Source organism: Desmodus rotundus, chromosome 7, assembly GCF_022682495.2.
Source record: "Desmodus rotundus isolate HL8 chromosome 7, HLdesRot8A.1, whole genome shotgun sequence".
Taxonomy (NCBI): Eukaryota; Metazoa; Chordata; class Mammalia; order Chiroptera; family Phyllostomidae; genus Desmodus; species Desmodus rotundus.
The window spans coordinates 36,330,781-36,619,138 of NC_071393.1; the positions used below are offsets into that span (position 1 = coordinate 36,330,781).

Below are 288,358 nucleotides of genomic sequence, written 5' to 3' on the forward strand. Positions count from 1 at the left end.
ATATTCCCTGTGCTGTATTTATCCCCATGACCATTTTCAACTACCAGTTTGTGCTTACTACTCCCTTCACCTTTTACACTCATCCACCGAATTCCCTCCCTCCGACAACCATCACGATGTTTGATGTGGCTCCGAGTCTGTTTCTGGTGGGGGGGGGGATTGTTTTTGTTGTTCATTTAGTTTGTTCTTTAGATTCCACGTGTAAGTAAAATCCTATGGCGTTTGTGTTTCTCTGTCTGACTTATTTCACTCAGCCCAGTGCCCTCTAGGTCCATGTGTGCTGTTGCAAATGGTGAGATTTCACTCGTCTCTTTTTTTTCTTTTTACCCCTACCTGAGGACGAGCTCATTGATTCTAGAGGGAGGGAAGGGAGAGAGAGAGAAAAAAAATAAAACATCAGTGTGAAAGAGAAATGTTGATCAGTTGCCTCTTATACATACCCCGACCAGGGGCTGAGCCTGCAACCTAGATACGTGCCCCGACTGGGAACCAAACTTGCGGCCTTTCGGTTTATGGGACAAAGCTCTGACCATATGGCCAGGGTGAGATTTCATTCTCTTTAGTGGCCAAGTCATAGTCCATCCTGTGCACTATGTACCACCTCTTCTTTGGCCGTTCATCGTTTGATTAGGTTGGTGTTCATATCTTGGCTATTGTAGATAACACTGCAGTGAACACATGGATGCGTAAATCTTTTCAAATGAATGTTTTGGGTTTCTTTGGATACCCAGAATTGGAATTTCTGGGCCCTTTTTGTCTCCTATTCCAGCCTTTGTTTGGAAGTCTATTTTGTCTGGTATAAGTATTACTACGCCAGCTTTTTATTTTGTTTTCATTTTTCATGAAATATCTTTTTCCATCCCTTTATTTCTGTCCTAATCTTTATTATTTCATTTTCTTCACTCACTTTGGGCTTTGTTTGCTGTTCTTTTTCAAGTTCTTTTAAGTGTGAAGTTAGATTGTTTGAGATTTTTCTCGTTTCTTGTAGTAGGCCTGCGATGCCTAATTTTCATGTAAGGACTGCTTTCCTGTGCCCCACAGACTTGGGGTGTTGTGTTCTCATTTTCATTTGTTTCAACGTATCTTTTGATTTCTTCCTTGGTCTCATTGTCAACCCATTCATTGTTTAGTAACATGTTATTTAGCCTCCATTTCTTTGTGTGTTTTTCAGTTTTTTTCAGAGAAAATGTTTGATATGATTTCAATCTTCTCAAATTTATTGAGATTTGTTTTGTACTCTAACATGTGATCTATCCTAGGCCCTTGAAAAGAATGTATGTTCTGCCACCTTGGGGTAAAAATACTCTAAAAATATTAATTAACTCCATCTGGTCTAATGTGTTATTTAAGGCCACTGTTTCCTTGTTGATTTTCTGCCTGGGAGATCTAGCTGTTAATGTCAACGGGGAGTGACAGTGTCCTGTTATAACTGCATCACTGTTGACTTCTCCCTCTATGCCCATCAATATTTGCTTTTTTAAAAAGATCTTATTTATTTACTTTTAGAGAGAGGGGAAGGGAGGGAGAAAGAGAGGGAAAGAAACATCAATGTGTGGTTGCCTCTGGCACGCCCCCTACTGGGGACCTGGCCTGCAACCCAGGCACGTGCCCTGACTGGGAATGGAACCAGCAATTAGTTTGGGTCATAGGCCCGTGCTCAATCCACTGAGCCACAGCAGCCAGGGCACTATGTGCTCTATATATTTAGGTGCTTGCTTCTGTGTTGGGTGCATAAATATTTACAAGGGTTATATTCTCTTGGTGAATCGATCTTTTTATGATGATGTGATGTCCTTATTTGTCTCTTACTATAGCCTTTGTTTAAAGTTTCTTTTGCATAAGTTTACCACCTTCACCCTTTTTTAAATTTCCATTTGCACAGAATTTCTTTTTTCACCCCTTTACTTTAATCTGTATGTACCTTTGATCTGAATGTTGTCTCTTGGAGGCAGCGTATATGTGGGGTTTGTTTTTTCATCTACATTATGTCTTTGGATTAACGCCTTTAATCCATCTACATTCAACTTGATTATAAATACATATGCAGTTATTGCTGTTTCATTATTAATATTTACGTCTTTTTCCCCCTCTTCTTCTTCTTGAAGAAGTCCCTTAAACAATTCTGGTAACACTGGCTGGGTGGTGATAAACTTCTTTAGCTTTTTCTTGTCTGGAAGTCCTTTATCTGTCTCTCAGTTTTAAATGATAGCTTTGCTCTGTAGAGTATTATTGGATGTAGATCCTTGCTTTTCATCACTTTGAATATTTTGTGCTGGTCTCATCGGGCCTGCGAAGTTTCTGTTGAAATATCAGCTGACAGTCTTATGGGAACTCCCTCACTGGCAACTAACTGCTTTTCTCTTCCCGAAATTAAGAGTCTGTCTTTGGCTTTAACCTTTGGCATTGTAGTCATGACGTGTCTTGGAGTGGGCCTCTTTGGGTTTATTGTTTGGGACTCTCTGCGCTTCTTGAGCTTGTATGTCTATTTCCTTTGCCGAATTAGGGAAGTTCTTTTTAATCATCATTTCTTCAAGTAAGTCTCCAGCCCTTTGCTCTCTTTCTCCCTCTTCTGGTGCCCCGATAATGTGAATGTTGCTGCACTAGATGTTGTCCCAGAGTCCCCCTAAACTACATTCATTTTTAAAATCGTTTTTCTTTTTGCTGTTCTGAGTTGGTGTTTTCTGCTACCTTGTCTTCCAAATTGATCATTCAAGTCTTCTGTTTTATCTAAGCTGCTCTTCATTCCTTCGAGTGAGTTCTTCATTTCAGTTCAGCTATTGTCTTCTTCATTTCTGACTGGTTCCTTTTTATGGTTTTTATGTCCTTTTTTAATGCTTACTGTCTCTTTCTTGAGGTTCTAAATTTCTTGAGCATCTCTGTAGCCATTATTTTTAACCCTGTATCTGGTAGGCTGACTGAACAGAGTAAGATTTTCCGCAGTGAGCTCTGGTGTCTGCTGAGACCTCCATTTGGGTGTGCTGTTTGTGGACATAATAAGGTGGTGTTCTGAAGCTGGCCACAGGGTGTGTTGTTTCTGGGGCCTCTTGGGAGGGACAGACCAGTATCAGTCACTGCCTGTGACTGGCCCAGGGCTATCTTTTAGGAGCCACAAAGTGATGTGTAGTCGGTAGCTGCCTCTGCTGGACCTGGATGCCTGTGGGGGAGGCCATGCTGCTAACCAAGGCCAGCTGCCACAAGTACCAGGCCTGGGGCAGGTTAGCAAAATGCCCAAGGCACCTTGAGACCTGCCTGCCAGCTGCCTGTAAGACTCAGCCACTGAAACAGCCTTGGGCAGTAAAAGAGAGTTGGGTGAGCCAGGATGTCAGGGAGTCACCTGGGTGGTGCATGTGCCGGTCACCAGGCTAATGCAGATTCAGACTTGGTGCCAGTGCTGAGCCTGAGACCACTCGGCAAAAGCTACAGGACACACAGGGGTCACCCCCTGCCTGTCTGGGGCCTGCAGAACTTTGAGTGCTGTTTTTTTTAAGATTTTAAATTTATTATTTATTTTTAGAAGGAGGGGAAGGGAGGAAGAAAGAGAGGGAGGGAAACATGGATGTGTGAGACATACATTGATCGGTTGCCTCTCACATGCCCCCAAATGGGGACCTGGCCGGAAACCCAGGCATGCACTCTCACTGGGAATCGAACCAGTGACCTTTCAGTTCATAGGCCGGCACTTAATCCACTGAGCCACACCAGCCAGGGCCTTTGAGTGATTTTTAAGAAAGACTTCAGCATGGGCCAAAGTTGGCTGCCTGTTGCTGAAAAAGCCTCAGGTGGCGCATAAGTTGGGTGGGGCAGGGTCTCAGAGATGGCATGGGTGGAGTTCACCAGACTAACGCAGATTCAACTTGCGCTCTGTGGGGGGAGGGCTTGGCCAAGGGACAAGGGCGGATGTTCTTCCAGCTCTCCCCCGAAGCCACAAAACTCAGCTTCTCCTTGTCTGTCTCCTGCACCTCAGTGAGCCGCTGTCCCTTTGCTGGGGCCCCGGGTGAGTGCCCGTGAGCAAGGCTGTGTTCAGTCCTTTAGCAGGATGCCTGGACTCCCAGCAGACCCTGTCTCACTCAGATGAATGGCATTCCCACTGATTTTCACAGCCAGGTGTGTTGTGGGCTCCCCTTGTCAGCGCTTGTGCTCTGGGCTGGGGAGGCTGGTGTGGGGCTGGGACCCCTTGCTCCTCAGGGTGGGACCCCCGCAGGCTAGACATTCCTCCCGATTCTCAGCCGCCACACGTGGAAGTTGGGCCGGCCCATCTCGCATCTCTGCCCCTCCTGCCAGTTCTGATGTGGCTCTTTTATATCCCTGGTTATAGGGCTTCGGTTCAGCTAGATTTCAGGTGGTTCGACAGGTTGATTGCCTATTATTTAGTTGTCATCTTGGTGTGGTCCTTGGAGGAGGGGAGCACAGCGTCCAACGACTCCGCCTCTCAACCAATCGTCCTCTCATCTGAACTTCAGTTCTGCCATCCCCTTACTTCTCCTGATACGCTTCTACTGAAATAAACTATCCCTCAGCAATGTTTAGTTGCATACCCAGGTGGGGATTGGAATAGCTGGCTTTGTGAAGAGGAGAGTTTTATCGATAATGTTGTTCAGAATTGCTGATGCATTGTGATAGTATAAGGCAGACTAGTTTCAGTCCATTTTATTATTGTTTAAGTTGACGTACAGATTATGCACCTTTTCATCCCCGGCACCCGACGTGGCCATTCCCCAGCCACTTTCATAAACCACAGAATATATTTGTAAAATGTTGAATTTATATGCCAGTAAGTGGTATTATGCTGTATGTATTATTAGTACTTTACTTTTTCCATTCAATATTGTAATTTTGAGACCCTGTTGGTGCAGGGACCACGGTCAGCCCATCTTCACTGTCGCTGCATCCCAGCGTATGCTATGCCACCATTTGCGTATGCATTTTTCTGGAGATAAGATAGTTCGATCAGTTACAGCTCTCACCGTTATAAACACAGCTACTACACATGTTCTAGTTCATGGCCCCCGATGCGTACGAGGATCTCTAGACTCTGTGCACAGGCGTGGAGGGACTGAGTCACGGGGTAAGTTACTGTTCCCTTTACAAAATAACACCGAGCTGTTGTAAGTGGCCCTAACGCCGGCACCCTCACATGTCTGAGACTTACTCCTGCTCCACGATCTTGCCAATAACTGGGGCCATCAGACTTCCTTACTTTCCCCAATCTAGTAATATCTCACCATGTCTTAATGAAAGTCCCTAATTACTAAGAAGTTTGGATGTTTTGGGTCTGTTCATTCGCCATTTGTGTTTCCTCTTTTGAGTGATATTCTCTATGCATTTTGCCCAATTTCTTATTGTTCTCTTTTTATTGATTCATAGGAGCTTTACACACACACGATCGAAATATCTTTCCCCCACTTATGGCTTGTATGTTCACTTTTATTTTGGTGTTCTGTGATGAACACAATTTTTACATTTTAATGACGCCGAGGATAGCAATATTTAAAAAAATATCTAGTACTTCTTAGTGCCTTTTTTGCTGGTTTCAGAAACCTGTCTTACTCTGATGGTATGAAGATATTCTTCTGTATTGAGGTCTGAAAATGGTGAAGCATTGTCTCTTGTATTTAAGTCCTTAACCCGACCTTGACTTTGGGTGTGGTGTCAGGGCCCATTTCAATTCCGTATGGACAACCAGTTGATCCTCCCAATTACAGTGTCATTCACGTATCGGACCTGGGTCTGTGTGAGGCTCTCCACTGGCTTGTCTATCCTCGTCCAAACAGCACACTGACCTCGTTACTGCAGGTTTTTAAAGTTCGCTGCTACCTAGCAGAGCAAGTCTTCCACCATCTTCTTAAGAAATGGCTATTCCAGGCTTTGTGCTGCCCCACACATTGTACAGTCAGGTTAAGATTCGTGAAGAACTTGATAGTTTTCTGATTTGAAGTCACATAAACATCATTATTAAAATTTGCACTCCTACGAATGAAAGGGTGTGAGTCTCCCAGCATCTGGATCTTCTTTAACATCTATGTATTAGTTAGGGCAGTTAGCACTCGCTGCCCAGCCCAGCAGAAAAAGCCCCAAATCTCATTGGTTTAGCACAGTGAAGGTTTATTACAACGCAGGTAAAGTCCCCTGATATCAGCCTGGCCCCCGGTCTCCCAGATTACTATGAGACACCTGGAGAAATGACTGATTCCGAACGCCTTCTCTCCTGCAGTGACACTTGCCGTTGTCGCCTGGCCACGGTGTGACTGCAGAGGCGGCTAAGGTGTGTTTTAGGGCTCACGGAGTGTTTGCTGGGCCAGGCGACAACGGCATGTATCCATTTTCTGTATCGCGGTATAACTTACATATAACAAAACCCACGCGCTTTCAGTGTACCGTTCGATGAGTTTCGACACACCCACACAGTCCTGTAACTGCCTCCACCATCAAGATTCAGAACGTCTCCAGCGCTCCTCCAAGTTCGCTCCCGCCCCTTTGCAGCCAAGCCCCCCCCACCCCCCCACCTCTCCTCACCCCGGCTGTCCGCGTTCTGTCCCTGAACTTCTCCTGTTCCAGGATTTTGCATAAACGGAATGGTACACAATGGCATCTCCTGTGTCTGCTTTCCTTCATTTATCTACAGCTTCCCCGATCTGTCCGTGCTGTCCCGTGAACCCCTGTGCGGGCGTGCCGCAGTTTGCTCACTCGCCCGCTGAAGGACGGCTGGGCTGTTTCCAGCCTTTGGCTTTAAGAATAACGCTCCTATGAACATTCACATTCAAGTTTTCATTTGGATGTGGATTTTCATTTATCTTGAGCATAAATCCAGGAGCAGCCTGTTGAGTCATCTTCCAAGTAGAATCTACGTTTAACGGGAAGAGAAACTGCAGATGACTCCCCAAAGCTGGAACACTGTCCGCACTCCCACCGGCCGGCCGGCGAACCAGCGTCCCAGCCGCTGCAACGCTTGACACGCCTTGTCCTTTGTCTTTAGCATTTAGGAGGGCGTGCGATGCCAACGTCGGGGGTTCATTGGCCATCCCTGTGGGTTCTTTGGTAAAGTAACTGTTCAAATTTTTACCCATTTGTTTTTCCCAGGTCATTTGTTTTCTCATTTATTTGAATTATAAATAATATATTCAGAACACAAGTCCTTTATACAATATATATTTTGCAAATATTTTCTCCTGTTTTATTGCTTGCCTTTTCATTTACTTAACCAGCTCTTTAAAATGGTGAACATTTCTAAATCTGATGATGTTCAACTTACGAAAATTTTCTTTTATGAATTGTGCCTTTTGACAAGGGAATTAAAATGGTACACTGGAAAATATTTACTTAATGCAAAAGAAGAAAGTAGCAGTTACAGAAGGATGAAAATAAAGGCATATAGAAAACAAATAGCAGAATGCCACATGTAAATCCTACCTTACCAGTAATTATATAAAATGTAAATATATTAAACACTTAAATCAACTGGCAGAAGTTGGCAGAATGACTTAGAAGCTATATTAATAAAATAAATATAAAAAATAAATAATTAATTATAAAATTATATATCAAAATTATGTTTTAATATATAAAACATATAATGTAATGAAATATATATGTATAACATATATATTATATATAACATATAATGTAATGAAATAAATGAAATATATTAGAAATACATTATGTACTAACATAATACTAATATAAAATAACTAGAATAGTATTTATTGATATATTATTTAATATATTAAATGTATCGTATATAACACATATAATCTCCAACTATAAACTGTCTGCAAGAGACGCACTTCATATTCAAAGGCACAGCAAACAGGTGGAAAGAATGTGAAAAGATGTATCATACAAACAAACATTAGCCGAAAGAGAGCCGGAGTGGCTACACTAGTACCAGACAAAGTAGACTTTCAGACAAAATTGTTACTGAAGACAAGGGATATTTTAAAGTAATAAAAGGGTCAACCTATCAAGAAGATTGAACAATTATAAACATGTATACATCTAACAACAGAGCCCTCAAATTCATGAAGCAAACCTGACGTAATGGGAGGGAGAAATAAACAGTTAACGACAATAGTTGTAGACTTCAGTATTCCACTTTTAATGACGGACAGAACAACTGGATAGAGAATCAGCAAGGAAACAAAAAGCTTGCACAACAATGTACACTAACAAGCATCTGACAGGCATCTAGAACACTCCACCTAAGAATAACAAAACACACATTCTGCCCAAGTCCACGCGGAGCACCCCGCAGCACGGGCCGGCCACGTGTGAGGCCGCAGAACGGGTCTCAGTGAATTTAAAAGGCCTGAAGCCATAGAAAGTATGTTCCCTGAGCACCATGGAAATAAAATTAGTAACCATTGCAGAAGAAAATCTGAAAAGTTTACCAACACGTGGAAATTAACACACGTGGAAATTAACACACGTCTAAAACACACACGGGTCAAAGAAGAGACCACAAGGAGTGTGAGAAAGTAAGTCGAGATGAATGGGAACAAAAACACCACCTACCGCAATGTGTGGGGCCCCGCAAAGGAGATGTTCGGAGGGCAAGAGACAGCAGTGTGTCCCTATGTTTAAAAAACACCGCAAGTCAGTAGCCTAAACATTCACCTCAAAATACTAGGAAAAGAAAAACAAACTACACAAAGCTAGCAGAAGGAAGGAAATAGAAAGATTCGAGCAGAGAGAAATAAACTAGAGAATAGAGAAACAAGATAATCCGCAAAACCAAAAGCTGTTCTGTGGAAAGATCAAAACTGACAAATTTTGACAACTGACAATTCACGCTCTTGGAGACTGTAAGGCAGGTGAGCCCCTTCCCAGAAGAGACGTAGTTAGGACCCGTGCGGTCTTTGAAAAATGCTCGGGCTTAGTATAAAGGGGATGTGTGCGGGGCTACAGCGCGGCCGAAACTCCGCCGAGAAAGCATTCCCCCCTTGGTAGTTATGGTTCTGCGATAGGTTTACTATTTCGAAACTTACCAAGTTACAAATATTTTTATTTCTGTGAATAAACTTGAAATTGCAGTTTCTTTGACATGACAATCAACGATTTTAACACAGATCTGAATAAGTGTTTCAACGAAAGTTTTTATTGGCGAATGTTGCCATTTTTCCTCACTTGGGGAATCAAATTAGCTCTGCTCTTTCTACAGCAAAGAACATAAACTTACAACTCGCACACCCCAAAACACCCCACAAAGGAGACACACTCACATACACACACACAGAAGGAGGGAGAGGAAGAGAGACTCAAAACGTAACCTCAGGAATGAAAGCTTATCACCGACCTTTAAGAAATAAAAAGGAATGTAAGGGAACATATGAACGCTAGCTAGTGGGTCGTCAAATAAGACAACCTAGATAAAATGACACATTCTTAGAAACACACCAACGACCAAAACCGGATCAAGAAGGAACAGAGAATCCGATGAGACACATAACAAACAAAGACTAAGTTAGTAATAATTTCCCATACAGAAGACCCAGGACTAGATGGCCTCACTGGTGGGTTCTGCCACATGTTCAAAGAACATCAATCTTTCACACACTCTTCTAAACGGTGGAAGAGGAGGGAACACTTTCCTTTCTCTACGAGGCCAGCATCACACTGATACCAAAACCAGATTTAAAAAATACAAAAAGAAAAGGAAAAAGAAAACTACAGACCAGTGTTCCTTATGAATACAGACACAAAAATCTGCAACAAATTCTCTAGGGAGATGAGGGTTTTTACTTATTTTTCAAACACGGCAGGGCCAGCCTCGCTGCTCTTGGTTTCCTCTCCTGACAGGCTGGTTTCCCCCGGGCCACGCTCTCAGGCGTGTCCCTGGCAGCACTGGCTGCGTTCAGTGACAGGGTGGCTCCTCCATCCTGGGAGGCTTCCTCTTCCATTTCCAGGTTTTTGGTATTAGGCCTTTCCCCGGAAAAGTGCCAGCTCACCTTTTCATTTGCCACTTGGATTCAGTTTTCTGGGCTTCTTTTGGGGAATTCCCTGGCTTTCTTTTGATCAAATCATTTGCAAGTATTTCTGTTGTAATTTGACCAGTATGTGCATTGTCCCTACTTTTCAGATCGAGGGCAGGGGGTGCGAAAAGAAACACCATTTCCTTCCTTTGGTGAAACCCCAACGCCATCCCGGCCACTGTCTCTGCAGCCCCAGGCCCCTTGCTTTGCCGGGCCCCTGGGTCGGGTGTCTCAGCACTTTTCCGGCTGGATGGCAATTCTGTCTGTTGTGTCCTCTCGACTGAATGCCTCAGCAGGGGCGGTCTTACTCATCCTGCACCCAGTGCCTGGCACACAGTAAGCCTTCAGGAATATTTATGAAACTATGCATGGTCCCCACCTTTTTGGGCGAGGAAGACCCTTTGCTAATTGGCCCCAAACATTCCTCCTCTCCCTCCACCTGCCTACACCCAGTTCTCTTTGGTTTCCGGGTTCCAACAGTTTCCCTTCTGTGTGTGAGTCTGGAATGTTCATCAGCTGGTTCTCCCATTGTGTCCAAGGCGACTTTGTCTATGGGAGCCTGATCTACCCCTTTGCCTTCAAGAATGGATCCCAACTCTTTCTGTCCTTTTTCAGAAAGCCGCCCAGAATTCTCTGGGAGTCCTGGGTTTTGAGCTTATGGAAGGGACCCACCTTATTCTTAACTCACTAGACCTGACCCCCACCTGTGGCACCTGGCCAAACAAATCCAGCTCACCTGGGCCCAAAATTGCTCTTGTGGTGTCCCAGGGATTTGGCGAGCACGGTTCCAGCCCCGCGCACCCTGCAGGTTCTCCCAGTGGCCTGCTGGGGCGCTGGCACTGAGTGCAATGACAGGAGGCTGAGCAGCCCTCCAAGCCCTGGTGCAGAGCGACGCAGGCTGGTTCCCTCGAAAGTGATGTGTCGAAGGTCACGTGAAGCGGGTAGGTTCTTGGTTCTGCAGCGGTCCCCTCCTTCCAGACCGACAGCCTCCTAGGCTCAGCTCAGCCTCATCTCCTCTGCAAAACCTTTCTGAGTATATGCTCCCAGAAGGAATTCAGACTTTGTCAGGCACTGGGCCCTGGTGACTTCAAGTCCATGGCTGCGAACACCTACTGTGTGCTAGGCACTGGGATGGAGAATCCCAAAACAAACACGATTGCTTTCCTTCAGGAGTTACATGTATTGGAAGAGACAGGAACATGAACAAGAATCATCAGGGGATTAGGCTGCGTCTTTAAAGATGGGTAGCAATTTACCAGGCAAACATAGCCAGTGGTGGGTGGGTGGGTGGGGGCGGGGCATCATGCCTCATTCTCTAAGTGCAAATTGCTCTGTATTGCTAGGGCCAAATTTGGCTGAAAGGGCACCTTAAGTGGCAAAGAAAAGGGACGAGGCACACAGGGTCATGTGGGACTCCGTTCTACAGGGCAGGTGAGGCAGGCGGGGGAGAGAGCCATGGAGCAGGGCTGAGTAGGGGAGAGAGGTGTTAGAAAAGTCGACTCACAGAGTGTGAGGCTGAGGCCGGAGGGGTGTTCAATGAGCAGCTGGTCCAACACACGGCAAAGAGGAGCCACTCGGGGGATATTTGAGAGCACGGGCTGTAGGATTTGCTGAGCCCCGTGCTGTGGTGCGGAGGGAAGAGTCTGGAATGGCTCCCAAATTGCCCCTCTGGGGGAGCGGGCCCACAGGAAGCAGACGCACTAACGAACCATCATTCGTCCCTGCGGCAGGGCAACGGGGCTTTGCTCTGAGCCTGGAGATGGTGACAGCAGCTGAGGAGGTCGGCCTGATCCTTAAAATCGGGATGAGATTGTAAGAATTCCAATCAGATTGGCATTCACATTTCTTGACTTGTGAAAAATCTCATCCCCTCCCCTCTGTCCCCTGGATTTTCTCTGAATTCTCAGGTTTATTGGGCACTCCTGGCTCAGAGCACACCAGTTCCACGCACGGCCACCCTCCCCGGGCCAGACTTGTGCTTGCTCATCAGCACGTCGGTCCAGATGCCCCTCTCCTTGCTGGGGGAGCCGGTCACTCACGCAAGGCTTCGTGCCCACGGCAGAGGTTATACAAGATGTGGGGGGCTGGAGGGGGTACATTGGAGAAGTTCTTTGGGGCACCCCACAGGCAGCCATTTCCCACGGTGACGTCTCACCTAGCAGCATCTCGCTCTCCCACTGTCTTGTCGATTATACCTGTTGCCAGCACTGAGCTCCACCCCCAAGATATCTGAGGAAGTTACACGTCCTTCTCATTCTCTCGTGCAGCAAAGGGCCCCTGTGACCACGTCTGAGCCCAGCTCTGGGCCCATCTTGTCATTTCTGAAACTCATCTAGCTCCTGGCTGACCAAAAGAGCATTTTGAGATGAACGCCATCCATTTTACTCAGAGGGTAATCAGAATTTTAAATGCCCTTTTCAACGTTAGATGCTTTTAATGATTACGAAAATGTAACATATTCTCCTCTAATGACTGTCTTCCACGTGTGTCCCAGCCCCTCTGGTGAACTTTCTCCAGTGGTAGCTGGAAACCCAAGGTGAGCTGGGCACCTGCTGTCTGGGGCCCTTCGTCTGTGTGGGTCGAGCTGGCTCCCCCCCATGGCCCCCACTCCCCCTCCCTCTTCCCCATCAATCTGAGGGCTGTTATCACTGTTCTTTGGTCTCTGCTGATGAGCTCAGGCTCCGCCAGGAGGTGGCTGAAATTGGGAAGGGATGATGGCCTGGGAAAGGGGACACTTCTTCTTCTTCAAAGGAAGCCTTGTTCACAATGCTCCTGCTAGACCGGCGTGCAGGACATCCTCGCCCTCGTTCCCAGCACCCAGTCGGTCACTGGGACACCAGGATCCTTTCTTATGACCCTGCCAGGCAGGCAGTTCTGTGTATCTTCCAGGTTCATCCCAAGACGCCCAAAGGGGGCTGCTGGAATGGGAGGGCCCTGGCACCAGTATCCCTGCCCTAGTAGGACCCCTCCAAGAGAAAGTTGGGGTGCTGCATGTGTGGGAAGCCTTCCAACACACTCCAGGCCCTAAGTCTTCCTGACTGTCCGTCCATCCATCCAGGAGACAAGCTTTGCTGTTGTCAGAAACTGCCGGGGGCATTAAGCATTCAGGGAGGAGTGAGGAATTATGTCCCCTCTGCATTCACAGTCCAGGGCAGAAAGACTGACAGATAAATTCTGTAAAATACGCCAAGGGCCCCGCCTACGGATGTGCAGAAGGGCCAGCACTGGGGTATCTGGTTAAAATAGCAGCAGCCGTGGAGAGCATTCCGTACACGGAAGTGCTTCCCCGGTGGCTGGGGATCGGGGAGCACAGGTGACGTGAGTCTGGACCTGGAGGCTGTGGAAGACCGGCACCGACTCCAGCACTGGGGGCTCCGACTCCACCCTGAGGCCAGTTGGGCACCGCTAACAGGAATGAAGGGATTTGGGTTTCATAAAGTACACTTGGCAGCAGAGCAGATGAGGTCCCGGGGCCGAGGGAGCAGGTGGAGTGGATGCTGGGCCCCATGTCCGGCCCGTACTCTAGTGCAAGTTCATGGAGGGCAGGCCTGTGGCTGTTGTGTTCATCCCTATTCCAAGGGCAGATCCTCGTAGGCTGTATGTTAGTGTTATGGACTGAATGGTGGGAGTCTCCCCAAATTTACATGTTGAAAGCCTAACCCCCAATGTGCTGGTACATGAAGGTGGAGCCTTTGGGAAGTGATTAGGGCATGAGGGAGGGGCCCTCATGAAATGGACTTAGTGCCTTTGGGACCCCAGAGAGCTCTTCCTTCCGCCATCCTTGAGTCCATGAACCAGGAACCAGACTGTCGCTGACCCTGAGCTTGGACTTCCAGAACTGTGGGAAATAAATGTTTGCTCTTTAAAACCTTTAGTCTATGGTGGTGGTTTTTTGTTTTTTGGGTTTTTTTGTGTTTTTTTTTACAGCAGCCTGAACTAAGTAATGCACAGAGGAACGCAGTCAGGCGAGGCAGCCCAGGGAGGCTGAACTCACCTGCAGACAGGTGCAGACACGTGCAACGGCACAGCTCCACCCCAAGAGGCAGGCTGGGAGCAGGGAGGCCTGAGCTCAGCGTGGCCCCTCTGCCTGGGGCATTGCCGCAGCTGCTGCACTTTCCTGCTGGGCTCACTCAGCTATTTCCGACAAGTCACCTTTGCGTCCTCAGGCTGCTCAGCTCTTGCAGGGCAGCTGCGATGGGGTGGGACAGGGACAGGACTCACCTTTGGGCCCAGCAGGCAACCTCTGTGTGCAGCCTCCCAGCTCTGGGCACCCCCCGCCCCAGGGGCCCTGAGAACTCCCACCTCTGTGGTTGCGAGGACCACAGTGAGGTCAATTTGAGGATGGGAAACAGGGGCTCCCAAGTTCTGTTTTCTCAAGGAAAAAAGAAAATGACTCTGACCAGAGTTTGATTGGATTAAAAAAGTGTATTGGGTTTCCAATGCTAAATAAAAACATGAAATTGGTTTTTTAAAAAGCCATAGAGTTTACAGCATCAACTACAGAAAAGGCCAAACAAGTGTGTACAGCAACCGGCCCCCAGCAGCCCCCCAGTCCTCTGCAGCGGGTGACCCAGCGGCAGACACCTCTGCTCCACAGCCTCCTGGAGGATGCTGCTGGGCAGCCGCTCCCATGGGACATTGCAAGACACACAATGGATGGTTTCGTTTCAAAAATCACAGCAAATGTAAGAAAATGTATTAAATTGTGAAAAGGTGCAATACAGAATAACTTTCCTTTTTCTTAATTTTAAAAAATCCCCAACTTTGAGCAGTTAGTTTATTTAAAAATAGCCTCCCCCCCACCCCCGCTCTGTGGCAGTGCCCAGGTACCGAGGCCCCGAGGTAACAGAGGCGCCAGGGCTTGCAGGAGGGGCGGCCCTGAACGCCGAGCATGTTTCTTTGGGCGGAAGGTGAGACGGCTCTGGCCCCTGGGTGCGGTGCTCGGAGTGCTCTTCTCGGGAGCAGTGCTAACGCCCTGGCTCTGCAGAACCCCGCCTGGCGCGGTCCTGTGTGGCCAGCGGGCAGGGCGGCAGGCGTCAGCCTTTCCCTTTCCATTGCCCCAAATAATAAATACAGAGTTCATCGTCTAGAGAAGCAGACACGTGAGAAGACCTCAAAGGGGGAAAGAGCCAATGTACAAAGGCAAGTGCATGCCGGTGGGGCCAGGGCCGGGCACCCGACGGAGGTCTCACCCGCTGACCTCTGCTGGGCCATGGGACCACAGCCCAGGTGGCCTTCTGCACTGCCTCCCCCGCTCTCTTCGGGGAAGATGCCTGAGGGTCTGTCCTGTGTTTTTTCACAATATATTCTTAATATTAAAAAGAACCAACACCTTAGCTCTCTACCTTTTTAAGACAAAGATGAACTATCTGTGAAGACAAAGGCCACCCCACGCACCCCGGAAACCTACTGCTCATTCTCACCAGGGGCTCAGCTGAGCTGCTGGGATGGGGCGGGCAGCTGCCTCCCATGTCCCTCTCTGTCCCCCCGACCCCCTGCTCCTTAAAGAACACTGTTCAGAAAGAAGCAGGGAGCCACAGGGGCAGGTAGCCCCCGCCTCACTCTCGCTAATGGAAGTGACAGCTGGACTGGCGGAGGAAAAGACTCAGATAGAAGCACGGAGTCCTAAGTGGAAACAGTTCCTTGTTAACCCCAACATCCCCAGTGGGAACCGGTGACCACAGCAGGTCACGGTCTCCCTCCTGTCCTCTGAGTCCCCAGGAACGGCGGGGCAGGCTGCACGCAGAAATGCAGCGCCTGACTGCTCGGCACGGACACTCTCGCCAGGGTCTGATCCAGACGTCAGGGCCCCGAAACCCTCGAGCCCACCTATTGCACAGCAGAGTTTTTAACTAGGTCCACATCGAAGTCCAGTTGCAACTCAGTGACAACGGAGATGGACGTGCCGGGAAAGGACAGTGAGGTAGGTGCCTCCCTTCTCCGCAGGCTTCTGGAGGAAAGCTCTACGGCGGAAACAGGCACGGGGCCGCGGCAGCCCCTCCGCTGCCTGTTCCCGGCCCACCCCGCCCCAGGACTGACACTGCACGGGAGCAACAAACAAGTGTTTTCAATGTTACACATCATTCAAACAGCTCCGTGTCTCACAGTGATGAGAGGAGAGAGTCAGGCCTTTAATAATTATAATAAAAAAATAATAAAAAAGCTTACAAACAGCAATGCAACATTTCCTCCCCCCTCAGAGTGATGGGTTAACAGCTGGTAGAGGATGCAATGATTCAGAATTAAAAATAAAAATAAAAACAAGAAACAAGCCAATCCCTGGAACAACGCACATTGCTGATGACTTCCCACACATAATGCAAACAGGCGGTCACACGCCAACCACTTGTGGAGAGCACCACGGACCTCCTTGGCTTCGATGGTGTTTTACTTCCGAAGGTAAGATAGGACGCAAATAAAACTGTACATAAATGCAACATCTACACCCCACAAAGGCGATGCAGCCACAGCACGAAGCACTGCCTGGCCACGGAGTGAAACACGAGGTGGCGTTTCCGGCCTCTTCCCTGGACGCGGCACTCCAGCCGTTCTGCCAGTCCCGCGGGGCCCAGCAGGTAACGGGCAGGTGCCTCCACGCGGCTTCTTCCAGGCTGAGCGGGAAGGAGGCAGGCGGCCGTGGGAGAGGCAGCCCCGCACGGGCGGCTCTGCGTGCTCACTCTGCGTCCTCAAGTGCTGTCCCCTTGTCCTCTGTACAATTCCTTGTTTTCAAGGCTAAGTCCCAAGACTTGCAGACTCGGGGCTGGAGTCACGTCCTGGTGAAGGTCGTCATGCCGTTGTGATGGCGTTTAGGTCCTTCATCAGTCCTTCCAGGTGGGCCATCTCTTTGGTCAGCTCATCTGGTTCATAGGTCTATGAGAGAGCACACAGTTACCAGGTGTGGTGGAGGCACCAGCCAGGAGGATGGCCCAAAGGGAGCTCAAGTGTCCCTGTCAAGCTGCCCCGAGAGACTGGCGACCACAGCCCCGGCTGGCCCGTGGGGTCACAGGTCATAGGAGGTTCCAGGGCCAGGAAGCCCCCAAGTCGGCAACCACTCATTTCTTCACACTGCAAGCTGCCTCTCCCACGAGACCCGGCCCCGGGCCACCAGCTGCTGTCTGTCTGTCTCTGCTACAGTGAATACAGTTGCTATGCCCCCTGCCCTCCTGGCCCCGAGCTCTCCTCTTAAGGAGTCCTGTGCCTGGAATGCAGAAGCACATGTCTCTGGTGGAATGTGAGAGAGAAAAATCAAGGAGAAACCCTGTTGGCTTTTGGTTTGAGAGCATCCACTTGAGCAAGTACTGCCCCCTTCAGCATCCCGCTCAGAACAGGTCGTGAGGTGGGACAGGAGAGGGAGAGAAGATGTGGACGGCTCACACCAAGAAGAGAGGGCCAGAGAGACAGGGCAGACTCAAAGGAAGGCTGGGGGTGGGCAGGGGAGAGAAAAATCTCTAGCTGGGCTGGTGAGGATGAGAGGAAGCAGAGGAAGCCTCAGCACAGGTCCCGGCTCTGGGGAGCTGCCTGTTGCTACATGTCTGCTGAGGGATGAGGGACCCTGCTTGGTACTCTGGGCCAGGGCACTCTCAGGCCCTGGGACACGTCCCTAGACACCCTGGCTGGGCTGAGCGCCCCGTGAACTTACACTTTCGGAGTCTTCCAGCATCCTCGTGGTCTCCTGCACTTCAGGGGCGCTGGGAACCAGCACGGGCACGGGAGGCCTGCTCCTTCCTAAGGTCCCGATGGAGGCCGTCTTTGCTGCGTGAGTGTGGTGGTTCAGCGCTGCGGGGAAAGGCGCCATCAGGCGTGTGGCTGCGCTGGCTCCCACCCAGACCTCTCGAAGGGACTCAAGGTCCACACGCCGTTTCAGGGTGAGGGATGCACCCAGACCCAGGACACGACGGGATGAGAAGGCGCTGAGACAAGGTGGAAGGCGGGAGAAAGGGCACCCGAAAGGCCAGAGAAAATACTCCATTTGCCCTTAGAAAACTAACCCCCCGTCTAGTGGGCCTCAAAACGCAGTGGGCCACAGACCCCTTGCAGGACGTCGGGGGGACCACACTCTGTCCGTAACCCCACTAAGGGATCGTTTGCCTTTCCATGATGCTGGGAAAGCAACAGTGGGGTCGCACTGCTGGGGCCCGGGCAGAAGGCGGGCAGTGGCCCCGAACTGTGAAGCCCCTCACTGACACAGACCTGCAGCTTGAAAAAACAGCCAGTTTAACGTGGGCTCATCCTTAATGAGACGGTAAAAATCACCGTAGTAAGTCTCGGCCTTGGTCACACAGCTGTTCATGCCCTGTGACAGGGCAGGAAGGATGCACATGGCGTGCAGCCTGCAGGCCAGTATGGGGTGGCCTGGGCTGCCCGCTGCGCCACCTCGGGCACCAGGAACACGGACGCTGCTGCAGGGACAGCCTGACAAGCAGCGACGAGGGCCTGAGCGCCCGGCAGACGCGTTTTAGGAAGTGAATGGAGCAGGCCAGTCACTTCAAGGAAAACAGTGGACAGTATTTACCGCCAATAATAACATTTAAGTTTCAAGTAAAATTAGAATTTTGAAAACCTTGTATCTGCCACTGTGAGTTTGAGAGCTTCCCAATATTTGCAGACGTTGGTAATGTAAGTGAATGTATTTTTAGATACACATTCATATAACACAATGCCACTATTCCTCCTTTGTTTTTGTTTTGGTAAATAGTTATTTTTCATAAAAATATGCTGTTACCTTAACATGACAGATGTGTTGCTATTTTTCTCCTGTTTTCACCCGAGGACACTTGTTCAGTGCTTTCGGGTGAGAGGCGGGGGAAGGGGGGCACTGACACGAGCTCAGACGGGGGCGAGGCCCACGGCCTAGGTGTGCGCTCTGACAGGGGGGTTGGACTCGCAACTTTTTGGCTACGTGACAATGTTCCAACCAACTGAGTCACGCCGGCCAGGGCTGTATAGCTATTTTTAAATAAATGAAGCAGTTCTAAAATTTCTCAATTTTAATTCTAATGCAGTACACACTGAGGAAAAGCTCTTCTCTGGGCCTGATGACTTTTAAGAATATAAAGGGGTCTTCAGACCAAAAGGCTTGAAAAAACCACTGACTTACCCTGACACATACCACCATAACAGATAATATTGTGGACCAACAGGGAAAAGGCATGCCTTTGAGGTCAGGGGACTTTGGTTTAGCTGTGTGAACTCGGGATTCATTTCCTAAGGCTCCTCCTTCTTCCCCAGCCCTGGCCTCCCTGCCCCTCCCTCCTCTGGGGCCCTGCGGGGACCCTGAGGAGGGAGGCAGCTCTAGGAAGCTGGGCAGAGGGGATCTGCTGCTCACAGCCAGGCTACTGGGTGTGACCACCAAGGGTCCTGCACCCAAAACACAATCTAAAAAGTCGGCTCACACTCCATATCTGGTCAGTCTCTGGCTGCTGTGCATTCCCACAGCAGGGAGCCCGCACACTCCCTGAGAGGGATGACGATGCCCTGCTACTCTAAATCGCTGGGAGAACCCTAGAGGATATTTGCTTTGTTATTCTTTAAAGAAAAGGTAACCTCGGCCACAATCCAGAGCCGAAGGGTCCCTCCAGAGCAGCCGTCCCCACTCACCTTGCTGGGACAGCAGCGGTGTGCTCGGCAGTGCGGGGTCATAGGTGGGAGGGCCTGGGGGCGGGATGGCAGGCACGGCGAAGCTCTTCAGTGGGTGGGAAGGGCGAACGTGGGCTGTGGGAAGACTCTGGCCTGAATCTTCCTCTTGAGAGCTGGCCAAGTAAGAGGAGCTGGTAGCCCCCTCGGGGTCCGGGTGATCAGTGCAGCAGGTCTGAGACGAGGAGGCTGGCATGGTGTCCGTGCTGGGAGTATTTCGAACGGACTCTGCAGCGGAAGTCTTGGTGTTAGCATTTTGTGAACCATCAACACGTGTACATCCCAGGGCTCAGCTGTTTCTAGGGGCCCCTGAAAGCAGCTGAGTAAGCCCTGAGGACCCTGGATTCACACCACTGCCCAGGCTAAGGAAATATGGACTAGTCTAAAACCAGTTTCAAACAGTCATGTCAACCAGCTGCTGGAATTTGAGTGGTCGGTTTTACAGATGTGAAGTTCTCCTCCGTACCTACCCTAAAGGTTCATGAGACTACTGTCTATTAAGATGTAAATAATTACAAGAGAACATTAAAGACCTCACTCACTGATGAGCAGTCACAGGACTGGTCTTTCCTAGATGACATGCCCAGTCACCAAGCCTGGCTGGGTGGCTATGCAGGAGGGTCAATGCCACAGGCCTGCCGGCCTTCAGCAGTCTCGCCACAGCAACGGCCCCGCAGCTCAAGTGAGGCCTGGGCGACCAACTAGGCCAGAGGCCCGTGAATAGCTTTAAGATTATGTCATGTGAATGGTGCTGGGGCCAGAGAAAGAAATGGGGTTAGGTCAGGTCAGCCTAGAGAAGGGGGAGTTTCCCGAAGAACATGGTAACGATCTCCAAACATGTGAACAAGGGTCAGCGTCGTTCTGGAAGGCAGCAGGCTGGGGGAGGAAAAGCCCTGGCTTTGGATCAGAATGAGCCGAACTCTAATCTTGGCATACTAGCTGGGTGAACTTGGCAGTCACTGAGTCTCTCTGAGTCTGTTTCTTCACCTATAGAACAGGGAGAATGCCATGATTCGCTGGGGATTAATTGAGAAGACTTATGAAAAGTGCTGGACATGAGGTGTGAATAAGGTTCTTTTCTTTGTCAATTACGGAGTGTTTTCCATCTGTCAGCTCATTCAATCCTCAGAGTAACTCAGAAGGCACTGGGAGGTCGGGCCTTGCCCTAGGACGGAGTGAGAACAGAGCAGGAACCTGAACTCCAGGCCGGACTCCCAAGCCCAGGCTCCGAACCACCACGCATTACTCTGCCCTTCCACGCATAATGCCACCGCCGAGTCTGCAGATGGAGCAGCAGCCGAGGCCCAGGGAGCCCATATGAGGAGAACAAGGGGAGCTGGTGCAAACCACCATTCGCACCCGAGGACGGGCCTGGAGGATGCCAGCTCAGGACAAGAGGCTGCACCAGGCGGCCTGCAGGAGGGCCTCCCCTGACGCCTGGAGTCCTCACCCTTAAAAAAGGAAATGACCCTGTTAGGTAGCAAGGCATGAACAGCCTGCAGAAATCCAGCCCACTTCCCTGCTGTTGTAGCTGAGGCAGCAACAAATCTGTTCTCTTGGGCTCTCAGGAGACAGGCCATGCAAGTCAAGAGAGCTACCCCTTAGCTTAAAGGTCTTGGGTCCCAGGGATGAGGGACTCACCACCCTCAAGTGCTGAAAGCCTGGCTGTGACAGTCCTACCAGGCCTAGGACAGTTCTCATTCTCTCAAAGGGTGGCTGGGGATTTCACTTCTTAAGCTTAAGTCAGCCACCACCACGGCTGGGAGCTACTGGTCTGCACCGTGTGACTTGGGCCCGGGCTGGGAGGGAGCAGGTGAGGGTGGGGAGCAGGGACCAGGAGACAGCGCAGGCTTCAGCCTGGACCATGTCAGCCTGTACTGGCAGATACGTCAGGTCACTCTGGGCACACAGGCCTGCCTGGGCTGCCTGAGCTGCCTGAATTTAATCAGCTTCTGAAATCCTAAGAGATGGTGGGAAATGTGAAAAGGTAACAGGGTTGCCTGTGTGTGATGTGCTGTTTCTGGCTGCACCGACGCACAGATGCAGAGGGAAACAGGCACACGTGTTCTCTGGGAGGGGGGTACCTGACGCAGGGCAACACCAGGCTGTAACAGAAGTTCCCGCTGCTGCGGGGCCGACCTCCTGACTCCCAGCTGTTTAAGACCCGCAACAACTTGGACAAGTGGGAGTGGTCCTTCCCCTACATCAGCGGTGGTGCTACGGAATGCCTGCAGAGCGAGGCCTGCCCGCTGAGCCCAGTCCTCCGAGCCCACGGGGACAGGGCTGTGAAGCCCTGAGTGCCAGAGACACTGAGGGTCTCAGGTGAGAGGCCTCTGATCTCTTCCAGATACCTGCTCTCTAGCTTCAGGGGCTATTGTTACCTTTGTCTTCTTTTATCCCCTCTGGTCACTGAAGAAATAAACCCCTCAGTAATGCAGATCATTACCTCCCCTCTCTCCCCTTCTTCCCAAGTGCACACAGCACGGTGCTTTCACCCACGCTAGACCGCGAGGATGGGGGTGGTGGGAGCTGCCAGCTTCTGGCCCACCCTCCCCATCCTCATTTCCGAGGAAGGCGGAGGGCCGATCTGACTGGGTAGAGCCCACAGTGCACTTAGGCAGGCCCACGTCCTTGTGGGGGACATTCCTCTGCCTCAGGACACAAGACTGCTTCCTGAGAGGCAGAGTCTGGTTGTCCACACAGCCACGAGTGCACTGTCTGACCCTCGAGGCAGGACCCAGAACTTGGAAGCAGGTTCAAGCAGCATTCTCCAAACCAAGAAGAGGTTTGGGAAGAGAGGACTTTGGGAGTTACTGGGCATCCCTTGACAAAGCCTTCCTCTTCACGAGATGCTTTGGGCATGTCTGTAACTGATGGAATGTAAAGGAGAGGGGACAGGGGATGCTACTGGCAGGCCGAACTCCTGATGCGGAGTTTTGAGGTTCCCCTAAAATGGAACTCACTCGAAATCCTCCAATTCCCCAGAACCCCCAACACTTAGTTCTACTAGGAACACCCTAACTCTTTTTTTCACCATTTGAAACTTGTCTCCAGAGTGTGCTGCACATACAAGACATCACTAGAGTTGTGCCTTAGGACCGAGGGTGAGAATTAATTTTCAGTGACTGAGGAACAGTCGGTCTGTTTCATTTACTATCCCCTCACTTCCACTATTTCCTCCAGAAAACTGTTTTGAGAACGCTGTTTCTAAGGTTTCCAAACTGGGCCATGTTTGTCTGGCAGTGGCTTTCTTTAAATACACTGCAGATTGTGAGGCCAATTTCCTACCTGTGCAGCCCTTCCCCACGTGCAATCCACTAGGCCACCCGAGGTTTATGACACGCACCAGCTCCACGCGGCTGCTGGCCTCGACGCCCAGCACAGGATGGAAGACCCGCCGTGAGCAGTACCCGTGGCTGCCCTGTGGCCCTCCCGACATTTGAGTGGCTGAGAGGCGAAACCGACCTCTAGTTTCTGAAAATCACCCTGAATGAGTCTCCTTTCAAATTGGAGTGTTAAAAAAAATTAACTGAAAATATAGCTGAATTAAGACACAATTGATGGAACAAGACATGGGTATATAGTTATTGTGTTTTAAGTAGAACGGCTTGCACTGAACCCTTAAAACTTTGGAAGAAAAACAGGGTAAATTTTACAGAAACACACGCGTCAGGAACAGAAACACTTAGAGAAACTCCAAACCCTCCTAAGCAGGGTAAGTCCTTCCCCATTCCAGCTGGCCGACTCTTTTGGAACGCCTTCTCCCTGGGCTCGGCCCTCGCCTCTCACCTGTGGAACTGGCCCTGTCTGAAAGGGACATGGACGTGCCAATGGGCCATGGGCTGCCTGGGCGGTAGAGGTGACTGCGAGCTGGAGAAGCGAGGCTGCTGGAGTGGAAATGATGGTGAGGGTTATCGAGGGAATGGATGGGATGGGCACTAATCACAGCTGTGAATGAACACAAGACAGAGAAATGCTTAACATGCTTGCACAGACACACACAAATCACAGTTCAAGAGCAAAGCCCCCCCCACCCCCCAACACCCCGGCGCGGTCATTCCCTTGGTTTTCTGGGGGCAGTTTGCTGGATTTGGACAATTAGCCACGGATTTCACATTTGTTTTTTAAAAAATCAACAGACTCCTGTGCATATGTCTGTCTAGCTACACGCAGAAAAGTCTGAGGAATACAGACTAAAATGTTAATGGTGGTTATCTGGCGGGGAACAGTGATCAGGATTAAATAATTTTTTTCTTTTGGTTTCTATTTCTGCAATAAACATGGATTATGTGAGTTTTAAAAGTCTTTTGTAGCACGTCACATAATGTAAATCCATAAGAAACGATGATTTAGGTTTCTGTAATTTTTCTCCCACTAAAGGGATGTTAAACCCCTTCTCTTTCACATACATTCCTAATTCATTCTGTCTCTTCTGACTGGTTGAGTGAAGCATGCAACAGGTACGCAGGCCGAATGAATGGGCAGCTGTTTGATCAGTTTTCCTCTCTTAAAAGGAATGCAAATGCAACTGACCTCTAATAATGGTCCAGCCTAACCCTAAAAGCTGAAACTTAGGCCTGTGGCACTGTCCCTTACACCTTCCAGTCTGGGGGCTCAGCCATACCCACTCACAGTTTAAAATATACGTAGAACTTTCCTAACTGGTTCTTTCTTCTCACAACGGCTAAGGAATTAAATTTGCTGCATTTAGCTAACAAATCCAATTTCCATCCGGATATCCCATAATCAACTTTCTATGAAGACGGCACTTATTTAATGAGGCTTCATTATCAATCCCAGAGATGGAAAACAAAACCAGAAGCCCGGTTTGGGAATTCTCTTTAGAGGATTTGTAGAAACATTTCAGATCAAGATAAACTGCTCAAAAGCCCCCCAATAGACAAACAGGTAGGGGTGACTAGGAACACAGGGCATCTTTAATTCTCTAAGCAAGGGCCTCACTGACTTCGTGATGAACTTAATTAGCCTTTGGAGTCTGCGAAGGTGTCTCTGTCACTGTGGAGTTCCCTGGAGCTTTGTGGGGCCACTCAGCAGCACCCCGGTGAAGGGAATCCCAGCCAATCAGACACCTCTCTTCTCCAGCTACCTCCTGTCCTGGCCACCTGCAAATAAACAGGTGACACAACCAACTAGGGGCCCTGGAGTGTCACTGCCCCTCCTTAAGGCCTCTTCCCCTGCTGAGGGGCCAGAGGCTCGGGTGGTCCTTTGGAATAAAACACGTCTTGGAGAAGCAGGCTGAGGAAGGCTCGAGGGGCAGTTTGCGAGTCAGTGTCTCCTCTAGGGGGAGACCAACGGGTTTCAGAAGCAGGGCTTCAGAGCCAGCGTTTTCCAGAGTTAAGGCTGGGATGAGGGGAATAAGCTTCCTGATTTTTAACTGCTTGAAAGCGTTCTAGCTAGAGAGGACTCTCAGAAAAGAAAAAGCATAACTGATTTTTTCTCTTTTGTAAGGCACTTCCAGTCTTTTCAAATGAAGTAAATAAGATGTGAGACAATGTGAAAGTGCCTGCCTAGAAGACGGCCATCATTAGCCGCCGGGCAAGGCCTTCCTAGCTGCGCTCAGCCGTTTAATTCAAGGTTAGAGCAGGTGGCTGGTGTGTACAGACTCTAGCCGTGTGGGGAAAGGGTATCTCAAAACCTGACGATCGAAGTATTCCAGGTACCTGGTTTCAGATTCTTAAAGGTTCCGCTTACCCGCCCAATTACTGAGGTACAAACTAAATAATACTGCAACTTTATGCATACTCCTCCACCTCCACCACCAAAAAAAAAAAAAAGGGAATGCTATCAACTAGTACAGTACGCCTTTCCTTCTTCACATATTTAAAAGCATAAAATCCAGGAACAGGAATAGTCAAACTTCACAAGTTTTAAAAATAAGCCAGTAAGGTAAGACCTAAAGTAAACCTATTATCTTATAAATCAAAAGGAACTGGAATAGATTAATTCTTTTTGGACATTCTCACTTTCAGACCTGGGGACTCGCTGTATGAGGGAAAGCATGGTTCCTCCCCTCACTTCCAAGTGCGGGCCCCTAAGCAAAAAGTACTTTGTGCCAAAGTGACCTATTCATGAACTGGCCCTTACTCTTCCAAAGCTGATTTTTAAAATCTGGAGCCTACGATGTTTGCGCCCAGTGAGCGAATATGACAGTGTGCGCACGGAGGCACTTACATGCTCGTGCCCCACCCCCCGCCCCGGCCAGCAAGTACAGGGTGCCATGGTGCACCCATGTGTGTGTAGAAATCTGATTATTTCAATCTCTGACACCACTGACGTGGCTGGAGCTCTGAAATGGGACATCTTTTAAGAAATAAATAAGAAATTCAGAAGCTCATTTAGGTTGAATTGGAAAGTGATCTTTCAGGACCTGATGTTTCAGCAGTTGAACCCCGGTGTCTGAGGGTGCTGCGGCGTGCTGGCCTGCCGCTCAGGTCCGAGCAGGCAGTTCAAGTTCAGGTAGTTTATAAAACTGGACACTGACAGGCAGGTGGCTTCTTGTCACTCTAGAACGGTACAGGGGACCCTCTGGAGGCACCACTGTGCCAGCTGGTCTGAAAGGCTTAGTTTGAAAAAAAAGAATGGACTCGTCCATTGCTTTTTTGGCTTTCAATTATGATATTTAACTTATTTTGCATTCCAAATATTACAGGAGGTTGGGCAACTTTTGTGCTTATCGGAATGAGGCCCATGGGTCAGATAAGATTGAAAATATTTCTTTAAAAACTCTATACTTTCAACCTTAAACTCCTCTAAAAATAAAGTCTACTAATTAAAAAAATTTCCACAGGCGCCTATCCACACTGAGTATGCGTTAGGAAGCCGAACTGACACCTGGTGTCCTTAGCCCCCAGCCTGGACGGGGGCTCCCCCATCTCTCCTGCAGAGATGCTGTGCACTTTCAGGGAGACTGGTTACTTCCCTATTCCTGGGAGACTGGGAGATGGGCTTTTTACCTTCTTTTCCCTATGATTGAAGAAGCTGGTCTCGATAATATTAATGACAAAATATGGCGACTCTTTGATACTTCTTCCCTCAAGCTGCCAGAGCTCTGGTAGCTTATCTTTTGTGTCAGGCCCGAATGAAGCCAAAGCGATCGTGCGTAGCTAGTGCCCAGCGTGACTGAACAGCCAGGCAGCACTAGAGAAAGGAGGCACTTTAACTTACGCTGGGGTGGCTGGGAGTCAAAGGGCATCATCATCTTTGGCCGCATTCCCCGCCTCCCGGCCAGTGTGGACATGCTGTCCTCCGACTCATGACCTAGACACCAAATGGGAAGGCTGGTTAAAAGCGGGCACTGTAGGCCACTGAGAAGCCTCAGCAACACGACTTCCAGGGGGGGATTCACGGACAGGAAGATGGGGGACAAGGGGTTTCTGCGGGAAGTGCAAGAAAGAGGACAATGATCGATAGTGCGTTACAGGAGTCCCTTCTGAGAGTCCTGTAATGCAGCTGGCACAATGCTGGCTGCCACGTTCAGTGTGGCATCTGTGAGGGCACCCAGACCAAGAACAATGTCAGCTGGACTCCAACTACAGGGACAGAACAAAACGCACAGACAAGGGCTAGGCTGTCTTGAATGCTTGAGCATCAAGGTAGGGAAGCCCGATGAGAGACCTAAAAGGTGTCTCATCTGGGTACAAAGCCTGCGTCCCACAAGCTAGCTACCCTCCATCACGTGTTGATGGCATCCTGTCACACACTCTTCTTTCAATCTCACCTCATACAGGAATCACCAAATTTAAGGCAACGTGATGAAATGAACAACGATTTAAATGAAAACCGTCCCCCAACACTTGGGGGAAACCTGTACCTCTGTATGAATTCCGCCTCTGATGGATGTTGCTGTCCATGGAATTGTCGACTGGTGTGATATCTTGGGAGTTGCGAGGAATTGGGGTGTCGGTCATGATGGGGTTCGGGTCTGGAGACTTGTCGATGGGCTTCAGCTCCAGCCTCTCGTGATGGATCCAGAGGTCTGGGGGTTTGACATCTTTGGAGTTCCCCTTGTACTTGTGGGAGCCGTTCACTGACTTGCAAGCAGCGCGTTTCCTAGGCACCAAAATAAGAGGGTTTTTAAACTAACTGTTTTAAACACATCTGCCAAAAGGTGTGACAGATTAAAACTGCCCTTCTGAAAGATGCTTCACGGAAAGACAGAACTAAACACAAAAAAGAAAAGCAGAGGCAAGAAGTTTACTTCTGGGAACAGTAAAAGTACCTCCTCCTGGTGCACATGTATTCACGTATGTGGACAGGGGTATATCTGAATATTGCCCTGGGACTTTGTTTCAGTATCACGAGATCAGACAGGATTTTTAAGTCAAATGATCTCTGAAGCGGAAGGTTCCTCCAGTCACTAGAGAAAGGACAACATTCACTGGAAATAGAACAATGGAGCGCAGGTAGTACTGATGGCTTAAGAAGGAGGAGGGACAACACTTTATATTTTTATTTATTTTTAAAATTAAATTCAGTGGGGGAAAGACTGGTAATAACAGTACATAAGTTTTAGGCATGCATCTTCGTAATGCAACATCAGTGTACTCTTGCTCACCATCCAAAATCGCCTCCTTCCATCTCTACATATTTGACCCCCCTCTGCCCTATTCTCCCTCCCCGACTCGTGTTCCCCTCTGGTAACCAGCACTACGCTGTATCTCTGAGTTTGTTTATTTTCTTTGAACATTCCAAGCAACCCGCACTAGGACTACCTGGGTAAAATCAGGAGTGCAGACGGCAGTGTCTACTTCTCTGTGCCTTAGTGTCTCCACTAAGTCACTCGCTCACCCATTCAATGAGCAGTTCACAGGTGCCCCCCGCATGTCAGGCCGTGTGCCAGACTGCTGCACCTTCAGCGCTGCTGGTTGAAGGAGGAAGGGCAGGCAATGAACGATTATTTTAAAATCGTCTGAGTTTAATGAAATGCCCAGTGTTACAGTAACCACTTAATGTGCCAACAAACCAGACAACCTGGACAAAATGGTAATTACTAGAAACATACAATCTTCCAAAACTAAATCAGAAGAATCAGACAATTTGAGTAGGCAGATTACACCCAGTGAAACAGAAGCAGTAATGAAAAAACTCCCAATAAACAAAAACCCTGGACCAGATGGCTTCACAGGTGAATTTTACCAGACATTCCAAGAAGAACACACACCTCTCCTCAAACTGTTTCAAAAAATTCAAGAGGAGGGAAGGCTTCCAAACTCATTTTACGAGGCCAACATTCTCCTAATTCAACCAGATAAAGACGCTACAAAGAAAAATATAGGCCAATATCCCTGGTGAACAAGATACTAAAATCCTCAACAAAATATTAACAAACCGAATACAGCAATGCATCAAAAAGATCATACACCATGACCAAGTCAGATTTATTCCAGGAATGCAAGGTTGGTACAACATTCACAAATCAGTAACTGGGATTCACCACATGAACAAAAGGAAGGATAAAAACCACATGATCGTATCAATAGATGCAGAAAAAGCATTTGATAAATACCAGCACCTATTTACGATAAAAACTCTCAGCAAAGGGGGATTAGAGGGAACACATCCAAACATAATAAAGGACATATATACAAACCAAGCATTATATACAATGGGCAAAAACTACAAGCATTCCCATTAAGACTGGGAACAAGACAAGGATGTCTGCTTTCACCTCTTACTCAACGTAATACGGAAGTTCTAGCCACAGCAATCAGACAATAGGAAACAGGCATGCAAATTGGAAAGGAAGAAGTAAAAATGTCTTTCTTTGCAGATGACAAGATACTGTACAAAGAGAACCCCAAAGATTCCACTAAGAAAACACTAGAACTGATAAATGAATTCAGCAATGTAGCAGGATACAAAATTAATATTCAGAAATGTTACATTTTTATAGACAAAAATGATCAGAAAGGGAAATTAAGAAAACAATCCCATTCACAATCACTTTGAAAAGAATAAAATACCGAGGAATAAATCTAACCACGGATGTAAAAGACCTGTACTCAGAAAATTGTAAGACACTGAAGAAAGACACTGAAGAAGATATGCGTAAGTAGAAGCCCATACTGTGGTTCGTGGATAGGAATAATTAACATCATAAAATGTCCATACTACTCAAAGCAATCTATAGATTCAATGCAATTCCCATCAAGATTCCAAACACATTTCACAGAAATAGAACAAATATTTCAAAAATTTATATGGAACCACAAAAGACCCGGCATAGCAACAGCGATCCTGAGGAAGAAGAACAGAGTTGGAGGAATCATGCTGTGTAGGATCAAACTATACTACAATGTTGTAGTAATCCAAGCAGCATGGCACTGGCATAAAAACAGACACACAGATCAACAGAACAGAATAGAGAGCCCAGAAACAAACCCACACCTTGGCAGTTAATTAGCATCTGACGGAGGAAGCAAGTACATACAATGGACTAAAGATAGTTTATTCAATAGCCTGTGCGGGGAAAATTGGACAGATACGTGCAGAAAAATGAAACTAGACCACCTTCTTACACCACACACAAGAATAAATTGAAAATGGATTAAAGACTTAAATGTTAGGCCCACAACCACAAAAACTGTAGAACAAAACATAGGCAGCAAAATCCTGGACATCGCTTGTAGCAAATTTTATTGAATGTATCTCCCCAGGTAAGGGAAAGAAAAGAAAAAAAACAAATGGGACTATACCAAAAGAAAAAGTTTTTGCACAGCAAAGGAAACCATCGACAGAATGAAAAGACAACCCATAGAATGGAAGACCATATTTGCCAATACGTCTGATAAGGTGTTATTCATCTGAAAAGGGCTAATATCCAAAATTTATAAAGAACTTACAAATCTCATCACTAAATAACCCAAACAATCCAATGAAACAAATGGTCAAAGGACCTGAAGACACTTCTCCAAAGAGGACATACAGAGGACCAACAGACATATGAAAAGATGCTCAACGTCATGTTTTGAGCATCAGAGAAATGCAAATTAAAACCACAATGAGATGTCACCTCACACCTGTCAGAATGGCCATCATCAGTAAATCAACCAACAGAAAGTGCTGGTGAGGCCGTGAGGAAAGGGGACCCTCATGCACTGTTGGTGGGAGTGCAGACTGGTGCAGCCACTGTGGAAAGCAGTATGCAGTTTACTCAGAAAATTAAAAATGGAACTGCCCGTTGACCCAGTGATTCTACTTCTGGGAATTTATCTGAAGAAAGCTAAAATACTAATTCAAAAGAACATAAGCGCCCCTATGGTCATTATTTACAATCCTTAAGCGTTATTTACAATCCTCAAGATATGCGAACAGCCCAACTGTCCATCGGCAGACGAGTGGATAAAACCACCATGGGACATTCACACAATGAAATACTACTTGGCCGTAAAAAAGAAGAAAACTTTACCCTTTGTGAATACATGGATGGACTGGGAGAACATTATGCTACGTGAAATAAGCCAGTCAGAGAATGACAAACAGCATATGATCTTGTGGAATCTAATGAACAAACTGAACTGACAAGGAAAACAGACAGACTCAGAGAAAAGAGCGGGATGCCAGCTCAGGCAGGGAGGGGGGCTGGGGGGTAGGGGGATCGAGCAAACAGGAGAAGGGACTCATGGACACGGGCAGCCTGTGTGGTGACTGCTGGGGTGGGGGCTATAAGGGCCTAAATGGCAATGGAAAAAAATACAACAAAAATCTGCCAAAAAAGGTACGGAAAATAAAAAGAGCCATTCTGCATTTCCTGCAGAAATATTTAAAACATCACTCTTCATGTACTTTGTGTTTTAACTCTGTGTGTGCAACTCCAAATACTGAAGTCACACAGAAGCAAAGAATGGATATCAAAAATCTGTGGGCTAGGTTTGGGGCTCCTAACTTTTTCTTTTTTTTTTTTTTTAATCCTTACCTGAGGGTATTTTTTCATTGCTTTTAGAGAGGCAGGGAGGTAGGTGGGGGGAGAGAGAAAGAGAGAAACATCGACATGAGAAGCACTCACAGGCTGCCTCCTATACGTGCCCTGACTGGGGTCTGAAGCACAACCTAGGTATGGGACCTTAGCGGGGATTGAACCCACGACTTTTCAGTTTGTGGAATATGCTCCAACCAACTGAGCCACACTGGCTGAGGCTGGGGCTCCTTACTTTTTCTGGTGAGAGGTGGTACGCCGGGTGCAAAAGACAGCGATGATCACGACCCCCACGATGGTGACGACCCCCACAGAGACGATGATGACCAGCAGCATATTACTGTCCAGAGGGGAGGTGGGGCTCCCATGGGGGCTGTTACTACCTGAAGAGGGGGAAATGGCACATTAGCTCAGAGAGTTCTAGAAACGCACACAAGCAGGCTATTTCACCTTCGTTTGAGCCCAGATATTTTATGTGAACTTCTTTCCAACTCTTATAAACGTGTGTCACGAACATGGCTGCCTCCTCTAGGCTAGGGAATCCAGAAAGCTACGTTTTTGCCCTGCGAACGCTTCTCAGCACAACGCCTTCCACAAAGCTGGTGTTTAATTAACACTTCTGAATTACACTGAACACTGAATTTGCAAATTAAGGGTCTTCCCCGCTGGTGTCTTATATTGTATATAAATTGGTTTTATAAAGCGCCACTTGTAAATCATTTAGGTTTCTGACTTTCAAAACTATTTTAAAATTGTACATTCAGAGACAGCGAAAAGTTTTTCTCAAAATTTGTCTGAGATCATTAAAGATTACTTTCATGATCATAAAAGAAAAAGCCTCTGTTTTTACTAAATGCAGTTTACGCAGAGTTAATTCTCTTACTCTGTTTCAGGAAAACAGCTCTGTATAGATGCATTAATTTGACAAATGTTTAATGAGTGGTTACTGTGTCCTAAGCATTGTTCTAGGTACTGAGGATGAGGATTCAATGGTGAGTCACAAAACTGTGAATGTTGGGGTGGGGGTAGGACCAAATAACAAATAACAAATCATTAGTAGTGAATGCTATGAAAAAAATCGAACGAGGGGTATAATGCAGTGATTGGGTGGCTGTTTTACATTGAGCGACTGTAAAAAGCTTCTCTGAGACGATGGCATTTGTGCTGAGGTTTGAATGGAAGGAGAGATCCCACCATACAAAGACCTGGAGGAAGAACACTGCAGAGGGAGGGGACGACTAGTGGAAGCGTCATAAGGCAGCAGCGAGCTCGGCAAGGCCGAGGAAGAGAAAGGCAGCCACTGCTGTTGAAGCGAAGAGAGATGCGCAAAGTTACGGAGGAGGAAGTGAGCAGGAAAAAACCAGGATGAGGCTGGAGAGTGTGCAGGGGCTATTTAGAGCCTTTTGGACATTCAGATTTTCTTTTTTCTTCTTTATTATTATTTCCCCATTGCTTATGGGATGAGGTCCAAGCTTTTTATAGAGGTCTCCTGCAATGTAGCTCTACTCCAAGTTCTGTTCCATTTTCTGAATCATATTTTTCCTTCCAATCTCATCATAAAAGTTATGCAGGATCATATTATAAAATATGGGAATCCCCACCATACAGATCTAACCACCATGGATATTTGATGTCGTTCCTTCTAGTCTCTCTCTCTCTTATGTTTCTAACCATTGGAGCTACACAGCAGTGAAATGCACCGCTTTGCCAAATAACGGGAGTCCAGTCCCTGGAAGTACTGAGAGAGTCTTTCTGCCAGTCTGGGGTAAATTCCTACCATGAGGGATGGCCTGCGAAGCTGCTTTTAGAAAGAGCCCCCAAAGAGATTTTCATGTACACTGTAGTTTATAAACTTAGGATCTAATCCAAACTACACTTATTGTGGGAATCCCTCCCACAACGTTGGATTAGCTGACTTTCTAGTTTTGATTCTATGATTTTATAGGCTACATCCAAGCACAGTGCAAAACCTGGGCTGATTTAGGAAAGCTTAAGAGTTTATTATTCTATATTTGATTCACTTTTATTCTTCGTATCTGAGAAAAAGGTAAGCAGAAAGACAACTCAAATTCTGCATACTGACCTTTACTAAAACAGTATTTAAAAAAATAAAGTAGACTTCTGGTCAAGACGGAGGAGTAGACAAACATGCTTCATCTCCTTGTACAACCACAGAAAGAATTACAACTAGATCTCAAAACGAGTAATAACCAGAACCGTCAGATAATCAAGCTGTACGGAAATCTGACAAGCAAGGATTTTAAGAAGCCCCATTCATCCAGACGGGTGCCTCTCTCTACAACAGGCCGTGCTACTAAGACAGGGAATCAAAGCAGCTCTACCTAATACACAGAAACAAGCACAGGGAGGCTGCCAAATTGAAGAGACAAAGAAACATGGCTCAAATGAAAGAACAGAACAAAATCTCAGAAAAAGTACTAAATGGAACAGAGACAACCACCCAGCTCAAAACACTGGTGATCAGGATGCTCAGAGAACTCACTGAGTACAGCAACAAAATAAAAAAGACCCAGGAAGAAATAAGTTACACTAAGTGAAATAAAGAGCAATCTACAGGGAACCAACAGCAGAGGTGATGAAGTCGGGATTCAAATCAGCGATATGGAACATAAGGAAGATATAAGCATTCGGCCAGAACAGCAAGAAGAAAAAATAATTAAAAAAAAAAAAAAGCAAAACGTGAGGATATTAAGGTGCCTCTGGGACATCGCCAAACATACCAACACCCAAATCATACAAATGCCAGAAGAAGAAGAGGAAAAGCAAGAAATCAAAAACTTACTTGAAAAAATAATGAAAGAAAACTTCTCTGATTTGGTAAAGGGAATAGACATACAAGTCTAGGAAGCACAGGGAATCCCAAACAAGTTGGACCCAAAGAGGACCATGCCAAAACACATCATAATTAAAATGCCAAAGGTTAAAGATAAAGAGAGAATCTTAAAAGCAGCAAGAGAAAAGCAGAGTTACCTACAAAGGAGTTCCCATAGATTGTCAGCTGTTTTCTCAAAAGAAACTTGGCAGGCAAGAAGGCAGTGGCAAGAAATATTCAAAGTGATGAAAAGCGAGGACCTACAACCTGGATTACTGTATCCAGCAAAGCTATCATTTAAAATGGAAGGGCAGTCAAGCGCTTCCCAGAAAAGGTAAAGCTAAAGGAGTTCATCACCACCAAGCCCTTATTACATGAAATGTTCAAAGGGACTTATTTAAGAAAAAGAAGATCAAAACTATGAACATTAAAAGGGCAACAAATTCACAGCTATCAACAACTGAATCTAAAGAACAAACTAAGCAAACAACCAGAACAGGGACAGAACATAGATATGGAGACCTTGAGCAAGTTATCGGCTAGGAGGGGGTGGGGGGAGGATGGGGGAAAGGTCCAGGGAATAAGCAGCATAAGTGGTAGGTACAAAACAGACAGGGGGAGGTTAAGAATAGCATAGGAAATAGAGAAGCCAAAGAACTTACATGCACGACCCATGGACATGAACTAAGGGGGGGAATGCTGGAAGGCGAGGGGATATTGGGCGGAGGGGGGCAAAGGGGTGAACTGGGACAACTGTAATAGCATAATCAGTAAAATATATTTAAAAAACAAAAATAATATTTTTACATATGGCAGAGACTACAGAACTAGGAGTCAAGAAAATGAGACCGCATTTGGGCTTTCCATGAGTCTTTGTTAACAACAGTGCAGAGCTACGGGTGGGTGCACAGTGGGGCAGGCACTGAAATGAGAGGCTGGGGGTTCTCAGGGGTTGGGGGGAAAGCAGAGTTGGGGGTAGTTCTTCCCTGCATTCAACGAGGCTAATTCTCATTTAATTGTCATTTGACCTCCACCTGTGAGCTGGCCGAAATCTCCCTTCTAAGAAAAAGAGTGAGTGGCCGAAGGGAACATTACCCCTTCTACCAGGGACATTATGACAGGCCATTTCTTAAGCCTCATCTGAACTATTTCAACAGCTTACTAACAATTTTTTCGGACTTTATACTCTTATTCCCGACGCATTCTTCACTGTCTACTAATAGCAGATACTCAGTAAATGGAAGTCACAGTTTACCACTATCCCACATCTTGCATGTGTTACTGATAGGATGAAGCTCACATTTCTTGGCACTGGTACTTGAGCTTTTGAGAGGCTGGTTCTAACCAACCTTCTCTAACCTGAGAATTCTATCCTGCCTCGAGGCAGTGTAATCCCCTTGGAAAGCAGGCTGTTTTATGTTGCCACGCCTCGGCACATGCTGTTTTTGCTCCCTGGAATGTACAACCCCCTCTGTGACATTTAGCAATCTCCTATGCACCATTTAAAACCTGGGTCATCCCTGGCCAGGTGGCTCAGTTGGTTGGAGCTTTGTCCCACACACCAAAAGGTTGTGGGTTCAATCCCCAGTCAGGGCATGTAGAAGAGGCAACCAATCAATTTTTCTCTTTCACATTGATGTCTCTCTCCCCCCAACCCCCGCCTTTCCTCTCTCTCTAAAATCAATGAACATATCCTTGGGTGAGGATTAAAAAAAAGGATCATATATCACATGTTCTACAGAGCTTTCCCCTTTCTCTATCAGGTAGTTTGTCACTCATTTCTCTTGCTCCCATAGCCTACTATATAAAACCTGAACCTTAACAATATGTGTGAATGAATGAATGCATTAATAAAAGAAAAGACAAAGAAGTAATTACTTTTTTCACAACCTTGAATAATATATTGTGGAAAGCACATAAATGCAACAAATGTAGCCCAAGAAACTCATAAAGTCCTAGAACTAGGACACTAAAAATTTCTTGAAGCACGCAAATTTGTCTGTCCTAAGAACAGGCTGATTTCACTCAAGTCTGGGCAGTACCACTTTTTATTTAAATAGATAGCTAGAGAGTAAGCAATCATTTTATTTCCACGGTCAGAGTGGGAGTTTCCAGAGGACAGGCCCTTGTCCCCCATGCATCACTGGCAGGGGCAGACACAGCAAGGGGTATTTCTAACAGCGACGTGTGTGGGTTTTCACCACCACCAGACTCCTACTCTGGTGTAGACCCTGTGCCTGTGAGGCTGCGTGTAACAGTGGGAAAGGCACAATGAGATGCCAGAAGATACAGGTTTTGCGTTTAGGACTTCCGTAATCAGGGGGGGGGCCCAGGCACATTATGTCTCCACTGAGTCTCCTAAGGTTTAAAGTGGGGATGAGGAGATCCACGATGGCTACAGAGCAGGTGGAAGCTGCACTCACCTCCTCCCAGGACCAAGCAGGAATTACACCTAAATCACAGAAAAGCCATCCTGAATGACCAAATGAACACTAGCTGGAGAGAAGCCTTACAATCAAGGGCCCCACAGCAAGGCTGGCACGGAGTGCAGAGGCACGAGAGGGCTGGCTGGGCTCCCACGGGCAGCAGCTGGAGTTCCAGAGGGGTCTCTCAGCGGCTGGAGGGGTCCCCCTGAGAAGTGCGGGGTCTAAATCCCAAAGTGAGCTCCATAGCCTACAACACCAGAGCCAGACGGAACCCAAATAACACCTGGCTGTGAAAAACAGGGGAGTTTCTGTCTGCCAGGGGGAGGCAGTTGGAGATGCAAAGAGCCACTTAAAGGGCCACCACACAAGATTTCGTTTGCAGCCACTTACTGTGGGCTCTAGCAGAGGGAGGGCAGAGTGGACTAGAGGCTCATGAGGAGAGTCTGGGGCTGGTGGCTCTGAGGAGAGAGCTGAAGGGTCAGCCACCATGATCCCAGCGCTGAGTCATTCCCCGTACTGCAGGAGCTACCTCTCTCAGGCAGAGCACTTGCCTCCAAGTGGCAACAACCTGACAGGAAGCAGCAGCCCCATCCTGCGGAGCTTAAGCCCTGCTGAGGAGCACAGATGGAGGCTATTTCAGTGATTAAGCCTAACAGAAAATCCGCAGGTGAAGATGGATCTCTGGAAGCTCTGAGACGTTAGCCAACCCTCCCCAAGGCCTGGTGCTGGTAACAGCTGGCCTGGGCGAGCGGCTTGGTCCTTTCCACAGGCACCCAGGCCCAGCAGAGGCAGCCACAAGCTGTGGATTGCTTACAGCTCCAAAAAGGATGCCCAGCACCGGTCACAGGTCGAGTCTGACACAGCCTACCCCAGAGTCTTTGCAGATTTACCAAATACACAGAAACAAACACAGAGAGGCAGCCAAAATGGGAAGACAAAGGCCCCAAATGAAAGTACAAGAGAGTTCTCCAAAAGAAGAACTAACTGAAATAGAGGCAAGCAATTTATCAGATATAGACTTGAAAGTAATGATTATAATGATGCTCAAGAGCTTAAAAAAATAAAAAAGGACCAGTCAGAAATAAAGAATGAAATACTTGAAATAAAAAAATACAATGGAAGGAATAAACAGTAGGTTAGATGAAGCAGAGGATCGAACCAAATATTTGGAAGACTGGGTGGGAAAAAACAGCCAGGCAGACCAACAAAAAGAAAAAAAGTATTTAAAAATTAGGAGAGTTTAAGAAATCTTTGGGACAACATTTGCATCACAGGAATACCAGAAGGAGAAGAGAGTGAGCAAGGGAATGAGAACCTGTTTGAAGAAATAATGACCGAAAACCTTCCCAACCTGGTGAAGAAAAAAAAAAAAGACTCACAAGACCAAGAAGTACAGGGAGTTCCAAACAAGTTGGACCAAAAGAGGCCTACCGCAAGATACATCGTCATTAAAATGGCAAGGCTTAAAGGCAAGGAGAGACTCTTAAAAGCTACAAAGAAAAGCAGTGAGTTACCTACAAGGGAGCTCCCATTAGACTGTCAACTGATTTCTCAACAGGAACATTTCAGGCCAGAAGGGAGTGGAATGAAATACTGAAGGAGATGAAAAGCAAGGGCCTACAACCAAGACTACTTTACCCAGAAAGGCTATCTTTTACAATTGAAGAAAACGTTACCCTTTCTGACGGCACGGAGAGTTTAGTGTAATGATTACGCTAAGTGAAAAAAGCCAGCCAGAGAAAGACAAATACCATAGGATTTCACTCGTATGTGGAATCTAACAAACTGAACTAGCATAACAGAGACAGACTCATGGGCAGAGAGTAGGCTGACTCCTCTTGGATATGTGGGCAGTGGATGGGTCAAGCAAAAAAAGGAAAAGCACTCATGGACGTGGACAACAGTGTGATCACTGCAGGGAGAGGTGGGCGTAAGGGGAACAAATTATAATGAAAAAATACAATAAAAATAAATTTTAGACAACGGGAATGATATCTGTTCCCCAAAGTTCACAGTGATTTCATGTCTGGAGGTAGCGTACAAATGGTCAAGTTCACTAGAAGAGTAAGTGCCGTCACTTAAGCAATAGAAGGCACCAGCTCTCAGGATGGCTGCAAGTGTGGGAAGAATTCTTTAGAATTCTCAAACTAAACACACTATGGCAAGTAGTTTAGGGAGAAATTAATGATTTCGAAGCATTTATTTGGCTTGGGTGATGGCTAATTCCACTAGCTGGTTTATTTTTGAAAACAATATTCTAATTCTTTTCTAGAGGCAGTGGACAAAAAAAAAAAGACTTGTTTATTTAGAATTAGTCTTATTTTAAGTCGGATATGTGGGGAAACAATTTTATTTATAAATCCTGTAATAAATGGGATTGCAGTAATTCAGCACTTATTTGCCAGATAAATGCCTAACGCTAACTCTGTTAAACAAAAGGAAATAGGTAACATTGTACAGTCACCACACACAAGCTACAAAGGATGTTCGAAGCAGAACTGCGTCATGTCTACAGGGGGCCCACAGAGCCGCAGGAGGGGCTTTACCGCTCATCGGAGGTTTGTAGTCAGATCCTAGGTCTGGCAGCCGGCTTCCTTTTCCCGCAGACCCTGAGGCTGAGGGAGAAAAAAAACCACGTCAGTAACGACCCAACCCACGGGCGTGACAAGTCCACTTCACAGCTAATGAGCGTGTTCTACAAAAAAATATTTTCAGTCTACTTTGTTCATGAGGAAACGAAGGAGCACATCAACACCAGGGGAAAACAGGGTCTGTCTGTGCCAAGCGAGCTAAGGGAATGCTTTCTATGCAATGAGGCATCTGAAAGGCTGACACCCTTTCCGTGGCTGCATCTAGTGTGAGACTCACGGCCACTCGTTGCTGATGGGGGGGACACACGCCACTTCCCTAGCCCAGGGGAAGAGTTTTTGAAAGATGGCCCAGAGTGCGTATGCAAAATAGCTTCCCTTGGAAGAGGAACCCGAAGACTGGTTTGGTTATCTTCTGCAGTAAAGCACCAGACTCTTCCAAGGGCCCTGGCTATGCTGATATGGCCTAGCAGGGACTGGATCCTTTTCTCAAATTACAAAGTCGCCTTTCCCTCAGCAGGAGCAAGAAGGCAAGTGCAAGTTCAAACTGGGGTCACAGTCCTGCTCAGTCACCTGAACATGGTCTTGAATTCTGTTCTTCACATCTGTAGAAACAGCTGCTTGGGTAAAGCAAATACAAGGAGTCCTTTCCCAGGAAGGCAAAGGTTCCCCTCCACCCACAGCGTGGGGCCAGAGAGCAGCGCGGACCTCTCGGAAGAGGTCTGGAAGAGCGCACAGCGGACGCTGCTGCTCACAGCACCGTGCTTGGCGGACGGCCAGCCCGCGCAGAGTGGCCCCTTCACGTGCTGACCGCGGGACAACCTGACACTCAGCAAGTTATGTAATCACTGTGTCCCCTCGTTACAAAGCAGTAACGGCAACGGCGCGTACTTGCTGAAACCGTCGTGAGGACTACACGGACACTCAGTTCTGTGAAAGACTCTAAGTGCTGCCCGACACACAGTAAGGGTCCCATAAACACTGGCCGCTGTGGTTACAGGCGTGACGACCCTTTCTCCTCTCGGAGGCAGAGGCACGAAGCTTCAGAAAACGCTTATAAACGAGGCATTTCTATACATTAAGCTGGGCTAGAGATTCCTGAACTAGATTTGTTTCTGTAACACATCAGAGCTAACGTCAAGGACTTCTGTGAATTATCAGACTTCGAGGAAATGAAAAATTAAAATCTGACACTTTCCCTATGTGGTTCATTTAACAGAATAAATCTGGAGACAAAAACAGTGTTTTCTACGTTTCCGGAAGTTCAAAACTCCAAAAGGTGGCAGAAGTTCTTGGGTATCCAAAAAGGCGTACTCTAGAATGTAACTCACTGTCCCTTTCGATTGCCCATACTTGTCGCTCCACCCCTCAGGTCCGCCGCTGGGACCCCTCCCCGACGGCACGCACCACACACCAAGATTTCGGCTGCTCTCTTCACTCTGATAAAGTCTAGTTGGTGGGCTGACCTAGCACTTGCAAGGTTCTTCATGTTTAAATGCACTTATTTGTCGGGTAGCCCACATTTATGCCAATCTCTCCAGAGTATCATATTATGTAAATAATTGCCAAAGAACACACTTTGCTAATAAGCTAGTGGGTTTAATTCCTGTATTTCCCGAATTTTTTTCTCTTAAAGTTAAGCTACGAACAAGAAATTCCAAGGATTAACCAAACACCAAAAATAAACATGGACCAAGAACTCTGAACACCAGAGGTGCGGCGCAGCACCCTGGCGCTTGGAGTGGAGCCGGGAAAGGACGGCGAGCATGTCTGTGTTCTGCGCATACACAGAATGGCCTTTCTTTTTTCACGCTTCCTCCCTGCACCCCCTAGTATGAAAGCCAGCCTGCAGCTTCTCTGAAGTACGGTACAATCCGTGACTCATGGCAAACAGATTTCTAAAGCCCTGAAACCTGAAACCTCACGTTCTGTCTCTTCTTGCCGTTAACCAAGATCCAAAGACTGTGTGTTTCTAATAACGATTCTTAAACTACAAAAGCAATCATCCAATTTACTCGTATTGTTCTTTCTTAGTATAGAAAACAGACGCCATCTCTAGCTGAATTGCCAGAGATGACAATCACAGAGCACGTCACCCTCCACCACAGCAATTACAGTGGAAAGACCTCGCTGACCTATAATTTCAAGAATGGTGACAGTGAAGCCCCTGCTTCCTAGGTATATCCATTGAAAATTTTTTTCTATTCTTTTTAAAAGTGAGCAGATATATTTAAGTGAGGAAATGGAAAAGGAACTCTGAATTAAGTTTATGGTAAAAGAATAAATGGCACTAATTTTGCCATGAAGAATCATAGTTCAGTAGGGTGCATTTGTAGATGCTTTGTGGGAGGAAGAAAACAGGGTATGTGCCGAATTCGATTACAACTTTTCACTTAGAGATACTAATAAAATCCCAGATGCCACGAATTTTTGTGCTTGCTCTCATCATGCCTGGAATTGTTCCAGAATTTCAGTATGTTAGTGCTAATGGGACTCACACTTCAGGCCCATCCCCGACAGCTGCAGAACGCAGGTTATTCTGCTCAATTTTTTCCCCCGTCAGTCTGTTTAGCTCCCAGCTTTTCAGATACCCCAGTGCCACAAACATGGACTCAACTCCACTTTGGCCAATAAATAACATGGGTTTGAACACATGGTGCTGGTTTGCAAGAAAAAAAAAAAAGGAACAAAAACAAGAAAAAGCTAATAATAGGTCACAAAAGAGAGGAAAAGAAAGAGAGGCCGTCTACTCATTTACCTTGATCATTAGGCATTTTATCAGAGGAGTCCGCTAACAGGCCAAGCACGGGGGGAGAAAAAACAAGAGCAAGGATCACAAGCTTTGAAGATGGGACAGGCATAATTTTTAAAGGAAAAAAATAAAACCCCACGAACTTCCAAACAGATTGAGGTGGGTTTTTTGTTTTTCTTTTAAAGAGAAACCCAGATGTGGTTTCTGTATTTCTAGAGACTCAGCTCCCGACTGAATTTTATTCCTAAATTCATTCGGTTCAGTACTTTATCTTCACTTTCTTATGCAGAGTTCCTTTAAAGGGCCCCTTGTAGTCTTTCTCTCTATAAAGGTCTAAAATAAGCCTTTCAAGTTAGGAGCCTGCATGTGTTGAAAGAGAATCATCTGTCACAATATATTACTTTGTACAGGAAAAGAGAATCACACCTGGTCTGACTATAAATAGCCTCACATGGCTGCCTCAGACAGACCGGAGTCAAAGTTCCCTTCTCTACGATCTGGTCAGGCTCGGGACCTAGCGAGCACCAGTCTGGTGGGCAATGGCGAGGGAGGGACCGTTTTGAGATAAATGCACACAGTGTGGCTCATCGTAAGGACTTCTTACGTCATCCATGGTCTCGACACGCTACAGTGACGCGTGCAAGCACAGCCCCACTGAGACACGTTGTTAACCAACGCTGTCGGGGGCCTCACCTTTAGGCGTTCTGAACTGGACGGCTTCCGACATGGGCCCCATGCCCTTCGAGTTGCGAGCCTGCAGCTTGAAGTAGTACGGCGTGTCGAGCGTCAGCTCTTGGATCTGGTGGGTCAGCCGGTTGCCCACGACGGGCTCGATGACCCAGTCGTGCATCTCCGCGTTCACGTCCGTGCTGTAGTATATGATGTAGCCTGTGCAAAGCGGGTAATGGGGAAGAGGTCTTACTCCTGCTGCGTCTTTTGAAACCAGCCAGTTACATGCTACAGCGCAAACACGTAGAGAAAGTCACTGCTGAAACAGCAATGGTAAAGGCACTCAGAGTGCTGCACTAAATACAGTAGAGAAAACCACAATTTGTACAGCGCCAAGCTACAGGTTATCATCCGCATCAGCCGCTGGAGTAATAAAACTAATAAAAGATAGAAAATTTAGGGTTAAGTACCCTCAGAATCTAAGAAATCCAATCACTTCAACATGTTAATACTTAAATAATGTACCTTCAATGGTCTCCAATTAAAATAACACAGTTTTGAAAACCAGTCAATGGCCTAACATGCTGTTCTAGCTCTTACCAATGTGGTATCTCGGGAGAAGAACTGGGAGAGGGGCAGCAACCTTTGTTAAGTTCTCCCAGATTTGGGGCAGCCGCAGTGAAACGTCACCTGGTAGCTTCCACCAGAGGGCACTCAACCTCCATAGCCGAGGCAGAAAGACCCACAACCACACACCTACCTGACCCACGCAGTACATTATTACTGGGTTTTAAAGGCAAAAAAAAAAAAAAAAAGCAATGCAGGTCAAGTCATGCTTGATTCTTTTATGAAAAAAGAAATTCAAAACCTAAAAAAATCACAAAAGACCACGAATTTATGGAAAGGAGTTTCTATTGAAAGCTGGAACACAATGCGGAAAAAAAAAAGCTTCCAGTTTTCTTAGGCCAAGGACCTTCATAAGACACACTTCTGTCCCTCAGTGCGTATGCACATGGAGCAGAGGCTCCAAGGGGAATAATTAACAGCCAAATCCCTTTCCTCCTGGATATGGCTGAGGAGGGTGCAGTGTGTACTGGGGAAGGCTCTCCTCTGGAAGGCTAAGGAGACACTCAGGTGTCTTCCAAGGCCCAGGCCAATTCAAACCTTTACCGGTTAGGTGGAAGAGCGCAGAAGCTGACGCAGCAGCCCTGGAGGGGGGAAAGGAATTAAAAGTCCAATGGGCTTTTTTTTGGCTTCAGGGTAAAACGAGCAGAATCTGTTCACTGGGAGTTACCCTACAGAGTGAGGCGGGGTCTTTAATTCTAGAGCTGGTCATCTTAGTCCAAGGCAGAGAGGGCAGCTTCTCTGAGGAAAATAAACAGGTTTATACAGTGTCACTACATCCAAAGGCTGGCTGGCTGTTGCAACCGGCGGACACCGAGCAGGTGCCTCGCTTTTCCGTCACTGCGGGCGAACAGCGGCCCCCCTGGCTCCACTTCTGAGAACCATCAGGACTCACGGCGCCCCCTAAAATGGCCACGCTGGCCTTCAGACTCCCACTTCTCCCAGCGACACAGAACCCTCTGGGGTGCTTCTGCCAGGCAGGAGAAGGGGACAGACACACATTTGAAGTCATCTCACCTGTAATTTTGCCATTGGCTTCGGAGGGAGGCTGCCAGTTCACAATTATGGTCCTAGGTTTCCCCTCTTTACTCACGACAGTCACGTCCTTGGGTGGAGAAGTAGGGACTACAAAATAAGGACACTCTCAGTAATCCCTGTCCTTTTCGATTTTATTCGCCACTTCCTCAGCCCTTTCCATTTATAAGGCGAAAAAGATAAAGCCTCCTTCCTTCAAAGAGTTCACAGTCCGTCTATAAATAGCTCCAGTAAAAAAGATGAACATGGAAAACCCCAAAGAGAGAACATCACACGGTGGACTTACAGAACTGGCCTCTCAACTGGGGGCGGGGGCAGGAAAATATATGGTAAGTAGGTAGGGAAATCAAAAGACGAGTACCTGCCAAGTACCTACTATATGCCAGGCACTTTATTTTATTATTACTTTTTTAATCTTCTCCTGACACGTTTACTAGTTTGACAGGGAGAGAGAGAGAGAAACATCCATCAACGCCCCCCACCCTGTATGAGCTCCGACTGGGGATCGAACCCACAGTCTAAGTACGCGCCCTGACCAGGATCAAACACAACCTTTTGTTGTGTGGGATGATGCTCCAGCCAAGTGAGCCAGCTGGCCGGGGCACCAAGCTTTTTACAAATAACTTTTTCTTAGTATTTACTAAGAAACAACCTGAAAGGTAGTTTCCACAATCCCTGCCTGACAGATAGGATGCTGAAAGTGAGGAAAGTTATGTGATTTTTCTAAGATAACATTCCCCCCTAACTGGGGTTATTTCGTTAGGATATTTTAAAATGTAAAATAATTTTCTCTCTCACCTATATTTGGCTCTCCAAATATTTAAAAACCTCAAATTCCTTCAAAGAACATGATTTATAAGGTGATGTTTTTTAAAGTTTGCAATGAAAACCACTGTCAACTACTTGAACTTATTGCTCTGAAAGGTCAAGTTGTCTGTGTAACGGAAAACCCAACAACATAAAAATGACTGCGTTTCTTGTGTCCACGCTGTGGCTGAAGACTTTTAATGCACTAGTACGGAAATGAGAGAACCCTCCTAGGATAAAATGGAAGCTAGCCCGGTGAAGTGCGAACACCCTAAGGAAATGCATAGTACACTGTATTAGCTAACAGGCTGGAATTAAAGCAGAAAGATACTCGCGGTCTATGTAAGCATTTGTGTGCCGTACTCCTAACTCCCCACATCCAAACCCCCGTTTCTGCAGGAAGTTCATCTCGCTGCGCAGCAGACAAAAGGGCATTAGGGCCAAGCCGTCCAGGAGATACCACGCCCGCCTTTTCCCTCCTGTGCACACAGGAGAGACAGACACAGGGGCCACCGTGACTGTGAAGGTGCCTGTGCTGAGAGAGGGCACGGGGGAGAAGGGCAGGCCTACAGGTGAGCAAAAAGCAAAGGGAACTCTCCTCCACATCTTCTTACGGACAAACCCCTAAGGACACTCCAGAGGGACATGTTACAGGACACGAGCTGCTTTGTGAAAGGGCTGCTGGTAAAGTGCTGAGGCCCCAGCACGCACGCTCGACGCTGCAGCTGCCTGGTGGGGGCGGGTCACTCCATCCTTTGTTCCTCAGTTACCAGGAAAGCAGGGTGAATGACAAGAGGCCCTCGAGTCTGCACAGTGCTTTATAAATGAGCGTGCGCTTTCCCATCCCCTCCTCGCGCTACCCTTACCATAACCCTGTGAAGCAGGAAAGACACAAGTTCTTACTCCCCTTTATTACCTCTCTGGAGGAAACAGAGATTCAGAGGCTGAATGACCGGCGTAGCGTCACAGTCAGTGGATGGCTGACCCGGGATTGAATTCAAGCCTCCTGATTCCTAAGATCTAGTATACTTTGCACTATATTATCCTGTTATGTGCTAATGCTCTTGTACACAACGACGATGAAAAAGATGAAAAACATAATTCATCAGCTGGAAAAGCGAATACTGAACTCAAGCTACAGTTGCTTTGTGCTTGGTAAACACATTAACTAATGCACTCAGTTCTTTCCTCGGTGAGTGAAAGCAGGCGTGATAAGTCTCATGATTTGGGATGTGGCACATCACCAGTACGAGCTTCCACGAGCTCTCGGGTCTCGCAGAGAAGAAATGCCACATGGTGTGTGGCCCCAACAGCACGTACCTAATTCGAAGGTGGTCCCGTGGGCTGTCATGCTCCACGTGCTGGACCTGCGGCCCTTGGTCACCATCACGGAGAACTCATAGAGCGTGTTCGCCTTTAGGCCAGTCACCAAGTAACTCAGAGTGGTTGCATTCGCATTCTGCAAACAGACGATGTGAGAACTTTGAATGCGGAAAATACCAACAGTGAGCCCGCCGCGTCCACGGCACACGTGCCCGTACCTTGTACTTGGTGTTGGCCGGGATGTTGGTCTTCCACCGGACCGTGTAGTACCGGGAGTCCGTAATCTTCTGGTGCTTGGGCAGCGAGTTGTCTGCCCACGTGACCCTGACGGTGTCGTGACTCAGAATGGAAGCCTGGACCCCCACTGGTGGCATCATGGGGGTGGGATCGGGCACTGGAGTGTATGGAGCATTAATAACAAATAAATCAACCTCAGAAGTGTCTGGGTAAGAAGTAATTAAAAGGGGAAGTGGCATTTTAACATAAACAAAAGTAAAAGAAAAGGGAAATGCAGGGTAATACAATGGAATGAAAGGTGAGAAATGAAGAAAGAGAAAGAAAATCCAGAGTTAATAGATAACCGCCATTCATTTAAAAGAATATTTCCACTTGTGCTCTTTCAGAAAAACATCCAGGGAAACACTAATTAACTATGATCCTCTACTGTATTCTGTAGGTGCATTAGAATTTGATAATCCAGTGATTTTATTAACATATTCATACTTAGATTTTTCTATGAATTACTTGAAAATTCTACTTCCTGTCCAAAAAGGATCATGAAAAGATAAAAATTGCTTTTAAAACCAAAGGCAGAATTTCTGAGCAAGCAACACACAGCTTATGATCGGTTTTGGTATTTCACGCTGGGGCTGAGTTTTGGGACACGGCTTTAAGTGTGATACACAGGACACGGAAAGGCCCTGCTCTCAGACCCAAGCCCAGCCTTCATGTTCGGGTGTGTGAGACCCCCCAGGGTGCGGTTGAGATCTGCTGATTCCTGCTACACTTTAGCCAGTCGAGTCGGAGAACAACCCACCGGTGAGTGCCAGTAAGTCATGGGAAATGGCACAGCTATGGGTCCACGCAACTTAGTCTTTACGAACTTCAGAACCAGAGGGCTCATCTGATGGAAGGGGAAGTCTGTCCGCAAGCGCTGCCTGTGCCGTGTGCAACAGACACATTCTCATCAAAACAGAGGGCGGAGTCAGTACAACGCACCAGGACCCCTTCGGGCTCTTCCGACAGGTTGTGTAAGTATGCACACACTCGCGTGTTTAAAGCTAAGGTTTCAGAAAGGTCTCCCCCGTAGTTATTGTGATTAACCCTTCCTGTAAGTCAAAATCTGAAAAGACGTGGGCCAATTATTATGAATAATTGCCACGCTGAAGGAATAGTCTCCATTTGCATATTTGTTTCCGCACAATGAGGACTAAAAATAGCAGGGGAACAGCACGCATTTTAATCAAGAGCCTTGTTCAAAGATCAGGCCACGGACCACTTAGTAACAGACAATGTACCTTCAGATGCCAAAATCATTAGACATCTTTGAGGAAATTTTTTATTTGTAACAACTTGTGAAAAAAGTAGCTGGGTTACATGAATTAGGAACATTTCCTTCTGTACTTGCAGCCAGAAGACGAAGGGAGCCTGCTTCAATGTGGCTGGTCGGGGAATAATATCGGTGTGATAGTTTGGAGTTTTAACTTTTAACATTTCACCTACAATGTCACAGGGTGTGCTTGGGTCTGATGTTGTTCTGTTACAGAATTACATGCTTATGGTTTTGTAATGAAAGATTTTGTAACCAAAAAAGGCATTATTTGTGCAGGACCCTGTATATTTTTAAGTCACGTTAAAAAAAATTCAAATTTGTTTTTTTCTATTGTAGATTGAGTTAAGAAAGTACCAAACTACTTATTTAGTACTCTCTTTTTTGATCTTGCTTTGTCCCCTTCACGGAACGCTAACGCTCCTGAGAAGGAGTTGCACACTCAGCACAGAGGAGCGGAAACAGGGCAGAGCCGCCCAAGTGCAGTCACGGCGTTGGCCTCGTGGAGCCAAGGCATAGAGGGGGCGGAGACTCTCTTTTCAGAAAGAGTAATGCCAACTGTGTGGTGCTATACAAAGTATCCAGAAGACATAGCAGGCAGTACAGAGTCACAACTCTGGGAAACAGATGGAAAAGAGCATTTCCAAAAGTGACAGGCTCTTTGGTTTTTCAGTGCCTATCGGAAAAATGTTCAACTCTAATATGTCAGTTTGATACACTTTCTCATTCAGATCTGAAGTCCATGTTTTATGTGTCTACAGAAATTTTACATTATATGTATAATCATTTAAAGGTATTTTAAATAAATTACAAAGAAAAAAATGAGTATTTGGTCTCTTTTGTCACAAGTACACAGCTGATCACACGGACAGTACATCCGACTCTGTACTCTCTCTATAAAGCTTCTGAAAAGCACATACAAAAATACCTTCCCAGCCGCTCAGGTGACTAGTGAAGAAAGTGCTGGGTTTATCAATCGTATACATTTATTGCTATCATCAGGAACCTATATAACTCCTCCAGAGACATGGAGATCTTCTCATTTTTTCACTCATTTTAGTTACAACTCACATGACCGATAGATGAAAAATCACTTTTAATTCCGTCAGAACTATGGCTTTTAGATCTCAACACATTAAAAACATGGGTTACATATCTACCTGAAAATGTTTACTGGACAGGGTCATTAATATTTCCTAAAAAGCAAAACTGGAAGTAACAAACACTGCATGCCACAAGCCCACACTCTCCCGGGAAGCCTGCACCCTGAACTGCCACATACTGTGCCCTCCACTGCTATCCGGGGGCGGGCCCCATGCAAAAAAGCCGAAGGCCAGAGGAGGACAGAGGACCTTACCTGTGTGAGGCCTGGTCACAGCACTCTCATACAGTGGGATGCCTTCGCCCACGTTGTTGAATGCTTTCAAGGTAATCACGTAGTGAGAGCTGGGGTCTGAGGGAGAGAAGCCAGTCAGAACACTGAAATTCTCACCGAAGGATTTTAAAAACTCAGGGGTGACTGCAAGATCTTAACAGAGGAAATACGGAGAGGAGACTTAAAAAGTTTTTATGTGGGATGATGTGGAGTGCAGGGAGATGTGAGACGGTCACGTTACGTTACAGTTGCCCCCCTTACTGCAGGGCCATGTCCCAAGATCCCCAGTGCAGGCCTGAAACCAGGGACAGGACCACACCCTATGTATTCACGATGCTTTTCCCTGTGTGTACCTACCTATGATGAAGTTTAATCTCTAATTCCAGCACAGTAACAAGCAGTAACTAATAATGATGCACTGTAAATGTGGCCTCTGCCTCTGGTAACCGACCTGGTGACCAAAGATGGCTAACTGACTACCAGGCAGGTAGCGCACTCGGCCCGGATACGCTGGACAAAGGGATGATTCGTGTCCCGGGAGGGGGACACAGAGTGGGATGGCTTGAGATTTCATCACACTAGTCAAAATGGTGTGCATTTTAAAACATTATAAATTGTTTATTTCTGGAATCCTCCATTTAATATTTTCAGGTCCTGGTTGCCCATGGGTAACCCAACTGCAGAAGCTGGAACAGCCAACAGTTAAGGGGAAACCACTGTGTAGAAAAACCATCCGGGATCGACTTCCTGGAGTTAGTACCAGGGGTGAGGCTGGCTGTGCTTGCATTCTCTCTTGGCCTCAGCTCATGGGTGGTTAGTGATGTTACTGTATAGTGTGGGGCTTGGACTAGAATGAGTAAATAGGATATTCATGTGTTGTATAAGTCATAGATGGGAGTTTAAAATTAAATCCCTTTCCTTCAGAAGGAGGACAGTGACTGGAACAGCCAAGGTAGAGAAACAAGAGAAAAACTGTTAACTTAGTAATTGCTACATGTCCTTAACTCTCTGCGGGGTGGGGGAGGGGGAGGGAGGACTCCAAATCCAGGAATTGCCAAACTCATCGGCCCTCGTACAGACTTCTCGGTCAGATGAAATCTGCCCCAGATTACGACCGGCTTGGAGGCGATGCTGCAGGAAGCAATGCTCCCTCTGGGAGACCGTGGAAGATGCTGCTAGTTAGATGCGATGAAAAGAGGTGTTATTAAGTAAATACTATTTTTCATTTTCTTGCTTTGTAAGTCAACTTTGAGGTATGAATGGCACACAGTAAAATGTACCACTTTAAGGGGTATATATAGTTTGTTGAGTTTTGACAGGTATGTGTGATTAATCACTGCCACCATCGATACACAGAATATTGCCAACGCTCCACCTCGTTCCCTTGTGACCCTTGCAGTCAATGCCTACCACCCGTTTCTAGGCAACCACTGCTCTCTGTCCCAGCAGAGCTGTGCTGCCTGTTCTGTAACTTCACAGAAAGGTGGTGACGGGCCGCACAGAAACGCAGGAATCTTTGCACATGCTTACTGTCTTCTTGTTTGCCTTCTTTGGTACACTGTTTGTCCTAATCTTTTTTCTAAGGATTTATTTTATTTTTAGAGAGAGGAGAAGAAGGGAGAGAGAGAGAAACATCAATATGTTGTTGCCTCTCAGCCACCCCCCACTGGGGACCTGGCCTGAAACCCAGGCATGTGCCCTGACTGGGAATCGAACCGACGACTCTTTGGTTTGCAGGCCAGAGCTCAGTCCACTGAGCCACACCAGCCAGGGCTCTTTGTCCAAATCTTTTGCCTACTTTTTTACTGGACAGTCATCTTCTTATTGAGTTGTAAGAGTTTTTAAAAATAAATTCTGGACTTAAATTCTTTATCAGATATTTGAATGGTAAGTGTTTTCTCCTGGTCTATGGCTCACTTTTTCATTTTATTGGTGTCTTTTCAAAAGTAGAAGATTTCAATTTTAATAAAGTCAAGTTTATTAATTTCTTAATTTTATAAGTTGGGCTTTTTTGCATCTCAGATATCCCTGCTTACCCCAAGGTCATGAAGACTTTGTCCTGTTTTCTTGTAGAAATTGTACAATTTCAGCTCTTGTGTATGGTCGGAAACAAGGGGCACGGAAGGTTCCTTTTCTGCGTCATACAGTTACCCCGTTATTGCCATACCTTTTGTTGAAAAACCTACCTTCTCCCCACTAAATTATCTCAGCATTTTTGTAAAGGATCCATTGACAATATACACACGGATCTACTTCTAGGTTCCATTCTGCTCCATTTAATCACCTACCTTACACCACAATGCCTCCATTACTGTAGCTTTATAGTAAGTCCTGTCCTACGTGGGTCTTCTAAACTTCATTCTTCATTTCAAAAGTGTTGGACTATTCTAGTTCCTTTGATCTTCCCTATAAATTTTAGAATAAGTTTACAAGTTTCTACAAAAAAGTCTACTGGCATTTTACTTAGGATTGCCCTGGGGAGAATGCAATTTTAATTCCAATGTCCCAGGGCTTATTGTTAAGAGCGTGGAAATAGAACACTTCTGTATATCAATTTTGTATCTTGGGACCTTGCTAAATTCACCTGTAGATTCCTCAAGATTATCTACAGTCACAGTGAGTCTGCAGAGTGCTCAAATATTGGCGTCTAAATACCATGTTCCATAAAAGCAACCAGGGTTCCTTGGAGAAATGGCTGATTCAAGGGGTAAGGGTAGGAGATACCAGAAGCTGAACCATATCAAAGAGGCAGAAGGTGCTTAATGAAAGATGGGGGTGTCCAATGGACGGAGGGGAACCAGTTACAAAGAGATTCCCACTGGCCATCGGCCATCCGTTCCTACGGAAGAGAAGGAAAGCCACTCCTTCTTTAAGGATGCTCATAAATGTAGAAGAAACAATGGAATTAGAAAATCACCATTTGTGAAACACCAGAGTAATAACTGTTCCTAAGATGCTAAAACTGGTAAATGAAAGTTTGATGAGAAATAAAATATTTACAAAGACGGCCTATCTCCCCTGCAAGGTACTTATTATGAAGAAAAAGTAACTTCACACTAGAGAAACGTGGCAGACACCATTTTAACCAAGAGACTGCAGTTAACATCACGCGTGGCAGGCGCTGCTGCGCCTCCTAGTGCCACACGCAGACAAGAACGTGCCACGCCATGACACCCCCTCCAGAGGGCACAAGCTGAACGGGATGAGGAAATACTAGATGATGTTAAGTTGACAGTCTACCATATAGATGGTCTATATTTTTCAAAAAGGTCGTAGTCGTTAAAGTACAAAACCAGCAAATCAACCTGAGGAACCACCCCATCTCAGAACTAGTGACAAACGCCACGCGTGACCGGGCTCGGTGCTTCTCTTTCTCATAAAGGACGCGAACGCGACAGCTACTGGAACGTGAATGAATGGAGTCTGCAGATGTCATCTCGGTGTCAATTCGCTAATTTCGGTCCCTGTAGTGTGCTCATGAGAGGAAGTGTCCCCGTTTCCAGGGAGCGTGTGTTAAAGTGTTAGCTAGCGAGCAGAGAGGTGTCACGTCTGCACGTGCTTCCGGATGGTTCAGAGGGGAAACAAGGACGGAGAGGAGAGTGACAGAGCACACGCGTGGAATGTTAACCCCTGGGGAATCTGAGTCAAGGGTGTACAGGAATCCCTCGTTCTACTACTTTGGAAGTTTTCTATAAAAGTAAATTATTACACAATGCAAAGGCGAAAAGAAAGCAACCACCGAGTGCAATTAGTCCCCCCCCCCCCCGACATACGCACCCAGATTTTCGATGGTGTAGTAGCGCTGCTTGTAGTCCACTTTGATGGTCTGGGCATGCGGGCTGCCGATGCCATAGCCGATGGCATACCCTCTGACCACGATGTTCTGGTTCTCCGGAGGGGTCCAGCTCACCACGATGCTTGTGACGAGCGGGCGGACGTGGAGAGAACTAGGTACTTCAGGGACACGGGTTTCTGGGGAGAAAAGTGGAAAAGCAAGATGAGATCCACCTTCCTTTAGAACATCCCACCACCCTTGGGGAACGGTGCGCAGTCTTTTTCCGAAGTATTTGGTGCTAAGTTTTTTCCATTATGTCCAAGAATTCAAAGACAGTCTGTCTGTACAGTAAAGTATGGCCCGTGGCTTTACTGCGTTCTAAGAAGAAAATGAAACCCAAAGAGTCTGAAATACAAAACACTACAGAGTAATTCTGAAGGGGAGACAGAGATCTAAGAACCTCTGCCCAATAGAAAAAAACAAACAAATTGCCTCTTGATAGTCATTCCTTTTGGTTCCTTAGCCACATCCGATTCCCTAACTTACCAGGTGGGACCATCAGCTAATCAGAAGCCTGCTGTCAGCAGGAAATCAAGGGCCACATTACAGCGGTAGCATTACTTCTTCACTCTCCAAGGTAGTAGGACAAGTCCGAAAACATGACATTTCAGAACCACAAACTGGTGTAACGGGCTTAAAAAGGTGGCGATTTACAGTCGCTTTCAAGGCACAGACTGCTATCTGAACTTACAAATTAGCAACCAAGAGTGAGAATAAGGACCCAGGGTCTCTTGTTTCCCAAGTGCAGCTCCTGAACGCCCCCCCTGCCCCCACCACCCAGACGGACTGAGTAAACAAACAGGTGAGGAAAAGGACAGGTGTCTGTGATGAAGCGAAAAGGGAAACGAACGCAAATAAAGGCAAGATTCCCGTGGCTCAGCCTTACATTTTAGACCATTCATGTACTTAATGGCCTTGGTAAAAAAAAAAAAAAAAAAAAAACCAGACTTAAAGCACCTGTACCTTTTCATTGGCTCTGGTTCTGCTTAAAGAGACAGTCCTCTAAAATCCACTGGGCGGGGGTTGGGGGTGGGGCACAGGAAAATCGCTGCCTTCCCGGATTGGCAGCAGAGCAATACGCTAGAGCTCACAGACTCAAGTGCTGTGTGCGTGCCTCAAACCTGGGGCTTTCCGGTCAGACTCACCGCACTCCACTCAGTACCTTGTTAATCCTGCGCATCGTGGTTCTTACCATCTAAGTCACTTTCAAAGGTTTCCGCGGACAGCCAGTCAGTAGCTGGGCCCGTGCCATTGACTGTCAGAGCGGCCACTCGAAAATTGTACTCGGTCCCCCGATCCAGACCTGAGACCCGAACGACAAGGAAAGACAAGCAGAAGTAAGAGCTTAGGAAGACAAAAGATGTCTCATTAACGCAAATACCTCACCCACCAACTCCGGACACAGCTACTGTGTTGGTGAAATTTTAAAGTTAGTACAAAACAAGCAATACATACATACAGCACAGAGGTCTCCCACCTCTAAAGCAGGAGAAGCTGAGGTCGGCACAGCCCGAGAAGAAAACGAAATGAGTGAAGCTCCCAGGAGATTGCAGGTTTCTAAAAGGCACGTGAAGGCAGTTTAGAGCTCACTGAATGCAATCCCTTCATTTCGTTACTAAGGAAGCTAAGGCCAAAAAGAGGCCAAGAATAATGAAAGGGTTAGAACAAAGGAACAAAGGCAGTTGGTCTTAGAAGACACCGAAGAGGAGAAAAGAATGCAAGATGTAACTCCCGCTTCATCTTTTCTTTTGGCTGAGTGGCAGACAACAGTGTGTGGTGACCAGAGGGACGGGGTGGGGGAGTGGGGGAGGGTAAAGGGACTGAATATTTGGTGACAGAAGATGACAGGACTTTGGGTGGTGGGCATGCAATGCAATACACAGATCACGTGTCACAGTAATGTACACTTGAAACCTATATGACCTAGTAACTGATGTCACCTAATGAAAATAAGAATAAAAAAATCTAAACCCTATCATGTTACCTCTGTTCTCTGAGCCATGCCGTAACCAGAGAAAAAACTTGAAACACCAAACACAGCCCAGAAATCTGCTTCTCAATAGCCTCCCCACCCATAAGTACACACAGTAAGTTGAAGAGGAGCAAAGCCTTTCTCTTATGCAATCTTCGTATTTTCTATCAGCTAAGAAACTCCATGGTTTACCAACGTGTCAAGGGCCACACAGACCCACATGTGACGTCCACCCTACAAGGCAGAGCAGCAGCCAATATTCGTGTATTCATGAGTCCATTTTTTTATTGTGTTTACACACACAATAAAACTTATCATCTGTAACCATTTTAAAGCGTGCAGTTCACATGCATAGATTTTTAGACCACTTGGATACTAGACATTGTGACAGGCGTTACAAGGGCTGTGGGAAATTGTTCTGCTTTCCCATATCCAAGTATTGGGATCTTTGGCCAGGAAGACCATACAGAACTTCCAGAGAGAGAGAGAGCGACTGAGAGAACTTGGCCACGATGAGCCCCGGCCCAGTTAATCAGACGGGAGGTTCTTTCTGTTCTCTGCAGACCACCCTCACTCTATTTGCCCACAAGAAAGCAAGCAGCAAGACTGAAGGAGAAGAGGAAAGACGGCTGGGCCCACGTCACTCTACCCCCCGCCCCCTCCCTGCATACACGAGGCAGAAAGGAGCTGGAGTGGCTGTGTGTGTACATACAACGGTGAGGAGACGACAGTCCGATTACCAGCGACCACATCAGCAAGCCCTCCCTTTGGGGAGGGTTAGAGCATGAGAAAGCGAATGAGGAAGGGGGAGAGTGCGCACACAAGTGTGTGCAAGCGAGAGACTAGCGTGTGAAGAAGAGGTGAGAATCCCTCCACCCCGAGGTAACTGACGGAGGCCACGGACTGACACTGAGGCATACGGACCACACTGTCAAGGTGCGGCAGAACACGGCACGTGCTCTAAGCGGTACAAAGAGAAGAAACAATGAAAGACGTCTGGCTAAAACTTAATCGCACGGCATGGTTCAGTGCTGGGTCCTGGTAACCCATGTTATTCCGTCACACTCACCACGCTTCAAGGTAACACTTCCAGAGAGCAGAGATCGCCATTTTTGCTCACGATTACACACACCCAGGGCTAGCTCACGCTAATCAAAATGGAATAAAGTCTGTTAAACAAAGGAGTCAATCTAAATGTTGTTTTTAAATGCAAGAACTTTCTGGATAAAGAAAAATCTGTTCCTACCACAAAAATGGTATTTGCCTTATATATCAAAGGTTTTATGGAGAAAATGCACAGCCTCCTCATAGACAGGATTGTACTCTTATTTTCAGGCTACGGGCGGCAACAACAGTGCCTGTTGCATAGCACTGTCTACCATTAAATATTCAAAATAAAAGCCTTACAGACAGAAAATGTTATCTAACTGTAGTTGGAGTAAAACGAGAAACTGACCGTTAGGAACACCTCCGAGCAACTGTGCTGGAAAGCTCCTCCAGCGAGGTTCCTCAGCGGCGCCCACAGCACGGAGCAGGGGCTGCCCCACGGAGACACCCCCACCTCCTGAGGTGAAAGCAGGCCCATCCTGGAGATGGGGCTTACGGAGAAAAGCTCCCCGCGTCACTACAGTGCACTCCTTCACTGTCTGCTGCTGCTACCTCAAGTTTTACAAACTCACAAGGAAGGACTCATATTTTTGACTCCAGATCTTGGTTCTATGAAGGGCCTGGCCTCTGGAGGCAGAGGAAAGCGGCTGATGTCATGCTCCTCCCGTCCTTTCGATGTCTGCCCTGGAGGAGAGCAATACATGGGAAGTCTAGGGTCCCGCGAGGGCGATGAAGTCACTCGCGGGGCCTCGATGACGGTAACAATACGTCCAACTTTGTCGTTCTCACCTACCAGCTCTGCCAGGAACCCCAGAACGGCTTCTTAGGGGCATCTGTCTCTCTTCTTTGTCAGCACAGGCCCAAGAGCCAAAAAGCAAAAAGCACGTCACCTTCCTCCCATGGCCTCCTGCGAAGTGAACTTGCCCTTGCCAAGCCAACTCGATTTCCCCTACGTGAGGAAGGGGGGGACCTGCCATCCTCAGGGGTAGATGCCAGTATTAGGGCTATGCCACACCTGCTCTGTTGCACATAAAGAGAAGCTACACAAAAGGAACTATCTACCCCTGACAGCATTTCCTAAAACTTTATTGTGCCCAAAGGAGCAAGAACGACTACCGCACTGCTACAGCTATGCCCCGACGTCGCTCAAGGCCACATACACACAAGTGTGGTGTGACGGGGCACGCCTCTGCCCCGGAAATGCAGGAGGGGTTGGGACGTGCCGAAGACCAGAGCCTGAGTGTCGGCTGCAGTGTGGCCGCCAGCCAGTGCACGTGGCTCTGGCAACTGACCGAATGCTGGCTGTGCAGAGGGTTCTGGAGGAAGCCTTTAAGTAGAAGAGCAAGCAACAGGGCTCTCTGGGACTCTGCCCTCTTTCCTGGCTGCGGAGGGGACAGAGTTCCCGGGCCCCGGGGACTGTGTGGTCCAGGAACATTCTCGGGTCCCTCTCATGTGCTCCAGGGCCTGCCTGGAGCAGAGTGGGCACTAGGCCCCTAAGAGGGAGGGGAGGGGGCTCAGGCTGGCGCACTTGGGGAGCATGGCTGTGCGGCATGCCCTGTGCCCTTCCCCCACACTAGAGGCCACAGTGGCAGCCAGCCTGCTGCCCACACCTCCAGCACTGGCCTGTCAGCTCCCACTGCTGCCGCCTGCTCCGCCCCGTTCCAGCCAGGGCAGGCTTAGTGTACTGGCTGGTGCTGGTCCTGGAGGCAGCGCAGCAGGAAGAGAGGTGTTACAGGGGAGGAGGCCTGGAGCCATGGGCCTAGAGGGCCTGGAGCCCACACAAGCCCTGCGCCCCTCCCTCCCACACGGGAGACCGGCTGCAGGGCAACTGAAACTGTACTGCGTGGGACACACGGGGGGGGGGGGCAGTATCTGAAGAAGACAGTGCGCTCTGAGCAGGGTGCCTGGGTGCACAGACTGAAAGATGCCTGAAGCCAGACACCAACTGGAAGCCAGCTAAGCCTCCTATGTTTCTTTCTTTCTTCTTTTTTTTTTTTTAAGATTTTATTTATTTATTTTTAGAGAGAGGGTAAGGGAGAAAGGAAGGCAGGGAGAAAAACAATGATATGTGAGAGAAATATCGATCAGTTGTCTCTTGTACGCCCCCAACTGGGGACCTGGCCTTCAACCCAGGCAGGAGCCCTCACCAGTATCGAACCAGCGACCTTTCGGTTTGCAGGCCAGGGCTTCATCCACCAAGCCACACCAGCCATCTACGTTTCTTGAAAGACGATACTTTTGGGTGGGAGAAGAGGTTCCTGGCACAACCGTGAACTGAGCTGGCAGAGGGTGATTTTCTTTGTGCGTCTTAGAGGAAACGGGCTTTGAGGCAGAAACTGCCATTTTTTCAAGCTGAACAGACTCTGAATAAACAATTCCTCCCTTTCCACTGAACTCTGCCTCCAGAGTTTTTGCCTGTTGGTGACAAGTGGTAGGCCTCTACTGGTTGTTTGGTGACAGTGTCAATGTTGTAACAATCATTTTGTATACTCTGCTACCAACTAGACTGAGCAGATTCTTTGCTTATAGAGCTTTAACTTTCTTTTCAGAATACAAAAAAAGCAATACATGTATTTTAAAGAACACGGAGGATACAGAAAGACACAAGTAAGGAAATAAAACTCAAACACAGGCTCACCATTCAGAACGTAGAAGAGTATTTTCCATAAATTTTTCATCAAGTCAGAAGTAGAATAAATCATTACACATTCGTTTGAACCACTTTTACTCAGCGCAGGTCAACAGCTCAGTGCAGTAACTAGACCAGCATAACTAACGTGGGAGACAGATACCACCCCCCAGCTTCCCTCTATCTGCAAAGCAGCTGACCTTCAATCGGCTGAGACAGCTGTGTCCCAGTTACCAAGGTCTCAGTGACATCACTCTTGCGGGAGGCCTTTCGGTAGCGAATCTTGTAGCCAGTAATCTTCCCATTTTGTGCGGCTGGAGGAGGTGGCTGCCAGTGAATCACAATACTCTGGAAAGACAAGTTTAAAGGGAAAAGATGAAATACGTCAAAAGCTTGGTTCTCAACTTTTATGTATCATGATCCTAAGTTTAAAGAGGAGGCGCATAAAGGCAGTAGGGTGTTCAGAGTTTTATTATTTCATAACCACTCAGAAATACTTTTTAATTAACCCCCCCTCCCCACCAATGATCAAATTGGGAGACTATATTTGCAAGCAGTATACTTTGGGCCCTTGATCTTCTGGGCGTTTAGCCCGAAAAAAGACACTGGCCAAAAGTCTCAAAAAAGTTTTCAGAAGAAAATATAAGGTCAGAAGCACATGGATTAGAAAGTAAACTATTGACAGGGGTAAGGTTCTCTTCCTATCGCAATTGTGGGACAGCTGAAATTAAATAATTTCTGTCTAACTCTCCCAAAGAGGGATCATGAATTAACAATTTTTTTTTTTTTTTAAGGAAAAGGAGTCCAACAGTACTTTCTGAAAGGACCAAACATCTCAGAGGTCCAAGTAGCCCGGAAGGTGCTCTGAGCCTTTCAAGAGGTGTACATTCCTTAGACGCACAGTGAACACGCCTAGGAGGGATGGTTTCAGCGTCAGCAACCGTCAGGCCTTCACTAGGCTCGTCTCACAGGACTAAGGGACTATGGTACCGGAAGTGACTGACTTCTGTCTACCTCATCACCAAGGTCCTGAACTGTTAAGCTCTACAATGTAATGATTTATGTAACAGTAGCAAATATACGAGGCCTGTCCAGAAGGTATCCAGCCATGCACTATGAAAAATAGAGACATTTACTGAGAAGATACAAGATATAAGAAACACTGTACACAGGACAGTGACGTCTCAGTTTCCTTCAAAGTAGGCACCTTGGGACCTCACACAGTTCTCTCAGTCGCCATCAGCTGCCCTGTCGTATTTTCCTGAATCTCACTGACAATCTGAAATCTCTTCCCTTTCAAAGGTAGTTTTAGTTTTGGGAAAAGCCAGAAGTTGCAGGGTGCCAAATCTGGGATGCAGCGGGGCTGAGTCACCTGGGCAATTTGACGTTTTGCCCAGGACGTGATGCATGAAGGGGGCACATTGTCGTGATGAAGCTGCCAATCACCAGTTGCCCATAGCTGTGGCCTTCTGAATAATCCTAATGGTTTCCGTGAAGGAATGTTCAAGCTTAACACAAAATTTGATGCAGATTCATTGCTCTACTCAGTCAGTACACGTGTTTACTCAACGGCATCTACCGCCCCCACTGACTAGTACAGTGAGGTCATCACTGTTCACACATGCGCACTCCAGTCCACTCTCCTTGGCTGCCAGGTTACATCGATGTTGTGCAAACCATTCTCTTCATATTACAATGGCTGGACTTTTCGGACAGGCCTCGTATTTAGATTCAGAGAGAGGCTGACGTAATTTTGGCATCAGAGAAAGGCAGTAAAGTTTGAACAGGATAAACTCAGGCTGGCTTCTAAGCTCAGCTTTATTGGCAAGTATGATAGCCAGGTCACTTTCCTTCCCGATAGTGATTGTTTCAGTGTGGACTCCCTCTCCATAAGCCCTTCTGAGTCTTACTAATACAACACTAAAAATGAATGACAGCAATATAAAGTTTTACCTTTGAATTTCTCACTTCCAAGGTCAGGTTCTGAGGAGCAGCACTGGGAACTGGACAGGACAAAAAAAAAAAAAAAAAAAAAAGAACAACAAATAATTTTTTCGATCACCTATCATTTGACTTTTCTTGGGTGGACTTTACACGAAGCAGATCTCAACCACTGATCACGCTACCTGAAGGCCCAAAGGCAGCCATCACGCCGCTGTGATGACCGCAGCGTGTGGACCAGGCGTGGTCACGTCTGACTCATTTAAAAAGAGACACCTTCTCTCACGCGCACCCGTTCCCAGGTCAGGTTGTGCCTTTGGGAGTCAGATACTGCTTTCAAGGAAGTGACTGATTATAAACTTTTCCAGAACCCAGAAACATTCTGAACCTTCACCGTAGTCTTTGATTATCCTTGGTGATAGCGTAGCATTATTTTAGGGAAGAGACACACATTTCCTGGAAACTAGTCTGATGAGCATGGCCAGTGAGCGAAGTCGGTACCCAGAGTGTGACTAACGTCACTCAGTGGGCGTGGCTTTCTAGAGTGGTTCCAAAAGGGGCTTTGAGGGCAGTTCCCAAGTAAAGCGAAGAGACGCTTCCATGAAGGGACCATCTGGGTCCTCAAGACAACCGCACGGCAGGGAACACTCGTTCAGACAGGAGAAGTGTGGGGCTGTTGCTGAGACAGCTGCGTAACTTTAGCCCCTCCCATGTTAGAACATGTGACCGGGCATCTCAAGGTTAACGGTCCACACACCCTCCAACGCTCCTCTCTGTAGCAACTGAAGCAAGCAGAGAGAGATCAGTGATCCTGATTAGCTTCCTCTCTGGTCTTCTCTCCTGGCCCACCCAGGGGATCTTCCCTTGCCCTTTTCCAGACATTTGCTGACCAGGTATCCAAGCAGGTGCCCACTGTGCTGTAGGCTTCTGGAGGACAGAGACTACTTCGTGCTCAAGGCTGTACCAGGTGCCGCAGGCCTCAACCCTCAAAGGCTCTGGAGTAGGACTTAGCCACCCACTCCCTGAGTGGCTCAATCACCTCCCTGTTAAGAACCCGGACTAAGCTGCGGAGGCACCCATGTGGCTGCTGTTGCTGTCTCCATCATCATCATCATCATCATCATCGCTAACATTTGCTGCATGCTCTTACACGGCAGGGACTTGACCCTTACAACAGTCCCACATGGGGGTCTCCACTACCATTCCCGCGTTACAGATGACGTTCAAATCTCTCATCCCCAGGATTTGTGTCTGCTCATGCAGGAACCAAAGTCCGTCTCACTCCCGAGGGCCGCCCTTAACTGCCATTTTCACACACGCTCGGCTCCCTGACAGGAACGCGGGTGGGCATGCCGACCCACTTAGTGCAGTTAAAACCGACTCACGTGTACTTTTCAAGCCCTCAACTTTTAAAAGTCTTGACCAACTGGCTGATGTAGCTGGCTAACCAAACTGCAGTTCATATTTATTCCACCCAATTTATGTTGAGAACGTCAAACGCTCAGAACCCAATTGCAAGGATAACACAACGAACACCGTATGTTGCTTTCCAGAATTCACCAAATGTTAGTGTTCTGCCACGCTCGCCATGTTTCTCCCACTGTATTTACACACACCTACTTCCTGACTACAGACTGAGTCCCCCTCGGGCCAGCCGCGGCACCGTGACACTTCACTCAGTTCCCATCTCCTACGATCAGGACGTTCTCCAACGACACTGCCATACGACGACCGCTTTCGGAAAACTTCGTCCGAACACCAAGTATCATCTATCTGATGTACCAAACGGCACATCTAATACTGTGAAAATTTAACGTCAAGTAAACGCATCAACAGTGCCCTTCGTCTGTGTGTTTCTGCTCCCAGGTCCAGGAACCAGTAAAGATCATGCCTGCTTTACATTATTTCATGTGTCTTTCCTCTTCTTTAATCTACACTCCAGACTGAGTTCTCACCATTTTTCTTTCACGAGACTAATGTGTTTTAAGAAGCCCGGCAAGTTTATCTTATTTTTGTTCTTGCATCATTTCCCCCAGGTCAGGTTATGTCCAGGTGTTCCAGCACGGCCAGGTGCCCGTGAAACACTTCTCGCAGGGACACAGCCCAGGTGAAATAGGTGCTGTGTCTTTCTCAATGTCTCACACCCGGCCGCACGCACAGCGTCAGCCGGCTCTGTTGCTGCTGCTGTTTGTTGCGCCATTGGCTTCCAGGAGTCAACTGCAGCTCGCAGAGCACGAGCGTTTACAGACATGCCTTTTTTAGAAAAAGATACTCTTTAACATGTTGGGTTTCGGGGAATTTCGGTAAACAACGCGTACACTTACTAAGAATAATAAACTGCTATTTTCTGTTCTCTTCTAAAAACACGTGTTTTTAAATGCTGGTCTTGACCTACCCCATCTCTTGGGCAAGCTGCAGTCTGAAAAACGCTGCTCTAGGTAAGGGGATGTGTGTGTACATACCTGGGCTTAGAAATTCAGTCACAGTGAGGAGTGAAACTGTCCTAAAACACCACGGAATGAAAGAGACCTGTTTGGCATGCAAACATGATTGCTAAGTAGAGCAGAGCCAGCCTTCCCACAGCCCCTGAACAGTCAGTGTAACGAGTAAGCAGGAACATTCACTTACACAAACGCCCCCACTGAAAACACCACCGAGAAGCTATCTGGTACCTGGCTCGGCCGTGTTCTACGATCTCTCATTGAACCTTCACTGCAACCCAATGTGCCTGGTATGACTCACATTTCTACATTAAATAAACGTGCTAAGTGACTCAGGCGTGTTAAATGACTTGACTGAAGTCACACTACAAAAAGAGGGTTCTGGGATTTGAACAGGCATCAAAGCCCGTGACCTCACTGCTAGGCCACCGGGGCCCCCAAGCACAGTATCCTGTTCCCAAGGATGAAAGACTCACCATCCGACAGCGTCTGAACAGCAACGTCTTGCGTGGACACGCCGGGACCGTGCTTATTGTAGGCCACCACTCGGAAACTGTACTCTGTGTATTTTTTCAGCCCGTTAATGGTGTGCGAGTGACTCGAAACATCGACATCCTTGAATAAAACGAAAACAATTTATACACATACACAGCTCACAAACCAAAAAGCTACAGGAAAGGATGAACTACACAAATTCTGTATTTGACGGAATACAGACTTTTATCCTTTATACAAGATGTTATTTGACATTCAAAGCAGATTAACCATAAACACTGGCAATTTATGGAGAACTAGTGCTTGGCGTTTAGTTGCCCTTCCTGGTAAAACCTACAGAATAAACCTTGGCACAAAGAAAGAGAATCTGTGCACTTTTCATTCCTGTGCCCCCGCCCCCCTCAGATGTCTAGACTGACAAGCACCGAGTTTCGGAAATACGGTTTAACTCTCCTGTTCTAATCTACAGGGTGAAAACCAGCTTCCCAACATCATGTACGGTGTCAGGTGGGTCCTCGACTTCCTGGGACGGTCACTTCATAAGGTATATAGGCGTCTAATCACTACGTTGTATGCCTCAAACTAACACAATAATGCATGTCAACTATAATTAAAAATTAGAAAAAAAGGGAAAAAATGACTTCATCTTATACCTGTTCTTTGTCTGTCCCTTTTTCCATGTAGTACAATTTGTAATTCTGAATCTCCCCATTGCCAGACAACGGTGTTTCCCAGGTGACAGTGATGGAAGTAGGGGACGTTGCATACGCTCGGATGTTAGGTGCTGGGCCAGGGAGCTGAACTAGAAAGGAAATTTCAAGAAGGCAAGATATAAACAAAATTTACTGCGCTCCTCAGTCACCATTCTCAGCAACAATGTCATCATGGCCACCTTTTAAAAACAACAAAAAACTAAAAAAAAAATAACTGATATGACTGAAGTGGTTTTAGGATAATATTAAACAAATTTCTCCTGTTATGACTTAAAACCAAATTTTATCTGTGAAGAACCTCAAGTTCATTAAAAGAAGAAAATGAACACCTCAGAATTCCTCCTGTGCTTTGTAAACTCCCAGTCTGGCAATGGCGCAGCAGCAGGTACAAAGCCATCATCACAAAGAGGGAACCTGTGAGGCAGGTGGGGTCGGGGGCTTGTCCACAAAGAGCTCTGTCTAGAGGGACGTCAGATCTGTATCTGTATCTGTATCTGTATCTATCTATATATGGGTGTATCTATAGATATAATGTATCTATGTATCTATACAGATATATAGTTGCAAATAATGTCGTAAGTACTAACAGTGAGGTAGTGGATGTAACCAAACAGGAAGGGACAGCCCTAGACAGGTGGCTCAGTTGGCTGGAGTGTCGTCTCGTGCACCAAGAGGCTGCGGGTTCAATCCCTGGTCAGGATGCATACAGAAGGCAACCAATTGATGTTTCTCTCTCACTCCCCCCACCCCCTCCCTCTCTCTCTAAAATCAATAAACACATCCTTGGGTGAGGATTGAAAAAAAGAAAGAAAGAGCACACAACTCTGCTTTGGGAGGGTGTGAGTAGGAAAGAGAAACATCAGTGACGATTTCTGTGGAGCAAGAAAACTGAATGGTTTTTTCCATACTAAGGGGAAAATCACCCCAGCAGATGAGGAATAACATGTGAAAAGAGAGTTGTGTGGTTCAGGCTGTAACAGAGAAAAGACGCAGGACAGAGAACACGGAGAAGGATGACGAGAGCTGGAGAATGACGGCCCTGCCACGGCATCTGCGTTATCTCAGTCAGTCACTGAAAACTTACGGTGCTATCGGGTATGTGTTTAGAAGGGATGTGTGAGCACATGCGTGGAAGAAAACAGTGAGGGAACAAGACGCGATGAGAGAAGAATTTGTAGAACAGCTATCTTTTATTCATTCAATGCTTATAGTCAGTGCAGCATCGAGTGCTTTACGTATATTGAAATTACATGTATTTAACTCCTGCACGAACGCACATGAGGTGGGTACTACTATCATCCCCGTTTAGGGATCAGGTTGAGAGGTTAGGAACCATTCCTGAGGGATGGGAAGTGAGTGGTAGAGCCAGGAATGGGGCACTTTCTGATTCTAAAACATGGACCCAGGACGACCAGTTAGGAGATCATTACAACCCCCTGCCCAGGACGTCTGTGCCTGGAAGACTCAACGGCTGCTTGAACGAATGCTGCTCGGCCCCAATCCCCAGAGTGTCTCACATACCTTTATCCCCTTTCACTATATTCTGTTTCTCTGACTGGTGGGTTCCAGCCTCAGTTTCTACACAAACCCCGGGCGGCTGCCTAGACCTACACTTTGCTGGATCCTCTATTTGAAAACAACTCTGGTGCTAGTGGTTCTGTAACAGACCCCCCACTAGATTTAAGGAAGGACAAAAAACTAACAAAATATAAAACTAACTGGCTTTCTTAAATAATAGTGCCACAGCTTAAAATGAGTTTTGCTACCGAAGTAGAGACACCTGATTATGGTTATTCCTGACCGTTGTTTACTTTTTAGCCCTGAGTCACGTTACTCACTTAATGTTAAGAGGGTATTTTGTGCATCTGGACAAGCGGGATTTGTCACACTTCTGCTGATATGGAAAACTTTCCTCTAACACAATTAAGGGGGAAGGAAAGAAAACAGTCCCCAAATTCCCACGAAATCAGCTTCAGTACACTCATTGGCTACCCAAACATAGGCCAATATGACCCTAAAGAAGGCGCTAACTCATTCTTTCACGTTGGCTGTACAGCAAATGGAGAAAAATTTACATTGATCTGTGGGGCTAAACATGTACAATATTTTCCAGGGCCAATGGCAACACTGCCTCTCCACGCGGCCCTGGGGCCTGCAGTGCACCTGCTCCCCGCTCACACCTCCCCCTGCAAAGCACGCTCCCTCGGCCGCCGCCCCTGCACACTCTCAGCAGAGCGCGCTGCCCCTTCCACCTGCGGTCTTGCTACCAACTCTCTTTCCGTCAAACTCCTGAACAAGGGGTTGTGCCGCCTGCTGTCCTCCTGGTGACAGCACGTGGCATCCCGTCAGCTGACCCGTCCATCTCCAGCATCAGACGGTGAGTTTGCTGTACACGGAAGTCAAGTCTTGCTCATCTCCACACCCCGACCCATCTGCACATCCGTGCCCGGCACCCACGGCAGACACTCAAAGTCTACTGTCCCTCCCTCTTTCTTCTTTCACCTTCAAATTGACAATGACCCTTCTAGCCCAGTGGCCATCAACAGTTTGACCCCTAAGTTCTGAAATGATAAAAAAAAGCCACAGGCTCTACTCCAAGGGAAATGGGACTATGTACAGACACACAGACATTTTCATGTATTTTTGGAAAGTTCACGGCCGTAGGGTGCAACTCTTGCGCTGAATCAAACTCACTGGTCTTTTCCTTTGTTTCCATCGTGACTCACCTTGCATGCATAGTTTGATCCTATTTTGGGAATTTGGGTCATGCTGTTTCCCTCCCCAAGAATGCTTTGTCTAAGTTAAATGTTTCCAGGCCAATTCTCATCTCTTCCTGGGAGTCTGCCTTCAGATGCCTAGCTTTTACAGTAACTGTTCCTTGTTTTGTATCCCAGCATCTCTCATAAATGACACCTGTACATGAGAGTTAATTAATGGAGGAGGACTGAGCTTGAAACCTAATAGACTGTTTCTGCTCTTATGGGAACGCAATTAACTGTGGAACTCAACATCCTTTCCCTGCAAGGACAACACACTTTCCTTAAATCCGCCCGCTGACTCTCTGACAGCTCTCGTTCTCGACGGGGTTCGATTCCTGATCTTTGCGCTGTATCCCTGGCACAACTGACGGCCTCCCATCTCGACTGCTCGTTCTGTAAGACGAGAAGCCCTACCTTGTGCATTCCCTGCCCCTCCCATGCCCTGCGCAGTGCTTGGTATGGGGGATACTCAGCAAACACTCGATGGCTGAATGACCTGCTCCAGCATCAGGGAGTGAAGTTCCACAGCTTCTGGTCTTTATTTCCCGCCCCCCCCTTCAGCCCATGAAAAGTCTCTGAATTACTTCTGTGGTTTCACTGGTAAGTGCACGGAATCTGTTTAGTCCCCTGGGTCAGTAGCTCCCACAAACACTTCACAGCTGCGTCAGCCAGAGCTGAAGTGAGGTCTTTGTCACCCCAAGTTTAACAGTAAAGGGAAACTGCAGAAGGCTGTGATAACAAACAGTGGCTTGTGTTAACAGAAGGCAAAGTGTAGCAGAAAGCCTCATGGGAAAAGCATTAACAATGATGTGACTGCTTGTAATTGCAGGCCTCCAGTCTGCAGCCAAAATTTAAGACATATAAGACGTTTACAAAATAAACCAACCTGACACTCATTTCAGTTGCAGAAAATCTTAAGGAACGTATAATTGGAAGTACCAGCATGTAACACGAAAGACTATAGACCCAGAGTAAAGCCATAAAGAGATGCTGATGTGCGTGAAGACCAGGATAAGTCTGGGGTAACAAATACTATACACCTGTTTCTGGTGCAGGGTGTCAGACACAGGGGAATATAAGGATGACAAAGACGGTCTTTGCCACAGAATAAGGGGGACATATTCATAATCACGATTCAAGGAAGAAAGTGATAATGCATCCCAGAATCGTGGAGATACAGCAGTAGCCGCGATCAGAAGAAAGATTCTAGAAGGGGCTGAACCAGGTCTTAGAGCATCAGTGAAGGTGGGGAATGGAACCACAGTGTCTCACACTATCTGCTACTGTCTGATGTGAACTCATTTCCCTCTCATGACTGCTTCACAAAAGCCTGGAAGGCAAGGGCTGCTGCATTTCGCACCGCTGTGGTGTGCAAGGCTACCGGTGGGGCCCGCCGGCTGCAAGGAGTGCTGAGAGACTGGGGACTCACCCTCGGGCTGTGTCTCCACGTGGAGCGGCGCTGAGCTCTCTCCCGAGCCGTGCTGATTTTGAGCCGTCACTCTGAAGACGTACACGGTCTCTGGCATTAGATTCTGAATGGTTACCTGCATTTCTCCTGGGCGACTGGTGTTCTCAACACGCTCCCTTTAGACAAGGAAGGGTTTGGAAAGAGACAGCACTAATTAGCAGTACTTCTAAAACACGTGGTTTCCTCTACCATCCCACATCGAAATCTTATCAGTCTGTGTCAAATTAACTCTCAAAAAAGGGCACTTCTGAGGCTGCAACAGCACAGGGAAGAAGAGCTGTGCGTGTCTGATAACTGACCGCTGTCCGTGTTTAAATGTTACTGCTGTCGCTGGGTGCATGAGGACAAGTTCTCTGCAGAGAAGACACAGACGGAGTCTGCCCATCGCCATTTCAAATGGGGCAGCTGGCCACCGGCTGTGGAGGCTTCAGGAATCACTGACTTTTAAGGGGTGATTCTCAGGGACACAGACTCAATTTTCACAGAAAACATCGAGGGCTGCTGTGCGTATTTTGGATAACAGACTCTCAATAAAAGGACAACAGAGATTATGACTTTTAAAATTGGGGAGAAAACAGTAAAAGTTCAATGAAAGCTAAAAGTAACCTAATCTATAAAATAAGCTAATCATGACACTGACTTTTATTATTTACTTTTTAAAAAGAACACTCTTTTTGAATTATTTTTCCAAAGTGCTCTGAAATGTTTGACAAATCTTATCACGAACAGTACAAATGCATCCAGCAGTCTAGCATCGTGAGATGAAAATATAAAAGCAATTTTCCAGGTTCTTCCCAGAAAGCAGCGTCTAGGCTCAGTCTCGGGGTCTCTGTGCCCACACCTGGGTCTGGAATTATGCTCAGTCCACTGGACTCCCTGGAACAAAACCCGACCGCATTACACAGGAGTTTTCGACAAATACTGTGAAGGGATTTACTTGTATTAGACAAACAACCAGCCTTTAAAGTTGCCAATCACGGGAAGAAAGATCTGGATCTTTCTCGAGAGTAATAATAAAAAGGCCCCAAACTACTCTGTGGAAGAAATTGTTTGAAATTATCTAATTTATTGAATTACAATGCTAACTTTAAAATATTGACAATTTTCCCCTGAAATTACTGATTAACATTTTAATTCTACGTAACCAGTTTGTTTTGCTGTATATGAACATCTGCATTTTAGAGATGTGTTTCTTAGTAGTTTTCTGTAGTTCTTTAACCTACCTTTCTTAATTAAAAAAACAGACAAACAGTACCCACGCCGTATTTATAGAGGTGTTTTTTTTTCTATAATCAGGTGCACTGGCAAAGAGCACTGTGGTAACAAAAGTTACTGCTCAGAGAGACATTTGAGATGGTTATAGATACTATTTTCTCTTTTGCTAACCCTCTAATTCACCAGATTTAGGAGGAGGATGGCACCCGACTTCTTACACCTGAGGTTTCTGACACAATGATTGTGGTATGGAAGGAAGTATGGCATTTTATCTCTCACTAAACCAGCTATTTCCAACCTTGTTCATCTCATGGCACATGAAGTAATTACTAAAATTCTGCAGCACACCAAAACAAATTAGATTTTTTGCCCATCTGACCAAAAAATAGGTGTCATTTTTATTCATTCACACTGAGTGGCTGTTGTTGTCTGCTGTCACTTTGACAGTCTAAGAGCCAAGAGGCTAATGCCTGACTAAGCAGACAGGCACCGCATGTGGTAGATGTTCCTGCGGCGCACAGGGTGAAAACTGCTGACCTCAGCCGAAAGCTCCGCCTGAGTACAGGCTTGGTCCCTTGTGCTCACTCTGTGCCTGGAAGCCTAAGCAAGCTCCCCTGGAAAGACAAGAGTGCTATTTTACTCTACACTGAAGTGAAAGGGTGTCTCGTGTGTGTTCACACTCCACAGAAGCACTCGGCAGAACGCTCACACGCAACACAAACATCACAACTGCATGCTGACTGAGGAGTGGAAAGCTGCCTTCCGCTACGGGAATCCTGCAGAGTGAGGACACCACCCGCACCTTCGGTTTGTTCCGTGTGAAAGCGAAAAAACGGGGGAAATGAGCGAAAGGTACTAAAAACCTAGAATAAGTTTCAATAGAAGCTTTAAAATTAAAAACGTCGGCAACAGTTATATGTCTCTAAGGTTAAATACCCAGCACCTAAAAAGGCTTCTGATATTAGATTGGCCTGAGGTCGCAGAACCAAGTGTCAGTCTAGCAGACAGATCCAGGGACTGTTATAAAGGACAATGTCCCTGGACAGACCAACAGTACCCACACAGTATTTACGGCACGCCACACCGAGGTGACGAGGTTACGGTGGGCCTTAGATTAGAAAGCGTTAGCTAAGAGTCCAACAGAAAGAGAAAGGCACACTCGGTAAGACAGCGTGGGGCTCTAAGTTAGGAGCTCCAGTTCTAGCTCTGGCAATAGACGAGCTTTCCGAGGGACCGTGGGCAAGTCCCTGATGCTTTCTGGGCCTCAGTTTATTCATGCAGCAAGTGACGAAAATGAGATCCGGACGGCAAACGTTTTCTTCAAGGGCCACATATTTCTTACATATTTATAGGCCAAGAGGTAAAATGGAAAATATTATGTAGTTCCTTATATGTCCTATTACAATGGAACCACTTGAACACGTAAACGCTGCTCTTAGCTCCTGGGTCATAAAAATTACAAGTGTGATTCGGCCCAGGGTCCACAGTGGGACAACTCCTGGACTAGACTAACAGATGTCGATCTCTAAAAAGCTGTTCATTTCTGGAATAACTTCCTCTGTGTTCTCCACTTAGTAGCTAGTATCACAAAAGAGTTGCTGTCTACATTAAAGGCACTGAAAATAAAAGAGGGACATTTCACAGTTGAAAAGGTGGAGCTAGGACCTTTTGAAACGCAGGGACCCAGTAGAATTTTGGTAGCTCTTGAGCAAGGCACACAGCGCCACCTGGTGGTTGAATTTTCAAAGGCAGGAAGTTGGCTTGTAAGTCTGAAGAAAACTTACTCTCATTTTGATGAGAAAATTTAAGCTTGGAACAGTTAAATAAAATTTTTTTTATAACACAAGTAACCAGGATCTAGTCTTTTTACTTGTGTTCTTTCTACTCCTTCACCGCTTCTATTCAGGAATCATAAACTTAAAGTAATGAAGTGGCAGTACAGTCTCCAAGAATCTTCCTTTGAAATATTTCACGTATTTATTCTGTCCACTGCAGGCCACTGCTTTTATCTTCATACCTACCACACGCCAAGATGAACAAAACCGCTACCTGATTCATTTCCCTGACTCCCTTTCCTCTCCCCTTTAATCCTGCGTGGCACTCGCAAAGTAATGCTCGTAAAGCCTGTTTAATAAACTCACAGTGCACACTTGCTCAGGAGCTTAAAACGGCCCCTTCTTAACTGATCACACCCAAATTCTTACTGGTATGCCAACATTTTGCTCCAAACTTCCACTTTTTTATAATATCTAGTTCCTACCCAAAATGCTGGGCCAGTTAGACTAGTTTTCTTAGTTCCCACGCTTCAAACGCCACGCACACAAATGACACTGGACCCTCCCTGCCTCTTCTCTTCCTTTATACTATATCCCCTGCCTATTTAACTTTCCTATTTTTCTCAATTCCAACGTCATTTGTTAATCATCCTGCTTATTTCAAATCGAGGATACATCTAAAATTTTATAACGTGACAGATTTTCATTAAAAACAAAAGTATATATAGTTAAAAGTTTGAGCTGTTCTTACTCCTTAAAACCTGTGCTACCCTGAGACCTAACTGGGGCATGTATTGGCCTGTATCTCCCCAGATCTCTTCCAGCCAGGCTCTCTCAGCCGCAGCACCACCGAGCCTGGGGGCAGGAGAATTCTTTGTTGTAAGGAGCTGTCCTGCACACTGTAGGGTGTTTATCAGCATCTCTGGCTTCCGCTGACTAGATGCCAGTAAGCATCTCCTCCCATCTGTTACCAACAATGTCACTGGACATTGCTCAATGTCTCCTGGGAGGCAGGGGACAAGCACAGCTGTGGGGATTTATACACACATCAAAATACACAGATGTAAGTCACTTAACAGTGCCCGCATCATCCTTCACACATAATTATGTGCCCATTCCTCTACCAACAGACTGTTTCTTTTTCATTAGAAATGACGCTACAATAAACATTTTATATGCGAGCCCTATGTATGTCCGTATGCCAGCAGGACACCTGAAAGTGTAATTGTTAGACTGAAGGGTTTGTGCACCAAGAAGATACAAAAAGCTGCCCAATCGCCTTCTCCAAAGGCTATTCTAATTTATACCTCCATCAGCAGCCTAGAGCAGATTTCTTCCCAGCATTTAACTTGCTGAACACTGGATATTATCCACTTAAAATTTTTGCCAGCCTTATAGGTGAAACATGGTAACTCATCATTTTGTATTTCTAAGATTGGCAGTAATAGTGGAAACCGTTTTTTAACTTTAATGACCTTTCCATGAACTTTTAAGAATCATCTCCTCTACCATCTGCCTCCTGGGGTACCTCTTACTTAGGATTGTTGGAGCTCTCTGCACAGACTGAGTGTCAATACGATCTTTTACACATATTACACATTTTCCCACCTTAGACTTGGTAGTTTGACTTTGTTTACATTTTATCACATGGAATTTTACTATGTTATAGAATCAAAATAGCTTCTCTTTTTCTAAAACGTAAGTTTAAAAAATATCTCTTGACCCATCTGTGATTGTTACGCATAACACAAGACAGAGACAGAACTTTTTTAAAAACCCTCACCTGAGGATATGTGTCTGATTTTTCAGAGCGAGAGGAAGGCGGAGAGACAGACAGAGACCACATGGATGTGACAGGGAAACGTGGATGGCCCCCCCACACACACACACTCCCTCACTGGGGACAGGACACGCACCCAAGCCCCCCCCCCCCCCCCCCACCGCGGCCCGGGCGGAGAGACAGAATGTTTATTCTTTCCGCCAAACGGAATTCATTATTCCAACATAATTTCTGGAATAATTGTTATTTCTTCTCTGAAATTAATCTGCTCTCTTAACGAATGTTCATTTAGTGCCGCTACAGGCCGGGCAGGCTCTGCTCTCGGTGCTGGCAGCTGCTGCACTGAAGGGGACCGACACTGTCGATGCGTCAGTGACAAAGGGGAAATTTGCAGAATGCTACATGCTGCAGAAGAAACGCAGAGGAGTGAAACAGGGAGGTGTGCCGGCAGTGGTTCCGAATAACTGGTTTGCAGCCCTCGTCACTGCAGACACCCCGCCAGGCCATCGGGCTTGCGGTTTCCTGAGAGTTTGATAGTTGGCTGGGGAACAAGGTGGCCCCAGGACGGCAGTGTGAGAGGGACTGAGAGGCTAAGCTGAGAGGGGTATGGGAGCCTGAGGAGGCGTCATCTGCGGGTGACAGACGAGAGCCAGGCGGGGTCACCTGTGAAGGAAGTGCACAGAGGCGGAGGAACAGGGCCTGGTGGTGAAAGGGAGCTCGCTGTTCTGAGGAAGGCTAAGTGCTTGCTTTCTCCTGCGAAATTCTGCGAAATTTGTAATGAGATCTGAAAGCCGACTGGAGACTTTCTCAGCAGATGCTGTTTGACAGCAATGTTTTCACCTTCTGTGTCAAGAACTACGCTTCCCTATTGTTGTAATTCCCACAACGGTCCAGCGCAGAGTCCAGATAAACTCTGCCCCATGCGTGCCTCCATCTACCCGGCCCAGTCATGCCACTCGGGCTTCCTTGGGGCATTAAACCAAGGAGCCGCCGCTCCATCAAGGTTCCTGTGGTTGCTGAACTCATCAGTCTGGTATTAAAGACAATATATATCAAACACCAGCACTCTAGTAAGAAATGCAAGCTTTATTTCGCAAGGTAAGGCCCAAACAAAACAGACATTTTAGCTTTCTTTTTTTTTTTCGTGTTCTTTTTCTGGGGTGAAGCAACAGCACGACAAGGGAGCTGTGTGCTCAGCAGTGCTAGGGACACACAGTTAGCACAGGGCATGGTTCCTCCTCCCAAGGAGTTCATGATCAGGTTGAGGAAACACACAGACGCACGTAGAAAGTACCAAAGTAACAACTCACAGCAATTCAAGGCCATGTGCTGAGTGACACGAGTGTCACGTATGAGAGGTGCGGACACAACTAAGAGAAACGCCAACAGTACTGGAATGGGCAGAGAGAGCTTTAGGGGGGTCACGGGGCTCAACCAGGGCTGAGGTGGTGAATGGGACTCAGCTTCAGCTGAGAGAGCGGAGGGGACGGGAGTGGAGAGACTGGGCCGGGAAACAGGCTGTCCCGTGGCAGGGACTGGACTGCCGCCATGGGAGGGTGAGCTCAGCTGGGCGGTAAGGAACGCAAGGGTGGACAGACAGAACAAAGCAGGACTGTGGAGGAAAGCAGCCTGGGGATTCTGGACAACCCATAAACAACAGAAAGGCAATGTGAGGTCCTGGAAAGGGTGGAGATGGAAAGGAATTTAATGAAAATGCTGTTTTAGGAAAATTAATCCATAATTTCTCCTGGGTCATCAAGGAGACCCCCTGAAATTCAGCAGCCCACATACACACAAGGGGGCAAACATTCACTTCAGATTAGATTAGTCAGTTAAGTCTACCTTCATTTTTAGAATCCGAAAGTCCTAAATAAGCCTTATTTTGTTAGACTGTGCTGACTGCATCTTATGAACAAGGGGTGGCCCTGGTTACATTTTAATACTTCAGCCTAGATCGCTCCATCTGTCCTCTCTCCGAGTCAGCCCCGAAAGGCAGGGAAGACCACCGAGACTTCAGTCTGGGAATTTATTTCTAATGACCCCAAATTAGGAAAGATGCATCTCAGTGATCAGAGCCAGGGCGAGCAGGACTGGGCTGGGTGGGCCAAGAGGGAGCCAATGGGCTCCGGACAAATGGGCACTTACCTTGCAATCCCCTCCTTGGTGTAGAAGACAGAGTAGGTGAGATTGTCTCCGTGAGGGTCTGAGGCAGGCGTCCGCCACGTCAGTTTGATGAAGCGGGTAGAGACCAGGGAGGCCACGACGTCCCGAGGAGCTGAAGGCAGTGGTCCCGCCGTGGCTGGTGCTAGATGGTCAGTAGTGGCACTGGTCAGTGAGGTGGGAGGTAATGTTGGGATGGCAACATCTTGTCATGTGCAAACATTGGGGAGTATGAAGGGAAAACCACGACGGTTTTAAGAAAGAGAACAGAAGGAACAAAAAACAAAAAAGAAATAAACAAAACCACGATGGGAAATAAAATAAAATGAACGAACATAAAAAAGGCCATTAAACTGAAGGCTGACATGCAGGCCAGGGGGAGCTACTGAAAACTAACGGGCACGATTCGAGGCACATCACTGCTGAGCAAGCAGACGTTCTGGTCACTATAATGGTCGTGGGCAAGGGCAGGGAGGGTGAAAGCTGAGTGCTCAACACCTCCCAGGACACAGCAGTGCCTGAGCCATGGTCTTCAACCCTGAGCGCGGCGTGCGGCCCCTGTCGAACTTTGCATGGGAGTCTCATGCGTGATAAAACCTCCCATTTTCTACTTCAGCAAACCACGGAGCAGTGTGTGTAGTGTGCATGCGCCCGGCTAAGCTCCTCAGAGGCCCCGGGCACCGTGACCTCGCTGAGACCTTTGCGTGTCTTCAGCGCCGCTGGGGTTCCGGAGCCGCACTTTCAACATTAGTTTAATGTGTTAACTTCTGCGCTCTGTGCCGGCAACATCCAGGGAAGTCTGACCATCTTCCTCACGTTGCTAGGTTATAGTTCATTTGCTATCTTATTTGCTATCGATTAACTACAACAGTGTAAAATCATGCATCAAACATTCCAAAACCACAAAAATACAAAACACAGATAGCTTATCTGTATGTTACGGTTCTCACCACAGTGCACATTACCAGGGATGGGCGAGGAGGAGCAGGGCAAAGTCACAGCTCTGTGGTCCTGGCTAGCATTTCTACCTCCTAGGGCAGTCCCGTGGACAATTCTGATTTTACAAGTTTATTCCTATTATTAACCTAAAATCTCCTTCACCTTGGGTCCAGAGAGCACAAATTTAATCTTAGAATTTTTAACTAAAGGAGTTCACTAGAATTGTGTCATAACCTTAATGGGGAAATCAGCAGAAGAGAAAGAGAGGAAAACGTGAAAATTCTCTACCTAGTTTTCCACAAAATGGTACAGCAACAACCCCATGGAAATGTCACTGAAGTGGGCAGTCTAAATAAATATGCCAGAAAGAATAAATTCCTTAAGGGAAAAGGCAGAGGAGGGGCAACCTGAAGTCTCCAGATACGTGAGGAAGGGGAAAGAGCATTCCAGGAGCCACCACTTACGGAACATTTTCTACGCGGCACTGTCGATCTTCATGTACACGCATTCGATTCCCACAAAACCCCAGAAACAGGCACAGTGCTCTCACACGTCTCCACCTTATGCGCAGAGACTGACACCTAAGGGGCTCACTCACTCACCCTAGGCCACCCGTACTAAGTGGTGAAGTGCCAAAACCAAACCTGGTGTTTAGTTTAAGAGGCCTCTGGGTTTAGCCAACAGGAGTTCTAGCCCTGCCTGTACCACTTCCTAAGTAATGTCACCTGGGGCAAATCAGTTATTCTCACGCACGTGTTCCTTTTCCTCCTGAGGAAGTGCGTTTACGGGTGCGGAGTGCTATTGAAATGTAAGACTATGACGTCATAGTTCGGATACCAGTCCACACTTCAATGACACAAGCGTCCAGTCTGAATGGCCACCAAGGCCTCATTCTCGTCCCTTATACTTCAACAGATGTGCCACCTCAAAGGACATAAAAAACCTCACTTGCAGCCTTCAGAGCTCCTCCCCGCACCATGTGTCAGCTGACCCCACACACCGTCCTGGGAGGCCGCGTGCACAGATAGGACTGGGTGTTGGGGTGACGGGTGAAAGGCGGTGCAAGACTGGGGGGGGGGGCTCCAGCACGGGACAGTGGGCGGTCAGTGGCGTTGTTAACGGGGAAGCAAATTGAGGGGGAGGTGGTGCATTTGGTTTGGACCTGTTGTGTTGAAAGTAAAGATCCCACATCCCCAAGAGAAATGTATAGGAAGCAACTGGAAAGGTGGACCTCTGATATTTGTAACACTCAGAGTCACCCAAACCCTGAGAGGAACGGTTCAGAGTGGCCCGAAGAGCCCTGCTTTGCCGCCTCATTCCTGTGCCTGTCTAGGGACACAGTAAGCTGCCTCTGAGTCTGACCCACTCACCAAACTAAATTTTTTCCAACCACTCGCTGGCTGGAGAAGAGAGGGGGCTTGTAATGGGAGGGAGTACGAGACCGTGATTTTGAGTACAAAGACGTTGTGTTCAAAACTTGACTCAGCCACGTCCCGACAATGTAAAATTGGGCCACTGGGCCTCCCTACCCAAGTCCCAGGCTGAAATGACCGAGAGGCGTGTCAGGAAGAAACGTGCACGTGGAAGCAGATGTTATCACCACGACAAGCCTAAGTGGGTGACAAACACAAGAATATTAAGTATAAAGGCACCTAGGAAAGGACCGTGGCAGGGAGGACTAGGGGAGGGAAGTCCGCAGTAACTGGAAGAACCGCTCAGAGAAATGTACGTGGCCCGCCCAACCCCTGTCGGACACACCTGTAACCCTTTCATGCCGCCCCACATTGCCCACTCACATTTTTCCTGTTCATGTTGCATCGCTCACACTAACTTACAGGCCCCTTGGGGGTAAAGTCTCAATCTGTTTAATCTGGGAATCGCGTACCATTCCTCTGTATATTTTTCGAATTACTAAGTGGAAGGAAATTCAGGGAAGATGTTAGTGCAGTGGTGATCAATGCTTTTAGAATCTCAAGGCAATATTTACACAAAGCAATATTTGACTCTTTTTAGCTGATACAAGGTATATACAGATAATATTTACATAATGATGTTACATCAACATTTGCTTTGCAAATGTATTTCATCAGTTACACATGAGGTAAGAGTATAAATAATGCTGGATCACTGTAACTGATTCCTACAGAGCCATGGCAGAAGTCCGTGCCCACCGTGGAGCTCGTGTTCCATACCCACTACCCCCAGACTGGGTCACCTGCTGCTCTCCTGGCCCAGGTCTGGCTGCACAGGTGAGGGAAACCGTCTGATGTAATCCTGGAGAACCAAATGGGCAGTGACGTTACACCAGGACCAACGGTATGATGATGCAGATTGGTGTGAGGAAGTGAACAAACCCTCTTCCCGTTTTGGCAACTATAAAGCTATACAAAAAACTGTCAAAAACTTGGAACTGTCCAAAGGCATACAACCAACTGAGGCATTTACATGAAAACGACTCTACTTAGGTAAAAAATAGCAAGTCGGCCGGGGGCTGCTCCCAGCCCTCTAGCTCTGTTGGGGTGGTCCTCAATCAGGGCAAGGCAGGCCCTGGAAACCAGTGGCTTTGCTGCCGCCGCCAGAGGGGACTCAGCTGATGTGGGGCACTGTTAGTTCAGGTGGCCATCTTGGTGGCAAGTGCAAAAATACTACAGTGTGTTCATAAAACTAAAGAGAGTGGCTGGGAGCTATGCAGGGTCTTTACTTCTATGTAGCAGGGATAACCAACCCAAAAATAAAATTAAGGAAACAACTACATTCACAAGAGCATCAGAAAAGAATCAAATACTTAGGGATAAACTTAACGAAAGAAGTGTAAGATATGAGCCCTGAGAACTACCACACACTCTGGGAGAAACTGGGAAACACCTGCATCGAGGTCCAAACGAAAAGAAGATCTAAATCAATAAATGTTCGCACATCAGAGGACAGTGTTACTAAGAGGACAAGCTGCTCCTAAAATTGAATAGAAATACAAAAGACATAGAATAGCTGAAACAATTCTGTAAAAGAAGAAGAAGGCTGGAGGACTTGCGTTACCCAATTTCAAAACTTACTATACAGCTCCAGGAATTCAGAGTGCCCACTACTGGCCTATCAATGGAACACAGACCGACGGAAGAGAACTGAAAGCCCAGAAACAAATCCCTATGTTTACGGTCAGCTGGTTGTTGGCCAAGGTATCAAGATATTTCAGTGTGGGCAGAACGGTCTTTTCGACAGCTGGTGCTGGCACGACTACGTATCTACGTGCAAAATGACGAATGCAGGTCCTCCCTTAACACTGGACACAAAAATGAACTGAAAATGGTGCCCAGACTTAGTGGATGCACAGAAGGAAGTCTTTGTGCCTTGGGTTAGAAGAGTGTTCTTGCACACGGCAGCAAATGCACAAGACATAAAAGAAGAAGATTGATAAACTGAACTCCACTCAAAATGAAAACTTATGCATTTAAAGAAAAACACAACTAAGTAATTGGCAAGACAAGCCACAGACTGGTAGAAAGCATTTCCAAAGCATATATCTGATAAAGAACCTGAATGTATAATTCAGACGATATATTCAGAACCAGAACACATAATGAACTGTTATAAATCAGTAAGACAAACAAGTCAATTTAAAAATGGGCGAAAGACCTGAACAGTCATTTCACTCAAGAAAACATACAAACAGCTACTAAAGACATGGAAATACGCTCAGCATCATCCGCCGTCAGGAAAATGTGAGTCACCCCACAGTGAGGCGCTGTGGCACAGCCCACCAGAACCGCTGTCATCAAACAAAGGCCCGCGGCAGGAAGCGTTGGCTCGGATGCGGGAAACTGGGATGCTGGCAGGGAGGCACCCACTCTTCCAACTGATGAACACGAATTGTCTCCACTTCTCACTCAAATTTTTAGTATCTCTAAAAAATGTCCTACTTTTATGAGCATAATATTTGCACTTCTTTTGTTACCTTTATCCTTAGGTATTTTATTCTTTTCATGCTATTGTAAACAACATTTTCTAAACTTCAGCCTCAGTTTGCTCACTGCAAGTACACGGAAGTACAAACGATGTTTATACACTGATACTGGTTCTTGCTGAACTCATTTACTACTTAGTAGTTTATTCACGGATTTTCTACACACAAGATAATGTCATCCAGAAACAGAGCTTTACAGGTAGTTACTTAAAAAGTTAAACATAGCAAATGACCCAGAAACTCTACTCCTAGGAATCTACACAAGAGAAGTGAAAACAAACGTCCACGCAAACCATGAGTCACCTTCACAGCACCATGAGTCAAAACAGCCAAAGACTAGCAACAATCCATGAAGTGGTAACTGGGTGAACAAAATGAGGTATATCCGTATAAAGAACACTGCATTTCAGCAATTAAAGAGATGCAAAATACTGACATATGCCACAATGTGGGTGACTTAAAAAACGTCACCCTACAGGAAGGAAGCCAGTCACAAGGACTACATATTGAAGTATTCCATTTTACATAAAATGACTTCAAAAGACAACTTCATAGAGACAGGAAGCCAATTACTGGTGGCATGTGGCTGGGCGCATGGCAATGTTTTGTACTGATAATGCGATTGCGATTACACAGCTCTATAAATCCACTAAAAATTACTAATTGTACACTTACAATGGGTGAATTTTATGGTATGTAAAATCGTATTTTTTTCTAGTGTAAAATAGCAATAGTTACAGACCTAGGACAAATCTGTTGCTCAAAACACCTGAGCTCAAAAAATAAATCAACGTATCTGAAGCCTCCACAAAATTAAATGTCCAGAAGTTACTCGAAGATTTCACAAATGCCAGTTAGTCATCAAGGGGCCCAAACCATAAGTGAATTCTACAGATCTCTAGGCCGAATGTAGTAAAAGTCTTTGTTTCTTTAAAAACCCCCATATATATGTGTTTTTTTAAGAGTGTCTGATTAGAGTAAGCGTGATGCTAATTTCTTTCCCTTCTGCCACCAGAGTCCACCCCTGAACTCTGAAAATAAAAGATCTTATCACATCACACCCTAAAACTACCGACAAAAGGAAGCCTAAATGCCTCCGCGCGGTGTTGAAGGTCCTCCACAGACTGGTCGACCCACGCAGCTCTCCAGTCGTCTTTCCGGGACACGCTGTGCTCTAGGTTTGCCGCATTACCGAGCAACAGTGGAGTTTCGGGCTTCTGCACCCATGTTCACACCGCTGTTATGTTTAGAGCACGAAACACAATGTAGTTCTGACTCAAGTCAAGGGCAACTTGGAAACGTGTTGGAGAAAAGGTATTACACTCTCAAAGTCTTACCAACATCAAAAATACCATAAGCTTTGACCTGCTGCTCAAACGCTCGGTAGGAGCATCCTATTGGCACCGGCACAGAAACCTCGTGACCTCGACGGGCTTGCAGTGGGACTGACTGACGGCATCCGTGTGAGATCCTGAAGGGGGACTGTTTCTCTTCTAACTACGTACTTGAGCCAATCGTCAGAGTTACTCTTCGGTTTTCCGAGAAATCACTTTCAAAATCCAGCTACACTGTGGTTGACGGCTCCAGCTGTAACAATCCATTAGACTTGTGACTGATAAAGTGCCACTTCTGGTATTTTATAATCATGAGTTTAACCCACACATCTAAGCACTCGAAACAGTTTCTAGGGAGTGATCACTCATGTCTGTGCTGGGCACGCCGCCGTCGGTTAAGTGGAGCCAATGATCTTAACTCGACCCCATCTGCACCGGCCAAGGGCGCTGTGAGCAGGCACATTTAAGGTCTCGTCCGAAAGCCTAACTGTGTTCCTTTATCATGATCTTTCTTTGGAAGTAGGTCAGTTTTTAAATTTCTTTCAAAATCTTCTGAACTCCTTCAAAAAATAAAGTGTTCTGGGGAAATGTCTCTCCCTCTCCAGCCGTCCCATGCCTTATGTGAAACAATTTACCAAATTGGTACTTACCAGGAACACTCGCAGCGGCTTTATGCAGAATTTATTGTTCAGAAAGAACTGAGTCATATTTACATAGTGCTCATGGCTCTCAACATAATAGCCATGTGAACCAAAGTACATTCTGAGAAGCATTTCTTTTGGCAGATGTTAACATGTACACCACAAAAAGAGAACAATCCTCTTCGGGAGCTTGCGGAGATTTGCCGTGCTTATTAGCATGTTGCAAGAGTCCTGGCAACTCCACGGAAGAAAACATGTATTCGGTTTGCTACCCTAGCACTCCTCATCCTTACGTCATCGTGAAATCGCTTTCCCCTCACACTGTAACCAGTCTGGGCCGTCCTGGACTCCATGGCCCGGAGGCGGTGTCTAGTGGAAAGTGCAGGAGGAGCCGCTGCCCACGACCTCCCATCACCGCTCAACTGCTTCCGTAAGCAGTCTACTTCACGTTTTTTATTTAAAAACCCAAATGTTATTAAAAAAACACCTTACAAAATTAACTTTTACAATACAGAAGTATATAAAGGAAAAAGATTAAAGTTCTACTTTCCATCTTCTCTAAACTACCATTGTTAAGCATTTGGTGTACATTCTTCCAAATATTTTCCTTTTCAATGATACAGTTATGTATACACATAAGTATGAAAGTGGAATTGTAACAAACATGTTGCGGTGCAAACTGCTATGTGATGTCACGTTTTGAAGAGCTTCCCGCATCCGTGTGTACGCACAGACCTCACTATTCTGAACTGCCGCGTCCCCCTCTGTAACAGTCCCTTAGGGTTACTTACATTTAAGCTGTTTCTATTACTTAGGCTATTGCAGGCAATGTCTCTAAGTAAACTTTCCTATACATGTGCCTTTGTGCACATGTGTAAATATTTCTGTACGATGTTTTCCTAGAAGTGAAAATGCGGAGCCAAAGGTTTGTGTATTTGAAAGCTTGTGATATGGTGCCCAGTCATCTTAAAGGCTACTTTGGCTTCAATTTGATGACAGAGCCAAGACATTCTGAGTCCAGTGCTTTATAAACACCCACAAACAACGAACAGGACAAGAAATAGGAACACAGCCTCCACTCTGGATGAAACTAAGAGATATCTGTAATCCCAACCAAAAATATATGAAAGATGTGGAGAGAAGAAAAGCAGATCAATTGCTGGAGCAGAGTCATCTAAGTACCTCTAGAACACAGGCGGCAGACACAGGGCCCGCGGGCCGAGTCCGGCCCTCCACCTTGTTATATCTGGCCTGGCACCTTGTTTCTACCCGGCAGCAGCGCCAGGCTCTCACTTAACTGGTAAGGAGGAGTTACATTTATAGAGCCCTAAAGTTACATTCGGCCCTTTGAAGGCAACTGTGAGGCTGATGTGGCCCCCGTGAAAATGAGTTGGACACCCTGCCCTAGAGACAGAATGACGAGACTCAAAGCAACTGGCCTCGAAGAGCTGAGAGCACTGCAGGAGACTGGGAAGGTGTAGTTAAGGGGTCTTCCAGATTGCGCCATTGTAAAGTTATGATAGTGGACTTTGGAGCTATTAACCTCCACTTTACCCTCTTGACTTCTCCAAATGGTTCAAACTTTCCTTTTTAAATCTTTCACATGTCTGCAAATTTGGATTATGTGCTAGACATCGCGTGTGATACGCTGGTTGCTCGGATTTTGTCGTCTCCCTCAGTGGAGTGTTGGACTTCGTTCCGTCAGACCACCTCACAGACCCGTTTGCTCCTTTTACGGTTTGTCTTAGGCTCTCAGGACGATTCTCCAGCCTGGGCCTGTCTATGGGCTCCAGTGAACATCTGGGGTGTTCAACGAGGTTTCTCTAACCTGAACGGTGCAATGCGAACACTTCCCAGCCCTGCGTGTGCCCCAGTCATTTTTCTGCTCTCCCACACTTGTCTTTTCTTAGTAGGAGTCCTTCCTGACCAGCGAACCCTGCCCCGTGCACGGGTAGCTCCGTGTTTACGAAAAGGTTCAAGGGGAACCCTGTACAATGTGTTCTTGAACATCGCTGCACCTCTACAGCAGCCCACCCCACACATTCTAGCCACCCTTCCACCCCGACCCCGATCTCTGTCCCCTTAGGTCAGTGAGTCCGCTCCCCTCTCCCAATTCGAGGTCCAGAAGGAACTTCCCGGCAGAAAGTTGAGGGTAACTATGAGGCTCCTCTCATTTGTTCCCACTCTCTTAGGAATTATGGTCCTGCATATGTTCACAAGTCTAAAAATTTTATTTCATATCTTTTGTCCAATTTTCTAGTTGTTTACATCAGGAGTGCTAGTCCAGTACTAGTTACTCCACATGACCAGCAGTGTAAGCTCCAAGTACTTTTAAGATATGACAATAATCAATAATATTTCAAAGAAGTACCATGGTAATAAAAAATCATATTGAAAACATTTCTAAGCTTTGGTCATTTTAGGAAACATTAATGTATTTTTACTTTAATTGAGATTAACAGAACAAGGAGCAAGAGCAATAACAGTCAAATACACAAGCATCACAACACTCTGCTGGACCTAAATGGATGTGCGTCTCTTTGCAAAGGGACTCCTCCATGCTGGACAATATGAATTGGGGTGAAGAAAGAAATCCGTATCATAAAATACCAGAATTCAAAAATAAAAATTTCAAAAGTTTACAGAGGATAAGAAAGGCAACTATTATCTAAAAATAAACAAGAAAAAGATTCCTAACAGTAGGCTAAGAGATAACACAACTTTCCATGAGAGCAAATAAAATATTTTCAGATATGCAGTCTTGAAAACTTACTGCTCATACAACCTTTCTGAGAAATTTACTATAATGTATATTCTAGCAAAATAAAGAACAAGTTATCAGAGAAAACAGAAATTGTAGTCCAAAGAGTATACCTAAGAGAAGGCACAGTATATGAGTACAAGCAAGAATGCAGTAAAAACATGATAAAGTTTTAAAATTCTCTGGTAAGGGGAAAGAGATCAGGACTAACCTTAAGTGCTGCTGGGAAAAGAATGGCTAAGTATCTATGTCAATGTTTTAAGGGTAACGGCTTGCTAAGCAGAAACGAGATGGATTGGCAAGACCCACAAGGACATACGGACAATCAAAAGGACATCAAAAGCTTGAAAATGAAAACACAAAATATACATCAAGCCACGTTAATAGAAAGAAGGCGGGCACAGTAATGTCAATATCAGACAAAACATAATTGAAGGCAACAAGAATTAATCAGAGCAAAACACGCGTTTCCTGCTGACAAGATAAATACCATGTTTTCTTGATTCTAAGTTGCACTTTTTCACATTTTAATGTCTCTGAAATCAGGATGCATTTTATAATCCAAGGTGTCTTAGACTGGACGAAACACCGTAATCCACCAGGAAAATAAATTATGATTCCTAATGCACTAACAACGCAGCTTCTGAATATATAAAGCAGTAATAGAAATACAAGAATTGAACAAATCTATACTCACACATTTCTTAAAAATATTTTTCTTAGAAATTGGCAGATTAAGGAAACAAAATTAGTTAAGGCTCTACAGGATTTTATGAACACAAGTAACACGTTTGTTCTAACAGATCTTTACGAAGAGTAATATCCAGCAAACGTAATACCCACACAACTGTCACCAAAAAACTGGCCACGCATTATACCACCAAAAGAATCTCAAATTCCAATGAACTGAGCAACGTGGTCATCTGCTGACAGTAAGGGAACAACAGGTTTGAAGAGCATGAAAGTGAAAAATAATCAACATACAGGGAATAGAATGGGAGTATTCCCAGCAGTGAGACCCAATTAAGTCAGTGCTTATGAATTCAGTACAGGTCTCCCTGGTTGTGAGAGAGTAACACACTCCAAATGAAGTAACTCAAAGCCATCCGAATACCTGCACTGTCCATCAGCACAGCTTCTCAACAGCTAGGAGACTGATTAGGGGCACAATGCAACGTGAACAGAGACTCACAGAAGCAGTCTGCCAAGGCTATGTATTCTGAGCACTCAGACAATTTCCATGCAAGGGAGTGAGGAGTTCCACGTGGATGATCCCAGACTGCAGAGCTCCTCCCCCCACCGACAAACGGGGTCCCAAAGGTAGAGAAGACTAATCTGGTAACAGAAGGATGTACTCTATTGGAGAGTTCTGGTGGGTGTGTGTTCTGATAGCAGCCCTCGCAGGGAACTGCTGGTTTAAACAAATGACTTATATAAACAATAGGGGGAAGTTATAAATTAAAATGAACACAAAATATTCCTCCCATTCTTCTGTGTAGGAGAGATGTTTCACTTTTAAGGAAGTCATCTGACATTTTCCTGACATCAAACGCACTCATTAAAAAAGGTGTGCCAGATGGTAATGACGCACCTGTCACAGCAGTGAGCCCAGAAACAAGATAGCCTCTCCTTTCCTCCTGTGTCAGTCTCAACAAAACAAAGGTGCTTTTAAAAATGTGCACGCCACTAAAATATCAGAATAATGTAACTATTCTACTAATAATTATAGACTACCACCAATAGTAACTACTACAGTAGTTATGAGGGAGTTGCAGCATTTAGAGGCTTACACTATAGAAAACATTTCTTAAACTGCCTATCACATTATTCTACACTTTTTACTGCTGATGATCTCTTAGCATCAGTTGGGAGATATTTTCAACACCAACACCACCATAACCCCAATGAGAAACACTGATCCAGCATTGAAACTACATGAAGTCAAGCCTGTAAACAGCCAGATTGTCAGTGATGTCTTTCAGACCCAAATGATACTCTGCCAACTATGACATTATTGCATAATTTAGCATCTTTTAAATATAGCCACCCACTAAAAAATGTTCAGACATACTCTCTTCCTTCTGGTGTTTTAGCGCTGCATAATGGATTCTTCCTTTATAACAAAATAATGGCATCAAATTCAAATTCAAGCTCGCTTTCTGGTAATCTCTAAATCCATCTTTGTGCCCAGAAAAGTCCTCTGCAGGACTTCTAACTGCTAACATCAGAAACTGTAACTAAGTTATCATTTGGACCTTACGAGTTGTGGTCTTCAGACTCATGACTGACAAAGATGAAATATTATACAGACTAATCACACTTTAATTACATTTCTACCTCTCCAAAGCTATTTGAAATCAGAGCAGTCACTATAACACAACTCAACAGTAACGGAGACAAACTTTCTTAACCTGAGGAGACTAAGATCATAACCTCAGATTTATACAGAGAATCCCTCCATTTCTATTTAGTGTAAAACTTCGATCTTCTCCTCTCCCTTATCTGAAGTACCCCAAACTCACAAACCTTGTTCTATTTGTCTTTATAAAAACCTCTGTCTGACATTTAATAAATACCATGTACGAGCCACTGAGGGGTAAGAGTTTCTCCTTCCACTGTCACTGCCTAGTTAAGGGTCTTAAACAACACATATTACACCCCCAATACACTGATCCTCTTAAAGTGCTACTTACTTGTTCCTGTACCTGAAAAGTGCTAGGGTCTTCCAGTTACTCTAAAAACCCTAACCTCTAAACGAGGTATTAAAAATCCGGCTCACACACACCCTTTCCAGGACGTATGCTCTTGTATTCCCACTTGTCTCAACGGTGGTAAACTGCGCAGCTTACTGTTCTCTAAATGCACTGGAGCCTTCTTATTTACACAGCTGAAATGCCATCCTTTTTCATTTTTGTGTAACCCGATCAACCTACAATCCCACGTACCCATCTCAGCTTAGATGCTGTATTTTCAGGAAGCCGTCCTGCTCTGCCAAGCCTAGCAGACGCCCCTCTTCCCATGCCGAATTACAGCAGTCTCGGACACTTAGCACAGCTTGCAATGTGGTCCTTTAGATTCGTAGTCCAAAACCTCTACCCCAGTACCGTTCGGAACCTTTCAGATTCAATACATTGGCAATCCTTGGTGACCCTGAAATACACTGACCACACCCACACACCTCTGGGAGTGAGAGAGGCACTCTTCATAACTACGCTGAGACAGCAGACCATAACTAGGACTGTCTCGGGCACACAAGGTGCACGGTCACCCTCGCAAAACGATACTCCTGACTAACCTTGTCAAAAGACGTAATCACAAGAGACTGAAAAGATGGAGCCTGAAATTAAGAAAATGCAAATTATCTTTGTCTTGGATACATTAAACTTGCTAAAGTAGAAAATTTGAAAACCGAACACCTAGGTTATCAGTCGTGACTTTGATGCTAACTAGCGAGTGTTACATGTGAGGCGAGCCCCTAACCGAGTCTCCAGCTCAGCTGGACTGTAGGCTCAGATTTCTAAGGTCCATTCTAGCTAGACCTGGACCTGGTTTTACATTCTCTGCCCCAACGGCCTACGTGGTCTAATCTGGGCAGGTGAATCTCTATTTACAAAGTACGTGTACTCGATAAAATACTTGTTGGTTTAACAAAACCAAGTTGCCTTGAATATCTGAATAAACTATACCTAGCAGCCTTAGTATTTACATAACAATTCATCTTCCAGGAAGCAATGCTGTAATGGCTGGCATTGGGAGATCATTGCCAAGTATTTTTAACAACCTATTTTTCTCCACACGGCATTTTTTTTTTCAAAAATAAAAATTCAAGAAGTTTTATATCACATTGAACAAAGTAAAAATCACTATGTATAGACCTGATTGCAATATTCCAAATTTAATTTCTGGCAGATTTTTTTTATTTGGCTTTTCGAAAATTTTATAATACATTGTTCGTCCTCTCCCCTCTTCAGACTTCCCGATCCTACTCCTCGGACATAAACACAACTAACAAACTTCTGTGTTCGAGCCTGTACACACCTGCAGCCTTCTTTCTCACCTCTTCCACGCGTGGAATCGGACTACGCATGTTTTCTACAACTGGCTTTGTGGATGCCTTCCGCACCTCTCTTATTTTCTAACAGCTAACGAGTCTTCCACTGTATTCACGTATTTAGTCAGCCTGCTTGTTGGCTGTACTGATCGCAATGCTTCCAGACTGATGCCAGTCTAGAGATAAATAACTTTAAGTACCTGCAGGATAAATTATTATAAACAGGGTCACTGGATAAGAAGACACATGAACTCTAAATTATTATTAAATGCATTTCAAAAAAATTTATCCTACCATCAAGAATGCAAAACACAAGCCTGACACCTTTGCCTGACAAGAACAGGGCAGGTAAGAAAAGCTCACCAACCTGTCACTACAGACGTGTCCACACGTACTATTTAGGAAAGTCACGGAAAAACAGAATTTCACTTCTACAAGAAGAGGTGTGTATATAAATGTGTGTACGTGTATTTGGAAGCGTAAAACACGCAGAGGCTTCTTCTAATGCTCTGGTCTCAACTTTCGCATCCCATCAGAAAGGCCCTATCAATCCTATTTAAAGTAAGTATCAATATACCCTCGATAATTCTTTATCAGAGCATTCTTTTTACTTCCTTTAAGTAAACATAGAACTACAACTATTTTGTTTATTTATTCACTTGCTTAATGGCTGTCTCTGCTAAGAGAACACAAGCACCACGAGGGCAGAGGATCACGTCTGCTTTTTGACTATCTCATCCCACCACTTACCACAGTGAATCTGGAACTCTATACGGCACACAGAATTGTGCTGAACAAATATCTACCGAATGCATGGATAGATACGTCAGCAATGTCTGTTAGCAAGGGCTATCTCTGGAAATTATGATGGGGGAAGAGTTAAAAGGTACGTTTACCTTTATTTGTCAATTATACATTCTTATTCGCAACAATGAATACATGTTCCATTTATTTAAAATCATTTTAGCGCAAGTTCACTTTTAACCAGGCAACCATTTCATATGTTTTGCAATCGGGTCTCAAGACTTTTTTCTTGTTTTGCAAATTTAAATAATCTAACTAAGTATTAAATAGGTTTGCTGGCTAGTGGAAAAAACCTTCAAGTCTTGCTTCATGAAGTTAAACTTTTATCTTTATTTTATTTTAGTTTAATGCTGATAGCTTTGCCTTGTACATTCTTTCAAATTACGATGACCTTAAAGTTACAGAGTACTTACAATTTACAAAATGCTTAACATGCATTGTTCCATTTGCCCCTCAGAGGTGCGCCGTGCAGGCCACTGTTTATACCTAACAACAAAACTGACGGTCAGGGAGAGCAACTACCTCAACTACAGGGGGACTGGGACGTGGAGCCAATGCTTCAGATTTTTAACCCAAAGTCTGTTTCGTTCTGTACATTGTGACAGGTAATAAAATTATTAACTGGCAATGTTTCACCGCTTCAGCAAATAATACATCCATTTATTTCAATACCTGGACAGAAAAAGAATTCTGAAATGAATATTATAGTCAATATTTAATGCATATATTTCCAAAACTACTCCATTTAATAGAGTATTTGAGTGATAAGGGACCTAAGAGATAATTTAATTCCTTCATTTTATAGAAAATAAAAATCAGAGAATTTTAGTATATGATTCCATCACTCAGCAAGTAAATGGCAGTCAAGAATCACAACCTGGGCATTGACATGAGATGCACTTTTAATACTAGGAAGTTTGTAGACACAGAATTCATGATTAAGAAGTCCAATTTCATCACAGTTATCTCAAGTTAAAACTTTTCTTAAAGTTATAATTACTGTCACAAAAAAGCAAAATAAATTATTATAATTTATCTTTTGATTAAAGTCAATACCAACTATCATCGATCTGGTGCTTCAGATTTAAAATATTCCACCAATGACTAATAATTTCCTGCCATCTAGCCAACTTTAAATCATGCCAGGCCGTTAGTCACTCATTCCAGGACTTCTATTAGTCAATATTTACCTTGGGTACTATATGGAATTTTTTACTAATGTTTCTGGTCAAAAAAAAAAAAACAAAACTGAAGCTCGTGTTTCCTTATCTGCCACAGCCATAATATCCTAGAAGTCACTAATGGCTGGTAAAGTACGAATTTCCTTTATTAAAAACAAGGTCATATTACCCCATTTTCACCAACACATCTTCCCTTACTGGTAATAAAAAAAGTCAATTACCACACTTACATGAACGGATGTACAGAGAAAAATCATAATGCTGTGTGTTTTTGCATTTCAGTCTTAGGTGATAATTTTGGAAACTATTTTTAAAGTCAAACTGACAGGAAGAAAGACTAATAAAAAGTTAATGGACAAAAACAAATCTTACCTTAATTCTTACTACTCTGAGTATACCTGTAATAATTTATATGCCAATACTTTAAAATAATCATTCAATATATGATTTTAAGAGAGACAGTATTTTAGCTAAAATGACAGATAATATCAACTTGAACTGCAGCAAATAAAAATGTTATTAAATATTTTAAAAGCCACAAGATCTTCTAAAATCAAAAGTGTCTCTTCCTAAAAATGCATAAAAGTAAAGTTAAATATTAAAAATTTCATTTTAAACATTTTCAGGAAGTATGTTTAGGGAAGTCCCCCTGAGGGGTGAGGGGTCCCAGCCCCACACCAAGACCCCCAGCCTGGGGTTCCAGGGCCAGGAAGAGAAGTCCCATAGCTCCTGGCTGCAAAAACCATCAGGGATTGAGGCCGAGGGAGACAAAGGGCTTCTGGAGTCCCAGGTAACTCTTCCTCAAGGGCCCATGCACGGATTTGCTCGGACCCACTCCCTCGGAGCTCCACTGCGTGGGCAGCAGATGGAAAGGCACCAGCGATACACGGGGAGGAACAGAGCTGTCCGGCATCACGGGCGGTTTTCTCCCAGACAGAGGTGCTGACAGAGGAAACGGTTCCTTCTCTGAGCCCTCTGCTCACAGGGCCAGTAGGGGAGTGTGCCCTGTCTGAGACTGTCAACCTGGCTCCTACCACGTGGTCCGCCACGCCGATTCCCTGAGATTCCTGTCCCACCCAACTCACAGGCTCACCCAAGCTGTTGCCAGTGGCTTTTTCATTAGAATGGCCTGTCTTGGCTCAGGCTTCCAACTTCTCTAAAATTTCTCAAAACATCTGTCATGTTTAAAACGATCTATCTTCATCTTTGCTCTATTGTGAATTGTATGCTATGTTAGTTATTTTATCATGTTCATTTGTGTGCATTCTTGTTGCGTTCAGAGTATTAAATTTCTGTAATTCTTGAGATATTCTTCCCCTGCCTGCCAGACACTTTCATTTGGTTATGGTATTTCTCCTATTTTATATACAGAAGATTTAAATTTTTATACCCTATAATATCAAAACTTTCATCTGTATTTTCTTTTATGTCTTTTAAATGTAAAAACAAATGATGAAACTCTTCTTTCAACCTTTTTATTGCTTCAATTAAAGTGTTAATTTTGTATTTTATTTTGATAAAAGATAAATATAAAATTTAATTCTTTCCAAATCACCACCTAATTCTTCATGTAATGTATGATCCTTTCAATCTACACAGATTTTGTGATTTTACTTTTTCATACACTCAATAATTGCGACGTGCTATTCCTGCGATATAACCTTCTCTTCCCAGCTTCTTTTAGGCTATCATATTTTTTAATGATGTGTGAAAGACTGAGATTAAAAAGAAATTTTAAAAAATCAGCAGGATAAAATAGGTTCTATCAGAAATAATTTAAATCATGAAATGGAAGGATAAAAACAGAAGAGACTAAATGCTATCTTTGAGTAGGTAAAACAAGATTCCGAGGTGTAGGTCCACAGAAAACAGTGGTGGTTTACGGCAGGAACAAGAAAGAATTTCTTGACCATTAAGAAAAAAAAACACATTGCAAAAAAATGATGATTATAATGATGGTACCTATGGAGATCTTCAAGAGGATATTCAAAGATGAACGTCAGATGAGTAAGACCTTCCTCTGAAGGCAGAGGGAAAAAAGACTAGAAAACTCCATTTACTGAAGAGAAGATTGAGGAGTTTTAACTTTCAGTAGTGTGAAAAATTACCCATGACAGCTGAGAACACAACATTCTCTTCATGGTGGAAAAGAAAATGCTTAGCCGCCTTAATTTGTAGCAAAAGAAGAGTTTGGTTAAAAACCTTCAGATCTGTCATAACCGAAACTTGTCTTCTTCCTCCACCTCTTTCTGATCTTCTGACAGCAAATGCCCTCGGATTCTAGACATTTTTATCTGGTTTCTTGTTATAACCCAAACTCAACAAGTCTTTTTATTTTTTAACTATTTTTTCTTTTTAACGTATTTTTTCATTTTTCAATTACAGTTGACATACACTATTAGGTTACCTGCAGGTGTAAAACTCAGTGACCAGACATTTACACAGCTGGTTAACCCGATAACCTAGTGCCACCTGCCACCACGCAGTCATTACAGTTTACTGACTGTGTTCCCTGTGCTGTCCTGCACATCCCCGTGACTGTTCCGTAACCCCGTTTGTACTTCCTAGTCCCTTCACCCTTTTCACGCAGCCTCCAAGCCCCCTCCCATCTGGCAACTGTCAAACTGTTCTCTGTGTCTATGAGTCTGTTTCTGTTCTGCTTCTTTGTTTATCTTGTTTTTTAGGTTCCACATATAAGTGAAGTAACATGGCATTTCTCTTTCTCCGACTTACTTCACTCGGCACAGTATCTTCTAAGTGCATCCGCGCTGTTGAAGATGGCAAAACTCCCTTCTCTTTTATGACCGAGTCATGTTCCATTGTGTGTACGCACTTCACCGCCCATTCCTCTATTGATGGGCACTTAGACTGCTCCCACACCTTGGCTACTGGAAATAATGCTTCAGTGAACATGTGGATGATACACCAGTATTTATTGCCATTTTATCATCATATTTTTGATGTTTTTTTCTTCCTAAAGAAGATCCTAGCCCTGGCCAGGTGACTAAGTTGGTCAGAGCATTATTCTGTACACCAAGATTGCAGGTTCGATCCCCACTCAGGGTGGACACAGGAGGTGACCAATTGATGTTTCTCTCTCTTTCAAATCAATAAACATATCCTTGGGTGAGGATTACAAAAAGATCCTCTAACATTTCATGTGGTACTGGCTAGGTGGTGATGAATTCCTTTCGCTTTTCTTGTCTGGGAAGCTCTTTACCTGTCTTTTGATTCTAAATGATGGCTTTGCTGGACAGAGTAATCTTGGTTATTTAAGTCTTTGCTTTTCTTCACTTTAAGTATTTGGTATCAAGCCCTCTGGCTTGCACAGTTTCTGTTGAGATATCAGCTGGTAACTAACTGCTCTTCTCTCACTGCTTTAAAGATTCCCTCTTTGTTATTTGGGGTTTTTTTTGTGACTTGTTTTGCTGTGGGCTTCTTTGGGTCCATCTTGTTTGGGACTCTGTGCTTCCTGGACTTGTATGTCTATTTCCATCACTGGGTTAGGGACGTTTTCTGTCATATTTTCAAATAGGTTTTCAATTCCCTGATCTTTCTCTTCTCTGGGAAGTTGTCCCAGACACTCCTTAAACTGTCATTTTTTAAAAATCTTTTTTTCTTTTTGCTGTTCTGATTGGGTGTTTTCTGCTTCCTTGTCTTCCCAATGGCTGGTTTAATCCTCTGCTCCATCTACTCTACTGCTGATTCTCTGTAATGTATTCTTCATGTTATTAAGTGTGAACACACCTTTCATCAGGAGCCCCTAGACTTCCAAATCAGTCCACACTTACTCTTTAACCATCAGTTAAAACTGTAGCTAATTTCTTCTTACCTACTTTGACGGCAGCCACCTTTTTCTCTCCTGCCCTGCCAAAGGTGAAACAATACACCACCCATTCTTTAGGGGAAGAGGGCTGTCCAATTCTTTGGAATTTAAGTTACTTTGCTGCTTTGCAAGCTCAGCTCTCTGATGGACTCAGAGAGATTATGATTTTGTAGATCATCCACCTTTTTACTGTAGGTGAGCATGAGAGGCTCTGAGCACATTCTTCTCATCCTGAGGGGACAAGTAGAAGTCCCCTTCCGCTTCGATTCATGTCCCTTTTCTATCTCTGTAAAGGCAGCACCATTCTTCCAGTCACCCAGATGAAACTCTGAAAGTATCTGACTTCTCTACAGCAATGTTTATAACCAATCAATCATCTGATTAATATGGGGGACTGTTCCGCATGGTGTGGGGAATGTAGCCCAGCCCCTGACTTGGAAAATCCAGTGGGGAGCGAGTCGGCACACAGGACCCACACCCACAGATAGGTTCTCCCGTGGGGAATCAGGCCCTCATTGTACCTAGGCTGCTATGAAGCTTGCCTCTGCTAAAACTCCCTCATCCTGAATTGAGGTAGCAAATGTTTACTGCATATCTCTAAAGTAACTTCCTAAAATCTGCTAAACCTCCCAAGTATGGAGTGTAACCAGTTCAACCACTTTTCCCCTTGATCTGCAACATCCTTCTCTTTGAAGTAAATAGCAACATTCTTTCCTTTGTTATCTGTAAAGGTAATCACCTACAGCAAAAAGAAACTGTGCATAGTAAACAAGGACCATCCTGGATGTAATGTGCCCAGAAAAGCAATAAAAGCCTGTCCAGGCAGGGGTCGGGCCCTCTCTCACTCAAGAGTGGCCATGCCGTCCCTTTTTCTCCACAGGACTTCTGCAGTCCGTGTGAATTTGTTCATTGCAGCCACAGTATACGGACCATGTGGGCCGGGGTCCACATCAGATTAAGTCTGGATTAGATAAATCACTAACATCTCTTCATTAGGATATGTTTTATAGTGTAAGTACTTCTATTTTACAGAATAGTGTAAGTACTTATTATCACTCAGTGGTCTCCTACATAAAACGATATTCCTCCCACCAGCTTCTTGCACTCTGCCTTCTTCTAATTAAACCTGACTTTATCATCAGACTGCCCCACTACAGAAACGCCTGACTGTTTATACCCAAGGACATGATCAGTCTGATCCTATGCTGTCTTTATAAGCCACTCTTTTACAGGAACAGGCACTCTATTCGGCTTCCCTACTGACCCAGGTCTTCCTTTTAGCATCTGGAAATGTTATCGTTCAAGGCCTATTACATAGGGGACACTCTCCACAAATAAAAACTTCCCTGATCGCACAGACAGAATTCCTCTCTTCTGAATTGTATACTGCTTTATTTGTAGTATAAAAATAACACACTACAGACTGGCAGTAAAGTCATACACAGCTCTACACCCCTCACGATACTGTAAACTCCAGAAAGGTAGAGATCAGATCTTGTAAACGGTTATATTTTCTCTTTTAGCTTCCCTACATAAATATTTCCCTTGCAAATTAACACAGCAAGATAAATAAAATGACACTGTATTTCACTGTGTACATAATGCACACCCACATTTTTGTGCACATTATACACAGACTTATCATACCCATGCATAATGTGCATCCTTACTTTTCCCTCAAATACTTGGGCAAAAAGTGTGCATTATACATGGCAAAACACGGTATGTCCCTTCCTACAATCCATGCATCCTTGATGGGACCCTGACAAGGTCACTAAAATATTTCGTCAGCCCACAAAACACTGTCTGTTTTAGAAATGTCTCGAGCAGAGAGAAACACACACACTGCAACTATAGTTATTATGCTATTCGAGCACTTTCAGAGGATTAGTTTGGGGACCTCTTAGCATAGCCAACCATTTATACTGTTAGTGTTAAATGTATAATGTAATCTCAAACATAAATACACTGAAATCCCTTTATTTGGCTGCATGTAAATAACCCCAAGAGATCCACAAAGGTTACTAAGGAAAATCACTGCCTCAGATAAAAAGAAATAAGGCTATCTACCTAATTCTGTCAGCGCCTTATTTGGTCATCATACTCAAGCATTTTGCCAAGATGGGAAGGTGACATGTTTCTACTAAGTCATTTTCAATGAACAGAGAAAGGCATAATCACAAACAGGAAGAAAAGAAAAAGAGCAGTTCTAACAGTTTATGCCTTTTTATAATAGTACTATCAAAAACATTTCAAAGGAATGGCATATAAAAATCCTACACGCTATTTTAGTGAATAGCCAGAGGAGGTGCCATCTTGGCCAATTACCTTTCCCGGCTAGGCTAAGCGGCTGGGACCGCACTTGAACCTGAACTCACCTGACTCAGACAGACACCAGAGCAGCTGTCTAATACAGGACTGTTTTCACGCACTCTTAAGAAATGCATAAAATGAAAAATGTTTTTCTTGCTAAAACAAATAAATACATCCAGTGGGTATCCTTATCAATGTAACACTGAACTGCTGTGAGGAAATCGTCATCAAGAAGTTCAGTACAGAACGGTTCATGAGTTAAAAATAGGAAACAGCTTAAGTGTCAATCATCAGGAATCATTTATATAAAACAACTACTCAGCAATGAAAAACTGTGGTGGAGAGCGCCATTTACTTCCGAGGGAAGATGCCCGTAGCATGCGGTTGCAGAAAACAGGCTGTAATTCAGATGCACCCGCGTGCGCTGCTCACCCACAGTACTCCTAGGCGCCAGGATTTGGAGCACGTGCCGGTTAGCAGTTTCCTGCCTCTCACCTTCAATTTCATACTATATTGCTTGCTCTGCAGAAATGAAGCTGGCCCTTTATATATTTTTCCTTTGTCAGTTAACACATGTGTTACACTGTATCAGTCCAGGTGTTGGAGAGCAGCTTCCAGAACACCCTGACCTTCAGGTGGTTTTATAGCACAATGTGTTCGGTGAGACACCTCCTGCGAACAGCTTTCCACCAGCATGCTAGACTGGGGGCTCTGAGCAAGTTTCCACTGCATGGCAGCACTGCGCTTCTCTGCCATCCAGTAAGCCACAGCCACACCCTCTCTCTCCGGTGTGATATAAGTCTCCGCCCCAGGAGGGCCCCTTCCTGAACTCTCTCTCTCAGACCTAGGGGCAGTGACTGCTTCTTCCACCTGCCGTCCTTACGTCCTTACGTTTGTTAGAGTTTACTTCTTTCTAGCTAACACCTTGTTACGCCAATTCTTTATTATAGTTAATTTGTTTATGTTAAAGAATTTAATTTAGCTTTTGCTGAAACTGCTGTGTGGTCTCCCCCACCCCTTTTTACTTTTCAATGTTGCCTGAACTGACAATAAGCAATTTTTTTCGGATAATCACAAAAGGCAAATTAATTTTATTTTAGAAAAATTGAAGAAAAACTCAATGCAAAATAAATACTACTTTAAGTTATTCTATTTTAATAGAGCAGAAATATATTTGTAGTTTAAAATGATTAAACTCTGAAGAACATTTTTGTAATACTATAACTTCAGTTTTAACACCAATTTCTTTTCAACATCAGCTAAAATTGTGTTTTTATGTCATTTTAAACTACAGAAATGATTTAGACTGCTTTTTTTTCTGTTGGTTATGCCATAACGTTGCCCCTTACAAACAGGTCATTAATCATAAGATATCCTGAAGGGACAGGCACTGTGATAGATGTCAGCTCCTCAAACACACAGTCCGCCTGTTCCCTCTATTTCACCCCACTTACCGTGCTCCAGGATGATCAGCTGGGCTCCCGCCTGTGCATTTCCAACATCATTCTCAGCTATGCATTGATAGAACCCCTCATCTGATTTCACCAGACCCAAAACTTGAAGATTATGTTCCTTCTGAAGAAGAAAAACATAAATACAATTCCATGATTCAACTGATAAACATTAGTTCAAAATCTCAAGAATATGCCTTTTAGGGAAGGAAAAATAAGTAAAATTGTATGGTTCGGTTACTGAATATTATCTACCTGTGAGTTAACTCAATTTTATTGACAAGGTACTGACTAAAACAGAAAATACCATCATTAACAATGAAGAACTTTATACTCATGGAAAGTCATACCCACAATATTTGCAAACTTACATCTTTGCCTGGAAAAACATCTGGCATGCAACAGCATGTGACCACAGCGAAGGTCTGCATTTGTGAATTCAACATATATTTCAACATTATTTCCAATATCAATAGTTCTGATAGATCAGACGGCCATAAGTTAAATCAAGTTGCACATAAACAAGTTTTCATTAAACTATAAAGTACTACATGGATGTCAAACTATTGTTACTGTTATTGATACAGGATAATATAGTTTTAAGATTTTTAAATATAGTATGAAAATAATGATAAAAGTAAAAATGCTAATTTAACTATAATACATTGCTTTTCAGTTACAATTAAATACTTGTGAAATGTTTTGTATTAACTTATGAGTATACATTTCAAAAAATAGAAAATATATCCCTACTTATGAAAAACCTATAATGGGAATAAGTCTTTAATAACTATAACTACTATGAATTAAGATTATTACTATGAATTCAAGTATCTTAGGATATGTCATTAATCCTTGTTACTAAAACCTAGATAATTCGATTACTAGCATGTTAATGACAATAAAGAGATAATATTCCCTATGCATTTACTTTATATAAAGTAAAAAGCAGTAATGGCTGAATATTCTTAAATACATTTAACACCTAATTATTTACTTTTGCATTTACTTTTTAAAAGGATCTTCCTATCTATTGTCACAGTAATTGTCCAATGCTGGGTCATTGTTTTGAAGGGCCTGAGCATCAGCATATGAAGGACAGATTTCCGTTCCTTGAACAGAAAGCTGTAAATGTGTGCGTGCATGTACACACACACACACACGCACACACGAGAACCATCACCCAGAAAATGGTGGCAACTGTGTTTATGAGTACCGGTGTGTTTAAGTAGGAATACTAGACCTAGTACTAGTACTGGGTCAGGAGGTCCTGACTTTAGGCTGATTTACTATGTGATCTTATAAGCTACCAAAATATTTCTGGGCTCAGCTTTCTCATCGTGCAACGAAGAGATTACATCCTACGTGAATTTTTCTATCTTTGTCTGCATTACGTGAACTGGGGTATGTAAGGTAACAGATCTTTTAGTGATTACTTTCAAAGACATTCAAAGGTTTTGGCGATAAGTGTCCTCCTTTTAAAAAGTACTTACTACAATCTTAAAGTAATCACTCGGGATAACCACATCCCCATTCTTGACCCACTTCACAGTTGGAGTCGGCTTCCCAGTCACTTCACATTCAAATGTGATGTCCATGGATTCATGGGCGTATATATTAGTAGGCTGCTTCAGGAATCCAGGTCGGGCTTTAAGACAGAAAGGAAATTAAGATATTAATGAAAATAAAAACAGGTAGCTATTCGTATTTCAAGAATTTTTTTTAAAAATCATAGAATTCACTGGGTTTTTACTTATTCAGGCTTTCACACATTTTTATAAAAACAGGTAACATTTGGAAGACATACATATTTAAATATACATTTAAAATGCACATTAGCAACACAGTATCTTTAAAAAATTGATATTCTGGTATAATTAACTTGAATAATTATAATTTTTGAGTTTCCTTGTTGAGAAAACTTTGAAATTGATTACAATTAAGAAAGTAATACTATGAATATCCTAAGCTAAAAATGAGTATTAGAGACTATTTCCCTATGATTTACACCGTTTTGGAAGAGCCATAATTAAGATTCAAAAGGAGTTTGGAAAACTGACAGCATCTTCCTTTTCAGTCAACCTGATGAGTAACCCCCCCAAAAGTAATACAAATGGGACAATAAGAGGCCCTAAAATAGTTCACTTACACAACCCACTCCCAGTAGTAACGTCTCTCATTACATGACGTGGTTTTTAAAGATCGAGAGGAAGACTGACCGGATTGTTGGGGAGAGCTGAGTGTATCTGAAAAAGCCTGACTTCCCCTTGCCCCCAGGTTGTAACCACTGACATATAAGTAACGGTTTCATTAAGATTCTGAATCAGGAGGGTAAAAGCAGATCATCTAGTCCATCTTCCCACCTAATGCTGTGATTTCCTAACTCTCTACATCGCAAGCTCCACTGTAGGCCAGTTCATAGTAAAAAGAAAAAGCGATGACAAAAAGAGCAGCCGTAACTACCAACTCAACTAATAAAGCAAAAATACACTGGAACCCTCCAATAGTTCTTAAGAAAGCTTTTCATCCCAATGAAGGTGACTAGGTTTTGCTGTAATATCCAGAAGAAATGTGTGAAATTGTAACGGTGAAGCAACACTATGACAAAGTTGCCACATGTAACCTTGAAAACGTTCTTTCTGTCCTCTCAACCCCACAACTTCAGCTCCAGTTTCACCGCAGTTCCTCAACCCTACCCCTCGACTCAGCTGGCCAAGTACTGACGCTTCATTTCTTAACTACAGATTTCCTTAAAGAAGAGAAGCTTTTCCTCCCATTCCCAGGCCCTATTTATCATGGAAGCCCCAGCAGCCTAACCCTTTACAGGAGCTCAGTGCACATACGGGGAAACGAGTGGTTACCTGAATTCTAAAAAGGCCAGCAACTAGCACTGTAAGAGAATTATATGGTTAGGATAAGCAGTTTTTCAAGGATTCTTAAGTTTCTCAAGGATTCAATGTTTTTACCATTGCATCTCTAATAAAAATTTATAACAAATCTATTCTTTGCTGTCTTATGAATTTTCTCCATAAGTTTTAAAATGTTGTTTTTAAATTTTGATAATATAAAATCTTAAGAAACAGGTAACGTCGAGCACTCGCCTCTACGTTTATGTTACGTGCTGGCTCTGCAATTGTAAAATTTAATCCTAAAGCAAGGTTTCCAAAATTCGGGGTCTTTGAGTCCTTAAAGCACCCCAATTTAAGAGACTGTGCTCTACATGTGGTTTTCTTTTATTTGGAAGAATTAAACACCCTCACTACATAGAAGCTCCCCTCCACAAGAAGTCTGAACATACTCCTTCCACGATACCCCAATGCTATCATGATAAGCGTTAACTGTGTCAACACATCCAGACAGACCAGACGGATTGCTTTCACTTGGCTCCCTAAATACTTTGGAAATAATCCCTAAGTAGCGGCACTGAATTTGTAAGCTCCCTGATTTCAGCTTTGTAGCAGCACACAAAGGACTCAGGACAATGTTTCTCCAAGTAAAATCCACAGACTATTGGCAGAGATACGGAACCCTACTTAGAAGGAGGTTCAGCGCTGGGCCTCATAGTGCGCGCTTAGGAATTCCAAAGGAGGAGAACACAACATGTGAGCCTTACAAACCCTCCTGGATGATTCTTTGTCATGCAGCAGGGGTTATTAAAGGAGACGACTGTATACATCATCACTGTATATGCACAGAGAGATCACCAATTCCTGTGCCTTCCAGCGCCACATGATCCATTCGTTTGCTTAATCATCAAACAGATATTTAATGAGCAACTACTGAGCTACAAGGACATTTTACTGGATGCTTATGAGTGAGACAGACAATGAAGATAAGTGTGTGATAAACTGTAATGATATTTACAGAATGGAATGATATTTTAAGAGAAAATGAAGTGTTACACAGATGGGACTCTTTCAAAAACTTTATTTTATTGATTATGCTATGACAGTTGTCCCAGTTTTTCCCCCATCTCCCCCCTCCACCCAGCACCCCACACCTTCATTCATGTCCATGCATATACGTTCTTTGGCTACTCCCCCTCCTATACTGTACTTTACATCCCCATGGCTATTCTGCAACTACCTCTTTGTACTTGGTCCCCTCACCTCTTCGCCCATTCCCCACACCCCTCTCCCATCCGGCAACCATCAAGAGGCTCTCTGTACCCACGATTCTTTCTCTGTTCTTGTTTGCTTCGTTTGTTTTTTAGATTCAATTGTTGATAGATATGTATTCATTGACATTTTATTGTGCATAGTTTTCATCTTCTAAAATATTTAACCTTTCTGGTATTTTTTCCATTACATTTAGTCCCTTTTTACCCTCCTCCCCCCAGTGATCACCACACTGCACTGTTGTCCATGTCCACGAGTCCTTTTATCCTTAATCCCTCCTCTCCCTAACCACCCCCCCACCAGCTGTCATCTGCTCTCCATCTATGAGTCTGTCCCCACTTTCCTTGTTAGTTCAGTCTGTTCATTAGATCCCACATAGGAGTGAGATCATACGGCACTTCTTTCTCTAACTGGCTTATTTCATTTAGCACCATGTTCTCTAGGTCCTTCCATACTGTTGGCAAAGGGTAAAATTTTCTTCCTTTTTATGGCCAAGTAGTATTCCATTGTGTAAATGTTCCATAGTAGTTTTACCCACTCATCTACTGACGGACACTTGAGCTGCTTCCATTATCTTGGGGATTGTGAACAAGGCTGCAGTGAACACAGGGGTGCTTAGGTTCTTTCAAATTAGTGTTTCAGGTTTCTTCAGATAAATTCCCAGAAGTGGAATTGCTGGGTCCAAAGGCAGATCCATTTTTAATGTTTTGAGGTATCTCCATGCTGCTTTCCACAGTGGTTGCACCAGTCTGCATTCCCACCAACAGTGCGAAAGGGTTCCCCTTTCTCAGCATCCTCACCAGCACTTGCTTGTTGGTTTATGGATGACGGCCATTCTGACAGGTGTGAGGTGGTATCTCCTTGTGGTTTTAATTTGTCTCTCTCTGATGATTAGTGATGTTGAGCATCTTTTCATGTGTCTATTGGCCATCTGTGTGTCCTCTTCGGAGAAGTGTCTACTTAGGTTCTTTGCCTTTTTAATTGGATTGCTGGGTTTTTTGGTGTCGAGTTTTGTTAAGTTCTTTATAAATGCTAGATAAATTAACCACTATCAGATGTATTGGTGAATACGTTCTCCCATTCTGTGGGTTGTATACTTATTTTGTTCATGGTTTCCTTTGCTGTGCAAAAATTTTTTAGTTTGATGTAGTCTCATTTGTTTTTTTTTTCTTTTCTTTCCCTTGCCTGGGGAGATACATCTGATAAAATACTGCTATGAGTAATGTCTGAGATTTCACTGCCTATGTTCTCTTCTAGGATTTTTATGGTTTGGGGTCTAATATTTAAGTCTTTAATCCATTTTTAGCTTGTGTGTGGTATAAGAAGGTCTAGTTTCATTTTTCTTCATGTATCTGTCCAGTTTTCCCAACACAATTTACCGAATAACCTATCTTTAGCCCCTTGTATGTACCTGCTTCCTCAGTTAAATATTAACTGACAATAAAGGTGGTGGTTTATTTCGGGGCTCGCTGTTCTGTTCCATTGATCTATGTGTCTATTTTTATGCGAATACCATGCTGATTTGATTACTATGACCTTATAATATAGTTTCATATTAGGTAATGTGATTCCCCCAACTTTGTTCTTCTTTCCCAGGATCGCTGTTGCTATGTGGGGCTTTCTGTGGTTCCATAGAAATTTTTGAAATATTTATTCTAGTTCTGTGAGATACGTCATTGGAATCTTGACAGGAATTGCACTGGGTTTATAGATTGCTTTGGGCAGCACGGACATTTTAATGACTACAGACGACATGCTACTGTACGTAGCCCCAAAGATTCCACCAAGAACTAAAAAGTGAATTCAGCAACGTAGCAGGATACAAAATTAATACCCTGAAATCAGTTGCATTTTTATAGGCCAATAATGAACAGAAAGGGAAATTAAGAAAATAATCCCAATCACAATTGCTTCAAAAAAGAATAAAATACCTAGGAATAAATATAACCAAGGATGTATAAGACCCCTGGAGAATTTCAAGACACTGAAGAAAGAAATTGAAGAAGATCAAATAAATGGAAGCACATACCATGTTCATGGATAGGAAGAATTCACATCAAGAGAGCTATTTTAGCAGACACAGTAATTACCTGGGGATGAGAGGATGCTTATGAAGGCTTCACAGAGAGGTCGTAGGAACGAACGCTGATGGGCTATGAGAAAAAATTTAGCTGGGGGTGAGAGGATACAGGGGAAGAGAGCTGTCGGACAGCACGGCATATTCAGGAAACCTCCATTTCTATCCCAGGTTCGGGTGGACCAGTGCCAACGTTTACTTAATTAATTATTAAACCAAGTCATTTAACTGATGAAAGAAACTAAGACACGGCTAAGTTAAATAACTTGGACGAGTTCACATAGCTAAGGAAGCGACAGAAGTTGTTTCGAGCGTTGTCCCATAACCGAAAGGAAGTGACAAAAATGAGACTAGGAGGACCCAGTCATGCTTGGTGCAGAAACCTCGCTTCTCAACTGCTTCTCCGCGGTGCCTGTCCAGCACTGAGAAAGCTGACCTCGTCCGAAGGGTGTGGTTGTGGCCCATGCAGACGCTGCACGGGAAGCCAAGGCAACTGAGAGCTCTAGAGAGGAGAGCAGAACACGGCACTCATCCCCAAGCAAAGGGAAGTGAAATCACGAAGACGACTGGCAAACGGGGCGGTCAGTGTCCTGGTGCGGACAGATCCGACAGAGGGGAGCAGGTGAGGGGGAGCAGAATGATGTCAGACTGCCACCAGAGAAGACGGTGAAATTTAAAACTTGGGCCGTAGATTTGTTATGAGTATCGACAAAGTCAAGGAGGTGGCCACTGTGGAATTTATCAGCGTGTGCACAAAAACACAATGGAAAATTTTATTCTTTTGCAGGGAGCAGTAGAGATCTGTATCACAGACTATTATGAACATTTTAAAAGAAAAGGAAAAATTCCCATGAAAAGAAACCCCGTGACCCATTTTAAGTATTATCAACAAGCTGAGATGACAGGAAATACACGACGGGCTGTTTAATTCACGTCACAGCATGTGTAGAAGTCCCAGGAGTTAATGATAGAACCATAAACTTGAAATATTAAACAGATGAAGAATGAACTTACAACCTTTTCTGCATTAACACTCACTATGGAATTTCCTGTAGTTGTAATTTCTTCAAAAATAACAAAAGTCGGACAGGGATGACTGACTACACATGTATACATAACCATATAAATAAATATTTTATATTATATCATATCTAGGTATGGACATGTAAAATTTTCAACCACTTTTCATAAACTGCTTTCCCCATCAGAAAAAAAACCAAATACTTTCAGTTATGGGACAAGGTTCAAAATAAAATTTTCCAAAAATTTTTGGCACATAATGACTTTTCTGTAAACAAAAAAAGAGAAGACCTCATGGGACCCACATTGACAGCACAGCTTGAATTACTGTAACTACCATCACCCCGATTAAGCAGCAGAACCTTCACACACCAGGAGCCCCACTGTGTGAATAACATTCAGTCATTCCCCTGCTCTTGTCTAAAAGTAATCACTATCCTGATTTCTAAAACCACAGACAAGTTTTGTCTATCTTTAAACTTTATAAAAATGTAATCATATAGTAAGTTTTTATGTGTGTGCTTGGCTTCCTTCTTTCAATAGCGTCTGTAAGACTCATCCACGTTGTTGAATTCAGCTGTGGTGTGTCCATTTTCATTGCTGATAAAACGTCACTGCAAGGGCAGAACACTATTAATCCACTCCTCTGTTGATGGGCGTTTGAATCGTTTCCAGTTTTGATTTACTGTGAATAAAGCTGATGAGGCCATTATTGTGCACGTTTTTGATACATATACTAATACTTTCTAGTAAGTGTGCTACTGGAAAAGCAACCACTGTATAGTAAGATATGATGTGTGCAGTTTCAGGAGATTCTGCCAAAAAGTATTCTAAAGTGATTATATCCGTGCACAGTTCTAAGAGCAGTATATGAGCGTCCCCAGCGTTCCTCATCCTAACCAACCGTGGACCAGTTACCCTCTAATTCCAGTCACTCTGGTAGGATACAGCGGTATAATATTGTGGCTTTTATTTGCATTTCTCTGAAGACTGAAGATAACAATCACTGTTTCCAAGGGTTTAGTAGCCACTGGGAGGTCTGTGAGGGATGTGTTCAAGCCTTGCCCTGTTTCTACCGTTCATCTGTCTTTGTTTACATTACGGATCTGCGGTGGTTCTTCACAGAGTAAACACTGGGGGCTGGAGCTTTTTCTGGAAAGGACCAGACGGTAAATATTTTAGGTTTTGTGGGCCATGTGGTCTCTGTCACAATTACTCAACTCCTGTTATAGCACGAAAACAGCCACGATCAATACATAAATGAACGAGTGGGACTGTGTGCAATAAAACTTTATAGACAATAAAATCTGAGTTTCATAAAATGTTGAAATATCACTAAACATTATTATTTTGATATTTTTCAACCATTTAAAACCATATGGACTATTTTTAGCTCACAGGCTGTACAAAAACAAGAAGTCAGGAAGATTTGGTCCACAAGCTTGTAGTTTGCTGACTCTTGGTCTAAACAAAACTCGGTCAAAAGTTATACATATGTAACTCTGGTCAGGGGTTATCACTATTGTTATTCTTTACGCAGAACCAACTTTTGGCTTTGCTGAAAGTCTGTTCTGAATATTTGTTTTCTATTTTATTAGTTTTTGCTCTTCTCATTAGTCCCTATCTTATATTTTCTTTGGGTTAAATTTGCTATTTTCTTTTTCTTTTTTTTTTTTAGGTCTATGAGATGGATATTTAAACCACAGAATTTTTAGCCTTTCTTCTCTTCTAATATATGTATTTAAGGCTATAAATTTCTTCTAAGCATCCCATAAGTTTTGAAAGGTCATGATAATTAGAACTGTTTTCTAATTATCATCATCATTTCTTTTCTGATTCATGGATTATTTCAAAGTGATTTCCAAATAAGGAGGTCTGTAAAGTCAGCTTTTCATTAAAGTTACTTCTTTTGTAATTAGTTCCAACCTTAATTCCATGGTAGTCAAATCTATGGAATTTCAATTCTCTAAAACTTGTTAAAATCTGTTCTATGGTCAGTATATGGTATTATTTTTAGTAATTTTCACAGGTACTTATGAAAGACAGAATTTATTCATCTGTTTGGTGCAGTATCCTATAACTGTCAATTAGGTCAAGTTTATTCATTGTGTTTGCAGTTTCTTTTGTATTATAGTTGTTTGAGGTTCTATTTTGTTTGTATTTGATTTGGTCTACATATCCTGCCTGGGGGTGAAACGTGCTGTCTCTGCCACTCTGATTGCGGGTTGTTTGGTCTATTTCTCTAGTTCTATCAGATTCTGATTTTCCTATTTTGGGATCATGTTATGAGGTACATACATATTTACTTTCCCGGTAGAGTAATCCTCATTAACATGAAGTGCTCTGCTGTCTCTCATCTTGTCCCTTCCTGGTAACTACACTAGATTTTTTTCCAGTCAGTTTTGGCATGCTTTATCTTTTTCCATCCTTTTAATTTCCAAATTTTCTGAATCCTTATATTGAAGGTGTCAGTTCCTTTTTCAATCTGACAATAATTGTCTTTAATCAGAGTAGTTTAGTACACTTACAATTACGGATATATTTGGGTTTAAATCTACCATCCCACTATTTGCTTTCTATATTCTTTCCTTTCTTTTGAAGTTTTTTTTTTCCTTCCTCTATTATCCTGTTAGCTATAGATTCTTCTATTAGTCTTTCAAGACTTCCCGGAGACCACAGGACACAGCCCTGTCCTATATTACCCTCAAACATAGGGTTGAACTCGTACCACTTTTCACAATTTAAGAACCTCAGAAGACTAACCCCATCAGCTTCCCCCTAACTTGTACATTTGTGGTGTACTTTAATTATATTTTAAGTCCAATACAGCATCACTTTACAGTCAATATTCATTTCGATTCAGCCAGATTTTGAAGCTTTCCCTCGCCCCTCACTTTCTCTTCATCAGTGAGCTCCACGGAAGGACCCCGTACTTACAGGGCCAGAGCCGTCTGTGTCGCCCCTGACGGCTTCTACGTCTGGAGTTTTGTTTACCATAGTGTTTTCCTGCCCCTGAGGTGCAGTTATTCTCCTACATTTTCTTCTACTAACCGTACGGTTTTATGCTTCAGATTTCAGTCACTATTGAACCAAGTAGAGGTCAGGTGTATGGTCATTGCTACAGAGAATTATCTTTTTTTCTCTCCGTTATAGGAAGCCACACTCCCCTAGAGCATTTACGAAACAATTAGCTCGTTCTCATTGCTCCCATTAGTCTGTGTCTCAGTTCTTGTGACAACGCAAGGCCTTCTTTGATTTTTTAAAAATCATTGTGAATTTTTAATATGTTTGACTGTCTGGTAGAGGAAGGGCCCCACTGTTTTTACTTTCCACAGCGAACTCGGCTGTTCGAAGACCTTCATTTTCCATATGCATTTTAGGGGGAATTCCTCAAGTTCCTCAAAGAATCTATTAAAGTCTTGATTAATATATGCAAATTTATACATTAGTTTGCAGGTAAATGACATTTATAATATTGTATCAACCCAAGAGCATGTAATATTTTGTCATTTATTCAAATTATCTTCCATGTCCTCTACTAAAATTTTAATTGACAAAGGTCCCATATATTAGTCCCATATGGAAGGTCCCATATATTTCTAGATATTTACTATCTTTATATTTCTAGTTTAATATCTAGATACTTCTACATATTTCTAGTTTTTCCTATTGTGAATTTACCTATTTTTATATTATTTTCAACTGATTATCACTGGTGTAGAGAAATATTTCTGATTTTAGTAAATTTATCCTATTTGGCAAACTGTTTTCTTTAAATTATATATTAGTTTAGTGATTTCAGGTAGGCAGTCAGATGATCTGTTAATAGAACAATTTTCTCTCTTCCTCTAATTTCAAACTCTTATTTCTTTCTCTTTGCTTCTAGTACTGGCAGAACTATGTTAAACAGTAGAGATGATTGTAGGCAGCCTAAACTTTTCTGTTTCTTCATTCTATCATTTCCCAAGTGGGGCAAAGTTCTGACAATTGCTGATTTATCTGTTTCTCTAAGCTGTTGTTCAGTTCTGCTTGATGTATCTTAGGCTATGTTGTCAGGAGCACGTGTGTCCGTGTGGATTGTATGTTGTGTGTTGTATCTTCTTGATCTATATGATTCCTCTCGTAAGTAAATACGCTCCTTCTTCTACTTTTGCCTTTTAGACGGCTACTTCCGCTTTCTTCTCTTTTTCCTAGTGCATCTTTCCCATCCTTTTATTTTAAATCTCTCTGTCAACATATTAGGAGGGGTTTTGTTCATTTATTATTTTTTTTGGTAATCCAATCTGCTGGTTTACTTTTGATGAGTTTAACCCATTTCTATTATTTTAATTATCATTACATTGAGTGATTTCATCTTATTCAGACTTTACTTTTACAGTATACGATATTTCCTTTTTCCCCCTTTTGTACTTTCAGTTGGATAAAGCTTTCTTCTGCTGTTTAAAAGTTGTATGTGTGTTCTATCTTGTTCTATGGTGATTGCCCTTAAGTTCTAAGCTCATATTTGATATCCTAATATTTATATCAATAGATACATAGATACTACTATCTCTAGCTTTCTACTAACAACACATATACTCCTGTCTACCCCCACTACTTGGTTCTGTCAAAAATTTTAGTTCTGGGTTATCATTGCTATGTTTTTTCTTTTCTTTGGTTCCAGCCTTTTGTTTGAAACGATAATAATCAACTTTCCCAAGTTACTACGACTGCACAGAAAACAAGCGCAAAAACTTAGTGGCATAAAACCACCACCATTTCTTATGCTCCGGATCCAGTAGGTCAGGAATTAGGACACCGCTCAGCAGGGACGGCCTGTCCCTAACTCACAGTGTGTGAGAAGGCCTGAATGTTTCAGGGTGGCTCCACAGGATGGGGGCTGAGATCAGTTGGAGACTTCTTCATTCACACGGCTGATCCCTTGGTTAGATGACCTGAAAGCTGGACTCAGCTGGAGCTGTCTACCGGAGTACCTACAATGTACTTTCCTGTGGCCTTTCCTTGTGGCTCGGGCTCTGCACAGCATGCAGCCGAGTTCTGAGAGGGAGATCCCACGAGGAGGTGTCTGCCCGGAGAGCCGTAATTCCAAGAAAACCAGGAGGAATCTGCATGGCTTTTGAAAAGCCTAAGAAGTCGTGCACCAACACTTACTCAAGTAGCTCCAAGCCCTTCACTCAGGTTCCAGGGCAAGCGACACCTCACCACTCATTGGTAGGACTGACAAAGATCTGGGGGTTTTGTTTTAAGCCTTCCAAGTCTCTTGTGGCATTTCCTGAATACAAACATGTCTCTCCTTACTTATTAATTCCAAAAGGGCTTTCAGTGTGCATCTTTGTGTAGGAAACCTTCTGAGGCCTTATATGATGAGAATTGTTATTATGCCTCACAGTTCATTATGTATAAATTCTATGTGGATTCAGTATTATTTTTCCCTTTAACACGTTTAAAATCATTACTCCACTGTCCTCTTGAAGTCAGATTTCTAAAAACAAGCACTAGGTGCAATCTAATTTTTATTCCTTTGTAAGTGATCTGCTCTTTGTCACTGGAAGAATTTTTTTGTCTTTGATATTATGTCGTTATAAAGGGTCCAGTGGCGGGTTTCTCTTTCCCGTATTGAACAGTCTTCGAGCCCTTTCCGTTGAAGGGCTTCTGCTAACTTTCATTTTCGGAGATTTATCTTTATTATTTCTTCAAACATTTCCTCCTCCCTTGTTTAGTCTCTCCTCCTGGATTCCTATTTAAATGGATAGAAGCCCTTCTGCATCTAACTTTCACCCCCCTTGCTAATTTTAATCTACGTGTTCTCTCTCGTCACCACTTAATGCTGCATTCTCTGAGCTTCTCAATGTCATCTTCCAACTCATGAGTTTGCTCGTCACGTGTGCCTTCGACTATCACACAGTCTAATGTATTTACTTTTACTGCAGTTTCCATACCTAATATTTCTACTTGGTTCTATGTTTTTCTGTTTTCTTGTTCTTGCGTTTTATTGCTCATATCTTTCTTGTCTCAAATATATTTATCATGCTTATGTTCACTCTGGTCAATCTTTTCCAATCATTCTCTATCAGATTGTACATGGTAACTTAGTTGTCTTTCTTTGAAAGTAATTGTACGGGTCAGGTGACTAGTTTGGTTGTAAACTAATGTTCTTCTGGAACACCAGCCACTTTGGTAATATGTACAGTCACCAGGCCCTACTTGTATCCAATCTGGTGAATCTAAGAAGAGAAGATGAGCCCCAGAGTAAAGAGCCCCAGGGATCTCAGAACTTCTGCTGTGGATTCCAGCTGCAGCTCTTAGGGAGGAGCAGCGCTGGGCACAGAAGTCTTCCAGGAGTTTGGAGACAGGAATGGGAAGAACAGGTAGAAAGGTGGTCCCCTAGGCTCGGTTAGGCTGTACTTGTTTACCTCAATGCCATCAGAACCCCAGCAGACCTTCGAAATGAGCACGCTGGCCTGGGCCACTGCTGTGCATTTCCGTGGTCAAAGGGCAGGAAAAGCCAGTCTGAAGGCAACACCAGCAAGCAGCATCAACGGAACCTCCTTCCTCCCAGCTATTTTGTCACTGCTACCTCTGGCAGTCCTTCGTCCCAGGCTGCAGCCACCACATCCCTCTCACTTATAAACACGCAGAGGTTCAAGAGAGCCCAAGGCTCCCTGCACGTCCCTCTCACTCCTCTAGCTTCCTCCGAGCTGAATGGAGGTGAGGGAGTCCATAACTGGGGCTAGTTTGCCAGGAAGTGGAAACCAGCTTGGAAACTATTTTCTTCATCAAAGGTGTAAAACTTTTGCTCTATTGCAACCACTCCTAATTCAGTTCAGAAATCTGAGGCAGGCAGATGAATTAAAAGTTAATATTTAATACAGTATCTTACCACCAACAAGTTACGCTGGGGCATCCAGTTTAGAGAGTAATGAAAAGTATTTCCTAATTCTATCATGGATACTCTTAACATCTCCGGGCTCGTACCTTTGAAAACACACTTTATTTTTTTCTAACTTTTTATCAACCTTGGACTTATAAAAAAGCACTCTGTAAACTTTTGGGTGAAATTTTTTAAATCCTCTATAGTTTTTCAAGACTTTTGACCCCTCAGTGTCTTTAAGTACCACAATTCTCCAGTCTTCTACTAAGGATAAAAGACCATGACAGACGCTTTCAAAACACACTTGTACAGCCTTTAGCCTCAAGCAGATCTGAAACCATGTTAGAAATAGGAGTTAGCAAATACAATGCTGTTTCAACAGCAGGCAAGAAGTGGAGGAGCCTGACCGAAAGCTTTAGATATTGTCCCCAGCTGAGGCTGCGGAGGCAGAGAGAGAGTTGATGGGCTCTGGTTGCTCCTATAACAAGGATATCAAAAACACTAATTCAACCATAATTTTCACTAAGAAATACATATCTAGAACAAAGGAAGTAATGCTTTTGCTCTATTCTGTAGTGACAAGATGTTATCAATTATTTTCAGTTCTGAGTACCACACCGCTCGCTCTAGAGGTCAACATCTTTTTTTCTTTTCCTTTTTTAATCTGCTTACCTGAGGACACGTTTCCATGGCTTTTTGGAGAAAGAGAGGACGGGACAGAGAGAAACACAATGAGAGAAGCACCAACTGTTTGCCCCCCCCCTTGAGCCTGGACCGGGGACCCTATGTGGGACTGGGGAACGACCCTGCAACCTTCCGGTTACGGGAGGACACTCGAAGCAACCGAGCCACGCTGGCCAGGGCTGGAGGTCATGATCTTTTAAATGTTTGCTAATATAATGGTTGGGGAAAATGGTATCTACTAAATTTGTGTTTTTCTGACTACTAGTAAGGTTGACCAGCAACTTAGGAAGAACTGCCAGTAACTAACAACCTCCTGTGAAGGGCCTGTTTGCATTCTTTACCAATTTTCCTTAGGTTATTTTTTTTCAAATCTGTTTCTGAATTTTATTTATTTTAATTAATTTATTTAATTTTCATCCTCACCTGAGGACATGCTTATGACAGTATAGAAAGGGGAAGGGAAGGAGAAAGAGAGGGAGAGAAACACTGATCTGTTTGTTGCCCCTTGCATGTGTCTTGACAGGGGACCAAACCCGCAACCTAGGCCTGTGCCCTGACCGGGAATTGAACCTGCAACATTCCAGTTTATGGGACAACAATCCAACCACCTGAGCCACACCAGCCATGGCTAAACTCTCTCTCAGCTCTGTGTTACAAATATTTTCTCCCAGTCCAACATCTGCATTTAGCTTTACTTAAAAGATTGTTTCCATATAATTTTTTTAATGTGTACTTTGTCAAAATTCTTGTTTTTGCTCAACACGCTATTGTGTTTTTCCTAAGATAGTCTCTCTCATCAAAGGTAACAAACCCTCTTTCACTCTCTCATTCTGCACTTTTTCACACTCAGACCTTTGGTTTTAAGTAGAGATCTAACTTTAGTTTCTTCTACTTGAAAGTCTGTTGCACCAATACCCTTTGGTAAATAGGACACTTTCCCCTATGAACTGAATTATCATGTTGATACTACTTGCAATTTCCACAATTAGTGGAACAGCTGTATCTTATTCTTTCCCACTGTCTATTTATGGGCCAGTACCATGCTGTCTTCATGACGGAAGGCTTGCTGTAATTGTTAATATACTGGCTTCCTCACTCTTACTCCTTCCTCAGTTTTCTAGAATGGGGCTGCTTAAGGGTGCGTTCTCTAGGCACAGATGATAAAATGGAACTGGGTACAAACTGTAAGATGTATGTATTAGAACTAAAAAATGTAGTTAATTCAGTTAATAGGCAGAGTTTCAATTAAATTCCATACAATGTATAAAAATAAAAGAGTAGAAAATAATCATATGGGCGAATGCAACTGACATGTATGGTGGACACCATGCCTCTCATTTGAGGCCAATGACAAGGTACATTACATTGAAGGAAACTGAGGCACAGGTAGAAAAATGAAAGACAGTGTTAAGCCAAGACTCTGATTTTTGGAAAAAACACAATGAGAAAACATCCACTAATGGAGGTACAGAGACCAAAAAAGATCGAGTTCACTAATATTTTACCTGTCCAATCCCATCCACATAGAGGTAAAGTAACACACTGGTCGCTTTACAGCTGGTCATAGCCAGCCTAGAAACCAATCTAGCCAAGGAGAATGGTTGAGCTCACTGAGGTAATAGTTATGGGAACTCCAAGGCCTGCTCTTCCAATTTTCAGAGATTATGAATCCACCCACGAACAGCAATAGAGAATACAAACATTCCATTGCCTTCGCCAGTACAGAACCCCCAAACATTTTGCTCCTCAATTTGTTTAATCCTTACACAAGGATATGTTTATTGATTTTAGAGACAGAGAGGAAGGGAGGGAAGGAAGATGGAAGGGAGGGAGGGAGAGGAGAGAGAAAGAGAGAATGGTTGGCTGCCTCCTGCATGTACCCTGACCAGGGATCAAACTCACAACCTAGCTAGGTACCATGACTGAGAATTGAACCCGAAGCCTTTTTGTGTATGGGATGAGGCTCCAACCAACTGAGCCACCCAGCCAGGGCTGCTCCCCAATTCTTAGGCAAAGCACATTTGAGCCCTCTGGTAACCATTAGAGTAAGAATGTGTCTACTCTACCTCCCACTCTAAAACCCATACAATATACCAAGAGAAACACTTTCATTTAAACATGAAACAACCCCATACCACAGATCAGGAAGCAGTCTATCAAGACAACTGGGGACAAGTGGATGATAAATATCATAAGTCAATATATACCTCTACATAACCAAGCACTGTTGGATTTCCCTGGAAGTAATGGAAGTCTTAAAGATTTTCATTTAAAACAAAGATAAAAGAGGGTGCAGACAAATCCTAGGAGAGAGGGCACATCTGCATATAGAAGAAGGGCAAAAGAAATGGGATAAAGAGACTGTACATGTATGCCACGTTCATTTTCCACGACTTCTAAATCGGAGAACCTATAGGGGAAGATGCCGTGATGCTCAGCATTGGCCAAACAGAAAGATGTCAATCATCAAACAGATGACCGTGGACACTGAGAGCCACACCGCACTCCCCTGTCCTGGGTGATGTATTCACGGGAAAGGGGGAATCCCAATGCTTAGGAAATCCCCGGGTCTGGGTCAGCACACAGAGACGTCTCTGTGAGAACGCGGTGCGAGACAAGAACAGCGCGCTGACCTTTACGGATGCCCACAGTACCGCTGCACGTGTAACAGTAACTCCAAGCTCTGGCCACACGCTGGTCGTTATTCTGGGAGTTATACAAACACTAACTTTCAATCCTCAGAACAACCCCCAAAAGGTTAAGTACTCTTATTATCTCCATTTAACAGGTGAGAAAAATGAAGCTCAGAGAAGTAATGGAAGTTTCCTACAGTTATACAGCTAGTGAATATGAGACCCGGAATCTGAACCCAAGCAGTCCGGTTTATAGCTCAGGCTTTTAATTACTGTGCTGTATTGCCTCTCCCATGTTAATGTTAAAAACTGGCAAACCCATGAAGTACGCAGGATTTTTATTTAAACAGGAAATACTGGCATACCTTGTACTGTAAGCTCTGCCTGAGCTTCAATTGTCTCATTTCCGTTATCAGCTACACAAAAGTAAGTCCCAGCATCATCCTCGGTGACATCGCTGATCTGCAGAGAGCCACCTGCCAGCAATGCCAATTTTTCAGAGCTGCATAAAAAAACATTGACATGTTTCAGAACTAGGAAGATAATACCCGAGAAATTCTCCACATAAAACAGAGCAAACCTTCAGCAGTACTATTATTTATATGGCTTTAGATGGGCAGAGCCTACATAAAATCATCAGAACTTAATTTAGTCCAACTTGCTGTCCTCATATTTTTCATGCACAAATATCACAAATACAAATCAAAATGGTATAATGAATCATCTCTGGCATTCCTAATTACTCCCAAAGGGATATCACTTTTGTGACCAACTCCACTCACCACAGTCCATCCGTGTCCCTGCTGTGCCCAGTACTTTTTTTTTTTTTTTTTGCAAATCATGTGACTTTGAAGTCTGGAATCAGTCTGCGAGTCACTCCACCACAGCTATGCCACGATGAGATGACTAACAGAGAGGGCAAAATGTCAGATCAAAAGCAGTAAGCTGGGGGTCACAGTGCCTACTGAAAGTTTCCTATGCTGGCTTGGCTGGGAAAGGGAAGAAAGAGGAAGGGAAGGGGAAGAGAAGGGCAGCTGCCAGAGGGCAGCTGGGCATGAATCAGCCACCACTGTGCCCGTGTCAACAGGAACGCTGGTCGTTTCCAACCCAACCCTACATGTGATTTAAGTCCATTTCAAGAGAAAGTAAAACAATCTTGTAACATTGAGGAAGAAATTACAAATCAATATTATGGTCACATTTTTATGAAGTGAACCAGTTTGGTTCATTTGAAGAGTTTGGAGAGTTACGATTTTAACTTTGAGGTTCTACATCTAAACTGGTTTTCACATGGGCAGATTTTTCTCTCAAATGTTAACACTGTTACATTTTCTGTCTGTATCTACGCTCAACAGAAATATTCTGATCACCTGGCCTTTCATATGGAATTCCTGATAGGAAAAAATAAGAAGAAATGACTATTTAGTCTGCACCACATTTAAAATTCTCATCCTAAGTAAAGTGCTATTCTGGCTTCAATTTTGGTACACAGTGAGGTTGGGCAGTGTCCCTGAATCTGATCAAGAAGATTAAGTTCTGGACCAAAGAAAGAGAAAAACCAGAATTGGGTTTGGTAACTTCTCTAAGAAATACCCTGCAAGGTCATTGCTAAACCTTATTCAGTGGCCTTCCTATTCAAAGTATCTCAGTTATGCCCTCAAATCCCAACTTCATGTGGTAGAACAGAGAAGCAATACAATTTATAGTGGAATAGAGCAAGAATGACTGGGGTAAAATAGGTAAGACCAAATCAGATAAAACTACAAACATTAAATACTATGTTTCACCCTTGGACAAAACCACTACCAAGCTTCAGAAAGCCACGATCGCAGACGAGAAACTGGCAGTGTGCACACACGGCGCCCAGCCGAGGGGAGCGTCATCGGAAACACGAGTTGGTATAGTACTTTCGAAATCAAGATGCAGTACTGATACCCAATAATTACCCTAAAAATACTGCTGATACTTGTTCTGTCTCGTATTCGCCACAACTGAGCGCCAGTACAGCAGAAGTCAACCTCTCTGAATGGAGTTGATTTCACTACCCTTAAATGAAACCTGAGGGGAACAGAATCTTCGACTTGCTCGCAAAACTGTGTGACGGCTTCCTGTAAAGTGGCAGTCAAGCCTTTACAACTCCAAACTCCAAAAACACAGGCAAAAGAAACAGTAGGTGAAGAAGTATGCATGGTGAGTGGACTCGAGCCGAGCGTGGCTGTGGGGGGGTGTGCCCCTGAGTAGCTGGGGTCAGTCTAGGAAAGCTTGGTGTGCTAGGGAGACCTATATTTTTGACAGAGGGGGAAGGCTTTTAAGCAGATGAGTGACATGACCAGATTCAGTGCAGAAAGAAGTGGGAAAAAGACTAGAAGCAGGAAGTTTGGTTGTAAAGTTATTGTAATGGTCCAGAATTAAAAAGAAAGGGATGAACTCTGGCAGTAATGACAGGGGAAAGAGAAGGCAAAAAGGACTGGCCCCTCTTAAAAAAGATTGGATGATGCAAGTAAGGGGAGGGACTTATGAACTCAGCTAACACGTTTTTGGACGTGCCTGTCTGTGTGTCAGGTAGCAGCAAGGGACGCAGCAGTGAACACACCCAATCGGTGGGAAAGACAGACATAAAAGTTGGTGACTCTACAAAGCAGTGTATCTACAGAACCTGCCGGGAAATTAGAACAGAGCTTTCCTGACCAAAGCAACCCTTGAGCTGAGATCTAACAAACAAGGAGGAGGAAAATATTTCAGGAAGAAGACTCTCATGCAAAGGAACTGGGGCAGAAAAACTCAGATGGCACTTGGGGATCTGAAAATAAGCAGTGTGCCAGGCTGGAGAGAAAGAAAGAGAAAAATGAGGACGGAGCAGTCCACACAAGGCTTTGAAAGCCATTTTAAGAATGTTGAGTCCTTAACCTAAAAACAGTGGAAATCCATTATACATTTAAAAAGTGGCTGGGGGTGGCTGGTGGCGTGGCGAGGTGGGGCCTTGGAAAGACCGTCCTGCCAGGAGTGCGAAGGCACATTTGGAATGAGGTCAGAGTCTACGTGGGAGGGACAGCTAGACGGCAACTGCAGCAGCCGAGGAGACATTTGACGGCAGCTTGGAAGGAGCTGAAATGACAGATCTTGTAGACAGATGAACCAAATAGAGAAGGTGGGCAGGAAATACGTGTCAAAGAAGACTCAAGTGTGGTAGTAAGTGTGAAGGGAGAAGCAAAAGGAAAACTGCTTGTTAATCTTAGGGTTTTTGTGTGTCACTGAGTGGTAGAGAGGTAGCCTTAGAGGCAAAAGAGAAGGAGCCACTGGAAAGGGGAAATTGCGGGGGGGGGGGGGGGGGGGGGGGCGGTGCGATCATAGCCCTGGCTGGTGTAGCTCAGTGGATTGAGCAATGGACTGTGAATCAAAGGGTCATGGGTTCGATTCCCAGTCAGGGCACATGTCCACATGTCTGGGTTGCAGGCCCAGCCCCCAGTATAGGGCATGCAAGAGGCAACCACACACTGATGTTTCTCTCCCTCTTTCTCCTTCCCTTCCCCTCTCTCTAAAAATAAATAAAATTTAAAAAGAAGAAAAAAATCATGAAAGTGCTGGACAGGATGGATATTAGTAAGACCTAGAGCACGAAAGGACTTCTTAGACACCCTAAAACAGCGAGATAGGAAGAGTATGAGGTGTGTCCAGAAAGTACCCAGCCATGTAGTATGAAAAATAGACATTTACTGAAGAAGATGTAAGACACAAGAAACACTGTACGTAGGACAACGACTCCCCAGTCCCCTTCTAGGTTATGACCTTGATGAGGAAATCTGGTTCACTGGTAGAGGTTTGAACCAAGTCATTAGCAACTGCAGCACGATGCTCCTTCTGCTCTGGTGGCAGAAGTCACGGAATGAATTTTGCCACAACACGTTTCACGCCAAGATCCTGCGTCTAAATTTCGGACACAGTAGTGTTTGGAGTCCCCACATCAGCGTCTAGTTCTCGCCCTGTCAGTCACTGATCTTCGTTGATTGCAGCCCCTACACGTTCAACAGTCCCAGGGGTTCTGCTGGTTGCAGGTCTTCCGGAATGTGGGTCACTTTCAACAGGTTCTCAACCATCTTTGTAGTGTCTGTGCCACACTTTTATGTGCGCTGCACTCGTTACATCGTCCCTGAAAGCATTCTGATCATCCAAATAGTTTCCGTGGAGGAATGTTCATGTAAATACAAAATCTGATGCAGATTTGCCGCTCTACTCGCTCAGTCATTGTGAATGCGATGGCCACACAGTACACACTCTCATTCAACGACATCTACCACCCCCACTGACTAGCACAGTGAAGTCGTCATTGTTCACACATGCGCATTCCAGTCCACTCTCCTTGGCTGCCAGGTTACACTGATGTCGTACAAACCATTCTTGTTATATTAACAATGGCTGGACTTTTTCCACACAGACATTTTTGTCTTATATACTCTCTAGTACAAATTTATTGTCATTTTTTCTTTAAACTTTTTATTTTGAGGTAATTATGGATTCACATGCAGTTCTAAGAAATAATACAGAGAGACACCATATGCCCTTCACCCAGTTTCCTCCAGGGGTAACACCTTATAAGTCTGTAGTACAGCACGTCAACCAGGCCACTGACATTTCCATCACCACTACCTCGTACTGCACTTTATATCCTCACCCACTTCCCTCCCACTCCCACCTCCTAATTAACCCCTGGCAACCACTAACGTGTCCATTTCAGTACTTCAGTCATTTCAAAAAGAATGTTACTGAAATAGAATCACACAATACGTAACCTCTGGGGACTGGCTTTTTTTTACTAAGCATAATTCTCTGAAGATTCGTCCAAGTTGCTGCACAGACCAGAAGTTCATTCCTTTTATCGCCGAGCAGTAATTTTACAGTGTGGGGATCCCAGCTGGTTTAACCATTCACTCCATGTAGGACATCTGGGTGGCTTCTGGTTTGGTGCTATTATGAGTAAAATTATTATAAATATACACGGACAGGTTTCTGTGTGAATGTAAGTTCATTTCCATGGCACAGAAGCCGAAGAGTGTAAATGTCAGGTCAAACGGCAGCTGCACACAGTCTGTTTTAAGAAACTGCTCCACAGGTTTTCAGAGTGGCTGTTCCATTTCCCGTTCGCATCAGCAACATCAGAGCGATCTGGCTCCTCCGAAGCCCTGACACCATTTGGTGTCATCTCTTCTTAATTATTATTATTTTATTTATTTATTTTTAGAGAGAGGGGAAAGGAGAAAGAGAGGGAGAGAAACATCAATGTGCGGTTTCCTCTCGCATGCTCCCTACTGGGGACCTGGCCTGCAACCCAGGCATGTGCCCTGCCTGGGAATCAAACCGGAGACCCCCTGGTTCGCAGGCCGGAGCTCAGTCCACTGAGCCACACCAGCCAGGGCAGGCGTTACCATTTTTAAAAAACGTTTAGCTATACTGATATATATGTGGTGCTATCTCATTGTGGATTTAATGTGCATTTCTCTAATGGTTAATAAATGTTAAGCAACAGTTCTTGTGCTTATTTGCTTTCTATGTATCTTTGTTAATGCAACATCCATTCATGCCTTTGTCCACGGTCTAACTGGACTACACGCTTTTTTAATGTTAAGTTTTGAGATATCCCTTGCACATTTTATTTTTACAATACACTAATAAAATTTTAATAATCATGAATAGTGTTATTATACGTGATATTTACGTTCATTTTTGTTTTTTCTCCTTTTTCCGTGTTTTTGTTTATGTTATTATAAAGGTCCATTTTTCCCACTTTGTCCCCCTCCGGCCACCCTGCCTCCCACTTCCATAGTCAATTCCCATACCACTGTCCTTCATGTGTGTTCTGTGATGAATCCCTCACCTTCTTCCAGTCAGTCCCCACCTACCCCACTGCCTCTTACAGCTGTTAGTCTGTTCCCTGATTCCATGCCTTTGGTTCTATTTTGCTCATTATTTTGTTCACTACTTTCCTCTTGTAAGTGAGATCAAATGATACTTGTCTTTCACCGATTATGCTAAGTATTTCACTTAGCATAACAGTCTCCAGTTCCATCCATGCTGTTGCAAAAGGCAGGTATTCCATTTTTTTTTCTGCTGCATAGTATTCCATTAAAACTGTAAATGTACCAGTTTTTTGATCCACTCATCTACTGAGGGGCACTTGGGCTGTTTCCAAATCTTGGAGATTGTAAATAGCGCTGCTATGAACACTGGGGTGCAGAAATTTTTTTTAATTGATGTTTTGTGATTCTGAGGGTATATTCCCAGCAGTGGAATCACTGGGTCGAAAGGCAGTTTGATTTTTAAGTTTTTGAGGAAACCCATACTGTTTTCCACAGTATCTGCACCAGTCTGCATCCCCACCAACAGTGCACTAGGGTTCCCTTTTCTCCGCATCCTCTCCCGCACTTGTCTTTTGATTTACTAATGACAGCTACTTCGGCAGGTGTGAGGTGATATCTCACTGTGGTTTTAATTTGCATCTCTCTGATGGGTAGCGGTGTTGAACATCTTTTCATGTACTAGTCCTTTGTTGGAGATGTTTGCAAATATTTTCTCTCACTCTGTAGCTTATCTTTTCATCCTCTTAATTGTGTCTTCCACAGACGAAAAGTTTTTAATTCTGATGAAATCCAATTTTCAAGTCTCCCTTTTATGGACTGTGTTTGGGTGTCAAATCTAAGAACTTTACATAGCCCTAGAACCTGATTTTCTATGTTTCTTTCCGAAAACTTCATTTTCCTTTAGTTCTATAATCCATTCTGAGTTAATTTTTAATATAGATATGATGAGACTTAAGGTTGAGATTTGTCTTTTTGTCTATGGATGGGTGTCCAATGCTCCAGTACTATTTAAAAGGAAATCTTTCCTCCACTGAATTGCTTTTGCATCTCTGTCAAAATTTAGTTGTACCTTTTTACGTGGGTCTCCATCTGGATCCCGTTTTGTTTCACTGATACACGTGTCTCTCCATCAACACTGCAGTCTTAGTTACTATAGCTATACAGTAAGTCTTAAAATCAGGTAGGCTGAGTCTTCTCACTTAAAAAAAAACATTTTAACTACTCCAGTTCCTTTACTTTTCCATATAAATGTTAGAGTAATCTTGTCTACAATACAGAAGATCTTGTTGGAATTTTGACAGGAATTGGGCTAATCTGTACATCAATTTGAAGAGAACTGATACCTTAACTATGCCGAGTTTTACAATCCACGGACACAACATGTCTCTCTATTTATTCAGATCTTTGATTTCTCTCATTAGCATTTCTTAGCATTTAACATACAAACTTAACCGGTTTTGTTAGATTTAAACCTAATATTTCAATTTTTTTTGTGAGTGAATAATTTCAGGGTTCACATATTCATCACTAATATATAAACTGATTTTTACCTTGCAAACTCACTGAACTCATGTCTTATTTCTAAGAGTTTTTTTTATGAATTCCTTAGGATTTTTTATGTAGACAAACATACCATCTGCAAATAGGAAATGTTTTATTTCATCCTTTCTAATCCGCATGCCTTTTATCTCGCTTTCCTTATTGAAATGACTAGAACTTTTGCACTGTGACAGTGAAGTGCTTTAACTGGTTCCACTTCTCAAAGGGAAAGTATTGTCTTTTCACCATTAAGCACAATATTAGCTGTAGATTTTTTTTAGATATTCTTAATTATTTTTCTGAGAGTTGTTTAAAATAATGAGTGCCGAATTTTGTCAAATGCTTTTTCTCCATTGATAGATTTTGGTCCTGTAGGTTTTTTTCTTTAGTTTGTTAAAATGGTGGATCACATTAATTTTGGAACGCTGAAGGCAGCCTTGCAGCCCTGGAATAAACCCCACTTGGGGTGTGTGTGTGTGTGTGTAGGTGTGTATGACTTTTTATATATTGCTGAATTCTATTTGCTAATATTTTAAGATTGTTTATGTTTTTATTTACATATTGGGTTGGCCAAAAAGTTTGTTTTTTTTCTGTAAGAGGGCTCTAGTAGCACTTAGTTATCTTAAACTTCATTTGAAACAACTGTTTAGATTGTATTGTGGCAGCTGTCACATCAGTGTGTTTAAAAAAACCTTACAGACTTCTGGTCAAGACGGAGGCGTAGGTAAACACGGCCACCTCTTCGTACAACCACAGCAAAAATCACAACTAGACTACAAAGCCGCATTCATCCAGATGGGAAGGAGGGGCAGAGATCTGCGGAGGCACTCAGAGAGGCGCAGAGATGTGGAAGGGGCGGTCCCACACCCCTGTGTAGTGGGTAAAAATCAGGGGGATGCTTTGGGGGCACAAGATCCCAGCCACACACCAGACCACTCTGCCCTGGGTTCTACAATAGGCTATGCTACTAAGACAGGGAGTCACAGCAGCTCTACCTAATACACAGAAACAAACACAGGGAAGCTGCCGGAATGAGGAGACAAAGAAATAGGGCCCAAATGAAAGAACAGAACAAAACTCCAGAAAATTAACTAAACGAAATGAAGATAAGCAATCTACCAGATGCCGAGTTCAAAACACTGGTTATTAGGACACTCAAGGAACTCACTGGGTACTTCAACAGCATAAAAATATCAGAAATGAAAGTTACACTAAGAGAAATAAAGAAAAGTTTACATGGAAACAACAGTGGAGGGGATGAAGCCAAGAATCAAATCACTGATTTGGAACATGTGGAAGAAAAAAACATTCAATCAGAACAGGAAGAAGGAAAAGGAATTTAAAAAAACGAGGGCAGACTAAGCAGCCTCTGGGACATCTCCAAACGTACCAACATTTGAATCATAGGGGTGCTACCAGGAGAAGAGGAAAAGCAAGACACTGAGAACTTATCTAAAAAAATAATGAAAGAAAACTGCCCTAATTTGGAGAAAGAAATACAGATCCAAGTCCAGGGAGCACAGAGTCCCAAACAAGATGGACCCACAGAGGCCCACACCAAGACACATCATAATTAAAATGCCAAAGGTTAAACATACAGAGAACCTTAAAAGCAGCAAGAGAAAAGGAGACAGTTACCTACAAAGGAGTTCCCATAAGACTGTCAGCTGATTTCTCCAAAGAAACTTTGTAGGGTAGAAGGAACTGGCAAGAAGTATTCAAAGTGATGAAAATAAGGACCTACAACCTAGATTACTCTATCCAGCAAAGCTGTAATTTAGAACTGAACTGAAGGTAAGGTAAAGTGCCTCCCAGACAAAATTAAGGCTAAAGGAGTTCATTGTCACCAAGCCATTATTATACAAAATATTAAAGGGACTTATTTAAGAAAAAGAAGATCAAAACTATGAATGTTAAAATGGCAAAAAATTCACAATTATCAACAATTGAATCTAAAAACAAACTAAGCAAACAAGCAGAACAGAAACAGGACCATAGATGTGGAGACCATTTGGAGGGTTGTCAGTTGGGAGGGGAAGAGGAGTATGGAAAAAAAGGTGCAGAGGTTAAGAAGCATAAATTAGTACATACAAAATAGACAGGCGGATGTTAAGAACAGTATAGGAAATGAAGAAGCCGAAGAACTTATATGCCTGACCCATGGACACGAAGTAAGTGGAGGAATTGCCAAAGGGGAGGGGCGTAACAGGTGGAGGGGGTCAAAGAGGGAATAATTGGGACAACTCTAATAGCATAATCAATAAAATATATTTTAAAAATAACAAAATAAAAATAAAAAACATCAAAACTGGTGAACTTTTATGTATCCATTTTAATATTGAAGATGGAAGAAAATGCACAATATTTTTGGCATATTATTATTATTTCAAAGAAAGGTAAAAACACAACAAACACCAATAAAAGATTTGTGCAATGTATGGAAAAGGTGTTGTGACTAATCAAACTTGTCGAAAGTGGTTTGCGAAGTTTCACGCTGGAGAGTTCTCACTTGACGATGCTCCGTGGTAGGATGGACCAGTTGAAGTTAATAGCAATCAAATCGAGAAATTAACTGAGAACATTTAAATGTTATACCACATGGGAGATAGCAGGCAGAAAATATCTAAATCAATAAAGTTACTGGTGAAAATGACAAATGTGTCTTTTTTTTAAGAAAAAATACATACCGACTTTTTGGCCAACCCAGTATTTATCTGTAGTTTTCCTTTTTTGTCCTATCTGTCTAGTTTTCATACTAATTTTAATTCCTCCTTTTCTATTTTCTAGAGAGATTGTATAGGATATCTATTAAATATTATTTAAACATAGGTAGAATTCTCCAGTGAAACTATCTGGGCCTGAAGACTTCTTTTTTGGGAGTTTTAAAATTACAAATTCATTCTCCCAAACAGTTACAAGGTTACTCGGGTTATTTATTTCATGCTGGGCGGGATAACAGTAATTTGTATCTTTGAGGAAGTGGTTTATATCGTTTAAGTTGTCAAGTTTAGATGTGTACAGTTACTTACAGTATTTCCTAATCGTCCTCTGATGTCTGCAGGGTCTGGAGTGCATCCTGTTTTATTCCTAATACCGATCATTTGTGTTTCTCTCTTCTTCCAGCCCACCGATTCCTTCTTCCAGTCCACCCAGTCTGCCGCTGGGCCCATCCACTGAGGGCTTTTGGTTGTTTTTTTTTTGATTCTCTAGGTTCAAAATTCGCCACATGTTTTTCTTCAAGTCTCCCATTTCTTTTAGAAGCCATTTTCTTTGCAGAGATATCCCACGTTTTCATTAGTTTCAAATGTGTCCGTTATTGCTCACTGAAGCATTTTTACGATGACTGCTATAAACTCTCTGTCGGATAATCCTAAAACCTGTCATCTCGGTGCTGGCATCTATTGGCTGTCTTTTCTCACTTGAGATTTCCTGGTTCTTGGTATGAGGAGTGATTTTTCTATTGAAACCTGGATATTTGGGGTATTAATCATTAGTCCCAAATAAGGTAAGACCAAGCCTCAAGCTACTGCTGGGAGAGGTTTCGGGCGGACGTTACCTTTCTGTGCCAAGCGCCTCCTCGTTTTTCATCCATCTAATGGTCGGCAGAGGAAGTCCCGCTGCAACGCACGGCAGCACTGCACTCTGACCAACAACTCTGACTAGGGAGGAAGGCTGTTTCAAAAATACCAAGTTCGATGTGACCTCGGGATCTAAAAAAAATAATAATAAAAAGCAATGATTAAGAAAGCACTTTTCCACTTTAATAATAAGGGATGGCAAATTCCTATTCAGTCTGCGTGGCTTTATATTTAAAACACTTTAAGCAAAAGTGACACAAGACAATTCCATTTAAATGAGCAAACATTTCCTAAATAACTTCTATGTGCGAAACAATGTGCTAGGTTGTCCAGGGGCTTTAAGGATGTGTAAGTTACAGCTCCCGCCTTCTAGGCACTTACCAGTTAACTGAGGGAGGTTTGACATGAATCCCCCTCGCTTTAAAAAACAGGAAACAGCAAACGCCTCCTGACTGGTGCAAAGAGAGAAAAGACCCGGCAGGCTCGGAACCCTTGTCATCACCCTCCCCATGCACGGGGACTTTGTAAGAGGTTCACTTTCCTTCCCCGTGTCTGCGTGTTCCTTCTGAAAATCTTCCCGAGTTTCACCTTTAGCTAGGTTCACTCCGTCTGCCGGCCCTGTGACTGTGTAATAGTGCACCTGTCAGGCTACCACCATGTGTGTTCATTTCACATAGTTGTTCTTCAAGGACGTATGAAAAAGCCACACTCCCATGAAGAATAAATAGCATTCTCTAAGTTTTGATGGTGTGATATTTCTAGTGTTAAGTTTTGAGGGGGAAAAAAAAAACATTCTCAGGCAAAGAGAGTTGAGTCTTGTCCCGGTACTATTAGGGAAAGATGTCTTATAGCCATGGTAACCACCACCATATCTGGCTTTAAAGTTGTGCCTGAAACAATGATAGTCACGGTAACAAATAAAACCTGTCTAACACATCAGTAACAGCCCATTTCAGGGAACATACCTTTGAGAGCCAACCAATCAGTGACAGCCACAGGTTTTAAGTCAACAGGTTATTCAGCAATAGAATCACCTGCTTCTGAGACTGACATTAACCTGCTCTCACCTCTGTCATCAACCACAAAACATGCTTCTCTGACTAACACTGATCTATCTATGCCTTGTAACCCAAAATAATGTCTTCTCCAAATTCTACAGAAGATCAGGAGTTTGCATTATTCAAGAAGACAGTGTTTCCAAGGAAAAAAAATTAAAGACAAAACAAATAAATGAAAGCATATATTGTGCTCATTAATAGAAAGAATTAAATCATTAGACATCTATTCTACCTAAACCAATCTATAGATTCAGTGCAATTCCTACCAACAGAGTATTTCATAGAACTAGAACAAACACATGGAACCACAAAAGACGCTAATAGCCACAGCAATCTGGAGAAAAAAGAACAAAGTTGGAGGCCTCACCACTGCTGATATCAAATTATACAACACATCTATAGTAATCGAAACAGCACGGTGTTGGCATAAAAACGGACGCAGAGGTCAATGGACCAGAGCAGACAGACCAGAAATAAACCCACGCTTATGTGACTCAATTAATCTATAACAGAGAAGGCAAGTACATTCAATGGGCTAAAGGTAGGTTATTCAATAAATGGTATTGGGAAAACTGGACAGATACACACACACAAAAATGAAACGAGACCACCTTGTTACATCATATACAAGAACAAACTCAAAGTGGATTAAAGATTTAAACGTATGACTCAAAATCATAGAACACCTAGAAGAAAACACAGGCAGTCAAATCTGACATTTCTCTTGGCAGTGCTTTTTCTGACAGATCTCCTCAGGCAAGGGAAACAAAAATAAGTAAATGGAACCACACCAATCTAAACAGTTTGTGCACAGCAGAGGAAACCACCAACAGAACGAAAAGACAGCCTACCAGACGGGACAACATATTCGCCAGTGATACATCCAATAAGGGGTTAACATCTAAAATTCATACAGAACTCACACAACTCAACACCAAACAAACAAACAAACAACACAACTAAAAATGGGCAGAGGACCTGAACAGACACTTCTCCAAGGAGGACACACACATGCCGATAGACATATGAAAAGATAATCAACATCACTAGCCATGAGAGAGATGCAAATATTAAAACCACTATGAGATATCCTTTCACATCTGTCAGAATGGCCACCATCAATACACCCACCAACAACAGATGACGGCGAAGATGTGGAGAGAAGGAAGCCCTTGTGCACTGCTGGTGGGAATGCAGACTGGGGCAGCCACTGTGCAAAGCAGTATGGAGGGTGGGTCCTCAAGAAATTATAACTGAAACTACCTTGCGACCCAGTGATTCCACTACTGAGTGTGTATCTAAAGAAACCCCAAACACTAATCTGAAACAATATACACGCCCCTATGTTCGGTGCAGCGTTACTTACAAGTCAAGATATATAACCAACCCAAGTGTCCGCCAAGAGAGGAGCGAATGATGAAGAGGTGGTACATATATACAACGGATCTTACTTGGCCCTCAAAAAGGATGGAATCTTACCATTTGTCGACAGCATGCATGGGCCTAGACGGCATTATGCTAAACGGAGTCAGTCAGAGAAAGAAAAGTACCATATATTTCACTTAGATGGGGAATCCAAAGAACCAAATAAACAAAATTGAAACAGACTCATAGAGAGCAGATTGATGGTGGTTAGTGGGGAGGGTGTAGGGGGACTAGGTGGAAAAGGTGAAGGAATTGTGAGGTACAGAGAGGTAGTTACAAATGGTCACAGGGATCTCAAGTACAGCATAGGGAATATGAGGGGGAGCCCCCCAAAACCCCCAGAATATCTTGCAGTTGGCCCCTCATAGTACAGGCTTCCCCCACTAGGTGCGTGTTCTAGGAACCTATCTGTATCAGTGTACCAGCTGGCATTGTTGTGAGAGGCTGCGTTAGGCTCCAGTGAATTTTTTTTGCAGACTCTTTCAATGTGTCTGCCCATTTCATGACGGGTGGTTTGTGAGCGCACCTGCGTACAGCACGCTGAGTGTTCAGCAGTTTTTGACCGAAAACAGCATGACCCCTATGTATCACCCTCCCTATTTACCAGATCTCACCCCAGACAACCTCTTTTGTTTCCTTGGATGAGGAAAGTCCTCAAAGGCAAGCGTTTTGCCGATGTGGAAGAGGTGAAGCAAAAAACGGCAGATATACGAAGGGGCATCAAAACTGATGAGCTCGAAACTGTTTTGAGCAGAAAACATCTTGGTAGGCGCACTGCATCAAATGGAGAATAGTTTGAAGGTGACTGAAGTTTAAGTTTGTAGGAATACACAAATTCCTTATAAATACATTCCACGTAGGGGGTGTTCCCCCTTGTACACAGCTGGTAATACTGTAGTAACTATCTACGGTGCCTGGTGGGCACCAGGAATACCGCGGGAAAATTCCGTAGGATATGTGACTGCCTAATCGCTAGGCTACACACCCGAAACTAACACGAAATGATGTGAAATGGGACTGTAATTGAAAAATAAAATAAAAAGAAGAAACTGCCCTTTACAGAGGTAAAGACAGTGCAATATCAGCAATTTATTATGGGTTATTATGTTTCAACCAAAAAATAAATTATCTGTCATCTTTTAATCATCACAAAAAAAGTTTTGGGTTTTTTAATGCTAATCTAAAAAATAAACTTACTTAGCATTTTACTAATATTAACGTATTGTATGTGTTACAAATTGATAGTTGGAAAATAATCGTGGGTATGTAAAATACTGCACAGGGAATACAGTCAGCAATACTGTAGTAAGTGTTATACGTGGGCACCGGAAATATGGGGGGGACACTTTATGTAAAGTATATGATTATCTAACCTCGATGATGTACTCCTAAAACTAGTAAGAGATAATACTGAATGTAAACTGTAATTAAAAAATAATGGTAAAAACCCTGTTTTTTTTAGAAAAGACCGTGCTGGATGGACAAGCACAGCTCTCCCGACTAGGTCAACAAAGCGTTCAGCGTTGCTGCCGCAGACTCCGAGTGGAGGCTCGTCCTGCGGCACTGAGAACCTTGGGTCCCCGGCTCCGGTTCAGAGGATCTGCCTGAATGTTTCCCAGGTGTAAGGAAAAACTGAACCCTGCCATGTAAAAGAAAGTCAGGCAGTAGGCTGGAAGACATCGCTGTCTGACAACAGTTCTCTACTTTTTTTAACCTTGAATTATTTAGCTAGATTTAACTGAATTTTGATAGAAACAAATTTGAACAAATATGTACTAGTCTCTCCATGCCAGTTACCACTCTCAGCATCAGACAAAATGCCTTGTCCTCTCTGAGTTTACCTTCTACCAGGGAGAAACAACAAATAGAAGACGTTAGTCAGTCAGACGTGGTGTGTGCTGAAAATGAAGGGGGAAGGAGAAAGCACCAGGGCCAAGGGGGCGGGGGTGGGAATGGAAGACTGTTGTTTTAAAGAGTGGTCAAGAAAGGCTTCCCTGACAAACCCGTATTTGAGCACAGAGGTAAGTCAGGCAGGTACGAGGGGAGAGTATTAGAAAAAAATGACAAGCAGAAAGGCCCAAAAGCAAGATGATGTTTGCAGTGCTTTTAAAATTTAAATATTTTATTGTTTATGCTATTACAGTTGTCCCAGTTTGATCCCCCTGCACCCAGCCTGCCCCCCACTCCCACGGTCAACCCCCACACCATTGACTGTGAGAGTGGGGGGCAGGCTGGGTGGAGGGGGAATACATGTACGTTCTTTGGCTCATCTCTTCCTCTTCTTTCAGCCAGTCCCCACCCCCTTCCTCCCCCTTCACAGCTGCCAGTCTGTCCCATGTTTCCATGCCTCTGGTTCTATCTTGCTCATTAGTTTATTTTGTTCATTAGATTTTTTCTTTTTAAATATATTTATTGATTATGCTATTATAGTTGTCCCATTTCCCCCCCACCCCACTCCATCCTGCCCACCCCCCTCCCTCCCACATTCCCCCCCTATAGTTCATGTCCATGGGTCATACTTATAAGATCTTTGGCTTCTACATTTCCTACACTATTTTTACCCTCCCCCTGTCTATTTTCCACCTATCATCTATGCTACTTATTCTCTGTACCTTTACCCCCCTCTCCCCTTCCCACTCCCTTATTGACAACCCTCATGTTCTAGTTGTTTGCCTAGTTTGCTCTCATTTTTGTTTTATGTGTGGCAGTTAATAACTGTGAGTTTGCTGTCATTTTTACTGTTCCTATTTTTGATCTTCTTTTTCTTAGGTAACTCCCTTTAACATTTCATATAATAAGGGCTTGGTGATGATGAGCTTCTTTAACTTGACCTTATCTGAGAAGCACTTTATCTTCCCTTCCATTCTAAGTGATAGCTTTGCTGGATACAGTAATCTTGGATGTAGGTCCTTGCCTTTAATCTTGGGTAATGCAATTATGATGTGCCTTGGTGTGTTCCTCCTTGGGTCCAGCTTCTTTGGGACTCTCTGAGCTTCCTGGACTTCCCGGAAGTCTATTTCCTTTGCCAGATTAGGGAAGTTCTCCTTCATTATTTGTTCAAATAAGTTTTCAATTTTTTGTTCATCCTCTTCTCCTTCTGGCACCCCTATAATTTGGATGTTGGAATGTTTCAAGGTGTCCTGGAGGTTCCTAAGCCTCTCCTCATTTTTCCAAGTTCTTGTTTCTTCATTCTTTTCTGGTTGGATGTTTGTTTCTTCCTTCTGGTCCACACCATTGATTTGAGTCCCAGTTTCCTTCTCATCACTATTGGTTCCCTGTACATTTTCCTTTGTTTCTCTTAGCATAGGCTTCATTTTTTTCATCTGTTTTTTGAATAGATTCAACCAAGTCTGTGAGCATATTGATAACCAGTGCTTTGAACTGTGCATCCGATAGGTTAGCTATCTCTTCGTCGCTTAGTTGTATTTTTTCTGGAGCTTTGAAGTGTTCTGTCATTTGGGCCATTTTTTTTTTTCTTGGCGTGTCTGTTACTTTAAGGGGCGGAGCCTTAGGTGTTCACCGGGGCGGGGTTGCGCTGGTCTCTACGGCTGTGACGCTGTACATGGGGGAGGGGCTGAGAGGGAGCATTGGCGCCCGTCTCACTCTCCTCCGGCTTTCAATCTTTCACTCTGCTACCCACAATCAAACTGGGCCACTCTGTTGCTGGTTCCCGAGTGGGCGGGCCTGTGCACACTCTAGGCCCCTGTGGGTCTGGGTCTCTCCAACAACCTCTCCTGTGAGGCTGGGAGTCTCTCCTGCTGCTGCCCCAACCCCCATGGGCGCTTTCAATCAGAGGTTTGAGGCTTTATTTCCCCCGTGCTGGAGCCTTGGGTTACGCCGTCTGCTTCGCTCCCCACCGTTCGTCCGGTTTATCTGTGGGTGAATGTGGTGCCGCGGGGTGCTACCCGCAGCTCTGCCTGCCCCATTCTCCGCCACTCTGAGTCCGGCCCTCTGGGTTTATCTGTGCAAATGTGGGGCCGCAGGGTCTGCTAGTGCTCGGACTGCCTGCGCCATTTGTCCCACACTCCGCCAGTCTCAGTCCTGCCACAGCCACGCGAGTCCTCTCCACCCCGGTGCCCGTCTCCGCCCCTCCTACCAGTCTGGATGAATGTTTATTTTCTATTTCCTTGGTGTTGTTCCCCCTTGCTGTTCGATTCTCTGTCAGTTCTGGTTGTGCGAGGAGGCGCAGTGTGTCTACCTACGCCGCCATCTTGGTTCTCCAAAATCCATTAGATTCTTTATAAGGTGAGATCATATGGTATTTGTCTCACTGACTGGCTCATTTCACTTAGCGTAATAGTAGTCTCCAGATCCATCCATGCTGTCCCCAAAAGCAAGAGTTCCTTTTTTTAACTGCTGTGTAATATTCCATTGTTTAAATGTAGCACAATTTTTTGATCTATTCATTTACTGATGGGCACTTAAGGCTGTTTCCAAACCTTGGCTATTGTAAATAGTGCTGTTATGAACATAGGGATGTATATATTCTTTTGAATTGGTGTTTCGGGATTCTTAGCATATATTCCCAGCAGTGGAATTACTGGGCCAAAAGTCAATTCCATTTTTAATTTTTTTGAGGAAATTCCATACTGTTTTCCACAGTGGCTACACCAGTCTGCATTCCCACCAACAGTGCTCTAGGGCTCTCTATTCTCCACCCTCCCCAGCACTTGTTGTTTGTTGGTTTACTGATGATGGCCATTTTGGCAGGTGTGAGGTGATATCTCACTGCAGTTTTAATTTGCATCTCTGATGGCTAATGATGTCGAGCATTTTTTTCATCTGTCTATGGGCCCTCTGCACGTCCTCCTTGGAGAAGTGTCTGTTCAAGTCCTTTGCCAATAGTTTGATTGGACTGTTTTGTTCCTGGTGTTAAGTCATATAAGTACTTTATATGTTTTGGGGATTAAACTCTTATCTGATGTATTGTTGGCAAATACGTTCTCCCATAGAGTGGGTTCCCTTTTAATGGTGATGATGTGGAGTGTTTTAGAAACGTAAGGTGCCCACAATCACAGAGTGAGGAAGAGAAAAGTAGGAGCTGTAAGAAGAGAGACGGGGGAGGGAGGTGGCATGAATTTTACATACAAAGCCTTACAGGTGAAGGACGTTAAGACTTATTGAGACGGGGAATCAACGAGGGGTTTTGAGCAAAGATGTGACATGATCTAATGCACGTTTTGAAGATAACTGTGCTGCTGAGCTGAGAGTACAATGCGATAGGCCTGACGAGGGTAAAGATGATGATGACAAAGAAAGAAACTGCATTTTAAAATATCAGTTCAAGAAGCATCAGGAGTCACTGCCCATCATCACATTAGTCTCACTTTGCAAGCCAATCCATAGGCTAGAAATAAGCCTATGGCGTCGTCACATATAACACCTGCCCATCCAATGCAGGGATGGCCCAATTATACTCACAAACTCACATAAAATAAGAAACATGAAGTGGACAGGCACCTCGCAGCGGGAACAGAAGCTGAAAGGTCATGAAATGTCGAGAGGACAGAGAGACTGCAGTGAGCTACAGCTGAGAGAACGTGGTGAGGAAGAAGTTACAGAGCTGAGAAAACATACACAAAACAGACTACGAGGAAAGCCAGTACGGGCGGAGAGAATGAGAACTCGCAAAGGGAAGGGAAGACGGAAAGAGGAGCTGGGTTTACACTACAGCGGGTGAGCAAGATAAAGGTTCAGGAACTCTTGCTTACCAGCGTCTGGAGAGCTGCTACAGTAACCACTCGGCCCATGTCTTGTATGAACGAGACTGAGTGAGTCTCTAATTCTTACAAGTAAAAAGACCTAGCTATAAAAACTATTCTATTATAGGGAAGTAACAGAACTCAAAGATATGTACTGTTGTGGGTAAGCCTGACCAAAAAAACACAGAGCGAATGTTTCTTTAGTCAAAAAGAATACAATATATGTTATTGCTTGATACATTTTTTACTGATGAATGCATTAACTAAAGTATAGATCTTTCTCATACACTTTCTTCTTTTTCCTCCTTGGAAGAAACTGGGACTCCTTATGCTGACACTAGTATGTCACGTGCATATTTAACATTGTTTATTAAACAATTCTAACGGAACAAATTTTACCCATCAATAAACATGAAACCATCAGTCCTGGTAGTACATGAATACCTGGAAGAACTTTGAGTTCAGCTTCATCACTGTATTTGGGTGGCCCGCCACTGCCAACTATGCAGCGATAAAGCCCCGCATCTCCTTCAGTTGCATTGCTGACCACCAGCGTCCCGCCTGGAAGTTTGATGACTCTGTCGTCCAGGAGAAGGGGCTCCCTGTTCCGTTCCCATCTCACAAATGGAGCCAAATCTGCATTGACTTCACAACTGAGAACTGCACTGCTCCCAACGTACACTGAAGAAGGTTCTGGTTGGCTGGCAAATCTGGGAAGACCTGGACAATAGAAGAAGAAATAAAATGTAGTTAAACACAACGTTAAAATGTAGTCATGGGGACCAGAAGCAAGCAGGCCCACGTGACCACAACTACGACTGAACCAGGGTCAAGAAGGAGGTTCATGAGTCGGGAAATGGGCTACACACAGGATTACAAATCAAACTAGTAAATGCACTAAGGACAGCTGGAGTCAGATTCCCCACCGTCAGAGAAGCAGGGCACAATTCTGGAAAAGGAGGAGGGCTGGATAAATCCCATGGCACTGGACTAGGACAGAGGTGTCAGTGTAAACTTAGGGCTTTATATAATACATATATAAATATAGAGATACATACACATGAAATACATATACATTTTATATAAGAGTACATTCCTCTGTTCAGAGTCCAGAATCAGTGTCATTCCAGGGGAGATGAGTATATATGGCGATTCAATCTTGATTTCTGAATACCATTATCCAATACAAGTAACCAACGTCCCTTGGAGAAATGGCTGATTCTAGCACTGGAATAGGGAAAGTACAAGATGAGCTTGGAACGTCTGTGGGAAATCTGTGGGAAAAAGGAAGAAGTATCCAAAGAACAATATGGGTAAATCAAAAGGACTCAAAGTCAACTGAAGGGAGTTTTTCCTTTGGCCCAATCTGGGATAATGAATCATTAATGGATGCTAAGGGACCTCCGGCCAAGATGAAGGCGTAGGTAGACACACTGTGCCTCCTCGCACAATCAAAAGAAGGACAACAATTTAAAAACAAAAAACAACCAGAACTGACAGAAAATCGAACTGTATAGAAGTCTGGCAACCAAGGAGATAAAAAAGAAACATTCATCCAGATGGGTAGGAGGGGTGGAGACGGGCAGCTGGGGTGGAGAGGACCCAGTGAGGCAGCAGCTGGCAGAGCGGGGGTCCCACATTCGTGTGCAGATAAACCGGGAGAACAACTGGGGAGCAAGACATACCACACAACCCAGGGCTCCAGCACGGGAAAATAAAGCCTCAAACCTCTGACTGAAAACACCCGTGGGGGTTGGGGCAGCAGCAAGAGAAATTCCCAGCCTCACAGGAGAGTTCGTTGGAGAGACCCACAGGGTCCTAGAACGTATACAAGCCCCCCATGAGGGAATCAGCACCAGAAGGGCCCAATTTGCTAGTGGGTAGCAGGGGAAGTGACTGAACACCTGCCAAGGGCCGAGCAAGAGGCACAGTTCCCTCTCCTACCCATCCCCCACATAGTGCGCCACAACTGCTGCGATGTGGGTGGCCCCACCCTGGTGAACACCTAAGGTTCTACCTCTGACTACGTAACAGGTGCACTGAGACAAAAAAACATGGCCCAAATGAAAGATAATATTAAAGCTCCAGAAAAAATACAACTAAGTGATGAACAGATAACCTACCTATCAGATGCTCAATTGAAAACACTGGTAATCAGGATGCTCACAGAATTGGTTCAATACGATCATAAGTTAAAGGAAAAAATGAAGGCTATGAAAAATGAAATAAAGGAAAATGAACAGGGAACCAACAGCGAAGGGAAGGAAACTGGAACTCAAATCAACAGCATGGACTAGAAGGAAGAAATAAGCATTCAGCCACAACAGAATGAAGAGATGAGAATTCAGAAAAAGTGATAGGCTTAGGAATCTCCAGTACAACTTTAAACGTTCCAACATCCGAATTATAGGGGTACCAGAAGGAGAAGAGGAAGAGCAAGAAATTGAAAATGTATTTGAAAAAATAATGGAGTACTTCCCCAATCTGGCAAAGGACATAGACTTCCAGAAAGCCCAGAGTCCCAAAGAAGTTGGACCCAAAGAGGAACACACCAAGGCACATCATTATTAAGTTAACCAAGATTAAGGATAAGGAGAGAATCTTAAAAGCAGCAAGAAAAAAGGAGACAGTTATACCTACAAAGGAGTTCCCATAAGACTGTCAGCTGATTTCTCAAAAGAGACCTTGCATGCAAGAAGGGGCTGGAAAGAAGTATTCCCAGTCATGAAAGGCAAGGACCTACATCCAAGATTGCTCTATCCAGCAAAGCTATCATTTAGAATGGAAGGGCAGATAGAGTGCTTCCCAGATAAGGTCAAGTTAAAGGAGTTCATCATCACCAAGCCCTTATTATATGAAATGTTAAAGGGACTTATCTAAGAAAAAGAAGATAAAAAATATGAATAAAAAAATATGAACAATAAAATGACAACAAACTCAGTTATTAACCGAACTAAAACCAAAACCAAAACCAAAACCAAAAACAGACTAAGCAAACAACTAGAACTGGAACAGAATCACAGAAATGGAGATCACCTGGAGGGTTATCAGCAGGGGAGTGGGTGGGGAGAGAGGGGGAAAAGGTACAGAGAATAAGAAGCATAAATGGTAGGTAGAAGATAGACGGGGGGGGGGGGGTTAAGAATAGTATAGGAAATGGAGAAGCCATAGAACTACACCCATGGACATGAACTAAAGGGGGGGAAAGCAGGTGGGAGGAGTGCACATGGGGGAGGGGAATAAAGGGGAGGGAATGGGACAACTGTAATAGCATAATCAATTAAATAAATAAATAAATGCTAAAACTAGATAAAAGTTGAATGAGGAAGAGGGTATTTATAAGTAACAAATTATCTCTTCCCAAAATTAATAAAAGGAGAAAATACTTATTAACTTTACAGTGGAGAAACATGGCATGGAGTCGCTTAACTAACAATAAAAGTGAGCATTATTGATGATGGAACGTAACAGCCTTCCTGAAATGACACGCCAAGAACAGAGTATCACTACAGTACTCCTCTCAAAGATGCAAAACCTGACACTACTCGTAGAGGAAAACTGGCACACCCAAAATGAGACAAGGAAAAAGAACCACGGTTTGAAGTTGAAAGAGTCTAAAGAGACAACTAATTACTAAGTAAACATGCAAGATCCTGGACCAGAAAGGAAAGGAAGCAGGGATAAGTTTCTCCTTTTGTGTTTTTTTTCTTTGCTTTTTTGCTATTAAAAACAAGATAAGCAGTGAAATCTGAATGGCATCTATGGATTAAATGATAGTGTTGTATTAAGGTTAATTTCCTGAAATTGATGGACTGTTATTCAGGAGAATGTCCTTATTTTTATAAAAAGCTTCTGCACGGCTAAAGAAAACAGCATTAAAATGAAAAGAGAACCAACTGTATGGGAAAATATATTTGCTAACGATATCTTGGACATGGGTTTGATCTCCAAAATATATAAAGAACTCACACAACTCCACTCCAGGAAGACAGACAACCCAATTAAAAAATGGGCAAAAGACTTGAACAGACACTTTTCCAAGGAGGACATACAGAGGGCCCAGTGACAAATGAAAAGATGCTCAGCATCACTAGCCATTAGAGAGATGCAAATTAAAACCACAGTGAGATACCACTTCACACCAGTGAGAATGGCCATCATAAACAAATCAGTAAAGAAGTGCTGGTGAGGTTGTGGAGAAAAGGGAACCCTAGTGAATGCAGACTGGTGCGGCCACTGTGGAAAACAGTATGGAATTTCCTCAGAAAACTAAAAATGGAACTGCCTTTTGACCCAGGAATTCTACTGCTGGGATTATATCCTAAGAACCCCGAAACACCAATCCAAAAGAACCTATGCACCCCAAATGTTCATAGCAGCACAATTTACAATAGCCAAGTGCCAGAAGCAACCTAAGTGCCCATCAGTAAATGAGTGGATCAAAAAACTATGGTACATTTACATGATGGAAATCTATGCAGCAGAAAGAAGGAGCTCCTTCCCTTTGTGACAGCATGGATGGAACTGGAGCGTACTATGCTAAGTGAAATACGTCAGGTGGTAAAAGACAAATACCATATGATCTCAACTATAAGTGGAACCTAGTCAACAAAACAAGCAAGCAAGCAAAACATAACCAGAGACATGGAAATTAAGAACAAACTGCCAATGACTAGAGGGGAGGTTGGGAGGGAATAACAGGGGAAAAAGGGGAAGGGTTTTCAGGAACAATGATAAAGGCCACAGGGACAAAACCAAATGGGGATGGGATCAGGGGAGGGAGGTGGGGATGGCTGTGGTCGGGGGGAGTAGTGAGGGGAAAATGCAAACAACTGTACTTGAACACAATAAAAAATATACACACACAACACGTATATGTATATACACATATATACTGTATATATACTGTATAAATCGTATACTTTTATATGTGTGTATACATGCACATATATACACACATATATACATATATATACTGTATATATGCTGTATAAATTGTATACTTCTATATATGTGTATACACACACATATGCACACACACATACAAGTATTTAGGTACCCTCTGCAGTTTACTCTTAATAGTTCAGAAAACACATCCAGAAAAAATGTACTTGGGTTTGTGCATATTTGGGGGTGTGTGATAAGGCAGATGTGGTAAAATGTTAGCAATCGGGTAATCTGAGTGAAGACTATAATGGGATTTCTTGGTTTCACTCTTGCGATGATTCTGGAAGTCTGAAATTGCTTAGGAATAAAATACTAACCCAGAAAATGAACTCATAAACACTCTACCCGCCACAGAAGGTACTGGCTGGCTGAGAGCATGGGTTCTGGAGTCATGTGACCTGCGCTGGAACCCCAGCTGCACCACTTGGGCTGGTGACAGCGCCGAGCCGCTAAATTACGTAACCGCTAAGCCTGTTGCTTCATTAGCAAAATGAGAAGAGTTACAGTCCTCAGAGTTGTTAAAAAGGTTAAACACTTAACTAATTAAATACTTAAAAATTTCATGCACAGCATACTGACTGGCACATAATTACTAAACAAATGCAGCGACTCTTATTAAAATTAATGTCTACAAAGTGACTGATGTGCTCAGAACACAACGAAATGTTTCTTTAGTGAGTGACATATTAAACTATGAGAAACTACTACAGGTCTTCCAGTTTTATGACGGTTAATCAGTCCATATGTAAAAATACACATTTACAGGTTGTCCAGCTGTGCTAAAAAATTTTTAATTTTTTGTTGCATGAGATTTTTGAAGAAAAGAAATAAAGATAAAATTATCAAAATGCCCACTTTTCAGAAACCAGAAAATTAAAAAGAAATTAACAAAAACAAACACAGATACTAATGAAGGGGGAAAAAGGAATCTAGAATAAAACCAAGAGCTAGTTCTATTTTTTAAAAAGTCAAAAAATTCTTCCTCCTTAGGTCTCATTAAAATGAGTAATTTTATAAACCCAAACCCCACAACAACATATGGGGAGTCAGCAGACAGAAATTTCAGAAAGTTTCTGAATAGAGAAAGCGGATGTGGGAACTAGTAACTGACACCGAGGCAGAAAACGCTGCAGCTTCCCGGGCTCAGAGGCAGGCGGCCAGTTTGTCCTGCTGCCTCCGAAGAGTTGTAGGAGAACAGAGAGTGGGAATGGGGCCGCCCAGAAGAGAATTACAATGTCTCTATTTAGACCACCCAACTCCCCATCCTGCAGTTCAAAACACTCCCCGTCAGGGTACATGCCCACGCAGTAAAACAAAATGTTCTGCTGTGGAGAAACGAGACAGCCCAGAGAAAAAGACCTCTCGTATTTAATCCTTTGACCTGTCTACTTAGCGTTCTTTCAGAAATCCCCCTTCTTGCTTGACTGGCCAGAATCAGTTTCTATTGCTTGCAATCAAAGACCTTTAATGAATAGTCTTTTAGGATGGTAATTTGGTTGTATTCTTTTTTCAAAAAAAGTTGTACCGAGATACAATTTATACAATATAAAATTTACCATTTAAAGTGCACAGTTCAATGGTTTTAGTACACGCACGGAGCTCTGCAACAATCACCACGTTCTAATTTTTTAGACCATTTTAATCATATCCCCCCAAAAACCTTGTACTCACTTGCAGCCATTCCCCACACCCTCTCCCTCTCCAGCCCTATACCCTTATCTCCCTTCATTCTGAGCCCTAGCAAACCACCAATCCACCTCCGGGCTCTGCATTTGCCTATTCTGGATTTCATGCGCATGAAGTTTTATAAAACAGGTAGGCTTTGGTGACTGGCTGCTTTAGGTCGGCACAGTGTTTTTCAGACATCTATACTGCAGTACGTATCAACTTCATTCCTTTTCGTTGGAGTACAAGTACCACTCCGTGGATGCACAGACCACACTTTGGTCATCCATTCTTCACTGGACAGACACGGTCACTGCTTCTACTTTCTAGCTATTATGAGCAATGCTGCTATAAACATTCACGTACAAACGGTTGTGTGACCATACCTTTTCATTTCTCCTGGGTACCAGATGCCTAGAAATGGAACTGCTCAGTCATACGGTAACTCCATGGTTAACATTTTGTGGGTATGTCAAATGGTTCAGTGCTCTTTTTAAATCACACACGCACATACACACCCCAAGGACACCCTATGATACAGCAATTAGCAGATTACTGTGTCTCATAATCTACCCCACAGAGATAAAGATTTGTAAAAGGCTGTTCATTATAGTATTGTCTACAACCTCAAACAGTCTTTATCCATGTAACTGTTCATCAAAAAGGGAATCTTGAGATAATTCACAGTATATCTATAAATGAGTATGATGTAACTACTAAAAAGAACTTCTATTCCTCTCTTAGCTATTATTTCCTCCTGATACCCAGGCCAAAGAATTTATCATCTTGTATTAAAATGTCCTGTTTACTTAAACAGTAGGTCAAAAACTGTTTCCTGAAAGATACAAAAGTTAAGAGGAAGAATGGACAAACCTAGCAGAGGAGAAGGAAGAGAGGAAAAGGTAGAAGACAGCCTTACTAGGCAGTGGGGAAGCCACGAGCAAAAGCCAGAGGCAGAGAAGGAAAGGGGACTAAACATTCAGTGCTGCCAAAATTTAAAATGCTGCGATGGTGGTGATGGAGGCAGAGGGCAGGGAAGTGGTAAGAAATAAGTGGGGAAGTGGAAGCCAGAGCATGAAAGGGGCTTAAAGAGCTGAGACACTGACCTCACGCTGTTACTAGAGAGTCACTGACAGGTGAGAAACAGAGCTCTGACCAGGGTGGAGACAGACTTTTTGGGGGAAAGGGTTAGCCGGCAGGCAGTGACAAGGCTGTGGTGAGGGGTGATGAGCAGCCAGCCTCAGGAAGGAGAACATGAAACAGGTACAGAGAAATCAGAAAGCAGAATTCACTGGATTTGATGACTGGGTATGGGTACGGCTGACAGGAAGCAGTTCTGATATATACTACAAAAACAATAAAGGGTACGCACGTCGATGATAAACAGGAGCTAACCTAAGTGACATTACGGGACGGTCATGATACAAACTTATTTATCGACAAGTTGGAGAAAGCTTGGCAAAGAGATTTTAAAAATGAGAAGACAAGATAGATTGTCTGAAGCACTGACTTAAAAAAAAATTCTTCCACTCTCAATCTCTAGTTATGGAATAACTACTGGAGCCTTATACCACAGTCAAGTACAACTTTGAGTATTTCGCTCCGAAGAGGAAAAGAGCGATCACACGCTGAATGAATGAGCGGACACGCCCGGGAGTGAGCACCAGACGGGCAGCCGCGACCTGCAGTGGGAAGGAGATGGGAAACTAGCCTCAGCTACATTCTTTGTGCACATGTTAGCATTTCACCAAGGTGACTATAAATATAAGACTCAAAGATAATACAACTTTTGTACAATGTGAAACCTAACAAAAACTAAATGTTTCATCTGGGACGCAGGTGAAGAAGCCCTGGCCTGAGGAACGCCAGTGTCTCCTACAAAGCAGGGATGACTTATGTAGGAACCACATCTTACTCCTCTACAGTCTTAATTTTTCTTACATTTTCCATCATTCTTCAAATGGGAATGCTCTAAAGTAAATGTTTCTCTCCTTAAACTTTCTGTTCTTCACCTTAATATATATAGCCTACAGATTTTTAAATAATTTATCCAATTAAATGTCATTTCCTTCATTCAGGCACGATTCTGGCTACACTTCTGAGATTTATAAAGCCACACTAAATGGTTATGCTGAGTAGGACAAAAGTTAGCACCAAAAGTGACTCAATTTTCCCACACGACTTCCTCTGTCACTTCCAAGTTGCAAAGACGCAAAAAGAACTGGTTCCGTACTTCTGATAGCGACCGTAAGCCATCTAAACATTAGAAAGTGGGGAAACGCTACAGTTTCTTCCCTGTGGCACTGAGCAAGTCCTACCCAGTACGCGGTCAACTGACACTTGTTAAATAAGTGTATCATCTGCTGTTATCAGTTAAACGAAAAGCCTAGGACAGTACTGCTTTTACTAAAATTGACCCTGTGTAAGACGTTGAGAACACAAATAAATTCCTTAACAACACTTACCTGCTACCGTGAGCTTGGCTGTTCTGCTGACAATAGTTCCCAGACTCTCGACGGTGGCCACACACTGGTACCGACCTTCGTCGGGCTTATTGTGCTTGGAGTGCACCACACTGCTGATGAGTAAGGACCCGTCCGGGAGAAGCTGGCGCCGATCATCTGACACTAGGTTTAGAAACGTTCCGTCTTTTTTCCACTCGATTTTGGGAGGAGACTCCGAATGGGCTGAACAGTTTAATACAACAGAAGAGCCCCTCACCGACAGTGTGTCCACTGGCTCCACCAGAAAATAAAATGGAGTGAAGGTTCGAATGCTGGGTCCTACAAAAACAATAAAGAAAAAGTACAAAGTTATCCAAAACTCCCTTCTACTATTTCTGTAAAAAAATATAATGTGTCCAAAAATTATTTATAAGTAGTTATGCTTTGTAGGTATGATACATAAATACAGTCATTTCACTATGAATATCTAATAAATAAAATTTATTTTTCATTAGGAAACCCATTTAGAAGGATGATCCAAGATGGTGGCAGAGGAGGTAAATGTTACACTCATCTCCTTCAGGGTCCAAACAGAAATTGCAACTGAACTTTGGAACAATCAAACTCAGTAACCAACTGAAGACTAGGTGAACAAAAGTCTTACAACCAAGGATTTACAGAAGAAGCCACCCTGAGACTGGTAGGAAGGGCAGAGATGCAAAAAGGGCTGGCCGTCTTAGCTGCAAAGAAAGGTCCCCATGAGGAGTGAGGGCTATCAACCCCATGCCCAGTTCCCCAGCCCAGGGCACCAGAACTGGAAAGAGGAGCCCACATAACATCTGGCTGTGAAAATCAGCAGGGATTCTGTCCACGAAGGAGAGATGGGGCCCTGGTAGAAACCCAGGTACCCTCTTAGAGAACCAGGGCAAAAGTCTTGTTCATAGCCACTCACACTGGGTTCTAGCAGAGGGAGGGCGGGCGGACTGGAGCAGACTAGAGTCCTGCCAGGAGAGACGGGGTTGTGAGGCTCCAGGGAGAGATGGGACAGCTGCAAGGGTCCCTGTGCCGAGTCCCTCTCCCACACTGCCCACAGACTCCATCTTTTCCGGGTCTAGCACTCCCCTTTACACATCCTCGACCTGGGGATACCCACTGGCCCCACGCTCCCGACTCCCTGTCTTCCTGCACTGCCACGTTCACACCCTGCAGAAGAGTCAGCTGGTTGTGGCCTGTGGTGAAGACTTTCTTCAAAGACTCTTGAGGAGGTCCAGGCAGACTGGAGGGGAAAATGGGTTGTATGGCTCCAAAGTGGGGTCCCTTTTCCCCTTGCACATCTGATGGATGCCACTGTTCCCATGCAAAACCCTCCCTCCACATGGCTAAATCTTGATCTGTCTGGGCCTGAAAATCCTGCTGCCCCCACCCTAATAACTCCCAAGACCCTACCCACCACAAAGGTCCATGGCACCCAATGGGTGGTGGCTGGCTTTGGTGTATCCTGAGATTCAGGCTGAGTGGCCCCAGATCCAGCAGTGATGCCAGGGTTGAATCTGTTACCAATCTAGTGAACAACACTCTCTCCTCCCTGGAAGGACTCACTGAGACCTTCCTCACACAACTCGAATGCCACCAGAGGCTGTTTCATTGATTGAGCCTAACAGGCAGCTGGCAGGCGAAGGCTAATCTAAGCACTCTGACCTTTTGCTGACCTCTTGCGGGCTCTGTGCTGGTGGAAGAAAACCTTGGTGTGCAGCCTGGCCCCTTTCATGCACATCCAGGCCCAGCAGAGGCAGCCACACACTGTGGATTGCATTACAGCTCCAAAAGGTGGCCCAGGGCCAGCTGCGAGCAGCGCCTGACACTGACCCGCACCCGAGGCCTGCAGAAGCAAACCCACTGGCAGGCTTCAGCCCACATCAGTGCATGCATGACCCAATTACCTCCATAAGGGGCACACACAAAGATCTCAGCAGGTGCCAGGCACTGATGGGGCCAAGTCCATTTCACGAAGTCAGCCCCTGCACAGAAGCTTGTACGCACTGGTAGGAATCAAGCCCCACAGTCAGCCAGCCCAGGACCAACCCCACCAATGAGTGGACAAAGAGCAATCAAGACTAAACCCACAACACGAGGGCCCACATAGCACACGAGCCATTTCTGGAGCGCCTTGCATGGGTGACCCAAGAGACTGCACTGCTGAGCCCCACAGGACGCTTACTACATGAGGCCTCCCTACCAAGACTGGAAGGCCCAGCAGACCTACCTAATATACAAAAACAAATTCAGAGAGGCAGCTAAAATGGGGAGACAAATAGACATACTACAAATTAAAAACAAACAAGATAAATCTCCAGAAAAACACCTAAATAAAATAGGCAAGCAATCTACCACAGAGTTAAAAACAATGGTGATGAGGATGCTCAAGAAATGCAGGTAAATAATACATGAGCTCAGAGAGAACTGAAATAAAGAGATAGTAAACATAAAAAAATTGTATGTATGAACCTTAAGAAAGAACCAGTACGTAATAAAGAACACAATGATCTGAGATGAAGAATATACTAGAAGGAACCAACAGCAGGTTAGATGAAGCAGAGGATAAAATCAACGATTTGGAAGACAAGATAGCAGAAAACATCCGATCCGAGCAGCAAAGAGAAAAAGGAATGTAAAAAGGCGAGGAAAGTCTAAGGGCTCTGGGACAACATGAACCATGACAGCATCTGTGTGAGAAGGGCACCAAAAGGAGAAGAGAACTTTAAAGTGATGAAAGCCAAGAACGTGTGATTAAGACAACTCTATCCAACAAAGCCATCGTTTAAAATTGAAGGAGGAATAAAGAGCTTCCCGGACAAGAAAAAGCTAAAGGAGTTCACCGCAAACAAACCAGTATTACAGGAAACTTCTTGAAGGAGGAAGAAGAGGAGGGGGGAGGAACAGACAGGTAAGTGCAAGAGGATGAGGGAGGGAAGAAGAGGGGAGAGAAGGAACATAATTATAAAGAATAAAGTCCGGCCAAGATACAGGCACACGTAGATACACTTTGCCTCTTCGCACAACCAAAAGGAGGACAACAACAAATTGAAAAACAAAAAATAACCAGAACTGACAGAAAATCGAATTGTATGGAAGTCTGACAACCAAGGAGTTAGAGAAGAAACGTTCATCCAGACTGGCGGGAGGGGAGGAGAAGAACTGCAGCAAAGCGGCAGCTAGGGGACCGGACAGGTGAGGCAGCAGCGAGCGGAACAGGCTGTCCCACATCTGCGGGCAGATAAAGCAAGAGGAACAACTGCGGAAGGAGACAGACCACACAACCCAGTGTTCCAGTGTGGGGAACCCTCAGGGGTTCCAGTACAGGGAAATAAAGCCTCAAAACCTCTAACTGTAAAAACCTGTGGGGTTGTGGCAGAGGGAGAAACTCCCAGCCTCACAGGAGAGTTCATTGGAGAGACCCACAGGGGCCTAGAACGTAGCCCACCCACCCAGGAATCAGCACCAGAAGGGGCCAACTTGCTTGTGGGTAGCAGGGGAAGTGACTGAAAACTGGCAGAGAGTCAAGTAAGTAAGCGACATTGTTCCCTCTTGGACCCTCCCCCACGTACAGTGTCACAATGCAGGGACCTGGCTTGCTCTGCCCTGGTGAACCCCTAAGGCTCCACCCCTAATACATAACAGGTGCACGGAGACAACAAAATACGGCCCAAGTGAAAGAACAGATCAAAGCTCTTAAAATGGAACTAAGTGAGGAAGAGATAGCCAACCTATCAGATGCAGAGTTCAAAACACTGGTAATCAGGATGCTCACAGAAATGGCTGAGTATGGTTGAAAAATAGAGAAAGAAGGGAAGGTACGCAAAGTGAAATAAAGGAAAATATACAGGGAACCAACAGTGATGGGAAGGAAACTGAGACTCAAGTCAATGATTTGGAGAAGGAAGAAACATTCAACCAGAAAAGAATGAAGAAACAAGAATTCAAAAAAAAAAATGAGGAGAGGCTTAGGAATCTCCTGAACAACTTTAAACGTTCCAACATCCGAATTATAGGGGTGCCAGAAGGAGAAGAGGAAGAGCAAAAAATTGAAAACTTATTTGAACAAATAATGAAGGAGAACTTCCCCAATCTGGTAAAGGAAATAGACTTCAGGAAGTCTAGGTAGCCCAGAGAGTCCCAAAGAAGTTGGACCCAAGGAAGCACACACCAAGGCACATCATAATTACATTAGCCAAGATTAAAGAGGAGAGAATCTTAAAAGCAGCAAGAGAAAAGGAGACATAGGAGTTCCTATAAGACTATCAGCTGATTTCTCAAAAGAGACCTTGCAGGCAGGAAGGGGTTGGAAAGAAGTATTCCAAGTCATGAAAGGCAAGGACCTACATCCAATATTACTCTGTCCAGCAAAGCTTTCATTTAGAATGGAAGGGCAGATAAAGTGCTTCCCAGATAAGGTCAAGTTAAAGGAGTTCATCATTACCAAGCTCTTATCATATGAAATGTTAAAGGGATTTATCTAAGAAAAAGATGATGATCAAAAATATGAACAGAAAAATGACAACAAACTCACCAAATGAATCTAAAAAAACTAAAACTAAAACAAACTAAGCAAACAACAGAATCACAGAAACAGGAACAGAATCACAGAAATGGAGATCACACGGAGGGCTATCAGCATGGAGGGGGAGGGGATAGAATGGGGGGAAAAGGTACAGGGAATAAAAAGCATATATAGTAGGTACAAAATAGACAGGGGGGAAGTTAAGAATAGTACAGGAAATGGAGAAGCCCAAGAACTTCTATGTATGACCCATGAACATGAAATAAGACAGGGGGTAGGGCGGGGAACGCTGGTGGCAGGAGGGGTGCAGGGCAGAGGTGAATAAAGGTGAGGAAAAAGGGGACAACTGTAATAGCATAATCAATAAGATACATTTTTAATAAAGTACAGCGTTCAACAGCATCCATTATGTCAGAATGCACAAAGAACTGATCTGAGATTACTATTACGACACGGATAAACTCCCCAAAACTCTCTCGTGCTTGCCCTTTCTTTCCTATATTCTTGTCCACTAAGCCTTTCTCTAGACAAAACTGAGCTTCTATCGTGTCCAGTTGTTGGTATTTACACTGCTGTCGTTAGGGACCAAATTGTGTTCCCCCACATACACATGTTGAAGCCCTAGCCCTCAATGCATTTGGAGACAGAACCATTAAAATGATAATTATGCTTAAATGAGGTCACAAGGGTGAAGACCCTAATTCAACAAGCCCTGTGTCCTTATAAAGAGAGGAAGAAATACCAGGGATGCAGGTGCACAAAGACAAGGCCATGTGAGGGCACAGCCGAGGAGAAGCCCCGGGAGAATCCACTGTAATAGCATAATCAATAAAATATATCAAAAAAAAAAAAGAATTAAAATGGCAACAAACACATGCCTATCAATAATCACTTTACATGAAAATGAATTAAATGCTCTAATCAACAGGCCTACAGGGTAGCTTCATGGATTTTACAAGAACAAGACCCACAGACCCACGCTGTCTACAAGAGGCCAACCTCCGAACGGAAGATGCACACGGACTGGAAGTAAAGGCACTGAAAAGGTACTTCATACGACGGGAAATGAAAAAGAAGCTGGCGTAGCAACACCTGTGACAGACAAAATAGACTTTAAAACAAAGGCTATAATAGGAGAAAAAGAAGGTGATACATAATGATAAAGGAATCAATCCAACGGGAAGACATAAGATATAACTCTTGTAAACACTTGTGCACCCAACAAAAAAGAACCTAAATATACAAAGTAAACACGGATGAATATAAAGGGAGAAGTCGACAGCAATACAGTCACAGCAGGGATTTTACAGCCCCACTGACGTCAACAGATGGATCTTCCAGACAGAAAATCAACAATGAGGCAGCGGCCTTAAATGAAACACGAGACCTAAAGATTTAATTGATTATCTTCAGAGCACTTCTCCTCAAAGCAGCATAATATACATTCTCTTCAAGCACACATGACGCATTTTCCAGGACAGACCACATGTTAGGACACAAAACAAGTCTCGGTGAATTTAAGGAGAATCAAATCATTTCAAGCGTCTTCTCTGAACACAACGGTGTGAAACTACAATTACAAGAAAAAGAACGGAAAACACAAACAAATGGAGGCTAAATAACATGCTATAAACAATGAATGGGTTACAATGAGATCAAGGAAAAAATAAAAATACAACAAGACAAGCAAAAATAGAACCAAAACAAAAATACACACACACAAAAATCAATACATCCAAGATCTGGTTCTTTGAAATGGTAAATAAGATGGAAAAACCTTTATCCAGATTTATCAAAAATATGAGATTACCCAAATAGATAAATAAAATCAGAAACAAAAGAGAAGTAACAACTAACAGCAAAGAGACACAAAAAATTGTAAGAAAATATTATGACAACTATATGCCAATAAAGTGGACAACCTGGAAGAAATGGATAAGTTCAGAAAAATATATACAATCTTCCAAAACTGAAATCATAAAGCAACAGAAAATCTGAGCAGACTGATATAACTCACCAAATCGAAGAAGTAATGAAAAATTCCCAAGAAACAGAAGTCCTGCACCCAGTAGTTTCCTAGGTGAATTTTACCAAACATTCAAAGAACTGACACTTACCTGTCTCAAACTATTCTCAAAAATACAAGAGGAGGAAAGACTCGTAAGCTCATTCTAAAAGGCCAACATTATCCTGATTCCAAAACCAGATAAAGACAGAACAAAGAAAGAAAATTATAGGCCAATATGTCTGATGAACGTAGATGCAAACATCTTCAACAAAATATTAATAAACCAAATTCAGCAATACATTAAAATGACCATATGCCATGATCAAGTGGGACTTAATCCTGGAATGCAAGAACGGTTCAACACCTGCAAATCCATCAGCATGATAAAGAAAACATGATAAACCACATAAGCAAAATGAAAGATAAAAATCCTGTTATTCTATCAACAGATGCAGAAAATTCATTTCACAAAATCCGGCACCCATTTAGAACAACTCTCAGCAAAGTGGTTAGAGGGAACATATTTCAACATAAAAAGGCAATAGAAGCAAACCCACAACTAACATCCTATCTAACATGGCAGGTAAAAGCATCGCCCCCAAGATGAGAAACAAGACGGGGTGTTCACTCTCACCGCTCTTGGTGAGCGACAAAGCTGGAGGTACCACGCTGCCTGGTATTGAATTACACTACACTAGAGTCAGCACAACAGCACGGTGCAGAGGTCAGTGGACCAGAGCAGACAGCCCGGAAATAAACCCACACGTATGTGACTCAATTAATCTATGACAGAGAAGGCAAGTACATTCAATGGGCTAAAGATAGGTTATTCAATAAATGGTGTTGGGAAAACTGGACAAATACATGCAAAAAAAATGAAACTAGACCACCCTGTTACATCATATACAAGAGTAAACTCAAAGTGGATTAAAGACTTAAACGTACGACTCAAAATCAGAGAACACCTAGAAGAAAACACAGGCAATCAAACCTGACATTTCTCTTGGCAGTGCTTTTTCTGACAGATCTCCTCAGGCAAGGGAAACAAAAATAAATAAATGGAACCACACCAATCTAAACAGTTTGTGCACAGCAGAGGAAACCACCAACAGGACGAAAAGACAACCTACCGAACGGGACAACATATTCGCCAGTGATACATCCAATAAGGGGTTAACATCTAAAATTCATACAGAACTCACACAACTCAACACCAAACAAACAAACAAACAATACAACTAAAAATGGGCAGAGGACCTGAACAGACACTTCTCCAAGGAGGACACACACATGCCGATAGACATATGAAAAGAATCAACATCACTAGCCATGAGAGAGATGCAAATATTAAAACCACTATGAGATATCCTTTCACACCTGTCAGTATGGCCACCATCAATAACCCACCAACAACAGATGACGGCGAAGATGTGGAGAAAGGGGAGCCCTCGGGCACTGCTGGTGGGAATGCAGACTGGGGCAGCCACTGTGGAGAGCAGTATGGAGGGTGGGTCCTCAAGAAATTATAACTGAAACTACCTTGCGACCCAGTGATTCCACTACTGAGTGTGTATCTAAAGAAACCCCAAACACTAATCTGAAACAATATACACGTCCCTATGTTCGGTGCAGCATTATTTACAACAGCCAAGATAATGCAACCAACCCAAGTGTCCGCCAAGAGAGGAGCGAATGATGAAGAGGTGGTACATACATACAACGGATCTTACTTGGCCCTCAAAAAGGATGGAATCTTACCATTTGTTGACAGCATGAATGGGCCTAGACAGTATTATGCTAAACGGAGTCAGTCAGAGAAAGAAAAGTACCATATATTTCCCTTAGATGGAGAATCCAAAGAACCAAATAAACAAAACTGAAACAGACTCAGAGAGAGCAGACTGAAGGTGGTCAGAGGGGAGGGGGCTGGGGGACTAGGTGGAAAAGGTGAAGGAACTGACAGTACAGATGGGTAGTTACGAATAGTCACAGGGATCTCCAGTACAGCGTAGGGAATACAGCTGGTAATACTGTAATAACTCTCCAGGCTGCCAGGGGGGAACTGGGAATATCAGGAGGAAAACTTTATAAAATATATGACTGTCCTACCACTATGCTCTACACCTGAAACTAACACAAAATAAAACTGAAGAAAAAAAAGAACATTAGAAAAAATACCGGGGTAGCTCAAAAAATCAAAGTTCATTAGACAATAGGAAGATCTAATAAAGTTTTATCTCAATCACTACAATAGAATTTATAAATATTTAACATTATTATATTCAACATGAAATTTCTTACGGCACATATAAGAGGCAGACAATTGAAATGGCTTTCTGATAAAAAGGTTATCTTTTTTATGCTTACGGGCTGCATTTTTTTCATAAATTCACTGTACATACACTCTGTCCATCCTATTAGCTTAAAGGCGACCTTTGGCCTATCGTGTTTTGCACATACTCTTTTTTTCTATTTTGAATTTATGATTTTTTTCATTAGAAAATAAATTTTAACTGCATAAAATTAAATCTCTTATACTTTAAAAGGCCTTTTTTTGTCCTGGCTGGATTGCTCATTCGGTTGGAGCTTTGTCCCATGCACCAAAAGATTATGGGTTCAATCCCCCGTCAGAGCACATACCAAGGTTGTGGGTTCGATCCCCAGTCACTACGCAAGTGAGAGGCAACCAATTAACGCCTCTGTCTCACATCCATGTGTCCCCCTTCTCTTCCTTCCTCCCTCTCTAAAAATCAATAAACATATCCTTAGCTGAGGTTTAAAATTTTTTTTTGAAAAGTCCTTCTTTATCACAAGACTATCAAAACTTTATTTTATGCTAGTATTTTTGTAGTTTCATTTTCCATATTTAATCTTCACCTAGAATTCATTCTCACGTAAAGAGCGCAGGAGAAATCAGTTAAACTTTTCTAAGTCCTCGGCCAGTTCTTCAAACATGGGAAGAACGTAACTTAAAGAAAACATTTGCTACAAACCTTGTGTTTTCCGCCAGACAAAGCTACTGACCAGCAGCAGGGTAAACGACTCGAGCTGTAAAATCAGATTTCTTCATGTGAACTATCGGGAGGCGTGGGCCAAGCAATGAAACACGGACTCTTAAAAATACATCTATACACCCCTTTATTTATAACTTATTCACATCATGAATTTAAGGGTGGCACTAACTCTTTATTACACAGTGAGAGACTCATTCTAAATAAATGCAAGACACACTGGCAGAGGAAATAATATTCATCTGTTTTCATGTTTTCCCAACGCTTAACAGTGACAAGCAAATTCCAGACAGACTAACTGGCCTTTCCCAAGCACCACGAGGGGTTTCCATTCCCATTTGGTGAATATGAAATTAATCCTTCAAGTCTTAAAACTCCTGAAAATGAGCTTAGGAATTTTTTAGAAGTAACCTGCATTCATTTGCTTCTCATTACCATATAAATATTATTTTGCATTAATTTACTGGAGCTACAGTAAAAAAATAAAAATATTATATTTCAGCACAGTATAAAATGATAGCTAAACTTAAAAAAATTACTTTTCTACCTCTCCCATATAACTATTAAATCTTTTTTATACCAACCAAATTTAAATAACTCAGGAAAATTCCTGATATATAAAAATATTAGATTGACAGACAGAATGTACAAATTAACAATTTGAAGTATTTATTATATATATTAATAAACAAATGTAATTTTATAATTCAGAACAAGGTTATGCCATTTGAAAAAAATTATACCAATGTAAATATTTCACAGTTTAACTGTATCTTACTTGTGAGTTCATTTGTTTTTTAATTTTTTTAAATCCTCACCTGAGAATATTTTTATTATTGAGTTTTAGAGCCGGGGTGGGGGAGATGGGGGGAAGGGGGAGGAGAAAGAGAGAGGGAGGAACATCAGTGTAAGAGAGAAACATGGATAGGCTGCCTCCTGTGTATACCCTGACCAAGGATTGAACCTGCGACCTGGGCGTGCACCCTGCCTGGCAATCGAAAACACAACCTCGGCTGGAGTGCCACTCCATACACCAAAAGGCTGCATGCTGGATTCCCGGTCAGGGCCCACACTTAAATTTGCAGGTTCAATCCCCAGTCAGGGTGCATATGGGAGCCAGCTGATCACTGTTTCTCCCTCACATCGATGTTTCTCTTTCTCCTTTTCTTTCTCTTTCTCTCCTAATTTTCTCTCTCTCTCTTCCCCCATTCCTCTCTCCCTAAAATCAATAAACATATTCTCATGTGAGCATTAAAACAAAAAGTCCATACCCGCCAAGTTGAACAAGAGAGTGTATGTGTTCAAAAGAAAAGAAAAAGTTATACTCACAGGGAAGTTTGTTTACAAATGCCCTGGAAAATCAAGGCACTTCAAAATTTTACCAAAAATATGCACTCTACATCACTTAGAATACAGGATATTTAAATATTCATGTATATCATCTTTGCATTTTATTCCCTCAAGTAAGCAGGCAGTGAGACATTCTTCCTTCATTTAAAATCACGCTAAGGCTTGCCGTTGCCTTTTACAAAAACATCTAAATGAACGCCTTAACTGGGCTTCCTGTCGCTGTGACCCGGCCTTTGCCCACTTTCCAGCCCCTGCCCCTTGTATCCCCTGCCCCCAGGCACCGCGGTCAGCCGCTGCCCACACCACTCGAGCTGTTCCCACCACCAACCCTCTTCACGAGTACCGCCTAGTCTTCCTTCAAGCTCGGCCTAAATATCACTTTCTTAATAGTGCTGCCTGTCCCTGGTGCCCAGACCAGATTAACCCTCCCCGTCATAAGCAGGGATGGCACACAGTACTCTAACTATGGAGCACTTCCAATGCTCTTAATCTGTAAATATTTGTGATAATTTGTTAAAGCAAAGAGTTCCTCCACTCTCTCGGTTCCTGGTACCCTTCTTTTCTCCGTAGTGTATTCCACGAATCCCCCACGCTAAAAGAAATGCCTAACCGTTAGTTCATTTAATAGTTAGGTTCAAACAAATTAAGTATTCATGTCCTAACACGTTAGTTAGTATCCTTTTTTAAAAAATAATGTGCGCAAACTGGAAAGTATTTTAATGTCATTTTTAAATAACTACAATGACTCAAGGGCCGTGTGCACCTGCTGGGCACGGCACAACTTCCCAAACCCTGGAACTAGACTGTGTGTGACCATCGTCATTTCCTTCTCCTCCACGGCTTCTGTGTGGCACTTGCTTCTTATCACAGCGACCCCCAAAAACCCAACTTCACAAAAACATCACAGCATCAAAGCGAAGGAAGCACAATCAAATGCAGAAACTCTGAACTACCTTGACTTAGAAGTTGGCACAGTGCCCAACAGATGCTGTTATTTTTTCCCTAAAAATTCTGAAAGAAGCCTGGGAGTTCTCTGAGGTGGCCCGAGGTATTTCAGGGTATCGTTAGGACCTGCAGGCTTACACTCGATCCTTCTGCAATGCTTTTGTCCACCATATTCCCAGTGCTCTCCCAGCGCAATGGATGGCACCAGCCTTCAGATTATATAACCGATGACTTCTAAAAACTTCCACGGTGTGAAGTGTTAATGAGACCATAGGCAGGTTCCATTCCAAAACCAGCCAGTTAGTATCACTCTCTTCCATAATAAAACTTAAGAAATTTTTGTAAATTTGGATGAGCTTTTAAAAATTATATAGAAGAGCAAAGAAAGCCAAGAAGAATCGAAACAATTTAGAACAAAGTATAAGGACTGCACTCATCAGTATTTATAAAGCTACAGTAATTACAGTAATTGCAGCTCTGGAGCAGGAATACGCAGAACCACATAATAGGCTGGAGAGCCCCAAAATAGTGTTACATATATTTGGAAACATATACAATAGAGATGGCATTTTACAGCAACTGGGGTAAAGGAGGGGCTACTCAGTAAATGCTAATAGGACAACTGGTTACCCATGGGGAAGAACAATGAGGCGCCTACCTCATTGTAAATAATGGTAAATACTTACATGTTTCTATGTATCAAACACTGTTCCAAACATTCCCTACGTACCAACCACTCATTGAATCCTTACTACTATCTTAAGAGACAGGTACTATTAGAATTCCCAGTTAAGAGGAGAATCCAAGGTCACATGTGTCATAAATAACAGAACCAGAGTCTGTGATTTTAACTACACTACACTGTAGCGACATTCTCATGTATTATATACATATTCCAGATCTATAACATGTTCAGTAATGAAGATTTTAGGAAACTACAGAGAAAACCCTGGAGTGAGGCAACCTTCTAAGTCAAAACAGGGAACCACAGAGCTGGAAAAGATAGATATGCTTCACTTCATTGCATTTAAATTAAAAAATAACTTTTATGGCAAAATATAACAAAAGACAAAACTGGGAGAAAATATATCACATATAACAGATAAGGAATTTAAAAGGTAACACCGCTCACTAGAAAAATGGAGGCTGTATTCCAATAAAACTTAATTTACAAACAGGCAGCAGGATAATTTTAATCCATCAACTGCAGTTTACTGATTCCTGCCTCAGAATATTTATTTAGCCAGCAAAAAAAAATGCATGAACTATGTTTCAGCTGATCTGGAATACATTCTGTGAAAAACTGTCAACGCAGACACGTGGATTATATGAACATTGAAAAAGGTGGGGAAGTGTGTACCAGGTTGTTACCACTGGTTACCAGGAAGGTGAGGAGGGTAGAAAATGGGAGAGGGGGCTGGGGCAGGGGAGTGAGGAAGGGCAATGAAAATCACCAAGCATGTTTAAAATAACTTTGTGAAAAATCAGGTTATGTGTATAAGCCACTTATAAATACTATATATATACATATATATGTATGTGGTAGGTGTGAGTGGATGTTTACACTTGTGGGAATACCTAAAGGGATACATTTAAAAAACTAGTCACCAAAATGGGGGCTACCTCAGGGTGGTGGGGTTTCAGTTGACTTTTGTTTCTTTTTCCTATTACCTTTGGTATTGTCTGAATATTTTATGTAAAAACACTAATGTCTGTTTAAGCAGAAACAAAGGTGTGTTTTAAAATTATATTTTATTGATTATGTTATTACATTCACCCTGATTTTTCCTCCTTTGCCCCCCCAATGAGCACCCCCCCACTCCCTTAGACATTCCCCCCACCACTGTTCATGTCCATGGGTCGTGCATGTAAGTTCTTTGCCCACTTCATTTCCTATCCTGTACACTCCAAATCCCTACGGCTACTCTGTAAGTATCTGTACTTCCTAACCCCCTCACTTGCGCACCCATTCCCTCCACACCCACCTTCCAACTGGCAGCCATCAAAACACTCTCCGTATCCATGATTGTTTCTGTTCTTCGTGTTTGCTCGGTTTGTTTTTTTAGATTCAGTTGTTGATAGGTATGTATTTTTGCCATTTTATTGCTCATAGTTTCGATCTTCTTCTTTATCTTAAAAGTAAGTCCTTTTAACATTTCATATAAAAATGGTTTGCTGATGATGAACTCCTTTGCTTTTTTCTTTTCTGGGAAGCTCTTTATCTGCCCTTTGATTCTACATGATAGCTTTGCTGGGTAGAGCAATCTTGGCTGTAGGTCCCTGCTTTTCATGACTTGGAATATTTCTTGCCAGTCCCTTCTAGCCTGCAAAGTTTCTTTTGAGAAATGAGCTGACAGTTTTATGGAAACTCCCCTGTAGGTAACTAACTGCTTTTCTCTCACTGTTTCTAAAATTCTCACTTTAACTTTTGGCATTTTAATTATGATGTAACTTGGAGTGGGCCTCTTTGGGTCCATCATAATTGGGACTCTCTGTGCTTCCTGGACTTGCATGTCTATTTCCTTCACCACATGAGGGAACTTTTCTTTCATTAGTTTTTCAAATAGATTTCCAATTTCTTGCTCTTTCTTTTCTCCTTCTGGTACCCCAATGATGCAAATGGTGGACCTCTGGAAGTTGTCCCAGAGGTGGCTTATACTATCCACATTTTTTAAGTTCTTTTTTTCTTCTTGTTGTTCTGATTGGTTGTTTTTTGATTCCTTATGTTCCAAATCATTGATTTGACTCTTGGCTTCATCCACTCTATTGTGTTCCCCTGTAAATTGTTCTTTATTTCAATTAATGTGTCCTTAGTTTCTGACTGGATCTTTTTTATGCCGCTGAGGCCCGAAGTTCCTTGAGCACCCCAATGACCAGTGTTTTGAACTCACATCTGACAGAGATTGATTATCTCCATTTTGTTTAGCTCTTTTTCTGGAGTTGTGATCTGTTCTTTCATTTGGGCCACGTTTCTTTCCCTCCCTGTGCTTGTTTCTATGAATTAGGTAGAGCTACTTTGAGTCCATATCTTGGTAGTGTGGCCTAATTTAGTAGGTGTCCTGTAGGGTCCAGTGGTACAGCCTCCCGTATCACCCAAACTGGGTACTCAAGGTGTGCCCTTCATATGGTCTGAGTATACCCTCCCCTTGTAGTTGAGCTTTGATTGCTGTTGGCAGATCAATGGGAGGGATTTACTCAGGCCAGTCAGCTACAAGGATTGGCTGTGACCACTTACCACCAACCTGTCCCTCTGTGGAGGATCAGCTGTGCAGGGGCAGAGTGGTGGTGCTCCAACGTGGTCTGTAGCTGTCCACTGGATGCACTGGCTCTGGGGTTTCCCAGTTGATGCAGGCCAAGGTCAGCCCCCACATGTGTTCTTCCTGGGGCCACCCTGCCTGAGATACAAAGCAGCCCGAAATGGCTGCTACTTGTGCTGGGACTGGGGCTCACTGAGGCCAGCCGTTGCTTGTTTGAGAGGATTTAGGAAGTTGTGCAGTATGAGCCAAGACCAGCCATTCACATGGAAAAGCAGCTTGGGTGAGTCTGTAAGTTGGGTGGGGTGGAATCTCTGGGGATCTAAGGCAGGTTGATGGAGTCTCAGATATGGCAACAGCTTGCTGGCTCTGTGGCTCTGTGGGGAGAGGGTTTAGCACAGGGACTATGGCCTCTGCTCGTCTTGATGCCACACTTCAGTTTCTCCTAGTATACCGCCGGTGCCTTTCAAGCTGCTACCATGGTCCTGGAGTCCAGAGAGAGTGAGTCTGAGTAGGTGAGTCTGTGTGGGGGTTCTTTAAGAGGAACTGCTTGGGGCTCTAGCAGTTTCTTCCACCAACTCAATCCCTGCTGGGTTTTGCAGCCAGAAGTTGTGGGGACTTATCTTCCTGGCACTGGAACCCTGGGCTGAGGGCCTTTTGTGGATCTGGGACTCCTTCCTCCCGAGATATCCCTCCCGAATTTTTATCTACCACACATGGGTGTGGGACCAGACAATTCTGTGTCTACGCCCCATCTACTAGTCTGGATGGATGTGGTTTCTTTAATTCCACAGCTGTCAGACTTCCATTCAACTTGATTTCTGATGGTTCTGAGTGATGTTTTTTCTATATTTTAGTTGTAATTTTGATGTGGTTGTGCAAAGAGGTGACCCACGTCTGCATGTGCTGCCATCTTGACCAGAAGACCCCCTTCATCTTCATATATAGTCTACATGGGAGGGGACAATTGGAAAAGTCTGGGGTATATCTGTATAGTGAGATTGAAAGACTATAAAAAAATATGTATATTATGTTACAGAAAATTTTTTCAAATTTCAAAAGATGTGTAGTATGACTGGGCTTACATTAAAATATGTATACAATTACACACATATACACAAATATGCATACATTTAAGTACAAATATGTAGGAAAGAGTCTAGAAGAATGAACACTACACAGTTAACAGTGCTTTTTCCTGGGCATGGGAGTGGGACTGAACTTCTGGGAAAGCATAGAGGGTAAAGGCGTTTTACTCCATGAATTGCTTTATTTAAAACTTCCATTTTTATTATGAACAGTTGCTTATGCATTCTTCTTGCCATCTTTCTCTTTTTTAATAACAAAAACACTTTCAGTTGCTACAGGTGAATAATCCCTGTTGTAAAGAGAGGATTTTTTTTTTTTAAAGATCTATCCCCGGCCCTAGCTGGGTAGTTCAGTCGGTTAGCGCATCATCCCAATTCGCAGAGGTGGCCAATTCTATCTCTAGTCAGGGCGCACGCAAGAAGCAACCAATAAATGCATAAATGTGTGAAACAACAAATCAATGTTTCTCCCTCTCTAAAAGCAATGAAAAGTGTCTTCGGTGAGGATAAAAAGGGGGGATATGTTGTATCGCCATTTCCCACACCCACTTTTCCTCTGACACAGCAGAAGCCGTGCAGACACACACTCGCTGGCTGACTTCATGCAGAAACTACCCTGACTTATCACCAGGGGCCTGACCCCCCACCCAGGTAAGTTCGCTTAGTTTCAGTGTAGCCCCACCAGGGTCCCTGTACAAATTATTCTGAAACAGGTTTAATGACGCTGCCTAATCTCTTCCACATTCCCAGGTCTCTGCAAATTTCTCACTTCTTAATGAAATAGCTCTCACTTCTCGACAGACTATTCCTCAGTTTTTGATAGAATATTTCACACTTCTTGATAGAATTTCATCTTATGAAAGGAAAACATCCACAGGGAACTTATTTCAGTTGCCACCTCCACCACCCTTCCCAATATCAACAAATCACATCACTCGCTGTACAACTTAATTGTGTGGCAAACAGTAATCCTACATTTCATTGTATCTTCAGTAAAAAATAACATACAGTATCTGAATACTGGCAGAAATAAAATGCAACGTCTTGCTGCCCAAAGAGGCTCACGGTTTGCCAGCAGAAATGCAGGACAAGAGGACAAGCCAGCATTGTCATACACCGACCAACGTTAAGCGTTCTACATAATGTTATTAATCCTAAGAAAATGATCTCTTCATCATAAGAGACAAGACGAAGGTCAAATGACTTCACGTTTCTTTTACTCCTTAATAACGTTACTTTTGACCATTCTATCCCACCCAGTCAGTCTCTAAATCCTACATTTTATCCTGCCTGATCCTTTGGTGTCCTCTATCACCATATGGGAGTTTGGGCTCTCTTGCTTTAAGTTCTTAATTTATAAACAAAAAGTTTAAAAATTAAAAGTTAAAATAATTTAACATTCTAAGGGCTCAACAAAATATATTCACGTTACCCAATAAGAGCAGGCAACACTTAAAGAGTTGACAAATGTTTCCTACACTGCTTTGCTACATAGCAATTAGCGCTCTCAACTCCAGAGCTCAGGCCCTTCCTCTGCCCTGCACAGCTAATCCTCCAAAGACCGTATCTAACCAAGCATGCAAAACTCCTTCCCTGGGGATTTCAATGAAGATCAAATGGTTAGCTGTTAATATTAGAATGATGTCTTTAATTGTCTGATATACATACATCTTTCAAAATTTTTGATGGTCCCGGTATACCCCAAAATCAGTGAATGTCAACTTCCAATCGAAGCTGGATCTGAAATTCTTCTCCAGGATAACACCCTAATAGGGAAATTCAATTTGATTGTTCTAATCAACAGCATCTCCCTTCCCGACCACTTTCCAAATCGAGAAATATCTGCATTCACTTATTCAATGAACGTATTATAAGAGCACTTTCCTTTTCCTCAGTTTTCAGCCTTCCTCCTCTCCCTCCTTCCCCCACAAGAAAGAACCGTAGTGGAAAAGACTGTGGTAAAATGAACTCAAGCAGACAGGGTTTTGAATCTTAACTCTGTTATGCTGATTCATTTCCCTCTAAAATTTTCTCCCCTGTAAAATAGGAAAAACAATGCCTCCCTTTGAAGAAAACTTCTGTGAAGATACATGAAAAGAACATACCTCACTGCTCGACAGACAACAGGTCCTCAATAAACAGTAAATATTCATGGTTTAAAGCCTACAATATTCCCCCCAAAACATCGAGCACCTCGGTTTTCACCAACCACATTTTCAAAACTGTTATGCATAAAATACTATGAATTTTCTATTTTTTTTTACTTTTAATCACATTCTGACAATTATATGTAAAATATTAGGTGATCTTAAAACCAAAGTTTGATCATCTTTCTTCTCGGCCTAATCTTTCAACAGCTTCCCATTACAGCCAGTACAAAATCCAAACTCGTGACCACGGCATAGAGACGGGTGACAGGATCTGGCTCCCGCCTCTCTGCAACCTCACCCCACCCCACACGCCCTCCAGTTCAGTGAGCTCTGGCCACACCGTGCCACGTCCTGAACGAGCATGATCTTCCCCACCCTGCAGTCAGTGCCTTCACTGGCCTTTCTGCCCGAACACTCGCTCCACACTCACTCTCTGTCACAGGGCTAGCGTCTTCTCGTCCTTCATGTCTCAATCCAGCTGTCATTTCCACACAAGCCTGCTCTGCCAAGCAGCTCTGCCAAGGCCCTAGTCCCCTGTTCTGCCCTTTCCGTGTGTGCTCCCTCGGCAATTCACTTTCTGTTTCACTTTAAGACCGATCCCCCCGCCCCCCACTGGAAGACTAGACTACAAGAGAATATTAAAATGACCCAGGTTTGCCATGGCTACTTGCACACTGGTTTGATTTTGTGTTTTGCTTGCTTACTTTTTTATCCTCTTCAGGATTCTACTGGTTGGAAAAGGTGGTTGGGTCAGAGTAGAATTAAGTATTAGTGACTCCTAGTGACAGCTCATCTCCACTGTTTTTTCTAAGATCAGCTTGTCTCAAAAATGTTATTTTCAAATGATTTCGAGTCTGTCCTTTGTAAAAATGATTTAGTATCACTTTTTAGAGTGCCGTAAATAATATTAATATTTTATAACTTCTACATTATCAGCAAAAAAAGTAAGTGAATCTGATTAAGCTGCAAAAAATACTACTGATGTTCTGAACAATTACCTGGAAATTCTCTAAAATAATTCTTAGAAAATGTTAACAACTGTCTTGGTTAACATGCCAGCAATATTTATATTTCAGCTTAAAACGGGGAGAAAATTTGAATCGGTCATTTTTCATTCTGCTAGATGAGAAAAAGTAAGAATTTTCATATTAACTATGTAGAACTTTCATGAAAACATCTTGTAAGTAACTTTTTGTTATTTGTGGCCAGAAGATTCTTCTAAGAATAAGACATGTCACCCAATACGTGATGCAAAGTCTTTTGAATTTCTAGAACAAGTTCCACTTCTGCAAATTACATTGATGAAAACATGCGCCCGATGAGAATGACTCAGAGGTGCAGTCCCAAGATCTCAATGACACTTTTACCCTGTAAGTCAATGCTTCTTTCATTGCTAAGCTGTGTCATATCTCTCTGTCATAAGCAATAATTTACTAGTATTCTGCATATAAAATGTTTTATCACAGTAAATTGCCAAGTTCTTTTAAAAGAGTGTATCTTCTCTGCAATACTTCTTTCCCCGTCATCCACAGTTACTTTGACATAATATAAAAATAGATACTCATCTAATCTGAAATGCATTCTAAATAACCCTGAACTGGACACAACTACATTCATGAATATTCACTTCTACTGTAGATCACTTCTACTTTCTATGCTAATGTTTTATTTTATTGCTACAATTACAGAGGCTTTTGTGGTTGAGAGGTATTTGTGGGTTTACAAAGAGAAAAGCATCAACCCAGCCTACTATAGCTAGCATCTTTTGCAATCATCTGTGGTTTCTTAAAAATCGTAACAATAAATATTTCATTACCTCATTGCCATCTACAAAGTCGCTGGGTTTTCCCTTTCATTTCAATGAGTTACAGAAACAAGAGAAGAGAACCCTCGATGTCAACACTGGCCTGTATAATATAATTCATCTTATTGGTTTACAATGTCACCATAGCAGGAGACTGAGGGCAAGAAACAACTTACAAAATAGAAATCCAGACATCCAAGATCTAGTCCTAGCTTCTTTAACAAAATACAAGGATACTTCTCAGACAGAATGGGAATTACAGGACCAAGTCTAAAGGTATAATAACAACAGTTAACATTACTCAACAGTTATTATGTGCCAGGCACTGTTCTAGGGCTTTACCTGTATTAATTTTTACTCCTCCCATCATAGTGACAGGGATTATTATTATCCCCATTTACAACGAAAACACTGAGCCAAAAAGAAAATAAATAATTTGCTCAAAGTTATCTAACTAGCTATGGAAAAGACAAGATTTGAAACAAGTTAGTGTGGCTCCCCTGTGCCCAAGATCATAATCACTGAACCTGCACTGATACAGTAGCCGCTTAGAGACATGTGGCTGCTAAGAATCTGAAACAAGAATAACCTTAATTAAAACTTGCTGTAAGTATAAAATATGTTACACACCAGTTTAGAAAACTGGGTACACACACACACACACCAACACAGAATGTAAAATCTCTCTAACAATTTTAATACTGATAACAAGTGAAAATATTTTGGATATATTTACTTAATAAATATATTATTAAAATTAATTCCACCTGTTTCTTTTTACTTTTCTAAGGTAGGACCCAGAAAATTTCAAAGTATGTACGTGGCTTGCACGGTATTTCTATTGGACAGTACTGCATGGCACCACGCTACCACCCTTCATTAATAACCACCCTTCATTAATATGCTTTAAAACAAGCAAGCAAGTCCTTTCTAAATTACAAAAAAAAGTTTCATTGTTTCTGTGAAGGGTAAAAGATTGTGACTCATGACAGCACGCTTGAAGGACGAAAGCAAAGCTCTTCCGGCTGTCAAATATAAACCACTGGTCTACCGCCTCAACAGTAACCAAGCATTTTAAGCAACCAACAGCACTCTCCCTTTAACACCTACTCAGAAATGTCTTTTTAGAAACTAAACTTTTCAAAACCTGTAATTAAAATTGAAGTCATGATTAATTTATTATCGATGCATGTTCGAACCATTGGGAGAAAGGCTTCCGGAGAAAAAGACAGTTCCACAATTTCAGAGTGCCATCCACAACAAATTGCTTACAAATCACAAACGAGGAAGCGCCTTCCTAACGGACAGGTGTGGTGGTCTCCGACTTAGCTCGGCGATCAAATTCAGCATCTCCGGCAGCGAGACCACCTGGCATCATATACATCCTCACGGGCTGCGGCAGTTAGAAGTATTGTGACGTTGCTGCTGAGAGAGTGTAACCTAAACCTAAGCACAAAAATAACGGAACGCATTCAGGATGTAACACACTCTGTAAGGCGAACGGCCTGGACTCTCCGAAAAGGAGTTCGTGTCACGAGAAACAGAGGCAAGGGGACTGCTCCAGATGCAGAGAGACTTACAGAGACAAAAACACATGCAAAAGTGATTTCTTACGGGGTCCCGGGCTGAAACAAACAAACAACAAGACCATTTAGGGAATAATTAAATGTTGAATATATCCGGTATTATTTTTGAATTTTCTTAGATGTGAGTGATAGCACTGTTATGTGGTGAAATGTCCTTATTCCTGGACACTTCTGCAATACTAAAACACGGAGATGAAAGCACTGCATCGGGCTGTTGACTGTCTAAGCGATTACGACACGCCAGAAGCTCCGCACATGTAGCGTATGCCCTTAGGCATAAGGACGCCAGAAATTCCAGACAAGTGAAACTAACTATATCACCCAGAAGAGTAATAATTTACAGAAAAGCAATCTCTACGGCCTAAACGAAACAGTGGACATGTGTTGGTTCTTTAGCTTTCCATTTACACTACCCTACATCATGTTAATAAATCCCTTTCCCTGAAGTTAGTTAAAATTTGTGATGCCTGCAAAAACACAAAAAATAAAGAACAAAAAAGACCCATTCTGGGTATGTAAGATTTTAAAACAGATTTAACTATCACATTTTCATCTAATTAAGAGTTAAAAATTAATAAAGTGGCATAGCACTTTAAAAAAGTTTAGCAATATTCTGCCAATGTGAGATAATTATTGAGTGTCAAATCTGTATTTTAGCTATTTGAGAAGAAATTTTTCTAATTTTAGAATCTAGGACCTGACCTTTATTAAAAAAAAAAAAACATGAAAATAATACAGCTTTCTTAATAACCTAATTTATTTTATTTTTTTCATTTTTGAAGTTAAACATCACTTCTCACTTCTATTTTTAAAGTGTGCTTCCAATAGCCTTTGATTACCTTGCCTTTGTTCAGGGAAACTAGATAAAATAAAACTAAGATTAAAAAGCTTTAAGATTAAAAAGTAGAGTACAAAGCTCTGAATAATAACCTAATTACCATAGACCACTAGGTTCAAAAAGATGTGTTTCATTTTTATTTTTTTAAGATTTATATATTTTTAGAGAGAGGGGAAAGGAGGGAGGGAGAGAAGCATCAAAGTGCTAGAGAAACATCAGTTGGTTGCCTCTCACATGCCCCTAGCCGGGGATTGAACTCACAACTTAGGTGTGTGCCCTGACTGGAAATGAACTGGTGATCTTTCCGTTTGCAGGGCGAGGCCCTACCCATCGAGCCACACCAGTCGGGGCAGTGTGTTACATTTTAAGAGAGCAGAGTTTCCAGAGTTTAAGTCAGTAACAATAACATCAAAGGTTTCTGGACGTCAAGGGCTCATTAAAATAAATATTCATATGTTAATTTTTTCAAAAATATTACTAAGAGCCTACTATGTATAAGAACAAAAAAAAAATTTTTTTGGCATTGTTTACTGATCCTCCCTCCATCCTTGCCCACTCCCATCCCCACAATACAAATTTAATGAGAGCAGGAACTTGACTAGCATCTATCTGGGTACTCAAGAAATATTTATTGAATGAAGGATCCTAAGCACCTAAGTTACAACAGCGAGACACAAGTATCTGCCCTCAGACACACAACATAGTCACGGCTCACATAAACACAACCAGAACCATGTGGTGGGAGCCAAGAAAAGGTAGGTATAAGGTACAAACAGACAGAACTGGCCTAACAGGGAAGACATTCCTGCAAAGTGTGATTGTCAACACAAAACTGAGGGAGGAGGAGAAGCGGACAGCCAGTGAAGAGCAGAATGTAGCCAAGGGAACAGCAGGCGCAAAGGCCTACAAACCAGGTGGTAGCGGAAGAGGCAAAGCACTCAAGGAAATTTAGAATTGGGTAGGCAAGGACTAGATTGTGAGAAATTTTATATGCTGCGTTAAGAAGTCTGGCAAAGGCACCTGGCTGGTGTGGCTCAGTGGATTGAGTGCTGGGCTGAAAACAAAAGGGTCACTGGTTCGATTCCCAGTCAGGGAACAGGCCTGGGTTGCGGGCCAGGTCCCCAGTAAGGGGTGGTGAGAGGCAACTACACACTGATGTTTCTCTCCCTCTCTTCCTCCCTTCCCCTATCTCTGAAAATAAATAAATAAAATCTGGGAAAAAAAAGTTTGCCAAGGGCTTTAGACAAGAAGTGAAGATAACATTTCTTATTAAAAGGACCATTCTTGCTGCAAAATGAAGATTACTTCCAAGAGAACAAGGCTGTAGATAAGGAAACTGGTTGGAAAGCGACTACAGAAACCTCAGGTGAAACTTGATGAACTCCTATCAGCAAACTAGCAAGAGTTAAGAGAAATGGGCAGAGCTGACAAATTTTCGGGGTGAACTCAATCAGCCTTGGAGAAGGATTAGATACGGAGTAAGGGCGATGGAGGAGTCGCAGATAACTGACAAGTTCCTGGCTTGCACAGTGGCTGAACTGAGGCGCCAGTCACTGATGAAGCGGATACAGCAGGGGAAGTCGCGGTGTCCTCCGCATAGACACAGAGAGTTTAAGATGACAATGGGCAACAAGCTTGGAACTCAGCAGAGATTCAGAATGGAGATACATGTTGAATCTGAAGTTACAAGATAAAATGAGATAGACTAAGAAGTGAAAAGTCTGAGGAAAGCTGAGTACCACGTTCTGCAGAATACCAACATGTAAGAGAAAGAGCCTGCAGAAAGTCACAGAGGTCGAAGAGCAAGAGAACGCGGAATCACCAGGAGCCAAAGGACTATTTCCGGGAGCGTTCATGGCTGCGAGTAAAAAAGAGATGGATACACGACCTAGACAAGAACAGGCGCCAGACTGCAGGGCACTGGGGATGGACGGCACACAAGACACAGGGCCCGTCGAGTGCAGGAGAGCGCTTACAAATTACTCACCTGGTTAAATCCTGTTGCAGTTCAGATTCTGAGTCAGCTGCAGGGTAGGGCCTGCGATTCCGCATTTCTAACCCATGTCCAGTCCACAAACAACACTTCTGAGCGGCAAGGATATAGGGACCGCTTCTTAAAAGTTTGAGTATAAAACGTAGAGAAGAGAAAGGTTGGTAAATAAAGAAGATCTGAGTTTGTTCTTCTTTTATAGTCTTTGTAACAGAGGAGAGAGTTGAGCATGCTGAAAGGTGGAAAGAACCAGAGAGGGCTAGACAGAATATTCAGGCCAGAAGAAGGCAGGATTAGGACCCAGGCTGCTGGCCATGATGGAGTAACAGGGACCAGACTTGCCACCCTGCTACCTCAGGCAGCTAGAAAACCAGACACAAATCAATGCAACAGTGCTTTCCAGATGCTGGACAACAGGCAGCACAGGACTGTCACCCCTGAGAGAAGGACACAAACAAGTTACCCCGTGTTACACTAAAATTACCCCATATCACAGCTTGAAGATACCCCATCTTTCGAGCCTCAGCCCGAGGGAAGAGAAAAGCAAAGAGAGCTCCGAATCTCACACAGCTGAAGAGAAATCAGTTAAGGTGAAGGTGACTACAATTTTCAGGGCCAAGTACAAAGAAGGAGACCGAGAGACAGGCAGACACACAGACACGCGGGCACATACACACCAACCCTGGAATTTGGTAGAAGAGGGCCCTTGCATCTTTGGATGCCTGTTCATGTGCCTGTGAGGGGGCTGGAATTGTACAAAGTACGTTTTCTAACCACAGTAGGATTCGATTAGAAATCAGTAACGGATATTTGGAAAATCCTAAAATATTGGAAATTAAGCAATATACAGGGTCTGGCAGAAGTAACGCCTGCTTGAGTGTGGTTGGTAGGGTAATAATATGGGTGTAATAATCTATAGTTTTAATTTGAACATTTCACCTAAAATGTGATATGGTGTGCTTGAGTGTGACATTGTTATGTTACAGAATTACATGCTTATGGTTTTGTAATAAAAGATTTTGTAATTAAAAAGGGGGTGTTATTTGTGCTGGACTCTACTTCTAAAGAACCAATAGATCAAAGAAGAAATCACACGCGAAATTACAAAATATTTTGAACTTAACGAAAATGAAAACACAGCAGGTCAGATTTGTGTGACATAACTAAAGCAATGCTTAGAGGAAAATCTCAAGCATTAAATGTCTACATTAAAAGAGGCATGTAGGAGGACTGACTTTTGGACCAGAATACGGATACTTGTCTTGTTCTAACGAGAAGGAAGATGAGCAAATGGTAAGCCCGGTGGTAGTTACGGGAGTCATGGTTAATTGCTTGTATAATCTCTGAAGTATGAGGTGAATACAACTGTTGATGGTGCAGGCAGCCTAGGGATTGAATGGGTGCAGGTCACACCACACATCTGAACAGCTGCAGGGAGAATGGAAGGCAACATAAAAGGAAACGCGAGGATTACTGGGCTGCACTGAGAGTCCAGTTAAGTTGGTAACTGTATTTAAAGGATTTCAAATATGAGAACGGGATTTTGCAGAGCATAAAGGGAGAGGAAAATAGACATTTAAAACTGAATTTTCTTAAGCAGATGAGTGGAAAGTTACAATGAAGTAATAAGAGAGTTGAAGGTATCAGCCAGTGAGTGTCAATGGAATGTAAGACAGGGAAGGAAATAAACAAGAGTGAAGTGAGATGTAAAAACAGTGCCCATACAATGTGAGAGACCTGGAAGGACGGGAGACTGTGGTGAGCCGTGATACTATGTTAATATCTCAGCGCCACAGCGTAACGACGAGGGGTAGGCTGCAGTTATGGAAGCTGGTGCTTGAAGCCACATGCAAGAGATGTCACTGAAGATGACAGAGTTAAAGAACTGGAGATGATATTAGAAAAGCATACACTCAGGCCAAGCAGACACTCCAATTATCCAGAACAATGGCAGACTTGGAATGGAGAGGAAGACTGTGAAACACGACCTTAAGTTTTCAATAAATGAAAGTGAATAGTAAGTACATAGGTGACAGTGAACAAGGAACCTGAGATAAAATTCAGTGGCCCACATCTTGAAAGAGTAGAAATTTTCATAATTATTTCATATTTTTGGAAGCTATTTTTTGCATCATTCTTCAGCAATCAGCTATGTTCTAGAGAACTGATGTCATTCTACATATCGCTAATTGAGTACTTTTCTCATGTGAAAAACAAGCATCACAGATTTTATTCAAATATACCACCACATGTTTACAAATTGTTATCAAGTTCAGCTAAAAACAAATTCTGAGTAAAAATGCATTAATTCTTGAACACAGAAAACAAACAGCACATGAATAATTTATTAAAAGCTTTTGCTGTCAGCAGCTTTACTAACAGAAGTAATATTTATGAAATCCCACAGGACAATCCAGCAACTTAAATATATGCGAGAGAGAACACGAGACGAAGCATTCTGCACAATGAACCCTGCAGTATCACGGCTTCGCTCCACAAGTGAAGCTGCATGTGCACAAGCTGTCACTGCAAGATAAATATGTTTCAGAAGAATCATGCCCCAGTCTTACGAGGTCTGTAGACCATGTTCTAGAATTCTTCTGTTCAACTGCACACACAACGATGGAAATAAACTAAATTCGAAAGCTTGTTAAAACGCAAGCCTGAATTAGTTCAGTCAGAGACACATTCCCGTTTCATTCACTGATCTCTTAATCTCTTGACAACACACTTCTGATGTGAAATTATCTTGCGGGTGGGAGAAGAGAGGAGACCTCTAAAATCCAAGAGAGGTGTCGATAATATCCAAAGGATAATACACGAGCCCCGAACACTCACAATAAAGCTACACGTAGTATGACCAAGCAGTCGTAGACTCATCTGTGGAAGTAAAATAAGCCTCTCCCATACTGTAACTGCACATCCTTCTCACCCAGATGTAGAATTAGTCACTAAAATGAAACGCAAATGGTCCTTAAGCACTTTTAAAAGATCTCTACCTCACTCATAGTAAGAGAAATGCAAATTAAAACTACATTGAGATATAATCTCTCACCTATCATACTAGAAAAAATCCCAATGTTTAACAACATGCCCTACAGGCAAAGTATAGGGGAAAAGGCTGATGCAAGTGCCCACTATAGAGGAAAGTTGCAACATCCAGCACCATTAAATATGCATTAGCCCTTCTGATTTAGCAATCCGCTATCTATAAGTCCGTCCCAAAGACACACGGGCCGAAATATGAACACGGACACAAGCACAGACTACTCACTGCAGTGCTACTTGCAGCAACTCTCTGGAAGCAACCCTGATGTCCATCAACAGAGGACACTCTAAACAGACGGAGCGCTGCCCACAGAGGGACCACACAGGTGTAAACAGGGGAACAGAACAACTATTTCCAATATATTCCACGACCACAGAGTGACCTCTAGCATAAACTAAGTAAGAAAGCAAGGCTGGAGAAAAGTGGGTATTTTTATCTAAGGAAGGCGGGGTATTTAATACACACAATTTTATACCCATATGAAAAAGGGAAATGTGGCCTGAGGAGGCAGGCCATCAGCTACATGTCTCGAGATAAAACTTCATAGATTTGACTTTGGGACCATGTATGTATTTTACATACCATAAAACAAAGTTAAATTTTAAACACGCCTAAAAATCAGAAGTAGGAATGAAACGACCCTACATCTCTGGTGGTCATAACCACACAAGGTCTGCGGGCTATGTCTAGAAGAATTAGTCTAAGGACATTTAAGAAGAGAGAAACCAAACTCTACAACGTGGAATATGCCCTAAGGACCAAAGGAACTGCATAAACTTTGAACTCTTTTAATAGCCATTTTGCTGCAGTTTCTACGGGACTGGTGTACGCTGTGGGAGAAGGCAAATGAGGAACTTCACTGCTACCTGGAGAAAGGGTCCTCGATGTGGAAGAAAAGTGATACAGATAAAACCAATGAGAGTAAGTCAAAACCATGTATCCTCTAATTTTAATTGTGAACGCCAATAAGACTTTATTTATTTTAAAAAATATGTATTTCCTAGACAAGTTCATTGAAAAGCATAGTAAAAATGACCAACCCAGTAGCAATGAGTACTTTCCATACCCAGAATTTTACTCTAAATTCCATTTTCTACGCAAAGGAACCTTCAAGAACACTGGCTCACTCCATCTCTGCAAGTGAAAAAAAGATGAGTCTGCAACACCCTGCTATGCAGCAAAGAGCCCCCGATGACTCCTAGGGTCTTCCCAAGAGACGCAAGAGGCTCTTACTGGCCAAATACGGAACATTTAAGCATCGATAATGACAATACAACAAACTGAAACAAATATGTTGAATTCCATTACTTTATAATGACCTCACAAAAAAAAAAAACCAAAAAAAACCCTAAGTGGTCACCTTTGGAGAATGTTATGTAACCAATTTATTATTTTGAAAAGTAGCATATAAAGAATGAAAAAAATAAGCATTTTTCCTAATCAAACTGTTCCTAATGGCAATAAAATTGTTGATGAAAGTAAGTTTATGTTTATAGAAATATTCCACCTACTAATAAAGAAATGATACAATATCACCATTTTGCCACGCCTAATGAATTAATAGTTCTGAGCAATAAATCAATGGCCTAAGCAAACTTTTTCTTTAAATGGACCAGATGGTATATATGTTAACCTTTGCAGGCTATATACAATTTCTGTCACATATTCTACTTTGTTTTTAAACTTTAATTTTAATACCACCTACAAATGTAAAAACTAACATTTGCTCATGGGATGTATGAAAACAGGCCACAGACCAGATGTGAAGCACCGGCTGCAGCTGGCTGAACCCCGGGGGGCAGCAGCAACAGAGAAACAAAGTCACAGCTGCCTCTTGATAACAGCAGGCACCACCGCCAACTACGTGGTGGTCCCACACAGGCCGTAAGGGGATTATGCAAAAATGCCACCCAAAATAAATGATACAATTTAGCAAAGAGGGCTCTAAATTATTTGTTAGATAACCACAGGCTTTGCTCTTGTATTAACAGGTATCCAGAAATCCAGCAGGTGAGCTTTAAAAGAAAACTATTAATTATAGCCCTCAACCCAAATACAGCAGCTGACATGTGTCTAGGACTTTTAGGTTCCTCTATAAAACTGACACTCTCTACCTCCCAAAGATAAAAATGCAGTAACTATCACTGATCCGGGGAACAGAAAGAGACAGCTATGAAGCCCCGCCTAAGTTACGAGTGTGACTTCTCTAAATGAGCCTTTTAAATTTTACCCTATGTTAATATAAGCATCAATGCACATTCTAACGACAAACGAAAGATTTGGGATTATCCATACAATTTCTGCCTTTGAACAGATAGTTCAAATTTATATATTTGTATTAAGTAATCACAAATCACTTTAAGTGATAACTTAAATAACTTTTCTTGCAAGTGACATATGAAAGAACATAGCTCACTAAGCTCTAAAACGGAATCTTTGAAGGCACCAAACACAGTGCTGAGTTCACTGCTTATTTTTATTAAATACTTTTTTATTATTAAGAGAAAATATTTGTTTTCCAGAGGATTCAATCTTTTAAAACAGTAAAACTCAATTGGGGAAAAAAAAGATAATTATATAAACAAAATTTCACCATATACATACAACTTTTCAGAAATGTAATGTGTTAAGGAAAGTCAAGTAATACTAAACCATACCGCATCCACGTACATGCACCAATGCCCACAATTATATAATACATGCAATTTTATGTTAATCATAGTTATTTTATTAATTCTTTGTAGTTCAAATCATAGCACCTGATAACAATCAACAGTTCCATTTTGTCATTGCTTTTATTAAAAATAATCAATCAATCAACATAATGCCCATTCATGGGGTTGCCACTTCTCTCAAGAGACTAGCATATTAACAAATTAGTATAAACCCTTCCACACCTTCTCAATACATCCTCTCTGTTTCTTTCGTTCACACACACAGTAGAAGGGTTTTACTTTAAAAATGAAAGGGAAAGTATATATTGTTCTGCAACTAATTTCTCTTACTTAATCTCGAGTATAGTTCCAAGTCAATACATATAGTTCATTCTTTTTAATGCACAGTAATCCATGCTACTGTTGTGCACATACAATAAACATGTAAATTATTACACAAGCCAGGGACTACTGAACGAGAGTGCTCTTAATAATTATTCTGTGAACACAGGTGTAAATGAGACCCATCCCGAGCTAACTAGAACGTATGATCACTCTACACTGGAGAGTTGTGTCTACTGGTTAGCATTTAAGTGATCTCCAGTTTTTTGCTACTACAAACAATGCTTCAATGAGCATCCTCGTACCTATAATCCTTTGAACATGTAAGAGAGACCTGCAGGATAGATTTCTAAATTATGTTACTAAGTCAGATACTGTCTTGGAGCGCCTGTTACGGATAGGGGGCGGAGCCTTAGGTATTCACCAGGGCAGGGACACCCACGTCACTGCTTTGTGATGCTGTATGTGGGGGAGGGGTCTGAGAGGGAACAATGGCGCTTGCAGAACAATTTGCAGGGAAACAGTAAAGTGAATGACACTGAGAATCAAATCAATGATTTGGAACATAAGGAAGCAAAAAACAACCAATGAGAACAAAAAGAAGAAAAAGAATCCAAAAAAAAAGGAAGATAGTCTAAGCAACCTCTGGGAAAACTTCAAGATCCAACATTAACATCATATGGGTGTCAGAAGGAGAAAAGAGCAAGAAATTAGAAATCTATCTGAAAAAGTAGTGAAAGAAAACTTCCCTAATTTGATGAAGGAAATAGACATGCAAGTCTAGGAAACACAGAGAGTCCCAATTATGATGGATGCAAAGAAGCCCACTCCAAGACACATCATAGTTAAAAGGCCAAAGGTTAAAGATAAAGAGAGACTCTTAAAAGCAGCAAGGGAGGTTAGTTACCAGATGGTAGCCAGATGGGAGAGGGGAGGGGGAGAATGGGTGAAGAGGTGAGGGAATTAAGAAGTACAAATAGGTAGTTACAGAGTAGCCATGGGGATGTAAAGTACAGTATAGGAAGTGGAGTAGCCAAAGAACTTATATGTATGACAATGGTGGGGGGACTGCCCAAGGGAGTGGGGTGTGCTAGTTGGAGGGGAAAAAATCAGGACAACTGTAATAGCATAATCAATAAAATATAATTAAAAAAAACAAACAGAGAGCTAATCCAAAAAAAAGAAAAAGAAAACAATGGAATGACATGTAAATTTACTCAAGAGAAACACATTTTTAATAGATAGAGGTCACTTTATACTATCACATTCCTAGTTCAAATCTGACGTAAACCCTTCCTATCGGACAGTTCATGCGATGGAATACAAATTGAGAAGCTGTGGCCCAGACATTACAGTCGCCCCCCCCCGCCCCCCACCTTGTTCACCACGTATACAGTCCAAGACCCCCTGTGGCTGCCTGAAACCACACGTTTCAAACCCTGTACATAGTATGTTTTTCCCTATACTACATACCTATGATAGAGTTTAATTTATAAATTTGGCACAGTAAGAGATGAACAAAAGTGACTAATAATAAAATGGGACAATTATAACAATGTACTATAATAAAAGTTATGTAAATGTGGTCTCTCTCTTTCAAAATACCTTAGGGTACTGCACTCACCACTCACCCTCCTTGTTTTGATGATCTAGGATGCAATGCCTGCATGATGAAATGATGGGGGGTGAATGATGCAGGTATTTTTGGACTGCAGGTGGCCACAAATAACTAAAACCGCAGACACAGGAGGTCTACTATAGATGCTAAGGAATCAGAGATCCTGAGGAGGAACTTCAGAACACTGCTGTCCAACAGGAATACGAAGAAAGCCACCTATGTACCTTTCAATGTGCTAGCAGTCACAGAAAAAAAAGGAACAGAAAAAAATTAATATTTCTTCACTGTATTTAACCAAATATACCTAAACTATCATTTAAACATGTGATAAAAAAAGTATCAGTGGGACCGTTCACATTTTTTATACGAAGTCTTTGAAATCCAGTGTATACATTTGTATATTTTACACTCAGAGTAAATCACAAATCAAACTAATGATACATTTCGAGTATCCAGTAGCTATAAGTATGAATAGTGAGTACTGTACTAAACAGCACACCTACAAGAATTCTTAAAGCAGTCAGTAGTCTTACAATGTGACATTTACTGCAATAAAGTATATGCATATCCAAATGTTAAAAAAAAAAAACCTTGCCAAACAACAAATGAACTGCTTTGTACATCCAGATTAACTCACTTCTGTGCAGACCCAGAATAAAGTTTCTAATATAACCAAACTATAACTGAGCACTTTATAAATATGTCATTGATAAGAAAAGTTGTTACTATAATACTGGGACTCATTAAATGTAAGCCTACTTAAGATCTCAAATACAGCCCTGGCCAGCGTGGCTCAGCTGGCTGGAGTGTGGTCCCGTAAAAAGAAAGGTTCTGAGTTCGAATCCTGGTCAGGGCACATGCCTTCATTGAGAGTTCGACCCCCAGTCGGGGCGCATACAAGAGGCAACTGATGCATGTTTCTCTCTCACATCGACGTTTCTTTTCCCTCTTTCCCTCCTTCCGTTCCCCTTTCTCTAAAATCAATAAGCATGTCCTCGAGTGAGGATAAAAAAATACAGAACTCACATAAAACGTGCAAGCAAGAACAACTGCAAACATGCAACTAACTTAATTAAATTCCAAGCAATGCTCGGGCCTCCCTATTCTGTTTAGGTTCATGTAAATCATACAGCAAAGAGCGAATGCCTAACATACCACAAAGAGAGTTTTGTTGTACAGTCACACCGCGGTACTCGCTGGCTTCCGAACTCATCACACCTGTACTCGCTGCGTTTTGACAAGAAAAAATATGTTTCAGCACTTGGCGCCTGCTCGGGATTCGTCACGCTCGCTAGACCCTGCATGAGTCACAGCACCGCCACGCAAGAGAAAAGGCTTCGTCCCTGGTCTCCTAACTCGGCACGCGTTCTGGAATGAATGAACAGTGAGTATGGAGGTACCACTCTACTCAACTTGTGTACTTAATGCCTCATTTTAATAAAGTATTTGAGTGGTGCTGCCACTGGAAAACCATGATTAACGAAGAATTACAATGTCAAAAAATGCTATTTTTCCTGAGCGCACGTAATTTCCTATTTTCTATAATTTCACTCCTTTGAAAGTTCCTTTACTGGCTAAACTTGGTTCAAGGCTTCTGACAAGTTTATATTCTGGGAAGGCCCAATGTATCATAAATACAGGTGGATATATAATTTATTATCCAAACCAGGACATTCTGAGAGAGGAGACACTAAAAATAATCATACCAAGAACAACAGGTATAAGCTGTCCAAAGCAAATTAGAATTTATGGTAACGAACACATATGTGGCCTTGCTAAAATACACCTAAAAAAACCCTCCAAGATTCCTGGCTGCTTTTATTTTTGGAGTCACGCAAACTATTATACCAAAGAAACCTGTTCCCCTGACCTTGTAAATCAAAACGTCCATCTGACACAGTGAAATAAACACTTCCTACGAAAAATTTAAAGCACGCGTTTTCCAGGACGGTTTCATCACACTGCGTAAACTGCACTGGATGACCAACCAGCACGGCGAGTAGAGAACCAGCCCTGGCCGGGGCGCTCAGCTGGCTGCAGCATCACCCAGCACACCAAGGTGTGCGAGTGTGACTCCTGGTCAGGGCACACACCTAGGCTGCCAGTTCAATCCACAGTTGGGGAGCACACGGGAGGCAACTAATCGATGTCTCGCTCTCTCTCTAAAATCAGTAAGCATATCCTCAGGTGAGGATTTAAAAAAAGAGAATAAAATTAAGGAGATTATGAATCATAGGTCGCATTATCATAATCATCAGAATAATTTCTTACTGGCATTTTTGTACATTGATATTTAAAAGCTTTAATTTCTATATCAAAACTATCTCCGTAAGTGTGCATTTATAACATTCATTTGGAAAACTAACCTTTTAAGAATGATATACTCCACTCCTTAAAATAAACTATGTATATACACAGAGACAGATATACACGGGGTGGGGCAAAAGTACGTTTACAATTGCCCATATGGAAAATACAATAATTAACAAATAACAACAAGAATAAACTCAGTGTTTCACATACTCACTACCGTAAACCTACTTTTGCCCACCCCTGTATTAATAAATATTTATATGTACTTATATGTGAATATAAGCATATATGATATACACATATTCACACAAACACTTTTTTAAAGTACCCATTAAGGATTAAAAATTTATACATCCTTTCTAGAAAGCAATTTGACAATGTGTATGAATAGCCTTAAATATGCTGAACCCTTTCTAGTTCCAGAAATAAATCTTAAGTAAATTGTCAGAAAAAAAACATATAAAAGATATTTATCACACTGAAATGTTCAACATTAGAATAATCTTTTTTGTAAAATTATGACAGACAATGAAGTTAAGACAGCCATGCTGGGCCCAGATATAAAATACTGGGAATATGATCCCAAGTTTTGTTTTAAATACACACATGCACACTTATACAGTTTAAAAATTTGAACTGTATTTTTAAATAGGAAGAAAACGAGAATAAAAATTCCAAAATGGTAATCATAATCATCTGAATAGTAAGATGATTTTAATTTTCTTTATTCATTTGCATAGTTTCTAGATGTTAAACAGATTTGTTTTCTACAACACATTGCTACTCTGATCATGAAAGTTTTTACAATTTAAAAGACCCATTTGTTTTCAGTATTGAATTCTACTGAATATCTAAAGGAAAAAAAAACAGCATTCTGCAAATCTCTTCCAAAAAACAGAAAAGGAAGGAACATGTCACGACTAATTTTATGAGGCCAGCATTATCCTGATACTAAAACCAGACAGAAACAGCACAATAAAACTACGGACCAAAATTCCTCATGAATACAGATGGACTGACCTTCAACAGAATATTAGCCAGTCAAATCCAGCAACACACAAAAAGCACACCAGGTCACAATCGAGCGGGGGTTTGGCCCCAGGAATGAACATCAATTCAACATTCACAGATCAATCCATGTAACCTACCTGAATGACAGACTAAAAACAAAAGCTCGTGATCACTGTACACAGAGGCAGAAAAGGGCCTGGCAAATTCAACTCTCATTCGCGACAAAAATTCTACTCAAATAGAAATAGAAAGAAACGACTTGACTTGATAAAGGACGTCTACAAAAACCTCAAGTCGACATCCCACTTGCTGGGGAAAGACTGAATTGCTTTCCTCCCGAGGTCGGGAGCGAGGCAAGGACGCATGCTCATCACACTGCGCAGCACTGTACTGGAGAGCCAGTCAGCGTGATAAGACACAGAGACTTAATGAAGGGCAGACAGATCAGAAGGAAAGAGATCGCACCGGCACCTTTTGCAGACAACTGACGGTGTGCTTTGAAAATCACAAGGAATCTACAAAAAAAAAACCTTCTAGAACTATTGAGTTAAGCAAGGTTGGTTGTAGAGAACAATGACAACATACAGAAATCAATCATATTTTTTATACAATGGCAATAAACAACTGGAAATCAGAATCAGAAAACAAAACCATTTAACACAGCTCCAAACACATGAAGTTCTTCGGTATCTGAGAACGACCAAATGCTGATGAAAAAATCAAAGGAGATGTACGTGAAGAGACAGGTTCGCGTTCGGCACTGAAAGACTAACGTCGCTGAAGTATCCTTTCTTCCAAAACCGCCCCTCGATGTAGTTCAACTCACAGCATAATCCCGACCAGAGTCGCTGCGCATAAAGACAGGTGACTGAAATTTATATGGAAAGGCAAATTCGGTAGAATAAAGAATTTCAAAAAGAACAAAGTTGGAGGGTTACAACTCCTTGAAGACTTACAACAGAGCGATAGGGAGGCGTGGAACTGGCTAAAGCAGAGACACTTAGGCCACCGGAACCACACAGAGCCCAGAGGCAGACTGCACGGCTGGTTTCTGATTCAGGTGCAGATACAATTTAATAGATCATCAGCCGTCTTCAACAACGAACTCTAGAACAACGGGACACCCACATGCTCGTGGGCCGGAGAACACTTCAACTTTATATTCAAATTAAACCAAAATGGACCATAAATCTAAACAAATCAAATGCAAAGTATAAAACCCATACAAGAAGCCAGAGGAGAAAAAATTTCGGAAACCTGGACTAGACAAAGAGTTCCACGACATGACACGAAAAGCGTAATTCAAAGGATAAACCTGCCAGGGTTGACCGCACCAAAACTTAACACCTCGCAGGGAGCGCATGCAAACATAAACAACAGACTGGGGGAAAACATTCACATGCCATTAACAAAGGACGCTGTATGCAGAATACATAAAGAACCAAAAACCCAACCACCAGAAAACAAACAACCCCGTTTTTTTCTACATGTGCGGAAGACTTAAAGGGACATCTCACCAATAATGGCAAGTAAGCACAGAGAAAGATGTTCAGTAACAGCAGTCATCAGAGAAATGCAAATTACAACTACAGGACACCATGAGGAACCTATTAGAGTGGCAAAAACACAAGACGAAACTCACAACGCCACCTGCTGGGGAGGGCGGCACACCACCGGCCTTCTCCTGCACTGCGGGAGGGAGCACAGACAGGTGTGGCCTCTCTGGAGAACAGTTCATTAGACACTCACCATGCAGCCCAGCCGCCTCACGCCGGTGTGTTTACGCTAGACGCCTGACAACATGCTGTCACACAAAACAACCTGTACACACATGTAGATAACGGTGTGCTCGTACCCCCCCTAAAATGAAGACAGTTGTCCCTCACTAGCTGTCCGTGGATAAGCTGCATAACCTCCACACGATGGACTACTACTCAGCCCCGAAAAGGAACGGCTGCTGACAGGCACAGCGTGGGTGATTTCAAAGGCTTAGAGAAAGAAGCCAGCCTCTCGAGGTCATACACACCATGCATTTCCACTCGTAGGGCATTATGGAAAAGGCCAAAGGCAGGGATGGAGAGGGGATCACTGGCTGCTGGGCAGTAGGAGTGGAGGGAAGGTCTGACTGCTATGGTGGGCTGGGATGAGGAAATCTTTGCACACTCCCATATCCTCGTAACGGTAAGGGCTGAAAGAATCCACCATACATGTGGCTAATACTCATAAAACTGTGTGTCCCCCCCCACACAGTTCATTTTATGTTAGTTTAAAATTTTAACTAAACTGATGATCTTTACTCCACCCAACCCTCGCTCCTACCCCAAACTCCCTCATCACCCATGTTTCCTAACTCAGTAAATAATATCCCCATCCATCCAGTTGCTCTATCACTCTTTCATGAGCTTCAGGGGCCAACTAATACACTCTGGTATATGTGGCTCACAGTCCTGTTCCCAATGCCTGGAATATAGCAGGTATTCAGTGAGTATTTGTTATCTAAATACAAAATTATCGAGGAAGAAGAAAATGTGAAAGATTAACACACACAAAAAACACAAAGAGTAAGGTAAAATTTTTTAAATCAGTAAATTAAACGTTAAAATTAAGGATTTCTATGAAAAGAACACCACAGGCAACGTAAATAAACAGACGACAGAAAAACGATTTGCAGTGTCTAGAAACAACAGGAGTATACAAAGAACCGCAAACCAACCAGAAAGACTAGAACCCCGACACAAAAATGAACACAGGACATAAACAGGAAAGTCACAGAAACTGACTGAACAGCTGCAATCACTGCGAGACTCATCAGCAATCAGAAAAACGCAACTGCGCTCAACACTGAAATGACTCTTTATACCCATGTCAAAATGCCAGGGTGTAGAAAAACAAGGCCCATACGATGGTGGCGAAGCCGGAGAGGGTCACTCAGCTGCGCTGCGGGTGGGTGTAGAAACCAGTGCGAACATGCTACGAAACAACTAGGCCGTGCTTAGTGACGTTACAGGAGATACAGGAGATGCAGGAGATGCATGCCGTACACTGTAACAATCCCACTCCTGGGTGTACGGCTCGGAGAAATTAAGCAAAGGCCAGGAAGGAGGCACGTGGAAGGACTTCCATCGTGGCTACACCCCAATGCAGAGACGGGGAGAGTGAGTACGCAAACGGCGCAGCAAGCAAAGGCAGTAACTAGGGACACACACAGTAACACAGACACACCCTTACAGCACCGTGTTGAACAGAACGGGAGAAACAGTAAAAACCACAGAATATTTCACAAAAGTCAAGTCTTTTAATCCTCCCAACCACCTTCTGATCTAAGCGATACCAACATCAGTTCTCGAACACGTCGGTTCTGGGGCAATTCGATTCTCGACCAAGCTGTTCACAAAAAGACGTCTCGGTTGTCTGACCAAACTTCAGATTCCAATTCTCCCCCTGACAGCCCTTCCGTGCTGACCCCTGTAAGATCAGTCACGCGTGTCCCAGCTGACAAAGGAGATTCAGTTTCCAGACAAATCATTTATTGAACGGTTTTCTGGAACAAATAAAGTCCAAGCACTGAGGTCCACTGTAGTTTCCTCACTTTACAGATGAGGCAGCTGAGATCCCAACACCACTACGTAAGGCCCTGGGCTGTGTGGCTCAGCTGGCTGGAACACTGTCCCGTAAACTGAAAGGTCGTGGGTTCAATCCCCAGTCAGAGCACATACCTAGGCTGCGGGTTCGGTCCCTGGCTGGTGTGCATGTGGGAAGCAACCCATCGATGTTTCTCTCACATCTCTCCCCCTCCCCTGCCGCCCCTTCCCCTCTCCCCATCTCTCCCCTCCCCCCTCCTCTTCCTCTCTCTCTGGAATCAATAATATATCCCTAGGTGAGGATTAAAAAGAGTCATTATATAACTGGCCTAGGGTCGCACAGCCAACAATCAGTGGAAATAAGAGCAGAATAACAGGTACAGCACAGCACCACCAGTTAAAAACACACAAGAAAGTTGTAATTCACAGGTTTCGATGCATACTCAAGAAGATATGTTCAACATACCGGAATAGGAGCCTAACTAAGGAGAGATAGGGAACGGGAGCGGGCACGGCAGAGAGAGGAGCAGAGAACAAACAGGAAACGAGCGGGGCCGCCCTGCCCGGTCACGGTCACGGTAACGTCCTGTGAACTGAGCGCTGCAGTGATCCCACTGTCTGCCTTCGGGACTAAGCTCTGTAACACACACAGGGGTGGGCAAAGGAGGTCAGCAGGTGTTCCTGTGGAAAAAGACGCGCAGGCTCTGATCATGACAACAGCTTTATTAACTCGGTGTTCACGTACTCACGACTGCAAACCCACCTATGCCCACCCCTGTATTTGTATGTATTTACCGAATGACCGAATGCCAGAAACCTGGGCTCACCTTTCTACTCCACTTCGAACGCATTCCAAATGTCAGCCTCTCACTCTGTCCACTAACACTCTCTGGTCCAAGCCAGAACTACCGTAATTGGCTTTCTAAACAATCGCCCTCCCTCCGTCTTGCCCTGTTCCAGTTTATTCATCATTAATCTGGTTCTGACAGTCCTTGCTTACACATTCCAACAGCGTCCAGTCTCACAGAGTTCAAAGTCCTTAGCACAGGCAAGGCCCGAAGTATTTTCTCTTATCCTACCCTTCCTGCTTTCTCTCCACCGCAATCCTGACGGATCACCACACTCCAGCCACCCTGACCTTTCAATCCCTCCTCCTCTTTCCCAGCCTCCTTCCCACTTAGCAGGCAGACAGAGCCGTACTGCTCAGAGCTCAGCAGGACCGTCACTTCCCCAGGGAAGCGTTCCCTAATACACCTAGCCTAAGTCAGGCTTACAGTAGTAGGCTCTCTGCTGTGTACCGGTCCTTCACAGCACTTATCCGCAGTGTGACTGATTACCTCTCTAAGTACTTGCTGATTATCTGCCTCCCTGGCTGGATTATAAACTCCATAAGGACAAAAAACAAAAACGAAAACAAAAAACCACTTAGGTGTTACTATTTTCTCCTCTATACCTAACACGATGCCCAGTGTACAATACTTTTTGTATTAATAATCCAATTGAAGGCCATAAAATACTGTTAAACTTTCTATTTGTAAAAAAAAAAAAAAGAAAAGAAAAGCTTTAAAGTGCCTCTTGCTGTTTTCTAAAGTAAATAAACAGAATGTAGTATTTCTCTCCAAAAAATTTCCTTTGCCCTATGATCTTTGTTTTTTTTTCCTGTGAGTCAATGACTATATTAAAAGTGTTACAATAATTAACAACCATCTTCTCTTCTCAAAAGCTCCTATCTCTTTCAAATCTAAGGGCAGTAGTCCATTCACAAAATAATCAGAGTTGCTTTCAACTCAGTAATATGCAAATTTCGTAAGCAAGGAAGAACCCTCTACAATGCAGTGGACAGAAATACAGTAGTCAAAAGAGCCCTAGTCTATCACATTTAAGTAATATGTTCTCAATCAAAACCCCACGAAACTCTGGGGAGGAAAATATCATATCCAGAGAGTCTAAGTAGACTCTAATCTGAATGTGACACCTGCGCAGGCCAAGAACGGGCTACGACATTCTCATCAAACATCTAGTCCTTGCTGTTAACATTTTACCACCAGGTGGCAGATCCATCCAACTTTCTAGAAATGCTCTTATCAGCCCTGAGAAGTTAGTCCAATTAGAAAGAATTTTAGGAAAAGTTAAATAATATTAAGCACATTTGAACCCGAGCCAATTTACCAGAAGCTAGATAAAACTGCTTCTCAGAACATTACACGTGTATTTAACTGTAAACTTGCCTCCAGGACGCAGAGCGCACAATAATCTTTAAAGAAAGCCGAACACTAAAATACAATTCTAAAATGTAGTTACTCAAAATCCTCAGAAGTGTAAGAGCAAACTTTGAATCCAAAAGTAGAGAAAGCAAGAGAGGTAAAGAAAGTACTGCAAAAATATGACAAGAAAAGAAAGAAAAACTACCAAACCGAGAAGCTACGAATCCCTTGTTACAGCAACCCAAAAGAACCAGTGACATCTCTGTGTTTTCAGCAAAATATTCTAGTCAACAAAGACTTTCATCTCACGTCAATCAGTTAATTAAGAAACTGGCTTTTCAAATTTTTCAATAAAATCATTCTAAAATTCTAAAACTGTATTATTAAATTTCAAGTAAAATGTACGATCTTGGGATAACTGTTCGGTTATTTTTAAACACTACCAAGACTCCTCTCTGAGGAGAGCCAATTCATCAGCTCCCCACGCTGGCTGTGGGACACCCTCTCCTCCACCACTCCTCCCCCAGCCTTGCTCCAGCTCCGCCTGCCTGCTTCTGACCCACGTTTGCAGAAGCAGCAGCCCTGGCTCCTGACACTCAGAATGAGACCGACTGTCACTACGGGCACCGGGTAATAAACAGTTCGCTTCCTCACCAATACCTCCCTCCCGGTGTCAGTGAGGAAGGAAGGGTTCCTGCAAAAGCCACCTCAGCCACAATTAGAAACCGGCACCCAAACTGCCTCCTGAACCAGGGCCGATCCAAGTTTTGTGGGGTTTGAAGAATAATTTATTTTGGGGTTCCTTCTATGAAAAACAGCGGGAGGTAGGGGGGAATCTCAACTTTGCAGATTTTACAGAAATACGTAAGTACGGAACACACTGCTAAAGCCTCTCCCAGACCCTAGAAGGGGCCCCTGCAAGTGAGGGGTCCAACTTAAGGGTAAACCCCTGCCAGGAATGCACTGGGAGAAAAACAAGTCTCTACACCCAATTTGTTCAATAAAACAACTGTAACCAATCCCAGTCAGTAAAAGCTAAAATAGTGCCACCCTGGCTGGTGTGGCTCAGTGGACTGAGTGCCGGCCTGCAAACCAAAGGGTCGCTAGTTCGATTCCCAGTCAGGGCACATGCCTGGGTTACAGGCCAGGTTCCCAGTTGGGAGCGTGCAAGAGGCAACCACACATCGAAGTTTCTCGCCCTCTCTTTCTCCCTCTCTTCCCCTCTCTCTAAAAATACATAAATAAAATTTTTTTTTAAAAACTTAAAAGAGTGCCTAAGAGTTACAGCGTTCACAGTTACTTTAGAACAAAGTGGCTAAAATTAGGGACAGAACTAAACTGTCTATGATGCCGTGAGAGCAAAGCACAGAAGAAAAAAGGCAGCGGAACCAAGGTGGGGGGATATGCAGGCATTCGCTCCCGAAGCAGCCCGCCATAGCCCCCCACCACCAGTCTTCTCCACTGGGGCCTCATTTCCACAATCCAGCTTCAGGAAGCGCTTACTCTTCTTCCCTGACAGAAACACTCAAACAGAAAAATCAATTCTCAAATGACTTTGCTTTGGGAATCTTGTCTTTCAGTTATGTATCGTAAGTCCAAGGCCCCTCACACCACGAGAAGAAAGTTGCCAAATCTCTCATTCTTTCCTGCAATACAAACTGCTTTGATAGACACAAAGGTCTCAGCAGCTTATCTGAGTGAACAAGAACACAAATTCTCATTTCCTAATAACTTCCTGAATATTTTATTATCGTTTCCTCCCAGGAAATTTATTCAGTCTGTGGAGCTCCAATACTAACAGCAAATTTTTAAAGGGAAACTATTCAAGTTTCCCATTAAAAGATGATCTCTACTACTAGGTTACTGTTTGTCAAAGTATCTGAGTAAAAAAGATAATAGTTGAAAAGACATGAGTTTTATAACACATACACAAAAAGCAAAGCAAAGTGAGATAATTATTTTAAATCAAAATGTATTTTCACATACAAATGAGAAAATACAAAATAAATAAAATGCTACATTTACTGAAACTGACTGAACAGCACACTTAAGACCTACCCCTACATTTCAACTCTATCTACATTTCAATTATAACTCAGTAAAAAAATTAAATTTAGAAAGTCCCAGAGTAAGACTGGGTAATTTTACCCATTACCAAGGAAAATGATTGGTACTCTTTTCTCTTATTTCAGGGGAAAAGACCTGCAGAAATTTTCTTGTTTTAGCTCCGGGATATTGTTAATAATCATTTGTATTCCGAGGATGACAATTTTGGGCCTATTTTATGGCACGGCAGCACCCAACGCATGCGGACCTTCTCGCAGTGAAACAAACCTCCTGCTCTTCAGGGCCAAGGGTTTGGAGCAGTAAATAACTACTGACAGTCAGACGCCAAGGCAAAATCCATTCGGGGTTTCTCTTGGCCATACACACCTCTGAACAACTTGAAAAGAGCTGCTTTCCTTTCTCTTTGGAGCAGGAGAAGTGGGTCTGGCTACACGAGTGGGGCGGGGCGGGTGCGCATTAGGAAGGGCAAGAGCCAGCACTCCAGGAGGGAAGCCCACGCTCTTCAGTGCGTGCAGTGAAGCCGGCTGGTTAACGGCCGGGCCTGGATTCAAATTCCTGCTGGTCACTTACTAGATTCAATGACTCACCACATGGAACACACTTTTAAAAAAGTCTCTGGTACACACACAGGCTCTCCCCATGAGGAAACTGAGGTGCCCCAGATCTTGGAAACACGCAGCATAGCTAGTGTGCAGGCATGAGGGGGAAATTTGCAGAAAGACACAGGGAAATACAGCCAACTGTTTCTTAACACAGTGGAAATACAAGATACCTACTCTATCTGGGAAACCGACGGCTCCCACGCCCTATGCCACAGTGTCCCTAAAACCTTTGAAGACTGTACTGTGCACTAGACTTCTTATTTAGCAGAGAAATTTAGGTAGGAAGCACTGCCATTATGTAAATGAGACAGAGCCCTCTGTGGAGTGGGATGGGGGGTGAGACCAACCCAGTCCACGACAGTGCTGCTCTTCAATCATCCCTGAAGACGTCGACGTGAAAACTGCCGCCGATTTCACCAGGAACACTGCGCTCAACACAGCAACACAACCGCACGCAGCCTATCTCAGAGATCATTCTGTGGATAAAACATCCGTATCACCCTCCTCCCCTGCAGGGATTCTCTAAATTGCCTGAGTAAAAAACTTCTTTTTTTCATAACAGTATTAACTACTAGATTAGAGGAACGATGGTTCACGAAACCCCCATTTTTGGAAAACAGCCTAGATTCAACCCACTCCTCCGATTTACACCCCCCCCCCCCGTTGCCAGATGAAGTGCCCTTCTTTTCCACCCCCACTTGGGCCACTTCACATTAACCTCAAAGTAAGTTACTTTCTATTACCCACATTACCAATAATTTCCTACTGTGTTTGCTCTCCCCCTACCCATCTCCACAGGTCCACACCCTCTACTCCGCCAACCTCCCGCTCAACAGCTCACCCTGAGCTACTGTGCCTGCAGGGCAACGGCTCCATTTTTAGAGCTGCCAAAGCACCGAGTCTGCCCCCGTTTTACAACACACATCACTTTCTACACAGCGTGGTGATTATTTTACACACGATATGCCCTTTATTCAAATAGCTCTTATCTTCCTGTCTTTCTGTACCTAGCACAGTGCTTCACACAGGGTAGCTACTCAATACATGCTTATTGAACGAGTGAATGAGTGTGAGAGTCTGGTTCCCATTAAAGAATCACAATTATTTTTTCACTAGGCACAGCTAAATAGATTGGACTTCTCCCTCAGAGAACACAAACTATTTGAAGTTGCCAAAAACTACATCTTAAATCAGAGAAAGTTGCTGAGCTATACAGCAGAACTTCAGTCACACAAGCTTCCTTGTACTTACTTGTTTATCTGTTCTTCTCTGTGAAACAGGCCTTTATGCTGCCAAAATTGAGCAAGGTGGAGAACATAACTAGTTTAATTTGTGTTTTAAAATGTAGTCGATTACCATGTACTTATGACAGACTGAAATGTTATTATATCACCCATCCCACAAAGTTTCCTCTTAATAATCACAGAGGATGTTTCTAAACTTCTTAACACGCAGGTCTTTCCCAGGCAGTGCCTTACCTCATCTTCAGGGGAAGAGGGAACTAGGACCTAAGAAAATAGTCACCGTGTAAACCAAAACATGATCCCTCTAAATCCTCAGAGGTAAGCAGCAATTACTTGGGAAGAGAAGAAAGAAAGCATTAAGGCCGAAGCGTGGCAAAATAAAAGTTCAGAGAAGTCAGGATTTGAGGCTGCAGTGGGATAAAGGCTGAGGTCAGAAGGCATTAGAAACACAATATCAGACAATGAAATGACTTACCTGTCGCGCCTGTACAAGATCCCAGGCCTTCTCCCACTCCCAGAGCCTTCAGAGGCCCCCCATGTTCAACGTCAGTACCTTCTACTTATCCATACAACCAACACTTACCGAAAATCAACGCTGTGCCTGGCACTGCTCTAGACACTGGGGAAAGAGTAATGAGCAATCATTCAGCACAACGGGCAAGATAGATGGGATTGTTAATTAGCTTCGTTAGGTCCTTTAACCCCCAGCCAGACTGTGAACCTTTTGAAGGCAGTATCTCTCAACTAGATTACAAACACTTTGCCAGCAGGGTAAATATTACATGCTAAATGTCATTATCTTCTCATCTTCTTGTATCTACATGTACCACAGGATCTACGCACACTCCCATGTTGCTCCCGATAATGAAAGAAATACTCGTGATGGCAGTTTGCAAGCAAAGTTACACCAGCACAACCCCAAAGCACTCAAAAGGCAGAAGTTCCTGGGTCTCTGTACTGGAAGCAACATTATACACCATTTCCCGCTGGAAGTCCCCTTCTTCTTCCACACTCAACTATTCCCCAAATTGGTGCAAATATGAGACATTCGCTTTACACCTGGAGAACTTTTTGCTAAATTTACCAAGGAAGGAAATTCAACAGAGAGAAAAATAAGCTACAACTTACAAGACAAAGTGCCATAGAGAGTAAGGATGGGGGAGGAAGCAGATACTAAAGGTCCCCTTCCGGTTAAAAAAAAAAAATTCTAGGACGCGTCAATGCTCATATGTGACGCACACATATGCGGACACAATAACTTTACAACAGGCCAGCACTATTTAATGTAATGAAATGGTCTGAATTCCTTAGCTGGTGACCAGGCATCATAGACACAAATCAGCCGTCAACTGGCTCCATCTCCACATGGAGTTTACACCGAGAGACATCCTTCCATCGCCACTACTACGTGGACAATAATCATCAACTTGTACTTCCAGACAGAGAGTTCTCCCACCTCGACTCTGTGCCCACTTCGAGGGGAGCAGCTGCAAATGCAGGTCTTCCCGACGACGGGTCGTCAGCATTTTTTCATTCTATAAAGCTGGCACGCATCAGGGTGCACCACTCGCTTGACATTAATTGTACTCTGCTTTGAGACATCCCGATGGGATGTTCCCTCATGTTTCGGTAGACAAGTTCCTTAAGGGCAAGAGCTACTGTTATGCAGCTCTGTGCACACCGTAACACACTAGACAGCAAATAATGGCACCCGAAGCAAGACACAACAAAAGAAGACCACCACATCCTCCCCCACCCCCACCAAAAGAAAACAACTCTGCCAGATAAATGGCTGCCTGACTTTCTATCCTCTGACCTGGGGCTCCCACAAGGCTGGGAACAGGCACTGCACTCCCTCCCCTCTGTGCACGGTCTAAAGTGTAACTAGCCATATCAAAGGAACATAAATAGCTGCTGCTGAACCTAAGCCTCGTTTTATCGCCTGTAAACGCAGAAGGACAAATTAAATGACTCATTCTATGACTCCGCACTTTTGAAATAGTCTTTCATTCAAAAATAAAATATTTCTGCGGATGTATTATAAGCCAGCTATTATATTAGGCCCTGGGGACACAGAGATAAAAGTTATGGTCACTCTCTAAGAGGCACATGGTCTAGTGATCATAATTTGCATCCCTCCATCTGGCCTCTGTGCCCGGCCTGACCTTGGTCACCAGATGCCAGCATTCGTATGTTTGCAAAGCAATCAGGGTAAGCAGTGACGAGGAGGAGGAGGCTGGCTGACAGAAAGAAGTCACACTGAGAAGAAGAGTGAAGGTGGATTCAGAGAAAAAGGTACCCCCTTGCCAAAAAAGGTCCAAACACTACTTCAAACATTAAAAAAAGAAGAAGAAGAATTCTATCTGCTTGGAACGAACTGTCTCCTTAATCTAAATAACAGGGCTTCTCATACACTGAAAACCCACTTGAGTACAATGAATGGTATAATCACTTGTCACAGCTTCCAATGAATCACACAAGTGCTTAGTTGGCGTGTGGGTGTGTGGACGTGGCGTGTGGGTGTGTGAGCGTGGCGTGTGGGTGCGTGGGTGTGGCGCATACTCACACACACACCTAAGCAGCAAAAAAGCACTTCATTTTAGCCATTAATTTATCTACATTCTCTCCGTTTCTTCTTCTTTTACTCATGAGCTTAGAACCATGATTTCCAACCAGTGTGCTTCAAGAATTTTTAAAACATGCAGCATCTGACTATTTAGTCAGGGGCACTGACCTCTTTTCCTAAAAGATTATTAAATTAAAAAACGACAACAGCCAACATAACAATAGCTGGTGTGAATGACACAATTATACCTATCTTTTTGTCAGACTGGCCAAAAATACAATACATTTTTTGACATGCTGCATAATTTTATTAGTTTATGTGTGTCATGAGATGAAAAAAGTTGAAATCGCTGGGTTAAAGTAACAAAGTAACCAAAGAGAGGGGCAGAAACAAGGGGACGGCCTAATCTTGAGACAACTGAACTATGTAATTAGCTTCTGAACAGAGTTAGCTACGAAAAGTCAGACACAACAGATTTTTAGATAGATGTCTAAAATGAATTGCCCAGAGGTGAAATTCTGATTGCATTTACAATGTATCTTAACTATGCCTGAGCTATTATCTTTATCTGTTTACACACGGACTGCATCCTCAAACGAGCAAACTCTGCTGTGTAAATCAGGTACTTAATTAAAGAGGAAAGTTTAGTAGGCTGCAGGGAGAAATTTGTTGAAATGGTGAATTAAACACTGTTACAGGAAGAGGCTTCCTTCATGTATTAATTCTACCACTAGTCTACAAAATTTAAGTCACTCAAGAGTTACTGTTTATGCATTTTTCACTTAAGATTCTAGTTTACAGTAAATATTTACCGAGAATCTATTTCCAACATGCTCATGGACCCCCCGCCCGGGGAACAAGGCGTAGAAAACAATGTTGTCCCGCCCTGGCCGGGTGGCTCAGTTAGTTGAAGCATCATCCCTTCACCAAAAGCTGCAGGTTCGATCCCCTGCTGGGGTTTGTACAGGAGGCAGTCAATGTTTCTGTTTCACACAGATGTTTCTCTCTCTCTCTCACCACCCTCTTCCTCTCTCTAAAATCAATAAACATATCCTTGGATTGTGACTTAAAAAAAAAATGCTGCCCCCCACAGAATTTCCAATCTTGTTAAATCTTCTTGTATGGCATATTCTCATATTAGAACCTTAAAAAATTATTGATAATCCTACCTCTCCAGTCAACTCACTCCCCAACTCTCCTGCAAACTATTCATACACAGCCCTCGCTTCCTTATTAAGAATATTCGCCTGATGGAACTGGAGAGCATTATGCTAAGTGAAGTAAGCCACGTGGTTAAAGACAAGTATCATGTGTCCTCACCTTTAAGTGGAACCTGATCAACAAAACAAATAAGCAAGCAAAATATAACCAGAGACAGTGAAATGAAGAACAAATGGACAGTAACCAGAGGGGAGGAAGGAGAGGATAATGGGGGGGGGGGGAGGAAAGGTTTTCAGGAACATGTATAAAGGACACATGGACAGAACCAAAGGGGGGATGGAATCAGCGGAGGGAGGTGGGGATGGCTGGGGGGGAGGGGGTGGGAGGGAGGTGGGAAACGGAGACAACTGTACTTGAACAACAATAAAAAAAAGGTTAAAAAAAAAAGAATATTCACCTATTCTTCAGCTTTTTCCCTCCAGTTGAAGAGCAGCCTGACCTCTCCTCCTCTCCAATCTAATACAAATATTTCCACTTGTGCTCAGAACCAACCCCTCATTCCCCCGACCTTCCCAGAAACCTTACTCTACTGATTACTTCACCCCTCTGGTATATGCAAACTACCCATCTCGAAGAGTCTCCCACCGCCTTCTACAAGTGCTCGTCCTGACCATTAAGTGCACACACACCCCATTCTTATTAGATCTGAACTTCTACGTCCAGTCATCTCCATTCCCAGCTAAATTTCCGGAACTTTCCAGTCTTAATTTCCTCCCTTCCCACTTGTCCCGCAACCTGCTTCCAAATTCCACTCAAAGCTCCCGGCAAGGTCACCAACGACTTATGGGTGGCTAAATGCAAAAGACGTTCTCCACTTCTCACAATACTTGATCAGCCAGCAAAGCCTGCCGCCCCCATCTTTACCTCTGATGCAGCCCTCTCCCGGCACCCTCCTACGGACCTCCGCCGTCCGTCCCGTGGCGGCCGTCCATCCTTCCCAACTCAGCCACACTCCAATCAGCCACGTCTCGAATCTGGAATCTGTACCTTCCACTATTCTTCCGACCGTAACCATCTGCCCCCCGGATAACGCAAAGACATACAAAACTCGCTAGGTTCAAAATCAAACTCATGCTCTTCTTGCCCTCCGAAGGCTTCTCTCCCCCCACAAAGATCCTGCTATACAAACCCCAAAGAACCTTAGGGAACCATCTTTGACACCTCCATATCCAACCCATCACCCGATTCCATTTTATCAACTAGTATCTGCCTACTCCACAAACCCTTCCACCTCCATCACCCTTCTCCAAGCCGCCACTGCAGACTGTCTGGACTACCGCACAGCCTAACAGACACCACCACCGCGGCCCCGCCTCCAGCTATGCGCGCGCGCGCACACACACACAATTTTCTCGCATGTGTTATTCTGGTGAGATTATTCAACGGCCTTTTACTGAGGTTTCCAATTCTTTAAAGTTGGGCAAAGCACAAATTCCTTGTTTCTATATATTCTTTCCCAAAACATTCCCACCAGAGTATGAACTTTACCAGGACAGGGTTTAGTTTTAATCATCCTCATGGGCTTAACATAAAGCCTGGCATGTACTCAATAAAGTTTACTGAAGGAATTAGTGGGAAATTCGCTGTTTGGGAGAAAGATTTTTTAAATTTTATATACATAAGACTTTGGGTTAACTTTTTATTTATATTCCTTCTTCCAAAAGTTGAAGCAGTTAATAAAGCAAAACTCACTTAAAAATGTATTGTAACCCTGAATCTTCCACATTAGATTAATGGAATACAGTCCAAATCCTAATGACATTTCACAGTTGAAAAGTCTTTAAAAGCCATTAGAGATAATGTGATTATATCCATGGAAAAACAACTAGAAGACTTTCAGAGGAGTGGCAATTCTTTTCAATATTCTAAATGACCCCAGCTATAAAAAGGCATTCCTTATACACAAGTGAGTACATAGTAACTACCCAATCATGTCCATTATATTTTACCTGGGAGAGGAAGTTCATTCTAAAACACTACTCCTTTTCAATTCAGATGCAGTATGCTGATGTTTTTGTAGTCAACACGTACAAAATATTTCTCAAGTTTTGTGAATAAGAAACCTCTCAGGTGTCTCTTAAAATGCAGACTCCCAGGGCCCCGGAAAACTGATTTCTCTCTCTGTCGGTGTGCGCTGATGCACTTTACCAACCACTGAGGCAGGCTGCCACTGGCCAAAGCCACCAGCCCCCGAGAATATCTCACACCAATCTTAAAACTCCTCATGTCTGAAAAACAAAAACTCTTCCATTACTAATTTTCATCACAAAATTATCCTATGTTATGGCACAAAACAAATGCTCATCAAATATTTCTTAAGCTGAACTACTGCGTTAAATTACATTCATATAAGCCATATGTATAGCTTGTAAAATCATACTTCATTTGCTTAACATAATTGAAGATATTAATAGTTCACAATATCTCACAAAGCACACCACTACTTCCCGATGTTCTGATCCCTGAACGAGTGTGAAAGCCGCTGCATAAAAAACCGAAACCCTGGCAGCAAGTGCACTTTATCACATCAAGTCTACAACATCACATAAATAAAACAATGCATCTAACCTAAGATGAACTAGATATGAAGAAAATTAACTTATACTGTGACACAGCACTAGTCAGGAAAACCCAGTGTAATAGCCTTCCCTAAATTGGACTGTTCCTGTTGGATGTAAAAGGAAGAGCGCCGACTCTCCTTTCAGTAGGGTCTGTATCTATGACACAAATGCCCTTGTTCTTCCCAGAAGAGCATAATGAAGTTAGCCGCGTTCTTTTCCAACCCACCCTTTGTCCTGCTTCTCCTAACTCCTTCTACTGTATCCCCTCTGTCAAACTTGACCCAAAGCATGAGTTCCAGACTGGAGAACTCTACAGCAAGGGGTCCCCAACCTCTGGCCGTGGACTGGTACTGGTCGAGGTCTGTTAGGACCCGGGCTGAGCAGCTGGAGGTGAGTTTGAATGTAATGAATTATCCCAAAACATCCCCCGACCCGGGACCATGGAGAAATTGTCTTCCACGAAACCCAGTCCCTGGTGTCAAAAGGTTGGGGCCCGTTGCTTTGGAGTTAAGGCTGAAGCAGATTCCTAATTCTCCCCTTCAGTGGGAAGTTGCGTAATGAACACATAACACTTCTACTTTTCTATTTCATATCCTACCTACCTTAGCAAACTCTGAATTCTTTACTTAAAAAAAAAAGCCACGCCATCCTACATTCTACATATATGTGGAACAAATGAGTAAATACAATCGTGTGTGTGTTATATATGTGTATGTATTATATATGTATTTGTATACAAATACAAATGTGTGTGCATGTAATATGTATATGTATTTGTATTGTATATGATATATGTGTGTATATGTATATAAACATAATCCCTTATTGTTTGATGTGATCACCTGGAAACAGGATAAACTGAAGTTTACTACATAGAAAAAAATGAGTAACACAACCAAAATTATAAATAAGGTTTTGCCCTGGCTGGTGTGGCAGACCCAAAGAGTCTCCAGTTCGATTCCCAGTCAGGGCCCATGCCTGCGTTGCAGGCCAGATCCCCAGTAGGGGCCATGCAAGAGGCAACCACACATTGATGTTTCTCTCCCTCTCTCCCTCCCTTCCCCTCTCTCTAAAAATAAATAAATAAAATCTTTGAAAAAAATAAGGCTTTAACTGGAACATTATTTTCTACATATATAAAAACTACTATTAACATCTTTATAAATATTCACTTATATTCAACAAGGAAAGTAATGAGTTCAAAAAAACAAAATCTTAAATGAACATGGGTGTTTTTGTTCTCTGAAAAAGAAGTTTCTCAGCCTCAGAGAAAGGTACCTCTGCTTCAAGAACAGGTACGTAAGATTAGGAGACTTGCACCGGTCTGTAGCCCCCAAACCCAGTACAGTCCTGAACACACAGTCAGCATTCCCAAAAATGTCTGTGGAATAGAATAAAAATAATAAAAAGAAAATTTTAAAAAGCTCCATTCTATGAAAGACATACTATCAGGCAAGAGTTAATGAGCCTTTTAGAGTCCTTCAGTAATTGCTTAATTATAATCTGTATGTACATAAAAGTAAAAAGAAAATAATAAAATGAAGCCAACTGAGAAAGAAAAAACACACAGTGTAGATTCATCAGTTCAAGATGGCAAAACTGAGATCACGAATCTAACTAATGCCCAGCCGATACCCCACCCCAATATCCACTGAAAACCGAAGGAATTAAAAAAGAAAAGAATATCTGGGTAATAAGAGGTGTTAAAATGTTTTCAGCCCACTGAAAATCATAGCAGAGTGCCAGCTGTCTGCGGAGCTAGGGAGCCTCGAAGAAAAAAAGGCCGCAAAGCATGTGGCTGGAGCATTAAGTGCCGCAGACTGTGTGCTAAAGAGTGTAGAGACAAGGAGCAAAGAGAAAAGCGGCTGCTACTCTAGCTCCACAACCAGCGGCCAGTATCTCAATTGCAAATTTTTAATTGTCACCACAACAACCAAGCCAACAGACACTTAAAGACCCTGAGGCTGAAGGAGTGATTGCTTGTTCAATGGAAATAAGTTTTCCCCCTGGAAAATTTACTAAGAGAGAGACAGCTTTAAGATATCATTAGAATTCCCAACTGCAGAAATCAAGTTTTCAGAGAAAAACTTGAGAGAACACCTTGTCTATGAAAAGAGAACAATATGAAATCAGGAAAATATGAAATCAGGAAAATCTGCTGAGACTGTTTTCAGCCGAAAAACAATGGAATAATTTTTTCAAAGAAACGGAATAGGGGCAGTAAACCGCAGACTACACAAGGAAAAACCAGAAAAGCTTGACGATTTCTTACAGAACACAAGTAAGAGCAAAGGGGAAAGGGGCGTTGTGAGAGTTCACCTTCCAGGAATGACGGAATGGGTGGTCCAGACCACTCTTCCACTAAGAGCTAAAGAAAGTAGGAAAGTACAAACTGTAAGTACAAGGGCAATCAACATGATGAGGAATTAAGGGACCAAGACCCAGAAAATGAAAAATATCTAGAGAGGCAAATCTGGTATTAGAGCTGCTTTTGCCTAAAAGTATCTGCAGATGCTAAAGGCCACTAACTGCCAAAAAGGCTAAGAAGATGAGCATAGCTTCTGACAGATTCAAGGGTCAGTAATTGGAGTGATGGCATGCGGAAGAGGAGGGAAAAGCTCTTAAACTGTGAATTAGGACATCAAAGGGCTACTTGCAAGAAGTAAAGGTAAATCCAAAACATTTCAGTTCACAGGGCCTGACGGCCAATTTTAAATCATCTCAATTCCTGAATGCATTAAAGGGATCTGGGATTGTTAGTGCCTCTAGAACAAAACATACCAGAAGCAAAGGTAATCCTTTCTGGGAGAAGACAGTATCAATTCAGATTATTGCTGTAATTTTTCATACACATACCTGGCATTCAATCACAAATAAATAAGCACGTGAAAAGAAAACCTCCTGCCCTGGCTGGTGTGGCTCAGTGGATCGAGCACCAGACTGCAAACCAAAGGGTTGCTAGTTCGATTCCCAGTCAGGGTACATGCCTGGGTTGCGGGCCAGCACCCAGTAGGGGGCACGTGAAAGGCAACCAACCACATAGTGATGTTTCTCTTTCTCTCCCTCTTTCTCTCCTTCCCTTACCGTCTGTCTAAAAATAAGTAAATAAATCTTTTTTTAAAAAAGAAAACCCCCAAATCAGGAGAAACAACAGAGACAAAAGCAAACCGTCAGAGGAACACACACTATGGAATGGATTGAAAGAATAAAGATACAAGATAGGGAATTTCATCAAAGGCCTAAAAACTGTAAAATAAAACAGAATTAAAAATCTAGAACTGAAAAATACAATAGATGAAATTTGTAAATCAGTAAATGGAGTGTTGCCTCTGTTTAGAATGTTGAAAGTCACAAGAGACTGCTGCTTTTCCCCTGACAACCAAAACAGGGCGGGTATAGTGTTTCTGAATCCAGCAGAGTAATGAGGATCAAAGAAACCGAAGTGAACTAAATTCCAATGGGAAAAAAGAAATATCTGCGGAGATAATGGACAAGAACTTGCCAAAACTGATGGAAGTAATTATCCCACAGATACAAGAAGCTCAACAAGCAGGTACGTACAAAGAAAGTCACGGCTAGGCACATTGCAGTCAGATTTCTGAAAAAGATAGGGAATACAACTGAAAAGTGGCCAGTGGGGAGAAGAGGGAGGAAAGCACATTTTCTGCAAAGAGGAAAAATAAAATGTACGGCTGACTTCTCACCAGAAATGATGGAGTTCAGCAGACAATGAAATGACATACTGAATGAGCCTAAAGAAAAAACTGCCTTGTCTAGCTGGAATTCTACACCCAGCCAAAAAAAAAAAATCAAAATTGAAGGTGAAATAAAGATGTTTTCAGACAGACAATAACTGAATGAATTCACCTCCAGCAAATGTAACTAAATACAAAAGGATACTCTCCAGACAGAAGAAAATGAATGTTCTCAAATAGAAGCTCAGAGATGCACAAAGAAATGGAAGAGCAACTGAGACAGAAAACCTAAATGAATAATGACTTATAAAATAATGTCTTATGGATCTCCAATATAAAGAGGACTAAAATACATACCAATAATATACAAATTGGAAGTGAAGAACAAATGTAATTAACATGTTCTGAAGACCTGCATTGTCCAACAAATGGTAAAAGTAATGTCAAAGATGCATTTAGGAACCACTAAATGAATAAATAGTAAAAGAATATATATAACTGGTAAACTGAGAAAGAGAGGAAAACTGAATAATTGCAAATAATCAAAAGTAAGCAAGAAAAGATTACAGAACAGGCAGAGTAAACAAGTAAATAATAAAATGGAAATTTTAAAGTCATATATAATATATACATATGCACAACAAATATATATATGTATACACACACGTACACACACATGTATATATACATGAGGTCTGTCTGGAAAAAGTCCAGCCATCGTTAACATAACAAGAACAGTTTGCATGGCATCAATGTAACCTGGCAGCCAAGGAGAGTGGACTGGAATGCGCATGTGTGAACAATGACAACTTCACTGTACTAGTCAGTGGGAGCAGTACACACCACTGAGCTAGCACGTATACTGTGTGGCCATCACGTTCAAAATGACTGAGCGAGTAGAGCAACAAATTTGCATCAAATTTTACATTAAGCTTGAACATTGCTGTGTGGAAACTATTCAGATGATTCAGAAGGCCACAGCTATGGGCAACTGGTGATCGGGAGCTATATCACAACAATGTGCCCACTCATGCATCACGACTCATTCAGAATTTTTTGGCAAAACTACAAATTACCCACATGGCTCATCCCCCCAACGGTCCAGATTTGGCACCCTGTGACTTCTGGCTCTTCCCCAAACTAAAATCACCTTTCAAAGGGAGGAGACTTCATTCCCTTAATAAGATTCAGGAAAATACAACAGGCCCGTTGATGGCAATTGGGAGAATTGTGTGAGGTCCCAAGGTGTCTATTTTAAAGGGGACTGAAGTGTCACTGTCCTACGCACAACGTTTCTTGTATCTTCTATCTTCCTGAATAAATGTCTCCAATTTTTCAAATCACATGACTGGACATCTTCTGGATGGACCTCGTACATGCTGTCTACCAGAGACCCACCTCAGGACCAAAGATACACACCGACTAAAAGTAAAGGGATAAAAAAAGGCACTTCATGAAAATGGAAATGAAAAAACATGGGGTATCAAGGTGTACCTTTGTTAAAATTGACTTTTAAACAAAGGCTACAGTAAGAGACAAAGGACACTAAATAATGAAAAAGGGAGCAATCCAACAAGAGGATATAACCCTTGTAAACATTTATGCTCCCAACATAGGACACATAAATATATAAAGCAAATCCTGATAGACATAAGGGAGAGACTGGCAGTAATACACCACGGTTGGGGAGTTTAACCACCCACTGCCATCAATGGATAGATCTTCCACACAGAAAGTCAACAAGGAAATGGTGGCCTTAAATGACACACTAGATCAGATGGATGTAATTGATATCTACAGAACATTTCATTCCAAAGCAGCACAATACACATTCTTCTCGAGCGCACATGAAACATTTTCTAGGATAGACCACATGTTAGGACACAAAACAAATCTCATTAATTAAAGAAAAGTGAAATCATATCAAGCATCTTCTCTGACCATAATGGTATGAAATTACTCACCAATCACAAGAAAAAAACTGAAAAACACACAAAGACATGGAGGCTAACTAACATGTTACTAAACAATGAATGGATTAATAATAAGATCAAGGAAGAAATCGTAAGATATCTTGAAACAAATAAAAATGAGAACACAACACCCCAAAATCTATGGGACACAGAAAAGGCAGTCCTAAAAGGGAAATTCATAGCAATACAGGCCTATCTCAACAAATGAAAAATCCCAAACTAACTAACTTTACACTTAAAGGAACCTGAAAAAGAATAACAAAGCCCAAATATACTGGAACAAAGGAAATAATAAAGAGCAGAGCAGAAATAAATGAAATAGTCTCAAAAAACAATACAAAAGATCAATCAAATGAAAATCTGGTTCTTAGAAAAGATAAACAAGATTGACAAATCTTTAAGCAGACCCATGAAGAAAAAAGAAAGAGGACCCAAATAAAATCAGAAAGAAGAGAAGTAACAACTGACACCAAAGAAACATAAAGGACTGAAAGAAAATATTATGAACTATATGCCAACAAATTGGACAATCTGCAAGAAATGGATAAATTCCTAGAATGTACAATCTTCCAAAGCTGAATCAGGAAGAACCAGAGAATCTGATTAGACAGATTAAAACTAGTTAAATCTAAGCAGTAATCAAAAAACTCCCAACAAAAAAAGTCCTGGCAAGATAGCTTCACAGGTGAATTTCACCAATCATTCAAAGAACTAACACCTTTCTTTCTCAAACTATTTCAAAAATTAATGCGAATGGGAGACTTCAAGCTCATTTTACAAGACTAGCATTATCCTAATTCCAAAAATTGATAAAGACACTACAAAGAAAGAAAAATTATAGGCCTATATCTCTGCTAAACATAGATACTAATTAGCAAACCAAATTCAGCAACACATTAAAAAGATCATACACCATGATCAAGTGAGATTTTTCCAGGGATGCAAGGTTGGTACAAAATCCATAAATCAATAAATGTGGTACACCACATAAACAAAATGAAGGATTAAAATCACATGATCATATCAATAGATCACAAAAAGCTTTTGGTAAAATCCAACAGCCATTTGATTAAAACTCTCAGCAAAGTGGGAATAGAGGGAACATACCTCAACTTAATGAAGGCCATACATGACAAACCCACTGCCAGCATCATACTCAATGGGCAAAAACTACGAGCATTCCCCTTAACATGGGGGACAAGACAGGCATGTTTGCTTTTACCACTCGATTATTCGAGATAGTACTAGAAGTTCTAGCCACAGCAATCACACAAAAAGAAGTAGTAAAAGGCATCCAAGTTGGAAAGGAGGAAGTAAAATTGTCATTATTTGCAGATGACATGATACTGTATATAGAGAACCTTAAAACTTCCAACAAAAAACTACTAGAACTGATAAATAAATTCTGTAAAGTAGCAGGATACAACATAAGTATCCAGAAATCACTTGCATTTTTATATAACAATAATGAACTATTAGGAAAGGAAACGAAAAAATCCCTTTTACAATTACATCAAAAAATAAAATACCTAGGAATAAATTTAATCAAGGATGTGAAGAACCTGTACTTGAAAAATTCTAAGATACTGAAGAAAGAAACTGAAGATGATACAAATGAGTGGAAGTATATAGTGCACTCAGGCACAGGAAGAATTAACATCATTAAAATGCCCATCAGTAAATGAGTAGATAAAACAACTATGGTACATTTACACAGTGCAATACTACTCAACCACAAAAAGGGAAATCTTACCCTTTGCAACAACATGTATTGACCTGGAGAGCATCATGCTACGTGAAATAAGCCAGTCAAAGAGAAGTACCGTACGATTTCACTTATATGTAGAATCTAGTGAACACAATAAACTAACAAACAAAACAGAAACAGACTCACAGATATAGAGAACAGCTGTCAGAGGGGCGGGTGAAAAGGGTAAAGGGGTTTAGACAAAAAAACAACAACAACAACCTCAAGGACACAGACAACGAACAGTACAGTGATTACCACATAAAAGGGGGAGTTGGGGGAGGCACAATAGGTTGTAAGAGGGATAAATGGGGATGGAAGGAGACTTTACTTGGGGTGATGAACACACAATGCAATATACAGATGGTGTCATTATAGAATTGTATACCTGAAACCTATATAATTTTATTAACCAATGTCACCCCAATACATTCAATAAAAAATAAAAGGCAATAAAATTTACACAATGCTTGATTTTTCTATTTCACTCTGCCGGTGTTTTGGTGTTCTGAGAAACATTTCAGTTCTACTGCCTATTTCAAATTAAAAATCCTGGAGTTTATTTTGAAAAAGAAATAAAAATAAAAAGCCTACTCATGCCTTCAAGTACAGCTCATATTCTATCTCCTCTAAGAAACTTTAAGTAAATACTCCAAACTAAATCCTCAACATAAGCTTATTTATTTAACAATATAATTATACACAGGCACCATATAAAAATATAAGCCAAATTATATACACATTATCTAATTTTCATGTATTTTTAGCTAGCGTCTCCTTCTCATTTATAATAGCAATGAAAACAACAACAATTTATATTTAATGAGTGATTAAGATAAGCCAGGCTCTGTTCTCAGCATGGATACACATTACCTCATTCACTGTTTACTTCAGCCCAATAGCACGGTAAGGTGGTGCGTGTGTTATTTAAAGGAAAGAATTGTTCAGAGTTGTCTTTGTGAGCCTCCCCTCTCCTCGCCTAGCGCTGTAACCCACAGCGGACACGGAGGGGGTGTAGGGGGGAAGAGGCAACAGTACTTTAGCACTATCCCACTTACTCAGACGTTTCTGAGTAAGAGCGCATGGATGAAATGAGCTTTATTATTTTTCGTGGCGCTGTTTCTAGGTCCTTATCTCTCTTCATCTGCCGACAGTATTTCCTTCCTTTGGACACCCAACTATGGGTGTATGTTCAAGCCTTTGTCCTACGTTTTCTCTTTCCTTTCTCAGAGATACGATCCAGCTGCATGGCTTGAATGCTCACCTGGGTCAGGTAATTCCTAAACCTACGTTTCTAGCCAAAGGTCTGGACAGACTTCCTATTGGAGCCCTAATTCTGTAACACCTTTACACATGTCCGCGGGCATCGTGGGCTCGAGGTACTCAAAATGAAAATCATATCCTGCCCCCCAAACTTGTCTTTCCTGCTGCAATCTTAATTCACTTTCCACGTTAAACTCCCCTCGGTACCTTGCGCCAAAATAGTATTGAAGTTATTTGATTAACTGATCTTACTCACTCTAAACCAAAACTGCTCATCCTGTCTTGAAAGAATATATTTCAGTTCCTATTTTTCACTCATATCAATAAATATGTAACTTTTCCCCCTCCAAATAGAATAGTTTGAAAGTTTATAAATCTGTATCAAGGAAACACAAGCAGTGGTTAGAAGTCAGACAAGCAAACTGACTCAATTACTCGGTTCATGTCTTTGTTACAAACTGTAAGCAGCCACGAAAGTTCAGGCAGTTATAAAGTTTTAATTGTTCCTGTTCTTAATTACGTATTGCTTATATTAATTAACCACTGAGTCAAGAAAGGATATGGCAATATTAAGAAAAGACACAAACAGACAATTCTCAGAAACAATATAAACCATCAACAAAAATCTAAAAAGATGCTGAACTCCATTTTAAAATATAAAATTGAAAAAGATACTTTTTTACCGATCAAATTAGTAAAGACTAAGAAGCCTAAAGTAACTAGTATGTTGGTAAGGGGGTGAGGAAACAGGCACTCTCACTGTTGATAGAGTGAACTAGCTTTTTGGAGAACAATTTGGAAATATAAAAAATTTTAATACACACGCTCTTTTACCCCTCTATTCCATATTCACAAACTTATTCTACAGTGTATTTACACATGGGCACAAAGACACTTGTAAAAGTGGGTTCAATGAATGTGTTTGCAATCGAAACTTTGGGAGCATCACAAGAGAGCTGGTTAAATAAATTATGATACATCTATAAAATACCATATGGTTCTCAAAACAGCTGAGATAAATTTATATGTACTCACATAGAAAGATTTCCGAAAGCAAGTTGGAAACCAGTGTGCATGACCCGACTGGTTAGTTTCGTTACATATGTATCATATATCGTAAATATGTAATTATATACACAAAACAAACCCCACAGCTATTAAAAGCGGTTATCTCTGAGGAGAGAGAGTTGGCATGTATGACCTCACTTTTTATTTTACATATTGTTTGACCTTTTGTTTTCAATTTTTTTAAAAAAGTCAAACCAACAATTAACTTTACCGAAAAATTAAAAATAAACATACACACCAGGGTTGGAGATGCTGCTAATAAAGATAAATTCCATGGCTGGACGAGTGGGGACTAGCAGAGAAGGAACCTTGCTAAGCCGCTGCATCCTGCTTCCTATTCACACCTCCTGTTCTCTCACCTCAGGTGTCAATCTGATCCAAGCCAATTCGAGGGGAGGCGAGACTCCGGAGATTTAGGGAGGATCCCAGACAGCGACTCTGTTACATGATGCGGGACAAAAGAAAGGGCCGGGGCAGGCAACACCCATTAGTAGCAATGGAGAGGGAAACTCCTAGATCTGGCTGAGACAATTGTGTCCGTTTGAGGAAAGATCTTTGTGTTACGTTTATTTTAAATCTTCCTTTGTTGTTGCTACGTATTCTTCCCAAGTGTCTACCCACTTCTCCATCAACTATGGGCTTAGAAAATCAGAGAGTACCAAAGTCTGTGAGAACTGCTTACGAATTTCAGGTACACAGGCTCTCAACGAGCACCTTTGGGACTCTGAGAAATGTACTGACTTTGATGCACAGACTTTGAAAATTGTATCTTTTTTCACATTTTTTTATTGTTGTTCAATTACAGTTGTCTCCATTTCTCCCCACCACTCCTCCCCCACCCCAGGCATCCCCACCTCCTACCCTCGATCCCACCCCTCTTTGGCTTTGTCCATGTGTCTTTTATAGTTGGTCCCGAAAACCCTCCCCACTTCCCCCCATTATCCCCTCCTACCTCCCCTCTGGTCACTGTCAGTTTGTTCTTCATTTCACTGTCTCTGGCTATACTTTGCTTGCTTGTTTGTTTTGTTGATTAGGTTCCACTTATAAGTGAGATCATATGGTATTTGTCTTTCACCACCTGGCTTACTTCACTTAGACTTTAAAAATTATGTCTTAATTTCCTAGTCTTCAGTTATAATCTGGAGGTGAGGGTGCAAAATGGTTGAGTTCTATGTAGGTGAAGTGATATTAGTAAAGGAGTTATTACCACACAACCCCTTGGATAAGTAATTATGTACATTTAAAACAACAAATAATCCCACCGCAAAGTTCAAAAGCTTCATGAATTAACCAAAAAGATCCTCAAATTTTAGTTGTTACCTCAAAAGTTACGCTGTGAATAAAAAGTAATAAATAAAACTTATAATTTGGTATTCTATCCCTGTACTATAAATTATAATACTATTGTCCTAATTAGTCCGTATGTATAAAGATTTATCTTAGTGATTTTCTACTCACTCTATGGCTGAAAGTGAATATTCTGTACTCAGTTCCTATGCAGTAGCATTTTAAAAGTTCACTCTGCTCAGGACTGCTCAGTAGGCTCCACCGGCTATTGCTGACCACTAATAAACCCCGAAAACCAGCACAATCAATCTCCGGATCCCCCGAAGACATGGAGGTAGCCGCACCCCCAGGGGGTCCCATTATTTGCGTTCCCATGTATTCAAACATTCCAGGAACCACTTCACGTAGAGGAAATGAAAAATAACCCCCTCTGAGAATTCAAGAATTCTAGTCTACTAACTTGGTAAAACTAAGTAAGGATGACTCTAAAGATACACAACCAATCTTATAAAAGAAAGCGGCATTGTTGCGTGATGAACAGTGACATAATGATTCCAGAACATGCTGTCCACCTACAGCAGGACTGACACCTTGTCCCTCTCCATCAAGCTTTCTATTATCACCGGGTATGTCTTCCCTCTGCTACGAGACCGAGACTCCCTGAAAATGGACAGCACATCCAATTCTTCTGAGTGTCTCCACAGCGCATAGCTTTGTGCATAATTAGCAAAACAACACATCTGCAAGTAGCCAAAATTACCTAAATGTTTAGTTTTGGCTATAGAAGAACTGTCCAACTGACTGGGAAATTAAATTTAAAAATTTTCACTATAAAACAACTTTAGCCCTGGCTGGTGTGGCCCAGTGGATTCAGTGCCAGCCTGCGAACCCAAAGGTCGCGAGTTTGATTCCTGGTCGGGCACGGGCCTGGGTTGCAGGGCAGGTCTCCAGCTGGAGGTGTGCGGGAGGCAACCGCTCCATGTGCCTCTTGCACATCAGTGTTTCTCTCCCTCCCTTCCCCTCTCTCTGGAAAAAAAAAAAAAAAACTTTAAAGAAGGTTGTATCTCATAGTTCTTTTTAAGAGGAAAAGGAAAGATACAAACTGATTTTCAAACTGCTCAATTGTTAACTCCTTAACAAGAATACAAGCACTCCTGATTCTAGTAAAATAAAACCTATATAAAGCACTACCTCTCTCCTTTACATAAGGACGTCAAAGGGGAATCAAACTCTAATTTCGGCCAGATCTGCAACCTGGCTTTACATTCCTGACAAGTCTAAGAATAAAGAACTAGTATTTCAAGTAATACCGCAATTTAAAATATCTCACCATTGCTTAACACTTAACCTTTATTTCTTGATATCAACCTGAAAGCTATTTTTACGCATATAACACAAAATCATACAATCATTTACAAGCAACTTAAAAGATTTTCCCAATCATACCCCACTTTACACCAGGGGGGGGAAAAAAAAAGTACAATCACTTGAACCTCAGAGAATGACGAAGGGAATTCTTGCATCCAAGAACAGAAAAGATCGGTGTTCAGGCACAAGACCTGAGCAGGGAACATTTAACTGAGACAAATCCCACCACTAGAGTTCACAGACGTCACGGGGTACAGAAACTCAGAGGCAGAAAGGAAGGAACTTTTAGATTGGCTATTAGTTGGTAATTAATGAACAACCACCCCCCCCCCCCCCCGTAACGGATGAAACAGAAAAGCTATGGGACCTTCATTTAAAACAATGGCCTAAGTACCCAAAGGGCATAATTAAAGGTGAAAATATCTTGAAAGAGTGGACCCCTATACACACAACAATTACCTTTTTACTAATAATCCCGTGTGTAGGAATCTAAACTATAGATAGAAAAGGCCACCCACGGGAAGATGTTCATGACAGCATTCTTCATTGTGGCAAAACAAAACCATTTCAACATCCACAGTAAGAGAACGGAGGCAGGATGCAGTGTAACAACAAGCACAGGCTTTGGGCCTGGAAAGACCTGGAGTCCAATGCCCACTCGAGAGCTGTGAGACCTATAGCAAATCACTTCCTATTTGAGACTCAGTTACCGCAGCTGTAGAATGGGGGGATATTACCGTCTTCTCACGGGATTGTATTAGGGACTGAACGTGTGTAAAAGAGGCTGGCATGGTGCCTGGAGCTCAGCGAGCGTTCAATAAACAATACTTTTATTGGCAACTGTTAATATCCATTCACTGGAAGATTATACAGACATTTTAATAATGGTTATAGGAAAATCCATACATACAGAATATATAGTTAAAAACAACAGTGGTATGATCCTGCGTATGTGTAAAATATAAAACTACACATATATATGTAAATGCAGAAGGAAAAGTATGAAAAGTGGTTAGTTATGGGTAAAAAAAGAAATTTGTTGGTAGATGTGATAAAACTTGTTACTTTATGTACTTCTCGACTGTTTTACTTCAAGCATGTATTTAAATATTTTAAATAACCTTTAAAATGCACCGCGATTACCATGTAACACAGATGTGGCACTTTGACAGTGGCTAGAAAAAAATATACCAAAATTATACTGGTGGGTCTAAATGAATTTTGGCTCAAAAACCTCTTTTCGTTCTAAATGAATCCAAACTCTGGGTTATATTTTAATTTCATGTTGCACTGGCTCATGTTCCGTGATAAGCTCAACTTCTGGAAATCATAAACACAAGAGATCCTCCTCACCTCAGTTAACTCTCTAGTCAGTATGGACTTCACAGGGTCACTTCCCTCGTCTGTTCTCCTGTTGCTAATGCCATTTTACCTAGAAGCCAAAATACCTACCAATGGTATGGTAAATACCTCCCAGCCACAGAGAAGTCAATAATAAAATCAATGTTTGAAAATAAAAACTATTAATAGATAAATAGAGCCCCACATAAGGGGAATAATGTGGCCCTAATATCTTTTATTAGCACAGAGAAAACTCATGAAGAAACCAACAATGATCAATCAAGCCAACAGAAAAGATATATATACTCTCAAAAATTAATAGAATTACAGTATATTTTTAAGTTCATAAAGAAACATTGAAACCCTTCTACACAGGTACTGCACTTCACAGTTTAAAAGCAGTTTTATGTATCATTCTTCTGACGACCCCCAGCAGATACTACACGGGAAGGGACAGAACCCTAAGTTCTATCCCAAATACACTGCGTCCAAATCATGTCTCCTTTCACTTGCCCACATCACATTATTAATCTCAACACGGTTTAACTAAGAGCAATCACATTTCTCACCTCCTCCAAGCTTTCATCCTGGAAACGTATGAACTCTGTTATACCTCATCCTGCTAGGCAGGCAGGCAGAGCAGGGCTTAAGTCCCTGTATACAGACAACTCAGCAAGAACACTGACCTTTCCGAAGATGTCAAAACGTACAGACACTAACGTTGAAGCATATGCCAAGGAGGATGACCAAACCCATGGTGAATGGGTCAGAAAACTAAGGCATGTAAAGAGTAGCAGAAGGAACTGAAGTTGATTAACTCCGAAAGACGGGGAGAGTTATACACGCACACACGGATTTTCTCACCAGACACGTGAAGGGCCATGATATAAAGGAACGAGACATGCAGTAAGGCCCAAGCGGTTAAAAAACAAAGGCAATTCAACATTTGTTCCACTAACATTAACTGGTTACTGACTCTGTGCCAGACGCTTGTGCTCCCCTAGGCAAGGCGCACAGAGGTGAACAGAAGTCCTAATCCTCAAGAAGTTCAGACTCATAGAGGAGACAAGAAAATTAGTAGCACAGATGGAAAGTACTGAGAAACCTATGGGAACCCGGAGAATGAGGGCTCTATTGGTCTGGGGGTGGGGCCAGCACAGAAAAACTCACTGCATACGTGAGTAGGAGTTTCCAAAGTGGACAAGGTGGGGAGTGGCATTAATGGGAAAAGAGCAGCATGGAGACATGAGGCTCTGTGGCTGATCTGGAGTGGGAACACCGGGTACACATTAGAGGTGTGGCGTTAAGTTGAGGGTAGGGAAGGCCAGTGGTAAGGCACACAAGGAACCTCACAATCTCCATGCCAGGAAGTTTAGGCCCGCACACCCAAGCTACGGAATCTTAATTAGAGGCTGTACGTGGGAGTGGCATCCTCAGAAAAATACATGAAACAGCTCATTCCAGAAGGACAGACTCCTAAAGGGTAACCGTGGAGATAAAGATATGCATTAGAGAGCCAATATTGTTAGTCTAGGGGGAAACAATGATGAAAGATACACATTCAAGAAATATCTAGGAGGTTAACAATCGAACAGAACTACTGGCTATGAGAATGAGGGGAAGGAGAGGGTCCCAGATGACCTCTAGATCTCACCCTGGTTGACTGGTAAACAGATGCCCGATGCAGGTAACACAGGAAGACAAACCCATGCAATCATTCAAACAATGGCAGGGCCGAGGGCCAGGAACTGGTTTGTTATACATAGTCGGGAGGAAAGGGATGAGGAAAGCAGGATGGAAGAAGAGCAAAGATGAATTTACCTTTGGTGCTGTGTACGGTAAGGTGGCTATTCAGTGAGGCTACTGAGTGGCACGTGAGAAAGAACGGACGAGGGGTGCCGTCAGCTCCCAGGGAGCAACTGAAAACTGGCAGAGTGTGCAATGAGATCAACTTTAGATACCAGTACTTAATGGGGGAGGGGCTAAAAGAAAAACCTGAAAAGCAAGTGACAATTGATCAGAGATGAATCGGGAGATAGGGTGATGCCAAAATAGGCAAGAAAAAAAATTCAAGAATGGTGGGGAGGGTGAAAATTGAAGTTAAACGTCCTGCATAAAGCCAAGTTTACTAATAGAAGTTATTGAAAACAGAAACAGACTACCTTGTAAGGTTATGAATGACATCATCAAGCAACTGATGAAGGCAGATACAGTATCTATGTAAGCTCTTGACGAGCCAATTCTTACCTTAAATGAAAAGTGTAGCTACGTGAGCTCTGCGGTATACCTCTGCACCCCAGATATGGCTCGCCTCGACACCATAATACTCTTTTGCAATCTAACCAATAAATGGGATATTTGGTTATTCTAATAAAAGGTTGGGTTTTTTTTTTTAATGTCTTACACACTTCGTGTAACTCATATGCAACCAATACTGAATTAAAACTTTTCACTAATTCTGCTCTTGGGGTATAAAATGTTGCTGCAGAAAGTGTGAAAATATCTGATCTAGTCTACTTCAAATTCAGACTGATTTCAAATGAACTCTTAACCTTCCTAACCTTTTCCATTCCTGCATCCCAATTCCCTTCATTACCATTTCCTTAACCCCTTCACCCTGATTGGAAAAGACCTCGTTACAAAGGCTGCTCTGTCTTGTCATCTTTCCCCAGGTCCCGACATATCTTTTCAGTGGTCTTTCGTTCCGAAAACCATTTTGTGCCTCATCATTTCAAATCCTTCCACCACTGCTGACTATTTTCTATCGCTAGTCCTTCCCTTCTGTTCTCCTCCATCTCCTTATGTCTACAGTCCACCCTAAAGTTGAAAAAAAACCCACTTCATTTACTGTTGTCCCACACCCCATTTTCCTCCTTTTACTACCAAGTAGCTCCATTCCCCTACCACCTGCAGAAAGGTTTCTGAGTCTACCCCTCTCCAACAAAAATAAATAAAGAAAGCCACTGACAAATGACATCTGATATAGTGACAGCTTGTTCCATAAGCTGCTAACTCAGTCCACTTACTCAGTTCTCAACTCCCTTGATCTCTCTGCAACTGACCCGCGAACTGACCAATCCCCTCCTTACTGCAGTTGTTCTTTTAGCTTTTGTAACCGGGCAGGATGGTGTGTAGAAAACATTCCGGGTCGAAGAATCAGGGGCTCTGTGTTCTAGACCCAACTACATATACTATTAGTTAGCTGTGCGCTTCCCCACTTCTACTCTAACACCTCAGGTCTCCCTTCTGAGACACACCGACACCCAGATTAGGTTAGGGTCCTACGCTATAAACTTTCTCAAAACCTATTCTTCTCCTACGCAGTGCTTATCACAACTACTCACTTACATAATCAGCGGTGGAATGGCTACCTTTCCTACCCGCACATCAGTCTGTAAGCTTCATGAAGGCAAGAGGGCACCTGTCAGCAATGGCTTCCACCTCGTCGGCACACAACAAAAGCCCATAACCGAATTAACGGTGGCATAAATGTTACAACCTCGTCCTAAAAGACTGCGTATTGTTTTTATTATCCTAAGAAATAAAATTGCTAGCGCTTTATTTACTTTCAAAATTACTGACAAAATTTTAAACAGGAATTCCAGTTACCTAAAACATACATAATACGATAAACGACATACACACATTTTACATATAAAATTAGGTAACAGTAAGAGAGAACAGAACTTGTCTTGCCCATCCAAAGAAAAAAATGGGTTGGATTGGTTACCTGCATTTCAGAACCAAAAGGTGCACTCTAAACTATGTTTAGGAAAAGGTGCAAGGGCGAGTCTGATGCTAAAACACGATTGTTTACATATCTGTTTAAATAATAACCACTGGTACTTCAGGTTTGACATTTTAACACTGGCAAAAAATCACGAGGTGTATCATACTTGTGAGAAAATCAAAAGAAAGTTTGTCAGCCAAGCTCACTGCAGTGTGATTCCAACTTTCACATGAATCAGGGGAACACACGTAATTGTTTAGTGACTAGAAGATGTCACTTTCAAATGCAAAATTTCAGATCAAGCAAGTAAGTGAAAGTTGTGTCAAGTTTAATGATATACCACCTTGGTTAAACAATTTAAACAGATTGCATGTTAATTTGCCTTTCAACTGCTGAGTGTGTCCCGTTCCTCAACGACACTATGAGGTCTTTACAGGCAACTTTGGTGTTAATTGGCAGACTTAAATAAATAGAAATGCGGATGGTTCCAATAATCTGTGCTATGTTAAAACCCTAAAAATGGCTTTTGAGGCTAAGTGTATCTATACAGTGCCACTTGAAAACAACGTACAAGTATTTAAAATCCGATGCTTAAACAGTCCCTAGCTTAAGAGCAGTTAGGCTATACAGTTGTAATCACCAGGAATAAAGCATTTCCTCACGGAAACACTAACAGATACAATCACTTGAACCCTTCTTTCTCCAAGGCGCCGTCATCGTTAAGTCACACCACTGGTTCTGATGGAGTAACTGTGCCCCTTGGCACCTTCTGTTCCGCTGCCTTGGGGCCCCGCACGAGGAGTCCCTCGAGATCAAGCAGCGCTTCCCTGGGACTTCAGCCGGGAAATCCCTGGCCAGGGAAGGCGGAGTTCAAGCCTCCCCGCCGCCCCCGCCCCTTCCTTTCCTTGAAAATTAATGAATTGGCCATACGATTGTTTATTTAATGAGGTGTGTAGTGGCCTCTACTGGTGCTTGTGTGAGCACAAGAATGTCCCACTCTTACAAGTGGGATGAGCCTGGGGGAGGGGAAGGAAGCTCGGGAGGCGAGAGGTGAACCTGCCTTCGGGTACAAAGCGCAGAACCAGACCGGGTAGCCCCGGACGCGGTCCGCGGCCACCCCAACCCTGGAGGCGCCCCCGCCCGCCTACTGCATTCCCCACCCGGCGCGATCCGCTTTCCCTTCAGCAAGCCGAGACCAGTGGAGAAGTTCCTGCACGTTTCCTCCTGGATCCTAAACAAAAACACCGCAACCACAGCTGGTGCCGGTACGGCGCCCCCACCCCCACCCGCGCCCGCCCGGCCCGCGCCCAGCGCCCAGCGCCCGCCGCTTACCTGGGGACTGCGGCGGGGAGCCGGTCCTGGCGGCCGCAGCTCCCGGCGCCCAGTGCCCGAGCAGCAGCAGGCAACAGAGCCAAAAGGAGGAGGTGCTGAGGAGTCGTCGAGCTCCCTGCTCCGCCGCCATCTCTTGCCCGGGAGCGGCGGCGGCTGTGCCGCGGAGCCCTCGCCTCCTTCCCTCCTGCACGCCCCAGCCGGTCCTTCGCTGCAGGCTCGGCTCCGGCGGCCGCCGCGGCTCCAGCCCAGCCCGGCCCGGCCCGCGCGGCCTCTCTTCGCGGGAGGGGAGACTCGGGGGCGCCTCCCTCCTGCAGCGGGAGGAGAGGGGGGAGTCAGTACATTCCGGGCCGGGATGGGGGGGGGCGGCAATCGGTCTCCAGGTTCCAGGCGCCGCCACCCGCCGCTGACTCCGGCTCCGCACAGCAGCGCGAGGGGGGCGGAGACCGCGGAGTCGGGGGTAGTGGGCGGGGGCCTGGGGCGCACACCCCCGCGCACGCGCACGCGCCCCTCGGCCGGGCGCGCGGCCCGCCCCGCTCCAATCCCGGCGGCCGCCTGGCGGGCCCGCGCCCCTCCCCCGTCTCCCTGGAGCGGCTGCGGCGGGGCACGAGGCGCGCGCCGGCGCTCGCGTAGGCTTCAGGAAAACCCCGGAGAAGCGGATCCTTCTCTTTCCCGCTGACGCCCGCTTCGCGCAGCCCCTCGGCCCCGGGAAGAAATGCACCCCGGTCACCTCCGGACGCCCCCGGGGGCAGAGGCCGAGGACTAGAAGCGCTCCAAATCCGGGCTCGTCTGCGAGGCCGGAGCGGCCGCGCGCCTCTCTCTCTGCAGCGCGGCCCGGGGCCTCTATATGGGGCCTCGGAGGAAACCGAATGGCCTCCGGGAGGAAGCCTGGGTGCGCGGAGGTCGGAGCGGGGATTTATGTGCTCGCCAAAAACAATAGTGAGCCCGCCGGGCTCTGACGGGGACCTGGCGCGGTTCCCGTAGGAGGGGACCGCCGCGCCGCCACTGATCGCTGGCTTCCTGGCCGAGCCGCCCTTGCCGCGCGCTTCCCCGGACAGAGCCGGGACCCGCCTGGACCGCGGGACCCGCGTCACTCGGCCTCGAGCCCAGGAAGCCGGGTACGGACAAAGGTGCCTGGGGTCCACTTCTCGAGTGCGTGCGGGGCCCGGGACGAGCCTTGGGACTCCCGGGGCTGATCCTCTGGACTGTAACTGAAACCGTTTGCCTCTGTCTTTGCTGGGCACTTCTTATTTTCCTACCTGGAAATCACGTCTTTTGCCGGGAAGCCAGGAGCAAGAGGAATGTGATTTTAAGCCACTTGGTAATCTGGAGGCAGTTAAGAGAAAGCAGCGTGTAGTTAGTTCCACTGCATGCAGATGACACTAATTTCCTAGGCTGTGCCCGTAGAAAATATTTTAAGAAAATTTCTTTGTATGGCTATGTACTTGGAGAGTCGTGCTTTCCTTGTTGATGTGCGCTGGATTTTGATTCCCTGTGTAGTCAATAACCAAAATGCCTGACTTCCCACAAGAAGAGGGATGCTTCTCCGACTTCAACATCTCTGTGCCTTCTCGTAATTACTTTGTTCAGATAATTTCTTTTATTCTGAAGTACCCAAATAACCAAGCATGTAAGACTTGCGTTAGTTAACACTGGAAGGGAAGAGCTCAGAATTTTCATCAAACCTTGAATCCTCAAAACGGTGGAATAAGGAACTTTCATCCCAGTTCTTTGAAACAATTGACTCCTAAAAGAGGAAATACATGTCATTGTTTTACACCAGGGGAAGCATTTAAATATCTTTTCGTTTTTGATAGAGTTGTTAATAAGCAAAAATATTTCCTAAATACCCCTGATTGACCTGTTAAATTGGGAATAGATTACCTTCCAATTACTTATCAAATATTTGCTTAATTAACCTTTAGTAATCACATCATTATTCAGTTTTCTGAGATAATGAGAAAAGCTCTTTGGATACTATCAATTACCTTGCAAATGTTAATATTTGGATATCTTTTCCTAAGTCTGAAAATTTTTCATTATATTAAAATGATAAAGTACATTATATGACTTTTTAAAATGAAATTTATCTCCAAGTTTGAAAAATATGAGTTGTGGCTAATAAAAGAATCAGAATTATTTTCATGTATGACTTCTGTGAACTGTCTCATTAATTTATCAACCTTCTGTGTATGTCAGGATTAAATCAAAAATTTACAAAGCACATTCTGTAAAATAGAGTGACTCATATTTCTGACTTGTGATTAAATCATTGTTTTAATCAAACCCACTATAATAAACCATTAATGGAGTCCCAAATTAAAAGTTACAGATTTCGTATGAGTTCAAGAGTAAAATAGTAAACCCAGGCACATACTTGAATTCATATCCTTCACATTTCTTTTTTCCTTTTTCTAAGATTTTTTATTATTTATTTTTAGAGAGAGGGGGAGGGAAGGAGAAAGAGCCAGAGAGAAACACTAATGTGTGGTTGTCTCCAGTGCTTCCCCACTGGGGACCTGGCCGGAAACCCACACATGTGCCCTGACTGGGAATCGAACCAGTGATGCTTTGGTTTGCAGGCCAGCACTCAATCCACTGAACCACACCAGCTAGGGCCACATCCTTCACATTTCAACATAACTGACATTGTGAACATTCCTTTTAAAAAATCATCATTTAGAGTCATTAATCTCCTTTGTTTGGTAAAGTATCTCTGAGAAAAGATTTTCTCAGCCATCTTACTTATCATTTTTACTCTCCCCACAAAATTTTTCTACTAATACCTCAGCCCACATTATATTGCTCACCAATACATTTTAGGTAGTCTATTAATCTATGAAGAGACATTTAACCGTTCATGAAATTAACACCTTTTTCAACCGAGTAAGGTTAGGACATGAAGCTCGTGTCCAGGAAATCGTGCACAAAGAAACAGCAGAGAAAACAGGCCATTGTATGTTAGTGTACATTGTCAAGGCCCAGGCCAAAAGTAACTAGAAATTTATTCGAAGTGCTCTTTGATATAAAATCACAGGAAAAATTAGTAAATCCTATGAATGTAAAACTCGGCAAGAATCTTGTTCTCTGTAGTAAAAAGATTATTTTCCAGTTTTAGAGAGGCATTACAGGTCCATGCTTAGGTGCTGGCAGTGGATTCTACAGCTGATTCCTAACTGACACCCAGTATTCAAGGTAGAGGAGAAGAAAGCAAGTACATCTCAGATAGGACACGTCCTAGTCACAGCAAATTTGAACTAGAATTTACCCATGCTGTAAAAACATGATTTTATTCTGCACAGATGTTGACATTTTTACATTTGCCCTTTACATTCCACTAGGTAAGAATTGCTATTCCTTCCTCTTTCAAAAGCCACCTGTTCTAGGGAGCCATCTCTGATTAAGCCTAATTAAGAAGGATATGTGCTCCTTAAAGACAAAAGCCTACGCAATATTAATTTTGCTTGTTACACATTGCTTAATCACATATTCTTAGTTCAACAACAGTCTATTAATTCAACAAATACTATTGAGGACCTGTTATTTGCCAGGTATTGTATGGAGTACTGGGATAACAAAATTACTGGTTCATTCCTTCAGTATTTATAAAGCACTATTTCTCAGGTCCTGCTCTGTGTTAAGAGAACTCAATGGTGAGCCAGATAGACAAGGTTCTCATTCCACCAGGAAAGCAACAATTATAACTAAAGGAGTGTGAAGAGTGTTTTCATAAGGAAAGATAAGAAATATGGGAAAACATTCTAAATGCATCTAACCTGTCTAAATCGGGGGCGGGGGCAGGAAGGATGGATGGGGAACTTAGAGAAGCAGGGATGGTCTCTTAACTGAGACTAATTTGCATTTTAGAAGCATCACTTGGGCTGCTTCCTGGAGTATAAGTTGAAAGGAGACAGGACCAAGAAAACCAATTCAGATTCTATTAAGAGTAGTCCGGAGAGGAGGCACTGGTTGGCACAGAGCAGTGATTTTCAACCAGTGTGCCACAAGAAATTTTAAAACATGCAATACCTGACTATATAGTCAGGGGCACTGACCTCTTTTCCCTTAGATTGTAAGAAAAAAAAGAAAACAGGCAATACAATAGCCTTCCGATGTGAATGAACCCAAATTATACCCATTTTTTGTCAGATCAGCAAAAAATACATTTTTGGTGTGCCTCAGAATTTTAGTAATTAGTTTATGTGTGCCCTGAGATGAAAAAGCCTGAAAAGTGCTGGCCTAGAGTAAAGCAGGGGAGCAGCAGGGGGGGGGGGCTTGGTAAGAGAAGTGAATAAATAAGAGATTTAGGAGATAGGTAAACAATAAGGGTGAGAGAGAGAGAGGAGACATGGGTGACTCAGATTTCAGCTTAACCCGCTGGCTGAAGGTGGTAACATTCACTGGGAAGAACAAGGAGAAGATGGGAGTTTAACTGTGGACAAGTTTAAAGTGCCTATGAGACATTTGAGTAGAAATATCAGTAATCCGTTCATTATTTAGTTCTGGAGTTTGGCAGGGAGAACTGGGCTAGAGAGGTGTGCCATCACCTTATACCATATACCTTATGCCCAAATATAAAGTACCTCTAAATACAAAGTGAGCCCCCATTTTCTGAAGTGAAATCTGCCCACTCCCAATAAAACTTTGTGGCCAACTTGAATTTTATTGAAACTCTTCGCAGTCTTTTATTTTTTTTAATCATGAGGGTCACATTTTGAGTCTCTATCATCTTCATCTTCATTTCCACCAAAACTTTGACTATATATGATGTTGTCACTGGGAATTTTTTCTGGGCCATGGTTTCTAATCACACTACACCATTCATACTATAATCATATTCACTTAAATTGCTTTTTATATTGAATTTTAAAGGCTTGTTTACCAGGATATCCAAAACTTGCAAATGTGAATGTATTTCCCTAGAAGTAATTTCTAAATCTGTGTTAAATGTTTCCTTTCTTGCCAATTCTGTCAGGTGGCTTCTATATGAACATTGAATAAGATCATTTCTTGCTAATGTACCTTCCCCCAAAGAGCATTTTGTTGTTCAAAATAATTGAGAGAACATCCAGTAATATTATGGATTTTTTTTAAAAGTCAGAATGTAAGGCAACTCCCTGTTTTCTAGGGATTGTTATAGGGAGGGAAACTGGTCGTATATTCTGGTATACGTGATAATACAAAAAAAGTGGTTGAGATGCCCCAGGAAAGTTTAGGACTGAAGAGGAAGATCAAGGGCTAGGACCAAACACAAACATATTTAAGGTGCAGAATACAAAAGAAACTGGCAAAGAAACAAGCAGGCATGTTTTTTTTCTAGTCCAAAAGAGAGCCAGAAGCATGCGGTATCACAGAAGTCAAGGAAAGAAAGTGTTTCAGGAATGCGGGAGTGGTCAACCGTGTTATGCACTCCGGAGAGGTCAAGTAAGGTAAGATCTGGAAAACATCCGTTGGATTTAGTGAAAAAGTGGTCATGAATAACCATAGTTAGTGCAGTTGCAGCCACCAGCAAGGCCTCTGCCTCACTGCTCTGGCTTGTCACCGAGTAGGAACGACTTCCTGAAAGAGTTTGCCTGTGACAGGAAGAATGAATGGGGAAATCTAGGACAGATTTTGCTAAATGGACTTGAGGACTGATATAAGGAGCCAATAGAGAGGGACATGTTGAAGATTCCAGAGAGAAAGAAGATAATTGATAGCTTTAGAAACCCTGTGGTAGATAATTTGGCACTGTGATTCAGCAAGGGCCGTGATTATCTGACCTCAGTAGTCTCGGGGAGCTGGCAATAGGCGAAAAGGACCTTACAGAACAGAGTTACACCCTGGCCCTGCGGTTTCTAGGCAGCTTTCGGCTGTATTTGAGCATGTTCCGGTCTAATAACACCTTAATGAAGGCTGAAAATCAGGAACGACATCCTGACATTTGCTGCCCAGTCCTTTATTTTCAAAGGACACAGGGCTGGGTCCTGAATAGACAGTAATCACAAAACAAGGCAGGCTAGCCTTCCAGCGAGAATGACAGAGCCTTGCTTTTTCATGGAAACCCAACACAAAATACTATCTTAAGCAGAGAGAAATTTTATTGGAAGGACCCTGGGTCTTCAAGGCAAGGTTGCCACCAGACCGTGGGAATAGATCCAGAGACTGGAGCCCCTGAAAGAAACAAGAAAGGTCTCTTTTGCAGAGTCTCTTTCTTGCACATCTTTCTGAATCTGTCTCAGCTACAGAATGTCTCTCTCTCTGTCCTGGTCCACGTGGCAGAAAATGGCCACTACCAACAGCTTCCAAGTTATCTTGTTATTCTATAATTCTGTCGGTCCCAATTACAAATTTCCCAGTGAAAGGATTAATTGCCAATCTTGGTTTAGGTATCCACTCCATACCATTCATACCATTACAGGTCCCATTGTAACCAAGTAAATAAAGCAGGAACAGGCAATTCATGGAAAATAGGCACCACTCAAACAATCCCACAGGCATCTATCCCAAATGTGATGCATTCCATTTATCACTATGTTCCAACTGCCCAGCCTGGAACCTGGTGCTTATAAACATTTGTCTAAGGCATAAATATTTGGTGTTGATATAAAGATTTTTTAATGATGGAAAGGAATTTAGATATCGGTATATGCTTGGATGGGGAGAGCCAGAAAAGAAGGAGGCAGAGATGGGTATGTGCAATAGGTTTGCAGGTAAGAGAATACAAAATTCATCTTTGAGAGTCTTAATATTTTCCATGAAGGGGGTGGAAAGGTCATTGCTGCAAGAAGACAAGGAGTATGGTAGGGTGTTTAAAGAGAGTGGCAAATGTTTGCAAGAGTCACCGAAAGGATTAAGTAAGGGAACTATAGTTTCTTTTCTAGAAAAATGGGCAAGATGGAAGAGGAGTGAGTGGAAGCCACACTAACCTCCTCCCAGGACCAATCTGGAATTACAACTAAATTAGCATCTGATAAACATAGATGCTAAAATCCTCAACAAAATATTGGCAAACCACATCCAGCAATATGTTAAAAAGATCATACACCATGACCAAGAGGGATTCATCCCAGGGATGCAAGGGTGGTACAATATTCACAAATCAATAAACATAATACATCACATAAACAACAGCAAAGACAAAAATCACATGATCATATCAATAGATGTAGAAAAAGCATTTGATGAGGTACAGCACCCATTTATGATAAAAACACACAGCAAAATGGGAATAGAGGGAGCATTCCTCAACATAATAAAGGCCATATATGAGAGACCTACAGCCAACATCATGCTCAATGGGCAAAAACTTAGAGCTATCCCACTAAGATCAGGAACGAGACAAGGACACAAGCTCTCACCACTCCTATTCAACATAGTACTGGAAGTCCTAGCCACAGCAATCAGACAAGAAAAAGAAGTAAAAGGCATCCAAATTGGAAAGGAGGAAGTAAAACTGTCATTGCAGATGACATGATAGTGTACACAGAAAATCCTGTAGACTCCACCAAAAATCTACTTGACCTAATAAATGAATTTGGCAAAACAGCTGGATACAAAGTCAATATTCAGAAATCAAAGGCATTCTTGTATACCAACAATGAAACATCAGAAGCAGAAATCAGGGAAAAAATCCCATTTGATATAGCAACAAGAAAAATAAAGTACCTAGGAATACACCTAGCCAAGGAGGCAAAAGACCTGTACTCAGAAAACTAGACAACACTGAAGAAAGAAATTAAGGAAGACACAAACAAGTGGAAGCATGTAGCATGTTCATGGATTGGAAGAATTAACATCATCAAAATGGCCACATTACCCAAGGCAATTTATAGATTCAATGCAATCTCTGTTAACATACCAATGACATATTTCACAGATATAGAACAAACATTTCAGAAATTTATAGGGAACCATAAACGATCCCAAATAGCTGCAGCAATTTTGAGAAGAACAAAGTAGGAGGGATCACAATACCTGATATCAAAGTGTATTACAAGGCCACTGTAATCAAAACAGCCTGGTACTGGCATAAAAACAGACACATTAGACCAATGGAACACAACAGAGAGCCCAGAAATAAACCCAAGTCTCTACAGTAAATTAATATTTGACAAAGGGGGCAGAAGCATAAAATGTGTAAAAATTGCCTCTTCAACAAATGGTGTTGGGAGAGCTGTACAGCTACGTGCAAAAAAATGAAACTCGATCACCAACTTACACCATACACAAAAATAAATTCAAGGTGGATGAAAGACTTAAATATAAGTCGTGACACCATAAAAGTCCTAGAGGAAAACATTGGCAGGAAAATCTCAGACATTCCACACAGCAACATCTTCACTGTTATGTCCCCTAAAGCAAGGGACATAGAGGAAAGAATAAACAAATGGGATCTCATCAAAATAAAAAGCTTCTGCATGGCTAAAGAAAACAGCATTAAAATGAAAAGAGAACCAACAGTATGGGAAAACATATTTGCCAATGATACCTCAGACAAGGGCCTGATCTCCAAAATATATAAAGAACTCACACAACTCCACTCCAGGAAGACAAACAACCCAATTAAAAAATGGGCAAAGGACTTGAACAGACACTTCTCCAAGGAGGACATACAGAGGGCCCAGAGACATGTGAAAAGATGCTCAGCATCACTAGCCATTAGAGAGATGCACATTAAAACCACAATGAGACACCACTTGAAACCAGTGAGAGTGGCCATTATAAACAAATCAACAAACAATAAGTGTTGGAGAGGATGTGGAGAAAAGGGAACCCTAGTGCATTGTTGGTGGGAATGCAGACTGGTGCAACCACTGTGGAAAACAGTATGGAATTTCCTCAGAAATCTAAAAACAGAACTGCCTTTTGACCTAGCAATTCTATTGCTGGGATTATACCCCAAGAACCCTGAAACACCAATCCAAAAGAACCTATGCACCCCAATGTTCAAAGCAGCACAATTTATAATAGCCAAGTGCTAGAAGCAACCTAAGTGCCTGTCAGTAAATGAGTGGATCAAAAAAACTGTGGTACATTTACACAATGGAATTCTACATAGCAGAAAGAAAGAAGGAGCTCCTATCCTTTGTAATAAATAGCATGGATGGAAATGGAGAGCATTGTGCTAAGTGAAATAAGTCAGGTGGTGAAAGACAAATACCATATGATCTCACCTTTAAGTGGAACCTAGTCAACAAAACAAACAAGCAAGCAAAATAGAACCAGAGACATTGAAATTAAGAACATACTGACATTGACCAGAGGGGAGGTGGGAGGGAATAATGGGGGGGAAAAGGGGCAAGGTTTTCAGGAACATCTATGAAGGACACATGGATAAAGCCAAAGAGGGGTGGGATTGAGGGTGGGAGGTGGGGATGGTTGGGGTTGGAGGGAGTGGGAGGGGGAAATGGAGACAAGCTTGAACAACAATAAAAAGAAAGCTAAAAGAAACACACCAAAAAAAGAAAGGATACTATGCGTGGACCCATCTGAAATTAAAAATGATAAATTTGTAATTTTTCTCCATCTAGTACTTATAAGTAATGCAGGTAGGAGAGATGGTCGATGGCTGGACTGACCAGACTTTCTAGGAGTGAGTGTAAACGAACAAGGGATTGAGACACTCAAGGATGCTGGTAGTGAATTACTAAAGTGGTTTCATTTAGATAGGGTAGAGAATATATCTAGAATGGTCAAGATAACTAGGATAAAGTGAGAATGTCAAAGAATTGGAACACTTTAGAATATCAAAGAGTAGATATACTATGTATGAGTAAGGAGCATAAAGATAGAAGATTGGGTATTTGAGACTACAAGTATACTGTTTCAGAAGAGTGAAGGAACCCGAGAAACTTTTAGGCAATAGTACTTGGTGCTTTACTGGTATGTTTGGAGATATTGGGAGTTTCCTTCTCACTGCTCTGGACTCAGGTCTGTCCAGTTGCCTGCCAATAAGCTTGCATATGACACACACACACACACACACACACACACAAATCTGCTTATCACAAAGTACTGAAGTGGTCAAAAAGAGATTACCAGAGGACAGCCAGGTTTCTTATTCCAAGTTACAACTCCTTCCACATACACAAACACAATCTGCTCCCAACAACAGGGAGCTGAATTAGGTGACATGAAAACCCTAAGAAGCTCATTTATTCCTTAGTTTATGTCCTATATGAGAGCTACCTGTGTTTTGGTTTCTTTCTCTTAGGCATGCTGGGCCATCCCAAGCTGAGAAACTACCAAGCAGAAGGCACCCCCAACCTTACCACTAACTGGGAAACAAAAGAGAGAGTTGCCTCACTCCAGGGTCTGAGGCAAAAGGCATCAATGGGAATGCTGTTCTATTTTGGCCTTTTCCTGCCCTGTATGTTGCTATGCAATCTCCTCCCAGGTGTTCAAGGTGTTGGGGAGGGAGAGCGAGGAGAGCAGAAGCAGTGTGGGTAAGAGCTGGGTCATCAAGGCCAATGAAGTCACCCAATATGGCAGACATGGAGTGGTTGGAACAGAGAGAAAGTAAGCCACTTTGCTCTTCAGATATCTGAGAAATGACTCAGAAGTTGCTCAGTAGATGACAAAAAATAGACACTGAGCTGGATGCCATGACTCTCAAAATCAAATAAAATTCATATTTTGCCTGGGATTTTATTTTCTTTTATTAATTTCTTTTATTTGCTTTAAAATGTAAGTGAAATGGTGGGCAATGGCAGTGGGGGCCCAGGTGAATAGTAACACCACGGACTGTTCACTTGAGATCTGAAGAAATGAGGTCCACAGGAGAAGTGGCCTCAGGAGAGTGTCAAATTTCCAATAAAGCAGGAGGTGGAGTGCAACTCAATGGGACTTCCATGGGAACAGAAGAAGTGGTTGGGAAGGAGGTTCAGTGCTGAACTTGCTTCCATGGGGAGGAAGCACAGGACATTTTTAAATGAGCCTACAGGACGATGACCACTAGGATGAGGGGTTTGCAACACTAAGCCAATGCATCATGTTGAGGACTGTGGACTGTGAGCAGCTGAGCCCAACCTGACACAGCCTTTGGTGTTTGGTTCAGTAGGTGGAGGCCCAAGGACCAGAGGAGGGACAGTCTTTTGGCTCCTTGAATGAGGGTTCTGAAGTCTGCTTGTGCACCCTCAGGTGGACAACCAAGAACTGTAGCAGCTGCGGCAGCAGGGGAGGAGGAGTAGCGACCCAAGTGCAGATATGAGACAAGTTCCTTCACCCTGAAAGTTCAATGGTATTGCTCCCAGGAGGAAAAGCTTCCCTGCTACTTAGCCCAGGGATTCCCAAACATAGAATCACCCAAGGACTATGCTTAAGACACAGATTCCTAGGCCTCACCTCGATCCTTTTTTTAGAAATTTAATCTTTATTGTTTTTTCCCATTACCATTTAGTCCCCTTATACCTCCCTTACCCCAGCAAACACCACACTGTTGTCCATGTCCATGAGTCCTTTTCCCTTTTTGCTCAGTCCCTCCACCCCCTAACCTCCCTCCACCATTAGCTGTCATCTGCTCTCCATCTATGAATCTGTCCTCAATTTTCCTTGTTAGTTCAGTTTGTTCATTAGATTCCACATATGAGTGAGGTCATATGGTACTTGCCTTTCTGTGACTGGCTTATTCCACTTAGCATAATGTTCTCCAGGTCCATCCATACTGTTGCAAAGGGTAAAATTTTCTTCTTTTTTATGGCCAAGTAGTATTCGACCTCAATCTTTTTCAATTAGAAACTCCCAGGGATAGGCCCTAGGAATCTGTATTTTTGAGGTCACTTGAAGGCTTCAAAATTTCTATATAGGAGGAATTTATGAGTGGTGATATAATTGGAAAACAAAAGCAGTGACTCAAAGAATAACCAGCTTTATGGATTTTCATATTCATTTTTTTTGAATTCTCATTTAAGGATATGTTCATTGATCTCAGAGAGAGGGGAGGGAGAGAGAGAAATATCAGTTGGTTGCCTCTCATACATGCCCTGACCAGGGAGCAAACCTGCAACCCAGGTGTGTGCCCTGACTGGGGATCAAGCCCACAACGCTTTGGTGCGCCCGATAGTGCTCCAGCCAGCTGAGCCACCAGGCCAGGGTGATTTCCATCTTCTTCAGCCCACACTTATCTAATTATACTAAAATAAACCAAAATATTATCCTATAATTCCTTATTTTAGGACTTTTGCTGTTCCTTCTCTCTCTTTCCTATTTGCCATTATTTTAATTTGAAATTATTGAATTTAATCATCGGTGATTTTAAAAATTATCTCAACTGATGCTGTATTTATCAAATTGTTTTAATATTAAAGAAAAATCATGTTATGGAACACCTGGAAAATGGCCAAAAGTAAATACAAGAGGTTTCCTCATTCCACACCATATTAACATTGAGCTGTATCTCCTTCCATTTTTTTTTCTCTTTTTTATTGTTAAATGTTTGTCTCTTAAATGGTAATCCATTCTAATATTTTTGCCCCCCCCTTTTGCACGCCTCCACCCAGCACTCCCACTCCCTCAAGCAATCCGCACACCATTGTTCATGTCCATGGGTCATACGTATAAATTCTTTGGATACTCCATTTCCTATGCTGTACTTTACATTCCCATGGTTTTTATGTTACTATCTATTTGTACTTCTTAATCCCCTCGCCTCTTTGTCCCTTCACCCACACCTGCCTCCCAAGTGGCAAGCATCAAAACACTCTCCATACCCATCATTCTGTCTCTGTTCTTGTTTGCTTAGTTTGTTTTTTAGATTTAATTGTTGATAGATAGTATTTATTGCAATTTTATTGTTCATAGTTTCAATCTTCTTCATTTTCCTAAATAAGTCTCTTTAATATTTCATATAATAATGGTTTGGTGATGATGAACTCCTTTATTTTTTTATTGTATGGGAAGCTCTTTATCTGCCCTTTGATTCTAAATGATAGCTTTGCCGGGTAGAGCAATCTCGGCTGTAGGTCCCTGCTTTTCGAGACTTTGAATATTTCTTGCCACTCCCTTCTAGCCTGCAAAGTTTCTTTTGAGAAGTCAACTGATAGTCCTATGGGAACTTCCACATAGGTTAACTAACTGCTTTTCTCTTGCTGCTTTTAAGATTCTCTCTGTATCTTTTTTTTTAAGATTTTATTTATTAATTTTTAGAGAGAAGGGAAGGGAGGGAGAAAGAGAGGGAGAGAAACATCAATGTGTGGCTGCCTCTCATGCATCCCCTACTTGGGACCTGGCCTGCAACCCAGGCATGTGCCCTGACTGGGAATCGAACTGGTGACCCTTTGGTTCACAGGCCGGCACTCAATCCACTGAGCCACACCAGCCAGGGCTCTAAATTGTTATCCTTAAAAATATGTGTAATGGCTTCTCAATATTGTATTGAATAGATAAATAATTGTCTAAACCATTTCTTATTGTTTGACTTTTTAGAATTGTTCATTCAGTCCACAAATATTTATCAGCTTTCTACCATGTGTGGGGCAGGGTTCTGGGGCCTAGGAATACAGTAGTGAAGAAAGTAGGCAAGTTCTCATGGAGCTTACATTCTAGTGGGGGAAGACTGGCAATAAACAAATGCCAGATGATAATAAGTGCCATAAAAATTAAAAAATTAAGGGGCCCTGGGTGGTATAGATCAGTGGATTGAGTGTCGACCTGGGAACCAAAGGGTCACCAGTTCGATTCCCAGTCAGGGCACATGCCTGGGTTGTGGGCCAGGTCCCTAAAAGGGGGTGCGCAAGAGGCAACCACACATTGATGTTTCTCTACCTCTTTCCTTCCCTCCCTTCCCTTCTCTCTAAAACTAAATAAATAAAATCTTTGAAAAAAATTAAAAACAGAAAAAGAGGATGGGGGTGACAGGCAGCATGGTTAACACAAAAAAAGTACTGCAATGAGTAGATTTGTTCATTAATACTTTTAATTTTTCTAAATTATTTCGTTGAGATAGTTTACCAAAGAAAGAATTACTAAGTCAAGAAATGTGAGTATTTTTTCATGTACTTTTCAAGGGATTATGGACTCTTAATTATACTTCGAAGGGTTGTATCCATTTATATCCCAAGGTTTGAGGTGGGATCAAAGGGTATTTATACTATTTTGTAATCTTTGCTTATTTGAATTACTTATTTATTTGAATGAGCTTTTAAAGAGGGGAGAGATTCACTTTTATCGTATTTCCTGCAAATAACTTCTCCGGATTCTTGGTCAACTCTTAATTTTGGTGGTGTGCTGCCTTCTCTTTACCTAACCACCAACTGTCTCAACACTCTTTGCTGAATGAAGTTTTTCCTCATACGTTCATTTGTGCAGGTATATTCGCCATAATTAACATATCAAGATCTATTGCAAGGCTATTTATCTTGTTCACTTATCTATTTTGCACTAATACCACATATTTTTATTATTCAAGTATAAGACATTCTACTATCTGGTAGGGCTAATTCTCCTTGATTATGCTTACCTTTAACATTTATTCTTTTGTTATTTTCATGTTTAGTCTTCTAAATTAATTGCATACTAATGTGATTAAATATTCATCCCAGTCTGCTCCCTACCATTTTTGTATTATTGATGCTATTAGGAATGGGATCTCCTCCATCTCCCTGATGTCTCAGTTCTGAGGGACTCAAAGCTGCTCCTGAAAAAGGAATTAGAGGAGCTAGATAAAACAAAAAAAAATTATGTTCCTAATAAATTTGGTTTTCATCCTTTCTTTGACTGTGAAAATAAACACTTTGATAGCAAAAAGAAAAAGGAATGGGATTTTCTTTTTCATCACATTTTCAATGCTGTTGCCGTTACACAGGCTAGCTATTGATTTTTATATATTTATCTAATCTTACCATTTTATTGAACTTTTTATCAATTTAAATAGCTTTTTAATGGAACTGCTTTAGCTTTACAGATACACAATTTATTTTTCCTTATATTTCTAATGGGTTTTACTCTATTTAGATAATAAGTAACTTGATGTTTTATGATTTATTAGTTATGCTTTTATTTTGAAATATACTTAATATCAAAATAAGATTACTGTGTTTGCTGAATGGTTTTGGCCTTGAATTGTATTTTCTCTATGTGTCTAATGTATTTTTGTTTTTACTTTTTAATATTTTTCTTTTTGCCTTAGTTATGTGCAGTGGACACCTGTAGGCATGCCTGTCATTCACCCCTTCTCTTCCAAGCATTTGGCTAACACTGGAGCTACCATGCGACCCCATCTGCTGGCCATAGTTGACTGGACTTGGTATGAACACCAGCCCTGAGATTGGCCAATCATGGTAACCTAATAGATTGGCTACCTTCAACTGGAGCGTCTATGGATGTCTAACCTAAATTGAGCCCATGAGCGACTCTTTGACTTGGAGTACTGCTCAGAGACTGAGACCAGCTTCATCCTGGTGGTTTAAGGTCTAACATTTTAAAACCAGGAACTGTGTGAGACCTTGTTTTTCAGCACACAGAGAAAACTATCATCTAACAAAAGAGAATGAAGCTAACACAGAATCTCAGCAGTGATTAATGAGACACTATTTGAATGTCCCCCACGTCCTCAGCTCTTGCTGTTCCGGAGGTGCAGCTACATCTCTGCACCTGTAGCTGTTCAACTATACTTTGGGTTTTGTGAAATGCCTCAGTCTCGGTCTAATAAATCTTCCTTTTCGCTCAGACTGATTTGAATTGGTTGTCTATCTCTGGCCACCAAAAGATTCCCAGCTAGTATAATACATATCTTTGTGAACAGCTGAGATTGACTCTTGAGACAGGAATGCCAGTGAAATAGCTTTATAATTTCTAGAAATGATAATTAGAGGTGATGTTATATTGACTAGTTGAGTTCAGCAGGGAATTAAGGGAGAGTGAATACAATGCATTTGTTTAGGTTATCTTGATCCCATTCTCCTCGTCTCTTATTTACATAACGCAAACCACTGTATCTGCCACTGGAGTGAGGTCTGAAGTCATCCCAGTCCCAGTGAGCCCACTTTTCCAAAGCACAGACCGGAGCAGCCGAGGATTGGTTTCCTGGCCTCTGGATGAAGTGAGGGGAGAGAGAGCAGGGGGATAGCCTTTGAGAAGAATGCGCTCTCCCTCTCTGAAACATGCCCTGCAGGGCCGCCTTCAAGGATGTCAGTGTGAACCTTTCACCAGCTAAAGGCAGTTAAAGAAGAGAAACAGTCACTTTGGGAAACTGACTTTCCAAACGGGACATTTGTCCTGTCACCTCCCGGCATTCTCGGAGAACTGATGGTCAAGATCAGACTCTGACCACGCAACCCTGAGGGCACTGAACCTAAATGAAGAATGTGTCAGAGACCAGCACCTTTTCCCAACACCTGTGCCGCCACGCAGGTCAAGATCTGCACCTCTGTTTTCGGGACATGGTGTTGCCATTTTGGATGGTTTTTAGTCTCTTCCCTGTAACTTAGAAATCAAATGATTTCTGCTGAGCGCCAGAGGCCTGAACCACTCAGTCAGACTAATTGAGGTAACAAATATGCCTCAGTGGTGCTTCCTTGAGAAAAAGCAACATTTGGAGACATGACATTTCCTTCTTGGAAATTTCTTACTTGGCTGGACACATTGACAAGTAGGCATTTCTGGGACTGCTTTTGATTTGTATTGATTAAAAGAGATATGGAAAGAATTTAAGAGTCTAACATTACTTTTGCCCTGATTCAAACCCAAACGGAAACACCAAATGGAAATTTATTAGTAGAATGCAAACCTAGCCCAAGTCATAACCGCTGAGAGCTTTTATCGCTTGACAGCAACTGTGAGAACCAAATGAAATGATCTGAGGGGTTTGGTGCAGTTCAGAAGAGGCCAAGTGTCAACGTCACAAATGGCTTCTGGAAATTACTATAGTCGTTTGGCTACTGTGTTGTCAGTCTCAGCAGGACAACTAAGAAGTATAATGTTACCAACAGCGTGCATTCTTTCTTAGTCCTAGATGTGGTACTTTGAATACAAAAACGAGGTGGGAATAAATAACTGTTACTATTTCTGCCAACGTGGCAGATACCTTCAGAACATTCAGGTGAGCTCTTTCAATCACAATGAAACAAACCTTAAGGAAAAAATAAGAAGATTCCTTTAAGACAGGGATTGTGAAGTTAATGGGAAGACGAACATCTCGTAATGTAATGCGATGCGATGTAATGCAAAAGGAATCCACTGGAAGTGTGTAACTGCACAGAAAGGGAAGACATTGTCCTGGAGATTGCAGTGCACTGTGTTGGTATGTTAAACAGCCTGATATTTTAATCAATGCTTTGAACCCCCAAATAAGCTAAAACACATTGACATAAATGAATTATTCATAGGCCAAATAGCAACTTCAAAATAATATTATTGCATGTTCCTTTTTTGCCAACACAAAAACTGAGAAAGAAAGGGTAACTATGGGTTACATTTGCAAGTAAGGTACTTTAGCTATTTTCAATTTAGCTATAAACTGAAAGAGAAGGACTTTACTGTTTCCAGGTTGACTACCCACTCAGTAATTTACTTTCATAGATTATTTAAAATTCCTGTGACTACATGTGCCAGATTCCGGACAATAATGTGGACTAATTCAATGTAGGATGTAATCTATGAACCACACTGGTCATTTTTTTTTTTTATTCTCACCCAAGGGCATATTTATTGACTCCGGAGAGAGGGAAAGGGAGGAAAAGAGAAAGGGAGAGAAACACTGATGTGAGAGAGAAACATCGGTCTGCTGCCTCTTGCATACACCCTGCCTGGGGACCAAACCCGCAACCTAGGTATGTACCCTGATCTGGAATCGAACCCGCGACATTACAGTTTACAGAATGATGCTCCAACCAACTGAGCCACACCTGCCAGGGTCCACACTGTCCATTTTTCTTCTTCTGACTTTGATACCAAAAGATACAGTGTGGGGCAAATGTAGGTTTACAGTTGTTCATATGAAATAATAATAATAATACAAGAATAAATCTGTTTTGACTCACAACTGTAAACTTACTTTTGCCCAACCCTGTATTTTGTGAGAGAACATGATCATCTTCCAGTAGTTCATCCCTGGGTATCCCCAGCTTCTTTGATTTGCCAGATGGACTATTTACCCATTTTTCTATCCCCAGAGACAGTAATTCTTCTAAAGCACAGCTCCGAGAGGCAGCAAGTTTCATTAGAGGAGAAAGACAATGTAACTGGAGTCGGGAAACCAAAGCTTGGCTTCCAGCTTTGCTCTTCTTGAGTGGGTTTCCAGCACTGAGTGCCACCGAGGCACAAGGGTTCATAGGTGAAACTGAGTGACCGATTCACTCAGCCCTTGGACTTGGCTGGGTGGCCATAATCAGACTCAATTGCATGCTCAACCCTAGCATGTCATAAAAATATTATCTGTTTCTATGCGATCCATGATATTTAAAACACTGGGTTGACTAATGTTGGCATTTTTCAGGCTAGAGATACAAAGGCTGAAAAAGGATCAGAGCTTTGTAGAGGCAACACAGTGGGAACACAGTGACCACTTGCCTTCTTCTTGGGTTTCCTGTTCTGTTCTTACTCCCCTCCTATCCATTTTCCTTATAGCCATCATAGAGAGGATTCTAATTATTTCCTCCTGAAATCCCACTAATGATATCCATTATCTACAGGGAAATGTCTAAACATGGCTTGTGATATCTATCTTACTCTGGCCTGTGTCCACTTTCCAGGCTCATCTCTAATATTGCCACACAAAGCCCAGGAGCAATATCCAGCTCTTCCAGCTCTTTAGCTACCCTGTGCCTTTTCATGCCTTTGCTCAAGCTGTGCCCTCTGATTAGAATGCACATGCCTCACAAATTCCAACTCGTCTTTCATATATCAACTCTTCTAGGAAGCTTTCCTTGCCCAGGGCCCTATACCCCTGCATTCCCACCCTCATATAGCCAAGTGCCTTCTCCTTTTTGGTTACCTGTCCACCTGAAACACAGTTCTGTGAGTGCACGTATTGCTATATTATGATTTGCAGCTTTGCCTCTCCCTCTAGGGCAAGGACCATGCCTTATTTGCCTAGGTAATTCTGAAGGCTGGCACTGTAGGCCCTGGGGGAACGTTTGTTGGGCAGATGGACACACTGACAGATGGCTGAATGGATGAATGAATTCAAGTTAATGTGGTCTTGTTCACAAAATCTCAAAATACTGGTAGAATCGCTTTTTGAATATAAAGAGGTACCATTTTACACAATGTACACTTGCTTGGTACTTAGCATGTCACGGTTTACCCTTTGATATCAATCTCCTGTTTTTTTCAGGAGATCATCAACTGCAGAGAAGCGTGCTGTACGTAACTTGAGACTTGATTCTTCTAAGATTGTATATTGCAAGGATCTGGTCTCTAAAACAAGTCCAGCTACTTATTTTTCCAGAGACCCTCTTGGGAGTATCATTATTTAATGGGTGGCTAGTTAGAACTGTGTGGAGCTTAAGATTTTCTGCAAAAGCCAAAGGACTGCCATCTTCTAATCTCTGGAGGCGTTCATATGAATGAGTCAGAACCTTTCCTTACCTTTACTTCTGAACCCAGCGCTTGGTGCAGTAAGGAGAGGTAGAATCAAATGACTGAGTTTCCTCTCTCATTCAAAGCATTATCCATTAGAATAACGGAGTTAAATTAGGGATTTGGATTTTTTAAGTGATTGCAAAAAAAAAAAATGCGGTCACTGCATGCAGCAAAGAAGAATATCAGATCAAAACAGGACTCTGAAATCAAGTGTGACTTATCTTTCTGCTTCATTGTCTTCCTCTCCACCTTTCGGGAAGCAAGGACTCTGGTGATTATGATGATCTTTTTCTACCATAATTTTTCTCATTGAAATCAGGGGCCCAAAGAAATCATGGACTTTCTGCCGCGAAGTAAAGCTCCACGCGACACCCTTGTGAGAACACCCTTATCAGCTCAGCCCTTGTAATGCCATGTTTCGGGAACTATTGGACTCTTCTAAGCTTATGGAGTTCCCGCTTTCAGGAGGCTTTTTTTTTTTTTTTTTACTGCATTAACTAGAAGAGTGTCTTTTTGAGTCTGGACTTCCTAACATTAAGAAGGAGTTGATGTGCTTCTTCACGGAGTGTGAAACGAGCAGATGGTGTTGTTCCACTCCAATTTGTTTGGCACGGGCTGGGGAGCAGGCTGTGGGGGAAGGGATAAATGCGATCTATCCCTGATTGCTAAACACAACTTACTGGCACGCACACACGCACACACACAGAAGCCACTTTATTAACATCGGGACGTCTACTTCTTAAAAAGCAGCGTTGCTTTACTTTACTTCAGTCTGGAAATTATTAGCACCATGTTTTCCTCTTTATCCAGAAAGAATTATATTCTCAGTGCAGCAAAAATCACCCTGCTGAAATGGCCCAAGCTGATAGTTGAAGGAGCCTACTGCGAGCCCTGTGAGGTAATGAAAGTCACCCAGTACTTTTAAAAACACCAGTTGCCCCTCTCCAGGATGTTCACCTGCTTTTCAACTCTGCATTCTGCTCACCAACACCCAAAGATATCCCCAGTAAAGGAGACAAGGAGACTGAACGCTCGCATGGAAAAGCTGGATTTCCCAACTCTCTCTCTGGACGGCTAGGAGGACTACAGGCCGGAAAAGGGGTTGTGAGACCTCATCTTTCTTATATCGGAGAACATTTGGATTTTCCGGTCCAATTTCATCAAAGGAACAGGGCTCAAGGGTCTCAGAGGGGGGCTCTCTACTCTGTAAAGCTGTCCACATGGGTGCCCTGCTTCCACCAAACAATGCATCGATGCAGCTACAGCGCCTTTCATGCCCTCTCTCATCCGCTAGTACAAAAACATTGGTAGATAGAGGCTTTAGCGAAGATTCCGCTAGGTAGCGGGAAGGGAGGGAGGAGAGTTAACGTCCATACCACACCGAAACACCCCGAGACATCGTCACCTACGTAAGCCTGTTTCTCTCCTTAGCCGTCTCTACTCCCCTTCGTCAGCACCATTCTAAATTCAGCTCTGCTCCTGAATTTGCAGAGTCCCCTCAGTAAAAACTTTACAGTGAAAGGCTTATCACCTTCTTTAGGTGACTAGTTAGTAGCCATCTGTCATTATTATTATTATTTTTAATCCTCACCCGAGGATATGCCTACTGATTTGAGAGAGAGAGAAAGAGACACATAGACACATCAATCGGTTGCCTCCTGTATTCGCCCTGACCAGGGATCAGATCTCGCAACATTTTGGTGTACAGGGACAACACTCCAACCAACTGAGCCACCAGGCCAGGGCTAACCATCTATTGTTGTACAAGCCCACCCTCCGGGGGTTCTAGCCCCCACACCAAGAAACACTGAACAACATCCAATAGTCACCTGATAGGTTACAGTCTTATTTGGCCCTTTCTATCAGCTCTGGTCCAGTCTCCAGAATTCACTTGAGGCTCCTTCCTACTTTGCTCATTTAACCTGCTAATCGCTACTCCTGTTCCCTGTTTCTTTGACTTCCTTTGTTGCCTGACCCTCCCCTTGGAAACCAAAAGTCACATTAGTCTTTCCTCGCTTTGGCAACCCGTTTCAAACACCTTCTTCAACCAAGCCCAGCCATCTCCCTAAGACAAGACGCCATGCTTGGCTGCCTCTTCAGGGGAGAGACAAGGCCACTGTCACTCTGCCTGGAACTTGCTGAGAGCGGTGAGTTTGGTGATCCCGCATGGTCCTTGAATGGATCCTATGACACAGCATATAATACAAATTTACAAATGTGTTCATCTTGTACCAACACCTTTAAGTCTGAGGCACGGGCCTCTCGTGGCCTCAGGAAATAGCTATAAACTGGAGATGGCTGATCACAGCTCAGCGAGAATTCTTCCTGGTCTGTGCTCTGTCTGTTCCTTTTGGAGTCTAACACTTGCAACCGCCTTGCTGGCTTGACAGCTGTCTGCTTGAACTTGGTGCTATCTCTGGAATGCGGACCCTCAGAATGTGGACATGGCCTCTGCCCTTGCTGTCAGGTTTGCGCTACTTTGGGGCTCCCCTCTTTTGGCTCTGGTGGCCTGGCCTTACCACAGCTGTGGGAGGCCCCTGCCTGGGACTTGCCCGGCCAGCATCTGCCACCCTCCCTACCCTCCCCACCCTCCCCACAGTCACTAAGGTGTCACAAAATGAATTCAAAGTTTCTAGGGAAGGAGCTACATGAACTGACGTAGTTATAATAGGTTTGTCGGGCATCTGGTATTGAACTAGACAATCTGTTATTGAACCAGACAATCTGTTATTTTAACATCCTGTCTAGTTTAAAAAAAAAAGTCTTTTTTTAAAGGAGGCACATATTTCTAAATAGTTATGAGGTAAAAGAAGTATGTCTAAAATATTATACATATATAATACTACACAAATGACATACAAAACATTTTAAATAGGCAAATACATTCCTTAAATCAATTTTTTACATTACTCCCCCTTGTCCTGGACCTCACCCCAAATGCAGATTTGGTACTTTTAAAAAAGAGGGTTTTTTTAAAGGCTGATTTAAAAAAAAATTCTCATGAGGATTTGTTAATCACCTGAGGATATGTTTATTGATTTTAGAGAGAGGAAGGAAGAGAGAGAGAAACATCAATTGATTGCCTCCCCCATGCACCCCAACCAGGGATCGAACCCACAACCTAGGTATGTGCCCCGATCAGGGATCAAACCCACAGCCTTTTGGTGCCCAGATGACACTCCATCCAACGGAGCCACCCAGCCAGCACAGGTTTGGTAATTTTATAGGAAAAAAACGCTAAAAACCTAAATCATTACTGTTGAATGCCAAAGCTCTTCCATTTCTAATTTTAAAATACAGAGTAACTTGCTCTGTGATTTTTCAAGACAAAGTATGTCTGTTAGGGAGATAGAGAGATAGCATAACTATGTATCCAACCAACTATTTAGAAATATTTTCAAATGTTTCGTTTTTAACGGAATGCAAAATGTAGTCTCCCTGGGATTTGTCTCCTAATCTTAAAAGTACAAAGGACTTTTAATCATGATTTTCATCCCTTCTCACTTAATAATGTAGTTTTAAAGTGCTATTTGATATATGAGAGAAACTCATGAATTTTTTAAATAATTTCCTGTGTTTTGAACTAAGAAATATTTTTGCCAAAAAGAGCGGAAACATCCAAATCTTTGGGACTATATTAAACTGTACCGGGTTTTCATTTTTGAAAGCTTGTCAGACAATTATCTTCTCCAGTTTATAATTTTTTTCCTTTCTTTCCCTCACCTAGCAATTGAAGAAAAGTTAAAAGGTCACATCTTTCTCCTCTTATTACCAAAGTAAACAGTTCTCCAGTTACCCATAAAGGGCAGATGTTACCAAGGAATTATTCATTGTTTATTAGCAAAAAGGCAAAAGCTGTAATAGAAGGCTCCATGCCAGACACACAAGTTCTTAGCAGTAGCATTTTAATTTCCATAAGCCCAGAAAATAAAGAAGTTATACCACATCAACTATATCTCTAAGAATTTGTTAATCATCTACCTGCCAAAATGCATCTCTATTGTGCATCTGAAGAATTTCTCTTTGTCTGTATCTTATTTACAATCCATTTGTTTCACAAATGTTTATATCCTGGACCCCTTTTAGTTACCAGACATACAGCCGTGAACAAAATAGAGAAAAATTCCTGCACTTAACAACTCTGAGAAGAAAGTCTCAGTTTCTTTGACAGCACCAGCTCATTAAAAGTAAATACAGTACCTATGCACCCCCAATGTTCATGGCAGCACAATTTACAATAGCCAAGTACTGGAAGCAACCTAAGTGCCCATCAGCAAATGAGTGGATCCAAAAACTATGGTACATTTACACAATGGAATTCTATGCAGCAGAGAGAAAGAAGGAGCTTATACCCTTTGCGACAGCATGGATGGTACTGGAGAGCATTATGCTAAGTGAAATAAGCCAGGAAGTGAGGGACAAATACCATATGATCTCACCTTTAACTGGAACATAATCAACAGAAGAAAAAAGCAAACAAAATATAACCAGAGACATTGAAGTTAAGAACAATCTAACAATGGTCAGGGGGGAGTGGGGAGGGGACAGTGGGGAGAGAGGATTACAGGAACTACTATAAAGGACACATGGACAAAATCAAGGGGGAGGGTGAAGGTGAGGAAGGGAGGGGGATTTGGCTGGGGTGGGGTGGAGGAATGGGGAGAAAAGGCATACAACTGTAATTGAATTACAATAAAATTTTTTTTAAAAAGTAATACAGTACATAAAACATTACTAGAATCCCAAGAAATTTAGGCTCCCAGAGTCAGACTGTCCATTTTTTTTTTTTTTCTGGGTAGTGCCTTCGTGGGAGGAAGGACTGAGAGGCATTCACCTGCAAACTTCTCCTTTGCCCTGACCGGTATTTGTTAAACCCGTCAGTATTTGTTGTAGCCCTGGATCGTCCAGTTCTGGACAAAAAACCCTCTGAATCCTTAGAATGTTTTCTTTATATTAACGATCAACAATTTATCAGGTTTACCTAATTATCTACATGCAACAATCATTTATTAAACACCTCTCATATAAGAAAAAGTAGTTTTAGTAATTGCAATTTAATCAAGTAAGGAAATATACCTACGTTGTCACACCTGGGTTAGTCTGGTAAGTACAATGCTGTTGAAGGGCATGCATTATGGAATAAACTGGTAGAAGCCCAGGGAGGTTACAGGTACCCACATTCCCCTGTTCCTAACCCCAATTTATCACTTCTACCCAAATGTCTTGCTGCAGGAAAAAAAAAATCCATCATTGAACTGGTTACTACTGTACTGAATTGCCTTCTCTAGGTATCATTTTTAAAGTATGCAGACATTTCTTGGAGGATTATCATACTCTGCTCCCAGTCACTGCATCCAGAAGATTGAAGGGAATCAACACTTGAAGGGTTCAGGCTGAATGCTAGGCACTTTACATGCCACACTGGTTAATTCCTGCAAAGATCTTTAAAAGTGGGTTTTCTCATCTTATTGATGAGTATTCTGGGCTCCAGAGAGGTTAAATGACAAACTCCCAGATCACACAGCCCTCAGTGCTGGAGCAAATAGTCAAATGTGACCTTTCTCTCCTTTAGTCTGAACTCATTTATCAAATTCCTCTTCTCTGTGGCTCACAAAACCTAAGGACAGCCTTGAGAGCAATGGCTGCCTGGCAGGAGGGTTGAAAGTGGGAGAAAATAGCAGAGAAATGAAATGAGAGACGAAAGGAACATTTTGCTGACTTCAGTTTTCTCTGAGGTCAGATTCAGCACAGGGCTACATTCTTACTGCTTTGATAAAATTCCTGATTCTCAGAAATACTGACTTGGCAGGGCCGTAGAGGTCATCCAGTCCAACCCAGCATTAAAAGCTTTATTCAGTCATTAGCTCACTTTATGACTGCTGGTGATCTGGGAAGTAGTATCATTGACTTGGCAAGGGAGAACATTTCTCTGAACTGTAATTTTCCACTGTCTCATCGTGGGCTTGGGTAAAGAAGTTTGACTTTAAATAATATGAATTCTTTACCTGTCTTTAGCTTTTCATGCTTGTCAAAATGCCTCCACATATACTATGTCCTTTAAACTCTCGTTCTTGCGATACAGAGATGGGCTTGTTTGACTGCGGCAAGAGTCCAGACCTGGGCCAGGAGGGTCTGGGTGTAAATACCCACTTGGCTAGCCATGTGAACTTGGGGAGAACATTTAATCTCTTAAAACTTCCTTGAGAAAGTTGCTTTTCCTTTAAACCTCCACGTCCTCATCTATAAAACGGGAACAGTAATATCTCCTCCATGAGGTTGAACTCGAGTGAAGCCGCTAATGTAAAGTATTTGCTCAGGGTGGTGTTCAAGGTTGGTTGCTTTTCCCTTTCCCTCTCTTCTTTCTACTGCTGAGGAAGTGCTGGTGAGCAGACAGAAAGCAACTTTTCCAAGATGAAAGGGTCAGCGATGGGTGAATGGAGGTCAAGTCCTTTGAATGCAGTTCTAGGTTTTATACTATATATCATCCTGCTGGAATAACTTCCTCTTCTTTCTCTGCCCCCCCGACCCTGCCCTTTATCCTCATCTGAGGACATGCTTATTGATTTTGGAGAGAGGGGAAGGTGGGGAGAAAGAGAGGGAGATAAACATCCATACGAGAAAGAAACAGGTCGGCTGCCATTCCTTCACACCCCGACTGGGGTCACACTCACAACCCAGGCACATGCCCTGACCAGGCATCAAACCCGTGACCTCGCGGCTTGCAGGGTGACAGCCAACTAACTGAACCACACTGGCCAAGACCTTCTCTGCCATTTTGATTTGTACACACCTCGCCTTTTTGCCTAACTCTGGGTTTCTTTGTAGTGCAAACTCTTCCCCCTTTCTCCACACCAGCCTTCTGTTCTGCTGGTTTGGCTCCTTGCATTGCTATCTGCTAGTTTCTGGGCCTACAGGCTCTTGTTAGTTTCCTGTGTATTTTATATGCTCTTTGGAAGTTAGGACAAATGGACAGGGTGCTTTCAGCCATGTCCCTCAAATGGGAGGTCTGGTTTTCACAGAGGAGACAGAGCAGTTGTGGTGGCATCCAGGCAGATGGGCTCCGAGTCCCCTGGCTTCTGGTGCCCGAGCGTGATGTGCTACCAGCTGCCTTCTGGATTTTGATTACTGCTCCCATGGCTCTGCAGCTTCCCCAGCACTCCTCTAACAAACAGTGATTTAAATAGCCCTGCACCCAGCCTTTCACGTACCCTTGCAACACACAGTCCAATAGGAGTCCCTCAAATAAATGGCTGCTAAAGGAGTGCGTGTTTTTAAAGAGCTCATTCTTCCATGGCTATTCAGAAATCCATGCAAGTCTTAAAAACTTTAGGTCATTTGAAATGCATGGTCCCAGTGTGGCACCGGAGTGAAAAATAAATGGGCAGGCAAGCAGATTTACTACGCAGCATGTATACAAAACTCATATATTTATGCAGAACACACAATACAAAGACACTTGTCACTCATTTCCTTGACCATAAATTTAAGCAGTACAATTAAAATGTTACCCTATCCAAAGAAAATATAGTATCATAGATCTGGAGAATTCTAGAGAGATCATCTGTCAACCAACCCATCTCTCTGTAACCAGAGGAAATGTCTAATTGAATCAGGCTGGAGGGTTAATGTCCCCTCATTGAAAATTTTTATTCTGCTCTGAATCTTATTTACATACCTAAAAGTGTTTTCTTTCCACCAACAAACAACACCTTGGGAATTCCCAGGGAAATCTCTAGGAATATGATTTTCCAAAACTTGTCAAGGAACTCAGCATCAGCCTCTGACGTCCACGGGAAACTCTATCCCTGCAGCCTCCCCTCTCCCTGCTCTGGAGGGTCCTCTGGTGCTCGCCCGCCTCAGCCTAACCTGTGAAAGGCTGATGGCCTACTGGATGCCTCTTGTCTACAGGACCATCGGCAATTTCCAGAGGTCTTAGTTTCCCAGGAAGGCAAAACGAAAATAAATTTCGCTGTTGGCAAGAGTTCTACAATTTTCGGGGTCCCAACTAGAACCCAGCCTGTCACAATCCATTGCAAGCTGGCTTCATCATACTTTATGGTTCTCCCCAAAGCACCGGGAAGGACAAGCTGCACAGGGAGTGAAGGGGCTGGTCCTCTTGATCCCCATGTTCAGTCCAGCATGCTTCTCCCCATGCCCTTGCAATTACTCACGCTGGTCCCGCCTCATGTTGAGCAAAGCAAGAAAATCAAATCAAGTCAGAGGAGAGCAAGGCCAACAGCAGACCTCGTGAGGAGCCTGAAGACTCAAGGAGCCTTTTATGCATCCTGCCTGGCGGTCCACCGTGTCCAGCAAGCCCTTAACTTCCTTACACAGTTCCCAGAATTCATGTGAAAGGGCAACCGAAGTTTATCCCCCTTTCCCTGGATTCCCATCTCTCCGGAAAAATCCAAAGCTTTGCGGAGTAACAAAATGTCAACATTCCCCCAAGCAGTTTTAAAATGTGGTTATAAATAGCACTGTAGAAAAAAGGGGAAAACATGTATGCACAAATAGCTGCCTTCACTGTGTTGTGAGCTGATTATAGAAAAAGAAATCTAATTTTATTTATTTATTATTTTTTCTGTGAAAACAGAGGAGAAGCAAATAGACAATATTCATCCTTAAGAATTGGAATCAACAACCCTATCTGGACAAGCCCTGTCCTTACAGGAGCTATTATTTACCTCTTTCCGACAGAGAAATCTCAACCCAGGGACGCTCCCGGGGCCCCAGTGCCTGGAGACTCTAACATCCACTCTCTGTGGACCCAGCCAGTGGGGGCTCAGCGCTGATTTTGGACACATGTGCTTCCTCCTAGTCTGTAAGTCTAGTTAGAGCCCCATCCACATTCTAGAGTTTTTTATAAGCATGAAAGCACATTTTCAGTCTTTTACTTCCCTTGTTTCTGTTTCATAGAGGGTCTCATCTTCCTGGTCAAGTTCTGGGATTTTGTCAGCTTCTGCCTAGCTCAGCCCAGCCCAGCCTAGGTGTTCACCCAAGCTCATTACCAGCATTCTTGGCCTTGCCCCTCAGGAGCTTCCTGTTGATTAACCTGGCTCCAGAAGATTTCAGGCAAGAGACACTTGATCTTTGATGATGATTGATTGACAGCAGAGTTCAGAATGTAGGGCTAAAACAGCACAGCCTTCTCAGCTGGACTCTCTGTCTAGATTCTAGTACTTCCGACTAGACTCTGAGTGACCCTGACCTTGCACTTAGTTTCCCCAAAAGGGAAAACCGAATTGAGTGTGTATTAGGGTGCTAGGGCTGCCACAACACAAGATCACAGAATGGTGGCTTGAACAACAGGAATTTGTTTCCCCATAGTTCTGGAGGCTAGGCATCCAAGATCAAGGTGTCAGCAGGGCTGGTTTCTGCTGAAGCCTCTGTCCTTGGCTTGCAGACGCCGCCTCTCGCTGTGTCCTCAGGTGGCCTTTCCCTTTGTGTGCCCCCATGGTGTGTCTCTGTGTGTATCCAAATTTCCTCTTCTTGTAAGAGCACCGGTCAGATTTGGTTAGGGCTCACTCTACCTGCCTTGTTTGAACTTGATCACCCCTTTAAAGGGACCATCTCCAAATACAGTCACATTCTGAGACCGTAGGGGATAAGGCTTTAAAATATGAATGGGAAGGGCACAATTCATCTTGTAACAGGTGGGTTTGAGACCTTCTGATACGAAGTGACCTCACTGGGCAGACTTTATACCACGCTACCTCAGAGGCACCTGTCCTATGTGGCTCCTGGGTGGCTACATTTGGCTTGGCATCAGTGTCTGGTGAAGCCAATTATGGTGAGGGCACTGAGCTGGTTTCACTCAAAACATGATGTGGAGCAATAGCAACTGACACAGGAGAGAACCGGTTTGGGCCACTTTCCTTAAAAGGTAATTCAGGTGTGGCAGGTGTGTCCTTGGACTTCTATACCACAGGCTGAGAAGCCATGGGGCTGCCAGCTGCCGGCAGCTTATCAGATGCTCCCTCCCTTCCCATCTGCCCAGGTCTCGGCTTCTGGGATCTGAAACCAGGACTGTGTCCTCCCTGCCCAACCTCTCTTGGGCCGTCTCCAGCTTGGAACCAGTTTCTACACTGCTGGCTCACCTGGTTTGACTATTACACACACACACACACACACACACACGGCCCGGAAAATGGCAGCTCTCTCTAGCTTCTTTGTTACCCTAGACTCCTCTTCCACGAACGCTTCATGAACCATTTAGTTCTCTTCGTTTCTGACTTCAGATCGATTTTCTCATTACTGCTTTCCAACTTTCTTCCCAGAGCTCCTGAGTCTCATGACTCGTTTTCCAGGTCACACTTGACCTGGCCCCCAGTACTTCTCCACCCACCTGATCAGTCTATGGCGTGAACACGGGTCTGCACACAGCACCTTGAGCGTGAAGGTGAGACAAACTTGGTTAGCACAGAGAGGAGGTTTTAGCTTCTGGGGAATGCAGTGGTGTAGCTTCTGACACAGCTGGAAGGCTAACAGCCCTACCCACGATGCAGTGTTCAGAGTAACTGAAAGAATGGCTGTATTCATCAGAGCTCACCGGAGAAACAGATCAATCTATCTATCTATCTGTCTATCTATCTATCTATCTATCTATCTATCTATCTATCTATCTATCATCTATCTATCTATCATCTATCTATCTATCTAAACAGATAATACAGTTCTTTAACAACGTGGGTTTGAAATGCACAGGTCCACTTACATGTACATTTGTTGTTTTCTTTTTTCAGTAAGTATCCCCCTGTTTTGCCTCTGTGGATTCAACCAACCGTGGATGGTTGGAACACAGTATTTTCAGTCTGTGCCTGGAAATCCACATATCTGGAGAGCTACTGAAATTATATGTGGATTTTTGACAGCACCCCCCACGTTGTCCAAGGATCAATAGTGCATGTGTATTTGTATATGCATACATACATACTACATATGTAAAATGAGAGATTGGCTTGTGTGATTATGGAGGCTGAGAAGTCCCATGATTTGCTGCCTGTGAGCTAGAGCCCCAGGAAAGCCAGTAGGGTAGTTCAGCGCAAGTCCAGAGGACTGAGAGCCAGGGGGCCCGTGGTGTAAATCCCAGCCCTTGGGCAGGAGATGTTGAGATGAGATGTCCCAGCTCACGCAGTGACACAGGGTGAAAGGAGCAAATGCTTCCTTCTGCCTTTTATTTCTCTATCCAGGCCCTCAATGGCCTGGACGATGCTCATTCACACTGGGGAAAGCCACCTGCTTTACTGAGTCCATTGATTCCGGTGCTAATCTCTACCAGAAGCACCTTCGCAGACACACCCTGAAAGAATGTTTGATCTGCACCCCACGGCCAGTCAGGTTGACACGTACAACTAACCATCACAGTGGCCTTTCGGGGTTTCCACCTGCCTGGGGCTGGGGGTGGGGGTGGGGATTAAGCCTGTGTCATTCCTGTGTGCAGCTGTATAATGCCTACATGATCTGTGCAGGCATAGATAATTTATGTGGCAATCTGCTCCCTCAGACTTAGCAAGAGTTAGTCAGGCCCATGCTTGGGAGGGGGAGAGAGATGGACAAATGAGACTCTTTCCAGAAGAACCTCCATCCACTGATCACATGGCTACTTGTGACTAGGTAGAGAAGCTTGAGCCACAAAGACCTGGACTGCTGCCATAGTAACCTGAACCTAGGCAGGCAACTGCCTTCTCTCCAGAGGGACCTCTTAGCCCGCTCCCCTCCTAGTGTTCAGATGCCCCAGAAGCACACATTCTGCCCCCAGGGAGCCAAAAGCCAAGGAGCTGGGACCTCTCCCTTGGCTTTCAATTAGAGACTCCTGCCAAGCTTGGCCCTGGAACACTTTTTGGCCTAAATTTAGCTGCTCCTAGTAGGGTCCTGGGGCTGTTTGAAAGGGGAAAGAAGTGAGCTGGGATCCTACCTGCTAATCAGGTCTGAATGCAGCACTTGGTGAGAGCTGATACCTACTCTTACTCATCCATTTGTCCAAGAGTCTCAGAATTCCCTAAGATGAATCTTTGAGGAGAGCAACAAGGCCTCTCCCAGAGGAACTGGGCTCTGTGGGCTCCACTGTCCAGCAGAGGACATTAGGTTTGCCTTTCAGAACCCAGGGGTAGTGAGCGTATTTAGGTATTTAGGTTGGCTCTAAAAAACCCCAAAGAACCACTTGACGACCCCTCCCTGGGTTCTCCTCAATCTGTCAGGGTGACCCAAATCCTATAGTGATGTTTCTTTGAAGTTGCAAAGCCACTTTATCATACATTTTTGAAGGAGTACAGTTATACCTGTCTTTAATCTATGCTTCCAAAAATGCGTTTCAAGTTGTTTCGTTTGGATCATGTTTTGCCTGCCGTTCATGTTTCCCTTTGGAGAATGCCCTCCCTCATTCTATGTGGTTCTGGGGAAGGCTACAAATCACGGGGCCCTGGCCCTTTGATCGGTGCCCCAGCAGACCGTCTCTCCTGGTGTTTGAATTTATTTGAACTGGAGTGAGAATACTGTCACTGGGCTCTCCCACAAAGCTGTCACGCTGGAGGAAGGCAGCTCCTCCCTTGTGTTATAGAAGAGGAAACTGAGACTCCGAAGATTGAAAATCTTGCTTGAGTTCCCTTATTAGTTAATGGAGAGACGAGTTCTGAACCCAGGCCTGTGCAACCCCAAAGCCCATGATTGTTCTGCTCATCGAAATAGTCTCCATGTACCAAGTACGGATTTCCGTTTTATACAACAGAGAAACTAGAGGAAATGGCTCTAGTGCCTACCCACTTCCTTTCCTGAGTCAGATGTGGAAGCACCTATGAGATTCAGTTGTCTCTCATTTATATGCACGGTATTGTGTTTTTCATCTCCCCACCTCACTGCAGATCCCCTCATCAGATCATCTCTGTGTCCCTCACATACCCTCCTACTAGCCAATGAAGGGTTTTCAGTCTTTTTCTATGCCTGCTATTCTCAGAGCTGAGGTCTGCCCTCAATTCTCCCAAATCCTGCTTTTCTCAACCAATTATGGTGCTCCCTGAAGCCCCACCCCACCCCACCCTACCCCAACTGCCTATAAAAGCAGACTGGAAGCCAGAGTGTCCCAGTAGATACTGAAACTGTTCTTGCTTTTGTCGTTAGACGTCACATTTAACCAAATAAAGCATGTCTGCTGAGGGTACCGGGACCTCTTTGGAGATGGTTTATTTGCACGCAGCCTGCGAGCTTCTTTCTTCCTGATGGATCAGCACCGCCACTTTGCCCTCAGCGTTTCAGCAGTAACAAGGCATAGACTGTGAAGTCTCAGCCCATAAATGACTCTAAATGCACCTATTACTCCACTGCTGATGTCTCCTGAGTTCAACACTCTGTTCTAGGTAGCTGCACACATCAGTATGTCTTGCTGAAAGTTCACGGGATTCGAAAAACATTTGATTTCTTGTGTGTTGCCTGCCTAGAGAAAACCAAACCAATTCACACAAACGATTCTTATTTGAAAATCACATTCTCTTTATAATCCTCAAAGGGAAAACTTAAAGACAGTGTCACCCTCATTCAATTAACCCAGAAGCACATGTCAGGCTGTTTCTGTGAAGATAAACTCTAGAGGAAAAAGGCCCGCTTGACACACGTCTCTTGGACTTGAAAACCACTTTCAGGGCTGTGTAGTCACCAGCCTTGATGTACTTAGAAGCAATGGAAGGTGCACTGTAATTTAACATAACTTCAGCTCAATTATTTCCTCTTTGGGGTCTAGGGGTCATGATCAGATGTGCTTGGGTTAATTCTTGCTGTCACTTCTCTGTTCCCGCTATGGACTTCATCAACCCCTCCCATCCCCCCTTTTGTACTAAGTGCCTGCCTTTCTAGTCCCGGTGGGAGGGGAGACATAAGAAATAGCCAAATAGGTCCCTTTTAAGGGCCTCTCAATCCCAGCAATGTAAGCAGATTGTATCACTGGTGGCTGGACCCTGAAGAGAATTTCAATTCTAGCAGAAGCAGATGGAAATAGGCTTTTAAAATCCTTTCTTGCCGGATTCTAACCTGCTTGGGAGCTGGCTGCCCACGTTTGCTTGTCTCCTAGCAACCGAGCCCCTTTCTCCCAGGCACTACTGCTGTCCACTGGGCCGGGCTTGGGAGAATCAGCCTCTCCCTGCTCTCCCCTGCACAGGAAAAGGATGTCACCCAGGGAACGGGTGTGAGTGCTCGGAGAAATTGCTAAATGGTCTGTAAATTCATGGTGAGGATGGCAAGCTAAATGGGGCCACATCGTACACATTTCGCAGGGGATCTGGGGATTTAAATTCATCCTTCTGCTTCCTTTCAATAATAGCTTGCATGCATCAAATGCTTTATATTTTACAAAACACTTCTGCCCCCATTACCTCTTGCAAGAGGTTCCCCACAAGAACCTCTCTACTGGGAAAAAGCATGGGGAAATTTTATCAGTTCATTTTTAGATACTTCTAAAGGATCCAAGAAGAAACTCCAGGTCATTCAATTAGGAGGGTTTTAAAAAAGTGCAGAAAATTCCAATCATCATCATCATCATCATCATATCAGTTAAGTTAGAGTTCTGGCCAGCTAAACTTTGCCTCTGTGCCTGGAGTTTAAGTGGAGCCCAGGAAATGTAACGTATGCTCTTTCTCCCTCCTGCTCAATCTTATCCCTTCCTCAGCAGCCTCCACTTGGATTAAAATTGTCGGAAGTCTCTTTGTTTATAATGGCCTTATTCTAAATTTTACCTATTATATTCTTCTCTTCTGGTAAAAATAGGAAAGGCAGACTGGAGAAAAAGTTTTACATGTCTGCTCAGGCTTCCATAACAAAATACCATGTTGGATGGCTTAACCAATGCAATTTGTTCTTCACATTGCGGGCAGCTGGGCAGTCTCAGGTCAAGGTCCAGTCAGGTTAGGGTCTGACAAGGCCTCTCTCCCTGGCTCACAGATGGCCACATTCCACTATGTCCTCACACAGTGGAGAGAGGGCTCTGATGTCCCTTCCTCTTCTTGTAAGGGCACCAGTTCTATCAAATCAGCGCCCCATCCTAATGACCTCGCTTAACAAACGTCACCTCTGCATCTCCAATAGTCACGTGGGGGTTAGGGCTTCACACATGAATTGGCGGAGGTGGGGGCAGTCCATACCAAGCTCCTTCGTTCTCCTGCAGAATGGAGGGAAGAAAAGCAAAACCTCACCCACTCAGAAACTCTGCAGTCTCCCTCAGCTGCAAACGGACGCCAGTCTCTACACTGTGAGTCGGGAAATTTAGCCAAGTGACAAAAATCTGTTTGGGTTTCCATCTTTCACAGGTGGCTTGGAACCCACTGAAAGAAGTTATTGATGCTCTGTGGTTTACAGCGCCTTTATCATTTGAATGGTGTTCAGACAACCAGCACGATTGTTCTAAAAGACTCTGCTAGTAAAGATGGGGACCCGTCTTAGAGAGCAGCAGCTGCAGCTATGGGATGCCCGTGCTCCAGGAGCCAGGAGGACCAGATACGGTCTCTCATTCTCATCCTGGCTGTTGAAGTCATCTTCCCATCATGCAAGGCTCTGGGTAAAGATAATCAGGCTACAAAATGTCCTAACTTCCCTGGTTCATAATTGTGAAAAGAGAAAACAGCAACGTAATTTTTAAAGTAATTTTTTTACTTTTGGAATCATTTTAGATTGATAGAAAGTTGCAAAGACAGTACAGGCAGTTCTGTGTACCCATCAGCTTCTTCAGTGTCCCCTAAGGTCATCTCACATGGCTCAGGTGCATTTGCCAAATTAGGAAACCAACATGTGTGCCTCCACGTTCAGTACATTCTAGCTTTATTCAGATTTCACCAGGTTCTCTATTAATGCAGTGATTTTCAACCGGTGTACCACAAGAATGTTTAAAACATGCAATACATGACTATTTAGTCTGGGGCACTGACCTCTTTTCCCTCAGGTTGTCAAATCTTAAAAAGTGACAACAGCCAACACAATAGTCATCCAGTGTGAATGAATCAAAATTATACCTTTTTTTGTCCGATTGTCAAAAAATATTTTTTTTCGTGTGCCGCAAAATTTTAGTGATTAGTTTATGTGTGCCATGAGATGAAAAAGGTTGAAAATCACTGCCTTCGTGTCCTTGTCCTTTCTAGGATCCGGTTTGGGGCCCTACATTGCATTTAATTGTCGTATCTCTTTAGTCTCGTCTGTTACAGTGCCTTAGTCATTTCGTGTCTTCCATGCCCTTGACACTTTTGGAAATTACCAGTCAGGTATTCTGTAGAATTTTTCTCAACTTGGGCATATTTTCTCGTGATTAGACTGGGGTTATGGCTTTATTTTTAGAGAGTACCACTGAGAACTTGTGCCCTACTCACCGCACCATATCAGAGGGCACCTGGTGGCCACATGCCGTCACTGATACTGTTGACCTTGCTCATCTGGTCAAGGTGGTGTTAGCCAGGTGTCTCCACTGCAGGTCCTAATGGTTCCCTTTTGATACTCTGCTCTCTGGAAGTGAGTCACTAAATCCAGCTAATCCTAGGTGGTGGGGGATGAGAGGACATTCTATCTATACACGTTCCTCGTCTGAAACAAAGGACGTACTCTCCGACAAGAATATGAAAAAGAGAATTTTTAAAAATACCTTGCTTAGATCCCATTTCAAAATCATGAAATTTTGAAATTGATAATGAGGTTTGTTTGTTTATTTGTTTATTTATTTATTCGTTCATTCTCACCCGAGGACATGCTTATTGATTTTAGAGTGAGGGGAAGAGAGGGAAGAAGAAGAGGGAGGAAAACATCGATGTGAGAGAAACATCCACCAGTTGCCTCTCGTACATGATCTGACTGGGGGGGCCAACGGGCAACCCGCAACCCAGGCATGTGCCCTAACCTGGGATTGAAACCACAACTTTTTGGTTTATGGGATGGCACTCGAACAAAGTGAGCCACACTGGCCAAGGCATGGAGTCTTTTATTTTTTTAAAAAAATGCTTTAAAATAGATTTTATTTATTTATTTTCAGAGACAGGGGAAGGGAGGCAGAAAGAGAGGGAGAGAAACATGTGCAAGAGAAGCAGAGATGGATTGCCTTTCATATACTCCCAACCAGGGGCCGCAACATAGGCATGTGCCCTGACCGGGAATGGACCCAGTGACCTCTCAGTTTGCAGGGTGATGCCCGATCCACTGAGCCACACCAGAGAAAAACAAATTCTTTTAACTGCTTTGTAATATATACAATAACTCCTCACTTAACATTATCAGTAAGTTATGCAACTTTAAGCAAAGCAAGGCAAAACAAAACCAATTTTACATAGGCTAATTGATTTAAGAGTTAAGTTTCACACGGTCCGGGGAGCTCAGTTGATTGGAGCATTACCCAGATGCACCAAGCTTGCAGGTTCAATCCCCAGTCAGGGCACGTACAAGAATCAACCTATGAATGCATAAATAAGTAGAACAATAAATTGAAGTCTCTCTCTCTCTCTCTCCCTTCCTCTTTTTCTCTAAAAATCAATCAACAAATTTTTTTTAAAAAAGAATTAAGTTTCTATGAAAACTTAACTCATCACTGATATAAAGAAACGATGTTAAACAAGACGATGTTATCTGAAAGGATATTGAACCATAAGGTGTTCACTGCAACCAGTCTTGCAAAGGCCTGGGGATCACTACTGAACTGAGACCATAACTAGGGCAGAAACAATATTGTCCCTTGTAAAATGTCAATGCTAATTCTCAGGGTTAAAAAAGGAAAGAAAAGGAAGAGCACAAGCTCTTTCACAAACCAGACTGTAGAATCCCTGCAGGGGTAACTCCTATCTTGTCTGGAAACGCAGGGAAAAATGTAGCATTTGATACCATAGGTGGTCTGGAGTCTCTCTTGAAGAACAAGTACTTCTGTGCAAAAACCTTAGTTCGATATAATCCCATTTGCTTATTTTTCTTTTTGTTTCCCTTGCCTAAGAAGATATATCAGAAAAAAATATTGCTATGAGAAATGTCAAAGATTTTACCACATATCTTTTCTTACAGGATTTTTATGGCTTTGAGTCTTAAATTTAGGTCTTCAATCCATTGGAGTTTATTATTGTAGATGGTGTAAGAAGGGGGTCTAGATTCATTTTTTGGCACGTATCTGTCCAATTTTTCCAACACCATTTATTAAACAGACTGTCTTTACCTCCCTGTATGTTCTTGCCTCCTTTGTCAAATATTTGATTGACCATGTCTATGTGGGTATGTTTCTGGGCTCTCCGTTCTCTTCCATTGATTTATGTGTATGTTTTTAGGCCAGTACTATGCGTTTTTGATTACTATGGCCTTGTAGTACAGTTTGATATCAGGTAGCATGATGTCTCCAACTTTGCCCTTCTTTCTCAAAATTGCTGTGGCTATTCAGAGTCTTTTGTGGTTCCATATAAGTTTTGGATTACTTATTCTAGTTCTGTGAAATATGCCATTGATAGTTTGACTGGGATTGCGTTGGATCTATAGCTTGTTTTGGGTAGTATGGACATTCTTTTTTTAAATATATTTTATTGATAATGCTCTTAGAGTTGTCCCAGTTTTTTCCTCCCCTTTATTTCCCTCTATCCTGTACCCCATCCCCTCCTACCCACATTCTCCCAGCTTAGTTCATGTCCATGGGTCGTACATATAAGTTCTTTGGCTTCTCCATTTCCTATACTATTCTTAACCTCCCCCTGTCTATTTTGTATCTTCCATTTATGCATCTTATTCCCTGTACCTTTGCCCCGATTCTCCCTTCTCTCCTTCCCTGCTGATAATCCTCCATGGGATCTCTATTTCTGTGAATCTGTTCCTGTTTTAACTGTTTGCTTAGTTTGTTTTTGTTTTTGGTTTTTTAGGTTGTTGTTGATTGTTGTGAGTTTGTTGTCATTTTACTGTTCATAGTTTTGATATTCTTCTTTTTCTTAGATAAGCCCCTCTAACATTTCATATAATAAGGGCTTGGTGATGATGAATTCCTTTAACTTGACCTTACCTGGGAAGCACTTTATCTGCCTTTCCATTCTAAATGATAGCTTTGCTGGATAGAGTAATCTTGGGTGTAGGTCCTTGCCTTTCATGACTTGGAATACTTCTTTCCAGCCCCTTCTTGCCTGCAAGGTTTCTTTTGAGAAATCAGCTGATAGCCTTATGGGAACTCCTTTGTAGGAAACTGTCTCCTTTTCTCTTGCTGCTTTTAAGATTGTCTCCTTATCTTTAACCTTGCATAATGTAATTATGATGTGCCTTGGTGTGTGCTTCCTTGGGTCCAACTTCTTTGGGACTCTCTGAGCTTCCTGGACTTCCTGGAAGTCCATTTCTTTTGCCACTTTGGGGAAGTTCTTCATTATTTTTTCAAATAAGTCTTCAATTTCTTGCTCTTCCTCTTCTCCTTCTGGCACCCCTATGATTCAGATGTAGGAACATTTAAGATGTCCTGGAGGTTCCTAAGCCTCTCCTCATTCATTCAAATTTTTGTTTCTTCATCCTGTTCTGGTCGAATGTTTACTTCTTCCTTCTGCTCCAAATTGTTGATTTGAGTCTCAGTTTCCTTCCCTTCACTGTGGGTTCCCTGTATATTTTTCTTTATTTCACTTTGCAGAGCCTTCACTTTTTCCTCTATTTTGAGGCCATACTCAACCAATTCTGTGAGCATCCTGATTACCAGTGTTTTGAACTCTGCATCTGATAATTTAGCTATCTCTTCATTGCTCAGTTCTATTTTTGGAGCTTTGATCTGTTCTTTCATTTGGGCCATATTTTTTTGTCTCTGCCTACCTGTACATTCTAACGGGTGGAGCCTTAGGTATTCACCAGGGCTGGCAACCCACATTGCTGTGTTGTGGTGCTGTATGTGGGGGAGGGGTCTGAGAGGAAACAATGCCACTTGCTCAGCTCTCAGCTGACCTTAAGTCACTTCCTCTGCTACCCACAAGCAAATTGGGTCCTTCTGGTGCTAATTCCCAGGTGGGTGGTCTTGTGTATGTTCTAGGACCCTATGGGTCTCTCCAATGAGCTCTCCTATGAGGCTGGAAATTTCTCCCACTGCTGCAAACCCCACAGGTGTTTCAGTCAGAGGTTTTGAGGCTTTATTTCCCTGGACTGGAGCCCTGGGTTGTGCGGTCTTTCTCATTCCTCAGTTGTTCCTCCTGGTTTATCTGCACACAAATGTGGGGTGGCCTGCTCCACCAGCCGCTGCCTCCTCTGGTCACCAGCTGCCACCTTGCCACGAGTATCTCCACCCCAGCTGACCATCTTCACCCCTCCTACTAGTCTGGATGAATGTTTCTTCTTTAACTCCTTGGTTGTCAGATTTCCAAACACTTCCATTTTCTGGCAGTTCTGGATTATTTTTTGTTTTTAAATTTGTTGTTGTCCTTCTTCTGGTTGTGCGAGGAGGCAAAGTATATCTATCTACACTTCCACCTTGGCCAGAAATCTGGACATTCTAATGATATTAATTCTTCCTATCTATGAACACAGTACATGCTTTCATTTATTTGTATGTCCTTTGATTTCTTTTTTCAGTGCCTTATAGTTTTCCAAATACAAGTCTTTTACCTCCTTGGTTAAATTTATTCCTAGGTATTTTGTGTGTGTGTGCAATTGTAAGCAAACATCAAAAAAATGAAGCAAAAACTAGTAGCGGGATAACAATATTCACCAATAATACATCTGATAAAGAGTTCATATCCAAAATGTATAAAGAAGTCATACAACTCAACAGCAAAAGAACCTGAACAAACCAATTAAAAAGTGGGCAGAGGATCTGAACAGACACTTCTCCAAAGAGGAGATGGCTAATAGACACATGAAAAGATGCTCAACATCACTAATTATCACAGAAATGCAAATTAAAACCACAATGAGTTATCACCTCACATCTGTCAGAATGGCTATCATCAATAAATCCACAAATGACTAGTTTTACAGAACATACCTGGGGGTGGGGTGAATGATATACTATTACTGAATGTACCCACCCTTGTGCTCTGGGGGTTCCCCTGTACTAGGTTCGCCTTGCCTGTCACCAGGGAAAGACATCTCTCAATGCCAGAGACTGGTGAAAAGGAAAGGGATTATTTATTTAAAAAGTTATACAGACTTAGAGTAATGACTTAATGTCTTCATTAAAAATACTAAAGTCCCTTAGAATACCCACAAATGCACTGTCTTTCCTTCTCCCCTTTGCCCAGTCTGGGGTACCACACCTCAGGAAAAGAAGTAGAAGTCTGTGGTTCAGGCAGCCCCTTGGTTCCATGTCACCTCGGCTATGGTGACATGGAGGTGGCTATGCCACCTCTGTGATCTCCAGTTAATCCAGAGCCATGTGGCACCTTCTCATGGCCCACCAGCAAGAATCATTTCACCCCTTTTCTTCCAGGCAAAGTCTCTCCTGCTTCCTAAGCCACATGGCAAAAAAAGTGTGCTCCCTAAAGCTTCAGGGTCCCAACTTTTGCCAAAGCCTCATAGTCCCAAAAAGCCCCCGCACGGCTGCCGCGCCTGGGTTTAAATGCCAGCGCCAATCTTCCTCTGCAGCCCCATTTCTGACTCCTCCCACAATAAGTTACACCTGCCAGTATTCCTGTTTTCTTCCAGGTTTACTGGGCTGCCATAGTGAGTGGAGTGCATGGAGCCAATCATCTCCAAGCTCTCATGTAGGCCCTGTAACCAGGGGGAGTTGCCTTCCAGTTACATCTTGGGTGGAAGTCACTCCCATCCCCCCGGCTCAAAGCAGGGCCACAGCTATTTGACATATCCATGAAGCCAGTTAAAGGTTATAGATATGTTAAATGACCATTCTAGAAGTTATCTGCAAAACTGTTACTATTCAAAACAGCTCTCAATGGCCCTGCTCCATGTGTCCCATCCCCCAGCTCAGGCTTATGGGGGTGAAGACATCCTATATATATTTTTCTAATAGTTCCTGGACACCCTAAGTTCTGGACCCCATTACAAATCCTTATTTGGGCCCCCTCCCTGGCTGCACCCTGTTATACTAATACTGACAAGAATGTGGAGAAAAGGGTACCCTGGTGCACCGCTGGTGAGAATGCAGATTGGTGCAGCCGCTGTGGAAAACAGTATGAGTTTCCTCAAAGGATTAACAATGGACCTGACTTATGACTCAGTGATTCCACTTCTGGGGATTTATCTAAAGAAATCCAAAAACACTAATTCGAAAGAATATATTCATCCCTCTGTTAATTGCAGTGTTATTTACAATAGCCAAGCTATGGAAGCAACACAATTGTGTGTGTGTGTGTGTGTGTGTACATATATAATGGAATATTATTCAGCCATAAAGAAGAATGAAATCTTACCATTTGCAACAGCATGGATGGACCTAGACAGTATTATGTTCAGTAAAATTAGTCAGTCAGAGAAAGACAAATACCATATAGTTTTACTTATATGTGGCATCTAAAGAACAAAATAAATGAACAAACGTAATTGAAACAGATTTGTAAATACAGAGATAGAACTAGTGACTGCCAGCGGGGAGGAGGAGTTGGGGGACTGGGTGAGAGAGGGGAAAGGACTAAGAAGCACAAACTGGTAGTTGCAAAATAGTCATAGGGCAGTAAGTAAAGCGCAAGAATATAGTCAATAATATTGTGATAACTATATATAGTGCCAGCTGGGGTCCGGGAAGTATGTACAGTATGTCATTATCTAACCACTACGCTGTACACCTGAAGCCAATGCATAACTTTAAAAAAATGCTCTCGTATTTTTCTGTGAATTTTAAGCTTCAAAAAACATTTAAAACATGATTCTTATTTATTAATAAATTAAAATGGAATAAATATTTCCACAGAAAGAAAAAGAAGTGCTTCTGGAAGAGAGTGCTTGGCTGTATTTACAGAAACCAGTCGTCCATTGGGAAAGGCCAACAAGCGAGGAATTGAGCAGCTGAGAACAGGAGGCTTTCCAGGACGGAGCAGAATCAGAGCAGAGGCCTAAGCCCAACAATCATTCAAAAAGCAAGGCAAAACCCACAGCTACCCAACCAAACCAAACCCCAAAAAGCACTTTTAACTATGTTTGCTTTGAAATTTGAAAATACAAACAGAGCAAAAATAAAAGTAAGTCTTTTCATACAATGAGTGGAAAGTCTCTTTTTCTCAAACTCTGGGCCCAATATTTGAGAGGCAACCTCTATTAATGCTTTTTTATGTTTGCAAAGATGCCCAGTGCAGCATGATTTGTAATAACAAAGAGGCTAGAAGTCAGCCAAGGGCACTGGTAATGAGCTAGTAAAATAAATTATGGCTCATCCATACAATGGGATGCTATGTAGATATTACAAAGAATGAATTCATTACAAGTACTTGCGTGGGAAGGTCTGCAGAATATATTATCTAGTTGCAAAAATGTACGGTATGTAAAGCAGGATTTGTCTTTCTGGTTTAGGTCACGCGAGCCTCATTCGAAAGTAAATTGCGCAGCATTACCACAGGGTTGTTCTTAGTAGGAATTCGTGGAGAGAAGTCACAGTATGTTAGAGAAGACTGTGCTTACCAAAATGGTGTTACTACGGCATTGTAGTGACTCTTAAATGTCACTAGAAATTTGGCCCTTGACAGTAACATGGTACTTCCTTCCATAACTCCCGGCACTATAATTCATGGTGGTGATAACGTTATGAATACTGTGCTTTATTGGTTCTAAAATACCCTTTTTGTCATATTTTAACAACTCTGAAACCTGGAGGTATGTCAAAATCTCTCTGCCAGGTAGCAGTTGGGAAGGGGCTGTGGTTGCCCACACATGCACAAAAATAAAACATTTGTCAGGGATTCTGAAGAAAGTCCAGAAAACATTAGTGGAGAATTCTTTCTTTAAAACTGTTGCATCAATATGTGTTGGGGGGACGTGTGTAAAAAGAGTAGTCTTCAATAATCTAATCAAAAATGATTCAGAAGAGCCAAACTTTGAAGATGAAAAAGTTTTAAGAACATGGCAACCAATTTATTTTGCTCAAATTTTCCTTTTTATGTACACACGAGTGCCGTATGATAAAAATCTATGTCTAAGTAAGTTTCAATAAGGATAAAACATTCTAAGTGATAAAACAGCAGGATATCAGAGTTTAATTGGCAGTCTTTTTTATTTCTTGGCAGGCCATAAAATAATGGTGTGTCTTACAAATAATGGAGTTTTAGATTCAATGAAATATAGGGTGTGTCTTTTTATACAAGAAAAAGACCAGCCTGCAGAGGGTTCAGAATACACAGCTCCTATCTCTGGTGGAATCTACTCTTTAAATACTCTTAAATAAATTGCCTAATTCACAGGCACCCTTTTACAACTATGAAAATCTTGGATCTGAATAACTCTCGTTAGGGAAGGGATAAAAGAGAGGTGTTAGTGAAAGTGTTCCTTATTACCTACCAATTGCCTTTTTCATAGTAACAAGAGTGTGTTAACAATCATTTGTTAATTCTTTCTTTTCGTAGCATAGGTTACCTGATGTCATTTCATCTTGTGGCTATCCAGGAGGTCACTTTAATGATGATGATAATAATCTGTCTCCCTTTTTGGCTTACACGGTTGCCATGTTTTCAGTCCTCCTTCTGGTTAGGCAAGGGCAATTGACTTAAAAGAGCCAATCAAGGCTCTTCCCTGGAATTTTTGAACATGGGGACCTCTAGTCTCTAGAGCAGTAAATCTAATGTGAATTTGGGAGTTGCTGGCAGCTACGTTTCTGGAACTGGTTTCAGACAGGAGAGCCAGCCTGCAGAGAGAAGAAGAGACCTGGATTTCGGGCTCAGCTGTACTACTGCCCTTCCTGTGGTTTGCTTACATGAGTTATTTGCTTCAGCTAATTTTATTTGAGTTCCTGTCATTTGTAAGCCAAAGTATACTTACCACACCCTGATACTTCTCTTTCAGTACTTACACCCACCCTTCTTCAAACCTGAGTCCACAGTGGGCTGTGATGGGAGATAAACCCAGGCGATAGACACTACACTGAGCCACCCCACCTCCACCGGCCAGACTGTGGTCTTGGGCTAAGCCAGCTCATGGTTCTTTTCTTGGATAACTTCTCTGCCTTACTGTTCATGCCTGTACAACTCAAACCTTCCCCTCTCTTACTCAAACTTCACTTTCCCCTTGCCTCTCGAGACCTCCTCTTTTCCTCTATAGCTCCCATTCCTTAACCACCAAATTCCTCTATATCTTCAACATTTTCATTGAACATTTCCTTCATCTTCAGTCTTAGCTGGTACCAGGCACATCCCGTCTTCAGCTGCCCTGTTCATGGGAGGCTGCGCCTTTTCAGTACGTTTCCTGTATGCTCCTTACTCTGTTGTGAAACTAAAAAGCCCATTTCTTATCCCTACAAGCCTCTGCTGACCTTGACACTGCTGTTCACTGTACTCCTAGTATCTCCCCTTCATTCACTGGTGACAATTGCCCCTGACTCACTGGCTCCCTCTACATACCAACTCAGTCCTTCAGCCTGGGGGAGTTGAAGCTCCTCATGAACAAGCATCCAAAAGCTCCGTATCCCTGTCACTGACTCCTCACTGCCGAATGCCTTCCCTCGCACACCCTTCCCGTCAGCGCCTCCAACTGTCTCAACTTGGATCCTGTCATTTTTCAGAAACTATACTGGTGACAATGCCACTAATTTCAGCATCCTGCTATCCAACCCAACCCTCTAGCTTGCTCATCAAATGACTTCCACTAAATATGCCCTTCAACAACATCGGGGCCTCACTGGGGTGACTCCTTTGACCTTTCTGCGTTGTCCTTGCCTATCGGCTCCTTTAGCAGAAACAGCATTCAGTTTCCAGGCATAGTAGTGTCAGAAATGGAAGTGGTGTTTGGTGTTAGAGGTGGCATGGTGCCTTCTCCAGCAGAGATGGCAGCAGAGCTCTATTTGATGTCCCCGCATCCTTGGTACCACTGAGGAGTACCCTATTTAGTCTCCCCAGTCTTTGCCAGTACAATAGAAAATGCTCCCTCACTAATTGTTTAATTTGTGTATCTGATTATTAGTTAAGCTGAATTCCTTTTTGTATGGGGGTCATTTGTAATCTTTTGTGAAATGCCTGCTAATGTCTTTTGCCTGTACAGACTCTCCTCAACTTATGATGGGGTTACATCGCGATAAACCCATTGTAAGTTGAATATGTCATAAGTTGAAAATGCACTTAACTTACCTAACCTACTGAACTTCATAGCCTAGCCTACCTTATACGGCTCGGAACACTTACATTAGCCAACAGTCGGGCAGAATCATCTAACGTACATTCTATTTTATGATAAAGTGTTGACTATCTCATGCCATCTGTTGGCGACAGTACCGAAAGTGAAAGCAGGGTGGCTGTGTGGGTCCTCGCCAGTCACGCACACAGCTGAAAGCACTCTGGGCCTTGAGCGTGTTTGAGGCATTGAACTAGAACAGAAATGCTGGCATCACAGTGCATGGCAGGGTACCAGCTGCTTCCCCTGGGGACCGCCTGGCTGACTGGGAGCTGCGGCTCCTGCCACTGACCAGTGTCACCAGAGAGGATTGGACTTCATATCGCCAGCTCGGGAAAAGAGCAAAATTCAAGATTCCAAGTATGGTTTCCACTGAATGTATATTGCTTTTACACCATTGTAATGTTGGAAAAAACTATAGATTGAACCCTTGCAAGTTGGGGACTGTCTGTATTTATTTACATTTGGATGCTTATCTTTTCCTATCAATTCATAAGAATTCTATACATCAAAGATACTAGTTCCTTGTTATGTATGTATGTTGTGAGCACATATCTGCCTTGAAACTTTGATCTTAAAGAGCATTTCCCCTTCTGTAGAAATTTTTGTTTTTATTTATTTTTCTCGTATTTTTTATTACATTACCATTTATTCCCCTTATACCCTCTATCCCCCAGCAATCACTGCACTGTTGCCCATGTCCATGAGTCCTTTTTCTTTTTTGCTCAATCCCTCCACCCCCTAACACTCCCCCACTAGCTGTCATCAGCTCTCCATCTATGAGTCTGTCACCCTTGTCCTTGTTAGTTCCATTTGTTCATTAGATTCCACATATGAGTGAGATCATATGGTATTTGTCTTTCTCTGACTGGCTTATTTCACTTAGCATAATGTTCTCCAGGTCTATCCATACTATCTCAAAGGGTAACACTTTCTTCTTGTTTTACAGCTCTGTAGCATTCCATTGTGTAAATGTCCCATAGTAGTTTTGCCCACTCATCTTTTGATGGACACTTGGGCTGTTTCCATATCTTGGGGATTGTAAATAATGCTGCAATGAACATAGGGGTGCTTATGTTCTTTTGAATTAGTGTTTTGGGTTCCTTCAGATATATTCCCAGAAGTGGGATCACTGGGTCAAAAGACAGATCCATTTTTAATTTTTGAGGTATCTCCATACTGCTTTCCACAGTGGCTGCACCAGTCTGCATTCCCACCAACAATGCGAAAGGGTTCCCATTTCTCCACATCTTTGCCAGCACTTGTTGTTTGTTGATTTATTGTTAATAGCCATTCTCACAGGTGTGAGGTGATATCTTATTGTTTTAATTTTCATTATTCTGATGATCAATAATGTTGAGCATCTTTTCATATGCCTATTGGCCGTCTGTATGTACTTTTTGGAGAAGTGTCTATTCAGGTGCTTTGCTCAGTTTTTAATTGGGTTGTTTGATTTTTTTGGTGTTGAGTTTTGTAAGTACTTTGTAAATGTTCAATATTAACCCCTCATCTGATGTATCAGCAAAATGTTCTCCCATTCTGTGGGTTGTGTTTTATTTTGTTGAGGAGTTCCTTTGCTGTGCAAAAACTTTTCAGTTTGATGTAGTCCCATTTGTTTATTTTTTTTCTTTTGCTTCCCTTGCCTGGGGAGAGATATCCGAATAAAAAAAAATTGCTATGAGCAATGTCCCAGATTTTCCTGCCTACTTTTTCTTCTAGGATTTTTATGGTTTTAGGTCTAACATTCAAGTCTTTTATCCATTTTGAATTTATTTTTCTGTGAGGTGTAAGAAGGTGGTCTAGTTTCATTTTTTCTGCACATATCTGTCCAATTTTCCCAACACCATTTATTGAATAAACTATCTTTAGCCCATTGTATGTGCATGTTGACTATTAATTGACCATATAGTGGTGAGTTTATCTCTGGGCTCTTTCTTCTGTTCCATTGATGTATGTGTCTTTTTTTTTTTTTTGCCAGTTCCATGCTGCTTTGATTACTAAGGCATTATAATACAGTTTGGTATTAGTTAGCGAGATTCCTCCAACTTTATTCTTCTTTCTCAGGATCACTGTTGGTATATGTGGCTTTTTGTGGTTCCATATAAAATTCTTCCTTTTGTTCCAAATCGTTGCTTTGAGTCCTGTCACTGTTGGTTCCCTGAATATTTTGCTTTATTTTGCTTTATTTTGCTGAGGTGAGTCTCTTGGAGGTAGCATATATATGGATCTTGTTTTCTTATCCATCCAGCTACCTGTGTCTTTTGGTTGGAGCCTTTAAGCCACTTACATTTAAGGTGATTATTAGTAGATATGTATTTAGTGCCATTGTATTGTTAGACTATTTTCCTTTGTGTTTTTTTTTTTCCCTTCTTCTTCTTCTTCTCCTCCTCCCCCTCCTCCTCCTCCTTCTTTTTCTCCAAGCAAACCCTTTAACATTTGTTGAAGTACTGTTTGGATGTCAACAAACTCCTTTAGTTTCTTCTTGTTTGGGAAGCTCTTTATTTCTCCTTCAATTTTAAATGATAGCCTCACTGGGTAAAGTAGCCTTGGTTGTAGATCCTTCCTTTTCATCACCTTGAATATTTCATGCCACTCCTTTTTGGCCTGAAATGTTTCCATTCAGCAATCAGATGCCAGTCTAGTTGGTGCTCCCTTGTAGGCAATGACCTGCTTTTCTCTTGCAGCTTTTAGGATTCTCTCCTTGTCTTCAAGCCTTGTCATTTTAATTATGATGTGTCTTGGTGTAGAACTCTTTTGATCCAACTTGTTTGGGACTCTCTGAGCTTCCTGGATTTGTGTGTCTTTTTCCTTCACCAGATTAGGGAAGTTTTCAATCATTATCTCTTCAGTTAGGTTCTGGATCCCTTGCTCACTCTCTTCTCCGTATGGGATTCCCATGATATGGATGTTGTTCTGCTTCATGTTGTCCAAAATGTTTCTTAAGCTCTCCTCATTTTTTAAAAAATTCTTTTTTCTCTTCACTGCTCTGCCTGGGTGTTTTTTCTACCATGTCTTCCAAATCACTGATGCAGTCCTCTGCTTCATCTAACCCACTGTTTATTCCTTCTAGTGAATTATTTATTTCAGATATTGCATTCCTTATTTCTGACTGGCCCTTTTTTTTTTGGTCTCTATGTCTTTTGTTCATGCTTTTGAGTATCCTTATAATCATTACTCTAAACTCTCTATCTAATAAGTTGCTTGCCTGTATTTCACCTAGTTCTTTTTCTGGAGAATTCTCTTGTTCTTTCATTTGGGGTCTATTTCTTTGTTTTCCCATTTTGGCTGCTTCTTTGTATTTTCTGCTTCAGTAGTTAAACTAATCAGTCATTAAATGGCTCCTCTGTTAAGGTAATCAAGCTGTACTCCGCAGCCTGTCTTAAGCTCCACAGGGTGGGGCAGAGTAATTCCTGCTGGTGGGGCTCCTGCTTCCCCTAAGGCTGATGCCACTTGGAGAGACTGCTCTGGCTGAGAAAGATGGCTTCTGTAGCATGGGGGATGACTCAGCATAGGGAACCTGGTGGCTGACCCTTCAGTTCTTTCCCCAGAGCCACCAATCCCAGACTCTCTTCAAGCATCTCTAGCCCACTCTGCTCTCCCTCTGCCAGAGCCCAGGATAAGTGGCTGCAAATGAGATTTTGTGCATTGGCCCTTTAAGAGGCTCTCTGAATCTCCAGCTGTCTCTCTCTGGCAGACAGAAGCCCTGCTGCTTTTCACAGCTAGCTGGATGTTATCTGGGTCCCTTTCTGGCTCTGGTGCTGTAGGATAGGGAGTCCAGCTTGGGGTTTAGACCCCACACTTCTCAGGGTAACCCCCTAGCCACTGAAATATGCTTCCAGCTCTTCAGCTGCCACCCGTGGGAGCCCAGCCAGCCCTCTCGCATCTCCACATTCCCTACCAGTCATGTTGTGGTGAAGTGGTTTCTTCTGTCTGTCCATAGTTGTAAGCCTTCTCTCCAGCTAGTTTCAGTTGGTTATTCCGGATGATTTCTGTACAATTTAGTTGTAGTTCCAGATTGGTCCTGGGAGGAGGTTAGTGCAGCTTCCACTTATTCCTCTGCCATCTTGGATCTCCCTGTAGAAATATTTAAGTTTAAGATAGCTACCCTAGCAGTTTTTTTTTTTTTTTAATGGTTCTTGCCTTTGGTGGCAAGCTTCATAAAAGACTTCCCCAATTGTTCTCTAGAAACAATTTTCTTTTCTAGAAAAGAAAAATTGATATCTTTATGGTTCAAGTTTTCACATTCTTCATTTGTAATCTCCCATGAAGTCACTTTGATATAAATAGGTGTAGTGTGGATCCAGCCTTTTTCCCCCACCCAGATGGCTGGCAAGATGTCTCAACTTCATTTATTGAATGTCGTCTGATTTCCACTAATTTGAATCTATGCCATTCATCTGCCTGTCTTTCCTTCTGCCAGAACCAGACTGTTTTAATTTCTGTAGCTTTTTAAACTGCTTTAGTATCTTCTAAAGTAAGTTTCTCTCATCAGGATTGTATGACTCTCCATTAGGCAAGTGTTTTCCCTAAAGTATATTTTTGCTGGACCCAGAGACATAGTTCAACCTGCCATCCATTCCAACCTGTAAATTTTCTATGCAAGAGAGTAAAATGCAGTTGGTGGCTTTCCTTTAAACAATGTCAGACGCGAAGGCTACACACCTGCAACAGTCTTCCTATTTCCCCGTGCTGATGATGTAGATGCGAACATCCAGGATGTGGTGCTTCTCAGCTTGCTGCCTGACACTTCCTGTTCTACTGCACAATGGAAGGTTCGGCCTCCAAAGTACTGTGGGCAGCAATGCTGACGCAGCCCAGCTCAGTCAGTACCTGACTCCAGTGCAGTTAGGAAATGGCGATTTGTTGTTCTAGATTGCCTCGTCTGAACCTGACTTACGTGTAGATAATGAAGACTCCCAATAATTCCTTCCCTCTCTAGAGCTTATTTGCTCTGTTCTCCTTCAGAGGGTGGAGCATGCAGAGGGAGCATGCTTTTAATCCTTCTTCTTGTCTGTCCCACTGCAGGCCTACAACATTATCTTATTTATAGTTTGCAATGTTTTTGCTAGTTCTGTATGTTGATCATGGCATTTTAACATGAAGACAGAAGGCGTTGCTTGTATCAGGAGCTGCATTCTGCAGCCATTGTGAACCCAGAAGCCATATATACATATTTATTTAAAAGTAAATGATGTTACTTAAAACCTACTCAATTCAGGAAAGCAGAATTTGTAGTTCTTGTGGGATTATTATATCACCGTCTTTGCATTCACTTAAGGTATTTCACTTAAGAGGCAGTGTAGTAATCTAAGATATTTCCCTCTTTACATGTATGGATGCAAGAGTCACAGGTTAATATTTCACTAGGGTTGAATTAAGTATTTACAGATGTGCCTACTAAGGGTGATTCTCAATACTGTACTGGTTCCGGGGGGAGGCTGACAAACCATCCATTTCAAAATAACTCACACTAACCATACGATGTCTCGTTATAGGAAAGTACAGTATTGTATCGGTACGTTTCTCCAAGTAGGACATTGGGAACTTTAATTAAGGAAGTCCTGAGTAGGGCCTACAAATGGGAAAGAGATTTTTTAAAGCTTTGGTGAGGGGGCAGTGAATAAGATACTGAGACAACAAAGAGAAAAGGAGAAAGTTAAATTTTAATTTAATCTTAGCCCTTTTTTGAGCCCCCAATTGATGGGTTTTTGCTATGATGCAGCCCTATGCTTTGCTATTTTAGCATTTGGTTTTATAACTCTGCCTCTACTAACTGTACAAACCTCAGTGAGCCCTGCACCTAAGGTCCATAAGCGGTAGAGTGAGGTAGGGAGGCATACCTGCAGGAAAGGAGGTCGGTTGCATGCCGGCAGGTGTAGCTAAGGGACAGAACTTAGTGTTTCAGTGAACCACTGGGTCTTGTGGGTGGAGAATGAGAAGCAAACACTAATCCCTGTTAATAGACTCTGCCATAGGAAACCTGTGGTCCAGATCCTGCTTGGCCTGGTTCTTGGGGACCACAGCTGAGGCATTACACTCACATCCAGGTACCTCATTTTTAGGCAGCTGCTACCCTGAGAGAATAAAATATGCCTGGGAAACAGTATCAGGTGGCAGAAATTAAAAAGGAAGAAAACACACCCACAGCATGAATTGGAGAAGAAAAGATCGAGGAAGAGGCAGGATATTTTAGAATGAGAATATTTGAAGTGGCGTGGTGGAGAATGTTACAATTTGCCTTTGCAGCTCCAGGGGCAAGACCAGGAATAATGCCTGGAAGTCTAACAGGGACAAATTTGATCCAGTGCGAAGCAGGATTTGCTCATGAAGGGTGCTGTTAGCTAGAAGAGAGGGTGCCTTCTGAGTGTGGCACTTCTTAGCACACAGAGTTTATATGTTAAGTACAGGGTAGGATTCCCTGTGGAAGAAGCAAGCAGGTGATCCCTAATGCCCCTTCTGACTCTAAGACTTCCACACCTTTGTTATAGTATGGGATCTATAACAGATACATTATAATATTCAAATTCATGCAATACTTTGACATATAATCAGACCGTGCTGCAATACACTGTGTTTCAAGGTGTGATCTGAATCACAAGGAAATCTCAAAGAGGCCTATCCTTTGTTCCAGAATTTCAGAGCTAAATTTTGTAACTTAATCTTTGGCCAGTTAAAAAAAAGTCCTAGTTTATATTTTTCAATGTATAATAGTCTTTTCGAAATGCCTTTCAATTTAGGTTAACTTGTTAAACCTCTCTCTTTTCTGCCCTCCCATTTGTTCTTAAGGCGTAGCCATAATGCAGAGTAAAGGGGAAGAAACACACAAGGAAGAGAGTGCCCACTTCTCCTGGCCCAGGGTACTGAGCCAGGATCTGGGGCACATGGGCGGGAGGAGTGAAATAAACAACCCTCCTCTGGCCTAGAAGACTGGAAGGACGAAGGGAGAGAAAAGCAGAACAAAGAGTGTATCCCTCAAGTGGGGAGGAGTGGGCCACAGGGGATACTAGGGGAGCACATGCTTGGTTTGCTTCCTATCTGGCAGTCCACAGGGAGCTCATCCCAAAGGCTGTGCTGTCCTGGCCTGAAGGGACCACATCAGAGTACACCTGGTAGAGCAGCAGAATTTGAAGAGGGGGAACAGGAGTTTGGTTTTCCTGAATAGTTACTGGGTTTGGTGTGGTGTGGGTAGGGCCTGGAGGTTCCCAGGTGTCCCTGAGAAGGTACATGTTCAGGATGTAGCTGAGCTGAGATCTGGTGGGCCAGCAGTGGGGCCCGTGTGGCAAGGGCAAAGTGCCAGACCTGCCCAGGGGTTGGGTAGAAGGCGAGGCAGAGCCTCACAGGGGTCTTCGAATTCCACCACAGTTGGAGGGGCCAGGCAGCCAGGCAGCATTACTGTGGCTTCGAGGGGCTGAGAGACCAGACCACAGACAACCACCACAGGAGGCTCGCAGCGCTAAAGGAGAGGATTCAGAAAGACACCATTGCCACAAAGGCCAGCAAGCACTCAGAAAGCCACATGGCAGCACAGATGTGAACCTAAGACCCTTCCTCTGCCAAGGTCACTGAGCCAGCAACCTTCCTCTCACTCCTACTCACCGTCTTGTCCAGGAGTGGGGCAGATGGCTGGATATTGGAGAGGCAGAGCATTTTTACCTAAAAGGATTAAGAGTTTTCTTAAGAACACTGTTTAACATGATTATACCACCACACCAGGTTTATAAGATTGGACTAAAATTTAGGAGTTTTCTGGCTTCCCAGAAGGTAGACCTGTTACAGACAACCTAAAGAAGCAACATTCTCTGCATGTCTGAATTGGAGTATAAATACATTTTTGACTCTGTTACAAATGTCAACAGCATAAAAATTGTGACGTTGACCTTGTGAACAAACACTTGTGTGTATTTCCATGCCCGGTGCGGTGCCTAGAAAGAACAGAGAATGTGCGAGATAATTTTTTGCTAAGTTAATGAATTAATTAATAGCTAATTTTCAGCAATAGGGTAGAATAACATTTTACAAACTTAGATACATTATTGTGGAAATATCAGTCACTTCCTTGATTCCATGCAGGCTCTCTGGGGAATCTCTACAATCCAGTATCCGTCTGAAACAGGACCGGCAAGATAAAGTATCTCACTGGGGAGAAATTGAAAAGATGAAATGGAGTAGGCAGGACTAGCATCAGAAAGGACTGTGTAATAAAGGTCACTGAGAGGAGATGAAAGGAAAAAAATCAATGAAGAGCTGCAAAACACAGAAAAAAACCCATTGTAATAGCCGAAGTTAATTTCAGGCAATGACAGATGGAGCTGGGTTTGGGTTGTATATATGAGGCCCACCTTGTACAGTCCGTTTCATTCCTATGCAGTGTCCTTACCGCTCCCTGTCATAAAGCACTTAACACACTCAATAAGAGAATCAATTACCAACCGGAAACTACATAAAAATAATTAAAACCGTTTCCACATTGCATTTTTATACCAACCAATTTCAAAATGAGTTGCTGCTGTGTCGATTTGCATATTTGCTATTCACCACAGGCCTCCCGTTGGCATCAGCCCAGCCCGGTGCGTTCACGGCATAGAGTCCAAGGCCCTGGAGATGGTGCTTTCATGGTATACTTTACGACAGAGCTTCTGCAAGGCCAACATGTTCTACTCATCCTAAACGGCTTTTTATTGTTTTCCTTATCCACCTCTCCCGAGTCTTTTTTATTTGACCAACACAATGTATGTCAGGTCTGCCCCCGCTCAGAATTTCAACACTTCTTGTCTAAACCAGGGATGGAAGATACATTTATCTCCTGTGCCATCTTCAGTGGACTGAGGTGCTGTCTGGAAAACACATCACACAGGTACACGGGGAAAGAATATCACGCTCGTTTGATGGTACCTACTGTGGATGTGAGCGAGGGCCAGCATGTCAGCTATGAAGGTAACGGTCCCTGGGCCAGATGTTTTAATCACTTCCTATCTTTCTCCACACCTTTCACCTTCTGTTTGTGTAAGCACACCTTCCTAAGATCAGGAGCATTCGCCTTGCCCTCAGACACCTTTTGTGTCCCCTTACTTTTTGCTTAAGGAAGTCAAGTCTTCTCAGCATGGTGTCCGGGGCCCTCGGAGTCTGGCCTGACCTTTCAGAGTTGGTCTCTGCTGTAGTCTTATCTTTCCTTACTGACCACCCCACTTCCCAGCCGCCTGGACGATCAAATCGATTTCAGGAGTTTGCCTACACTTATGTTTCCTCCTTACTTTGAAATACACCCCACTTTCCCATGTGTATATTCTACATACTTTTCACACTTCATTTCAAACACTCTCTCCTTCAGAAAACCCTGCATTCCTCTCAGCTGGTCGGATTTAATTGATGATCCCTGTAGTACATCGTGCACCCGGATGAAAAGGAGCTCGGCTAAGCGTTCTGAGCAAGAAGCTCCAGATTTTGCCAATTCTGGGTCCTAGGACCTTTATTTTATTTAAGATTTTAATTATTTATTTTTAGAGAGAGGGGAAGGGAAAGAGAAAGAGAAGGAGAGAAACATCAATGAGTGGTTGCCTCTCACGCACCCCCTACTGGGGACCTGGCCTGCAACCCAGGCATGTGCCCTGACTGGGAATTGAACTAGCAACTCTTGGGTTCGCAGGCCTGTGCTCAACCCACTGAGCTACACCAGCCAGGGCCCAGGACCTTTACTGTGATAGAGTAATAGCCGCTAATTCAGGAATGTACAGTATGTATGTATTATAATACCTAGGGCTTTATAAAAGAAACAAAGGGTTAATTGAGAATCAATGAACCCACATCTGGAATGAGATTATATACTATTCCTTTTTAAGTTTAAATATATTGGGTGGATTTTGAAATTAAGTTCTTGTTCCTTATCACAAATGAACTAATAGAATTTTTACCCACACTGTTCCGATTCAACAGCAATGAATGTAAATGAGATAAAATGGCCTATTGAAAGTGAAAGACTCAACAGACTGAGGTTTTATTCTTTAAATGATATTATATAGGCTGTCTACGTAAGACACTTTACAACATAATGATTCTGAAAAGGGGAAAATACAAAGATGGGAAAAGATGTACTAGGAATGTGAACCAAAAAAGAAAAACAGATTCAGATATTACTATCAGATAAGTTGAGTTTAAAGCAAAAAAATCGCTCCCTGAGAGAAAATATCTGCCCACAATGAAATGCGATAGTAATGAATCATTTTGTACCAACTGACTTTGCAGTGAAATTAATACGCAGGCTATGCTAGTGAGAATCAGGGAAAATAGGTGTCTTTCTGGGGAGGCTCACACAGGAGGACACAGGTAACTTTTATGAGACCCAGACATCACTGAATGCCAAGCTCCTTCCTGACCCCCTTCACGGGATATCTCATAGGCATCTTACACTTGGCTGTTCAACATGAAATTTCTCAGTTATCCTCAAAACTGTCTTTCAATGTCAGTGAATGGTAATTCCATTCCTCTGATTGCTCAAGCCAAAAACCTGAAAGCTTTTCTTGACCCCTTTCAATTCTTCTACAAGTCACATTGATTCTTCAAATTCCGCTTTACCTTCCAAGTAGCCCACATCTGATACTTTGTATCACTTCTTCAGTCTGTACCCCGGTCCAAGCCATCATCACCTTTCATTCACATTATTGCAACACCTTTACAGCTGGTCTCTCCTGCCCTCACTGGAACAGCCAGAGCAGTGTCTCTAAAACCCAAGATCATGTCACCCCCCTGTGCAAAGCCCTTCAAGTGCCTTCTGTCTACTCAGAGCAAAAGCCAAAGTTCTTACGGTGGCCTGCAAGGCACTACAGAGTCTCACCCTCGCCTACTTCACTTTATCTCCTTGCACTTTCCCCTCCATCTCACGTCTCACTTGGTTCCACATACACTGGCCTCCACGCTGCTTGTACAGTAAGCTGGGTGTGTCCCTGCGCCTGGGCCTCTGCCCAGCCCTTCCCTTGGGCTGGCACACTCTTTCTTGCCCGGAGGGCAGCAGGATTCACTTCCTCGACTCTTTCAGGTTTCTGCACAGGAGTTACCTCTCAAGGGAGGTGTTCCTGATCACCCTCATTGATCTAGCAATTCCCTCCTTTCCCTCCTTCCCCACTCTGTACATCCCATCCCCTTCCTGCTTTATTTTTCCGTATAGTCCTCATCACCATCTGAACTCTAGTATGTACTTGCTACTATCATTGTTCGTCTGATTTCTGCAACTCCTTCTTCCCCTCTAGAATGCAATTTCCATGTGGTCCATGGTATTTTTTTTCTGGCGGGGGTAGGGGGTGTTAGTCGCTGTAACCCCATACACTATAACAATGCCTGGCCTGTGGTAGAAGGTTAATATGTATCTGTTTAACAGATCGAATGATTGTGCCTGCTACTCAGCCACCCTTAGGTAACCCTGGGAACTCAGGAAAGCCAGGGAGAGGTAAAGGTGGTCGGTCGTGCTGGCCAAAATGACAACTCTAGGAAGAGAGACCTCGGCACCTAGCAGCCCGCCTGAGTTAGAGGGGCAGATGTTGTAGGTCTACGCCTTGTTGACATGACCTCTACTGTGTCTCCCTCGGCCTTTCTTGCCTTCAGTTTCCTCCCTTTCCTCTCCCTGCCATCACCATCGCCACAGTCAAAATGCCTTTATGAAGCACTTTCTAGTTCTAGGGCATCTGCCATGAGCAGCTGTGGGGCTCCAGGGTGTGGACTGCCTGATATTTTTAGGCAAAGAGAGTGTTTAGCAATGAGCTCACCCATATGAACTGGACGAGAACAGGGTCGAACCACCTGCCCCTGCTGTGTAACTGATGCCTCCAGGTGCTGTTAACAGGCTCCATTCAATTACTTGTTGCAACTGAAGGCCAAATATAATCAGTTAATTAATGCAGAGGTTAACAGTATGGACTCTGACAGAACTGGATTCAAGGTCTGCCACTTAGTAGCTCTGAGACCTTGGGAAAGTCACTTAAACCATCTTGTCCTCAACTTCCTCACACATGAACTGGAAATAATAACAGCACTTGCTTCAGAGGCCTGCTAGTAGGGTGAAATGAAAACCGAAGTCAAATATTGGGCCCATGAGCTTGGTGCTTGGCCCACGGCAAGGACTCAACTAGTGCTGACGCCGCTTTGCGATGACTGGTACTCCCGCCCCAACTCTAATAAAGCTCACGTGCCACGAGACATTCCCAACAACAGGGAAATAACTCTCATTCTGTCCCCGAATGTTGAAGCGGACCATTCGGACTCTGAATTTTTAGTGACTGTGTTGTATCCTTGAAGTCGCTGAGTGGCTAAAGCTGGGGAGAGTCTGTGAGACAGAGCCTGAGAGGTTAAGACGCAAAGTAAATGTTTACCTGCATTTTATGTGCTCGGTTTGTTAAATGTCTCTGTTTTCATTGGCTTGGCCCAGAGTGGCCCATGATTCACGGAAGACCTTGACTATGCTCTTCTGTATAGAAAGGTCATTTCATTGTTTTTTGTTTTGTTTTGTTTTTTGACAACATTCTATTTCTTTATTTAACACATTTTTCTTTTTTGTTGTTTTTTTAATTTTTTTAACTTTTTTTTATTGTTGTTCAATTTATCTCATTGTTTTTGAACTGGTTTGGTATTTCTGGACTTTGAGTATACTTTACCATTATTACCGACCGGAAAGTGACATGCCTTGCTCACACGTGGATTTCCAATCTACGGCCGCTACCGGAGGAAACGTGGCCGGACCTGCGTTTGTGCGTCTCACGGGCTTGCTGCTACAGGACATTCGCTTCCTTTGCTCTCCTTCCCCAAATTCACTGTGGTCTGTGCAAGGAGGGCCCTGGAACGGGGGTAGGTGGTCAAACGTCTGAGTTACGTTATCATTCTGTTATCTCAGCGCTTTTTGGAATTGCGGATGGCCTCTCTCTTTAATCCCTCAGGACTCCTTCCTTCATGTTCGTAGATCCACAGGTCTCCGGTTGACATGCACTTATGTGTGTACCTATGTATGTGAGTGTGCATGCGTATGTGCTGTGTTTGTGCCGGGGTGGGGGGTGAGCAGGGCCTGGGACGGGAGTCTAACCTACCCGGGAGTTTCTGAGGAATGGTGGATAGATCCACAAGGAGGATCGATTTATGTGGAGGTTCAGTATGAAATAAAGGCATTTATTAAAGCTTGTGAGGGGGAAGCCTGGGTCAGTCTGGAAACTTGTTCCACATTTTCTCTCCCAAGGACAGGCCTGATGAGGTCTGTGGAAAAAGGGGCTGGAAAAGGGAACCATTTCCACCCAGGCTTGGAACACCACCCAGGGGTCACTGGTAAGCAGCTCTGCTGGTATGGGACTGCTTTTCTGAGTTCAGAAACACAAGGAGTAAGGATTTATGGTACAAACAGCAGCATTTCTCACAGAGGACCAGCAAAGGGGACAAGAATGAGGCGCCCCCTCCAGCAGCTTCTTAGATAATACACATCACCCACCATAATGGGTGAGAACACGTCGACATCATCATCCTCATTGTTGATATCAGGCATGCCCGTGTGCCAGGCACAGTGCAAAATACATCTAACCCCACTTTACAGAAGGAGATAGTAAAGTCCTCCGTCACACCCAGAGCATGTGACGTTTCTGATTTTAATCTAGGCAGTTTGATTTCAGAACTTTTTCTCTTAATTACCTCTTAACACATCTTTCAGATTGTGTGAAACAGAATAGAAAGTCCAGATATAGAGCCGATGCATGTGAGTGTTTGATAGATGCTAAAGAGTATAGCTTTAAAAGGTGCAGGTAGAAATGGATTTCTAAATAAATAGCACTGGGGCAAATGTGCGGCCTTCTGGAGAAAGGTGAGGTTGGACTCCTACCTCACATTTAACACTACGACAAACTCCACTTGGACCAAATACATATCCCAACATATACACAAAACCATGCGTATACTAGCTGGAAACATGGGCAAATTCCTTTATAACACTGGGGTAGGGAAAGCCTTCCTAACAATGAACTCATGTCAGAAAAAGGACCAATTTCCGATTATATAAAGTGTTTTAACAATTGGTAAGATAAAGACCAATTACTCACTAGAAAATTCCGAAAAGGACATGGATTGTTGACAGAGAATAATGCAAATGATTGTTAAATACACAACAAGATTCTCAGCCTAACTCATAAGTATACACATGCAATGAGAAGCCATTTGAAATGATGTTGAGACGCCATTTTTTACATATCTGATTGGCAAAAATCCAAGCATTTGACAACGTACTCTGTTAGTAAGTCTATGGGAAAGCAGGCCTTTCTACCCCCCACCCTGCACTGCTGGTGGGCGCTGACAATTCTCCCACTGTGTGGAAGCAATTTGACAATATTTTTTTTAGAATTCTCACCTGAGGACATGCTTGTTGATTTTAGAGAGAGGGGAAGGAGGGAGAGAGACAGGAAGAGAAACACTGATGTGAGAGAGAAACACCGATTGGTTGCCTCTTGCATGCACCCCGACCAGGACGGAACCCACAACCCAGGCATGTGTCCTAACTGAGAATTGACCCCGCGACCTTTCAGTATAGAGGACGACACTCCAGCCAACGGAGCCATGCTGGCCAGGGCTTGACAATATTCCTTAAAATATGAAAGCACTGACCTTCTAACCCAACATGTCCTTTCCTGGGACTTCATCCTACATGCCCACCTGCACATGTGGAAAGTGACAGATGCCGACATTAAGTCAATGAACGTTGTTTATCTTGGCAGATTGGAAATAACCCAAATGTCCATCATTAGAATCTGATTAAACTAGAGTAAATACACACAGTGAAATACTGTGCATTTGTAAAATGAGAGGAAACACAGGGTTCTCTCTATCCAGTGATTTGTTAAAAATACACAGGGCATATTGCCAAATGAAAAAAAAAAACAAAAGCAAGGCAAAGAAGAAGACATATGGTTTGTTACCTGTCGTGTGAAAAAGGGAGAAGCCCTGGCCGGGGAGCTCATGTGGATGGAGCATCGTCCCAGGCACCAAAAGGTTGCAGATTCCATCCCCCACCAGGACACATACCTAGTTTGGGGTTCCACCCCCAATCAGGGCACGTGTGGGAGGCGGGAGGTAACCCATCGCTGTTTCTCTCTCACATCACTGTTTCTCTGTCTCTCTTTCCTTTCCTCTCTAAAATCAATAAATAACCTATCCTCAGGTGAGGATTTAATAAAGAAAAAAGGGAGAAAATAGAAAAATATATTGGCATTGGCATAAATAAAACTGGGGAGAAATGTAAAATAGTAATAGTGACTTTCTTGGGGCAGAAGAGTAGAGAACGGGGTGAGTGGGAGATGGGAGAAAAACCTTTCACTCTGTGTAAAACCTTTTTACGCTGTTTTGATTTTTAACCACGAGAGTGTACTATCTAGTACAAACTAAAAGAACTCAAAGAACTTAATTCTCTACATGTTCATGTTTGTCAGCTGCTTTCCTCAACACCACATGCTGATTTTAACCTTGGATAACAGAGGCTGAAATAATAGTTTTGGCCCATCTTCCAAACAGTGAACTGATCCCAAAGTTATCAGCTGCGAAAATTAGAACAAGGTCTGTTGTATTTGGTCCAAGAGTGGAGGCTGAGCATGACAACTCCTTAAAGATTTTGCAAGAACCTTATAATTGAGTATTACGGGGGCAAAGAAGGACAACACTCTAACAATTTCAAGTTCTAAGTGACCTACTCCAAGAGAAATGCAGTTCTCCAGACTATTCTAAAATCAAGATGCAGGTTAAGGTCAACATCGGACTCTGCCGCCTGCTCTGTGGCAGTCAGAAGCTCTCTGCATGTTTAACCCACCTGACAACAAGGGAGAAGCCAGTCTCAAAACCGGAGGCATGGTCAGGGACAAGGACGGTTGGTATATGCCTTCAGCCTCCATCATTCTTCGAAAGATGATCGAAGGAATTGAAATGGAGGAAAGTCATACTCGAATGATACGAGGAAATGACCTGAATCCAGAAGGTTAAAATGGGGAGAGAAGGAAGGAAGCAGAAGGAAACTAATATTCTTTGAGCACCCACTGTATGTCAGTATTTTGTTGCTAAAAATTCCCAGCCCCTTGAGGTAGGCTTTTAGTATCCACATTTTGAAGATGAGGCTCAAGTCATCTGAGGCAAGTTCAGGACAGCTGTAAATGGTGAAGCCAGATTTCTTTGATGCCACAGTCCGTGCTTTTTGTATTATAACTTTCAAGTTCATATTTAGCAACAGTGTCTTCCAGTCATTATCACCCTTTTCCAAATAGGCCTTGTTTTTCCTGGTGTCTCCAGCCCCAGCTTTCACCAAGAAAAGAAGCATTGAAATTTCCAAGACCTGCCCTCTGACTACAGCTCCTGGGTCACACCTTCCCCTGCATTTTTCCTGCTAGTGCTTGTTCTCTGTCTCCCCTGGCCCAGGTCTCACATGTAGGCCAGTGTTCAACTCTCATGGATGCCTCTCGAAAGGACGACCATACTCTCCCCAGGTTTTTGTTTGTTTTTAGAGCTTCCTCTCTTGAGGAACTTGCTCTGATACTGTTGGCTTCCAGTTCGAATGGCATCACCTTATTGAAAATTCAAGGTGTCCCTTCACGCCTGGCATCACAGGTATAGTCTAGACATCCCATTCCCCTCCTGCTGACGGGTCTCTGCTTACTGCTTCAGGAAATGCTAACGTGATGGGAAGGAGCCAGGCCTTCTCTTTCATTTAGAGGCTTTATCTTGAGGTGGAAGATCTTTCTGACTTCATCTGCTCTTTACAGAATCACGGGTCTTGAAGCCAACCCTTCAGGTGCCAGGTGATATGACCAGATTTGCTGCTAGACGCCTGGGATTTCCATGTCCAGATAAGCCGGCAGCCTTGTTTGATCTGTTCCCGCATGGCGGTGGCTAAGTCAAGCCTTTTCCTTCGGGTCCAGCACTTGCCAGCCACCAGAGAGACAGTACATCCTCCTCTTACCTGTAACCCACATCCTGCTTCCTGCCGGCCTCCTTGCATATGCCACCTCTTCTGAAATCCATAGCGTCCCAAATACGAGTACGCTCAGTCACTTAGACCGAGTTTTCTGTTGCTATTCATCTGACTGAGGTGTAAACATACATGTATATACATGAGTAAGACACAGCACATGCTGGCTGGGGGTTACCCAAGTCAATACGGTGCCCTCCGGAGGCATTTTGCACCATTTTTGTTCCTCACCAAGTTTTTCAGTGACTTCCTAGTGACCTGTCGTCTGAAACAAGGCCGAACCTCTGAAGTTAGCCACCACTGCTGCTCACATGTCGATTGTGAGCCATAAAGGGACATCCACAAGTCCTGACTCCTTATAAATTTAACACATACATATGTATCATCCCCGGGCGCCTCAGATTGGAGGCATTTGGAAGAACCGTGTTCATTTATATTCCTCTCATAGCTGGAGGCCGCATTAAGCAGTTACTTTTTTATTGATGAGCCTAAAGCCCGCAGGCCCGAGAGCTCTGTCTCCTGCTGGTCACTCCCTCCCCACCCCCACCAGCCCCTTTCAGGAGCCTGTGACAGCTGTTTCCCATCTTGGCATAGTTAAGAGTCCTGTGTAGAAGCATCTAGCAAAGGTGCCACTGGCAGTTGCAGTCCCTGCTTGCACTCTGGGAAACAAACCGCCCACTTGCCACACTGTTGCAATTTACTGCAAGTCTTAGCATGAACAATCCCTGCTTCAGACTGGCACCCAAATGTCTGGGGTTTGGGAATTTACAATTGGTACTTGAAAGAGCCACCAAAACTTCTTGGAAAAAAAAGTTGAAAGACTTTCTTGCAAACGTCGGTACTTACACCTGCCAGGTAATTTATGAGGCCGGTCCTCAGGCCTCTCCTGCCTGGATAAGAGCGAGCACCCAGTTTCTTGGGAAGACATTTGTGCCTCCCAGCGGCCTGGTGTCACGGCCAGCTCTTTGTGGCTTTGCTTCTCTCCACTTGGGACATTGTGAATGAGCGACAGAGATTCGGGTGGGAGTGTTCAGTGGGCACAAATGATTTCTGCTAGCCATGGGCACATGTTCCTGTTCGCATACCAACGTTCCCTAACATGTAGAACTGTTGAAGTGAGGTGTGTGTCAAATGATTTTCTACCTTGTTCCTTAAGGTTCAGTGCTGGGAACGAATGGAAAAGGAGTTCTCAGCTTAAGGGATGACCCAAGCAAGGTCAAATGCATGCCCGTGTCTCTACGCTTAAAGATTCTAAGCCTTCCACATTTAAATAGTTGGGAAATAAACTTATTTTTATATTATGAAAGTTATAAGGTATCTAAAATTTTCGAATAACCAGAAACAAAAAGAAGGAGGAAAAAATGCCAATCACCATCCTACCATTCAAAATTAAGTGCTGTAACATTTTGTTGTATTTTCTTCCAGGCTTTTCAAGCTTTGGCTTTCAAGATTTGGGTCTATTTTTTTTCTTTTTTTGTTTTTAAGAAACGGATTGCCTTGCCAATATTTGCCTCACCAAATACAAAGCAAACCTTATAAGAACTGAAAGTGGTGTGTCAAAGGAAAATAATACTTTTCTTGTTCACGATGGGAGAGGCAGACAGCCCCGGGGCCTCTGTCTCCCACATCCCTTTGAAAACATGGGGCTGAACCTCCTCTCAGCTGGGGAAGTCACCTTCCCCTCTCCTTTCAAAACCTATAAATTAAAGTTTTGAGGGAGTGGACCCTGGTTCCCTTTATGCAATTCTCTGGTGATTTAGCAAACAGGCTCCACCTCCCCTCCCTCTGGTCACTGGTGATCAAACATCCTCTATCCCAACCCCCCCGCCAAGTGTTATTGATTCTCAGCCTGTCCTCCCAGATCAGTCCTGGGAATTACCAGCTTTCCTGCGGAGGAGACAAATGTCCCCTTAACAGCACCCTCGGGGAACAAGATGCCCAGAAGAGACGGCAGGGCCTGAAGAGCTACTGCCAGGACATTGCTGGGATCAGTTCTGTTTCAGGAGAACAGAGCTGAAACTCGACAAGATTAACAGGCACGTGAAAGACGTCTAAACACGGGCTGGAGGAGGGCCCCCAGGAGTCACTAGCACATGCGCACACACAAGCTTTTCTGTCCCCTCAAACTCCTTTGCACTCTCGGGTTCTGGATGAGAATGCCACAGGAGGACAGGCTCTGGGCATCTGTAGAAACAGGTACATAGTAGCTTGCGGGGCACAGGGCAAAATGAAATGCCTGTCCATTGTCCAAAAATTACTAAGAATGTGACGGTGGTCACCCCAGGGCATTGCACCAAAAAGGGGTCTGAGGAAGTGTGGTGTGCCGTGGGGCAGCACAGGCTGCCCGCCCTCGGAACTGCAGGGGGGCGTCATACAAGCAGGTATCCATCCCCACCGGTCTGGTTTTAGGGATCTGCTTTGCATGTAGAGAACTCCGCCTCACTTTCTTTAAAACAGGGGGCCTTGCAATGTCCTATAGTGGAAAAAGCCAAATAAGAATTAAACTCAGCTGTGAGTGATTAATTTGGGGTCAGGAATTAAACCATCTAGTGACCAAAAGAGGAAAAATACTGATGGTTGATACGCTGTCAGCTAAGAAAAGACGAGCCACTAGCTTTATTTCTTCCCATAATTTTCTCAGTTACATTCCTGTCCTAAAGTTACCACACACTTTGTACAAAAGACATTTATTGTGGTCAATCCTTGGGTGCAGGGTCCACTTCTACCTCCTCCAAGGCTCTTAGCATGGTGCTTGGCATTCCAATGATGTTGTTGGCCGAATCAGTTCAGGAATGGCCAGAATGTCAGGTGCTGGAGGACAAAGGGACAAATGGAGGCCTGATGCCCTTATTTCTAAAAAAAAAAAAAGAAGAAAGAAAGAAAGAAAGAAAAAAGAAGAAAGAAAGAAAAGAAAAAAAATGTTGAAAACACAGGAAGTGTTTCTTCGCTGTGCCCGGGCAGAGCAAAGAGAGACACACAATTGGACTATGTACCGGCTTTGGGGGAGAAGAGTAAACGAGGGAGAGATTATACATAATTACAGACAATCACATTCCAGGGGATAAACAGCAATCAAAAGCAAGGAGGTACTAGAGCCTGGCCCCTTTCCAGCTGCAGCCAGGACCCAGCAGAGGAGAGAAAGCCTGTTTCAGTTAGGGGATGGTGGAGCTGTTTTTTGTTGTTTGAATTTTACTTTTTCTGCCCAGGGTGGGGTGGCAGTTATGCAGTAGTTTTGGCTGTTCTGTCGGCAGTACCAAAAAAAGCAGTACCAAAAAGAAATCAACTTTCCGAAGGAACACTGAAGCCAAAGCCAAATCATTTCAAATGCTCGGCCAGCACGGAGGAAGAAAGAGTTTCTGCACCAAAACCTCACCGTTTGTTCCACACCACACAGCACAGCGCATTAAAACGGCTCATGTGCAAAAACACACTTAGAGACCCGCGTTCTGCCAGGGCCAAAACAAGAGACCAATGAGATTTTGATCAGTCTGGCCCCAAAAGTAAGTTTACAGAGAAAAAGCTACATTTCATTTGGCACATTTTGTGGCAAGTTATCTAAACAATTACACGTAAGATCTCTGCTGGGTGTGGTCTACAGGGACTTGGCTGTCTTTCTCTCGGAGCCTAGGCAAATTGACAGCTTTAAGACTTAAAAGGATACTGTGAAGACTGACTTGGGAATTGGGAAAGCCCAAATCTTGAGCATGACCCTGGCACCCGACGGCTACGGCCTAAGCAGGGGCAGGGGCGACTCCCGTGCTCTGCTCAAAATCTGCTCTGCACACCCCGAGGCCTCTGTGCATCAGTAGGGTGATCTTCGCCCCTGTGCTTAAATTAAATGTGTATTTCACACATAATTATAGGGTTCTATGGGACTTCCAAGATGGTATCCACCTGAATTAATCACACTAATCTACACGGGTTAATTAACCAGGTAGAAATAGCCTGGGGCATTGAAATAACCAAAACTGCTTTGGTGTTGGGACGGCAAAACACCTTCAGAGGCCTAGCAAGGGTGAGGGACCAGAGATAGGACAGACACACACCTTGGAGATGTCACAGGTTCGGTTCCAGACCTCCGCAATAGACTGCTGCAGTAAAGTGAGTCGTAATCAGTTTTTTGCTGGTGGACGACAGTCTTGCCTTCAATTTGTAAAAAAGTGCCACATCTGCGAAGCACCATGAAGCGAAGCACAATAGAACAAGGTCTACCTGTAGTTTGTAGGTCAGCGTGCAGTAGCATCACCTAGGAAGCTCATAGAACACGCAGGATCCAGGCTACATCCTCAGGCTGGCTGGGGGTCTACCTGCTGCGAAGCCAGGTGATTCTCATGAAGGTGGTCAGAGGCTTGAAGAATGCTGTGGGTTTTCAAACTTGAGCAAGCATCGGAATCGCCAGCAAGGGCTGTTCAAACACAGATGCTGGGCCCGACCCCCTGCGTTTCCGATTCAGGGGAATGTCGGGCAGAACCCAAATTTCCAACAACTTCCTAGAAACCAGCTGCATCGTCATGACGTGGAAGCTTGTTAGAAACGCAGAATCTCAAGTTCCGTGCCGTGCCTTCTGAATCAGGCTCTGCTCGTTGCTAAGTGATTCACATCACATGAAAGTTTGAAAAGTGTCAATTTAGATTTTAACAGCAGTTTGCAATCTTAAGTACACACTGGAATCATCTGGGAAAGTACTGCTACCTGGGGCCCAGCTCTAGGGATTTCTGGTTTCATGGCTCTGGGTGCCCACCAGGCCTCAGGGTTATTTTAAAGCTCCCCGGGGGGTGCTGATGGGCAGCCAGGTGCAGAACCACTGCTGAAGGAGACACCGAGAAAGTACTCGTTGGGGATTGTTGATGGACATTGTCAGCAATGCTTCACTTCAGCTGGAGTCTCCTTCTTGCTCACGTCACCTGTTTGCACACAGGGTGTCCTGCCACCACAAGCATTTGCAGCCCTGACACCTCCGGCCGTGGCAGAAGAAGTCTCTTAAAATGTGAGTACTCCGGGAACCCCTAGAAACCAATGCAGATAAAAGAATAGAACTTGAAAAAACACCTCCAATTAGTATTCACAGTGATATTTGAGAGGACATTGCTGTGCTAAAAGAGGAAAAAAATGTTAAAATAAAATGTTTAGTAGAGCAGTAAGTACCACAACAGATATTACAGAGGGAGGAATTAGTGAATTATAACGTGGTTTCCAAGTTCAGCCCAAATAGCTGCCTTCAAGTCACCAATCATCCCGTGCACTTGAATTAAAAAAAAAAAAAAAGAAGAAGAAGAAGTCCTTGGGCCCTGCCCTAGACTTGCAGAGCCAGAATCGTCAGGTGATTTGGATGGACGACTGGGTCTTGGAACCCCTGAGAAAGAGAGAGGGAAACTTCGAGGAACAACAGATAATGAAGGGCACAGAAATGGCCACATGGTGCCGACCTCTGTGGGGCGGGGGCTGGAGTGGCTAGTGGCTTGCTGCTGCACCTGTCACCGCAGGTGAGTGGTGGCTTCCAGGCTGTGTAGTGTTGTGGTCACAAACAGAAGATGGACATCGGAAATGCAGTAGGACCTCAGTGGACAGCGTGGATAGGTTCTACAACTTTAAGTGAAATGAAGTGTAATAAAATCAATTTTACACAGGCTAATTGATACAGGTAAGAGTTAAGTTTCTATGGCTGCTTCTCAACATTAAAATGAAATGATGTTATTTGAGGACTTGCTGTATACTATATGTAACAGAAGTTCCAGAAATAGATATATGAGCAAATGCTGATAAATTTATCAAAAAATCAATAGGAAATCATGTTCAGACCAAAAGGGACACCAAATGAGAAACCAGCTTTATTTTTTTATCAGCTTTATTGAGAAATAATCACATATCATACAATTAACACGTTGGAAATGTACAATGCAAAGGTTTTTAGCGTAGTCACAGGTATGCAACTATCTAATTATAGAATATTTTCATCACTTCAAAAATAAACCCCCTACTTATTTGAAAGCCATTTCCAATTTTTCACCTCCTACTATTATTCCACTCCCAGACTTAGACAACCATTGATCTACTTTCTATTGCTCTATATTTGCCTTTTCTGGACCTTCCACGTAAGTGGAATCATGAAATGGGGGCCTTTTGTGATTGGCTTTTTCACTGGGCACATTTCCCGTGTTGTAGTATCGGAGCTTCATTTCTTTTTGTGGATGAATCATAATCCGAAGGATAGATACACCACATTTTCTTAGTCCATTCATTACTGGATGGAAATTTGGGTTGTTTCCACTTTTTGACTACCATGAAGAACGCTGCTGTGAATGTGTACAAGTTTTTGTGCGGATATATGTTTTCACTTCTCTTGGGCATGTCTTGTGCCTGGAGGTGGAATTGCTGCATCCTATGGTAACTCTGTTAACATACTGAGAAACTGCCAAACTGGTTTCCAAAGTGACTGCACCATTTTACAACCCCACCAGCAATACACAAGCATTTCAATTTCTTTATATCCTTGTCAATGCTTCTTATTGCCAGACTCTTGATTTTAACCATCTTAGAAGGTATAAAATGGTATCTCACTGTGGTTTTGATTTGCATGCATTTCCTTGATGGCTAATGATGTTCAGCATTTTTTTTCTTGGACTTATTGGCCATTTACATATCTTCTTTGGAGAAATGTCTATTCAAATTCTTTGCCTAATTTTTAAATTTGATTGTCTTTTTATTGTTAACTTATTAGAATTCTTTTTATATTCTAGATGCTAGGCCCTCCTCAGGTATATGACTTGCAAATATTTTTTTTTCCATTCTGTGAGTTGTCTTTTAATATTCTTAATAGTGTCCTTTGAAGCACAAATATTTTAGCTTGCTTAAGTCCAGTTTATTTTTCCTTTCGTCATCTGTACTTTTGGTATCACATTCAGGAAGGCTTTTTGCAATCTATGGTCACAAAAATGTTCTCTGTTTTCTTGAATTTTATAGTTTTGGCTCTTTAATTTAGCCCTATTATTCATTTTGACTTAGTATTTATGTATATGGTATGGGATAGGAGTCCAATGTTACTGTTTTATTTGTAGATACCTAGTTGTCCCAGCACTATTCGTTGTAAAGATTATTCTTTCCTTAATTCAGTTGTCTTGATGCCCTTTTTGGAAATCAATTGACTATAAATGTAAAAACTGATTTCTCCATTCCTAGTCTGTTTCATTGAGCTATACGTCTATCCCTATGCCAGTACCACACTGTCTTGATTAATGTACTTTTGAACTTGGAAAGTATGTCTTGCAGCTTTTTTTTCTAAGATTGTTTTGGCATTCTGGATCTCTTGCATTTCCATATACATTTTAGGATCAACTTGTCAATTTCTGAAAAAAAAAAAAGAGGCATCTGGAATTTTGATTCTGTCCTCAGCAGAAATGTGGCTCCTTGAAGATGCCCACAACCCTGGAATTTTGACAGTTAGGTTACATGGCAAAGGGGAATTAAGTTAGCAGATGGAATTAGTGTTGCTAATCAGCTGGCATCAGCTGATTAGGAGATTATCCTGGATTATGCAGGTGGACCTGATTTCATCACAAGAGTCCTTAAATGTGGAAGAAGGCAGAAGAATAAGGGAGATGTAACAATGGAAGCAGGGTCTGAGAAATGCTATGTTGCTGGCTTTGAAGGTGGAGAAAGGGGGCCACTAACCTGTCTAGCTCCTGGAAGCTAAAAATGCACGGAAACAAATTCTCCCTTAGAGCCTCCAGAAGGGACACAGTCCTGCCGACAGCTTGGTTTTATCCCAGTAGCCCACGAGTGTTGCTCTCCTGACCTCAGAATTCTAAGATATTACATTTGTGTTGTTTAAGCCACTAAGCTTGTGGTAAATGTTATAACAGCATATAGGAAATGAATATACCTCATGTTCCTACTTTGTTGAGTATTTTCATCATGAACAGTGGGTTGGTTTTCTTTAAAGCCTTATACCTTATGAATTCCAAGAAAGAGAACATTCTAAAATCATCCAGTCAGGATACAATGCATTTCCTACAATGAAAAGTGAACCGGTTTGGTGCTGGACATTTTTTCTGTGATACTAAATGTTGAGAGATAACCAGCAATGTTAACAGACGTCTGAAGGTAGAGGGTTGTGCCTGCAGATTCTATGCCAAGCCAATGATTGTGTTTGAGAACTAGGGAAAAACATGTGCAGATGTGCAAAGACTTGGAAAACATCCCACTCATGTATCCTTCCCAAAACTTTTCTCAAAGAAGAATGTCATACAAATTTTAAAAAGTGAGTACAAATAAAGGAATCAAGAAAGGGTGAAGGAGTATGAAAAACTGAAAAATACAGTTAAATCTAAATGCTGATACTGTAGTTATAAATTACAATGCAAATGTCTCCAAACATATCTTTAAAGAGAAAGATATATGATGTTGCAATCAGTAGTACTCAGGCTGTAAGGTAGCAGAGGAAGAAAGAATTGGTAGCTGCCAAAAGTCTTGCTGAGCAGCGAGTTCTAAGAATTTTGCTGTGTATAAGGAACACTTTTCTGCCCAAATTTTTTGGGGAGAAATAAGGATGCACATTATACGTGGGTATAATGATTACATATTAAGGGTATAATAATCCTGTGTATAATGTGCACAAACACATGAGTGTGCACTATACGTGGCAAAATATACTACGTGCTCAAATATTTTTGCTACAAACTGTAAGATGAAGGTAACCAGAGATAAATCAGAAATAGAATATGTAGTTTTAAAACCCTTGAAAAAAACTGAACCCTAGGTGAAACAGACAAATTTCTAGAAAAATATAATCTTCCAAAACTGAATGAAGAGGAAGCAGAAAGCCTGAACAGACCAATAACACCTGATGAAATTGAAACAGTAATCAAAAACTTCCGACACACAAAAGCCCTTGAACAGATGGTTTCACAGGAGAATTCTACAAAGCATTTAAGAAAGCTAACCCCCATCCTTCACAGATTATTTCAAAAAATTCAAGAAAATGGAAGACTCCCAAACTCTTTTTATGAAGCCAGCATCACCCTAATCCCAAAACCAGGTAAAGACATAACAAAGAAAGAAAACTTCAGGTCAATATCACTGATGAACATAGATGCTAACATTCTCAACAAAATATTGGCAAACTGCATCCAGCAATATGTTAAAAAGATCATACACCATGATCAAGAGGGATTCATTCCAGGGATGCAAGGATGGTACAATATTCACAAATCAATAAACATAATACATCACATAAACAACAGCAAAGACAAAAATCACATGATCATATCAACAGATGTGGAAAAAGCATTTGATGAGGTACACCACCCATTTATGATAAAAACACTCAGCAAAGTGGGAATAGAAGGAGCATTCCTCAACATGATAAAGGCCATATATGAGAGACCTACAGCCAACATCATACTCAATGGGCAAAAACTTAGAGATCTCCCACTAAGATCAGGAACAAGACAAGGATGCCCTCTCTCACCACTCCTATTCAACATAGTACTGGAAGTCCTAGCTATAGCAATCAGACAAGAAAAAGAAATAAAAGGCATCCAAATTGGAATGGAAGTAAAACTGTCATTGTTTACAGATGACATGATGGTGTATATGGAAAATCCTATAGACTCCACCAAAAACCTACTTGATCTAATAAATGAATTTGGCAAAACAGCCAGATATGAAGTCAATATTCAGAAATCAAAGGCATTCTTGTATACCAACAATGAAACATCAGAAGCAGAAATCAGGAAAAAAATCCCATTTGATATAGCAACAAGAAAAATAAAGTACCTAGGAATAAACCTAGCCAAGGAGGTAAAAGACCTGTACTCAGAAAACTAGACAAAACTGAAGAAATTAAGGAAGACACAAATGGAAGCATTTACCATGCTCATGGATTAGAAGAATTAACATCATCAAAATGGCCATACTACCCAAAACGATTTATAGATTCAATGCAATCCCTATTAAAGTACCCACGACATATTTCACAGATATAGAACAAACATTTCAGAAATTCATATGGAACCATAAATGACCCCAAATAGCTGCAGCAATTTTGAGAAAGAAGAACAAAGCAGGAGGGATCACAATACCTGATATCAAACTGTATTACAAGGCCACTATAATCAAAACAGCCTGGTACTGGCATAAGAACAGACACATAGACCAATGGAACACAACAGAGAGCCCAGAAATAAACTCAAGTCAATTGATATTTGATAAAGGGGGCAGAAGATAAAATGGAGTAAAAATAGGCTCTTCAATAAGTGGTGTTGGGAGTTCTGGACAGCTACATGCAAAAAAAATGAAACTCAATCACCAACTTACACCATACACAAAAATAAATTCAAGGTGGATAAAAGACTTAAATATAAGTTGTGACACCATAAAAGTCCTAGAGGAAAACATTGGCAGGAAAATCTCAGACATTCCATGCAGCAACATCTTCACTGTATGTCTCCTAAAGCAAGGGACATAGAGGAAAGAATAAACAAATGGGACCTCATCAAATTAAAAAGCTCCTGCACAGCTAAAGAAAACAGCATTAAAGTGAAAAGAGAACCAACTGTATGGGAAAACATTTGCCAATGATACATCAGACAAGGGCCTGATCTCCA

The 288,358-nt window shown here is 43.1% G+C and overlaps 1 protein-coding gene across 9 annotated transcripts; it reads right to left on the reverse strand.

Moving 5' to 3' along the window:
- Positions 1 to 14,370: 14,370 nt before the first annotated feature.
- On the reverse strand, positions 14,371 to 215,231 carry NEO1 (neogenin 1). 9 transcript variants are annotated; one of them, XM_053927491.2, is made up of 29 exons: positions 215,099 to 215,231; positions 144,701 to 145,018; positions 136,068 to 136,343; positions 127,417 to 127,570; positions 116,835 to 116,971; positions 100,560 to 100,714; positions 99,070 to 99,190; positions 75,790 to 75,949; positions 68,836 to 68,990; positions 64,588 to 64,736; positions 63,916 to 64,054; positions 61,011 to 61,060; positions 59,258 to 59,405; positions 54,542 to 54,652; positions 53,292 to 53,486; positions 49,497 to 49,592; positions 46,809 to 47,032; positions 46,588 to 46,726; positions 44,443 to 44,550; positions 42,826 to 43,020; positions 42,139 to 42,171; positions 39,339 to 39,407; positions 31,769 to 31,916; positions 27,430 to 27,668; positions 26,784 to 26,876; positions 23,388 to 23,546; positions 19,563 to 19,826; positions 17,605 to 17,741; positions 14,371 to 16,835 (listed from the first exon to the last, which is right to left on the reverse strand). In XM_053927491.2, exons 1-29 carry the CDS (start codon positions 215,226 to 215,228, stop codon positions 16,752 to 16,754), a joined length of 4,386 nt encoding a protein of 1,461 aa, XP_053783466.1. In that variant the 5' UTR covers positions 215,229 to 215,231; the 3' UTR covers positions 14,371 to 16,751. The 9 variants fall into 9 exon arrangements, with proteins under 9 accessions (XP_053783466.1, XP_053783465.1, XP_053783463.1 ...); XM_053927490.2 differs by having other exon boundaries at positions 46,809 to 46,984; positions 75,790 to 76,009; XM_053927488.2 differs by having other exon boundaries at positions 75,790 to 76,009.
- Positions 215,232 to 288,358: the final 73,127 nt, after the last annotated feature.

Excerpts from the sequence above, each read along its gene's own strand:
- NEO1 (XM_053927488.2), bottom strand. The coding sequence starts at position 215,228 with ATGGCGGCGGAGCAGGGAGCTCGACGACTCCTCAGCACCTCCTCCTTT. Across the intron at positions 136,344-144,700 it reads AGCCAAGCTCACGGTAGCAG|GTCTTCCCAGATTTGCCAGC; the intron begins GTAAGTGTTGTT and ends TCTATTGTCCAG. Across the intron at positions 27,669-31,768 it reads ACCACCTCTCACCAGAAAAA|GAAACGCGCTGCTTGCAAGT; the intron begins GTAAGGAGCCCC and ends TTTGGTGCCTAG.